The sequence below is a fragment of the Grus americana genome, chromosome 3, assembly GCF_028858705.1.
Source record: "Grus americana isolate bGruAme1 chromosome 3, bGruAme1.mat, whole genome shotgun sequence".
Taxonomy (NCBI): domain Eukaryota; kingdom Metazoa; phylum Chordata; class Aves; order Gruiformes; family Gruidae; genus Grus; species Grus americana.
In genome coordinates this window covers 106,340,236-106,576,997 of record NC_072854.1, presented here as the reverse complement: position 1 = coordinate 106,576,997, position 236,762 = coordinate 106,340,236, and the positions used below count along the sequence as shown (strand labels likewise).

At 40.3% G+C, this 236,762-nt stretch overlaps 4 protein-coding genes and 1 long non-coding RNA gene across 20 annotated transcripts; 2 read left to right on the top strand and 3 right to left on the bottom strand.

Annotated features, from left to right (window-relative positions):
• The first annotated feature begins 14,996 nt into the window (after positions 1–14,996).
• On the top strand, positions 14,997–47,531 carry TMEM63A (transmembrane protein 63A). Of its 4 annotated transcripts, XM_054822839.1 has the most exons (24): positions 15,023–15,110; positions 16,156–16,297; positions 17,192–17,388; positions 19,650–19,729; positions 21,320–21,383; positions 22,814–22,851; positions 24,029–24,171; positions 26,153–26,204; positions 27,309–27,417; positions 27,811–27,881; positions 28,343–28,423; positions 29,047–29,170; positions 29,530–29,663; positions 31,923–32,060; positions 33,948–34,101; positions 34,849–34,955; positions 36,625–36,711; positions 37,341–37,403; positions 38,347–38,509; positions 39,641–39,746; positions 41,648–41,815; positions 45,293–45,408; positions 45,764–45,826; positions 46,429–47,531. In XM_054822839.1, the coding sequence occupies exons 2-24, from the start codon at positions 16,207–16,209 to the stop codon at positions 46,597–46,599; spliced, it is 2,520 nt and encodes an 839-aa protein (XP_054678814.1). In that variant the 5' UTR covers positions 15,023–15,110; positions 16,156–16,206; the 3' UTR covers positions 46,600–47,531. The 4 variants fall into 4 exon arrangements, with proteins under 4 accessions (XP_054678816.1, XP_054678814.1, XP_054678815.1 ...); XM_054822841.1 differs by lacking the exon at positions 16,156–16,297 and having other exon boundaries at positions 14,997–15,110; XM_054822840.1 differs by lacking the exons at positions 15,023–15,110; positions 37,341–37,403 and having other exon boundaries at positions 16,007–16,297.
• A 9,605-nt stretch (positions 47,532–57,136) lies between these two features.
• On the bottom strand, positions 57,137–81,152 carry EPHX1 (epoxide hydrolase 1). Of its 4 annotated transcripts, none has more exons than XM_054822845.1 (9): positions 81,030–81,152; positions 69,621–69,805; positions 67,611–67,791; positions 65,206–65,433; positions 64,051–64,180; positions 63,355–63,569; positions 60,862–60,970; positions 59,754–59,879; positions 57,137–58,195 (listed from the first exon to the last, which is right to left on the bottom strand). In XM_054822845.1, exons 2-9 carry the CDS (start codon positions 69,798–69,800, stop codon positions 57,970–57,972), a joined length of 1,395 nt encoding a protein of 464 aa, XP_054678820.1. In that variant the 5' UTR covers positions 69,801–69,805; positions 81,030–81,152; the 3' UTR covers positions 57,137–57,969. The 4 variants fall into 4 exon arrangements, with proteins under 4 accessions (XP_054678820.1, XP_054678819.1, XP_054678818.1 ...); XM_054822844.1 differs by having other exon boundaries at positions 80,927–81,082; XM_054822843.1 differs by lacking the exon at positions 81,030–81,152 and adding an exon at positions 80,612–80,870.
• A 9,204-nt stretch (positions 81,153–90,356) lies between these two features.
• SRP9 (signal recognition particle 9) lies at positions 90,357–97,008 on the bottom strand. The gene is made up of 3 exons (XM_054822838.1): positions 96,861–97,008; positions 94,187–94,255; positions 90,357–92,066 (listed from the first exon to the last, which is right to left on the bottom strand). Exons 1-3 carry the CDS (start codon positions 96,930–96,932, stop codon positions 91,947–91,949), a joined length of 261 nt encoding a protein of 86 aa, XP_054678813.1. The 5' UTR covers positions 96,933–97,008; the 3' UTR covers positions 90,357–91,946.
• A 20,447-nt stretch (positions 97,009–117,455) lies between these two features.
• LOC129205399 (uncharacterized) lies at positions 117,456–130,670 on the bottom strand. Of its 3 annotated transcripts, none has more exons than XR_008576710.1 (7): positions 130,615–130,670; positions 129,285–129,377; positions 126,289–126,360; positions 126,137–126,202; positions 121,167–121,293; positions 119,141–119,236; positions 117,456–118,682 (listed from the first exon to the last, which is right to left on the bottom strand). It is a non-coding gene; the product is annotated as an uncharacterized LOC129205399 (long non-coding RNA). The 3 variants fall into 3 exon arrangements; XR_008576711.1 differs by lacking the exon at positions 130,615–130,670 and adding an exon at positions 130,199–130,590; XR_008576712.1 differs by lacking the exon at positions 126,289–126,360.
• Positions 130,671–130,881: 211 nt separating this feature from the next.
• On the top strand, positions 130,882–232,377 carry ENAH (ENAH actin regulator). 8 transcript variants are annotated; one of them, XM_054820097.1, is made up of 15 exons: positions 130,882–131,125; positions 180,226–180,391; positions 181,875–182,052; positions 193,639–193,723; positions 208,740–209,059; positions 210,282–211,082; positions 213,228–213,535; positions 213,804–213,943; positions 214,356–214,410; positions 214,716–214,764; positions 218,276–218,342; positions 220,811–220,873; positions 225,130–225,208; positions 228,130–228,187; positions 229,114–232,377. In XM_054820097.1, the coding sequence occupies exons 1-15, from the start codon at positions 131,121–131,123 to the stop codon at positions 229,149–229,151; spliced, it is 2,412 nt and encodes an 803-aa protein (XP_054676072.1). In that variant the 5' UTR covers positions 130,882–131,120; the 3' UTR covers positions 229,152–232,377. The 8 variants fall into 8 exon arrangements, with proteins under 8 accessions (XP_054676072.1, XP_054676073.1, XP_054676076.1 ...); XM_054820101.1 differs by having other exon boundaries at positions 130,893–131,125; positions 210,972–211,082; positions 229,114–232,129; XM_054820098.1 differs by lacking the exon at positions 220,811–220,873 and having other exon boundaries at positions 130,884–131,125.
• Positions 232,378–236,762: the final 4,385 nt, after the last annotated feature.

The window sequence follows — 236,762 nt, the reverse complement described above, 5'->3', positions numbered from 1 at the left end:
GGTTTAATAATACTTGTGCTTAAAAGAAGGTGGCTTTATATAAAGGCAGATCACCTTTCACAAACATGAGAAACCACTCTTCTTTTCCACAATGTGGATGAAGAATATTGGTAGTTCGAACGCTATTAACAATCACAATAGAGAGCTGTCTCTGGAGAGCGAAGCCAACCTGGAGGCTGGGGGGGGGTGGTGGTTGTTTGCGTTGAAGTCAGCCTTTAAACTTGAAGCTCACATCCTTTGCTTCCCTGGCCTCTGCTGGCATAAGATGTGGAAGTCTATTTTTGAAACCAATCCCAGGAGATGTGAACTGAAAAAATAAAACATAATCGATAAAAAGTGCGAAGGAGCATGGCACTTGGGGCAGATTCTCACCCTCTCTGGCACTAACAAGTACAGAAGGGCCTGAGCATATACATATATACACATACATATATATCTTCAGCATCAAAAGATCTTTGGATTTTATATGTCTCTGTGAACAAGTCAAAACTGGTCTGGTTTCATCCAATGTCCAGGCTGAACGGTGTGGCCTGAGAAAATTCTGGCTGGAGGACCCGATGGAATGACCTTGTACAAAAGCATCCCGTTGTGGTTCATCCTTCATTAAAACAAGCGTCAGCCGAGGCAGCCTGTCTCATACACAGAGGGAGGCAACAAAGCCATCTGAAAGAGCCTAACTAAACCACTTCTGTTACTGCTCATTTTGTCTTTATAACCTCTTAAGAAACTTGTCTCCTTAAACATGATAAAGCCTCCATTAGGTGCTAAAGGGACACCTTATTTAGCTGAATTGAGTTTTCAGGCTAAAATGGAAACAGACTACAAACTAACAGTTTGTGCATGGCCCAGGGCAGTACATTCTTTAATCTTTCCCTTTGTGTAGCATCTTTCTCTGAATGAATCAATATTTTCTGTTATATTAATTCCCAAGATACAAATAGCAGTGAAAAATAACCACTTCATTTGACCGCCTCAAATTCAACTCATGTCAAAAAACCCCTGCTCTTGCCATAAGAGGAAGTAAGAGGGTTTTCTTCTGAAATCTTTGTGATTCTCTCAGCCCCTTCGGAAGGGTCTGTACGCCTGGCTGTTCCCACCGGGCTGCCTCCCCAGCTAAACGACACGTTACTGATTCACACGGGATGGGACAAATGCAGTCACACGACAAACTGTGGAGGTTTCAGTCACAAACTGCACCTAAGCAATGTTCAGACCAAGTTTCCTTCATACATGCTCTATAAATCTTGGCTAACTTGGTTCCAGCAGTGAATTTGTTATGTTTATGTAGTTTTATAGCCACCTGGATAAAACTGCGGTTCACGCATTTGTAGTGGTCTCTCTTTAAACATGTCAGAAGATCTGATCCTGTAAACCTTATCCCTCCAATTTGTCTTTGTTCTGGAGAGTGGTCCTTCTACGTAGTGAGGGCTCTTCAAAAAAAGATGATTACATGAAACGAAAATGCCCAATTGCTCCAGCAGCACCCGGCTTTCCTGGATCAGGATGTGACTTCTCCTGCGGCTGATGTCTAATCTACCAGGACACTTCACTGTCCAATGTGTATTGGAAGGTGATTTATGGGCTTCGCACATAAAATAAAATTATTGACCAAACACAGTTGAAGCTCAGCTAAGAAGAAAACAGAGGATGTGGATTGTAGGCTTTTCACAGGCCAGTGATTATCGGGTCCAATTGGAGGATTTGCCATTCCTCCTTTGTCATGCAAACAAGAAAAAGTCAGGAATTTTATAATACCTCTTTTTGTGTAATGTGTATTAGAACCTGCATGGCACATTCAAAATGTCAAACAGAAGATTTAAAGGGGCTGCAAGGGATGTAGTTCAAGTAGCTTGCAGTTTTAATAACAGCTAGTACTTAGTGAAGAGAGAATCTCTATATTTCAGCTTTTAATTTAATTACAAACAGTTCTCTAAGACATTTGCTGGGCATACCTATGCAATGATTTTTGGTAAATAAATCGAATGGGCTAAAAGAGAAAGTGTGAAAGGCTTAGTCTAATTATGTAGCTATTATCCTGGGAAACAAGACTGTTTCAAATGCATTTGCAGTGTGTCAGTGAGGACCCAAATATTTAATTTTGCAAGATTTGAATTTCCATGGACATAATTTTTTGTATTACAATTGGGCCCATATTAGAACAGCCTTTGCTTGAATGATGTGAAAGGCAACAATTTTTGTGTGCTCCAAGGAAAGCTCTGATTTGTGCAACAGGCCTATTGTGTAAAGATGGGAACACACCTCTATGTTGATTTTGGTCTGGTTTTCGCCAAAGTCAGGGTCTTTTGAGTCTAGGAATGTGGAAATACAAATAATAGTGGTTAAGATGCAGATATAAACTTGTCAAGTGAAGAAGAATTCAAGTAGAGGTTCTGTTTCTTACTCTTTTTCAGCCTTACGCACACTGAGATTTACATGGCTAACAAAAAAAACAGAGAATAGCCTGGTCATGTGAAGTGCTGGGTCAGAGGTTTCAAAAGTGGAAGCAAACTGCAGGACATGCACGAAGGCATGCTCTTCTCGCGCTGCCTCACCAACACACCCCAACAGCCACCAGGCCGGTGCTTCAAACTTAATATTCCCATCAGTATTTCAAACCCAGGCTACGCACCTTTAACTGGGATTTACCGGACGTCTTTGGCTTCCTTCCTGACTGGCACAGCCCATGCTGGTGGTAGGACCCCTGTTCCTCTGTAGGGACCGGCCCTGTGTCAAACAGGCCCACCAAGCTCACTGGCAGCAAGCTGGGCTCGTGGCTTAGCCTGCCCTGGGGGTGCAAGCACGGCTGGGGGTGCAGCACAGTGCAAGGCTCGGCCCCCCCACCAGAGAGGCAGCCCTGCATTTTGACGTTGCCTTTACTGAAAACAGCAGAGCCGCTCAATGCGGAGTGTTGATCATAGAATCATAGAATCACAGAATGGTTTGGGTTGGAAGGGACCTCAAAGACCATCTAGTTCCAACCCCCCTGCCATGGGCAAGGACACCCTCCACTAGACCACGTTGCCCGAAGCCCCATCCAACCTGGCCTTGAACACTTCCAGGGATGGGGCATCCACAGCTTCTCTGGGCAACCTGTTCCAGTGCCTCACCACCCTCACAGTAAAGAATTTCTGCCTAATATCTAATCTAAATTGACCCTCCTTTAGCTCAAACCCATTACCCCTTGTCCTGTCACTATGCTCCCTGATAAACAGCCCATCACCATCTTTCTTATAGGCCCCTTCTGGGGGGGTGAGGCCGCAATTAGATCTCCCCAGAGCCTTCTTTTCTCCAGGCTGAACAACCCCAACTCTCTCAGCCTGTCCTCATAGGAGAGGTGCTCCAGCCCTCTGATCTGCACTATATCCTTTCTGCTGCTTCTGATTTGTTCCAAAAATTTGTCCGTGTTAATTTTTGTGCCAAAAGGCCTTGCGCTCAATCAGGTATGGCCTGACTTACCTGTCCTCGCATATGCATTTCCATGCACCCCGCCCCCAGCAAGCATAAAATCATAAAACAGACTTTACGTCCGTATTGTGAACTCTGGCTAACACAACTCTGGGAAATACAACTTTGCATCCCGTGTCTGAGCCCAATTGTGTTTATTGTGACCTGATAGCGCGCAGATCTCATACCAAAGACGCTGCAGCCACAGCCTCGGTCCCTAAGGTTTACTCTGCCTGCCAGCTAAAGAGCCAGTTTCAGGAGCAAGTTTTGTGGTGCAAACAATCATCTGCTTGAGCTATACAGAACTGATCCAATTCATTTAATCTAGATCATGACATGAGCCTGCTTTTCCTCATCACCAGTCTAGGCCACCTCCAATGGAGATGTCTTACAGCTCATGCGTCCTGTTGGGTTCCTCTCACAAATGCTGGTGGCGAAGCCCCCGCTGCAAAGGGGATAATGTTCCCTTACGCATTTATCCCACAACCTATCCAGTATAGTAAAAACCCCATTTTATTTGAGAGAGATATTGCAAACCTGGTTTGATCTTGAGCTCAGTTCATACAACTTTTGGTGCTTTGTATCTTAAATTGCATCGATTTAAGCACGCCTTCCATAGGCAGGCTTCAGCTTTGACTCACAGGCTTGTTTTGATTAACACCCCAGACAAAAGGCCTCCTGTGTGAGGAGGAATGGATAAAATGTCCAAAGTCCCACCATGTCCTTGGTCAGCTGATGTCAGCTGGCTTGCTCGCAGGGTTTGCGTTGGCAGTATTTGCAGAGTGCCAGTGTTCTGTCAAAAAAAAGATCTCCAAGAGGTTTTTTTTTTTAAACAGAAAAGCAAACTTAACTGTTTAAATACAGTTTTTTCTGTACCCTCAGCAGTCTCCTCCCCACTGCCCTAGTCTACGCCTTGTTTGTCACTGGGGAAGCAGGATTTGTTACCACTCTCACAGCTACAGAAAAGGCTGCGAGCAAAAACACTGACATTTACCAAATGCTGTTGAATCAGATAAATACGCATATGGCCCTAAAGTGCTTGCTTTACACCACAGTCCACTTCATAAAGAAATGTCTCCATTACTCAGAAATAGCTGTATTTTGTAGGAGCACTACTTAATTTTCTAATAAGAGCCCATTTATCTTCCTAGATAAATTCTGCCTTGATTTTTTTTTTTCTTTTTGCAGTTGTGTGTTTACACCGTAAAATTTTATCAGCTTTTATGAAGAGTATGTTTTTCCTGCCTTAGTGATGCAAGTGAGATCCCACCCGCAGGCCTGGCAGTGCTGGTGAGGCTCCAAGAGGCTGCCCGAGTTGGGCTTTAAGCAACGTGCTCCAGCGAACGTGACGGTGAGGGTTCAGTGTGTGACCCCCCCTCAGCCCCAGAGCACGTCTGTCCAGCAGCAGGGAACCAGCGTGCGAGGGAAGCGTCAGCCACGCCAGAGGAAAACGTGGCAGCTGAAGGTTTTAACGCACGCAGTGCTATCGAGAGAGCTGGGCTCCATGTGGACACAGCTTTCAGGCCGAATGGCTCTACGGACTTCTGAAAGTTTGGTGCATGGCCTGTGCCCCTTACAGATTCTGTGCCATGTTTGCACAGCAAGTGGGCTTCCAATAATTTAGAAATGTCTCCATTTTCCTGTCATGCTAACACACTTGGAATACTATTCATATTGCATCTGTGGCCGTGAGTAACGTGGCTTAATTATGGATTGTTATTTCCTCCAGTTAATTTTAACTCTAATAACTTTTGCTTCACTGAACAGACTCTTTTGCTAAGACAAAGAAAACATGCATCAGTTTTTCCCAAATCAAACAGAGAAAGAATAACACTATATTCTAGCAGCTGTAATTTGTTTCTATTACCAGGAGAAGCTGCAAAGGCAGAAAGATTATGAACATGTTAATAAAAGTTGAATAATTTGCATTACTAACTTTGCTGGAAGATTTTAAATTTTTTTTCTGCAGGCCAAAAATAAAGATTAAAGGCCAAGATGAGTGAGATCTAAAAGGAACCTCTGCTGCTAAGCATTGTGAGCTGTCATGCAAAATAGTAATTTGATAGTTTAGTGCAAAAAACACAAAGGGCTGTTCCTTGCAGGAAAAATTACAAGAACCAGTGCAAGACTGTAGAAGACAAAATTAGGTCATAACATGCACAGAGATGACAAGATAGAATCAATAAATACTTTAGATTTGTGTAATTTGGTATATCTGATAGAGTGTGGAGTAACTGCCCAAAGGCATCCATTAGTACTCACTGAGATATTTAAAATTAACTTGAGCGGTGCCTTAGCAAATATATTGATTAGAAAAAAGATGCCTGCAACAGCAGGAAAATGAGCTAAACTGCTTTTATAGTTGCTTTCCATCTGCCACATCTGCTGCTGAAGTGACTTTGGGGCTATTGCATGTCAGTAGGTTTTACACCACGGAACCGAGATGTATTCAGTTTCAAAATAATTACTTGCACGTGGCTTTTTCCCTTGATGCTAACCGTGCACCAGCGCTGTGATCAAAAGGATGATGAAGTGGATTTCTGAACGGGTCCAGCACCACCACCAGACCTGCCCGCCTGAGCTCTGGGTGAGCTGGGCTGATACTGGGGGAGGAGCCCAGGAGATTAAAGAAGTACAAAACAAGCTTCTTGGAAATTTGATCTGGATCAGACTATAATCCCTCATCCCGATGCTTAATGTTTGTTCTTTTTAAACAGAAAGAGCCAGGCTTAATTGGCTGTAAACTGTGCATCAAACTTTGCGGGCATCTTTTCTTTGTCTTCAGAGTTCTGCCATCTCTGCTGAGAATGGTCTTAAAGGGCTACAGAGTATTTGAAATGCATTTTAAAAGATTTTAGATCTCGTAATAAAATTTCAAATCATTAACTCATTTTTGAAAACCTAGTGAGTTGTTTACTATTTACGCTGATTTATTATTTACCCTGTTCATTCTATTCCCTTTCTGCCTAGATCGGGTACCTTGTTACACCTTTGAGAATTGCATAATAACAAATATCAAAATAGCCCCCTAATTTGCTTTTGCCTTCAAACAATGCTGCGATGTTCAGAAAGGAGGGTGTGTGGATAGACTGCTTCTATTCAAGCAGTTACTACAAAGCTCTTCACTTAAATATTTGTATTCTTGTTGTATTGCTTTTGTAACTCTTTTGGTATGTCATTACTTTTTAATGAAAAAGACTTCAGGAGGAAAAAAATGGGGAAAATACAGCTCCTTGTGTATTTGACTCCAAAAGAGAACACAAAGGGGTATTTTACTTACAAGGTAAATTATGTAATTTACAGGTTAAATTATGTAATTTCCTGCCATGTACCCGTATCTATGTAAACAAGGGGTAGAAAGTCTCGGATTTAACATGGCCCTTGTAAAGAGTAAAATAAAGCTGTGTGACCTGACTAGTTTTAATCCTTTTAGCATTCATACTACAGGACCCTGGGAGATGCATCATGGTCATTTGATTTTAAAAGGGAATCTAGCCACACTTGGCCAGGTCACTTGAAGCGTGAAACACAAACTTCAGTTCTTTTTGTTTTTTTTTTTTTCTTTTCTTACCTAGCCATTTGCTTATTCAAAAGCATTAATCCAGGAACATTTCCACATAGCAACCAAATGCATTTCTGAACCTTAGTTTTGGATTCAACACAAGATTCTGCAGGAAATGCCATGCATTTGAAGCTGGTATCTGTCAGCTTTCCAGGCTGAATAACTACAGTAAAGACACGGTGACTAAAATTTGCTTTATTTCTGCAGCATGGCTGCTAGCTTCAGCAGTTGCCAGTATGGAATCCAGGGTACTTCTTTGACAAATCATACGCGTGGAGAAGATTTTCAAAGGCACAAAAAGGAATTTAGAGTCCATTTTTCATTGATTAGAGCAAAAGTTGCGTGCCTAGACCCTCTTGTCTGCTTTGATGCTAAAATAGAGCAAGGAATATTTTACCTCTGTGACGGCAAAACTAGAAATAAATTACTACAATCAGAGCAGAGACATAGATGACCCGGGAATTAATTTGAGATACTTACTCAGTTTGACCAGACCTGTTAGAACACCTCAAAGGCAAACTAGGGGAAAATGGTGTTTTCAATGAAGTTCAGGTTCTGCAAAACCAATGGAAGGGATTTGAAAATCACGATGTGCAGCAGACTAGGAAGACTGGCTCTTGAAACTCTTTGGAGGCTGCGCTGCTTGATTTGTTCTCAGTCCTTTGTGGTAGGAAAGCTTACCTCTGGACTTCACTATGTTCCCAGGCTGGTAAACTCTTAAACACATGCTGTCCTAAATCAGAAAAAGCTCTGATTCCTAATGGAACATGAAAATATACTATTGCCTGGACTTGCCTTGAAACTGATCCAGAAACCGCAGCAATTACAGAACACAGCTGTGTTGTGTCCTAAGGAAAGCAGATGGGAATTGGTTTCTTAACATCGTTTCATGTCCTTTGAGAAATGCTCTCACAGTGATAATTTGAATAAGTTGTTCAAGGTTTATTGACATATGAATATTAAGTTGATGGTATATTGACATATGAAACCCTTCAAATCTTCACAGGAACTACGGTGCAAAGGCACTACGATCAACCTGGCTCGCTGTTCCCCATAGCAGTTGGCAATTTGGGGCCTGAAACCTCAGGTTCGCTCATCTCAGGGCTCTGTGTGCAGCAGTGCCAGCTTATACCTGCTCTCTCAGCGGCGCCCATACAGTCCCAGGAACTGATCCAGACAGGGTGTAAAAGAAAAGGTGCACCATGTCCTGAAGGCAGGAATAGTTTGCCTAGGTGCTCCTGTGCAACATGGACCCTTTCTTCTGCCCTGGGTCTGTCTCACTTCAGAAACTCTCACAAAGTGTCTGTGCCACTTCACAGGATCTGCTTTTAACTCCTCCCAAATTAATTCTGATCACTCGCTTCATTATAATCTGGTATATAATCTGAATATATAAACATTTGCTTTCCTGAAATTGTACAGAATATCAACAGGAAGGGAGAGCTGAAAAGATTTGGGCTCTCCTCCCAGTTCTGTCCCTGAGTCAGGATAATGACCTTGAGCAAATTGCCTTGGCCAAAATTTTCAAGTCCATATTTAGACACCAAAATAAATATTCTGATTTTCAAAGGCACCAGCCAACCACAGCTTCTATCAACAAACCCCTAATCACCAACAGACTCTGACAATTACTGCACATACAGTATCTTGGTAAAACAAGAGATATCCTTCTTGCCATCAGTTATTGCTTACTTACAGGGAAGAAAGTTCTCCACTGATCCATAGATTGCCCACATGTTTAAGCTCAGCCTGCAGTGACTACATTACTTTCCCTTTTTACACAGAGCAGGCCACACTCTTACTCTTGAGGAAATGTCAAACGTGCCACGTACAGCTGGAAGAGACGGAAGTGAATACCTTCATGCCCTTTTGCATACATTTGAAAGGAGAAAGATGGAACAGAAAGAAAAGAAAGTGATTCGGAGAATATAAAATCATCACAAAAAGAAAATATGAGAAAGGATGAATGGGAGGAGGAAATAAACTACTACAGAAAGTGGAATGACAGTGGATAGGGAGGGATGAGAATGGGAAAGTCAGAAAGTATGATGATAATACATCCAACAGGTGATCACGTGCTAAGGAATGGCCAGTATTTAGGCAACTCTTCTGCTTCCCTGGAAGTGGAGGTGCCAGGTAGTGCCCAGCAAGGACTAAGATGCCCGCAGTGTGCCTCGAGCAGCAGTGATGCACTTGGAACTGGTTGGATGCTGCTGCTGCACCCCACGATTTCCAGTCACGCTCTAGTAAAGCCAGGCCCTGGATGCAGGATCTTCCTCGATGGAGAAGGCCACTCTCCCTCTGGTCATGGCTGTTTGCCGTTGCAACAGCTCTTCACGGCTTCCTGCTTAAGCCACTTTGCATCCTGTCATCAATTTGCCCCAGACACTTGCGCCTCGCGTACCCAGCACCTGACCCCCTGTTTAGGCTCACCGGGATCATCCTGCTGTCATTAGTGGCCCCTGTGCTCGCCTGCTGCGGCATGTATCTGCAAAGGGGCCAAGCCACTGCTGCAGTGGAAAATGTAACAGGGACCTTTGCGGCTCTTTGCAAAGCCAAAATCTGAATTTAACGGATCACGCCTAATTTTAAAGGCTGAGACACACAAACCTACAGAGATAATTATTGGTGCAAGCTCTTAGGCACAACACAGAAGCTAATAAAGCGTAAGTCTTAATTCTGCTGCTTGGTTTGCTTTGAGTTAACCTGAGATTAAAATAAAATCAAAGATCTTTGAAATCCTCACAGTCTGTACTCTGATTTTTTTTATCTGTAAATCCAGGAGTGGGAAGGGGGACTTCTTGCCCAAGGGAAGAAAAAGATTAGTAATTTTAAAAGTCCTTTACATGTTATTTAATCCAGATTTCTAGTAAAATATATTCTCATTTTTCAAATATACTTATTTAAATTATAATTACCTGTATTACGGCTTAAGCTTTTAACACTTTAAAAATATCATAAATTACATTTATAAATGTTCAAGCAGTGTGTTCGATGCTGACATTTTAAGGGAAGTCAAGCCAGTGAACCAGGAAAGGTCATCACTAAGACTTTGGAACTCAGTTCTTAAGTCTAAAAGCTGGGGATCTCACTGGACTCTTTGCAGACAGAGAGTGGATAAAGCAGACCAACCAGTTCAATGACTGGTTTGCTCAAAGTTGTCCAACTGAGTAGTACTTGGGGGAAGGAGGGGGAGAAGAAAGAAAAACTAGTTTTCCTCTTCTGATCTATTCTGATCAAAACCAGGATTTAAGAGGTTGGTTAACAAAAGTTGACTTTCAATCCAAGGCTCCAGCAAACCCTGCTGACTTGACCCTCCAATAATTTAGACTGCAAGATCTCCTGGAGCATTTTATGGCTCCTGCACAAGCAATCACCAGCTTTCTGCTCCAGGGAAAGCAGAACCTAAGGCAATGATGCCAATGTCTGTTCAGGTCTCACCCCAGTAATGTTGCAACAAGAGTCACTATGCAGGGTCAGGACAGCTATTGATGGAGCACAGAGGCTCTTGAGGACACTCGAGTTCTTTGCTAAAACTAACGTTTACTGTACTCAAGAACAAGAAAACATTACAAGCTGTAAGAGGTTTGATATTTTACACTGGTGACAAATACATCTGCTCCCTGATTCACCTAAATCCAATGGGTCATGTGGCCAGGTGCTGCCTTCTTCAGCGGAAAAGACCAGATTGTGACAGATGGTTTCTCCATCTCCTTCTCTCTCTCAGGGAGCTGCCTTAATTATAGTTAGTGCTATGCCACCTATGCATTAACTCCCTTCAGCTTCTATACATGCAGGGTTAACGCACGGATAGGCATTAAGATAATGTGTATATGCAGAAGACAATGAAGACATTTCAGGTCACCTTGTCCTAGTTTTGTACCAAAGTGTGTCATATCAACAGCGGTTGCATTTTGACCAGCTAATCATAAACCTAAAAATCCTATATGTCAGCAAAAGATTCTCCACAGTTGCAACTATCTGCAAAACAGAGGTTTAAAACCTCACACTGCGCTCAGGTGAGTGACGAGGATGTCCACGCATTGCCCCCGGTAAGGCACAGGCCTGTCTTAGCCCAAGGTTCGGCAGTTGTTGAGGCTGGGTTTGGCAGTGTCTATAGCCGGGGTATCAGTACAGAAGCCTAGGAGCGCTCACAGAGACGCCTCTTTAGACATAACCAGGATAATCAAAACCAATGAGCTCAGTGCACAAAATAGGAACAATAATTCACCATTTCATAAATCAAGTTGAAATGCAAAATATGTTGTACTAAGCTTACCTTTTTCTCCTGTACATTTCTCCAGTAGCTTTCAGTATTGCTATTTTAGATTGCAGTTACTTGTGCATTTCAATAAAATTCCAGTTTTCATCCAAATATAACTTGACGAAGATCATAAGAAAAATTAATCATGCTCAAGCATCGATACCAACGCCCCATTCACCATTTGCTATCTATCTGACACAAAATGTAAAAGAAAAGCAAGGCAAATTTCCATCACATATCACTAGATATATTTGGTTAAATATTTTGTATAATAGTCAGTTCTCTTGATTAATAGAAGTACATTCCAACTCTAATGCAAGGCTATTTCTACCTTGAAAATCAACATAGTATCTATGAATGAGAAGCAGCACTACAAAAATAATAAGTATAGAGAGAGACCAAGTGGAAATTTTTTATTTAAATCAACACTTGCTGCTTATTAGAGCTCATTTAAATCTGTCTATCTGTCTAGATTTTTCTATTTGTTTGTTTTTATTATACACATATTAACGCTCAGACCTTTCAAAGGAAGACTCCATAATGCCCACACTATGTCCTCTGATATATTGAGGCTTGTAAACAGATTGCTAGATGAAGGCAAAGATTAAAAGATAGCAAAGGGCTGCTAGGCTAGAAGCCTGAATTAAATCCATTAAGATATATTTGAATAGGCAGATAACTAAGGAACAACAAGCTGGGCTGATGAGTTTCTTCAGAGAGAAGAAACAACAGCGAGAGTTGCCATGCATGGTAAAGCATCAGGCCACCTGCTACTCACGTACAGAGACTATTGATGTCCCGTTGGGATTTCACCCATCAAGGGAAATCCTGCTGTGATAAATCAAACTAAAGTGACAGCGGAGTTCTTCAGCCATAAGGTCATTTAATAAAGTAAGGGAAGAGTCACACACGTAAGTGTAAATACCCCGCACACTTGTTCAACTTGGTGCTAAAGAGCTGTTGAAGTGGATATGGAGCATGCAAAATACAAGAAAGATGGAAGAATTTTAAATTCTGTTGACCTGCTCCCTAGGTCCTGAGGCTGACTTTCCATCTGCCTTAGCAACATAATTAAACGTTTGCTAACTAATGACAGTATGTGGCTTTTGTCACCAAAAGAACAGACAGTGGTAAACAAAACCCTGTTTACAAGAGGTAAGGAGGAGGGAAATGTGACTCTGCTGTTGAAATTAGAGATAAACAAAATCACACCACTTAGCTAAAGAGCCTGTCTAGACAGAGGAAGGGGAAAAAAAAAAGAAAAAAACAAATTACAAAAGCTTGATGTTATTTTTGTGAGAAAGAGAGGGAAAAATGATTTTGTAGCTGGGCAAAAGTCTTCAGAATGAAGAATGTCAAGACTACAATGTCAAGATCACTCAACATCACCCATTTCACACTACAGAATAAGATAGTCTAGCCAGAGCAAGGCCTTCTTAATTCTGAAAAATAAGACAAGAATCAAAAGTACAAACAGCTTAGGAAATCAGTGAAAAAATCCTCCAAACAGATTTTGGTCCTAGAAGTATAAGAGCTGCAAGCATACACTGAGGCTTCACCTACATGGCAGGTCTACTCTGCTGCAGCTACATCAGTAAAATTTAATTTAAAAGACATTATAACTATTCCACTTTGAATTCCTGTTTTGAAATAAACTGTCCACACGAAGAGTTATTCCAGAAAAGCCAGGATGGAATAATTACTATATTCTTGCCAAACAACTTTCCCACTAACATAGCCCTAAGTAGAAGAGAGTGCATTTTAAAGCTAAAATCATTAACATCATCCAACAATAGTGGAATTTTTTTATTTCTTTATTCCAGCAACGAATCTGAACCACTCTGCTTTGAGCTGAGGACTTCTATGCCATTTTCTAACACACATGCTTACAGTCAATTTAAAATCCCAGATTATCTATAATGCAGCTGCAAGATAAATTATGAAATTCTATCCTGAAATGTCTCTTGCTTAATGCAGATAACTGGGTTTTTCCCTTTTTGTGGGATGAAGTGGGGGAAGACACATAGCACATGTACAGCCAGACACTGCTCTCCACTGAGCAGGCGTTCCTGAAAAGTGAGGCAAGGTTTTGACAGAGTGAAGCAATTCTGGATTAATAAAATGGCAGGGAGCAGGATAGCGGGTATGCCTGCAGGGCCCTAAGTGATACACACAGTTTGAATACACAGGGATGTAAGGAGTTGAAGATGGAGAGGCAGGAGCAGGACTGTCAACTGGAGGAGATGCTGGCTTCTTGGCAGCTGGGATGCGCATTTCTCTTGACCATAAAAGCCAACAGATGACTGAGACTTCGATCAATGTAACATCAGATTGAATCTTGCAAGTCCCCGATGGTTTTGGTTGTTTTAAGAGTGGGTCGCTGTTCCAAAACATCACCACTGCTTCATCCACGAGACTGGAGGTAGGGTGCAAATCTTTTAAGGCAGGTGGTCTCCCTGCTTCCCTCTGAACAGTTACATTTTCATCATTATCATAATCTTCTTCTTCCTCAGATGCCTGCTGCTCATTGAGGCCAGTCGTGCCAATCAGGGGCAAAGGATGAAGATACGTGAGGGTGATGATGGTTGGCAATGCTGGGTATCAAATGTCTGTTGAGGGAACACTAAAATAAAGGGTAGAGAAGAGGCAGATAGCAGGGCTTGGCCGTACCGCATTTCTGGTCTGTTGGCTGGAAGCAATAAACCCCTGTAAAGGACAAGACATCCTGTGGATGGCTGGGAATCAGTCTCATCCCAGCTTTGTCATGGACACATTAAGTTAAATCCCTAGGTCTCATTTTTTCCAATTTACAACATTTGAATGCTATTTCTCTCTTTATAGGTGTGTGGAGACGAGAGGCTTTGACTATTTCATGGAACATTCCTATTACTATTATTATTTAATTTATTTCAGAGTTACCTATCAGCATATGGCCTACTCCACTTGTACCTGCACGCTTGCCCACTTCACCAGATTGAGAATTGTGAAATCTCTTTTGAAATTTCACATCTGTCCTTCCTTTTCTGCTATAAAAAGCTCTTTTGGGACCTGATCTTTTTAGGAGGTTAATGGCTAATGTGAGTCACAGGCACAAAAGGGTTTCCTCCAAACCACAGCAACGTAGTCCACGCTAACTTAAGATGGAGAAATCACTGTGTAGTTAGGGAATCCTTCGTTCTTCACTGGAGAGTTTGTCTTCGGGATCCAGCATACAATTTTTGTAAGATAACTATTGTAAACCATCATAGACATAATTTCAACAGTATCGCATAAAGGGAAAGCTTGGTTCGAGGTGCCTTAAAGGCAGTTCTGGCATACACAGGCCTCCAACTCAGCAGCTCTTGCTGACCCCGCTGCGTGGGAATAAAATCAGCTCCCAATACAGCTCCGAGTGTCTCCTGTGCTAAAACAAAACCCGGGTGACTCCATCTCCTGATTGCCATGTCATATTGGTGACAGATGAAAAGGGACAGCAGTGCAAGAAAAATAACAGCAACTTTCCCCCTGGTTATTTTAATACGGGGTCTCTTCCCCGAGGGAAGCACTTCAGAGTCTGAAAAAGACGACTAGAGAGGCGAGGGGCAGCAATATCCCCATGGAAAAAGCCAGCCGCCTTTGGGGCTGCGCTGCCCTGTGAGCGAAGGAAGCAGACGGAGCACTAATGGCCGCCGCCCCGGCCTCTAACCGCCTGCCCCCGGGCTGCGCCCGAGCACGCATGCGCGGCTCCCGGGACTTGGTGCTGGGGTTTGTAACTTCGGGTCCGGGACGGTGCGTTGGCGCCGCGCCCCTGTGGTGACGAGGCGAGAGGGGAGGAGAGAAGCCGCGGCCGCCTCGGAGCAGGTAAGGGAGGGGGCGGGAGCGGCGCTGTCGGCGGCAGCCCTAGTCGGTGGCGCTGTGTGGGGACAGGACGGGAGGGAACGAGACGAGACGGGACGGGCAGGGCAGGGGCTGCGTGAAGCGGCCTGGGGGCTAGTCCAGCCGCGGGGAGTGGAGAGGGCGAGGTGAGCCCTGAGGGGCGGCCGCTGGGGCACGGGCTGTGCTGCCGGGTGGGGCCGGCCGCCTCCCGCTCTCCTCCGCCCGGCCCTCCTGAGGAAACAGCCGTTTCCTCTGGGCCTCCTGCCCGCTGTCCCCGTCAGCGGCCGCAGCGGGACCCCGGCCCTCCGCGGGCTCGGGGCGGGGAGCGGGCGGCCGGGGCAGCCCTGGAGGCGTCCCCTCCTTGCGCGAGTTACCAGCCCTGCGGTTATCCGGTGTGCCGCCTGAGGAAACTGGCGTGCCGCCTGAGGAAGCCGGCCCCGCCAGCCCTGATTTCGCGGCCCTCCCAGGGCCGGGGACACTGTCAGGGTCCCAGCCAAAATAAGGGAGACGGTTTCTCGTTTCTAGAGCCCGTACCGGTGCTCGGGTTCCCTGGAAAGGTGGCGATGTGCCGCTCGTTGCATGCTCGATCGGTTGCTGCAGCGCAACCCCACCCGTGGGAGGTCTTGCCATTCTCTTTATCTTCCTGACAGCTGGCCTCTGTAAAAATAATAGTTTTCAAGAATTGGAAACTGTGCCTGATAAGATCCAGTGTGTTCCTTAAAGTTTAGCATGCAGTCTCTGCAGTTGTGACAAAGGTTTCCAAAGTATATTTAAAAATACTCTATTTTCTGTCACTGCTAAATTTCAGTCCTTAGAAAACAAGGACAGGTTCATGGCACAAATTTCAGTGGTTTGGTTTGTTTTTTTCTGTGATGAAACATGTCAGTTGTGACAAAATTTCTTTGCCACTGTGTCTCAGTCCAACATTTAGTAAATGCTGTTTTGGGAGGAGTATTCTTCATGCTGTTTTTCTGCTGGTTAAAGGGAAAACTTGTAGTTATTCATATTCCTGTTTTGGTTTTGTTTTCAGCATCCAGAATAGTGCTGTCATCAGAGGCATGTGCAGTCCTCTTACAGAGGCATGATATCCCAAAAGGTCCCTGGACACAGGTCCCTGGACCTGTGTGATGAGGACCTACAGTATTTGCTTTTAAAGGATAGAGTTTTTTGTGGTACGCTTTCTTTATGAATTTATCAGTCAGAAGTGTATTCTGCATGAAGCATGCTTTTGTCCAAAGTATATGGGAATCATCAAGTTAGTAAGATCCAAGAAAAGAAATGTTTGAAGTGGAAAGCATTGAAATAAGTGAGCAATTGCCTGCACTAATAAAAAGATCTTTGTATGAATAGCTAAATCTTGTGCATTTTTGTATGTTACTACGTTATCTGAGCAGGGCAGTTGACTAAAATGAGGAAGATGACTGTTCTCTTAGAAAATCAGAAATACTCATTGTTCTTTCTTCTTCATGATATACTGTAGTTACTGTGCTGTTCTTTTAGTTGAATCCTATTAAAAAAGAAAAGTCACACAATATTCTAAGAACAGAGAGGAGCATGTGTATTTGTGTAGTGGTTCTTTTCTGTGGAATTTGTGGCAAATTTGTTAATAATTTCGAGATCTTGACATTTGAATACAAAGTTCACAAGCCAGTACGTTCACACATGCTCATCAACTAGGAGCAAGACCCTCAAACTGCTATTGCTGGAAATGCCCCATGTTACTCCTGGAATCAGAATCCAGGCTGGAATAAGTAGTTTGATGTTATAGATTAGAAGATAGAGAAGTTTGTTTTGTGTGGGTCTTCTGTAGTCTTCCTCGGATGCCCATAGAGGATGTGGTTGGTTAGATGTCTGGAATTCTTGCTTGGGTGCTGCTACTAACTGAGCCTGTCAGTTATTGTGAAATATTTTACAGGGAAAGATTGTCAAATATGATTTCACTTCCAAAGTAGTTTCCTGGTTGAATCTTCCTGCGCTTTTTGTACTTGTAACATTAGTACATCTCATAAATGCTAGGCAGGTTTTTCACATGGTTGTTTTACTTTTTTCTTTTTTTTTTTTTTAAGGGAAAGACAAAATGAACCCTTTCTTTTTTCTGGGTTTTGGACATTCTCATCTAGTCTACTTCTGGAATAGAAGCGTACCTTTCAACTCAACAAATGAGACGTACTGCTACAGCACTGCCCAGGGCAGCACGGTGCTCCAAGGAGTAACTTTTGGTGGAATCCCAACTGTCCTGCTGCTTGATGTAACCTTCTTTTTTGTAAGCCCAGTTTCTGTTTCTTATATTGAAAATCCTTCTGACCTTCTCAAAAGTTAAATTGTTCAGAATTCTCTTATTTATCAGGTAGGGATTTGTTTTCTGAGAATCTTCAGAATAGTAAGTGTGCAAAGGCCATCTTGGGAACATCAGAGCATTTTTCAAGTATCGATAAGGGTTCACATACATGCGGGGCAACAGTGTCACTCTATGTTGGATGTGTAGATGTAGAGAGAGTGCAATATCGTAGTGTCTGCATGTGGAGTCATGGTGGGCTTTGTAGTGGTAGCTCAAATTTCTATGTTTTGTCTTAACTGCAAGAATATTTTTTCCTTACTCTAAGTATTGGGTACCTTTTCAGGAAGGGAACACCATTGTTAACTTGTTTGTTTTTCAAAAGGAAATACAATACGGAAAATCTGTCTTTTCACAAACTTTTTAAAAATTAGCTTTCGTGAAGCTGTCGAGGAAATAATATACTGGTCAGCTCAGTCCTGACAAAAGGAGGAATAGGATTAGTTGCTGGTCTGGAGGCTCCAGGACAGTCCTAAGGCTCCAATAAGACTTATGGTTATTTCTATAAGTTTGGTGTAGGTGGTCTTGAGCCACCAGAAAAAGAGCTATAGACCTGCAAATTGGCCTGATAAGTGAGATTTTTGGCAGTAAAATGAGACTAAAGGGATGACATAGTTCCCACGTTCTAGAAAGCCACTGTGGAGACTTAAAACTACCTGTGTAAGGTCTGAGCTGGTAGTTCTGTAGGAATGTGGAGGATGTTCCTAAAAGTAATGTAGTGGCATTCTTTGCTATTGGTTTGGTGTATGCAGCATGCTACCACAAATCCATTTGCTGAGGATGTACAGTATTACCGCCCTGTGCGACTGATGGCACAGCATTTAATAAGATTTAGTTGGAGTGTTTGGGGGACTTTTTTTTTTTTTAAGCTGTGGTTGAATTTTAAGATACTGAGTTTCTGCTTTTGAGTTCCTTGCTATTGAACCCTTCTCTCAAAGGTAGGTAGAGAGTTAGATGCAATGCAGAAGGCTCCTCTCTTCTTCGAGTACCGAGTATTGCAATTTATTTAGCAACTCCTGTATTCCTACATTCATGATGTGTTTACTGCAGATCCCTTTAGTAACTGTCAGTTGCTGGGTTTCTGAGTATTATTTCTAAGCTGGTTTCCTAAGGAAGTGAGGTTTACATATTGCATTGTCTTTCCATCTTAGTCTGGCAGTTCCTCCTAATAACTGTAGAATACATTAGCCAATTTCAGCCAAGGTTGTCAAAGAGTCTAGAGAACTTGATATCTTGAAATTCCTGCTTGCCTGAAGTTTAATGGCCAGATGCAGGAGCAAGATCTAAATTATTATTCCCTGTTGGGAGGAAGGCTCTTGTAAGAAGGTTTTATTCATTGTGAAATGCGGAAATTAGTTGTGTAATCTTGACACATAGATAATCTTGGCCTGTATCCTGGCTGGCCAGTTGTATTTGCATGGATCCAAATAAGTGACATCACGAGCACCACTTTCTAGCCAAACAGGTATGGGATGTAGGAGGGGCTAGGAGGTGAGGGCGTATGCTACATATGCATAGAAAACAGGCCTTGTTACTTCTGCTTAATTGCTTTGTACAGAGCAACTTGTTTCTTTAAAAAAAACCCCAACAACCACGCATCTGTGAAATACATAGTGTGCTTTTATGTTTGTTTTTTTTTCTCCTTGTTTTCTTAGCCTCTTTCAAAAAGTGCAAACATGAGGGGAGATAAAAATACATTGCAGAGATCAAATATAAGTTTCTAGGGTCTATGAGTTATGATAATATATTACTTTTACTAGGATAAAAATAATTCTCATACTTGAGAAAATAGTTGAGCCCCCTATAGCCTGTTTACATCACTGTTTAAAATTGTGAATCTTCCATCATAGTTCGGTCATTAAGTAATGAATAATAGCGAAGATGTATTTATGAAAGTTTTGACTTCCTCTGAAGTACTACTTGCTACTTTTTCTGTCGCAAACCTTCATACACTTGCAGTTCAGAGGTATTTTTGCATGCAGTTCTCTTCCTTTATAAATTAGAACAGGAAGGCAGGTCCTTTGGTCCCAGATAAGTTAGTTTGTAGCATGGTCACCACTGGGTTGGTTAATATATGATAGCTGGTTTAAGAGCTAGAACAGCTTTTTTTGACAGTTCCTATACACCTAAGAAAAATTACTGTAAAGTAGAAAGATAAATATTCAAAGATCTTTGTTTTTATTTTCTAGATTTTAATATTACTGTTTTCCGTTATAAGAAAGAGATTCTGGGACTACGGTCGTGTTGCTCTGGTGTCAGAAACTGAAAGGTAAAAAAGATTTTACCTTTTCAACAAAGGTAAAAAAGGTAAAATCAGACTGATTTGTTGAAACCATTTGGGGAATGTGGAAGTAGGGAGAGTAAATAGAGCTTAAATTAAGTGCATTTGTGTCAGTTAGATATGTTTGTAATCACACACACATATTTGTTAAAAACATCTTCATGCTGCTTTGCGTGGAATAACGTCCCACTCACAGAATTGGTCTTTGCAGTTTTAGTAATAAAGTTGTGTGTTTGGCACTGTCATGAATTTCATTCTGCAGTTGTGGGTTAAGGAAGTAGAGGTAAGAAAATAGACTGCTTGTCTGCTAAGATGTTGCATACCTACACATTGATGTTTGCAGTGCGTTTCTGTGATAGAAGGATATTTAATATTTTATTTATTTTGTCTCGAGTCCAGAGCTCCCTGTGCAGCCTGTGCCATAATATTTCTGAAATGTTTAAAAATAAAAAAGAAATGTATTATTGCAGGTTTCTGAAATTCTTCACTTATTTTTAGTAATAATGCAAATGAGCTTTTGATTATTTTTTGTAAAATACTACTTCTACAGGATGATGCCCTGGCATGTTTAAAAGCTAACTGTCTATTAAAGAAGTGGGTAAACTTTAACAAGGAGCCTCTTCCTGATATTACTGGTCTAAATTGTAGGAAATTCACAACTAAGCAAGAGGAAAGGACTCAAAATGTGGTTTGGGGTGTAATCCATGTACAATTGTGAAAAGTAGATAGCGGGGAAAAAAAAAGATGGACAGTAATTGAGACGGCTTTAATCCAACTAGCGCAGGCAGCAAGAATGAAGATGCTCTGGTACAGGATTCCACGTGGGCTGTAGAGGCCTGCCTGGGACAAACAGGTCCTTGAGCAGTCAGACACCTAGGAGCCTACATTATTGTCCCTGCTGGACTGTGACCTGAGCCAGCTAGGTCAAAATCATCATAGATTCACCTATGGATACACTCCATTTTTACGTGTATTGTCCTGTAATTATGGGTACATCACCATTGCAACATTTCTTTTTAGCAACAAACTAAAAACTAAAATACTCTGCTATTTTTGAGGGCTACAGTCTCTAAATGTTTCTAGCCTTGCTACAGGACTTGGTTTGTATGAGGAGGTGGTCCTGCAGCTAAGGGATTTAATTGTGCAGAGAAATTCTGAGTGGTGGCTGTAAGATGAAGGCAGAAAGGTGGAGGAAAAAGAGATGATGTCTTGTAAGGAGGAATATCTAAGCAGAAAGCTAGCTTGCGAACCTGATCCTCACTGGGCTTCCAAACCTGTGTTGCATTCTGTTATGTTACTGCGGTTTTAATATCCCGGTAAAACACTGTTTTCTTTCTAGTTCAGTTACATGCTCTCACCTCAGGAGCTTGCGTGTCCTCCCTTCTCAACATGAGACATAGCACAAGTTTCTAAAATTAAGCATGTGCTACAAGGTGAAAGCCACAACTTTCATAAGAGAAAAAGTGGTTTTGTACTACTTCCTTTAGTTACTCCAGAATATGTAAAGTTGAAATAATTCTGTGGAATTCCATCATCTGTTATTGAAGATACTCAAAAGCATCATTTAATGTATTTTAGTGAATCAAGATACAACCGATTGTCAACATCTTCATCAGTACCTGAAGATCTTGAATATGATAGGGTAAGTATTCTAGAGTTTTGATATGTTTTTTTTAAATGTAAACTGTTTAACGAAATCTGTTGTAATTTGCCATTTCACCTAGTCCGATGAACCAGTCATTAAACTGGAAGACCATCATTATGCAAAAGAGAGTAATGCATTCTTTATTGTGTTTTTATAGAACCATACATAATCTCTCTCTGACAAACTATTGCCATGTCATAAACCAATATCTTGTGTTGTTGTTTTCAAGTAACTTTTTTTTTTTAATTAGGAGAGAGACTATATCTTAGACGTTCAAAAGGGGGGAGGGAGAGGGAGTAAAAACACTAGTAAGTAACTTTTTGAACTGTTATTTAAGTACAAATTATGCTATGTTCACATTGCAAATAATACCTAGTTGGTCTTTATAGTACATTGTCTTCCTCATGAAGATGAGAAAACTGGACGCAAGTGTGAGGCTAGTAATAATGCCATGTGCTCTTAATATTAAAACTGATACGGAGTGGAAGATAATTTTTTGGCCAAACTTCTGATTGATTCCATCCACGGTCATTCTGGAGTCTTTGAATTCACACATCTCTAGTATTTCCTGTTGCAGCTTCAGAACGAACCATTCAAGAGTTGTCCAGTGGTGGCAGCCTACACTTTTATATATGTATCAACTTAATATTTAGCCTTGCAACTAAATAATTGTGTGAGCATCAAAAACATACTGGTGTTTGATCAGGGTTGCTCTGCTATTTGTGTAGTTTTCTTCATCTTTTTTAAAACCCTAAAGCAACTTTATCATTGAAACTCTTGAATAAAAATGTATCTCTCCAGCTCGACACTATTCACTTGAAAGACGAGGCCTTTCGAGAGACAAGATTTCTTTGAACCATACTGGAACATCCAGTGAGATGTGATCTCTGCTGTACAGTTTCATAGGAAGATTTGTAAACCTATACAAGAAAACTTTCTGTCAATGTAATCACAGTGTTGTTTCTAATTACCATTTAACTGATTAACTTGTATTAGACTCTCATGGAACTTATCCGTGAAATTGGAGAGTCTGTGGAAATGGTTCTGGAAAAAAATAATCATCTTTTCTGCTCTAAAACAATCCTTTAAAAAATAATTCCTTAGAAGCCTCAATCTTGACTTGTGTTCATTGAAGATGGGATTTGGTCACACTTGTGTAAATTTAAAGAAGCCCAAGCAATAAACGTGCAAGTAATAAACCACCCCCCCACCCTTAAATACTCTCTGAAGACAGATATATGAAATACCTTGTAAAAAGTCTATAGGGTATAAGGTATTTTTCTGTATGTTTCTAAATGATAATTTCAGAGCAACAAACAAACTTTAGCTAAGAGATTGGCTTAATAGAAACACTTCTCTTACTTGTACAGATTAGAGACTATATTTTTTGTACGTTAGCTCCTGAAAACGTCCTTCTTTATTTATAGGGGTTTTGTTCTTGGATGACAGCTGCTTTTCGGATGCAGTAAGTATATAAAACAGAAATGGTGAGCTGTGGTTTGCTTTGTTCTTTTTGTAATTAAAAAAGTGGGGTCGCATTCAAAAATGATTGGTTGGGGTCCTTTTCCTTGAGTAGATAGAATTTAATACAAACAGTGATACGGGTGCCTCTGGTGTGGAAAAAGAATATGAAAACAAGGTCAGCTTATGAGAATACTTCTTCAGGATATAGTCATCCTTCTGCTGGCAGCCGAGGGACTTCCTGATCTTGAGACAGTGTGTGAACCTAAGTGAATCTTTGGCATTTATATGGATTCTGAGCTAATAACTAGGCTCTAGGCTTTTACCCTTCAAAGAGCGCTGTGTGGGTGTTCCCCTGTTTGAAGCCAGTAGGGCCCCGGGCAGGAAACAGGGTTTCCTCGCAAGGATTTCTGTGGAGAACTGGTGGTTTAGTTGGGGCTGGAATTGACTAACTAGGAAAAGCCCATCCCACTATTTCCCAGAAACCGAATGTTAGATGTGTGATGTCTGTTCTTTTTATCTCTTGGGGCTTAGTAAATCATGGTTTTTAAAAATCAATTTCTAGCTTAGGTACATTGAAACAGAAAAGGAGTTGGGATTGAGCCTGTCTTTCTCCATTTTTGCTAGTTCAGTTCCTTCCTTTTCCAAGAATTCCTATTTTAATGATCTGTTCTGCTGGCAATGGATAGATGATGAGAGTTCATTCCAATGCCTATTAATATCTTCTGTTAATTGAATGTTGTAAGAGTAAGGTGATTCTGTTGTCATTTTCCTCATGGGGAGCCTTTACGGAGACAAGTGAACACTGTCACAGTGTGATCTTAAAGTGTGACAGCTAGACTTCACACCTTGTGACTGTCATAAAGCAGGAGGTCACAACAATGACTTTGTCCTCTTTTAGACTGATAAAAAAGAACTTGGACTTATATTTGGTTTTCAGATTATTCATTTCTGTCTCAAATTCCCTCATGTTCATTTTTGCATGTTGGTACTGCATGAGAAAAAGGCACTTTTAGAACTTAAATTTATACATGAAAGAACACAACTATGATGAAAATGTGTAGGGATTGATGGAGATGTCACTGGGTAGAATGAGAAATTAGTGTATGTTCAAAAACCACCCCCCAAAACTCCAAGGATATTAAGTAGACTGACCGTGTGCTTTTCTATCTATGATGCAGCGATGACGAGATTCATGAGAGATGCGGTGAAGATGCCATACATTACCTTGCCTTCCAGCGTCACATCATTTGTTTGTTGATTGCTGTCAGCATTTTGTCTGTGTGTGTCATATTGCCTGTCAACCTATCGGGTGATCTACTTGGTAAGATTTTTTTTTTTTGTATTCTGAGAAGAATTTTGTGGTTTATATCATTGCAAAATTTATATCTAGCTAGACAGTCTCCCATTGTTCACTTCTGTTTTGGTTTGCAGCTCAAATCTTCTCGCTGAGACTTTGTCGGTGCTGACTAGACAATTACTTCATGTTTCTTGCAGCCCAGTCCTGATTATGTCTGCCAGTGTGACACCTACTTCTATCCATTATTAACTCACATTCAACAAATACAATAAGTGTGTCCTCTAATCTGTCATTCAGGTTGCTAATGAGAATACTGGTGGATAGAACTCTGTTGAATCCTGTTTAGATCTTCTATTTTTGATAATCAGCCCTTATAAGCCTGTTTTATACCTGGCTTTGTATCAGTCTTGTCAAGATCATGTTTACAGAGTTGTTCGCTGTTGATCATCTTGGTGAATAGTGATGCAAAAAAAGGCAAGAATTCCTTTGGTTTTCCCAGGAGCTCTCAAGTGAAGTACTTGCTTGTGTTTTGTTTTTGGTTTGTTTGTCCTTATGCCACAACAATTGCACCTTATTTTGTGTACTGACCTTGCTGATCTTTGTCCCTATAATTTATTCTCTTCTATTGTCCTTAATAATGTGGCCTAGTTTTTGTTTTCAGTTTACTCCTACCTGTGTTTTAAAGAGCCTTGTGACTTAGCCCTTGTCTGTAATGGGGCATGTTGTACCTGTGCCTTTAGTATTGTTTCTTTCTGGAACTGCCATCTCTGACTTCCCTTTTATGAGCTCTTTCTTAGCAATTCTCTGTTTATATTAATACCTGCTTTCTTAAAGACCGTTGCTGTTCTTTTTTTTCTTTGCATTTTTCTTTTTTTGTTCTTTCAAAGCACCCTTTATCACTTCCCCATCACTTCTCCTTCCTTACTTTCTGTGTCTGTGTTCTCAGCCATCATCCCTAGTTTTACAGAATCAAATCCAACACAACTGTTGCCCTAGTTGCTGTCTTCACCTCTTTCATAAAGTAAAGAGAGAAATGCTGATGCCTTCAAAGAACTTACAGAATGTAGTTCCCTCTTCTGGTCTAGTTACTACCTGTATATTTATTCCAAAATGGATTGTAATACACATCAATTTGTGTGCACTGACCTTCTCTAACCTCAAGTGGATAAAAGTTGTAGTATCTTGGATACCAACAGATGGTCTCTTAAATCAAACGGCAATGTGGCTGGCCTTCTAAAGCAGGAGAATACAACTTCTGTTTTCCTGCATTAATTTTTGTAATGCTAGGAAATACAGCTGAAAAACAAATATGAAGTTTTAGTGTGTCTTCCTCCCCTTACACAAAATCCATGTATGGTGGATTTGCAGTTCTTTCTGTTCTGATGACTTAACTTGCAGTGTGGTTTAACAGTCTGTGCTAGAAGATTGTTTAGTTTTCCAGATGTACTTAGCTCTTTTTCCTTTGTCAACATGTTCTCAATTTTCACTCGCTTGCATTATCATTTTTTAAAATACTTGACAGTCTAGAGAAACATGTCATATAAAATTTCTCATTTTTGACCTTAGTAAGGTTATCAGTACTGTTTTGTCAACACTGAATTAATGCAGTTTAAAATCTGAGATAAGGAATCAGTGAAAATGGAAGGAAAATGGGAATATGTTCAAATCCCTAAACGATCTTGTTCATGAATGTGAAAGGAGATTGGAGGGAGAAAGGGAACTGCTGCAAAGATCTAGTATTCAGATTTTTAAAACAGTCTATTATTTCTCTTGATGGGTTGAATGTGGTATAATCCTGGGGTTTGGTTTTTTTCCAATTTTAAAATGCAATACTGTGTAAACCAGCATCGATTATGGTTCTAAATCTTTTTAACAATGAACATGCTCAGCATTAAAAAGAAGTATATCAACATTTTTTTTTAAAGAATAGAATAAAAGCTGACTTTCGGATAGTTTGCATATAAATGTTGCACCAGTTAATTATGCTACTTGTTTTTGTTCTTAGATAAAGATCCCTATAGTTTTGGAAGAACAACTATAGTAAACTTACAAACTGGGTAAGTAAATCTTGCAGAGTACTTTTATGCTTATGTCTGTTTCCTGCTGTAGTGTCTAAACACATGAATTGATGCTTGCAGCGTGGCTCATGGGGTAGGAATTACTTATTCAGGCTTCGTCAACTGAAACTGGGATGTGTTCTGCTTCAGGCTATGCAGTTACAGTGCTGATAAGAAATCTGGAGACTTGGCTTCTACTCTCTCAGCTCTTACTTCTTACACCACATGTTTCTCTTGGCTAATGATTGCACATCGAGCAATATTATTTTCAGAAATTTCCACGTTAAAAGAAACCATACTCCAGAAGGAAAATAAAGCTGACAGCTTTACCAAAATGTGTAACTCAGATGACTTAAATTCTCTTACATCAGATTTATGTGTGTGCATATCTCTCCCATCCCAGATCACGATTAAAATTACTTCTATGTGTTGTAAAAACAGTCTGTAAAATATTTGAGATACACGGCTGTACAGTTTTTCTGTTTTATTACTTGATCAGTCCACATCTATCCATGCTACTATGTCAAATAGTGTTTCTGCCAATGCACTTGTTTTTAACCACATTATGAATCCTAGTAACTGGTGGGGATTTTTTGTTTGGTTGGGTTTTTTTTTTGATCTGTAAAATGCATTCCTGTATTTTAGGCTAATTGTAATTATTAATGCTCTTCACAAAACTGAATAACTGTTCTCAGAACAGAACTTCTGTAAGCTTTGAGGAAGGAGCTATCTGAGAAGCAGAATTTATTCCCTGTATTAGGCTGTTTTCAGTTTGAGTAAGGATTGTGTTCAAGGAGAGTTCAGTTATCCACTCAGCACAGTAACTAATAAGGCCAATAAAAAACATTTTGGCAAACAGCATGGTGTGTGCTATTGGTCATCTGAATGAGAAGGCACTTTGCAGGTTTGTTATCCACAGAATTTTATGATAAGCAAGTAACCCTGCATAGGCATCTGCATGGGCGTGACTATCAGTAACTACCTTTTTTCCTTGCATTTTTTTCGATGAGAGGTTCCAATCTGCTTAGTGTTTTGATGGGTACTTGTATCAGTTGGACAATTAGTTCTTCCTGTTTCTCATATTCATAACATTTTATCCAACAGCAATAATCTTCTTTGGCTGCACACAGTTTTTGCTGTTGTTTACCTGATTCTGACTGTTGTCTTCATGAGACATCACATGAAGTATGTCACATATAAAGAAGAAAACACAGTAAGTTTCTGTATTGGGGTGAAAAAATTACACAGCATATTTGCAAGTGGATAGTGCTAAAAGACCATATTGCTAGGATGCCTCCTGCTTGCTAGAATGTGACATAAGTGTGAAGGAATTCACTGAAAGCAAAGCTCTACCAAGTGAATCGTGAAGATGAATGGCGAGAGGGGGGTTGGAGAGGGATTTGTGAAGTTTTGTTGTAACCTCTTACCAATGTAGAAGGTGAAAGTGGCACTATCTTGAATAGATGCAGCTCCCATCAAAATCAAAATTTACTATCCTTTTTTTTTCCCCCCTCTACGACACAGCTACTTGTGCTGTGTCGCTACCTTCTTGTTTTCCCTTTCATGATGTGCTTTCTCAAAATTGGAGTTGTATTTTCTCTTGCAGGTGAAGTGCACATTGTTTATAACTGGTCTTCCAAAAAATGCAAAAGAAGAGACAATACAAGGCCATTTCACGTAAGTTCCATGCTTGAGTAGTACCATTAGGAACAGGAGATATAAAATTGTCCTAGTAGTTTTACCTGCCCAAGCAGAAATGTGTTTTGACTCTTGCACTGTTTAAAATTCTTGTTGTAGTATTCATCTTTAAAAGCAGGTCTTATTCCTTAGACAGAATTGAGAAAAGACTGTGTTTCAATAAAGTTAGTTAGCTGATCTTAAAATTAGAATCTAAGAAGGTGGCTGTATATCCACACTTTCCACTCATGCTCCCACATGGCCTTTACTTGGGAATAATGCTACGCATCTCATATTAAAGTAACTTTCAGTAACTGTCTCTCTGGAAGTCTCCAGTCTGTCATACCTCATTCAGAAATGAAATGAGTGATTGAGATGTCAGACATCAGTGATGCTTTTTGAAACAGTTTCTTCATTGTACTTTCTGTTCTTACCATTCTCATGTATTGCTTCCTTTTCAGTGCTGCCTACCCAACCTGCACTGTGCTGGAGGTCCAGCTGTGTTATGATGTAGCCAAGCTTATTCATCTCTTCAAAAAAAGGTACTTGTTTTTATAATCTACCCGAGTTTAGCATAATTTTATGAATGCTTTGGCAGTGCTTAATCAACATATGCCAGTAGTACTAAGCTTGCACTCACTAGAAATGAATTCTGCTCTTAAAGTTCTGGTCTGGACTTCAGTTAGATTTAGCTGTGTTTTGAGGTGAGTTGTGGGGTTCAGCCCATTTCTTGTAGGTATGATATGTCATGTGTTGCGTAAGATAAGCTTTAACTTGCTGATTATTTATGCATGCATGTATTCATTTATTGTTGGGCAGTGCAAAGTGGAAAATCCAACTATTGAATTAATAACTCTGGGACCCTACTTCTTGGGCCAGAGGTGCTGGTTACAGGAGAGAAAAATGTTATCTTCTGTGCTACACAAGAATAGTATTGTTGTTTGTTTTTCTTTCCTGGAACCTCGCTACAAGTGTAGGGTGTATAATGCTATTACAGACTCGAAAAGAAATTATACTAAGTAGCCAAAATAAGGTATATGAATATCGTTAGTGAGTAATTTATCAGTCCTTGACATAAGTTCTTCTCTTGGGGATTACATACTACTTAAGCTTGATGTTGATATTGTTTTCTTGCAAAATGTTATGGATGTGTTTTTCTGTCCAGAAAACAGGCAGAAAAAAGCCTGACTTACTATGAACACCTGCATCAGAAGTATGGCAAGCGGGTCCAAATCAACCCTAAGCCGTGCGGCCAATTCTGCTGTTGTGAAATGAGAGGATGTGAAAGGGTAAGAGATTGTGTTCACTTTTAGTTATGGCTAGGTAGAGAGTTAGAAGACTAGAGAATAGTTTTTGTGTCACGTTTTGTTGAGCTTCAGAAAACTCTTTATTCATTTATTGCAGGTAGCTCATAGTTCATGTTCTTGTACTGTACAGAAAAGGAATTCCCCAAAACTTTTGAAATGTAATCTTAGTGCAAAAATTGAAGTACAAGGAAAAACTTGTTTGTTTGTCTTTGCATTGCAATGTGATTTGTAGTTCGTGGAAGTAGTATGAGGAAGACAGACTATGGTTTGTGTAAGCTGTATTTTAATGAAGATACTAGCCATTAGGAACTTGAATGTAACGGTCATCAATTTCCCAACAGGAAGATGCTGTGGATTATTATACCAAAGTTAAAAATGAACTGATGGAAGAATATTCAAAAGAGGAACAAGCTGTTCATAATAACCCACTGGGAATGGCTTTTGTAACATTTCAAGAGAAATCCATGGCAACCTAGTAAGTTTTGTCTGCTGTCTTGTTTGTTCTCTTTTAACTATAATAGTACAACTGATGTCCTGTTTGTGTTGCTTGTTTGCTTATGTTGGTTCTTCTTCCTTTCTTCTGCTTCACCATCCTGTGGATTTGGTCTGTTTTGCTTTCCGGTAAGTTTTCCTGTACGCGTGCACTTAGCCTCTATGCTTCAAGTGAAGACAATATGAGGGACTAAATGGGTCTGGACATTTATTGGGATAAGGAGTCTTTCTCTTCTCTGTGGGGTCCCGTCCATCAGTGTAGGTTAATAGTAGTCTGAACTAACTGGCTCTTGAATACAAGTTACTGATTTATCCGTTTTTTTAGTAACACAGGGTGGGTGAAGAAGGGAAGCAGAACAATATTTGTATTGCAAAAATAACACATCATGCCTTTTTTATTCCTCATAGCTTCTCTGTTTTAAGTGTCTCTCTAACATGACGTAAAGGTCAAAAGAACACAACAGTCTTTCAGGACATCTTCTCAGTCTTTCAGGCTCTTTCTCTCTCTCTCTTTCTCTCTCTCTCTCTCTCTCTCTCTCTCTCTCTCTCTTTCCCTCCTCTCTCATCTTCCTCTCTCTCTCTTTCTCTCTCTCTCATCTTTCTCTCTCTCCATCTCTTTTCTCTCTCTCTCTCTTTCATCTCCTCTCTCTCTTTCTCTCTCTCTCTTTCTCTCTTTTTTTTTTCCCCAAAGGAAGTCCAGGGTATAGAATTCCTTGCAAGAATTTGAGATGCTGGACAAAGTTTTGCTTGCTGCTCTTTAACCGAGTAGTGATTATAGGTGGTAAAATCTGCCCCCCCTTCTAATTTTGTAGTGTTACACAATATATTTAGAGAATCTAGAGCATGAAATAACATTTTAAGATATGAAACTGGAAGAAGAAATAAGCACTGAAGTTCCTTCTCAAGCTGCTAATTTGTTGTATAAAATTTTGATGGGGTAGTCTGTTCTTGGGCATGTGTTCTCAGTTGCGCTGCAGGCATCTCTGAGTGCAATTATCAAGAACTGAAAATATTTTAGTTTGTTTAACTTGGAATTGATGTGGAGGACTCCGTTCTCTGGAAAATTAAATTAGATTACATATGAAGCTGAGGCTACTATCAAATTAGAAAGTTATTTGGTGCCCTTAGTGGGGTCTGCTCCACAGAGCCCTGAAATAGGATGGGAGAAACAGGAAGCCAAGACTGGAGTTCACGGAGTCATGTGGTTGTAGAAGCTTGGTTAACGATGGTGCTTGGTAGTATGGCCAGTAGTGCTGAAGTTTGCTCTGCATGTATTTTTAAAAATAAACTGTCAAAATATAATTAACTTTTTAAATACTTGCTGCTGCAAGATGCTGGCAATTTGACATCATTACTTGAATTCTGGTAAGGTAAAGATCTGGGTTTTAGAGCTTATTTTTGTTTGTTTGGTGTTTGTGCATGTGTTTCTCTGTTTTCTTTGTTAAGAGCACAACCGAGAAACAAGCATGTTCAGGAATTTTAGAATGTACCTGTTCAAATACAATATATATTGTTTCCACGCTAGTGTAATAGAGCTTATCTGGAGTGGAACTTTTTACACAGCAACACACACACACAGTTGTACTGGCTCTGAATATATGCCTAGCACTTCTGTTGCTGTGTTTTGAGAAATCTTTGAAAGCATTTATTCTCTGTGTGTTTACATTTTGTTTAAATACATTGATTGTCAATCAACTCATAATATTAGAAGATAAAATTAAGTACTGTGATTATTTTAGGAGTGGGTGAAAGTAATATTTTGAATTGTGAGAATACCAGCACAATAAAAAATTTTCTGAGAATTGGTACTCAAGGCAAAATTGGCTAGTTTTGATACTAATGTAATGAAATGAGAGTGCAGACTAATCCTTTAGTTTGCTTTGATTTGAAAACAGCTGTAATTACATAAAGAGATGTTTGGGGATCTGCCTGCCTTTATTTTTATTATTTCTAATGCTCTCTGGCTTTGATTTATTTTTTTTAATAGATTTTTAATATGAGTTAGCGTTGTTCTTCGTGTTGGTAGAAGCACTGAACAGTTCAAATCAAGACTGTGCTTTGTTTCCAGATTTGTCAGATCTCAAAGACCTGTGGCAGTAACTGTTTAGATGATGGTCATTACATGCATAGTATAATGTTACATTATTGTACCTTTATCTCTATTCCCAGTCTTTCTCATTACATATGCAGCATTTTCAGGTGTAAAAATTTGGAAAAATCCTCCTCTTTTTCTTCCTTACAGTATCCTTAAGGACTTCAATGCCTGCAAATGTCAGAGTATTAAGTGTAAAGGAGAACCCCAGCCATCGTCCTACAGCAGGGACCTGTGTGTATCAAACTGGGAGGTTACATACGCTCCTTATCCTGAGAATATTTGTTGGTAAGATTCCTGTCTTACATCCATTTATTTCTGATAGTGTAGGTTTAGAATGGGAGAAGGGGGCTGAGTACGTTTTTCTTTACCCTAAACTAAGGCTTTTTGTAGCATTTGGATGTGGCTAATCTGCATCTTTATTTCCATTACTGGTGTTCGTCATTGACAGTGGGGAGGCCTCCCAGAGGCTGACTAGAGTTTTACCACTCCAAAGTTCTGGTACCTGCAGTTCCTGTTAACTTTTAACAAAAAAAATTAAAAAAAAAAAATCAGCTTATTAATGTCTGTGCCTCAGTGTTTCCATTTTTTGAGGTTAATGCGTATCTACTGTTGAGATGTGAGGAAAGCAACTTGGTGTTAGTGCTGAGTATTCTCCAAGTATGTCTATTTTTTTTAAGTTGCCATGTGACAAGTATAACTTGATCCACTCTGAACTACAGTCTGTCTTCTCGCATCTTTTTATTGACCCATTAAATTTCCAGGATTTTACCCACCACTTACAGGAGAGTGTCAGAAAATAGATAAATGCTTTTTGAATGAAACTGTTTCTGTGCTACTTTCTGTCATGGTTATAGGCTAAAAATGACTAAAAATTTTCCAATTGCTTTGCAAGTAAGTTAGGGTTGGATCAGTATACTCCTCTGGTCATATGACAGTAAAATTGTTGTGAAACTTCCATTGCCCAAACCAAAACTGCAAGTGAGACACAAACATGCACAAGTTACTGTATTTTACCTGTATATAACTTTAAAAAAACCCACAATATTTTTTTCCTAATGATTTTAATAGAAAATTAATTTTATGGTTGACTATGGCATTTATTTCTAATAATTGAGATGTTTCCTCTAGAACTACAGTTCTGTGGTGGGGAATAAAGTACAGAATCTTTAACCATAAAGCAAACAACCATGATTCTTAGCTGTGTCTTTTGCAGCTGTGTTATTTTGAGATGTGAATTAAAAATCTCTTGCAAGCTGCTTTCCAAGTAGGGTCAGTTTAATCTGCCTTTTTCATGAAAGGGTTCTTGCATGCTTGTGTGCTTCATTTAATCTTCCTTTTTTCAAGCACTGTCTTATAGACACAGTAAATAATCAGTGGGTTGAACCACTTACAAAGCTTTTCTAAACATCTCTGAGAGGAGAAGATGGTGGGGTTTTGGTGGGGTTTTTTTTGTTTTGTTTTGTTTTGTTTTTTCCCCCCTCCCCTTGCCTTTGAGGAAGAGGAGGCTCAGGGATTTGCCAGGTTACTTACCTAGGTTCACAAAAAGAGTTGTCGTAACTGGGAATGTTACTGAGTCTCTATCCTCATTTTGTCTGTTCTAAATACTTGGCTGTGGCTGGGGTTCAAATCATTCCAGTCCCTTTGGGAACCATTTCAGATAACATTTAAGAACTTTACCTGCTTAAGACCTGTGATTGTTCTTTTAATATGGCAGGAAAGGATGCAAAGTTTTTTACTTATATTTTAAAATCACAGTTTCTTGGTAGATTCTGCCTCTAATAGCTATTCTCCTTGCAGAAATTCTCTGTATCTTCTTCTATCTGTCTCTTCTTGTTCTAACTTTGCTTAGTACTTCCGTATTATTAAACAGTGGAAGTGTTTCATCCCAAGCCATAACTACATTCGACATTGTGTTTGTGTTATGAAAGACTAAATATGTTCTTCTGCAAGTGCAATTTATGTTATTATTCAAGAAAAGCCGCACAGTTTTCTTTATTTCTAATAGCAACCGGAACTTGTGTAGTGCTTTGTTATATAACTTTGAGACTATGAAAGCTCAATTTAGAAAAAGCAGTGCCATCTGTTGCTTCACAGATAGTATATATATATATATCTTTTTTAACAGTAAATGCTTACTACTTGTTTTTGTCCCTTTTTTTTTTTTTTTTTCAGGAAAAATCTTTCAGTGCATGGACTGAAATGGTGGTTTAGATGGGCTTGCATTAATTTGCTGCTTTTTATTGTGCTGTTTTTTCTTACTACTCCTTCCATAATCATTTCAACCATGGATAAGTTCAATGTCACTAAACCTATTCACTACCTTAATGTGAGTATCACCGTATGTTTGGATATAGCTGCGTATCGGACCAGAATGTTGATAAGCTGATAAGTGTATAGTAAGGCAATGAAACAGTGACTATAAGCTAAACTTAGTTGGAATTCTCAGGATTGTTTTACGTAACTGCTGATTAAAAAGCATATGTCCAGAATCAGGTCTCTAGTCCTCTTTTGTTCCTTGATAGTAGGCTGAAATAATTTCATCTGAAACTTTATCTTATTATAAATGTTATATTTGTTTGTAGTAAAAATTTGCGTTCCAAATTGACACAATCCTAAATTTTGTAATCAAAAACCTTTGCCAAAAATAGAATTTCAACTTGTATTTTGATTTTTATGTTGAGAAGGGGGAAATCAGATTTTAAACTCTGAAGTAAAATGTTGTGGTTGTATTTTGCTTTTAGATTCAGAACAGGACGGCATATATATCTGGTCCTAGTTTGACAACAGCTAAAGTCTCCCTGCAAACATTCTAAATGCTTCCCCAAGCTAGTGTAAGCTACATAAAAACTGCTTGTGAGACTTCACTCTCCTGAAATTTAATTCCCAGTCCTACTCTTCTTTTTTGTCTTGCACAACAGTGCTGAGCACTTGCTCATTTAAGTCTGCGTTTGCATATGATTTCAACAGTCCAACCTGCTATGATTTACAAAAAGCAAAATATTGCAACCTCTGTTCTACCACAGCTGCTTTAAAATGTTTTTAATACTTACTCTTACTTTTTTCCCCCCACTAGAATCCCATTGTCAGTCAATTTTTCCCAACGCTCTTGCTCTGGTCCTTCTCAGCTTTGCTACCAACAATTGTCTATTACTCAACTTTGCTGGAGTCCCACTGGACAAAGTAAGCAAGATTTTCCTCTGTTTTGGCCTTATCAGCTGAATTACTAAAAATAAATGGAGAAAGTGCTTATCTTTCATGGAACTCTTAAATCCACAGACCTCTCGTAGCAGGGAATGTCATGTTCTTGTCTCTTTCTAATGTTATAACCAACACTTTGGAGTTTAAGTTATTTGTAATCAACACAGCAAGTGTAATCTGTCCACATGATTTGCTTATGCTTCCCCCTCTGCCTCTTTGCATTTAATCAGAAAACAATGTATAAGGAGGCTGAGGGGGTGTAGCTTCAACAGGATATGGGAAGTGCCTCTGATCCCATAACTAGATCACACTCTGGGAAGATGGGACTTGTGGGTTTGGATGCCCTCCAGGCTGAGAACATCACAAAACCCCAGAATCCCCTTCAACAGAAAGTATTCCAGCTGCTGGCATGCTGCTTATAAAAAGGGCATCCATCTTGTCGTTGTTTTGTTTGGTAAAAATGGTCTGGTTATAACTCTTGGTGCGCAATTCGGTTGCTGTTGGATATTGTTAGTGGTGATCTGAGATATCTGCTGGGCTTTGGTCCCATAGGTTGTCTTGATGCAAGATTTTCAGATATGACCAGTGCACTCCAGAGATGCCAAGCACAGTGATGTGCTGCTAACTTGGAGAACTCAGCACAGCTTAGTTTGACATACCAGATTTCATCCCCAGTTTACCTGCAGTCAGCTGAAAGCTTTATACTGCGCACTGAATACCAGCTTCACTCAATCTTTTCCCATAATGCCAGCAGCCATTTTTGTTTGGTTTTATATTCTAAGGTCAATTTTTTTGGATCTAGTAATTTTTAGTACCATTCCCTTGTAAGACATCATGTCCAGAAGTTACTGTTTATTCATCAAAGCTGTATGCTCTTCTCAACGTTTTTTTTTTGGTAGTTGCATGAGGCATATGAACTTTGAGCCCTTCTCAGTCAGTTGAAATAGTTTTTGAAAGTCACTGGTGATCACAGATCTGATTTCAAGCCTTGATATAGTTATACTGATACGTCCCACAGTGCGTAAGGGCTACATGATCCTATAATAAAACCTCTGTGGTTTTAATACCCTATCAGATACCACCTTTAACAGTCTGAATTGTTTATAGCAATCGCTGCACTTTTCTGGCAACAGCGTGTCACTAGATAGATGTTCCTGCTACTGTAGTAGGGGTTATAGCCATTAGTAGTGTCATGTTGTTCCCAGAGACTTGACACTTTGCAAGGACAGTCAAATAGCTTGTCTTAAGCGTCTGGTTTCTTGGCAGTGGTGCCCTTTTACGAACTGCCTAATCCTTTGTGGCATAACACTTGAAGAGCTGTTTGTTTACAAGCTGTTGAGATGTGAGTATCGTTGGATGAGAGACCAGCTGTGACTGTCGTGCATCCCCTTGCTTGTGGTGCAGACCTGTAGCGATGCTAATCCAGAGTCTGGGTTAATGTTCAGAAATGTTTTCTTTGCCTGAGAAGATACTGAGAGCCTACTTGTTCCAAATTAGTGAATATCTCAGAGATGTTTGTTTTGCGAGTATCTTGTAGCAATGGTAAGGGAAACCGGAAGTCTGATGGGTGCTGACATTCTCTGGGCAAGATCCTTCATGTGTGGAAGTCTTTTGTATGAGTTTCTTACTCAGTTACTTCTTATGTTGGTAGATCTGCAGAGAACAGAATAATGATGCATAAAGTCTACATATTTTTGATCTTCATGGTATTGATTCTGCCCTCCCTTGGTCTGACCAGGTAAAGAATCATAGTTTGACGGAGTAATGTTTGAGTATCTTTGTCATATGAGGCAACTTACTTCTGTTTTCTAGTTGATAGTTGAGGTATAGTTGATGTATCCCCACTCCCTCCAGTGTGTATGGTTATGCGTAATGACAACATATCATCTTTCATCTGAGGACCTCATAGTCCTTAAAGTTTCCAAAGGCTGACTTTTAGCAAAGAAATTTAATACCTTGTAAGATCAATGACTAATTGAAAGTTGCCCATGCTCACCATCATAGCCGAGAACCCAGTTTCCTGACTATGTCCTATACTTCAGTTAGAGTTGTCCTTTTCTTTCCACCTTTACAGTATTTGACTGTTTCCCTGGCTAACTGGGTAAGATGTATTTGTCCTGTCTATATAATAACTGCTAAAAATGAATCATTAAACCTTTAGTATGAAATAGGCATTTGTTTTGTTTGATGCTGTATCTTTTTTCTTATTTTTGACTATCAGTAACTATGATAAAGCTAAAGTGGTGTTCAGATTATTAGATTAAATTCTCTGTATCCACTATCCTGATCTGAACTACTTAGAGAGAAGCCATTTTATATAGTACTAAGTTGTTGGAGACTGAATTACATTAACCATCTTTCTTTCAGCCTTGATTTTTTTTTCCGTTGGCTGTTTGACAGAGAATCATCTGATTCAGCAGTTAGACTGGAGTAAGTATTAGCAACCCTTTGCTAAAGGAATACTTGGGACTCTTTTTGCTGTTGACTAACCTTGGTTAATGTTTATTAAAATTTGCTTGGGGTTGGTACAACCCTGTGGGATCACGTTGAGCTTCTGAATAAGGGGAGGAGAATGCAAGTGATTTTGCTCTGAAGAAATCCATACTTTTTTTCCTGCTAGCTAATGTATGCAAGCATTCAGTAAAGAGGCAGTTCTTTTCCCCAAACCTTATGAATTTTGTAGAAAACAAGAAGGGACAGGATGATATGGTGCAGGTGAGAGGGGACCAGAAAATGTACTGAGGATTGTTTTCATATCATGGACAAGGCATCTTCCCAAGGATTACAGTGAGACCAAACAGCTGCAGCAGTTCTCTTTTTCTGAAATCCATTGACTCTTAATTTTAAGAAACATGATCGTTTTTACACCAGCTTTGCAAACTTGCACATACTGGTTATTATAAGTTTTTGTGACTGTGGCTGGAGGAAAAGAATATAATGCAATTATTAGGACATAGTTAGGTTTCCAAATGCTGTTTCATCAGTAACAAGACAACAATTAGGAGTTACTAAGCTAGGAGAGACAATTATTCTATTGCAGTCTTATCTCATCTTGTCTTGGGTTGCCGTTGCAGACATCAAATGATGTTCTTGTCAGCTATCAGCCACCCATCAGACTGCTGCATCTTTTCCTGAACAGTGTATTCCTCATCCAAATGGTAACTCAGCCAGGCTTTTACAGTATACTACACTCACTGCACTTACAGCTATGTAGTACTCGCTTTCAGTAAGATTATCGGAACTCTTCAGGCTACTTCTTATGGTGTCCAGTCCTTATCTTTATGGTAAGAGATTTCCAAAGGATCCATTGTGTATATATATGTTCTGTTTGCTTGTCTGCTTTCCAGTCAGTGTCTGATGTCTTTCCTTGCAGATGCGTCTTTTTGCCTGACCAGGGAGCCTTCTTTGTGAACTATGTGATTGCTTCTGCTTTCATTGGCAATGGGATGGAGCTGCTGCGCCTGCCTGGCCTCATCCTTTACACCATACGCATGATAATGGCCAAGTCCACAGCAGAAAGGAAAAATATTAAACAGGTATTAGAGCCCCTCCTTAACAAAAGGCAATTAAATGACTGATCCTTATGAGAAACAGTGGAAGCCTCCATCCTTCATACCATCAACTATCAATCTCCTGTCTGTCTTTTTTTGGCCTTTGTTTCACTTATCTGTGACAGGTTCATATTCCCTTCATTTGCAGCACAAATAACGGGGAGGTATTTATTCAAGTCAAAGAGGGTCAAAAATCAAAACCCAAGCTCTGAACTTCAGGTATTATTCTCTTCTTAGCTCCAAGTCAGAGTTTTATGATTTGGATTTTATAGGATAACTCTGATCTTATCTTATAGTCTAAATTTCAGGTATTTTGAAATTCAAATCTGTCTATAGTTAGTTTCTTCTGTCAGCCTACAGGTGTGTACAACTTACTTTCATCTGAACATAGACCTAGCAATATATATGCTTATTGTCTGTATTCCATTTTAAGTGGTGGACTTTCACTTCCAGATGATGTGTCATCTTCCAGATGATGTGTCAAATTCCAGGTGTTAAAATGGGAATTTAAGCCTGTATACAGCTGCCCTTGTTCTTCTTTTTCTTTTTTTTCTTTTTTTTATGGGTGGGTGGGTTCCACTTTTGAAAGATTCTTTTAAACATTCACTTCTGTTAACTGTACCATATTACCCCTTGTGCTGGTTGACATGATTTATATTGATTTCCTCATCCCAGGAGGAAAAAGTGGGAATACTGACCACACCAAAGCTTTGATATCTTGAGCTTTCCCTACTGGGAAAGCCAACACAAGGTTGGAATGGTTCAAAGGAACAGGTTCAGAGGAATCTGCAGTGAGATGGAGGTTCTGACTTTGGCACAATTATTTTCTGCCTTGTGGTTTCAAGTAGTTGCTTCTCATAGATGAAAACAGATTCCCTGAAGAATTAATTTAAGACTATGAAAGAAGCAGCATATTTTCTGTAAGTACAGATGCTTAAAACGCATAATACTTCATCTCTCTAGTTATGTCATTTATGCCTCATAGGGAAATAACTGATCTTTCATAGGGAGAGAATAAGAGAAGGTGAATTGTTGCTTTAGGGAATCTATTCTTAACTCCTGACACATCATTTATAGATGACATTAGAGTTTTGGGTGTTCTGTTTTTGTTCCTAGCAACAAGCATTTGAATATGAATTTGGAGCAATGTATGCCTGGATGTTGTGTGTGTTCACTGTCATCATGGCCTACAGCATTACGTGTCCCATCATTGTCCCATTTGGTAAGTTTTCCAATGAGCCGTGGGCACTGTGTGAGAGAGATGGGGGCATGTGGGAGGTTTGGAAGGCCTAGTTCTGCATTCTTATTCCAGTTCAAATGTTGATAAATCCTTAGGACATGGATCCAAGTTTCCCTCCCTTCTTGCAGAAAAACAGGACAGAAGGCGGTGATTTACTTAGCTCTTGTACTGCCTTTAGAAGTCGAAAGTATATTTAATGTCTATTAGATGCTTATTTTATTTCTCAAGTTTGAGTGTATTAGCTCTGGTGATGGTTTTTAAGAATTAAGCGTAGGAGTTTAGGTAGGTTTGGGGATGAGGGGATGATTTTTATCTCTTGAGGTTTGGGAGAAGCAAGTTGCAGAGGGTACCTAGCCTGGAGGTCTACCTTAAGCAGCCAAACTTGACATTCTGATCCTAAAATCTTTTAGGCACGTTTGAAATAACTTTTGTCCTAAAGTTTGATTGATGTATGTAAAATGAAGCACAAAAATAAGCATGTTGAACCAGTAGCAAGAGGCTGGAAAACTACCTATCCTTTTCACTACTGCAGCTCTTCTGCATTGCAAACCATTTATCTAAAAATCCACATCCTGAATGAGAAAAGGCGCTGTAGTCATCACTGTGCTATGGACATCTGCATGCTCCATGGCCCTGACCCCAGTGATGTGACCTAACGATGTGCTGGCTGCTTTGCTGGGACATGGTCTTGGTGAACACCATAACCACCCTTTGGTAGGAAAAGGAAATGCTGTATGCTCTGGTAGATTTGCTGGCTCAGAAAACAGTTACCCAGGAGTTCGGGGCATGTGGGTAGAGCGCAGCTGCCTTGTGGTGAGATGGAGCTGCAGTCCTACAGGACCCTGAGAAGGTCTCCAGATCTCTAAGTCACAGTCATCCTTTTTCTAGGCTGTTTCTCTTATTCAGTTGGTTTATCTCTGTCCCATGAACAAAACTTAACATTTCTGCTTTAAGTTGCCTATATATCTGGCTTTGACTACTTTCTTCTTCCTGTATCAGCCATTAAATCCTGTATGGATGTGGAAGAAACTTAGCAATCTGTCTAGAACTCGTGGACAGTTGTCCATCTGTAGTGACTGTGACATGATCTAAGTCTTATTTTACTGCATCTTTCATTCACAGAGATTCTGGATTGTCATAAGAATTATGTATAAAGAATCATTTCAGCAGCTACAGATATTTCCACTCTGGAAACCTGTTTATCAGGCATAAGTAGTACTAAATCATTTTATATAGTTGGTATTTTCCTTTTCTAATCCAAAATTTTAGTGAGCTAGATAGAACATAATTAGCTAAATCAGATATTGTTCAGAACTGGTTTTAACCAACCTTATTATTGGGAGAATGTGGACAATTATTTTGTAACAATGTACATGCTACTTATTTCATTCTGTGCACAGTTGTAAATATCTGAATGTGCTACTGCATACCAGAGCTGTTACAATTCATAGCTGTCACAGCAGTAACCAACTTGAAATCCAGTCATGAATCTTTTGAAGGCTGAGGGGGAGATGTTAAGGCACTGTTAGACCTTTCTTCCTTACCAATACAGTGGTGGAGGAGTTACTGAGTCTTCCCTACCAGCTTGGCCTCCTGTGCCAGCACTAAGGAGAAGCTCTGGGCTCTCTCTGGGAGCACGAGTGGTGCCACAGAGGAGTGTGTGGACATGGGGAGGCCCCGGGGTCTTGGGCTGGGGAAACAACAACCTTAGGAGCAGGCTGCTGTCGTGCAACTGTACCCCATTCATATTTGGGCTGTGTCTGCCAGTGGTATCTAGATTTTCAGTCACTTGGTGACTTCAGTCACTAGATCTTCTCACAGAATTGTTGCTTTGTATCAAGTCCTCAACAACCTCTCCTTGGCTCTCCCTTTTTTACTTGCAGGCTTAATATACATACTCCTGAAGCACATGGTTGACCGTTATAACCTTTACTATGCATATCTCCCTGCCAAGCTGGAGAAGAAGATGCACTTTGCAGCTGTGAATCAGGCCCTTGCAGCTCCAATTCTCTGCCTTTTCTGGCTCTATTTTTTCTCATTTTTGCGGCTAGGTAAGTATTACCTTTTTCCACCTAGAAGCTGCTGCTACCTCTCATGCCAACTTACTGAAATTACATGTGAAGTTTCATAGGCTTTGTGGGCTTTTCTTTTTGCTTCTGTAATTGGGAAGTCATGGTGGTTACCTATGGCTCTAAATTACACAACATTTGCAGCTTAGGTGAATTTGCATAAGATAATCTGATGGAGATGGCTGATATGTTAACTTAAACCTGTTAGCATGGAGCTTCGTATTTCTTCATTTTACAGGAGATCATGTGTTCCCTAAATCTGTAGAGTTTGAATTGGCCAGTTGGCCAGTGGAGTGACAGACAGTAAAAACCATTAAACAAAAAAAAAATCTATTCTGAATTAGCTCTTTCTAGTAAGGTGGTCTCTGGCTTCACTACCTGCATTTGTGTAGTCCGTGCATAAGTTTAATTTGCCTGCGTGAATTGGCTACTGCCTTTGTTGTACAGCTGCCATTTAGAAAGAATTGCTAGAATATTGGCTAATGCTAGTAAGACCTATGTTCTACGTAATCTGACAAACTTTATGTGGAAGACTGCAGTGAGATGGTGACTCTCCTCCCCATATTGTAATTTAAAACCTCATGTTTTGCATGTAATTTATTTTAAAAATAGAGACCTTCTGTATTTTGCAAATATTTGGCATTGATAGCTTTGGCTGTGGTATACTAACAGTTTTGATATCAGAATAGATAGATGATAGCTTCCGGCTTTTTATCCGTGATGTAGAAGGAAGTATTTGGCATGGAACAGGGATGCTGGTGATGCTGGAAGGAGTTGAGCTTCCCTTCTTGGGAAGGAGGACCGTGGTATCTAATAGTATTTTGCCCTTGTCTCTGCTTTCATAGCACTGATGAGAAATGACCATGCTGGCACTGTGATTTTCTAGCATACCAGTAGTAAAAAAGATATTGTTGGCAGACCATCATCTAACTTTAGAGACAGCTCCCTGTGGATGTAAGAGGCACTCGGAACTATTGCTTCAGGCTATCCTTGGATTTGAGCAGATGTCCCTGCATTACTTGTATGTTTGAGAGCTGCTTTTTTTCCCCTGTATTTTTGGAGCTTTGCAACCAGGAAGACCAACAAATCTACGTCCTCTAAAATAACAGTAGAATTTCTAGAGCATGCTTTAGAAGAATCATCTCCAAACATGCAGCAGTTGATGCACCTCTTTAATTGTTATGAAGGAAATCCTGGTGTACCAAAAAATTAAATCTTTATAATAATGTTTTCTCATTCTGCATCTGTGGTAAAACCATCATTTGTTATGGAACCTAGTAATGGAAACCACAGACCAGATTACCGTGTTTGGCTTGGTCAGTATAGAGGATCCTGTTTCCAGGATGTTGTTCAGTGATTTGTCGGTGCACAGGGCAGTCTAGCCAAGTGGTATGAGTCTGAGAGGGAGGAACTTGAGATTTTTATTTCATTGCCATTGATTTCACTGTTGCTTCTTGTGCCAAAGAGAAGGAAGGAGGGGGGAGAGTACTCCCTTATCTGCAAAATAAATCAGTTCATGGTGTGTAAAGCTTTATTGCTTAGTCATTGATTTGTATGGTTTGCCTGGTGTGGATATTTCTGCCTGGTTGCAGAGTAGTGATATTAATATGAGTGAGAAAACAGAGTAATTCAAGGCTGGAAGGACTTCTATCCCAGCTCTTAGTCAGGATCAAGTATCACTTGACTGCATACAGAAGGTGATAGGCTGTACTGGTGTCATCTGTTTCCTTCTCGGTTGCTGTTTTCTCCCTCAGCTCTCGTGCCATCCATCCATCATACACCAAAAGCACCACTGGGCCTCTTGCAACAGAGGTGGCGATGGTATCTGCAGTTCCACCCCTGTCTCCTGGGATAGTCGCTGAAGTCCCGTGTTCTCTAGAGCTTTTGGCAGGGAGGAGTGTTGTGAGGACACAGGGCAGGGAAAACTGATCTTTGGAGATTTCTTCTTCCCTGACCTCTGCTGTTCACCTTGTGGTTCACACCATACATTGGCTTGTGTGTAGACATGCCTCACCAGCTGGTAAATACTGATGCAACCTACACTTATAAAAACAACCTCTTCTAAAGGACGTTCCAGAATACCCATAGGGAGGTTTTTTCACTTCCCTTTTTGGTTTGAACAGTGACATGTTTGTGGGTTGGCTTTTTTTTTTTCATTTGGGGAGGATGTGTGCTTTTTTGTTGTGTGGGTTTTTTTGGTTTGGTTTTTTTTTTTTTTTGGCCCTCATGAACAGATCTGCACAGGGTTTACATAACCTGCTAAAAAGTAAAACTTGTCTGTTGTATGCCACTACATATGCTGGGGTTACCACAAAAATGTGAGGATTGGTGTTGCCTCTTTTGGCTAAAGAAGCTTGGAAACAGCTAGGTTTTGGTTTGGGTTTTTTTTGTTTGTTTGCTTGTTTCCCCCCCCCCCCCCCAATATCTTATTCAAATAATCTTTGCTGCAAAATGAGATTAATTTCTTCAGAATATGTCCCCAGTGGACCTGAAGAATAAGTCACTGTAATTATTATAACTTTTTCCATATTAGAGGCTGTAGCCATATCCTTTTCTATAGTTTTCTCTCTCTCTCTCTCTCTCTTTCTCTCTTTCTGTCTCTGAAGGAAAACTTACCTTTCAGCTTAGTTCATGTTTACTCAGTTTCTTCTTTTGTTCCTTTTCCTTGGATTCCTCCCAGTTCTGTCCATATTTTATCATGGTGTCCTACACAGACAAGGCTGCTCATGTTGAAGGTTCATTAGCACCAGATAACTTCATATAGGTACCAGAAACTTGCTGCTTTGCTTTTCTTCCTGTGTTTTGTGATAGCATCACACTATTGACTGCTTTCCAGCTTGTAATCATCAGTTGTATTCTGCAGTGCTGCAGTCTTGTTATCCCTCATATCTACATTTCATTTTTCCTTCCAAATTGTAGTTAGTTACAGTTTCCTACATACAATTTCATCTTACTGTTTGTGTTTTGTGGGGCTCTCTTTGTCCTTGAAAGAGGGTCGGGTCATCTATCAAGGTAATTTTGATTTCTTTTTTTCCTATTATTTTTTTCCTTTGGGTTGTTTGCAAGCCATCTAGTTTGGTGCCATCATGATATTTAATAAATGGATTCTATTACATTTCACAGATCATTAATGACAGTATTTTAGAAGTGAGTCCAGAATAGATGAATGAGGGAGGAGGAGAAGAATTGCTCTGAGTCTTGTTTATCATTCAAATATTGCAGCCACCTTTCTTGGCGTTTAGGGAAGCTGGAGAACCAACTTGCTCAGCAGTTTTACCAGTCAATGAGCTTTGTGTATAATGGGGCTCTCCTGTTTGTGGCTGGAAGTGGTGTACCCAGTCCTATAAGGAAAAAAAACCCACAAGGCTTCTGAAAATGGGGAAGATAAAGGTCTGGTTGGCTGGTTTTTCTTTTTCCTGCTATGTATTTTAATATTGTATTTTCTGGATATTTTTCTAGGCTTTAAAGCACCTACGACCATGTTTACCTTTCTAGTTGTCAACATCACAATTGTTATTTGCTTGGCTTATACTTGTTTTGGCTGTTTCAAGTACCTGAGCCCACTGAATTATAAGGTAAGCCATGGATACCTAACACCTTTCAGCACCTACCTATGTGCTTGATGTAGCGCCAGCTATTCCTACTGGGTTGTCTGTGCCTTCTCGCTAGCAATGTCTGTCCACAAAGGTTCATCCCGGTAAGATGGCTAAAGAGGGCTGATAGTAGAGGCAGGCTGGCTGGCACAGTGGAAAGTCTGTCAATGTTAGCAGGAAAGAGCGGTATGGAAGAAGTATGCAGGAGGAGAGAGCACCAGCACTGCACAGAGATCTCTCTGTGCAGGTTTTGGGGCGCTTATGATCTCTGTATATTGTTTTGACTTACTAATTTGATATTGTCTCTCTTCCTTTCCCCACCTGTTACTGGTTACAGATAGAAGACACACAATGTGAAAGAGGAAATGATACAGATGCACCAACCATCCCAACATCTTCTGTAAGAAGTTAAGAGTTACTAATATTCTCTACATTTCCTAGAAAAACTTAATTTCTCATCCTGCTTACCAAAGAGCTTGTGTAGGACATATTAGTCTGAATGGACTGTGGGACTTCCCATATGCCTGTGGGACCAGAGAGTTCTGCAGCTGGGCTCCTTGACCGTTCCCAGGTGGTGTTCCAGAAGTACCTTCGGCTGATGTTGTAGGAGTAGTTGAGACACGCTACTTCCAGCAGCTCTGTACACTGTGTTCTGGGCCTTACACCAGGCTGATCCTCACCTCTGGACAGCTGCCAAGTGCAGTCAGTTGCCACTGCTTTGTGACTTTGAAAGTTGTGATGTGTGTAGCAGGTCTTACCTGCCATGTCACTAAAAAGGATGTAGGACTGAGGTAGAAATAGAGTCTTTGTGCCACAGTCTGCAAGTACAGGTGAGTGTTGCACCAGGAAGCCTCCATTAGGGTGCGAAAGGCCTTAGGTGTTAAGGTGAAGAATGGGAAATGGATGAAAAGAAGAGTGGCGAGGGGAAAAATTATCCTGGGTGAATTATCTCAACGTTATACTTTGAGAGACTAGTAAAATCCTTAACGCTTGTGATTTCAGATGTACGTCCCCCGAGTTTTGCATCCTTATTCTACAGAAAGGACGATGCTTGCCCATAAGGAGCAGCAATCATATGGCACCATGGACAACACTAGTTCACAAGCAGAAGAAATCGTAAGCTATTCTGCTGGACCTGCAATTATTGAGCAGGCATCGAGAGGTTCTCTTTGAATGCCAAGGACTAACACAAGGTGGAGCACTTAGTCCAGGTTTAGGAGAACTAATTCCCTGCCACCACCTACTAAGTATTTTGTTTTATTTACATATTCCTGCCTACAGAAGAGGTACAGAAATAATTTGTTGTGTGGTCTGCAGCTGTGCTCGGAGATTAAAAAGCAGATGCCTTGGGACTGATTGTTTTCCACACTGTCCACACACATTGTGAAACAAACATGTTGAACAGAGATGCTGATCCTCAGGGACTTCACTTATGCTATCTCATCACTTGCTTTATGAAGATAACTTATGCTGCATATAGATAACTGGTCACCAAAGCAAAGGCAGCTATTGCAGCTGTCATTTATTTATTCAAAATAATTATTGCTTTTAAAAAAAAACAACAAAACTTTAGTATTTATAAACCTCTTGGGATGTGTTAAATCCTGAGGCAATGTCACTTTTGATGAAAATGCTGTTTGCGTGGGCGCTGAGGATGGTGTGTGGGAGTCTCTCCTCGTCACCCACAGTAGTCAGTGTAGACTTGACCGTGTTACTTTTTTTTTTCCTTAAAGGAGATGAGGGAGTTACTGTGCACTTGGGTACTAAAAGTACCAAAGCAAAAAGACGGGTGTAAAGAAGGGAGCGATTTACCTGGTTTTATATATTTTTGGAGGGCATTTAGGTTGTTAGTTTCTGTTCACTATTTTTAAGGGCCTTCCACAATGAAAGTTCACCTGCCAATAATAAAGGATGTAAACATTTTATCTTTCTTTTAATCTTGGGTCAAAATGACAGATCTGTGGGCTTTCTCTATAGTGCCAATTATACGAGCTGTATAATACTAAGTTTTTAAATTATGTAGTAGGTGCCAATTTATTCCAAAGTACATTGTGTCAAAGTGTAACTAATAATCACGAAGCAATAAAACACTGAGTTCAGAGAAATTTCATGCTGTCGTGATTGATTTTTTTGTTTTTTTCTTTGTGTATTGAAACAGTTCTTTCGCTAGTTGCCTCGCAGCATGATCGCTGTCATGAACTGCTCGTAAGAGCGCTGTCATGAGGCTTAGAATGACAGTATGTCCCATGAGAGATTTGAATACTTTTAAATTTCTCTAGGAGATGAATCTTGGTGACATCTGGGTAGGAGAAAGTTTTGGACCTCCCAAGCCCTCTGTTTGCCTGCTCATCATTAAACTGTTAGTTCTTGAACTTGACCTTTTCTAGCATGTCTGTGAAGCAGCAACATCTTGAGTTTGGAGTAGAACTTGTGCCATAAATAAGTGTGTGCAGATGTTCAGTGTCTTGCAGGACTGCTTCCAGCTTACTGAGACCAGTGCTCTGGATGAATGCTGAGCAGGAGACCTGTCCTGCTGCAAGAAGGACCCTGCAGAGCTCTGATAACCCTGATGACAAGCCCCTCCTGTTAGCTGAAGGTACACATAACTACTCCTGGTTCTTAAAAGGCAAGTGAGGAGCCTTGTTGAGTCGGGGGCCATGGATTTGTGTCAGACTTCTTTATACTATAACTTCAGTGTTGTGGTTTAGCCAGGGGGTTGCATCTGTGGCAGGGAGTGTTTTGATTTTAGCAATCATGGTATTACTAGAGGTGGTAAGTACACTGAATGTTGTGGGGTTTTCTTTAGCCATCTTGGTATTACTAGAGGTGGTGTGTACCCTGGATACAAATTGCCATTTAAGATTGGTATTCAAACCAAGAAAAAAAACCCGACAGACTCCACGTTTTTTTAGTTGTCTCTGAGTCTCTCATACAGATATGAGGGCAGGAGGAGGAGACAGATCCTGTTGTATTAATTAGATCAGAAGTCTGATTGTTCTAACTAATTTCTAGCTGCAGTACCCCATCTCATATGGATGTCTGCAGCAGCAGTAGACATTTATGTGTATACTAATTGGGGAAACAAATAATTCAGCTACCACACTTGGCCTGTTTACAGTGCTGGTACTGCGGGATTTTTATGCTCTGTGGTATATCTTACTTTTTTGAACAGTGACTTGATATTCACTGTGCGGTTCTCTGTGTCATATGAAGGACAAAAACGCTTTTGGTGATTGAATTTCCTTTTTGTGCTTGGAAGGCTGTTGAACCTTAGTAATGAAGCTCCTTGTGGCTGGCACAGATTCAGTACAGGCAGGGCCAGCTCTCCTGTGAACTTTCATAAACCCACTTCCAGTCATGCTAACGTGCTTCGGATACAGAATATGGAAAACCTACTAGGTAATGGAAAGTTGGATCTTGCTTAAAGAGTCATTGCTGGCATTTGAGGAACCAGTTTATGTGTCTGATGGGGAAACCACCTGCATATTTCACTTATGTAGTAGCCATTTTTGTTTGCCACCATACTCTTTTTCACTTAAACTCATAGAAATGTCTATGATATTAGGACATGCACTAGTTTGAGTAAAGGCTGGGTTCACCTATTAGTAAATTACCACAAGACCTCCATGTACAGCAACGCACAAATTAAAGGCTGGTTTATCACCTTTGCGATGTTGTGCTTGCTTCCCTAGTACCTTTTGGGTCTCTCTCTGAGAGCTGGAAGTAATTAGGAAACTGCATTGGCTCTAATTCATTCCTTCATGCTGGTAGATATCTCTGAGAGGATAAAATTAGATCAGCAGGAGAAACTCCTTGCATTCCTTGCTGAGCCTTAGAGAAAAGCTGAGGGATGGAAGCCTCAACAAATGTGGATATTGGCCGCACTGTATGCGAAATTCATATTTAAAGCCATTGCACGTTCTTTACTGTTCTTTTTATAAATCTTCTGGCAGGAAGCCTAAGCAAATGGCCCAGCTGGAGTTACTGATCGTAGCTCCCAGAAGCCATATTTGCTGAGATGCAGCGCCTGCTGCTTGCCTTGCATTGCTCAGTTGGAACAACCCCTCCCCACCACCTCCCTCCTGGCTAAGTCCTTCCTTGTGTTCCAGCAGCCACCACCAGCAGTGCTCCGGTGGAACATGAGTCCCGGACAAGTCTGACGCTCGAGCATGAGTAAGCCCTACAGTGTGGTCTGTGATGGGATTCTCTGTGACACAACTGAGGGGACGACCTCTAAAGAGTTGAAGAACGGAGCTCATTTGATATTGCATAATTTGGTGTGCTTCTGCAAAGACCTCGCTATAGAGCATTTTCTTCACTATAGAAGAAAATCATATATGGTATGCTGAGACTCAAAAAAAAAGCCCAACAAAAAACTTGGCTTGTGTAGATACAGCTAGCTCTGTGCCAGTTAGAGCTTATTCTATACGTGTGCCCAATCTGGTTCACCTCCTGCCCTATTACAACACATCCTCAAGACCCAAATGAAGATGCAATTTCTCATTTGCATTAGGTACACACGTCCATGCCTCATCTTCCTTTTGGCTTTTCCTGTGTTCTGAGCCAAAAGCAGATCTCTGTGCTGGCTAAGGTTTTACAGGATTCAGTGTAGCACTAGACCGTGTTCTTTGTGTCTCTTCACAGAAATCCAGTTCCCAACTCTGCTTCCCCCCAGATGCAAGCAGTGCAACTGAAAGCTTTCTCATGTATGATCTATCGATAGTTCATTTATTAACATTTGGAAGCCTTTAACTTTTATGCTTTTCAAGAAGGTGGACTTGTCCTAGGAGCAGCAGACCACAGAGGTGTTCTCCTGGCTCTTAGCACCAGCTAGCTGAGAGGCACAGGAAGATTTGGGAAGGAGGGGTCTTTCTCTGTAACTAACACAAACCCAAGTCCATTGAGTACCAAGAGACCATGCTTTAATGTCTCTAAACTGCAAGAATACAAGGAAATACACACTTTTAATTCTAGGGTCATAACTTTCAAAGAGGACATGTGTCTTGTCTTCTTAAAGTGGTGTTGCAAATTCCTTCTCTGTCTAATCTAGACAAGACTTCTTGAATTATTCCATTTGTCAACTGTCTGTAACAGCTGCAAATGCCTGTTTCGGATATCTCTGAGGGCAGCTGTCTGACAGATCAAAACAAAAGAAATGACCAAAAGCAGAGACACTGAAGATTGAGTCATTAGAACATTCTTCCTCTAATTTTTCTGTTCTTGGGTTAACTCCTGGCTGTCGCTTTGTATCTGACACCCTATTGGTTAGGTCATTCCATCTCAGCTCCAGCAAGTGCAGCTCCCCAGTGTTCGTGTGCTCCAACACAGAGCTCCTGGGTTATCTGCACTTGTATCGTTGTCAGCAGAGTCTGTAAGCTTTTGTTGTTTGGAGAGAATGTGTATCAAGATCAGCTGTTGTTGTTGTTGTTCTATTGCATGTACCAAAATTAGCTTTTAATTCTTTTGATGAAATGACAGATGGGGTCCCATGAATTAACTGGTGTAGTAACTGCTTCTCCTTACTCAAGGTGCCTCCATTACTAATCTCTTCCAACCAGGAGCCTGCTGTCTCCTTTACAGGGTGACTCTGGACTCCTGGGTGAAAGCAAACATTGTTGCATTCCTGCAGAAGGATTTGTTCCCTTCCTGGGTAAGTTCTGGTGGAACATGTATCTGATCTTCTCACTTTTGAATGGATTGGAAGTCCCACCTGAAGACCAACTCTTATGGCTAGTAGAAAGCAATATTCTGTGGTGTTAAGAATTTGACTAACTTAACAAGCAAAATATATTTCCAGCTTCAATTCTGGATGGAATTCTCTTTCCACTGAAGTTCTGGTTTGGAAATGTCTACTGATACAAAGTTTGTGGTCTTCAGCAGTCCAGAGCTTCATCCCATCTTATAATTTCCTAAGATGCGATAGATGGGTGATACATATGATGTAACACAGATATGATAGTGTCATTTTAAGGCCTTACAACACTTTCATCTTCCAGACTGTAAACTGATGATTAGGTTTCGATCTTGAAGTAAAATAGCTTTTTCTGAGAAGTCAGAGGACAATGGTTGCAAGATCTGGTATTCTTGAATGCTCTGTACTAGATCTGTGCATGACACTCAGGTGGGAATGGGTGGGACTGTAAATAGCCAAGAAGAAAGGGAAATTTTCACATCTTTTCTAGACTTGGTTAATTAAGAGCTGGTTAATAGTTAATGAAGACAGTATTCTCAAAAGTGATGTTCTAGAAATCTAATGCATGGTTTTTCATAAGGTATTCCTGAATAAAATAGGAGCCAGAATTTGTTGCTGTCTCATATCATTACTGCTGTGTGGTTGTGAACCTCCAATTTTTATGTAGTGATGTGAAAGGGTGAAAGTTTGTGATGGAAGTTAGTGACTGGTTTTGAAAAGTATCTATCTGTTGTGCTTCTCTGATGTTTAGTAAAAAAAAAAAAGTTGCAGTACGGGAGGAAGATTGAGGGCAGTGGGAATGTAAGATAGATGTATTTTTGTACACAGCTTGCCTTCCATCTGTATGAAAATCTTTCATGCATTTACTGATGTTTTATACTTGGCTTTTCAGATCGACTAGCTTTATTACAGCCTGCTTTCCTGAAATGTAAAGCACCAAGTTGCTTCTTTCAAGTGAAGATGTTCCATGTCAAAACTTATTTTGAATTCTATTTTTTCCCCCTCCATCTATAGACATGGAGAAATAAACCCAGTAGCTATCTCCACAGAGGAAAATGGAAAAGGAAGTGTTTTAAAAAATTAAGTACCATAATTTGGTTGCAGGCAATGATTTTTTTTTTAATGACAGGGTTCTTGCTTTAGAGAATGGAGCAGGCTTTTTTAATTCTTTTATATTTGATGTCTGTAACTTCAAAAGTGTTCCTAAACTAGGAAGAATTCAGTCACTTCTGAGACCAGAAATCAGAATCTGCTGGGAAGGGCAAAAATTGCAAAATAAATCAGTGGTGCACCTTTAAGAGGAATCCTTTAAGCAATTATTTTTGTTATTCAGCTTCAAAAGGGAAAAGACCTCATGGTGAAGTTAGGAGAATTATAATAATCTGTGTTCTGCAGTGGGTTCTTCTGTTTGTGTGAGATACCACTTAATCCCTCTTTGTCTCTGGTTTCTCTGAAACATTAAGAATGCCTTCTGATTACTGCAAAAAGCTTCATCAGCCACAAAAGACTTGGGGTGGTGCAAAAAAAAAATTCCATTGAGATAAAAATGTAGAGGTGGACCTTAGTTCCCTTCAGGCTGCACAAGAATTCCTAGACTCAAGACATACAAATGTATTTACGTACAAACAGACTCCAACAATGCAGGCTTGGTTGCAAAAGAGTTTGAGAACTGCTGCAAAATAAAGCTGCTCATAAGGCTTCCTGTGTTTGGGGAAGTTGAAGGGTTTGTAGGTGCTCTCTGAGCAGAGATGAGATCCTACGCAGCAGTCATGGCCATAGTCCAAAAAGTGCACGGGACTCCTTAGGCTCAGCTGGAGCAGAGCAGCAACTCAAGCTCATGGAATCACACTGAGCGAGGGATGCCACGCAGGTAATGGGGAAAATGTTAGCTGGGGGAGGCCATTCCCCACTGCAGAGGAGGATGTTCCCATCGCTGATCCACATACCTTGGGGTGGAACACATCCACGTACCTGTGTGCAATGGACAATTGGGAAAGAAGCAACAGTATGTGGATTGTGTTAAGAAGGAAGGATGGGGTATTTATCAGGAAGCCAATACCAGCAGGACAGGCAGAAGTTGGGTTTGCATTGGATGTGGAGTGGATACCAGTGAGGGGCAAGCCAGGGAGTGGGAGGAATTTTGGAGCTGAGGGTGCGGTTTCTCTTTTCACCTGCCCCCAGGGCCTGGCCCTCCCTGAGCCCAAAGCAGGCTGCAGCTGCTGCCCCTGCGAGGAGACAGCTGGGCTGTGGACGTGGCCAGAGCCCCTTGCTCAGCCTTGGGGGCTGGAGGCTTTGCAGGAGCAATGCTGGGCCCCTCGTAGCTGCTGGGACAGGCAGTGTAGGTGAGGTGAAGCAGTCGGTTTCTCTCCTTCATCCCTCTCTTGTCCTATTGAAATGGTTGTGAGTCAGTCTTCACGTATAGTTATTTGTTGCGTTGGTACCTTTACTTGGTAGCTGGGCAGTTGAGTGTAGTTTTGTCTCCTCATGTTCCTGTTCACCTTTTTCTCCACACTGTACTCCCTCTGCACTGATTGTCTGCAGTGGTCTGAACCCTTGCTGCAAATGGGGATGATCTTTCATTTAAGAAGATGGAAACTCATCACTTAAATCTCATTTATTGTTCGTGCTATCCTCAGAACTGCAGACAACCAGTTATTAAACACAGGGAGAGCATGAACATCCATCTTACCTTCCTGATGGGATTTTAAGATGTTATTTTGAAGACTGACGTTTGGACTGCATCTATAGCAAGGGGAAGGAGCTGTCACTCAGCGCAGATCTGTTTATAAATACCGCTCTCCAGAAGACAACTGACAATTGTAATGGTGCTAATTCTTCTAGCGGCATTGCCATAACACCATCAGGGCTGTCTGGCACGGCACAGGATATTTCTTCCGTGAAAGAAAACTAATCCTAAGCAAGATGGTTTTAGTGTGAGTTATGTTCCTGAAAGTGCTATTACAGCAAGTAAAACAAGTGGCATCATTTCTCAGTGTTTTAAAATAAGCTAGCCTGAAATCAATATGGATTTATTCCTTCTGTCTTCCCACAGTATCCACAAGGATCTTTCCATCCCTCTTTCAGACCAAAATATACCTTCATTTACTGCATATTATGTATTGCACCTGCTGTAAAACAGAATGTACATTTGATTGACTGTCTTGAATGGATCAATCCCTGCCCCCAAGCAATCCTTGCTGACTCAGTGGTGATGAATAGTGCCCCTTATGGATCTAGAGCTGACTGTGATGCTAGACCTAACAGATTCTATTTTTCAATAAGTGATGGTTTAACTTCCATTTTTGTAGGGAAGTGTGATTTCTTTTTTTCTTTTTCATTCATAATCAGAGTAATGTCTGACTTTTTTGTTTAATGAAGTCTTGTCTAGTTGTATGAGATGCTCAAGGGCTACATATAGTGCCTTGGATTTTTCAGGACTTTATGGTTTGTAGTTTAAAAATCAGAAGTCAAATTTAGTTGGAGTTAATTTAGCTGGAGCTGTATGAGAAGATGATGAAGTTTTGGAGCAACTTAAGGAGGAATGGCTTTTAGGACAGCAGTTTCTTTGAGCAGACTTTGGGGCAACTTTGGTCCAGAAACAGAAGCTTCATCAAGAAATGGCACTGGAGCAAAACAAAGTGTTTGGAGTATGAAAATGTCACTGGATTCTGGGTTCTCCTGAAGGCCGTAGCTACCACTTCAAAGAGCCTTATTCCCAAGAAACAGCTCAGCCAGCCCAACAGCAGTGCATTTGGCCTTGTTAAAGGAAACTGAACAGCAGGTACTCAGCTGCATCAAATAAGAACAAGTATAACAGAGCAGGGAGTCCTTTCTTACTGCTGATTACTGTTGCAATAATCTGACGTGCAGTTACTTGCTAACAGAAATGCTAAACCTCTTTCTGATTATCTGACTTCTGCACTGCTCACTGTAGCAATGCACCAAATGCCCGTTTGCCAATACCAGAGTATCAGCAGTAAGTCTGGATTCACTCAAGGTGATTATCAAATCCAAATCTCAGGCTCGCGGGACAGCTGCTCCCTGCAGGAAGAGGCAGATACTATTGCTAGCCCACAAACACTTCATTAGTATTAAACCTTGTGCTACTAGCAGGAGAATTGGCTGTGTTTTGCTAAAAACAGGTACTATTTTGAAAAAGGGGTCGGGAACTGATGGCAGGCTGTACAGCTGGTGCACAGCTGGATTTTATACTCTTTCACATTGTCATAGTATTTCACTGGATCTTTGTATCTAAGTGTAGATAAGTAGGTGATGAACAACAGCTGCTGCTAGCTGTGAGTTAAAGTTTGAGAACTGTGACATCAGAATTCAGAACAACCTTTGCCATAGAACAGGGATTTAATTATCATTTTTAAGCTTCTAAAATCTACACCTTTTATGTCCAGATTTTTTTCTCTTTCAGACAGCAGCTAATCAACCCCATTTCCGTGCTGGATTTAGCGTCTCGTGCCTATCTTCTATACTAAATCGCACTGACAGTGTGGATGGCTGGGGTTGGTAGTCGGCTGAAGTGCACTTACCTGGTGTGCAGAGTGGGGCAAGGACGTGCTCGTTTATTGTCTCTGTTCGTTATGGTTGTCTCAGATTGGTGAGCACTGTGAGGCATATTTAAAAACAAAGGTTCTACAGGCGGTTGTTTTTTTTGTCCAGCTCTCACTGGTGACGGAGCCTGGATGAGCTGCTGTAATGACAGATGACAACGCAGCGTCCTGATGTGCCTCCTTTCAGCGAGGCTGGGCCCCTTCAAGCAGCTCTGCTCCAGAAGGGAGACTGAAAACGCTTCGAGCCTTCTCCTCGCATATGAAAATCGGTTTGGCAGGTATCGTATAGCAAACTTCCCTCCCACTTACTTTATCTGTGTTGTGACTGAAAAGTCCCTGGGGAAGTATCCAGTTATACCAGGCGTGGCACTGCTCCCTAGCGCTGCAGCAGATGTCTGCGTGTGCGCTAAAGATGAGAGAGGATGATCTCTAGCTCTGAAATATAAGGCCACACAGGGGACAGGAGATCAAGACTTGTGCAAGCAGGAGCACAGCGGTGCCTGCAAATAGCTGTCCTTGTCAGGAGTGAGCCGCTTCCTCCTGAATAAGCAACCTGCTTTTAATATACTGAACCTGAAACAAGTTTGGGGATGGTCTTCTCTGAGAAGAATCTATTTTAGATAAAGTGAAGGATTCTGTATTTTCTTCCTGTCTACTCAAAACAGATGGCCCTGAACCATACAATATTTTCCAGAGAAGAACATAAATTTTGACTAATGAAACCATTCACAAGTAAATGTAGAATTAACACTTGCTATTAATCTGGAAGCAGTCAGCTCTCTTAAAGAGGTACAGCTTGAAGGTCTAAGGCAGCACTGCAGTCAAATCTTGTAGGGAGACCTGAGAGCTACTGTGCCTTCCACTACTGGCACCCAGGTGCAGAAACACAGAAGGCAGAGGAAAGGTAGCGAGGGGTCTCATCTCTGCTCACAAAACTGATCCCAGCTGATCCACAACCCCTCTGTCCTAATGATTTTCTGTCATGGCATATCGGGTGGCTTTGAGATTCAATTGTGGCCAGCGGGAGTGTTGATTTTTCTTCTGTGAAATAAGCTAGTTGGTGTTCTTGAGTCTAAAGCCCTGTGGGATGGAGCAAGGCTCTGCTGGAGGGACTGTTATTTAACAGCTTCCATTTCAATTAATATTGTGAAATACAACTAATCCATGCAAGTGTTACTGGTGGATTATATTTCTCTGTGCTTGCAGGGGTAGGGAAGTATATCAGAAATGATGGGAGAACAAAACCATACTGCAGTCAGTCATCTGGATACAGTTTAAGAGTGTTTGAAGCTCAACTGCACACACTAGGGACTGTTACTGGCAAAAACATTCAATTTTCTTTGAGTGGTTTGCCTTCAATCTGACCTTTGTAACAGATGCAGTACAGAACTGATACTTCTCTTTGCTGTTACCAAGCAAGATACCAGTTATTAAAAAAAGAAGCCAACAGGCATTATTCAAAATTTTAATGCAAGTTTCTTTTAATTTTGAATTAATCAAATTTTTGTTTAATAAGAGGTATTTACAATACCCTGCAGAAGCAGCGCAAAGCCAGTGTCTTGAGCCTACCCAGGGCTCTGGTTTTAGTTAAGAGTACAAGACAGTGCAGAGGTAGCTTGGGCTATAATTACTCCTACCCCACCCCTCCTCCTGTTCCTAGCTACAGGCACCTGTGTGTTTCAGCTGCTCTTCACACATTTCTGTCCCAGGAGCCTGATGCAGGGGAGCTGAGCTTCCTCATGGCCAGGGAGCTGTTTGACAGCCCAGGCTGGAAGAGCCAGGCAGCCAGCAGTAGCCAGCTGGCTAGTTTAATGGTACTTAGATCATCAATGCTGCTTAACAATGCACTCATGCAAGTTAGGTCTTGCTAGGCTGTTCCCCATTCTTTACGTGAGGAACCTCACACCTACACCAACTCAAGTTTTACTGCTGCCATGAAAAAAAAGCCTTTCATAACAATTAAACTGATACTAGTTATGTTATTAGTTCTAAGGTCTATTTTTCAATTTCAAAGCAAGTGTCAGTAATACTACAGAACAGATGGTAGAAGTCTCTGTTTGGGGGAGAAAATAATCAAGTAATCTTCATGCTACCTTCTTAGCCTACCTGAACAAAAAACCCACCCCAAAATCAGTATGTCCCCACAGCAGTATCTCATGGAGATGTACTGCATTTTTCTTGTCCTCTCTCATCTGATCAAGAATAAGCTCTAATTGCATTGATTACAGTAGACTTAGTAAGGCCTGTACATGTGTTAAGCTATAAGCTATTACCCTGCTGTTAATAGATTTATTCTCCTTTCTTTCTCCAAAGTTGCTCTTTCTCTACTTTCCCAACAAATTGCAGAATATCTTCAGCAAGAAGCTTAGGTTCCTCCAAAGCTGCAAAGTGGCCACCTCGAGGCATGAAGTGGAAGGAAACGATGTTGGTGTATTTCTTCTGGGCCCAAGACTGGGGTGTGTGCATGATTTCATTAGGGAAGGAGGCAATGCCAGTAGGTACTTGTACTGTCAGCCTAAGAGAGGAGAGAGAATAGTTGTAATCTTTCAAACACTTAACTTGGGAAGAAATGGGAAGTGCCATGGAAAAGTTGTTCTTAAGCAGTTGGGCACACTGCTGTTAGGCAGTTAAAATTTGAGTTCTGGATCCTAGATTTGAACGTTTGACAACACTCCCAGTCCTGGGGGGAAAAAAAAAGGTCTAATTTCTGCATACATTGGTATGTATTGGCAGTTTTGCAAGGGATCCAGGGCATGAGAGTTAGAAGCATGGAAATTGAGAACAGAGCCCTAGGAGGTGGTGGGTATTGAGTTTCCTCATACTGCACTCGGGGCTCAAGAGTCATGTATTGAGGAGAAAGCACACAATGTGACAAGGGCTGGGGAGAGATGTACAGTGAAGATTACAACTAGAACATGTTGTGAGCCTGTCAGGGTAACTGGAGGGTAGGAATTACCTTGAACTGCTGCAAAGGGGGAGGAGAGGGAAGGAATAACAGAGAGTGAATCGAGACTGGTCCAGAAGAAACACTTCTGAACTTGAGACTTTACCCTGTAAAGTAGCTCTTGCTTTTAACTGGCACAAATGTACTCTACAGAACACTTTGTGTAAGTGTAGGGAAGCAGCTGGATTTGAGGGGAAATGTACCTTGGAAAGTGGAACGATCTGTGCTTGTTATAAACAGAGCAACATTTTCTAGGTTTAAACATCCTGTACACAGAAGCTGCATTGTCAGAAGTGACAGACTTTAAAATTTAGATACAAAAATTGCTGGGCCCATAACCACAGGAAGCCCGAAAACAGGGTGCCTAATTTTACACAGGACTTTGAGACTCTTTCCCTCTAGGCACATAGAAAGGCTCATCTCATGTAGGCTAAACTGGAGCAGGATACTGCCCACAGCGTAGCCACAACAGCTTCAAGAACTGAGTCAGCTTACTAGAAGCATCATTTCACAGCTAAATAAATACCATAGCACTGTGGTGCAAATACCTCAGGGCAGGTTTAAGCCTTCACTAATACTCAAGCTGACACAAGTATATGCACCCAAGCTGCTGTCTTAAGTGTCTGCACAGCGGGAACATCAGTCTTAATGACTTTCAAATTATGCACTTTGTCACTAGACTGAAGTTGCTTCCAAAGGTAGGACTTAAATCTTTTGCAGAAATAGACAAACTGTGTCCAGGAAAATGCTAGAACTATAAACCAAATAAGCTACAAACAAAACTGACTGCATGACTCAGTTGTAGGCTAATTTAGTAACTGAAGTAAAATCTGGAAGTACTTGCACGTGCTTTTCCCTAGTTGGATACACCAGGAATGGGAGGTCCTCATGCAGTTCCTCTAGTCAGATATCCTCACTGATGGTTCACGATTCTTACCTAATGACCATGTTTTCCAAGCACAACACAGTACGGTCAACCAACAGACCTGTCCTGCAGAGGAACACTGTGATACAGCATTGCTTTTCCTCAGCATTCAGAAACCTTCAACAGCTATAAGATATAAGCAACCTGTCTGCAACCATAAAATTAAGTTCAGGGCAAAATATTTAAAGAAAAAACCCCACTTACTTTTCATGTTTCTGTGTGCCTATCCCCTTCTGTAAATTTTCTTTGTAGAAACGCATTGAGGAGACTATACAGCCTGACACCCAGTAGATCATGATATTGGTCAGCAGATCGTCCAGGTTAAACTTCCTGAATGAGTAAGCCCAGAGATTGCTTAGTTAGAACTGAACACTATTTTGTATTACTTTAGCAGGGACTTGACTTTGGTTTGGTTCTAAGGAAAAAAAAAAAAGTTACAAGGCAAAAATAGTTAACTTGGTTAAGAGAGGGTTGAGAGGTGAAGCGTGTTATTCCCCCTGTCTGTCAGTAGCCAAATAAGTGTGTCTGAAAGCCTTTAACATAAACTAGGAAGTGGCATCTTAACTCCTACACAGGAGGCAGACCCCAACAAGCACCTTGTGCTCCAGCACAGCTCCCCGTACTGTCCACAGCCTGGGAGGGTAGGAGCAGAAGAACACATGGAACAGCTTGTGCCATTTATTATTCATAATTTAAAATGCTACCATGAGCCATCAATAGAGCCATCACACCAACATGTGCTGTAAACTGTGCATCATGTTTCATATCAAATTATTAGCTGTATGCAGTGCCAACATTCTATTCAAACCCATTGTCACTGGACCTTTTCATAACATGCCTCTTTGCTCCACTCCTGCCAGGTACCTCAGCAATTTTCAAAGGGGACTTCATCTCAGATTCCTGCTGCGCACGAAGAATGATCCTTTATTAGCAAATGGTATGTAGATGAAGCAATACTGATCAATTTAAAACAAATTCATAGAGAGTTAAGTATTAGTATTAAAATGAATCATGAGTTCTGTTTCCCAGCATCTTAAGGTAGGTTAAAGTTTGTTTTTTCTGTCCTAATGAGATTCTTCCACCCAAGTCAGTTTTTAATCCCCTGAAGTTGCAGGGTGTATCTCTTTTTCTAGGAGATCAAAGTGGGAATGGAGTATATCGGCCTTCATGGCCTATTTGCTTCTTTGTGTGCTGTAGTACAGCACTGCACCATTGTGGTCACTACAGGCTCCCTACCAGATGCCACGCGCTCAATTCAGACTTCTTTAGCTATGACTCTGGGGCTCAGTGACCTCATCCAAAATGGCCTTACCTCTCTAGTCCTCCATCCTCTAAGTTACAGAATTCCAGATCAGTCCATGTAGAAAACTTCTCCAAGATGTATGCAGCCAGTCCTACAGGAGAGTCATTCAACCCACAGCCTGAAAAGGAGGAGGAAAATTTAATTAAAATTGCAATATCCAACTACTGAACTCAAGAGTGTTACAGAAGCGGCCCATTATAATACGGGGTAGATAACTTTATAAAGCTGTTCCAGCAGCTATGTTCTTAAATAAGTTAGTAGAACAAGTTGGAGCCATTTATTGTTGAATCATAAACTGATACTGCCTGCAAACCAACAGGCTCTGCGTTAGCTCACACTGTATGTTTTTTGAACTGGTGTAATAGTATTGGATTTCTGCTGGGTTTTTTTTTTCTTGTAAGCTAATAAGATTAAGCTCGATGTGCCAAGCAGGGTTTGCTTCCATTAATCTGGAAGTTGTTATGTATTAAACAGCGTTACAGGGCCAAACCCCACCTGTCTACACATGACCAGGAGAATTTGCACCATTATCTAACAGCAAAAACATTTTAAGGATTATTAGAAAGTCATTAAGGAAGAACAAGGCTTTACTAAAAGGTCCATCTTCTGAACTAGCAATAGCCAACTGCCTTCATGTAGAACAAGGCTTAATATAGTTTGTTTTGTTTGGACAGAAAAAAACACACTTGCAGCTGGAACTTAGCTAATGCAGCCTAGTGCTGTGAAATAAAAGGACCATAAACTGTCCCAGCTGCTCAGAAAAACATCAGAAAAAGCTATTCCTGAGGAACAGCAATATATTTCAAGTTCCACCCATGCAACCCAACCTTCCTGAAAGATGCCTAACACTACTGCTAGCACAATTTTGTCAGTAATTGCTATTTAAACATGATAGTTGAGTTTCAGTTATCAAACAACTAACATAACTTTTTCAAACACTCGGTATTTCAGTTGTTGTTGAGCATGCTTTCCAGATCTGCAGACCTAAACAAGCAATAGCCTGTTCTCCTATACTTAGTGCAAGCAAAGAGTACAGCAGTTTACATATAGGAAAAACTGGCATCAATCCTAACAGTGCTTTGAATATTGACGCTGCCTATTTCAGTCAGTTGAAAATGAACCCACGCTCCATGCAGGTTCCCCAAAGAGTAAGTGTAAAATCCATGCAAGCCACTTCGATCAAAAGCCAGCTCTGAAGTAATCAAGTATCCTATATTAGCAAGCACAGTATGTATCAAGAGCCAGAGACAACTTCTGTGCTCAGGACAGCTTGCAAGGTAGTCTCAGGAAGACTGTGGTGGCCTCCACAGCTGTGCTTCTTCCAGCTACCTTACACTCCCTTCTTCAGAGTGTCTTTCTCCCTTTGGGAACCTGCCACCTGCCATGCTGTGCTCTTCTTTGTCCTCAAAATTGCAGGAATGCTCCTGTTCCAGCTCCCAAAATGCAACCTTGCTGCTGGTTCCCAGTCTGTGCAGTCTGCTCTGACAAACCACACATTCTTGTCCCCACCAGTAGTCAGCCAGCCAGAAAACCACAGCAGAAGGAGCATGACTAGGCATCTTTCAGCTTCCCCATCTTTTCTTAAAGCACAGAAGGAATTAGAGACTAGTCATTTTTAGAAACCAAAACTCAAAGGAAGCAAAACTATTTTAAATCTGTAAAATTATCATTTTGCCTACACATTTTAAGAATATACCTGCTTCTGTAGGTAAGCTTACAGAAAACCATTAAAAAAAGTTTCCTTAGCTATGTTTATAATAAAATCCATGAGTGAATTGCTGCTGCACTAAACTAAAATATATTCAGTATTCTTGACTCAGTTGTCCAACTCAGTTGCAAAAGATATTTTTAAAATAGAAACACTTAATACTCAGATAAAGTAGTTAAGCAATCTGAGTGACTGGCTCATCTAGAAAGAACATTCATAGGTACACCTTTTTTTCCTCTCTTGAAAGTCTGCAAGTGATTCAGAACAATGAGTGAGAACTGAATTTGATTTTACTTTTAAGGTATTGCTTATCCCTATAAATAAGCTACATTGTGTGCAGAGACAGCCAAAAGCTTCTTGTAGTTTACATCATTTGAATGTGATCCATTCCTTGTGAAGAAACTCTTTTGCTCTCAGCCTATCTGCATCTGAAATAGAATTACAGTCCCCAGTGATAGCAGAAGTGGAAAAGTATTAAATAAACTATTTATGAAAACTGAAAATGAGGTCAGTGGCACTTAGGGCATTCTCAGTTTTGATGTGCAGATTTACTGCTGCTGCACGCAAGTGACTATACTACTATATACCCATATGTAACCTTTTCTGACTCCAGTGCAGAAAAGGAGCCCACCTTTTAAAACCTCTAACCTTCCTACTTCAATTTCCCTGAAAAACACACCCCACAACTGATTTTCTGCATATTAAGCAGTACCTTTTGTTTCTATGAAGTACAACTAAAACAAACAGACTTAAGTATTCTGAGTTTAAAAGGGTTTTTTGTTTGTTTGTTTTACCAACAGTATCAGGCTTTGTAGCCTGTATATGAGCGTAGCCAGACTCCAACAAGATCCTGTAGAGCCCTTTTTCCAAGAAGGGAAACATCCGTCTAACATCTTCATCCTGGAAACCAAAGAGCCCTGGAAGATAGCGGCCCAGCAGAATGGAGAGCAGGTGAATAAATCCCATGTTCGTAACTGAGGCTAGATTTAAATGGAGTCCTTTCATATGGCTAAAAATAAAAACAGAAAAAGCCCCCACAAATTAACAAAACCAAAATGAGATTCAAAGTCATTATTAACAAAAATGGACATACTTAAATTCAGACCTGCTAATTACATTATGACCTTAGCTGTACTTTGTAGTGTGGCTTTTCACACAAAAATTAGAAGTCAAAGAGGCTTCTGTCAGTAATCAGCACGCACTCCTGGATATTAAGCCACAAATCCTCCTCTTGTAACAAGTACTCATCCCACTCCAGAGCCCAGTGGGGCCAGTACAAAACTACTGCACAACTGTTTGAAAGAACAGGTATATAGTATAAACCATGGTATATAATTCTGGATCACTGTTTAACACCAAGCACTGAAGAGAAACACAGTGCTCATATGAGGACTTGGACAGGAACTCCCAAATGCACAAGAAATAATTATTTAAAGAATACAACAGCTTTGCATGCCAATCATGCAGCACTGTACCAAAGAGGTACTCACTTGGGAGCTATCTGGGCCAGATTGGTGCAGATGAGCCAGCCCCAGTCACCACCTTGTGCGTAGAACTCGTTGAATCCCAGTCTGAGCATCAATTCATAGAAAATGGAAGCAGCACTTACAGAATTAAAGTCTGCATTAAAAAAAAACAAACAAACCACTGTTGCATTAATTCCAGCTACACTTCTGACTGTTTAGCATTTATTCTCCCTAAAAAGGCAATGTTCAAGTTCCTAAAAAGCTACAAGTCCATTTTTTCTTGCCTGACAGACTATATGGAAACACTTGTCACATCATCCAGGGAAGGTCTGCAGAGCAAGTAGAAACCATGAGGAGAAAATCCAGCCTTCACTGCAGCCTAGTGTTCTCCTACCCCCACCAGCTGCCCACATGCTTTTCCAACTGAGGGGTTGCCAGACTCCCTTTAACCTGTAGCCGTACTCTGGCTGAACCCTATCGGGGCACTGAGCATCACCCAAGCAGCGTGTTTCCGCTTTGTCTACTGTGAGCACAGTCTCATCTTGACAATAGTCGGAAACTTTAAGTTTCCACTAGTAATGCATTTCTCTGCTAAATTTCTCCACTTTCACATAAATCATAACCAGGGAAGTAGAGAAAAGCAAAACAACCTTCCCCACATCTTTCACCTGCAGACATAACTAAACTCAGTATCAGCTTAAATACTACCTTGTTCCAATTTGTTGCAGCTCATATTTGTGTAATTCAGAGCCTGAGCTGAACAAGCAGGTATTTGGCTGCAATCTACCATGTAGATACGTGAATCGATTTGTTTCAACTGTTGCTTCTCACCTACCTGTATAATGCTGTTGAATATGGTTTCAAAACACCAAAAAGGAACAATAACAAATTAAGTTTACTCTTCCTGCTCACCCACGCCCCATTCATTGACTCATGAATTGTAATTCATGAGTTGATACTTCATAACTTTTTATAGTCCTTTGTAAATTATCTATACATTGCTCCTGAAACTAATGGTGTCACCTGAACTCACAGTCTCCCTCTTCCCACATTACACACAGGATCTTTGTTTCTACACTGGGAAAAGAAGAGGAGACAGGAGTTACTGTTCTGTTAATAGGGACTATCTCACTGTGAGACAAGGCTTGGCTTAGCTCAGTTTCTTCTCATACATCATACCTTTTTTGTGGGGTGCTTCTGAGAAACCATAGCCAGGGATAGATGGGCAAATGACTTCAAAAATGTGTTCATTGCTGAGGCCATGGCTGGCAGGATCCGTCAGGAGAGGGATGATTTTGTAAAACTCATAAAATGAGCCAGGCCAACCATGAACCATTAATAACGGCTTTGCAGACTGGCCTTCAGGCAAATGAGGAGGCTTTACGTGAACAAAATGGATATCAATGCCTGTAAAAATAAAGTAATTAATTAACATGCCCAAATTTACCATGACACTGAAACTAAGCACAGAACTGATTATGAATAGGTTTCTTTTTTTTTTTTTGAAGTCTTATTTTGGTGATCATGCAAACACACTGCACTTTTCTGGATCCATTTATCAAAGGACCTTAAAGTACTTTATAATGGACAATTAAGCAGCAGAGCAGCCAAATGAGGTCGGCATATTTCTGTTTTAAAATAAATTGGCAAATTAAAACACAGAAGTGAAGCAATCTACTAACAGTAACACAGTGACTCACACAGCTTAAAGGCAGAAGAGATTATATCATTAGTCCAAGTGCCCTTAAATTTTACCTAAATGTCCCTATATGGCACTAGATAGGCTTCAGCCAACCGCAGGTTTTTCTTCCTGAAAGACATAAAGTTGCAACTGTGTCCATCATAACTAGCAGCTGTTTGTTTGGGGACATTAATCAATTTTCTTGTTTTGTGCGTGCCTTACTCCCCATTTGAACATGTCTGGCTTCTGTCTCCAGCCATTGATCCTAATATTACAGCAAAAGGAATATAAAAAGCCTTCAGCAAGCATTCTCTGTCTGTGGAAGCCTCTTGTAATCAAGTCACACATCTTAGCTGCTGCTAAACTAATCATACTCAATCAAGGATTTGAAAAAATGCCTTGATAAAAGAGAGTTAGTGTTCAATTTTGCAGGTTTTTTTCTACCTTTTGTCTAAAGCTTTCAATATCTCTTTAAGTGAGTAAACCAAAACAGGAAACTATGTTCTACAGTACCAGTCTCCTCACTGTTAAATAAAAAGGTAAAAACTGCAGTCCTATTTCCTTTGTGATCCTTACAATACGTAACCAGTAGGCTTCACACAGCATTGCACTAGTTGCTTGAGGTGACCTGCTTTTCCTCAAACCTGTTCAGGGCTTTGCTTTCCAGGAAACAATAATTTGCTTAGCAGAGCCTGAATGCCTCACTTCTTGATGTATTTAAGCACATTTTGCTCACATCAACTCTAACTCACCAGCAATCCCACCCAGTTTCACTGACTGAGATTTCCCCATCCTTGACAATTCTGTGGATTTCTGTATTCTCTGAAAAACTTTCAAGTGATGACAGAAGCTAGGAATCTGATATACAGCATGTTTGATCTTGTCGTTTCATGGCTCATCTCTAATCATTCCCAGTGTTGAAATTTCTCTTCCTATTCTATATGTAGTGCATTGTGCTTAGCTGCTTTTCCCTTTCTTATCTCAGATGATACTTTTTTTTCTTTTAAGGGAAGACATTTTGCTTTTATCTTTTTCAGCACAAACCATGTTTCATACATTTAAATAAAATCTTTATGCTCTAACTGCTATGTAACAACCATTATTGTCCCAAATCCATTTTAAATATTATGGTGAACCGCCCCATTTCAAATAATGTACAATTATGGGTGCAAGTACAAATGTAATACCATCATCTCAAGCTTGAATTTTGCCATCATGCGAGACAATTGCCTGCTTTGCTCTAAATCTACAACTGTACCCCCATATGACCCAAGCACAATCCTAATTCAAGCATTTAAAATGTCTAGTTTGACCAAGCTCCAGCACCAGCAGACCGTAGCTGAATGGCCTCTTTCAAAAGGTGTCTGTGCTTTGAATGAGAAGACAAACCATTCACACACCTGGCAGCACACCAACCCCACGGGAAAGGCATTCTGCTTTTCTAGGCCTCAGTGCTTGAAATGGTGCAGCAGAGCGCATCTGCCCTGCCAAGCAGGGACAACCTGAGCAGCCAGCACGCCCAGCTGAGGAGAGGGCTGCCAGACGGGTGGCATCACCACGACAGCAGCAGCTGGGGAACTACATGGAGCAAGAGGAGGCATCTGTGTGTATTTTTGCATGATTGCATGCAAGTCAGAGAACATGTGTACGTCTGAAGATCCAGTTCTGCTTCCAAATGCCTGTTCTTGGCTCCTGTTAACACCAGCTGACAACCCATCCATGCACAAGGGAATTCCATTTGTCATTCCTTGTCCTAAAGGCTTCATTTATGATGGAGTTTCTTGCCACTTCAGCAGCAGTGCCAATGATCCATGCCATGGCAGCCTGTCATTCTTACCGCTGAGATCACCTGTAGACAAGATTATGTATTGCTGTTTATTTTTTAAGGGAAAGAGCCACACACCTTGAATCTTAGTTTTGAATTGTGGGTACTTGTTGAGGACTTCAACTTGTTTCTTCCAATTGAACTGGTTTTTCCAGTAGGAGACAACCTTCCTGAGATACACCGAGTTAATTCCATAATGGAAGCAACTGTTCTCCAGTGGCTCGGTGAATCGAGCTTGGTCAAGTCTCCTAAATAAGTCCTAAAGGGAAAAAGAAAGAAGGGACATTACAAGCACTTGTGTCTGCCACCTTATGCTCTACTGTGCATGGTTTCTAGTTAGTCCCAAGTGAAATGAGAACAGTGAAAAATAACATCTCTAATGACACCTGTGCATTTTGCTGATGCTCCATCAGCTGTTCCAATTCTTTTTCTCCTCCAAATGGCCACCTCCCTCTTCCATTTACAGCTGTTCTTAACACTCTGTCTTTGTTTTGCAAGGATGGCTAACCTGTTTGTCAGGCTGATAACCACAGAGGACAATACACTCTTCTGACAGCACTGTGGCTTCACAGCTTAAGTGTTGTTGCCTTTCCAAGGTACTTTGCTCCCCAGGTTACCCGCAATCCCAACCTCACAATCAATGCATGGATCTGGCCCAAACAAAGGAGCTGGGTGTCTTCACTGGGAAACACTCTGAGGGATTTCGCATGGCCACCAAGTTGGTGAAACTAGACTGGAGTCAAAGTTTCCCAATCGAGAATAACTGTTAAAGTGACCTTCCTACTGCACTTCAAGGTTAGAGGGGATGCTGACAATACTGCAAAAATCAGTCCAAAATCACTCTGCAGGGAAAGACAGCCAAGAGCCTCTTCCTACTGTGAACAGGACCACAGAGTAGTTGAGGGTGGAAGACAGGTCTGGAAATCTAATCCTGCTCCAACCTCTGTGGGGTTTAAACCTGAACAGCATTTTCCAATACAGCAATAGAGGTAGCTCTCCTTCTGACTACGACGAGTTAGGTGTATACACCAGTTTATGCCTCGCACTGAACAGGCAGTCTCAGCCTAGGCAAGATGTCAGTACGTAAGCTAACTGTTCTGGCATTTAACACCTGTAGAGAAAGCACAGATTTTTAAATGAAGTTTTTAACATGTCCTTACATATATGCTTTTTGTCCATGCTTAACACCTTTTAAAAAAGGTTTTAGTAGTTTACACTAGGATAACTTTAACTCCTAGTTTATGTAAGAAACAGTTTTTTACCAATGGATTATGTTGCAATAGCTGTCATAATACAGAATTGCATGTTTCAAAAACATCTCTAAATTTGAAATTATCTAGCTTTGTGTCTGCAGTGTAAGGGGAAACCATATTGGAGATCGATGCCCATTGCTATTACTAAGGAGGGCAAACAAAGTGTTGAAGAACCCAGGCCTTACTGAGAAAATAGGAATCCGTTATAAATGAATAATATGAGCAATCCCATGAGTACTGTTTGAACCACTACTCCACACAGATCTATGAAACTGTACAATCCCTGACTTAAAACACACACAACCAAATCTTGCATTCTAACAAATTCTGCAATGTATGCATTTACTGTAATTACTACTGTGGTATTAGTGTTGACCAAAATAGATCATTAATTACAGAAGAATCAGCATCCAACACAGCTGCAAACAAAGCAGTCAAGAAAATGAGATATTTGTAATTGCTTTTGAAAAGAAAAATAAAAAATAAAGACATTGTTCTTATTCTAGTCTACACAATCAAACTGAGGAAAGTGCACAAACAGGAACACAGAGTTGAGTAATCTGTAATATGATTTTTATGTTTATTAGGCTTTACAGAGGAGGTTTGTTTACTAGCAGTCTTGCAACAGCCAGCTAAGAACAAAATTGGATGTGAAATCTGCCTAGCCATACCCATCTTCTGAAGTACTGAAAAATCCCTTCCCCCATATCCTGCACATCATTGCTCATTCTCATAAATGTAACTATTGCTTCAATTGAAAAATTACTTCCAAACAAGTTCTACATTTATTTGGTCATTTCTTACTTCTCTCTCCCCGGTATAGAGATTTGCTTACGCTCAGCTCTTCTTCTGTGGTTTCCACCTTAAATGGCCAAATAGTTGTATCTTCTTCAGTGTCAGGCTTTTGTCCCTTGCCCCACCATCCCTCTTTGAAGGGTAATGTCTCTTCTTTCTTCTTAGAAAGAAAGAAATAGACGATGACTGTCCCCAAAACCAGGAATACTTCGAGCAGCATAATGTCTGCAAGAGAAGAACAGAACTCTGGTAAGCCCAATCAGATAGTTCAGAGACATGCAACGTACTTTGTCAACCTACACAACTTAAATGGGGAGAAATTATGTGCTTTACATAAAAGACATTTAATAAAAACAGAACTCAAAGCAAGTCAAGAGATCACATGGCTTAGTAATTAAATAGTCCTCTGATTAAACATGCCACGTTGGCTTCCTCAGTGGCCGCTGATTGCTGCTAAACTTCAACAGTAAAGGAGGTGACTGTGGGTATAATTCAAGTTCAATGCTTTCTCTTCCTCTTGAAGCTCTAGATTTCCCACAAATCCCAGAGTAGAGCATCTCCTCAGTAAGGCTTACATATCTACTCTTATAGATATGGAAGGATAAAAACCCAAGACATAAAGAGAATAAAAAGTGAAGAGCACGAGGGCAGCCACCCTGTACTTCCCAGTCAGCCTGGAGGGAGTGGGGCAGGGATGTATTTACATAACCCTTGAACAGCAGTGCAAAGGGTAGAAGGACCTTACCTTTCTTTCTCCCTCTGAACTGTTTTAAAGAGAAAGCGGGAGACCACGCGCATGCTCTCCTGGCTCTAAAACACCCTTCCCAAAGTGATAAAATTCTGTCAAAGTGAAGGACAACCTGATTTCACAGCATATCTGCACAACTCAACTGCAGGGCTGTTGTGCTTTAGTCAAACTGAACAGCTTAACAAGAAGAAAAAAAAAATCCATTTTGAATATATTTGAACTGTTTCATGCTACAAGCAGAAAAAAAAAGTTAGACTCTTTAATAATTGATGTTTTCAAGCATCCCTTTAAGTATGAAAATGTTTGTAAGGTGGTTTGAGGAACAGTACTGTCATCATTTTAATGCATAATTTTAAAGAACGTCATGTTTCAAACACTCATTTGCCAGGGAATTGGTAAGACATGAACTTCTGTAGGGCAAGCATTGTTTGTGACACAGAACAGTCTTCATTCTCTCTGGAGCTGGAAGGTTTTGTTGATTTTGCTGCTGCAGAGTAATTTGATGCTCTGAAACTGTTCCAAGAGTCAACAGAAAGGACAAAATTTATTCCTGGATCAGGACAGGAATTGTAACTTAGTTAATGGGAGTTCACATGATTATAACAGGAGTAAAACTGACCAGTCTTGTAAGGGCCTTGATGTGACAAGACACATTTTAGTCAACTTCTTCAGTTTAATTTTCTAATGGCTGACAATAAATAAACCAGTCAAAATAAGCACCCACTAAAACATTTGTACAGAAGTCTGGCACCGTGCAGATAGGACAGCAAGCTACAAAAATATACTGCTTATACATGCGAGTACTACAGCCTTGAAAAGTGACCTGATATTCCTTAATCCTCAGGCTGGAGAAATGGGAATGATAGGCACTGAAAGAACTCAATCTGTTTATTCATTTCACTGGTCCTTCCATAATTTCTGTTGTTTGAAGAAGTGCTAGTTTTTCTCCACAATGTTCTCTGGAGCACAAGACAACAATCTTTTCCTACCTCCACCATACTCAGGCCATAACTTACCCCAAAATTAAAAAGTTTGTCCAATTTCAGCTAGCCTCAACACATAAACCAAGGCAGCGTAGGAGCCTCCAGAGCACAATTAAATTTTACTGCAAAGCAGAACTGGAGGGGCTTTTAGAAGCCTCAAAGCACTTTACATAGAAATAATACCTACCACAGTACTTAATAGCATCTCTGTTACTAAGTCTTCACAAAGAACAACAGCAACTTCCCTGAAATCACAGCACAACTCAGGCCATGTCTAGACTACAAAGGTTCACCAGCATAACTATGTAAACACCACATACAAAATATTCAAACTCTTGGGCAACTTAAATATATTTACAAAGTCCCACGACAAACAGCCGTGCCAAGAGAAGAGAGAGCTGCTGTCAGTGCCAGCCCCATTGTTCAGGCAGGATGGCTGAGGTACCTAGAAAAAAGAGAGGACTCTTTCTCCTGGCTTATTGCTGTATCAGCACCATGGCCTCTGCCAACATGGTGGCAGAGGCACAGCACCTAACACAGAACTGCTTTACCCAGGAACAGAATCTCGGCCCGTTCACCAGCAAGAAACTCGTGTGTCCTAAGTCACTGGAGTACCCAGAACTACAAAAATATTTCTGCTTCCCCCATCTGCTCTCAAGGAGACTTGAGAAATCAGAATTTTTGCAGCAGAAGACATGGGAGGGATTGTGTATTTTGCATTACGCCCTGGAGTGTGGCATACAAAGAACTCACTACATGAAAAAATACCCATTTTTGCAAATAATTCCAAACAGACTTTAGGATGAGCTTGTTTACAATCCAGCAATAAGTGCCAAAATCCATTTCACATCTTACAAAAGTTCCGTCTTATATTGCAGAGAACCGGGGCCAGTGACATCTATTTGCATGAGATGTCATTTTGACTTGGAAGAAGCCGCCTCTGATACTGGTTGGATTATTTTTTTGCTAACAGAGAGATATCCCAAGTTGCTCTCTATATTCAATCTCTCTCAGTTCCCTTGAAAGTGCCTATAAAATTCCTAATTACAACAAACACAGGGGCCTAGAACTCCAACTATGCTAATTTTTTTTTTCTGGGAGCACAGGAGGATGAGAAAGGCCAAAGCACGTCAGCAGTATTTTAACTCGCATCAGTTCATAGCACACTCAAAGGGATTGTTTTGCTAGTGATGAGTTACTGGAACGCAGCACGCTCCTGCCAACCTCTCCAGCCTGTGCTGAGAGGAAACCACTTAGAGCAAACGCACTCCATGATTTCCCAAGTTTGTTATTCAAGCTAGTTCTCTAAAACTCCTATGTGTTATTTGAACAGCAGAAAGCAGCCTCAGTCGTAATGCATCTGCACCAGAATTTCCTCCGCTAATCACTACTGAGCTGTTGTGAGATGGAAGTTATTAGCCCCTTACACTTGTTTGATGATACAGTAATACAGCACCATGAATGCAGAAGGAGAAATAGGTACAATAAAGCTTTTCTATACTTGCAGTTTTCAGAGATGTAAAACAACAAAGTGGGGGCATTTTTATTCTCTGAAGTCTCTTGATGCAACCATGCTGGCATGTTGCCTTTAAAAATTACTACTTCAAAGGGAGTTCATGTTTTAGTGTGGCTTTTTCCTCTTTTTATGTGACCAAAGGCAAGACCTTAGAAGGAAATATTTCCATTTATTCCATGGTCAAGTACTTAGGCTCCAAGACTTTGCTGTACCCCAGGGTAGGTATTGTTTGTAGACAGCACTTCAATACCTTTAGGATAAAAGTACTCTCTAAGAGTCCAAGGAAGAATGTTTGTGTTTTGCTACTTTCAAAACATGTCTTGAAAGAAAAATGTTGAAGCGTGATGGATCCAGTAAATAGCCCAAAAACTAGCTCGTCTTGAAGAAAGCCAAGTGCATATCAAGAAATAAGTTGTTTGCAAGAAAACCCCAAAACTTTCCACAGCATCTTACTGCTCCTTGTTGAAAACAACCCTTGTTTTTCAGCATTTTTTTGCTTTTTGATTTGCACTGTCCTCTGTTCGTGCATTAACAGCAGAGCTAATAGCTCCACAGGAACAGAGCAATTATTATTTAGATCAAAGCTATGCCCTGTCTCATGCCCTGTCTTCATCAGTATCCAGTAACGGATGCCCTGGAGAACGGTGCTATTCATCGTTTAGAGAGGTGATCTATGAAATAGCTTAATTGTAAAATCCCCATCTTGTTCTACTAGTAATCATTCACCTTTGCTTTGCAGCATTAGAATCCATTTGAAACACGTTATTGGAGAAATAAGCAACTGGAAAGACTTTCAACCTAACATTTAGACACCTGTTTTGGCCCAAACGCTACGCAACCCAGCTACTATGGCTTGAATGATGCACAATACCCGCAACTCTGAGTGGTGCTATTAAATCACGTAAGTGCAAGATGTGCAGCAAAAGCTCTAAGAGACCACGCTGCTTTCAGACATGTGCCAGAGGTGATCGTGGTTTAGAGTTAATAACTAGCAGACTACGAGGTGGCTCAGAGCACTTAGTGCACTCTGATGTAGTCAGATACAAGGTTTATTGATTAATAATTACTCTGCAGGAGAAATAACAGCTCAATTTAAAAGTGATGTTTCCATTTATGTAACAGAACAAAAATAAACTCCCCCATTAGGCTTTACTGAAAAGGCACCCCTTTGCCGCAGCGTCTTTGCTTACAGATCTGTTGCCTGAAGAGCAGCAATTGCAGGTTATTCTTCCCAACTGATCTGTAGGAAAAACAGCCCACTGAAGGACTTCAAAAACTCACGGCACCTCTAAAAGGGTCCCCTGGCACCGACAGCCTAAAAGGCACTAAGACACGGCACAGTCCCAGAAGCCTCACTCTCAGTGTATGCCCTACCATCTCCGGGCATCACATTTTTGTCATTATGTAACACCAGAAACAGACAGAAAACCATAAAGACATTTGTATAAGAAAAGCTTCCTATTTATGTAGTTTATGGAGCATTATGACAAGCTTCAAAATAGCTTAGCAACACAGGAATTGCTTTGCATACAACTGATAACATCTCCCAGGTGAGCAGAAAATGATGCATTAACATCGTAGGAGAGGAGAAGAGGTAGGCATCGGATGAAATAAAGCGTCCTACGCAAGGAAGCAAATCAAAGACAGGAAATACAAATCCAACAGAGTTTCTGGCTTGTCTCGATAAGAAATTTAGCATTTACATTTTTTATTGCCATAGGGAGGTGGCACACAATGCTATCTCCAAAACAGCAGGAAGAGATGATATCATTCTGTTCCACAATCTTTTTCTAGACTGTTCGCAATCAGGAATTAGCCAGTACAGCAGAAACCTAATTAGAAGACTACAACCAAGGAAAGGGGTCACATCCCCAAAGAAGGAGAAAGCATGCTCTCTCTTCTCCCAGGGGGATGGCTGGGCCTCTCCCAGGAACGGGGCACACTGCACCTGAGACAGGGTCAGGGGTACACCTCCATCACCACTGAGGAACGCCCCACACCTGTGGTGGTGAGGCACTGCTTCCTTGCAGGTCGTCTTCTGCCTTGCTGCTCGGACAACAGTAACCATCAACAGAGAGCCAATTTAATGCTCTGGGGGTACCCATATGCATCACCCAGAACTTTTACTTACAGCAATTAGTCTCTCATGCACTTCATTCCAGGGGAGCAGTTGAGTACCTTATACAACATAGTGCCACATAATTTTTCCTACAATACTATGACGGTCAAGTGGTATCATGTCTTCAGTACTACCTGAAATCCGATAGGCACAGAGACCCAAGCCTAGCTAAGCATAAAAGAAAAGTAGCAGGGGACTAAGTTCACCGGTATCCACTTTGCCTCACCCAGAGACGGCATATTTATGCAACCACTGGCCAGTCAAAGCTCATACCACAATCAAAATTTAAAATACTGCATGCCACATTTTTAAGAGGAAGATACTCAACTTACAAGAACACATACTTAAGCAATACTATTTGCTCTTTCATATCTGTGCCCAACACATTCTTATGTGCTGCTTAAAAATGTCTTGTTTATCTCTATTTTCCTTATTTTGCTTCTATTATGTTTGAACAAACCCACTCTAAAAAAAGCCTGCAGGCCACATAAACGCAAACTGTGTGATGCCTGTTATTGTGACCTAATGACTATGTGCACAGTTCAGGGGAAAGGAGATCTACTCTCCATCTGCAATACTTTCCCTTTAGGACTCTACAGACATAAGAGCTGCTAAAGGACTCTTCAATCAGTACTGTTCAGTCAGGATAACTAAGGGCAAAAGAACTGTTTAAAATTTCGCAATAATACATTTGATAGTTATAACGTTAAGGTTAGACCATGCAAAGATTTTATCCTATTTATCCTGCCCAGCCTTTACTCTATTTAATGACCCTCAAATTCCAACAATAACAGAGGTTTTTTGCATGAATGCAGAGAAGCAACAGAAGCCTGGCACGCAACTTGGGAGTGAACACAGCTGAAAGCTGGGTCTGCTAGACAGAGCTCTCTCAAATCACACGTTACAGTTAAAAAAAGAAGGATATCATGCCAGTAGAAAGTTTTTTAAAACATTCATAGACACTGTCCAGCCAGCTAAGTGACATAGTCCAATAAAATAGATTCCAAAGAACATGTTGAGCTTTACTTCACTTTGAATTTCTAATGTCTGAAAAGAAATTATGAATAGCACATTGTTCTCTTTTGCCTTCCACCAGAGTTTCTAGCAATAATGAGGTTAACCTCCTCATCCTATGCCAGTATCTGCATTTTACAGAGAGAGGTAGTAAAAAGTGCAGATGAACCAGAAGAGTTAGATATTACAGATAAGGAAATGAGATCAAGGCAATTGTTCCTCAGGCCTTAAAGGAAATTCAGGCACTATTTTTAGCTTCACTAAATCCTCCAATACTAAAGAGTAAAAGGTTGCCTTCCTCCCCTGCAATAGTATTATGGCCAGTGTTTTGCCCAGTCTGATCTCTAGATAAGCAGTGCAGGATGCATCGGAGTCTTGGTAGTATGGCACAGCGTGTGTCCTTCTGTTTACTGTGGGATTTTCCATTAGTCTAATTCTCTTAAGAGTCTTCAGTGAAATCAGAGAGGGAAAGATCTTCTTTAACTAGCAGCTTTACAAGCTTTTTGTATTAGCACCATTAGAAAACTGTGTTACTAAAACCTTTAATTATTAACACATGCAGAGTTGACCTGTACATGGCACCTCAGAGGGAAAAAAAAAAAAAGAATGCAAACAGTTTGAAACTTTGCACTCCAAAGTATGTAAGAACAAAGTACATAACAATCTTTCAGTTAAAAAAAGGTGTGGAGATGGAAATGATGAATATAAAGACTGCCAGAGGAAATTTCTGGCAATCTGCAAGACAGTAAGATGAGGTACAGCCTGTAAATTTAAATTAGGATCATGACTCCAAGTAGTAAGGGCAGCATGAACAAACACATGTATGACAGTGTAAAAACAGATTTTTTATTTTTTTTTAATAAATTGTGACTATGGAAACAGGAAGAGATAGAAACTTGTTATCTCTCTATGAAGACTTCATTCTCAAAGAGTAAAGGAACTTTGAATGATGAGAGAGGAGGGGAACAGATGGTAGTCATCATTTTCTGTCAAATAACTGCAACACCAAAAGGATGTGCCAGAGTAAACACGTAACAAGAACAATTCCTGCTACTTCATCTCTCTCTTAACAACAACTAAATATTTAAGTTCTCTTTGGATTAGGGGCTTCATCTAGAAAAGTGCACTACCTGTACCCACCAGATTAATTAACACTCACGGTGAAGCAGCCAAGAGGACTAGGTTCTTCAACAGAGCTTTATTTTTGATTCATCATACATAGACATTTAACCTAAGAGAAAGATTCATCTTGTATTAGACAGCAAAACATATTCAGGGCAGCCAGCACATACAGAACAAACTTGTAGAGCAATAGCTACGTGTCTTCATTGCAGAGTTCAAAAGAAGAAAAAAAATTTGACTGCTGGGTGCAATAAATATGAGAAGAATTGTTTGAGGTACAGAAAGGACAACAACAAAAAAAATTTTGCTGAGCCTTTACTTGTAGATTACACGTAATAATCTCCAACAGAGATGTTTCCAAAAAAAAGTTAGAGGATTGTCAGAGAACAGTTCACTTTTCAGAGAAGAAACCTAGAAAACAGCTCCTGTTTACCCCAGTAGGATCCCTCCATAAACATGATCACAGATAATTTCCTCATTCTGGCAAATGCATTAGAAGACAGCATCATACACTGTTGAAATAAGGAAATAACAACGCATGGCTACCACAATTCCCACAAAAAAATATTCCCAGCCCTGCCAATCAGAAAGCATTTAATCAATAACAATATGCTTAAATATATATCAAAGCTGATAATACCGCTTTAAAAAAACAACCATAAAACCCAGGGTACACTCAAATCATTGTGTTAGCCATCTTGCTATGACCAAGATATTAAAGCAAATGCCATTTTAGAGGTATTTTTGTGCTTTACTGTTTACGTAAATAGATATTTACACACACAATGATGCTTTTAATTAAAAATATGTGTTCAGAGGAAGAATCTAGGACTTTTTCAGTAGTAGTATTCAGAAGGGAAACAAGTATTTTCAGCATTAATTACAAGCAGACCAAAGCTCTTCAGAGAGAAGCAAGACACTCTACTTTCCAAGTGACTTTTCTTTAGGGACTTAAACAGTAATTAGAGATCTATTTGCCACATTTGGAACTTGCACATTAAAGAAGTCTACCCTGGCTCTGGGATTGTGCGTTTCATGAAGAAAACACTCTTGCAGGCTCGACGAAGCAGTGCATACTCTACCACAAAGGTAAGGCTTTACCTCTGCTCCTCTGGCCACAAAATTTGAATACACCAACTATGATACAAAAAACGTGCACATGAATATGTAAGATAATCAATTCATTTTGCCTAGAGCTATAAGCTATACTTCACCTACCCTCCCCCCCATCCCTGCTTTGCTACTTCTCCACTAACACATTACTTGACAAACTATTACTGAAGAAACAAGAATTTCTGGGCGTACTACCATTCTAGAATTATTACCCCAAACCTTTTTGTTTACCTGGTGTAATTACTTAGAACAAATTGGCCATGTATATTCTACTAAGAAGCCTGAACTTGTTTCACAGTGCTTACTGTATTTAAACATTGCAGTTCTATGTTTAAAAATACTAGGTAAGTCTGAGAGCTTTGCTGAAACCCTAGATAAACAAACAGGATGAAAACATGGTATTACCCTACTGAACGACCAAATATAAGAAGTATAATAGGTCAACAGAGGGAAAAAAAAAAGGTCTTTTAAACCACATAGTAATCCAAAACTTATTTTGGGCAATTCATACAGATAAATTGCATGTGGATTCTAGCTGCACTGGTTATTACCAGCTGTGCTCATTTCAAATTATTTACTTCAACACCATGATTGCCCCTATGAAAAAAATAACAAAATTCAGAAGAAATGACAAGCAGAGTTTAAGCAAGTCATACACAAATTTTTATATATTAAAAGAGACTGGAAAAGATGTAGAACAGAGTCATGAACTTGACACTGTGCCAGGACCCTTCCCACAAAGACTTGAGCTCTGACAAAGATCTAATCCTTGTCCTTGGACAAATTCAACTGTGGATTGATTTTCAAAGCTGCCTAATTGCTTTTGGTGCCTGTTTTCCATCGATTTTCAGTAAGCATTAGCAATTCGTACACTGAAGTCTCAGTTTTAGCTTACTTCAGACAGGAGTAATACTCTTTTCAGAGGAAAAGCATGGCATCTCAAAAGAATAGTGCCAATCGAAATATTAACCCCGCATTTGTGGCTGTGTAAGTAAATTTGAGACAGTGGGTTTTAAGACTGATCCTATCTCACAAGTTCACCTGCAATAACTAGGTGAGTTTTCTTATTTTAGATAAAGCTATGCTATGAAAAGAAGGGAAGAGAAAGCAGTCTAATTCAATAGAATTGGAAAATTAAGCAATGTATTTATGATGTGTTTTACCTACAGGTCAAAGTCAAAATCCCAACTGAATTCTGACAAACTGAGCCAAACTTGAGGACCGAGCGCATCGTTTGCTTAGTCTTTGCAGATTGCTCAGTTATGCAACAAAATATGGTCATTAAACTTAAAACGGTTTTCTTCTCATCCATAAAATGCTTGTTCAGCAAAGGGTACTATGTATATGGTAGTCACTCAAACAATTTTCAGGTTTGGCAAACGACCCATAAACAACAACAGTTCAATTTCATATCCCCGTTTAGACATAAGTAAAAAAAACAAAACAAAGCCAGACTAAACCATTTATACACCAATAGTTAAAGCCACTTACTCTAACTAAAACAGGAAACCTGGCCAGATTCCCAACGAGCACTAAGTAAAATTGTTGTTTCCATAAATACTGTCAGCAGTAAGGCCAGCTTATCAGGAACCTTAAGCTGGACAAATGGCCCTGGCTCCAGCAAGCTGTTGGGGAATGTCACATCTACCCTCCCTCCAGAAAAGTCGATGAGGGCCTTCCTGTTCCCAAAAATCAACCCAAAAATCCCCACCCAGCCCACTGCCATTATTCAGGCTCAAATAATACCCATTGTTAACAGTATTTTGATACTGCCAGCTGGCAGAGGGGCACACAGAGTTTTTAAAATAAAGGTATTTAAGGCATGTAGGCACAGAGCCCATTTTAAACAGTCCCCGGTTCCCTCTCTCTCAGGTGTTCAATGTCTGCAGGCTTGGGCAGGAGACACCGCACACAGAACAACCTGTAAAAGTCATTTCATTTACGGGATAGAAAGTTCAGGCCGGGGTTCTCGCTTCGCTCCTCTTCCCCCAGCTGCGTACCGCCAGGCTGCGAGGGCTGAGCCGCCATTTAACCTTCCCCCCGTCCCCAGGCAGGGAACTTGGCAAACGCTCCTCGCCCGCCGCGCGGAACTGCCCTCAGCTCCGGCCACCGCCGGGGGGCGCCCTCGCAGCCGCGCGACGGGCAACGGCCGCCGGGCAACGGCCGCGGGGCAGGACGTCGCCCGACGAGACGAGGCGCTGCCCTCCCCGTCCGGCCGCCGCTACGCGAGCGGGGCGAAGCCGAAACGCGCGCTAAGCCCTGCGGTTGTCTTGCGGGGCGGCTGCGGAGCGACTCGGAGCGGCGGAGGTAAGGCACAACCCCACCGCTGAGGGGTTTCACGCCTCTCCCCTGAGGCGAGGGAGCAAACCCTCCGGCTTCCCCTCGCACCCCGCCCGGCAGCCACCCCCGTCGTTACCTGCCGCGGCCGGAACGGGGACCACGGGGACCGCGCACGCCTCGCCCTGCCGCGCTCGCCGTCGGGGCCGCCCACCGGCACGCCAGTAGAGGGGCTCGGCCGGCACCGTGCCCCTCCGTCCGCAGCCCGCTGGGAGATGTAGTTCCCGTCGCGGGGGCGGCGAGCGCCGGGCCGCGACCCGGGCCGCAGCTGAAGCCTTCTCCGGCTCGCCCCAAGCCGCCCGCCTCCGCGGCCACCACAGCTGAAAACGAACGAGCACACGGCCGCGAAGGGTTTGTCCCCTTGACCCCGGCCCCAGACAATGGGCATTAGTACCTGCTGCCTCCAGCCGCTGGCAGAGCTGGCGGCTCCCTGCCCACAGCGCTCTGGCACACCGGGGTTCAGCGCCCACCAAAAATTGGGCAGCGCCGGGGCTCACCTGGGCTCCGAAGCACAGGTGGTCACAGTGTTACAGGCTTCAGTCCAGCAAACGCTAATTCATTCTAATGCCAGAATTGGGACACGGCCAGGCAGCAACTATCGAGTGGCATCACGTGTGAGCTTCCTAAATGGCTTCTCAGCCAATCTCACCAGCACTGGCTGCGCTATAATAGGGCTGACTTAAGAGAAACACAATCAAACTGCTCACCCACCCCAGCTACTGTCCTGTGCAGCACAACTGCATGCCTGACAGAAGGAACACACTGAGAATGTATGTAGGAAGGGTACTTTTTCCCTGAACTTGGGTCAGAGACATCAGAATGAGCCTCAGGTCAAGCTGTAGTAACTAATCCCATCAGTGAAACATAACAAGAAACTTAAATTCTGCTTTGGCTCTTCGAGGTTTTTTTCCATTCAATGTCAGTTTTCACCTATCACTTCACTCACAAGTTCCAATCTTACTTTTTTGTCACCTCCACATCATCTCAGTTCTCTTGTTTGGATTGTTGAACAGAAGTCTTACCAAGCAGACTTGTGATCACAGATAACGATTCCTTTGACATTCTTCAGCCTCTTCTACCCAATCATGCCTGTCTGCTCAAGCAGTCCTTTGCCCAAAGAGTACTTGGTACAGTTCTCACGCTGTTTTGCTATGAGCAGCAATAGTAGCTAAATTTAAAAAAGTAATCTTTTAAAGATTTTAAAGATGTGCATAAACTGTTCTGTACGTAAGGCTTGTCTTTTTTTGTTGTTTTCTTCTTCCACTCCAAACATGCTGGCTGAGAGTCCTTGCCCTTCTGGGACATCTGTCTTCGCCAACAGCTCCACGCTACTTTTCCGGAGACACCAAAAGCATTAGTAGCAACCCTTCTTTCTTCTGTAGGACTACAGGGGTTTCACAAACATACCAATAGGACTGTGTTGAATTTCATAGTAAAACAGAACAACTTTTATAACATGGTAGATAAAAATGCAGTTGTATTGTCTCACACTGTCATAGCACTTTATTACAGCTACCCAATAGATACTGTAATTGACTATTTTAGTTAATGAAAAATGGCGTTTCTTCTATACGCTGTTACAAAAATGTCAGCTCCAACCTCTAGTTAGCCAGTAACTCCAGCTTCTATAACTTGTTAAAGACATCATTTCATACTTTATCCAGGCTGTCCCATATTCTTAAAACAGGTATCTTCAGTCATCCAGGAAGGCATCTTCTTACCTCCTTAGTGCCTTCCAGTTCTTCCTTTCATGAAGCGGACAGTGTAGTTCAAAGGTGCTACTGTTGAGATATCACTCTTGAGTATATGGCTTCCTGTGGGTGTTAACCCCCTTAAATTGCCAAGTCATTAAATATTAATTTTTCTCAGTGCTTTAACAGTACTAAACATACGATGCTTCTGGTTCATGAGCAGGACTCTTAGGCTCTATAGCAGTAGCAGTAGTAAACAGCAATGAGCAAAGTAGTTACCTCAAACCTACAGAGAACAGAGTAAGATTACATCAGGTTTACTTCTTTATATGTATTCTTCCTAACTGGAACTGTTTTGGGTGTTTATTTTGAAAATTGTACAACTCCCACAGCCTGTCAAAGGAAAACACAGAGATGCAAATACCACTAAAGCCAAAAGGGCCAACCATGTCCTGGGGTACATCAGGCACAGCATAGCTAGCTGGTCGAGGGAGGTGATTGTCCCATTCCGCACTGGTGTGGCCTCACCTCAAGTACTGTGTGCAGTTTTGGGTGCCTCCATATAAGAAGGACGTCAAACTATTAGAGTGTGTCCAGAGAAGGGTGACCAAGATGGTGAAAGGGCAAGAGATGAGGAGCGGCTGAGGTCGCTTGGTTTGTTGAGCCTGGAGAAGAAATGGCTGAGGGGTGACCTCATCACAGTCTACAACTTCCTCAAGGGGGGCAGCAGAGGGAGAGGTGCTGATCTCCTCTCTCTGGTGGCCAGTGATAGGACACGAGGAAATGGAATGAAGCTGCGTCAGGGGAAGTTCAGATTGGACATTAGGAAAAGGTTCTTCACAGAGAGGGTGGTCAGTCACTGGAACAGGCTCCCCAGGGAAGTGCTCATGGCACCAAACCTGTCAGAGTTCAAGGAGCGTCTGGATGACATTCTTAGTCATATGGTTTAGTTTTAGGTAGTCCTGTGAGGAGCAGGGAGTTGGACTTGGTGAATCCTTATGAGTTCCTTCCAACTTGAGATATTCTATGGTTCTACATAAGAGAAATGAAAAACACAAGCAACTCCATGGTCTAGCATTCCTTATTTTTGCTTTAGAGTCTCCAGCTGAGGTCGAGAAGCATTACACAGCATTATATCCACCTTTAAAGCAGCTGGTGTTTGTTAGAGCAAACAGAAATTAAGGGGAAGATATGGCCATGATAGAACTACTTGTTCTGAGGGACTACCTGTTCTGTTGCAGCACTACTTGTATGAGGGAAACTGCAGAGAGTTCTGACAAAGAATCATATAAGCACAGAGAAACAGAACAACAGATGTGGTTGGAGAACAGTTTTTATCTTGCAATATAAGGAGTGATTTTTAAAAAGACAGATATTGATGACAAATTATTATGGAGAATTGCTGATATCTAATCATTATGAGTTGTAGACTGGTAGACAGTCATCAGCCAAAGAAAATAATGTCAAGTAGTATGCAATTTGCATTACAGGAAAGTAAATAAATTGCTACAATCTAGGTAGATAATCCAGCACAGAGTTTGAGGTGAAGGAACTTCTCACTCGCTAATGCCTAAGTGCTGGTTTTGATATCCAGAAAAAATATTTTATTGTACTATCATTGGATAAGGAAGTTGGTCATGCAGTTTATTATTAATGCTTCTGTGACACCTACACATGTAGTCCTTGCAAGCGTGACAATGCAGAATCTCCCTCTACTGAAGCTCAGATTTGAGAAAGTAAACCTCTATTAACACCCACAAGTAGAAGAAAGTAAAGATGCAACTGTATAGCAATCCTCTTCCCCCAAACCAACCAAAAAGTCACCATGATCAACTATATATAGGAAAATGAGGAACATGTCTTAAAGATCTGAAGAGAAAGAATAAGTGTAAAACAAATGAAAAAGAAGAAAGAAATGAAGAGTCAGAAAAGAAGGAAGCTTAATACAGAAGTCAAAAGAATGAGGAAGGAAAACTCTTCTTAGATCATGAAATCAAACCAGTCCATTCTCACCACCAGTGAAATCATATCCAGTAGGTGTTTCACTATTTGTGTTTCCAGGGTTGGCCACCCAGATGTATTCTGGAGGCACCTTAAAAATTTATTGGTTTGGAGCTACTGCACACTGAACCCTTACTCTTGCAGTCACATATGCCTTTCAACATGCTGATCCCTTCTTAAACCCCCACCCCAACATCAGCACTTTAAGAACGTTAAGAATTGCAACACAGTTTTATAAATCCATGATATAATCTTCACCTTGTATCGTGCGTTCGGTTCCTGTTACTCCATTTGAGAGGCTAGCAGAGCGTTATAGGCTGTAGGGAGAAAATCATCTACAATGTTTGGTTCCACACTTTCAGTGCCATCCATATGAACTAGAACGATACAGAAACAAATTCAGACATACCTAGTGTTTAGGTAAACATTGGATGGCATGTACACTACAGAGCATTTAATGAGACAGACAGGAGGTTTTTACAAGCAAGTCAGGGAAATTACAACGTGTAAGTTACTTAGGCTGTGATTCTGTGGCAGCCTAAGCCAACCTAACTGCTGGCTCTTTTGCTCCCATCATTCTCCTCACCCCTCTTGCGAGCTCTCAACCCCTCCATTTCACCCGCTGTAGCACTCATTTGACCTTCTGTGAAGCCATCTCAGCACACTAACCAGGCAGAACAGCAAACCAGCAGCTCTCCAGAACATTAAGGAGTTTTCTGATGCACTGGTAAATCAAAATGGTTCAGCTGAGGCTCTGAGGGACACTAGAATCAGTGCAACAGAGGCAACAGGAATCAGCAGCCAGCTGTTATATTGACCGAGGCTGGTGTGGAGTCCCAGTCTTTGCACCTTCATTAGATGATCAATGGGGAATATTGCTGCAGTGGTTAAGAAGCTATTTGCAAAGCAGCTGTTTGCTCTGTTAAAAACCATCGTTGGTTATTTGCATGTTTAAATACAGTCACGTGTTAGGTGGGTCAGACACAGAGAAGGTTTGCTCCTGGGCACAAACGAACAATCCCTGGTGAATCTTGCTTATGTCTTTGGTTACTGCCCTCAGCCATATGGTAGCGCTGCCGCAGCAAATGTGTTTAAAAAAAAATAAATAACCCCCCCCAACCATCAATCACTCACTGAAAAGGTCAGTTTCCCTCCTGCCTCCAAATTTAAAAGGTATCTTTATGGCAATTTAAAGGAAGACATTGACTTTCACAGGGACATGTCGGAGGCATTACTTCATCCTCCTGCCTGCTGACTCCTTAAAGGAGCAGATGCCTTTGGGAGGTAACATCGCTAAGCCACACACACAGTCTACCAGAGCTCATTTGTCAAGGCCCTGAGGCAAGCCTTTCATCTTTTAGCCGCATAGCGATAGCAGAACTGTATTATAGATGGCTGTATTTACATACATGAGCGATCCAGTTAAAATATATATTTTTGCTAGCCAATGCAAACAGCATATTCTCATTTGCTCACTACCAGCCAGCAAAGCCATTCAGTAGGTGTCCAGAAAACTAAGTCCCCTCTCCAAGAAACCAGTCTTTGAAATCTTGCTGTAAACACATGCCTATACTCAGGAAGATTCTGTTCAGTAGAAGCCAAAGAACGCAGATTAGTCCTTTTATGAACAGATACCACTTCTTCTAGAGAAAAAATGAACCCAACATGCAAACACAACTTCAAAGGAAATAAAAAACCCAATCTCTCCCAGACCTCTCAGTATGAGTGATGTTTTAAGTTCTAACAGAATGACTAAGAATCACCACGAAAAAGGGGACAGAAGAATGCGAGCACAAAATCAAAACTGGCTACACAAAGCAAAATATCCTCAGAGCTGGTTTTGATTTAAATTGAAAACACTTTTATAGATACCAACATTACAGTTTAAGAGAAACACTATAATCTTGGTTTTATAATATCAGTGTTCACAACACCTAGGAACCGTCTGTATGGGGAGTACTGATGGGCTGAGCACACTGGTGCCTGCTAGAAGACTGGGCATTTTCAAATAAGAGCACTCAGAGATGGCACTGTATTGGGTCTGTGTGGCAAGGTTTTGGTAGCAGAGGGGCTACAGGGGTGGCTCTTGTGAGAAGCTGCCAGAAGCTTCCCCTATGTCCAACAGAGCCAATGCCAGCCGGCTCCAAGACAGACCCACCACTGGCCGAGGCTGAGCCCATCAGCAACCATGGTAATGCCTCTAATGTCTTTAAGAAGGGGGAAAGCTACTGTGTAACAGCAACTGCAGCCCAAGGCAGGAGTGACAATAGGTGAGAACAACAACTCTGCAGACGCCAAGGTCAGCGAAGAAGGAGGGGGAAGAGGTGCTCCACGTGCCAGAGCAGAGACTCCTCTGCAGCCCCTGATGGGGAGGAGAGATTCCACCTGCAGCCCGTGGAGGACCCCACGCCAGAGCAGGTGGAGGCACCTGAAGGAGGCTGTGGCCCTGTGGGAAGCCCACACTGGAGCAGGGTCCTGGCAGGACCTGCGGCCCTGTGCAGAGAGGAGCCCACGCCAGAGCAGGTTTGCTGGCAGGACTTGTGACCCCGTGGGGGACCCACGCTGGAGCAGTCTGGTCCTGAAGGTCTGCACCCCATGGAAGAGACCCATGCTGGAGCAGTTCGTGAAGGACTGTAGCCCATGGGAAGGACTCACATTGGAGAAGTTGGTGGAGGACTGTCTCCCATGGGAGGGACCCCATGCTGGAGCAGGGGAAGAGTGCGAGGAGTCCTCCCCCTGAGGAGGAAGGACGTCAGAGACAATGTGTGATGAACTGACCACAACCCCCATTCCCCGTCCCCCTGCTCCGCTGGTGAGGAGTAGGTAGAGAATTTGGGAGTGAAGTTGATCCCACGAAGAAGGGAGGGGTGGGAGGAGGTGTTTTAACATTTGTTTTTATTTTCTCATTATCCTACTCTGATTTTATTGGCAATAAATTAAATTAATTTCCCTGAGTCGAGTCTGTTTTGTCCATGATGGTAGTTGCTGAGTGATCTCCCTGTTTTATCTCGACCCAGGAGCCTTTTGTTATATTTTCTCTCCCCTGTCCAGCTGAGGAGGGGCAGTGATAGAGCGGCTTTGGTGGGCACCTGGCTTCCAGCCAGGGTCAACCCTCCACAGTCACTCATGACTTAAGATGTTTTTAGAATGTCAGAAAGCAATTGCGTCCCCATTACAGGACTCTGAGAACACACACGTCTAACTAACTTCGGCACAGCACAAGCAAATAAGCACGTACCTTCACCAGAAACAAAGACTGTGTTCAACAATAGGGCCTGTACTTGCATGGAGGCAGTTAACTCTGCTATCACACCATGACCATGTTTTTATTGGCTCAGTTCCCACAGACGTTAGTTTTACACGGTCCAGTTTAAGCCCACATGCTCCTGAGAGCATTTAGTCTGTTCTAAAAGTTACAGGACCTAGACAAATCTGCGTAATAAGCAGTGGTTAGCAAACTACCATGCTCTGTGTTCTGCTATCTAATCTGCTTCTAAAATATTGTTGCATCATTCTCATCTCAAAAATAACATTTCTACAGACTAAAAAGCCCACATCTGCCTTCAGTGCATAGTAATTCAAATAAGATCATTCAGCCCAGCATAAAGGTGGGGAGGTTTATCTGGAGGTCAGTCTAAAGAGTCTACTTATTGTAAAAGTAATGAGATAAAAGGCATGTTTTTATGTCATCCCCAGCAACAAAGACAATTCAACTCTTGCCTGTACTTAAATACCAGTCCTTGAACTCTCAAAGATAAAATCTTTATAAACAAACAGTTGTGTTATCTTGAGTCATGCAGCATCTACCTTTAAAGTGGTATCAGCTTTTCAGCATAGACACCCCCATGTCTTGAAAAGCAAATCACTATTAACTTAGGCAAAAACTAGATGCAGTTCTTCATCAACTAGTTTCCTTTAAAAAAAAGTTCGCAGATACTTTCTGAAGGGATCTTCACAAGAGGACTCCTTAGATATGCTTAACCAAAACAGCTTTGTTTCAGTTAATTAGATTTAAAAGTTACCTCAGCACAGAGCATTGTACAAAGGATAATACTGTTTCCAGCTAAGCTCCTACTCCCACTAATGCTCACCGACTCCTGAAGGAAATTGGACTCGTGCAGAACCTGCAGGCTAAATAAGTTTTACACAAACCCCCCACCTATTTGCTATACATTCATTTTTCCACTTTAGATCTCAAACTTAATTTAATCTTTGGTTACAGTATCATTTCTGTGTTAGAATTTTATCTTCCCCTAAGCCAGGAACAGAAGTGCAAAAAGCAGAGGTGCATCGGGGGACATCAGTGCGTAACCATCCTTACTTAAGATGAAGTGAGAGGATTTGTTCTGCCTACAGCAAGAGGGCTAACACACTTTCCAGATGAAGTAAGCCTTTAAGATCAGCCTATGGTACTAAATGATACATCTAAGCCTTACTGACCGCACCTGGCACAAACCAGGGTTTCTTCACATTTATTACAGCAAAATGTTGAATATTACCCACTTTTATACCACAGGAAGGAAGTTACTGAGATGAAATAGAATTATTTTGACAAGTTAAAACATTTTTAAAAGCACCTAGTTGGCTCCAGTTCCATTTCCCAATTTGACAGACTTGGGCACCAAAGCATCCAATTTTCCAGAATAAATCTGTCATTCTTAAAAGTGTCAGGTGAGGACTTTAGTGGAAACAAAGGCCTCTTTCACAAGGATCTCTAAAACAAAGACCTGTGACCAAAATTCTCACTTCCACAGATAATTTAAGGATCTTCCTGTAATCCAGAATTACCTGTGATGTAGTTGCACGTGAGAGAGAGCTCAGAAGAAGTCAGCTTATGTGCTGTGCACAAAGGAAGAACTGAAATCAAGACACTCGGAGGATCCAGGAAGTGAGAACACCAGAAAACCAGAATAAATTCCATGGGTAAACTAATCCAATTTCTTTGTGCAATAACAAGACCCATATTCTTTATTAAGCTATTCTCACAAAACAGAACAATTACTCAAGAAAACTAACATGCAGCAACAAATAGCATGGGAAAACTTTTTTTTTTAATTAAATCATTCCACTTCTCCTGCAAAGGTTACCTGTCTATAGCTGCACAGGTTGCCTGTCTGCTCCCGAGCTGCCTGTCTGCAGCCTGTATTTGGCACAAACTCCTAGCTGGGGATCAGGAGCGTCTGCTGACACACCAAATTCGGTGCTTCCCGTGCAATGAATTCCATTGTCCCTTCGGTGCATCAGCCACATTAAGCTGATTTCTTTCAATCGCCAGCGGACACACTCAAGTAGTTGGCAATAGGATGGACTAACTCACCAAAAGTTTATTAGGAAAGCGATCAGTGTACGTATGCACGCACACTCTCAACAAGAGTATAAGAATAGGCAGAGCTTTTGAGTTCACAGCTTTTCTACCACCCATGAACACAGCATTGAAGTTGCTGAAAATTTGAGGACAAAATCAAGAAGCAGCTGTCTTTTTCTAAAGGAGTTTCCAAAAGCTTTTTTTTTTTTAAGCAGTAGCTTTATCAGTATTCTCATGTATTATGACTGCACAGAACCACCAGTTTTTCTGAGTATACAGAGAACAAGCTTAACAACACATGCTCTTACGAAAGTAGCATTAATACTTCCTTATGGTTTTACAGCAATAATTTCTGAATTTAGAAAAGCAGAAATCCATTTCCCTGCCTCTTTTTACTTGACAACTACTACTCTAATACATAGGACTGTGATTGCCCCCCCTCTAAAACCTGCTCAAGTCTAGAGCTTAAGCCTTTCAGCCACTTGGTACACCCAGTCTGTCCACAGTATTCTTTCTCTCTTTATCCTCCGCGCACAAGCAAATACCACTCAAGCCTTTCTGTAGCTCAGCTCACAGAAGACATCTACACGCCAAATCAATTCATAAGAGATGTCCAAGAGCTACACTAAAATAGCTGCAGCCTTTTCATGTGCCAATTTAACAGCTTAAATCTTCGCTTGTATGGTTTTGTGTAGCAACCATTCATATTGCAGAACACTGTTTTAGACAGAAATTAACTACTTATTACACTACATTAAAAATATTAAGATAATAGGACCATCAAGGAAAATTTTCAGCATTACAGTATCTTATTAAACAATGAGTTCAGCCTTCTCTCTAGATTTATTTGTATTTCAAAAGCCAATACAAAAACGTTACATATGTACCAGTCACTCCGTAGACTAGAATGTGAGTAGCCACTGGGAATTTAGCACTGCAGTATTTTCCAACAATATGCAACATTATATATTCAGCTGAAAGGGCACGCTAATGCAATGTTCAAGCCCAGGCTTTTTTTCTGAGCCCATGGCAAACGTGGGAACTCCATGGCTTCTGAGGAGCTCAATTATTTTTATATAAGTGACAGCAGGTAGCTATTTAAGTAGATTGTTTTGTTATATATAAATGCAACTACAGACAAGTATTTGCAGCTCTGCTTTGCTTTGGTGGCTGGGTTTAACCCAAAACATCGGTCCTGGGAAAGCCTAGTTATACCAACAGCATAATTACATTAAAATATTCATCTGGTTTTAAGTATGCGAGATCTAGTCAAAGCAAGTATCAATTTCAGCTACTGGGTTTTCAAGCAAAAAAGCCTTTGTAAAAGACAATTAAGGCTTCCATCACCCCACCAGAGGTAACAATGAGAAACAAGTCTAAGCCACAGGAGCACTGGTCTGGTTTTGACAGTGGTATTTAAGTATTTATTGAGCTGGTTTTCATCCATTTATTCAGCTGGCTTACATCCATGTGTAACATCTGAAAATGCACAGTTAGCAAGCTGCTAAAATAAGGACTCTGGGTAGCATTTGGTTGCATTTTTTTTTTTCTATTAACATAATAGGCAAGAACTTCTAGAATTTGTCTTGCTGATAAAGTTCAACTCTGCCTGAAGCAAGGATGAGAAAAGTTCCCCCTGCTAGTATAAAATAGTTCAAGTATGAAAAAAGCCACTGACTATTTTTTAATAACAGTATTTGCATAAGCAGGAAAGAAACTCCCAGTTTCTCACTGATCTCTAGCAATAGTAAAGAGAAGCTTTACTTTAATTTTTACAATACAGAAGTTTAATTATTTAGCCTATATAACAGTTCTACAGACTGCATCACAGATAATGTTGCACAGCTTATGACCAAGATCAATACTAAAAGCAAAAATCTTGCTAGTGACAGTGCTAATACAAATTGGCAATTTGAACATTTCAGTTCAGAAAACATCAATTTTTCTAAACCCCGCTGAAGTATATCATTTATGTAAGCATTTACTAGATCCAGTCATCATGCTACAGTATTAGTCACGTTAATAAACCTTCTCACTGTGAGAATACACCAGCATAAGATATGAACACAATGAAATCTATAGGAAATTTTATAGTAACTTTCCAGAAATATGCTTGTGGCCCATCAAATTTAGACTAAAGTACTGTAGCTTGAAAATATTTACTTGTCTTCTTAGCATACCTAATGTGTAAGAATAGTTTCTTGTTCGATTCCCAAAAATAAATATAAGCTTTCAATTGAAAGCATTTCTTTTCCTAGTTTTCCGAAGCAGAGTCTAGGGGGGAAAAAAATGCTTCAGACTTGTCATCAGTCTACTTCAGTACATAAAAGCATCTTCTGTCCCAGTATTCGTTCAAATCCAAGAGATATTTTCTTCCAGTGAAATATGACTGGAGCGCTCATTTTCTTTTCAGCAATTCAGTCTGTTTCCATGGCAGCACTGCGGGATTCCTTAGCCACCATGAGTCGCATTAGCTGACTGTGGAATTTCTCAATCTTCTTTACGTCTTGCGCCTGGTCTGTTCTATACAGCAAACACTGTAAGAGAAAGTTGCTTAATATCAGATTTCACTTGAACTGTTTTTATTCTGTTTATAGTTGCAACAAATTTGGAACACACAAAACAAGGTAAGTACTTAAATGTTCATTTGTGGCCTATTGTTACCATGAGGTGAGGCAGCACCGACACATATCTACCCTTTTTAAAAATACACACACATCTGTGTTTACATTTAAGTTTCTCTGAAAGGCTCATGCCTTCCATTTTGAAGATAGGGAAGCTCATGATTAATCCTAGTGTCTTCTCTCTCAAAAAAGTTGCTAGCACTTGGGGTTTAAAGCTGTCTTTAGACACTCCTGTTTGTGTTGTCTAAAAATAGAACCAGATTTTAAAACTGAAATTACTTTCCTATTCTCTACATTCATTCTGAAAGTAAGTTTCTTTTGCCTTCACAGTCCTTAATGTTACACTGCCAGTGACAAAATCAGTTCAGTATTTCCCACTGAAGGGGATCCCCTACCCCAAGCAAAATCTGTCCTACATAAGGAACATAGCATCTGATTAAGATAAAAAGGAACTCCACATGACAAGCTGTTAAACGCAAAAGGAACAAGAGTAATGTGCCAGTGACTTATCATAGAAAGACTGCTTAGGGGTTCGGGGGGGGGGGGGTTGGGGGGGTTGCAGACTAAGTAATTCCTTACACCTGTACAGCATGGGTATGACTGCCCAGGCTGATTTAACAATGAAAAACACCCAGAATGCTCCATTCTTCAGTGCTGTCAACACAACAGCTTTTGAATTAAAATAGGAATTCAATGCTGGCAGAGACACACAGTAGAAAACAGTTTATTTTTTCCTTCAGCTATATTAGTCCTACAGATTGAGCATCAAGGAAAACTTCTCATCCCACCTCTAGAGGAAAAAAACCCACCCACAACAAAAACCCAAACCAAACAAAAAGCCCCCAAACCAACACAAAACCAGTCCCCTGCCCCGCCACAGGTGTAGCAGCTTTCCATGACTGGAAGCAGGTAAAAAGGCCTATAACTGACAAGACTTCACATTCAGGAATCGCCTGACTCCAACTTCCCCATGGAAGATTTCAAGCACATCACCCTCCACTTCCCACTGTTATCAGTGCCCCACACTCACCACCTCACCCGCATCAAGCCCTATTACCCTATCAAGAAGTGTCATTTCTGGAGTGTCATGCCTCTCCCAGGTGTTGGAAATCCCAATGCCAGACTACTTGTCCTGGAAGGAAGAAATCTGATTTTTTTCAAGTCTGAAGATAAGAGAAGGGCAAGCTACTGTAGCTTACCCTGGACTGCAGAAAACCAACCTGGCTGTAACGTCACTAGCACCAAGAACCTGTCACTGGCATGCACATCAGCATGCATACACTGATGCATGCTGCCATATTTGTACCTGCTGCCCACCATCTCACATCCTAACCCCCCCACGCTTCTAAGCGCCCTCCCAGACTCTGTAGAACAAGGGCAACCCGTAAGCGCAGCTGCTCCACCTCCTTGTACGGAGCAGCCCTGGGAAGGATGCTGCAGAATTCCACGTTGTGTATACGTTGCACAGTTTTTACTGAATGCATAACTAACACTGTAACAGTATTTCAGAAAATGAGAACTCTGAATTGCAAGTGAATCTTGTCTTCCAGTCTCAATCACTCCACCGTCTCATAATCACAAAGATGGAGCTTAGCCTACAGTTAGAAGTTGTCACCATGCTGTGCCAATAAAAAGGACCACACTCACACTAGTAAATACATCTGTTTGAAGATGCTCCCAAAATGCTTCAGCAGAAGCTACCAATGCCATTCCATGAAGCATTTTCAGACAGAGAGAGGGTCCAAGATTTTTGTGGTGCTCATTTTCCTTGTTTTCATAGAATCCTAAAATAATTACGTTGACACCCATAAAGAACACGGAAGTGCTAGAACTTTTCCTGGACTGTGCAGAGTTGAACCACAGGTCAGTGTCAGTCCCAGACACAGCAACTACGGAAAGCTGAGCACAAGTTTTTAGAAAACTGTCAGGCACTCTCAAGGCAATGGCTAAGAGCTCCCAAGTTGACTGACAACAAAATACAAGTCCATGAGAGGTACAATAAGCCCTGAAAGGGGAATATATCCTGTACTTACAGCTACATCATCTGTTACTTTGATACAGAGGTTCCCATCACAATGTCGATATTTGAGAACAACCCGCACCTGAAACGACAAACATTTAAGAATTATCATTACAGCTAACAATTCTCAGAACGCATCTGAATAAAATCTGCCCAAATTCAGACTACCTTTTATTACAATTATGTACTGCTTCACATTTTCACCACCTCTGTGGTGGTCCCTAGCTCTGGTGGCCACTAATCCTACGGCCAGGATGGTGTGGAAGTTGAATGATCGCATTTCCCTGCCTAAGATGTTAAACTAGCATGCATCAAGAAGCTTAGCACAGCGCACGTTAAAAACCACTGTAAATGCAGCAATGACAGTTGTAGAGACCTCAGCAACCCCAATAAACTCCAAGAGTCACCCCCTTGCCATATATCACACTTCAGAAAAACTAACTGGAAGCTTGTGTTTATAAGCTTGAAACACTTAAAAACCCCTAGTTTTACATGAAGACTTGAAAGGGATTAACTGAGCAGAGTAAGCTCAACATTACTGCTTTTTCTTCTATGGTACCTAAACTGTAACGTAAAAAAGTCATTACTTCCAGTCACTAACTTTATTTCAATAGCTGCTCTGCTGATGGTTTTGCAAGTGGAAAGGGAAGCTAAAGAATAACACTTTTAAAGTAACTACAATCAGAGGACTGAAGAGAGTTCTTTCAAATTAAATTCCTTTCAAGACTCAATAAGGCTAAATTTGAAGTCTGAAAGCAAGGATTCAACTTCTCACTAAAACAGTTACTACTGTAGTCACCTGCCCTGAGCTTTAACCTCGCTGCAGTCTCTCCAGACTTTCAAATCACCAAAGTTCTCAAAGCCACAGTGATAAAAATCAACATCCTCAGCAACTGACTGAGCATTAAATGCTTCCTCCTGAATGCAGAGCTGGCCAGAGAGTTTGTATCTATTGTTTCTAGACTCAGTTTGCATCAGTAACTAGAAACAAAGCAAGGCATCCTTTTGAGAACATTCTGCACTCACGCTGTAAACAGGTCTTTGTTGTACAGAGTAACCCATGCTAATGGTCAACAAACTCCTTGACTACAAAATAATTTTGAAATTCCTGTTCCAATGGATCTCATCACAGATTTACCCTTCTTAAACTGCCATCTTCCCACCACAACAGCTGTGTAACAGTACATCTCTTGATTGAGCAGGCCCAAAAGCAACGGAGAGGCTGCCACATGAGGTACAGACTTGACAGATAACTTGCTCTCGCAAAAGGCAAGACCACTCACTACGTAGGCTCACCAGCCCACAAAGAACACACAACCCAACTCCCTCAATTCTTGTTTTTCCTTCAGTTTCTTGACAAGCCCCATTACAAACAAAAGCTCCTCAGGCTAGTTCTCTGGCTAATTAAAAGGAATACATGAGTCTGAGGCCTACAAGAACTCCTTCCCAAACAGACAAGTTTATTGCCATGGATGGGAAGAGATTGCCTTTGGAGGCCCCTTAAGAAAAGGGGAAGAGCAAGTCCTGGATGCAGTGACATTCCTTCTGAGCTCTTTCATTTAATTGAGTGTTAGCATAAGAAAGTAAAACAGGACAATTTTATTATAAGTAGATAGGTGGCAATTGCATATGAAGTGGTCACCTGTGCTAATTAAAGGCAGATGTTAAACACCACTTCTGAAGGTTTCTCTGTGTCCCCTCATTTTGGCGAAGAAAACTAGGCCTGTTTTACTGAAGTTTTCTCAGGTATACGCGCTCCGTGTTACCTTTTGTACTGCTTTTTGGCTGAATTACAACACTTTTTCTGAAGACTGAAGTTACTTTAAACATTTGCACAAACTATACTCCTGAAAAAGTTACCAGAAACAGAAAGCAGTGATATACCAAGAGGTTAATCCCTAGAACAATTACTCTTTACAAAGCAAACACCTTCCAGTCTAGAATGATGCTGCAGGCAACAATGCAGTGTGTAAGCTAACAGGTGCTTTTATTTTTTGGGAAGACAAATTCAAACGATACAGTCTCAAATGTTGTAAACTCCTAAAATAAAGCACTTCTCGATATGCTTTTCATTCAACGGAACATCTAATCCTGGTTTTTAACACAGAAGTGCACTGTAAAGAAGCACAACGTCTCTGAAGTTCGGTTCCCGAGGTCCATAGCTGTCGCTGATAACCACACCTGAAACCCCATGCCCTGTGTACGTTTTTGGGGCGCTAAATGAGAACTTTCACCTGTTTCGGACAAAAGGAAGGTCAGAGGCGACACCAGCGAGTAACCCCCCCTCCTCGCTGCTGCTGCTTCCCACCTCCCCCTGGAACCGCACCTCGAGAGGCCCTTCCAACCGGTTACCGCCGGGGAGCACTGCCTGTGTCCCCGCGAGGCGCCGCAGCGGGCTCCAGGGCCCGGCTGGGACACGCACCCTCCCCGGGAGGCCTCACCGCCCGGCTCGCAGCGGGCTCCAGGGCCCGGCGAGGGCAGCCCGCCGGAGCTCAGGGGATCGGCTGCCCCTCCCCGGGCAGCGGGAAGACACAAAGCGACAGCGCCGGACCCACCATGCCCGTGCCGCCGGCGCCCACCACCTCACCCCAGAGCCGCTCCTCCCCGGGCCTACCGCGGGCGGCGGAGGCGAGGCCCGGCCCGGCCCATCCCGCCCGCGAGGCCTCTCGGCCCGGCCCCCTCCCCACCTTCATGGGGTCGGCGAGGTAGAGCTTCTCGGCGGCGCGCGTGAACTCCTCCCAGGCCTGGTAGTGCGGCATGGCGGGGCCGGCCCGGCACGGTGCTCCGCTCCCCCCGCCGGCGGCAAGATGGCGCCGAAGGCGGGCGCTGCGTCACCGCAAACCTACACCTCCCATTGGTCGTCGAGAAACGGCGGTCCAATCGCGAAGAGCGTGACTCAGAGATTCTGGCCCCGCCGGCGGAGCGCGGGCGGTGAAGGCAGGGCGCGCGGCGGCGCGGAGAGGGGAGCCCGGCGGGAGGAGCGTTTGCCACAGCGGCCCCTGCAGGCGCGGCGGGATGCCGGCACGCACCTCCCGCCCACGGCGGAGGGGAAGGCTCCCGTTGGTGCCTGCGCCGCCACAGCGGAGCGGAGCGGGCTGGCAACCCGACCGCCTGGTGTCGCGGGTTCGAGCCCCGCCGCCGCCGGATCGCCTGCGGGGCTCTGGCGTCGGCGTCTCGGTTTGAGGCCCACTGTGGGGTTTGGGGACGCGGGTGCGCCAGCGTGGGGGCAAGGGGCCCGGCCTGGCCAGGAGGGCCCGGCGGGGGGTGAGGCCGGGGCCCCGGGCCAGCCCTGGGCAAGCGGGCCTCAGCGTGAGGTTAGCTCGGCTGGCTTTTGCAACGGAACCGAGCCCCGGCCTTCCCGGGCTGGAAGGCCCTTTGTTAAGCTGGAGGTTGGCTCCACGTTGAACAAAAAGGATCTTTAGGAGCAGGTCGCTGGCGTCTCTGGGCCGCCGAGGGGTGTCGGAGGGGTGCGGAGGCTCAGCTCCCCGCCGCAGGTTAAGCTGCCGGTTTCACAAAGAGACCGAGAGTTAGAAAAATATAAAGATCTTGGGGGACCCCGCCTCTCAAGTATATATATGTGTGTGTAAAGCATTCACATAAAACTGACTAAAAGTCATTTCAAAAGAGAAATGAGGGAGGAAAAAAGAAAATTCCACGATTTCTCCTGTTAATTTTTAAAATCCCGTTTCCTGAAGTGCCCTGTGATTTTTGTTCCTTAATTGCACAAAGATTGCAGCCAGCCACAGCGCTAAGCCCCGACTGCGTTACACGGCTTGCGTAACCGCTGCCATCACAATAAACGCGTACAACGCGCGGTCCTCTATAGAGAAATACTGAAAACCCAGAAGCTCCTGGTTAACAACTCACAACTTCAAGTTAGTTTGACTGAACTGAGCAAACCTCAACGAGTGTGGCCAAACAAATAAACTGGAAAGTTTAGGGCAGACCTGCACGTAAGGGGACAAATTATGCAGGCCGTTCCAGTCTCCACTAGCAACATGGGGAAATACTAGCCGTAGGTTGTTTTTTTTTTTGACCACAAAAGGCACAATAGGCACAAGGGAGGATGAAGAAACGTGGCATAGAAATAAAAGGGTGGATGGGAGGTAAGGGGAGAAAAACTAGGATGAATTTCCCTGAGTCAGTAAAGCAGAAAATAATTGTTACTGTGGGGATCAACTCTTGAAAAAGTCTGCAGCGATTAGACTGCCAAACTAATAAATTGTGACTTGTGGGTGTTACATGGTCTGAACAACTCTGTTAAAGGGCTTTGCACCAAGGAGTGGAGGCTGTGAATAGTGGAAAGACTTAAGACTTTTTTTTTTTTTCTTTCCAGAACTGCTCGCACTGCTGCTGTGTCTGAGAACCCAGCTTCAGAAATGTAAGAGTTGTCTTTCAGAGGGGCTGATAATCAACAGCTCTGATTAAAGGTGATAGATGTATTGACAGAGCCTAAAGCAATTGTCCCAAACACAGACCCTAACCTGGAGCAAGTGCTTCTCCACTGTCTTAGGTTGTGGGTAGCCGTTTATAACAGCGGAGTAGGAATTGCTTTTGGTAGTGTTTTACAGGCACGCAGGGTATGTAAATACATGAAAATGGAAGATGTGGGGAGCACAAGCCCTGTAACACGCATAACATTTCACAGAACCATTGCTCACTAAATTTGGATCCAGGTTTTCAAGTGGTACACGTGTATTTTCTTTCTGAAGGAGGAGTCCCAATTTTGGGCTGTCCAGACAGAAGCACCTCAGGGTTGGTTTTCAGAGGATTTTAATTTTGACTCAGATGTTCAGGATCTTCTATGTCTTTTTTGACACAAGAGCTGTCTTAGAAGCTTGCCAATGGCCAGTCATTAGCCCTGTAATTCACAATTTCTGCAGCTGAGCTAATGCAACAGAGCAAGATTAGAAAACAAACCCATTTTGGTATTTCTTTTTCCTTAACCCAGATGATTTCTGTGATCCAGTTTAGGATGGAGCTTCTAGAACTATTATATGTGCACAACTTTGGAGGTGACAAAGTGCAGCAGCCAGGGCAAAGAACAGAGCGAGGGATTTCGTAATTGGCCTTACCTCTGAAGGAAATGTGATGTGTCACTATGACAGTTATATATAGCCTGATACACAATTCTGCATAGCCCGTTCCTGGCTGCAGATCTTAAGGATTTCATCTTCCCTGCCACCACCACCGCCAATGGCCCCACGGTTGTGCTGCCACAGCTGTTTGTAGCTCTGCGCCAGGGATCAAACCAATGCTTGGGTTAAAAGCAGCACCGATTTTAGTAACACATGTTTTTAACCGAGTTCAGTTCGTTTTTCCAGTTTACTGTGTGGCCTTACGTACTGTTGTGCTGACACAGCTGTTGAAAATCTACCTTTTTTGGTGGCAAAGCAGGATATGGGAATTCCTACTGGTTTTGCTGGCTTGCCACCAAAAATGGGGGGCTGTATGTGAAACCACTCCCCCCCAGCTCCCCTGAAAGCAAGGCCGGTTGCTGAAATCTCAGCAATTAAAAAGAGAAGCTATTTCTGAGCCTCAGGGAATGTCTGATACCTACAGTTAGTGTGCTGCTTCGCTCTGTTGTTCTCCTCTCGCCTGGAGAACAGAACATTTTCTTGACATGTTTGAAAAGTAACTTAGACCACTGCAGTTATTCAGCTGTAAGTTGTATTTGATGTATGTCCAAAACTGTGTTTTTCAAGTGAGCTCCAGTGAATGCAGTAATAGTAGAAATCTTTCAATGGGCTTTTTGTTTAGTGAAATAAAATGAACAGTTGTTTATCACTGTGTGGAGTGTTTGGTATGCAGCCAGTAATAATTTAGTAGTTAGTAAGATTTCTGCTAAAACATACATACTTATCTTGCTTTCTTTTCTTGAGTTCCTGCTTTCTTCCATGCAAGAAATCGTTCCAGCGGTCTTAACAGCCGTTCCATCACTTGTAAGTGAAATCTGGAATGCTCTAAAACCTCATTTACCCTTTCCTCAGTCTCTCCTTGTCTATCCTTGCTGTATTCCCTAGACCACCTTAGATAATGTCTTTTTTAGCTTGGATTTAAGGCCATAAAAAGCTATGAAGCAATAATGTACGTACTTGCGTGATGAAGATTTTTCCTGCGGTTTTTCCTCAGGCCTTTCCCCCTCATCCAACCTGTGTGTACATGATTAATGATCTCTCTTTGATCAAGCTTCTACATGCATTGCCACTGCAAGTTCTGCTTCATAGAGTTATGTTCAGGCATCTGGATTCCACATGGTAATTTCTTCAGGTTTTTATCTAGTGTCTTCCTCTGTGTAAATGACAAACTGAAAGAAATAGTCAACAAAGACCTTGCATTATATCTTAAAGTCTCATCGATGGAGATCTTGAGTTCTTGCTACTCCTACAAAGTTCATGGAAGTTGCAGCTGCTCAGCATCACTCAGGGTTAGATATTTGGTTTCCTGTTCTTCACATTACTGCGTTTATTCAATCTAAAGCAGGTGCCATATTATTATTTGCAAGCGTACTTTTCTTTCCTGGATAAGGAATTCAGATAAGAGCATTAAATTCATAAAATAGTTCTCTGTCACCGTGACATACTACTGATGGGTAAAACAAGCTGGTCTTTCCAACTAAAAGGAACTTTGTATAGAACACTGCATTATCATGCTAAATTATGGATTTGATGGGAAACAATAGGACAAACTCTGATCTCAGTTATGCTGCTGTAAATCCAGAGTCATTCCAATTATTTCAGTGGATTTTTTTTTTTTTTAAATCTGTAACAGTTTAATTAAGAGCAGACTTTGGTGCTGAGATGATAATCCTGTTCTTGGACCAGGAGCAACATAAAGTCAGCGCAGTTATACAGGTCTAAAACAGTGCTAATGAAGAGTTAGTTATAAGGTAATTATTACTGCCAGGAATGCTTAATGCTTAAAGAAGGAGATATAGTCACTTCTTTCAAAATAGCTTCAACCCAGCCCTCAGTAAAGTTAAGGAGAAGGCATGGGCATGGTGATTATACATTCCATTCTTGTGTGTGTATGGTCTAAAACAGCTTGGGATTTGTACTGATGCAAACTTCAAACACGGGGTTATTTTTTTCTTTGAGAGGGCATTTACGTACATAAGGATGCAGATAGATCTTGAGTACAGTAAGATCTGAGACATCTCACTGCCTTCTAAATCTCAGTACACAAGAGAACCGAGTCTGCAGTCAGAAGCAGTTTGTGCTCCTGGATGGGTTATAACATGCTAAACTGAGCCACAGCTCCTGAAGGAGCGCAAGACAGGCTGCTCCTTTCCATGGGTTTTATGTTTTAAACAGCTTGGCTAATGGTTTTGCCAGGTTGAGCCATACATAGTTAATTACCTCACTGCTAATTTTCTATTTCTTTTGCACACAAGCATCTTATCAAGTGATTCAGACTCATACTGTCCTAACAGGATAATTAAATATTGGTGTCGCTTGGTCTTTAAAATACAGTTCATGACAATTAAGGCTGTATGTGGACAGCAGGATTCTGGGGCCCTGTCCTGGTGCGTGTCCAGCCAAGTCACAACTTCAAGTCAGGACAAGACCTGGGTGCCTGTTACTATCCCCGTTCCTTTTCCGCAGCACCCTTGTTCCTGTGAACGGAAACACATTCCGAACACGTCCCGGATCGGGGCCACAGGGGCCGCAGCTGTGGGCACACCGTGATCCACACTTGCTACACATTTTAGCCATAACCTCCCCCAAGGCAGCGTTGTTTCCTCATTTACTTTAACCATTAGAAAAAACCTCTGTCATTTAATATGGTCTAATCTAATCTTACGGTATGACAGGGAGTTTATATATGTGCATGTCAATAGCCATTACACTAGCAAGAGAGCTGCCCCTACGTATGGCCAGTTGCCAGCCTGGCGTTAATAGAAACTGCCCTTTCATTTTTGGATGCTGTTCTGCCAGCGTCCTTGTTAAGCTGTTTGCTTTCGATAGCTGGAAAGATGCATCCCTTCCTGTTAAGTGGTCAGTTTAGTCCCTTCAGCATAATAATGTATTCAAATTAATGTGCTGTCATGCAAGAGACATATGTTAGAGAGCAGACTCTATACTGTCACAACATTGACTGTTGAGATTTGAGAATGAAATAGCAGCCCTCGTGATGGCCTTCGGGGACAAGAAGAACACATCTGGTAGCCAGCTCATGAACCGGCATTTGAAGCACTCTGGAAGCAGACAGACACTCTTTGCATTAACTGCTCATAGATTTTGTATCACCATTACGTGAAGTTTCTGAGCATGCTTAAGATGGGGTTAGATCATCTGCTGGCACACACGCTGGAAGCACATTGATTTCTTACATTAATCTTTAAATAGAGAAGCTTTTTACTTGATAGGCGTGACTTAGGGCTGGTTTACCTGTGCTGTTCATGCTGCCACGGCTGACGTAACTGAAGAGTCCACACTGCCAGAACGGACAAGTGAGATTAGGTGCTCATGGCGATACCTTCCCGAGGCCTCTGGAGCAGCGTAACTGCATCTGGGGCGGAAGGGCTTTCGGGACTTTTAACTAATTTGACTTCTAATTCCAAACTACACGTCTCGGCCCCGATCAGATGGGAATTACCCCCTTCTCCGTTCAGCCCACAGAAGGGAAGACGTGAGCAGTTCCTAGTCTGCTCTAAGGCTACAGCTCGAGCCTTCCTGGCAGGTGAACCCTGCCAAATTCTTGCTGAAGTGAGAGAGTAACACGCTTCCCCTTCCCCCTGCGCTGCTCTGAGAGCAGCAACACGCAGCTGGTGGGAAAGGGTAACTTTTGCTGTTTGCAAAGCAGATTCACGCCTGTCCCTAAAGCTGCGCGGCCTCATTCGAGCGCACCCTTGGCTTAGCTGTGTCAGTGAAAGAGGCTGGCAGTCCCAGCCGCTTGTCATTGCCTTTTCCCGGGAATTAATGCCCTCTCGTGATGTGTTGGCAGAGATGCTTGTGTGAGTGCCCCTTAACCCACTTCAATCAAACTGGGTTAGCAAAAACCTCCTACTTAATCCATTTAAGCTAAGTCTGGCTCAGGTTGACCAAAGTAGGTTAGGGGGTGTCCAGACGAGCCACTCTGCAGGCAGATCTGAAGAGGTGGTAATTTCCACAAGAAGAAGTAGGACGGGCTGAGCTGGGGGAGTGGATCTGATTCAGCAACTTCTCCCATCCCCTCAGCTGCGGGCAGAAGAGGACGCCAAGCCACTGCCCCACGCTGCGCAGACACGCGGGCGTGTTGGGCAGCTCAGCTGGCAGGCAGAACGGGGGAAGCCGCAGCGGTGCAGCTGTTCTCCCGTATACCCCTTCCCGTAGTTACAACAGCAGAAAAACTTTGTGCGGAGCAGCTGTTGCCGAGAATGCAGAGCAGACTGAAGCCTCTGCAGGCTCCTCAAGATCTCCCGTTCGAGCGTTTGTCCTTGGCCAAGGGTCGGTGCAGGCAGAGGTCCAAATTATGGTCAAATTGGATTCTCGGCATTTGTATTGCCAGTTCCTGAAATAACTGCAAGCAAACGCGTTCCTTTGATGTCTACAATATGGCAGCTTTCTACAAAAGATGTCTGACACAGAGCTTGTGTAGATTTTGGGCTCGCAGGCCCACATAATGCATACGTAAGAGCTGGGATCTGTGCTGGTGAGGACTTCTTTACATCCAGCACGGTGCTGCTGTTACGATCCTTGTCATGGAGGTTGCAAGTATTTACCTGGCCCTTTGGTTGGCTTGAGTCTGCAGAGAAATTTTAACCTCATATCTCTAAGTTCAGCGTTTTCAGAAGATTTGGAGTACATTAAAAATATGGGAGGACATGTAGGTAGTGTGTAGGAGTGGGGGCAGGGAGAATATCTGTATAAATTACATGCCAGGGCTGTGACTTTATGTTGAAGGGATAACTACTAACGAGATTTGAAATGTGTCCTAACAATTGCATTCTTGCTGAGGTGTTTTTCTCTCTCCGTTAGCAACTTCTACTGATCTCGTCATTTTTTTTAACACGTATGAAGTAAGTTAAAGGTTTGAGAGTTCTTGCTACTTCAGGAATAAATGACAAAGTTCCCCCTTCTTTCAGATGAGGCAGAAGTTTAGAGGTCACACAGATACCAGAAACACAGATGCAAGGAGGAAATATTCACCGCTCTCATCGGTTTAGGGTCTGGAGAAAGATGAGGGGCCTTCAGGAAACTCCCAGCCTGATGCTGACCCTTCTTTCCTTGTCTCCCTCCCTCTCACCCGCTCCTGGCTGGGAGGGAGAGGAACCGGGAACGGTAGCTGCATGTTTTCTGAGGAATCTCTGTACCAGATCTCTATATATAAGGATTCAGCCAATCTGTGTCCCCCTTATGCAGCACAAAGACATGAGGCAGGGCAGTGCGTCTGCTCGTACGTATTTCAAATCCTTTTTATTTTTTTTTTTTCTTTCTTAAGGTTGTTTTCACTTTTATTTTAAAACAGGGTAAATCTGAGTGCCCTAAAGCTGGCTCCTTTTCTATATAGTTTACCCCTATTGATTTAAAAACAAGAATCGTGAGGAAGATTTGCCAGTGTAGCATTTGCTATGCAAAATTTACATGCAGCTGCTTTGAACTAAATTCCCAGCAGAAGTGAAAGGATTTTGAGGCTTCCAGATCTTAGCAGACTACTGTTTTTTGCAGACAGAAATCTGTATGATATGTACTTCTCCAGAGATCCCTTCCAGCCACCTAGGACTGTACTATCCTTCTTCTCCCCCACTGAGACATATTATCAGCTTTTGGGAGGGAATCCTTCTGGACCTAGAAAGTTAATTAGCTTTGCTTGTGAATGTCTGCCGCTGAAGTGACTGATTACTTTTTGGAGGGAAGGAAAACTCTTGTCTCTCGAGTTGAAAACAGCAAAACCATGCAGATTTGTTTACATCTTGATGGTTATTTCTCTTCTGTGAGGCAACGCTCTTCTCCATATGTGGGGCAAATTTTCCAGCAGTTCTTTTTTCAGTTTCTAGAGTAGCAGGTTCAATCATAAACCTAGTCTTACAGATCCAGAATATGATCAGGAGTGTTTGGAGGCTGTTTGCAAAACAGATGCTGGTAATTTAGAGTAAGATAGTCTTACCCTGCCTGACTCCAGCCTGACCAGTTTCACAGAAGCTGAGAATCCGTTGACACTGATAGTTTTTTTGGGTAGTGAAACCATGATCTAATCCAGGGCCAGAGCGGTAAACAAGTGGTTTGCTGTTTAGACATGTAAGGTAAGTAACACAATTAAGGTAATGCAGGCCACTTACAGGTGAGATGAAGATGTCTCCTGTGTTGACACAGGAACCTCCTCAGTCCTCGGTGGCAATGCTAACTTTGGCGTGTGGATGCTTTTCTCCTTAGGAGCAGGATCAATTTGATGCCCCATAAATCTTATTAGGTATTCTGTTCATTCCTCGGAGAAGTATCATGAGGGTTAATTATTTCTCTGCTCTGACTCAGACGGTGATTTTGTGCCAGAGGATTCTGGCAGCAAGTATAATCCTAGTGATACCCTCAGTGAGGAAACCATTGTTAACGATGTTGATGAGGAAGCGCTAATGGAAGCTGAACCAGAGCCTGATATAGAAATTGAGAGACCTAAGGCAAACAAAGGAAAGAGGTTGGAAACCTTGCTGTTTGCTGCCTTCCGCAGCAGATCTTACGAAAAGTAACTCTTTGTCTTCTTCCCCCTTCCCTCCCATCCAAACGCAGGCTGCAGAATGGCTCTCCTGAGGCCGAGCTGCGCTAGAGGGAGGGAGGAGATGCGCTGCTGAAGTGCTGGTGCCGATCATCATTCCCTCGGGAAGACGTGCAGCAAGGAGCAGGTTTCAAATAGAGTAAGTGTCTCTTCAGCAAACCTGGGCTGCCAGATGGGGTCTGAGGCCCGAGCTCTGCCCAGGCTCCAGCAAGGCATCGCTCCAGAGCTGGTCGGCACTGTGAATTATAAATGCATTGGCCATGTTACTCTATTTAGGACCGGTGCTCTGGAGTTAGATGTTACATGAATAAAACATGTTTTCCATACTGTTTTTCTCTATTGGTATTTTATAAACTCATGATGAGAGACCAGTGATAGCGACCTGCTGTGTAACTGTGCTGTAAAGGGCTCCCCGTGCCAGCACACAGAGCTAAGCACAACTTAGCCCTTAAAAAGTTTCCCTTGTCCCAAAGAGATTATTTTCCTCTCCTAGTCTCGTGTGGTTTCCAAGGCCCAGTTTAAACACATACAATGACATAGGATAGATAGCTATTTTCCATACATGGCATTGGTTGTTCGGCAGGAAGCATTCATTCCTTTAAGACAGTACTGAAAGGGATTCTGTTCTGCACTCCAAAAGAGAATCGGGCAGGATTATCTTGGGTCACATCCTTCTTCTATTAGTCAAACGGTGAAACCAGACATCTGAGTTGTTTCAGTCTGTGACCTTACCCTGTGCTTCCTGACAGATCTCACAGCTTTTCAGTTGTCCCTAGTTTATATGCAGGATTCTTCAGTCCCCCTGGCAATCTGCATTCTTTCTCGAGCGTTTTCCTGGTATCTTGGGCCCTTGGGAGATCACAGCCTCGCCTTGGTTTCTATGTGGCTGCATAGCTAACCACTCCAGTAATTCACTGCTTTCCTCTGGACCCCTCCGCTGAACAGGCTTAAAGGTATTCATGGCCTTCTCCAATGTTTCGTGACGCTGTTCAACCTATACAGTGTTCTTTCAACTTGCATTTTTCCTGGATGCCTCCAGAAGCAGAACAGCAGGCTCCAACATTTCCTGACACTGTGGCCCTTTATAGCAACCGGCAGTTTACACATTTGTCATTCAACTCACAATCTGCTTCGCTGTTTCTGGCATCTTACGGTTGCTCTCTCGTTCCCTAACATGCTATAGCCTTCTTCAGGCTCAGCAGCTGCTCCAAGAAGGTTCCTAAGGCTGGGGAGCTTTTTGCTGAAAACATTTTTCAGATTTTCCCTCGTGCTCTCTAGCAATGATAATTTTTTTTTTCTATTTCGTGATATAATACGGTTTTCCTTGGCATATTTCTAATTGCTTCTTCATGGACTTTTATTGGTCCCTGATCTCCAGCAGCATGTGTTATTCCCCATAAAATCTGGACACTCTGTGACTCTATTATTTCAAACAGCCGTGTAGCTATAGCCAGCAGTTGCCCTTCTTGATGCGACTGAATTCAGTAACATTCCCTTGTGTTAGCTGACAGTCTTTTGTGTCCCCAGCAATTCTCAGCCTTCTCTGGTTTTTATCGTCATCCTGAGGCTCTCTCAGACAGCTTTGTCATGATGATGTCTCCTCTGGCTTTCTGCATCACCCTGGGACCTTCCTTGACATACATATCTTATTCAACTTCCCTTATGTCCCACAGCACTATGCAGGCTTTTCCTACATCCTCAGCAACTTTCATGGTACTCCAATGTCCCCTGGCTGTTATCTGGCTCTCTTTGATCTTTCCCAGCTGAATCACAGCGTTCTCTTAATATCCCTCTCTATATCCTCTATGATCTTCACAGGCACCTCTGGCTCGATAATGGTTATTTCCGCATTGTTTTTTAAGTTCAACTCAAAACATTTTCGCTCATCTAGAAACGTTGACAATCATGGAACCAAAAAGAAATTTCTGGTAAAGTAGCAGTTCAAGCATTCACTTTGTTTCTCTGACAACATTTTTTAAAATTAATTTTGAGAACAGGAGATGGTTGCAGCAGTTGCAGAAATGTATATGAGCAGTCTGAGGCTCTTTTACTAAGTGACTAAAGTAAGGTCAGGATTATACCGTGGTGAGCTTGCCCTGTGTGTAAAGACCCTGCATAGAATAAGACTGGCAATGCTCTCAAAAATTTGATCCATAATAGCAGTGCCTTTGTGTCTCTTTAATAAGATGCATATCACTGTTCAATGCAAATTCACCCAGTAATATTTGTAAAGTACTTGAAATATTTGGGTAGTGGGTACTGTGGAAGTTTAGACTGCTGCTGTTCTTACATTAGACATCTTTACCCATAATGATTAATAAGAAAATCCTGAGTTATCCTGATATGATAAAGCAATTTTTTACTTGCCTGCTAGCTGGCCTCAAAACTTGTTTGAGGTTTGAAATTTTCAAACAGAAAAAAGAAACAGACACTGAAGTTTACGAAGCTGTAGAATTGGCTTCATTCTAATATCACCTCTTTTGAAAATATAGAAGCATGAAATAATGCAAGTTACATTTCTTACAAGCTATTCATGTTGTAGCATCATCATCATCAGACTCATCTCTGCTGGTAGAATGTAAGCCAACTGCATCCCTTCTACGTGGATATCGTTATAGAGTGAATATTTCTTCCTCATAAAAATTCCAACTCTGAAGCATGATTGTATACTTTGACTCTCTCCTTGTCCCCAGTGCTTTGATTGCAGTAAGAATCCTAAAATAAGTTTGTTCCTGTGGTTTGCCTCGTGCAAACTTGCGCACCCGTTCCTGACTTCCACTTGCAAAGATTGCAAAAAAAAATCCACGTGATATAAATCATACAGTAGTGCATTACAGCTTTATTTAGTTCCTTAGTCAACCATGCTTTTAGTTATACCCAGCAGTAGACGCCATGTTTAACTGTGCAGGGACTACATGCTTATGTGCTTACTTTATTTCCTTTACTGCTGAAGTTCTAAAGCAGTCAACAGGACTTTAAATACAGATTTATTACTGCTTATGTATCGCTGAACTGCAGGGGAGGGAGGATAAAAACGTTGCCGAGTACAGTGGGGTCAGTTTCTTTTTGCATGAGAAGACTGTTTAGCAGAAGAGGAAGAAGCTGAACCTTGTGCCAGCTATTTGTGCACTAGCCAAGTCCTGTCATCAAAACTGCACGGGGGCTGTGCTAACTTAACTCTGCAGTAGGGTAAGGTTAACTTAAACTTCCAGATGTACGCTTCCACAGACCCCTCGTCCTTCCGCTCCCTCTCTTCGCCTCGCTCCCCGCAGCCCCTGCTGGGCCAAGTGCAGAAGCCATCTCAGCCAGGTGGACATCATCAGGTGAAGTCTGGGACGGTTGCGACCGCTCTGGAGAACCTAATTCAGGAAGTGAGCCAAGTTCAGTCATGGCCTAACTAGGTATACATTTTTTTTTAACATGAAAGCTGAGCTAGACGTGGCAGCATTTAAAACCTAGAAGATTTGAGGGGAAAGGAAAAAGAAAAAAATATCGAATATAGTCTATATTACTTTTGCATCAGATAGATGTTTCTTTTATTCTTTTGTAGTAATTTCCCTGGTGTGAAGGATTCCCCTGTGGATGCAGAGTGGGCACGACCGCCTTATTTCTAGATATAGGCTATTGTCATGGAGGCTGGAGAATAACTATAGAATAATTTAGGCTTGAATGGACCTTTGGAGGTAATTTGGTCCAATTCCTTTCCAAGCAGGGCCAAGTAGATGAGGCTACTCTCTGATAATCCTTCTCTGATAGATGGCCCATGGCGAAAGTAAAGCTTTCAAGTTTAGTTTAGAAAAGCATTTTTTAAACTTCTTGTGAGCATAGACCTCTCCTGAATCATTTGTCCTCCCAAGATTTTCCTGAGTGCAGCACTTCTGCCCAGGCTAGGGAACAGCTAACTTCCACTAGCTGATAGCAACAGCTCAAATCCCTCCAAGGTGAGGGAGTGAGAATTGATGATAATTTACTCATTTGAAGTGTGAAGATCCATTTCTTTGCCTTGGAAGAGCTGCACTGTGGCGAGCAGTTAGATGAGCTTGCGTAAGTACTTGCAGCCAGTTCTCATGCCCGTATCCTGCAGGAAATGAGCAGCATCTAGTAAGTAGATAAATTGCTCTTCTCTATCTTGGTTTTTACTATATATATATTTTTTTTCCTGTAATTTACCTAGAGTTGTGGTTCATACTTCTTAGTTAAGAAGGAAAATATTTTTTCTCTCTCTTAAATGTTTCAGACTCCTTGTGATTCTGTTTGAATCCTTTTTTATTGGAAAGGATACTCTGAGCTGTCTTTGGCCTAGCGCTGGGTAAGTACCAGAATCAGAGAACTGCTGGTTAGCAAGCAGATTGAACACGGGCATTGCAAAATTATGTTTTCTATTGCTTTTGCCTTGTAGTTTGCCTCATGGTTGATGTAGCAGTGTTACCTCTAACAATGCTCATTCTCTCTTTAGCCTCTATATTGATATTTCTCCCAATAAGTGAGAAATCTATTTTTGTGAGCATCTTGTGACAACCGGCTCAAGTGACATAAGCCACTGAGCAGCTATTGAACAAATCTAGGCTAGATTCAGAATACTAAATTAGAGGGAGAAGTCTCCACATTCAAATAGCAACAAGAGATTAATCTGGACCAAATTTTTGTCCTTCAGCTTCTACTTTGTGTGACAACCATCCACTTAAAATAGCGTTGAAATGAAAAAGAAAGGAAGCGACAGTACTTTCAGTCCCCCTGCGGAAGGTGTTGGTTTACCCCTAATGCATAATGCACAGCCTCTCCGAACCCATCAGTTCTCAGCATCTGCAATGTTATGAAGCAGTTTGGAAAAGAAAGGGAAGAATAACTTCTCCAAATGGAGCTACAGAGAAGTTTGAGAGAGCCCTGGATATAATTACCTGCGCTGGAGTCCAGCCAGGAGAATGCTGAGCTGAGGAACAGTAAAGTCCTGACTCTGCACAAGGGATCCAGACAAATTTAAAAGAAACTGCAATAACAGAAGTGGGATTTGAGCATCTGGGAAGATGTTTGAGAGAGTGAATGAATACAAACTAAGGTCTCTAGGGAGTCTGATAGGAAACAAAAGGAGCAAAATCAAGAACGGAGGAGTGTAATGGTAATACATGTGGCACTGACTGGCTTATAGTCCTCAGTCAGGGCTACCTGGTAAAACTGTATCCTGTACACGATCTAAGAGAACTAACTTCTCTGAGTTCATTTAAACCTCTACCCAAGACAAACTACATGAACAAGGATGAAAATAAGACAAGTTATCTCTGTTGAGTTCTTAAATAGCGGTGAATAAGAACTGAGTCAGACCTGATAAATATGGTAAATCTTTAACGTAACACCAGGTTAATTAGCCACCATGAAAGGAAAGCTTGTGCAGGAAGAAGGATTTCTCTCTCCCCAGCTAAGGAGACCTGGTCTCAGCCTGGAAGGGTTTTACCTTTAATCCCAAATTCCTTAAAGGGTAGTTATTCTAACACTTGGCCACTGTTTCTTGCCAGCACCGGTGTCAAACAAGCGTTTCAGTTTTCCTTCACTCATACTCTTTTACAAAGTCTTCACAACTCCAGAGTCAGCAAACTGCTATACCCAACAGAAGGATGATAAGGGATCTACTATCGACTACCTTTTATTTTAAAATCCTATTCTATTTTCCTTTGTATTTGCTGGGAGCTAAAATCCTACTGAGGCAGCTACCATTGATCAGACCATGCACAAAGCTTTTGGTGCTTCTGAACTGTTCTCATTCAGGCACTCTAAATGGTTTATACGGTTTGTCAAAGAGAAGTGGTTTAAAAGAGAATGCAAATGAAAAAGCGGAGAGCTGATGGATGAGAGCAGGGAAGCTGGTCCAGAAGGCAATGTTAAAAAAGGGAAAAAAAAGGAAAAAAAAAACCAAACCCAAAATGGAGGGGCTGGAGTGAAGGTGGAACAAACATGAGGAAATCCAAGTGGGGTAGCGTCTGAGATTTGACACTCTGCATTCTTCCCACTGGCAGGTTTTTTCTTACTTTCCCTTAGCTCTTTCTTTTTTCACATTCCTTTTCCCCCAGCTCATTTGTTTTATGCCAAGAGTCTTATTTGTCTTTCCTGGCTTATTTGTAGCGCATCTGGATTTAGGCATCCTGATAAATCAGTTCCTCTGAAGACTGTGATCTAAAAATGAATGTTGGGATGGATTTTGAGCTAATTTAAACTGATATACATCCGATGAAGTGAAGTTTAGCCATGTAAAATTCCACTGCTTGAGCAAATGCATAAACAATGAACGTTATTCCCCTTCAGTGTGTCAGAAAAAGAAATTGTCTGCTCCTTCCGAAGAGATTATTTTAGATTTGAAACACATACCTATAAATGTCTGTATTTTGCAGTTTTGAAAATCTAAGCATGGAAATGCATTATGTTAACACATACCACACTTCAAGAGACTGTCTTCTACTGAACACATTATTTTTGAGAAGTGATAAACCTTTCATTAGTTTTAACTGCCTGAATGTATTGGTTTAATTGTGTTTCATTTGTTTCTATAATACCATGTGTATTACTGTGGTTTAGCAGACAAATGTAAGCTGGGGTCAAAGTGCAAGCTCAGACATCAGTCTGCAGTTTTCAGCACCCTGCAGGATTCGGCATTTCATTAGAATTTTTTTGTTTTATTTTATTATTAAACACAAAATGAGAACACCATAGAAGTGATTCATCTTGGTCACTGTTCTTATATGACTGGCTTGGAATCGAAAAAGTATATTTTAGAGACAGCTTTGCTTCTGATCGTAGGGAAAGCACTGATGGGAATTAGTGAGGTACTGCTACTTAAAAAAAAAAAAAGGCAGATAATTAGAATCCAAATTTTAATCATGCTGCCTTTGAAAGCAAAACAAAATCAGTAACAATCTGAAATCATGTCCCTTGCCACTTTTCACTTTAGTCAGAAGATGCCCAATTCCCACTAACGCCAAGAGCGTTACTCCATGTTGAGAGATGAGCCCTGGTGAATTTTGCTGCAGCAGCTACAGAAGTCGCAGCCCCAGGCTTCCCACCCTGCTGCTTTGCTGGAGGTTATTGCCACCCGAGCGGCATTGGCAGAAAAAAGTACGTCACATCTCAGTTTTTTCATGGAAGAAACTTCATGGTTGTCTCCTTATATTCACCTCGACTGGATTTTAAACTGGATTTGCACGGAGGTGGAAGCACAGGCTTCCTGCTGCGCACTTGGCCGTCAGGTGGAAACCTCCATGAGAAGGACAGGGCGGCTGAGAGTGGCGGCTCTTGACGCTACTATGGCAATACTCATTGATCAGAGGTGATGGAGGCATCAGCTCACCAGTGTGTGCCACAACAACTGCAGGGCAACAGCAGATTAGGCAAGAAAAAGATTAGGGACTTGAACAGCAAAATAAACAAAACCAGCGTAGAAATAAGAGAAGGGCAAAATGCTTTAAGATCCAAACATGAATTCACATGATGAGTAAAATGATAATTTATTGGAGAGCTACAACTCGACGTCTTTTTTCTATCAAATATTTTCCTCTCACTTCAAGCTACAGTCTGTGTTCTGCTGATTTGCTTCATTAAAAGAGAAAAAAACCCAAAACCAGATAGCCACTGGATGAGCTGGGGGCTTGGCAGTAGGAAATGGAGACTTTCAGCTGCGTGTCAGCAGTTGCAGTGCTGTCTGCATGGGTCTTGATTGTGTTACCAGCTAATGCTGCTTAGCATCTTCTGTGAAACGGCTCACTGACGTCAGACCTGGTCCTAGTGACAGCTGATGCTGCTTTGCCACCAGCTGGGCAGTCAGAGCGGAAGGGACAGAGGATGAGCAACCAATGGACATGGAGTTATAAAACTGCTTTCAAAATGGCAAAAGATAACTCAAGTGGGATGAATAATGAGGATAAGCAGAAAAGGATTTGTGCTTTTATTGTCATATGCACGAGGCCCAAGTGCCACCACACCAGCGGTTCTTAGGCCTTCCGTTCTCCCTGAAGGTATGAGAATTACACTTGGGTTAAAAGTGCGAGGGCACTGTGGCCTCCACTGGATCCACCACCTGCCATTAGAGCAAAAAGCTATCATCAACTTCAAACGTTTGGAGTTCAAAGATACAGGCGCATCAGCCCTAACTAACAGATATTAGTTCTCATTCTTTAGTCCAACCAGAGACCCAGTGTTTAGACATCTAATTTCTTAATTCATTATTCACCTTAAGCCTGACTACAAGCAAAATACATTTGTCCAGAAAACTGCGTGCAATCGCTCTGGGAACTGCTGAGCTCCTGCCTTTTTGGTGCGCTGTTGAAAATCAAATTACATAGCTTTAGCAACAGAACTATAATTAGGGTCAATGGAAAACTGTGGGTAGGATAATGTTGTGGATTCTGCAATTTTTGTCATGTTGCTCCATAATATGCCAGAACCCGGTAGTTTTATTGCTCTGCAGTGCATTAACACTGTCAGTGAAACATCCCCTACCTCCTGACGTGGAACTGGCCCTTCCGTGAGCACGTTGCCAAGGCTGGCCTCAATTTACAGTAATCTGCAAACAGGGCCCGACCGTGCTCCTCCTGAGGGCGATGGCAGAGCTCCTGTTAACTTCGGTCGGAGCTGGGCAGGCCTAGGCAGGGAAAATAGGGATGGATAAGGAAGATGATAGAACAGAGCCGAGGAGAGAAGGCGGCAGGCTATCGTGTTTCATTATAATCTCTCCAGCTATCACTGGATCTCATACTGATATCACCAGGAGGTTTGTTCATAGATTAGAATTATGTTGTAACTAAAATTTAATCAGTACTTATTTTCCTGTTCTCCATCACACTAAGAAAATCTCTCCTCTAGGCTACTGCTGCTTCTGCCCCTGGCCTCTTAAGTTCCTCCTTTTCCTCCTCAGATTTTCTTCTGCTTATCCCTCATCCCCCCTGCACATCTTTCTTCCAGCCATTTCCAGATCTTTCCTCTTGGGGGGCTTCATTCTCTCCCCTTGCACTGCTCCAGCCCCCAAAATAATCAGCTGTGATGACTGACTGTGGTGTGCCGTTGCTGGCCCCTTCAGCCAGGAGAATACACCTCTTGAGATCATTCTTTCAGGATGTCAGCAAACTCAGGCAAATGTTACAAGACTGATATCATAGTTGGAAGGCCGCCCAGAATCAGTTTTTATCAAAAAAATAATAAAAAAGCAAGTTTTAACTCCTGTGACTATAGAGGTGGTCTGAAGACGTAATACAGATTTGAATAATTACAAAGATAGTGCAAGATCCAGGCTCGTGCTTCAATCCTTGTGACAGAAGAGGGAAATAAAAATGAAGAAGAAAAAAGTGAGTTAATTGTGGGAAAGAAGCACAGAAACAGAGGAGGTGGAAAGGAAAACAGAGATGGAGAAATATAGAATTCTCTCATTTTTCTTGAAAAAGTGTGAAACAAACAAAGAAGAAATAAAAGCCTAAGGATTGAAGAAGAAATAAAAGGAGGAAGAGAACAAGACTAGTGAGATAAGCTGGGGGTTGGTTGAATTCAATTTGAGCAGTGCAGCAAAAAGTTCCAGCTGTTGAATTACAGTCCAGATTCTTTAGATTGTAAAGTTGTCTGTGAAGAGACTGGCTCTCCCCATGCTTACACAACACCCACCGACTTAGGGACTACCGCGATACGAATACTTATTAGTGCTAATAATAAAAGGTTGAAGTAATTCCTGTGCACCAGATGACTTGGAGGAACCTCTGCATGAGGTGGCAGAAATAAAGGTGGTATAAAAATGCAAGTGGTAAAAGCGGATGAACAATGGTTGCAAGGTCAACATCAATTCTTGTATTTCCTATTTGCTGAATGCATTGACATTACAAATTCCTTTCAAACTAGTTTATGTGTGTATATATATACACAAACACACACACATGTGCATATATATATATATTAAAAGAATTTTGTAGCTTTTTAAGGAAGGACAGTTAATCCTTTTACATGTTACCATGTTTAGTTCCCTTTGTTTCATTGGAAGGGTTGGAATTCCAGATCCACAGATTGAAGCAGAGGTCCATGGATGCCTCTTACTATGTAGAAGCATATCATCCTCTGTGCAGGCTGCAAGGAGACAAGATATTAACTTTTTCTTTAGTGGATCTCAGTAGGAAAAGGAGAAAAAATACCGCATATCAGAAATCCTGGGTTCTGTTCCAGATTCTGGGAGGAACACAGCTAGGCACAGAGTCAGCTCTTAACACAGCTTTGCAGTGTTCAGCTCCTAGTCCCTCTAGGTTTTCCTTCTTACAGGCCCCATTTCTCCCCCTCTTACCCTTACATCTCCTTGTCTCCATCCCTGTTTCTCAGTTTCCTTTCAGCTTCACGTTGCAATCCTCACCACTGCCGTGTTCCAGCTGCCAACAGCAGCAAAAGGTGCCTCCTTGGTATCAGCATTCGCGATCCCTTCCTCCTTCAGAGTAAGGACGGGCTAGGATTTCTGCAAAGGATGTGACTTTTTAAGGCAAAACAGTATCCTCATTTCTTGCCAGGGTTACTTTGGCTAGAATTATCCAAAAGTATTCAGGTGAGGTGGATACCCAGCATGGTAACTTTCAGCTAACGTAGTTAGTACTTGCTAATATTGTAGTACTGTCATTCAGCCAGAACACAGCGACTTAAATGGAGAGCTTAAACCTCAGCTACAGGAAGCCTTATCTTTATTATCCATAATGTCACAACTGACTTTATAAAATAGCTACGTCTACTTTGAAAATTGCAACCGAAGACCTCAGTTCTCCTTAAACACATTTACGGTCTCTCAGTCTTCCTAAGAGGGGGAAGTTATTACCGTGTGGGCAGAAACGGAGGCACAGAGGCGTCGGAGAGCGGTTTCAGAGTACCACAGGGGGAACAGGAGGGAGGAACAGATCCCGCGTTACCCTGAATCCCCGTCGTATGCTAAATATCATAATTCTCTCCCCGCAGTGTCAACTGATTTAATGAATTAACGGTAACTGAAGCATAGCGTGTGCATTACAGGTGTGCCAGGAAAGGCAGTCATCAGCGAGGTCTTTGTGTGTGATACACTGGACAGACACAAACAGTTCTTCTCCCAAAGACATTTACAATCTAGGATGCTGTTTGCTGTTGTATCACTTATGCCAGCAGTTAATTCATGTGTGACAGAGCCCAACCTACTCAAAGATCACTATGACTTGCAGGATCATGGCTTAAGAAATAAAGTTAAAAATTAACTCATGACAGTTTTTGCTGACTTCACCTCACCGGCTTATTTATCATTTAGCACATGACCACGGCTGTGGCTGACTTACATATGAAACATAAGAGAGTTTTTTTTTTTCTCGGATCCTGACATCCCAAGGCTATGCGTGTGTACATAAAACGTAAGTAAAAGAGAGGAGGTCTGTTTTCCAAGTGTGAAAAGGAAATTGTTCTAACGTGAGACATACGTCATTGGCATCCCTTTCCCTTTGTTCCCAAACATGGTAAAGAGCAATAAAGCTTTTTGCGGACTATAATGTGACATCACATAAGAATGCACAGTTCTCATTTTTTTTATGCATATATGTATATAACAGTGCGAGCATCCCAAGAATTAATGGTTATGAAATACTGAGCAACAGCAGTGTATAAAAGGTAAATGACACACAGCAAAGGAATCTCCCTTCAAATCACATAGCACATGAAACCATGCTGGTCTGTGACAACTGCACCACTAGATTTTTTCCATGTTTATCCAAAGTAGCTTAGTAAGCATATCATGCATGCCATTCACTAAGTCTGTGTACCAAAATACAGAGTATGATGACCCTAAGCAACGTCTGCAGTGCTTGTAAGCTTGTCGGAAGCGGGGACTGGCTGATGTTGCTGCTGCTGTAAAGTATTTATTTCAATTAATTTTTTGTGAGAGAAGCGACAGAAATAGCTCCCATTCTACTACAGCTATTCAACTGTTATTTTGGTGGAATTATACCTGTGTAACTTTCTTATAAAAAGCGGTAGGAGTTGTGCATGTGTTCTGTGAGCTAATGAGGCTTCAGAAAAGGTTGTCAAGAATGGCACAAGGCATATCTATTATTTTTTGATTCAGAACCAACCCATTTATCTTTTCTGCTTGCTAAAAAGGGCAATTTCAGGGTTTTTCTGGTGACTGAAAAAAAATGTAATGCTAGATGCAGGCTTCCTTCTGTCCCATATGTCTTAAGTGTACAAAGCTTTTTTTAGAGAATAGCTTTCTTTCAGGGCAAACCAGTTCTTACTAAAAATAATTCTTATGAGATCAGATAAAATGAGAGGAATGTTGCTGGCAGATCCTGGTGCCTTATTTACAAAAAATAAGGCTAAATCAGCCTAATCCGGGCCTGTAATACAAGGAGAGAGCTGAAGAACCTTCCCTGTTCCCCAGGGCCGTAGTTGATGGCCCGAGAGCTATTTTGGTGGTTGTGGTTGGAGGATGCAAAAAAATAAAAACGCATCTCTTAGGACCTACCTAGATATGCATCTGTTTAATGTTAAAAACTCAGGTCAAGCTATGAGACACCTAGAAATACAGCAAGGACTGGCTACATGCACAGAGGTGATTCTCCCTCCAGCAGGTCTTGAGGTTGCATCCAGTAGGAAAGTAAAACTGAGATGGGTCTTTGGTGTTGACGTCCTCTTGACTTTGAACATAGTTTTGTCTCCTCTTCCTTCATATCAATGTCTTCTCTCAGGCCTTTAGCACTGAATGGCGCCAGACTCCTCCCTAATTTCTGGTGTTGTGTATTATTTTCAATCTTTTTAGCCCATGATTGAGGTAGACAGCAAGCCCCTGAGCCAGGGGCTTGCATCATCTATTAAAAAAAAAAAGCTCAGTAATTATTCATGATTCATTTGTGGGACAAGATTGCAGCACTTGCGTACATTATTTAATAACAGATACGGACCACAACTGTTAAGCAGGCAGAGAGATACATATTGTCAGGAAGACCGAAGGGGATTTTGCAGATTGCACGTCCTGTCAAATACCAACGTCAGTAGACAAATTTACTGCGTGTGTACGTTCAAATCAAGGCAAAGCATACGAGTCACCTTTCAGTTGCTTAAATATTTGTTCACACAAACCATTGTGAATCATTTATCCACACAGTTACTCAAACTGCATCAAACTAGCTTACGTGTAATTGTGTGCTCTGGTTTTGCATCTAGCTGTCTTTACTCTTCATTTAAGAGGAAAACTGAAAGGTCTGAGAGGGGCTGGGGTCTTTTTCTCCAAATACTGTATTTTCTTATAAAGAATTCATTGACTTACTGTGTTAGAAAACTGTCCCTCGATCCGGTTAATTTTATTTTCGAACTAGAAGAAGAATCCCAAGATCCGGTTGTTCATTTATAATTCAGCACTAAGCTAAAGAAACAAGAGCAGAAAATGCATAGTTGTAAATCACGCTAGCAGCCACAGAACAACATAATGCCGAGCAGCCATTTTAGGTTTTCGGTTGCTTTCTACCCTTTCCACATAATGAAGCCTGTTAAATGAATCCTTATGGGAATCGTTCATGAGGTTTGCGTTTTGTACATGAAATTCCAAGTACAAGAGATTAATTTTGCTGAGTAAATGGTCTGTATTCTGCAAAAATTAGTTCAAGGTACTTTTTTTTTTTTTGGAAAGGCTTCTTGCTTTCTAGGTGTAATGATAGTATTATCCTGTTAATAAAATGTAAACCTATTCTCTCTGGAAAAAAAAGAAATTGATTTCAGTGGGATTATTTCAGTCAGAAGGAATAAAGATGGCAAACGTATTTCCTGGTGTATTTTATTCAGAAGGATTCCTAGTCTATAGCTAGCTACACAGACCGGATCCTACCCTCTCTATTACAGAAATCTCTGAAAGAAACAAACTGTTGCTGTTTCATTTTGGTCTTCAAAGTAAAGCCCTAACGGTGGATGGATGGAGGCTCTACCTAGTAAATGTGCGTGATTCTAGCCTACTTTTTTTCTAATGCTTTGTTAATGAAATTACCACTTTTTCTCTTCCCAAAATTTGCTTGCGGATAGCTGTATTATTTTTCTCAGTGAGAAATAATCCAGGTGTCCAATCAACCCAAAGGTTGTGCATTTATTATTTCTATTTAAGTCAATTAGAACGGTGCAGATGCCTCTTCTATTTGATGATTTGCTTCCAGAGAAAGATTAGAGAATTAATTAAAATACACAATCGAATTGAACTGAAATCATAAGATTTTGTTTCTAGGAAACAACTTATGAGTACAGAGGAATCTAAAGTTGTGCATTTATAGCTAAGTATAGAACGTATCATTTCAAGCTGCTCCACCAAAGTTTGAGTCTGAGGTTGGTTTTCAGACTGCGAGTCTAATTTAGTTTCAGAATGGAGAGTACAGCTTAAGATTCCCAACACCAAGAGACCTGGGTGGGGGCGTAGGGGGGGAAACATGTGATTTTGGTTTCAGTTAATTTTAGATTTATTTCTGTTTATGAGATCAGTTGTCTCTTTCTAAAAGTGTTTTCATTTTGGCAGACTCCTCAAATGAAAAGCTTATTTCGAGACATTTCCTGTTGAGTAACTGATGTTGCTGCTGCTGAGAGGTAAAGGAAGACATACACAATGCTGAAGGGAACGTATGGCAGTGTCATGGTAATGACAGGCATGAAACCAAAGACTGCCAAGATCTTTCCTTCCATCACATAGGAGCTTAACAGGCAGCGCAGAGGGAGAACACAGTATATAGCATTATCAGATCTATCCCTCCAACCTAGCCGTGTATTCTGGACATGGATTACGATTTGTGGTTCATGTGATCATCGCTTCTAACCTTTCCCTTTTCTTGTACAAAGATTCCCAGTCAGCTTTGCAAATGATCTGGTTTTGGTGAGCGCAGGGATTCTTCATCGTCTATTACCATTGTGCTAAAGACACCAGAATCCAGCAAAGCAGAATTCTGCATGATACTCCCATCTGGACAAAGTCACGGTAAAGTGAAATAGCAGCAAAAATTCTGTCTTTCGAGGTGAATATTCAGAACTCTTGGCATTTTGATGAATTCTGGAAGACCACTGTTCCCAACTAAGCATTCCTTTCTGTCTTCCTCTACTAATGACCACCGCTGTGCAATTACTCTGTAGTTTCTGTACCCATCTAAAACTCTTAACTGATTTCACAGCTGTAGTAATAAATTTAACATTAAACAAAGAGTTTATTTACATAATAACAGGAGAAGAGAGAATGAAGATGCAATACTGAGGAGTTAAGATGAATCTTTTTTTAATTGCATTGTGGATGTTCTGCTCTTACATTTAAGTCCTTGGAATACACTTACATGAGCCTTTCCCTGGTTCTTACAGTCGGTCAGAACTCCTTCATATAGCTGCTGTTCAGAATGCAGTAGCTGGATAGAAATCGTTAAACAAGTGAGGTCAGCATCTCAGGAGAGTACGTCTGCAGAACTGGATAGGTAAAAACTAGGTTATGGAAAGTTCTTAGCTTTTGAGGAAAACCTGTTGCAAAGGATTTAGCAAATGTACGTAGTAGGATATAGGAACAGAAACGCATTTGTGACTGCTTGAGAGCCCTCACAGAAACCAGAAAGATGTGCAAAAGGTGAAAGTCAGAGAATTTGAGGGAGAAATGCTTATGAAGCTGAGCAATTTTGTGAATTGCAGCTAGCTTCACAAAATTCTTAGACGGGGAACAAAAGCTGCAAGGCAGTCTCATGTGCTTATTTAATGTAATTAATGCATTTTGAACCACTTTTTTGGTGCAAAGGGATCTTAATTACAGCATAAAATTCAGATGTAATTGATGTAAAAGATCTTCATGTAGATGAAAATACGAGCTGCTGTTTGAAAGCAAAGGGAAGAGGAAATGCCCTGTTGTAAGGTCACAGCTTATGTGGGTCAGTCTCATCTGATTTACATGTGCTAAAGGTCCAGCTTACACAGAAAGCAACATGCTCAGATAGTTGTGTAGCATATAAACCAGCATCACATCGTCATGGGTGAGACCGTAATGCAGAGATAATGAGGATAATTTGCTTGTTTCTATCAGTTAAAAGATCCATTCCAAAAGGCACCTGAAAATACTACAAATGAAGAGCTTTATAGAGTTAAGTGCATTCATTGAGCTGTGCTCAAGCAGAGCTCCTGTGTCCAAGACCTTCCTGCAGTATGTACCAGGCTGATCTTCCCGAAAAAAATCAACCGCTTCAGGCTTTCCTCAGGGATCCATATGTAAGTGGAGGCAAGAACATCGCTTTCTTATTTAACGTATGAGTGCAGCCAATTATACTTGTTTACTAGGGTGACATTTTCTACATCTTCGCACAAGTCACAGGCAAGGAGTCCAAAGCAATGCTTTTAGTCTCATTTTGTTCAGGGTTGAAGGCATCACTGCTAGTGATGTGCTTTGACCTAATATGACCTGATTCATGTATGAAATCCCCCTAGGGCCCCTGGGGCTAGTTCATCTTCTGTGCTTTATCTGGCTCCTCTCCCTTCCCAAGCACGGCTTTCAGCATTTCCAGTCTGCTCCAAGTTACAGCGAGCATAGTCAACCCAAAAGGACCGTTACGAAGCAGGAATCCCCGCACTTCGATGGGATGGGGGGCACAACTCCCCTTTCAGCTGTCCTCCAAACACACCATCTCTTCCAAATTGCAGAGAAGCATGTGAAGTGAATGATGGTTTTTGTCAAATGAACCTTGTCATGTGTCCTCTTAAAAACTTCTTTTGAGCTTCCACGATGAAGTTAAGGGTGATGCAGAGCAGCTTTGTCAGAATAAATAGCTGGCCACCTTTGGGTTTAAAACAGAAATTAAAACGATAAATGCAAAGCCCACCTCTACAGAGGCAGACTGACTTTGGTATTATAGTTTCTCTGGGATCAGGCCAAGAATGATGGTCTACGAAACACTATTATATAGTATTTCTTTTAAAAAAAAATACATTCCCTGCCTTTGCAGATCCATATATTGTTCTTTTTTCAGGAAAAGTGCTGATCAATTCCTACAGGGTTTTATCATTTTTTTAGCATTAAAACCTTGCTACCTTTTTGCTGAAATAACACTTCTTTTCCTGCTCTTGTTCTCAGCCATTTCTTCAAAGGAGCAGATGAGGATTTCTCTTGCGGCTGGGTGTTAGGAAGAGGCTTGCAATTCTTGCATCACTTCTCATTCAGTTTGGCATTTTTCACCCTATCAGTCACCTCTTGTGGAAAGGGACAGGCTTCTCATCGTTCTAGCATTTTTTGCCTGAGCACGTTCTCTTACCATCACATCAGCTTGTATTACTGACGATTGTATGAACTCACCAACCCTATCAGATGCTAATGGTTATGGTTGCTACCAGCTTAGGGCGGTTCTAAACCATGAACAGGTAAGAGATGGAAGGCTTTTTATTTCTTTGCAGATCTGCCAATATCCTAGTTGTACGGTTGTTTTAATAATAATAATAATTTCAAACATTACAAAGCTGGCACTTCCCCTCCACCCACTGGTGTAGTCACAGCAGAATGAATGGTTCATTGTTGTAAGAGTCATTTCGCTGCACAAGGCAACCTCTATTCACAATTAGAAGGTTAGAAATGTTCAGCCAGTCGTGACAATTAAATAAAATGATTGTCTGAGCATCCTTTAGGGTTATAGATCAGTCTGTCTTCACATGGTTGCTGCTACCTGGTTTTTATTATAAATCTGCAAGAATCTTTTAGAGTGACAACAACCCTAGTGGAAATAGTGTAGTGAAATGTGATTTCTGCTTCCATGTTCAGAAGCAAAGAGCAGTTGGCTGCACCTTAAATAAAGACATGAGTTTTGCACACCCAGCACTGCAAACATTGGAGGGAGCTTAGAACAAAGCCACAAAATGATAGTGGAGGCTTTTGAGAAACCGAGCTATGGGAACATTGAAAAATCTTCTTTAGTGACAGAGCAGTTGATGTTTTAGGGATAGCTGATGTCTGAAGAAGCCAATGATAAAATTTACAGCTATTTAGAACAGAAAAATACAGGGAAATTTATCTAAGCATAGTAGGCCTAAGAGAAACAAGGAGAGTTTTACAAAGAAGATCTTCCTGACAGTGAAATGGATTCCAGAGAGTATAAGGTTGTTTTTTAAACAAAACTCTGGAAACAGTCTAGTGAGGAACATTTCTTTATTGGTCTTTTCCTATTTCGATTTCTTTATGTTCTCCAGAAGAGCAATGCTTTCTTACTAGCCAGTTAGAAACCCCAGCTTTCAGCAAGTGTTCGAAAAAGGCCATATTCCTATGAAAACCTTTTTTTTTTTTTTTAAAGTAGAATCTCCAGCAGTACTTTTAGTGAGTGGTATGCTGGGAAAGCAGTTGGTTGACAGTGGTACCTAAATTCCTGGCTGCACCATTGCCAGTCAGTGGCAAACAATCAGTACAAGTTGTTTAGAAAAAAACCCCCGTGAAATAGGAAATAGGGCACGAGACGGTTCTGTTCTGTCTGAGGCTGGAAGGAGCAGGACAAAATCCATCACTGTTTATGGGCTTGTATTTGTGAAACATGGGAACTGAACTAACAGAGGAAGTGGAGAATAAATACTCAGCAGAGAGAGTGATTATTGGCGAGATACAGATCCCTCGTCCTGGAAGCGTGACTTAGGGCCAATTGAAAGGAATTCCTTCTCATTGATTTTGGAGAGTATATCTGAATTTTGAAATTGTTGCTCACTAGTTATAGTAATAATAATGGCATGTGTTAGTGTTGTAATCTCTTAAGAGCTCATTTCTTCACATGTCTTTTTATAGCAACATTAATTCATTTGGCAAACATTTTTGTGATGTTCTTTCTAAAATACTGAAGAAGAATATTTTTGCAACTGCTGCTTTGTATATTTTGGGTCTCATGCATGATTTATCACTTACTAAATTTGAAATCCAAATTATGGAGTTGGCTATAGCTATTGCCAGAAAGCAAAATCTGCAGTGCTGGAAAGGAGTAAAGAGGTTATCATCATCTTACTAAGCTTCTACCTTTATCGGAACAATATTTGTACTGTAAGTTACTTCCAGCTTTGCAGTCCCCAGGCGGTCACTCACAATAGCAAAAGCTTTGTCATTCATCTATAATCGGGACATTATTTTTATTGCAAGTTATTCCAACTTTGCAGTCAGTGGAAACTAACCAGCTATAGTAAAAGTGTTGTCATTCATCTATAACTGGGACAGTACTTTCATCGTAAGTTATTCCAACTTTGCAGTGAATGGAAACTAACCAGCAATAGTAAGCGTGTTGTCAGTCATCTAAAATAGAAGGCAGGAGAAAGGAGGAAGATGGTCAAAAGACAGAACATCTTTGCAGTGGAGTCAGAGTAGAATATTCCCAGGCTTTCACAAGGTGTCTTGCAATTGTTTTAGTTTGTTGGGGTTTGTTTTGCTTTTTTTTTTTTTTAATCCATTAAAGATAAATTGCAAAGTGCAAGGTAGCTTTAATTGGTGAAATTTGGTACAGGCTTCCAACCGAAAGGCTGCACCATCTCCTTTGGCATCTGCCTACCTTAACTCGGACAGAATGAAGGGGTATGGTACAGTGAACATGCTCTGGTAAAGTCAAATCTCTGTCAGGGCCACGAAGCTTGATGAGCAGCCGCTTGCAGAACTCGGTGCGGTTTCAGCTAGAATGTACCAGATAACTGGTACCAGCTAAGTATTTTAAAGCTAGCTCAGATATGGGAGACTGCAGCGTAGACATCCCCTTAGAGCAATAGCTCTTTTAGGCAAGAAGGCTGCCCTTCTTTATGCTACAAGTGCACTGTAGGCACTTAACAATTATTAATAATAACAAATTAATAATGGCCCAAATCCTTGGCTGTGGTTGAGAAACTTAAAACATAACTCATCTGGAGCTGTAAGAAAAGATGGCTCAAAACAATCTTAACCAAATCCTGGGCCAGATTTGTGCCTGGACTTTCCTCCAGCATAAGATAAAGCAGCAGAGTACAATTTGTTCTAAGACATTAGCAAGGGAGAGCAAAGAACATAATGAATAAATTTTATTGGTAATGCATAAGAAGAATGCAGACTGGTGGCAAATAAGACCATTAGGGGATAAGAGTATAGAATTAGATGGAAAGAAGAGATGAGATTGGTCTATCGCAGTGGTCCTAAATCAACATGTCATCTCAGAAACCACAAAAGTCAGCAACTGAGTGGAGGTGAATGAAAGACAAGGGTCAAAACAACAATCATAATTTATCTGAGTGTCAGAAAAGCATTTTTACACTTGGTACACAATGCATCGATTTACACTTGATAGACAGTACTTACACAAAAAGAGACTTCAGTCCTCACTGAATAGCCTGCAGCACAATACAAATTCTTTTCCTGATAAATCTAGGGGGAAAAAACAATCCTTTTTTATTCAAGGAATTTTCACTTAAATATTTGAGTCTACTGGGAACAGACTGAAAGACACATACCATACGTCTACAGAGGCTTGTGGTTACATTTGCTGATGCTATTTGACAGTACGAGGGGCGCGATTAGGAACCCTGGTGGAAAGACGCAGAGTGGAAAGCTTCAGCTGCGGTTTTCATTCCTCTTCGGAGGTGCATGATGGAAGACCTATGAATTGTTTACTGGTATAGCAAGGAGCAGGGTATACTGGTAGGAAGACTGAGCTTCACATTCGGGACTCAAAAGACTGTGTTTGATAGGAAAAGATTTGCTTCCTTTTCTGGTGATGTTGTTTTGCCTTTTTTACAACAAAACACAAATATTATTCTGTTAAGAAAAGACCTTGCTGGCTATTGTTGTTATCTGCTGAGTCATGCCAATAATTGTGTATTTTAGCTTTCTGAAAGAATTTTAGAGATAGCTTACTCCCCCTCCCCCAGAAGATGGTTGAGAAATACTGCATAATTTCATAAATAAAATAAAGCTAAAGAGTTTTTGGTTGAAAGCATTTCCTTTAATGGTCTGCTATGCAACACTTCAGCAGTTGGCTGACTCACGGCAACCTGAAATTGAAAATGACTTGGGGGTGAGGGAAGGAAAGAAGAGGACAGGAAGAATTATACCAGCCAGTATGTTTTAACTATCTATATAGTAGTCTGATCCTCATCTTGTTCAACTAACCATGACCTCATGGAATTGGTTCAGGCATCAGCTCTGTGCCTGGTCCAGAGCAGAAGATGCATTTATAAATTAGATTAACGTAATTAGCGATGAGAATAATATATTAAATTACTTAAATCACTTCTGTTTTGATAATCTTAGATGCTAACAGGAGTGTGCTGTCAAAAGCCATTTCCTTTGAGCCCACCATTTTTGGAAAGCCCTTCACTATCACCAGAGAGAAAGCTCACGCTTTGGTGTTGCAATTCTCTCACTTCTATTACATAGTACGTTGCATTTTCTTTCTATACTAGTTCTACAGAAAATAATCCAAAGAAGTGAAATAAAAAAATCTTTTCCTACATATTAAAAAACCAAACTCTAGACACATTAAGTAAAAAGAACAATAGAGTCCAAGAAACCAAAACCACCAGAAAAACCCACTTCCCCCACTCCAGAAACCTCTCTAACTGTGTATCCTGCATTATGCTATTTACAGATCATCAGAGATGGCCACAGTGATCTAAGTGCTGCTGTTCTAGGACACTAGCTGTCGTAAGACATATGAAGATCTCAGCTACTTTTTCCTCTTAAATACAAACAGACTTTCCAAAGAAACAAAGCGGGAGATCGTTTCAGAGAAGATTGGGGAAACCTCACTGTGAGGGGAAGGATTACTCTGCTTTTTGAAGCTTTTGGATTCCCCTAATGTCTCCAGAACATTAGTCACGCATCCTCCTCATAACCCTGCATTAAGGGTGATCCATGCTGATGTGATGCGACGGACTGGGCTGGGTTTGCTCAGGAGTAGCCTGCCAAACCTCTTGCATCTGGCTGATACTAAACAGAAACACATTCTCTTCTGGTTTATGCCTGGGTGAGCCATTTCTCTAGCATTCAAAAAGCCTTCATTAGTCGGGTTGCTTGGAGAGGAGGCACATCATACTGCTCAACCTGGGCTGGGTTAGCCTTTGGAAACATCTGAACTCCAGTCCTCGGTTGCAGCCAAGCAGCAGAAAATGCAAGAGGGAGGGATGCAATGTGGCTTTGGGGTATTCTGAGCTGCTGGGATCCAGAGCAAGGAGGGCATGAACATGGTCCTCGGACACAGATTAGGAAAGCCATTACATGGCTCTGCCTCTTAAATTGTCAGGGGCCTCAGGTTATTAGCGTGACACCACCAGCTACGAAGGCTTTCTGCCACATTGGTTCTGACGCTGCCAGAAGAAGGGAGAGCGGTGGGAGGTGGTGCAGAGGGCATTAACACCCATGCTGTGCCGCCAGAGGATCCCGTCAGCAAGAAGGGTAACGGCAGAATCGCACCAAGTGACTTGGACACATCGAACAATTACAGCCCGAGAACACGCAGGCCCGCTACAAGAGATCACAGATTGCTCAATGCATAATTCAGTATCATAAACATGTACACGACACTAACTCATTCTTCTCCTAGACTACTTTAATTTCTTGACAATAACATCGCTAAATTGACCTGGAAAGAAAAAGGCACTCAACATTTATAATTGATTTCTGCCCTATATCATTTTGGCTCCCCTCCTTCTCATATAACTGCTAATATGAGTTACTGCAGATTTAGTATTTTGTTACAGATTAATTCAATGGGATTTTTGACTAAGCTAGCGTCCAGAATGACTTTGCACTTGGTGACATCTGCGATGCCAGCATGCAAAATGATTCTTCTGGCATTTTTACAAATTCTATTGTACCACAGAGTATGTCTTGAGAAATCCAGCTATGACCATATCTGATTTGGCTAAGAACACCAAGTAATATAACACAAATAATGATAATAGTTACTTTGCGGGACTAACAGCTTCTGGCTATTTTCTTTCCCTCTCGGGCAGACTTGTAACCCAGGCACACTTTCAGTGGTTTTTATATACCTGTCACACTGAAACTTCTTTTAGATTTGACTAATATGACCAAACAGCCATATCAGAACAGTCACATTATGTCCTGATTTTTTTTTCTGGTATAGAACAACTGGGATCTTAGAACAAAATAATTCTTCTGTCTCTGCCATTCCTTTTACTGATGTATCTGCTGAAGCCCATCAGATGTATATCTATAGAGATACTTAGATATATCAGTTAGATATAGATCTTAACGTTTATGTTTGGCTGCCTTCAAGATACTTTTCACTCCTTTTATTTGGAGAATGTTCTGGTGATAGGAAGCCCAGATCTTAGAAAATTCCTGATTCCTTAAGAACTGAGGTCCACTGTCAGTCATTAGAGTCCTCAGTATTTGCTGAAAGCAATTAAGGTAAATTTATTTAACAGATTCAATTGTGTCCCCTTTTTCAGACTGCATTTACATTGTTGTCAAAGGTACCCACCTAATTTTTAAGAGTATGCTGCTGCTTTTCTTCTGATTACTCATCTGCTTTTTGTGATTCACCTCTACGGCAACATTTTCATTGACATCATCCCTGTGCCAGTAAAAACATGTTAATTTTCTTACTAAACTGTTATTCATTAGCTTCAGTTTCAGAGCCTGTCCTTTTTCCTGAATTAGTATTTTCTAACAATTGACCATTTTTTTCATTGACTAGCTCCTCTCTTACTGCGTTACTGACACCATTAACTGACGGTAGATGACCCCGTCTCAGGTACTGTACTGATCAAGGAAGAGGTTGTACGCATAGTGTCAAATAGCTGAGATTCACAGTAAACCCCCTAAGTTTGTGAAACCTAGATAAAAATATAAAGAAGCTATATATATATATTTCTAAAATTCTTTACCTTTTCATATCTAAAGCTCTAGAAATTTATAAAGAAGGTATATATGCATTTATTTCTCACCTCCAATACATTTTAAATAACTCAAAACTAGAAAACAATGGTATTTGTTAGAGAAAAATGAAATCAGAGTGGCAGAAGCACTAAGATGCCTTAACGTCATTGGAAATTGCTCATCACTTCTATTAAGGGAGATGAAAGAGAACAGGTATTTGGTGCTTGACAGAAATGAGCTGAACAGGAGCTGGGTTAAAGTTACGCATGCCGTGTGTTGGCTCCGCTGGGAGTACCAAAAGCAAAATGTACATCTGTATTTGGCACAGACGCGGGGCCAGTGAAAAATGCGAAGCTGAAACAGCCTTCCTGTCTTTCTGAAAACGTGTCTTAGGCCACACGCTGCCGAGGGCACAGAGGGGCACTCGCAGAAACCCACAGCAGTTTACCTGCCGGGCTCACGCAGCGGGCTGCGCGGGTTACGTGACTTCTTTCCTACACCCGCTGTACCGGTTACCTGGGCAGACAGACCGCGGTGCAGAGGGGCCGGGGTGAGGAAGGGGAAGCGGTCTGCTGACGCACGGAACCGGCCTTGGCGAGCACGAAGCCCCGAGAGGCGCCGAGCTCCGCCGGCCGGGACGCGGCTCATCGGGAGCCCAACCCACCCCTCGCCCGCCCCGCCGCTCCGGGGAGGCTCCCGGGCGCCAGGTCGCGGTACGGGCCCCCCCGGCGGGGCCCACCCGAGGAGGGCTCGGTTCTGCTTCCCTCAGCCCGAGGGCGGGCCGATAGCAGGGTCTCGCCGCGGTGCCCTGCCCTGCCCTGCTTGTCCCCCGGCCCCGCAGGACAATGGGCCGCTGGGGAAGGAGCTGCCGCGGGCGACCGCTTCTTCTGAGGACGGGCTGAGCAGCGTCCCCCGGGAAGCGGCTGCCTCACCTGAGGAACGACCCGTCCTACCCCCGGCCCGGCCCGGCCCGGCCCGGCCCGCCCCCGCGCGGGGCCGCGGAGCCCCATTCACCCGCACGGGCGGCAGCACGACGGTGGGCGCAGCCTCCGCCCCCCACCCCTTCTTCCCGCCCCCCCGCCGCGCCCCCCGCCCGCCGCCGCTCCTTCAGCCCCGTCGGTGTCTCGGGCCTCCCCCGCGCTCCCCCCGCCCGCCCATTCTCCTCCTCCTGCCCCCCCCGCCCTTCCCGCGCGTTGGTTCGCTCCTCCCCGCCCCTTTCCCCCACCTCTCTCGTTCCCTCCCACCCCCCGGCTCCCCGCGGTGGTCTGGCCCGGCCCGGCGGCGGAGGGAGCGGCGGAGACGGGCGGGGAGGCGCTGGCGGTCGGGGGTCTCGCTGTCCGTTGACGCGCCGGCCCCTGCGGAGCGGCGAGGAGCGGGTCGGCGGAGAGAGCGGAGCGAGTGAGGAAGTGGGAGCGGCTCCCCGACCCCGAGCAGCACCATGAGGTGAGGGGCCGGTCCCGGAGCGGGCGGGCGGGGGACGGCGGGTGTGTGTGCGCGCCCCGTGCCCCCCGCCTCTAACGGTCCGCAGTCGTGAGGGGAGGGGGGGGGGGTGCTTGGCCGGCGGAGGGGGGAGGGGGCCGGGCTGAGGGGAGCCCCGCGGTGGGGGAGGGGCCCATTGTTAGTGGCGGGTGGGGGAGGGGCGGCCCCGCCGTCCCCGTCCCCCGCGGCGGCGGCGAAGTTGCGCTCGGGGGGCGGCAGCGGGGCCCGGGCTGGGGGGTGGTGGTGGTGGGGGTGGCCCCGCACCGGCGCATCCCGCGGGCTGGCCGCGGCAGTACGCGCCGGCACGGCGTGAGTCCCGGTCGGCCGTCTCCTTTCTTTCTCTCCCGGTGTTGGTTTTTTTTTTTTTTTTTACCCCTCCTTCCCCTCCGCCTTAACCGGCGCGTGTTGCATTGCAGCAGCAGCTGGGCTTTTCCCTGTGTAATCAATAACGAGGGGGTGGGGGGGGATCCCCCTCTCGGCAGCCGGGGAAGTGCCGCGTTCGGAGGTTTCGGATGTAAACACTGAGGTGGACGCGGCTGGGGGCCGGGGGAGGCGGGAGGTGGGTGCCTGCCTGCCTTCCCGCCGGGGACTCCCGCTCCCCGCCGGCTCATTCATTTGAAGGCGATTTTCTGCCTCCCTGGCCCGTCCCCGTGTCGTCGTCGTCCCCCCCCCCCCGCCTCCCGGCTCTTTTTAGTGCCTGCTCTGTTTCCATAATCTTCTTTCTGGATTGGTGCAGGACCCGGTGAGAAATGCGGCTCGGTAGCCCGAGCGCTGGTCGGTCTGTTCGGGGACGTTGTGCTCCCTGTAGGCCTGTCCCTCGGTTAAACAACTGGGGAACCGAGTTACTCTTCTTTTTTGTCTTTTTTGTCTTTTTTTTTTTCCGTCTTCCCCTGGAAGATATTGTCTGCTTTGCAGTTGGATTTGAACCTTCTTTGTCTTAAAGATGACTGTAAGTCGTGAGGTCCTTTGGAGTAGAGCTCGGCAAGATTTGTGTGATGAAAATCAGCAAATTCCTCTGCTGCATAAAACTGACGAGCCATTAGAATTCACTGTAAATTACAGTAAAATCCTAATTACATTTTCTGAACTGTAAGGGTTCCCCCTGGCCGATGTGTGTGCACCTTCAATGGAATGGGTAGCATTGCAGTGGCAAGCATGGGAACAATCTCCCTGCTGTTTTGTTTAGAATTGTGCGCCTATATTTCCCTCTGCTTTTCTTTGTTAACTGTAGGTATTTATGTCCTATGTTATTTTAAGCTTTGTTTTGTCTTGTGATAATTTATTTTCACTTATTCATGTCGCTCATGTAGAAGTCAGATGCCCTGCAAATAAAAAGTTACAACTTAACAAAACTTATAGTTCATATCCACATCCTTTAAACAAAGGGGGTTTTTTATTATCTTGACAGTCTTTAACACAACGACTGCTCTTAATCTAACAAGAGTTGGCACAAATATTTTGAGAAGCCCTGTATAAATTTGGGTTTTGTACTGGTGAAAAGTACTTTAATTGTGTGGCTGGTGCTGAGCGAAGTAAGCTACACCAAGCAAGACTACTCTTTCACTGATGTAACTGTATGTGTGCTAGGACTTCTGCCAGTTTGGAGGGAGCACAAATATTTCTCTTAACCAGCATAACAGGAAGGTGTCTAGGTTGAACCTACCCTTAGGTTGCTTATTTAGATGTTTGAACAGTTGACTTGAAGCAGTTAGTAAATATAGGCAAATGAATATATTATAGGTCTGAATCTTTCTACCTTTTTGTCAGCGCAGAGCATTAAGGTGGTAAGAGGGAAATGTCGTTGCAAGTTGGATGGTCGCTCTGAGTGGTCGTGGGGTACTTCAAAGAAATCTGAGTTCAAGAAGGCTGGGTTCCAAGCCTTTTGAAAAAAAGAAGCAAACTGTACCAATTAAACTACACAGGCTAAGAAAATGATGTGGTTAAAGAAGTATTTTTCTCTCTATAGAGGCACTATTAAATTGACTCAGTTTTGTTTAATTGGTCCGACTCCAGTACAATGGCAAGATTTCACTGCATGCTCTCTCTTTGGACTTGTTTAGACTAGGATTGACGGTATATTTCTGAAACATGTTTAAACAGTATCTTCATGATGTGTTTCGTTAGGGCAGTGTCTTTTAATGTGTATTTGCTGGTCAAGGCAAGTTGTGATGGGGGAGGAGTGGCAAGGTAGATGGAACAAGTGACCAGCGTTTCACATATAGCTCTTCTGTGTGCCGGGGGTGTTAAATCTTAGCATTTAATACTAAAAACATACTTTTGACATGATATTGATGGTCTCCTGGAATGCATAAACTGCATTCGGCCACTGCTGTTCTGCAGGTAAGTATGCAGTTGGTGCTCCAAAGAATACAAACAGAAATAAATACTAGAAGTCATTCTGAGATGAGCTGGGGGCGGGGGGGGGGGGGAACCCGAACACCTCACTTTCTGTTCTGTCCTTTGGCACATACATGTGCGAGAGCCTATTCTTCAGCTATCATGAGCCTAAACTAATTCTGATGATTTCGTGTTAAGATCTTGCATCTTGTCTGGGTGGTTAGCTGGTGAGTTACCGAAGAGCAAACTGGTTTTCCTTATGTCAAATAAAACAAAAAGTCATTGTAAAGAGCACCTTCATATTATAAAATAATCAGCAATTCAGTAAGACACAAACATCAGCGATACACCAGAATGAATTCTTGCAGAAGTCTATTTTGTATTTGAATTCACATTATATGCTATTTGAGTAGCATCTGTTAAGGGTTTTAGGTTGCTGATAAACTTTGAATATTAAATATCCCAGTTAAATGGTCTAGCCTAAGTATGAAGTTACTTGGTTCAGGAGCCAGCTTGAATAGGGCTTGTGTGTATTTCTCTCCCCTGATTTAGGTAAACAGTTGATTCCCATGAACACCTGTTGCTTTTATTGTATTGTGGTTAGCTGACTAAGTACTGCTCTTAATATAGTTTCCTGAATGCACTTATCTCATAATAGGTATCCAGGAATAGGCATATTCAGTGAGGTTTCCATTTACTAGCTGACTGGAATGTGGTGGTGGGGGAGAAGGTAGTTAAGATGTAGGTAACAGCACAATTTGATGCCCCAGTTCTAGTAATAGCATAACTTCCCCTTGTATTGGTACAAGAAGAACATGTGCGAACAGACTTTTGTTGAAGCGTATGTTGAAATCTGTATTACGGAAGCTGATAAACATAACTCCACTGCTAGAGTTGGGATTCTACAGTGAAGGTTAACTGACTTCTCTTAAATAATTTTTTTTTTGGGTATCTAGCTCATTTTGTATGTTAACTCCAATAAAAATAAATGAGCTTTCCAAGATACTGACTTTTTTTTAATCAAACCGTACAGCCTTCTCTTGGGATTACTACATCCATTTCTTTGTGTGGGAAAGAATTGTTTTTCATTAGTGTGCTAGTCAGAAAGCAGACTGCTTAGTCTGGTTTCATTACCCAAGTTGCAGGAACTGGGAAAGAAACTATTTTTTTTAGAATTTTAAATTCTAGTATTTCCAGAGCCCAGTATATTCATTTCTGTTTACAGTGGGCTACTATGCATATCATATGTGTGAATGTTCATTCTGTATTTAGATAGGGCAAGCAGCTACACTATTACAGATTTTGTCTTTAGAAATCGTGTCATATCCTCAGTTGTGTTTTCAAGATAAAAAGATAGCTAAATTTGTAGTCCTTCTAAACCATATTAAAATTTCCACTTACATTTGGCAGTTTTTCTGCTTAAGTATGTTGCTTTAGAATGTAATTCATGTTATCACTTAAAAGTCAGTGTATTTTGTGCCTGGGTTAGTAAGCCTTCATTATGTTTTAGATGTTGTGCTAAGATATCCGATACCATACTTGCTGTTTTTTTACATCTTTAATACAGGAGTGGAAGCCCATGACAGAAGTAACAAAACGTGTACCTTCATTAGGACTAGGAATTCTTGAGGGAACCCACGCCCATTTCCCAGGGTTTCCAGAAAAGTGGGTATACAAGAGCATTGTAGTATTAGTGACATTAGTATAGCTCAGCCGACTGCAATAACTGCAGTCATTTAAGGTAGTAAAATATCAGAGTAGCAAAGCCATTAATTTCAACGGTGGCAATAAGTTATTGTGTACATCGATATGTAGGGTAACACTTTGGAATTGTGCCTTTGCTTTAGTTTTAATACTTGCACGAATAGCATATTTGAAGTAGAAAGCTTAATTTAGTTGAGAAATATTTGACAAAATGTTGGAAGTGCAAGCAGGCGGCTAAATTAGACTGGATACACGTAACTGCAACCAATACAATTCCTAAAATTGCTCATATCTCAAGAGTAAAATTGGTGGTGTAGGCAGGGTTTTTTTCAGGTGGATACAAGAATTCAGGTTACTTTCCTTGTTCTTAAGTAAACTAACAGATGGACTGAGTCATCTGTCTGATAGAAGTGCATAGCACTTTATTTGTGACAGTTGCAAATAATTTTTGGATGGGTTGTTTCTGCCCACCTGGTATGGAATCTGACAACTGTTTTGCCCTCAAGGTCTCTGGATAGTTTAGTGAATTATTTTGATAGTAAAAGTAGAAGTCTTTAAAAGATTATTATATGAATGGAGGGTATGGGAATCAGAATACAAATTTTTTAGAAAAAGCTATTTATGACTGTCTTAGCAATTATGTTGTCAGCCTCTAAAAATTAGAAACAGTCTGGGAGTGTGTATAATTCAGGAATGCTCTCTGGAAGGGTATGTACAAGTTTTTTCTTGACTCTTGATTCAGGGCTTCATGTTGTTTGTTGTTGGAGGTCAGAGAACAAGACTGAGTTATTTAGCGTCCTACTTCAGACCACTACAGCGTGAAAGGCTTTTTTCTACACTACCATAAAAAGGAGAGGAATTATTCTTCCAGCACCTGTTTCAGTGGATGCTTTGCTAGCGCACTTATGCCCTGAGTGACGTATCTCGGCTCTGCCTTAGGCATGTGATTGGAAATACTTAGTAACGAGGACTGCTGCTTGCCATGCCAGTGCATTTCATGCAGAACTATTATAGAAGTAGGTTATTGAACCACTGGATAGAGTCATTTGCTTTCGTTACTAGAGTGCAAATGTATTTTGTGAAAGAATTATTCCCTTTACTTTGACCTTTCATCTGGAGTTGCTCTTGATAATTCATGCCTGCTTCCGCTCAGCAGTTTAGAAATACATGTGCCAGCTCTCTAAACATCTAGACATGTTTAGGTTTTAAGAGTGCTGTAGTGCTGAGAGAAAGCAGAAAATATGTGCTTTTTCTGTTTGCTTGAAAAAAACTTTGACTTTTAGTAGTAGCTAAAAGTAAATGTAGCAGAGACAGAAGTCACACAAGCCTTGTTGAACAGCTTCAATATATTTAAGCAATTTTTGATGGTGCCTACTTCACTCTCTCACCCCACCCCTGCCTTTCCCTGCCAGTCCTTGTGAATTGTATAAAACTACCTTGTGTTCTTGGGCTGTTGACATCTCTCTTGGGATTAACAGGGGAGCAAAGCCACTTTTGTATCTGTCAGTATTTAAACCTGCCAGATGAGAAGCCAGTGTTGTGTCCCTACTGTCCCTCCCCTACCCTAACTTCCCATGTGTTCTTGCAAACCTGGAAAAGAACGAGGTTTGTATATAGCTTTTTTTGTTGAGTAACATACAGAATCTTTTTTCCCTTTTAGAGATGGCTGCACTACCTTATTTTAATTTTCAAATTTTCTAACTTATAACTAACAAACCTATATCTAAGTAACTGAGTCTGCAGTAGTTTTGCCTTGTTTTAAAATGCGCTATACTAATACAGGTTTTAGGGGAAAACATTGAGTTTTATTTCAGATACTCCTAATTAATTGTTCTAATAATAATTGATAACCCTCTCCCCTAGTATCACTTATTACAAGTCCCTTTCACTGTAACTGTTTCATGACTAATGTTTAAAAAGTTCCAAACAGGAATGTGAAAATCATGCTTACCGCCTTTTGACAGCCTTACGCATGTGCTGCTCCTAATATTACAGTTCTGCAGACACTTGTGGGCAGCTTATGGAACTGCTCCTTGGGAGTTGAAGCGATGTTTTTCTGGTTTTACTGCCTAAATGCTAGTGACAGCCCCGTGGAGAAAACGGGACTGTTCAATGTGACACGAGGTGAATTGTCAGTCTACTTTGGATTAGTCTTTCCAGTTGAACTGCCAGTAATAAGCACATGTTCTGGGAATCAATGCACAAGTTAATGTGAGGAACTGAAGTAAGATTCTCTTGCTCTCCATGAGTAATCTTTAGGCAGGGCTCATTAAAAGAAAACACAATCAACATTCAGGCAAAAAAAAAAAAAAAATCTGCTCGTAGTTTCACGTACTGAAAATTCTCCAGGCAAAGTTGGTTTATGTAAGGGAAGACTAGTAAAAACTATTTGTTTACTCCACAACTAGTATGGTTCTCTGCTAAGTGTGTAGGTTGATGGATTTTTTTTTTTCTTTTTTGTTTTTTAAATTATGGTAAAGAAAGGTTCTGCCACTCAGTGAAGTATGGGGGAGAGAAGTGGAAACTAATTGCACTCCAGAGGGTGATACAAAAATACTACTTTGCTGGACTGGTGTGCTGCCAGAAATAACTCTCTAAACTCCTAGTTTGCAGCACAAACAGGATTGGAAGGATTTTGTTTCAAATGTTCTGTCATTCTTTTGTTATTCTTCACAAATTTGAAACTTCTTTTCAGTTTCCTGAATCAGGTTACAAAGTAATCTATACTTATTGCAAACTCCATGAAGAAGGTGAGGTGAGTTGTTGTGTGTTCTGGGTATATGAGCCACCTAGTTTAAAAAAGAAAAAGTTTAAAAACTTGAATCTAGCAGAATAGTGAAAGAACAAGAGTAATCGTTGGTATAGCTAAAGCTTCTGTTATGCCTTAGTTGCAGTTTTATAGCAGGTAGAGAAATATTTAATTTTCTTTCTAGAGGAAATAAATTTCTATGTATGTGTCATTCTCCTTAAGGCAATTTCCTAAAATATAGTTTAATACTTAAACTGACTGCTGTCACTTTATTGCAGGTTACCTTACGCTGATACCAGGCTTTTAACTGAAATGCTTTGAAGGTCATGTAGTTAAGGGAACATTTTATTGTGGTCTCATCACAGTTGAGGAGTTACTGGCAAATGCTTTAATATTTCAATTGTTTAGACCACTATATGTCTTCATATATGGTCATATCTGCTAGTATTGTATATTTTGTAAAGACTTACGTTTAAGTGGCATTTTTCTTATTTGTAAATGCAAATACTAAATGGGAAGATGATTAGGTTTCTCTTGTAGTTCATGTATTTCCAACAAAACTTCCAATACTGCTGTATTAGTGGTATTTCACTGGCATTGGCGGAAAGGGGCAGTTGGTATTTTTTAGGTTCCATTCAACTTTCTGGTTGGCTTTGCAAATCTGACTTAAGCATACGCTCTGAGTAAATTTGGGCCTTGAACCTAGTAGTGTTGTTGCTTAAAATCACTAGCTCTTGAAATAGCTTTTGTTCAAGATAAGTGTTTTTCAGGTACCAAGCTTCCAACTCTAGGCTAGCAAGAATTTTTCTTTTCTAGCTGTTGCAGATGTTCATGTCAATAATGCGTTACAGTGATCAATATACACTGCTACTTGTTTTGAAAACTACTTTTTTCTCTATATTTTCCTGTTCTGTAAAAATATCTTTCCCCTTCTTTGCTTTCTTTTAAAAGCTTGGAGTCTTTTACAACAGCACATAGTGACGTGTACACCTCTTATTTCCTCTCCTGCGTTGAACTCTTGTTGATATTTGAGGAAAGTGTATGGTCCTTTTGGCAAACCTCAGTCCATTAAACAATGCTGACTTTTCTATAAAAGTGCTCAGTCTAAGCTATTGGAACAGATTTATTTTTTAAAAAACTTGTTGGATTTGTACTGAAAATTGAACACAGTGAAGCTTTACTAGAAAACTTGTACTGTGTTCTTGAACGCATTTACAGAGCCCATTTTTAGAAAACTGCAATTGGCTACTGTGGATTAAGTTAAATGGACTTTACAACTTCAGAATAAACATTGTTATCTATTGTCTGAAATAGATGGTGTGGCCGGACTGACAAAAGTGAAACCTAATCCAAATGAACTTAACTATGGCAGAGATAATAAATCAAAGTGGTGAGTGATAGCAGTGTTATGAAAATGATCGGTCCTGAAGCTCAGCATTTGTATGTATAAGTCTAATCACTGAACATATTACTTAAGAGCAGGTATAGTTTGGTTGTAGTTATGTACTACTCAAGTAAAAATACTGAATTTTTTTTGAAATTACATTTAGAAGTACTTTTTTTCTAATTCAGAATACTCCTGGTTTTATAGAAGTCTCTGAATATAGTCAGAACTCAAGAAACTACTATTTTAACTCACTGTTTTACACTGATGTATTTAGTTGAATCACTTTGGTGTGAGTCGAGCAGGTAGATGGTGCAGGAAGTAGCTGATACTTTGTATCTCCATTCAGTGTGGGTATGTACATGAAATAAACATGCTTTGAACACAGGATTGCCTTCCTAGTCAGATATGAACTACCTGATCTGAAACTGAGTATGGAGACAGTAGTCACTGTATACAGTAATCAGTACTTTTCTCTTGGTTAGAGCCTGCTGTTTGAGGGGTGAGTGAAGATGTGAAAGACCTACCCAGTTCAACGTTCTTCTGACCAAGAGAAGGCTGAGGAGATAGGTTAATCTTACAAAGCTAGCAGGGAATCCATGTCTAATCAAGGGTAGAAGGAAGAGCAGATGAATGGCTAGAGCACTTGAATAGTAAGTTGTTGGTAATAAACTTAAGCAGAAGTCAAATCCAGTACTCCAGCTGCTTCTTCAGCATTACATGTTTGGAGAATAATTGAGAATGAGTTTTCATAGCATTTCAGTGGTCTTGTTGGGTTTTTTAGCTGCTGAATAGAAATGCAGCAGTGGGTTTCAGATGAAAATTTTGACTTGAGGGGGAGGAAGACGACCAAAGCATCAAATAAGTAAAAGAAGTAAATTAAATTTTGCACCCTAAAGATCTTGTGCTGTAATCTCAAAGATTGTGGTAATACTGTTGCTCTAGGTTCCACAATACGGTGTGATGAGTCTAGTAGCCTTTAGTTTAGTGATCAGCTTGGTTAACTGCATCATACATGAGTTATTCTCAAAATTATTACTGCTGAACTTAACATCTGACCTTACAACTAAGTTGTGAGGTGAAGAAATCTGGACTGCTGGGTTCAGAGACTTCATTTTGTATTGTAGCGATATCTTTGAGTAGTCTTTTCATAAAGTTTGGAAGAATAGTACATCTCAGACTTCTGGGTTTGGCATACTATAAAAGCGACTTTAAAACCAAAGGGTATTCCTGTATGTTTTTTATTTGCTGTACATTTCTTAGTCACTGATAGAACAGTTCTATGTTCCTGTAACTGCCACTGTTTCCAACAGTAGCTAAATCTGCAGTGGATGGCAGTAAGATAAACACAAAAGTTGCTTTGCAGGTTATGAATAATGTTGCTGTAGCTGTGTTGCTCTAAGGATATAAACAAGACAAAGGATTTATAAGGAGAGGCAATATCTTTTATTAGATCAACTACTCCATTGGTGGGGAACAGGACACGGGTAAGCTTTCAGACATTCTAGTGTTGAGCTCCTGAGAAAGTTATTCAATTCTTTGGAGACACCATGTGGAGATTTTGTACTGTGTGGATTGTTGCAGACGTGTTGCAGATGCAGGTAAATGTTGCTGTGTGTTTTATTTTTTCATAGGTAGCTCATAGTTTTGATGTCTGACCTAGTAGCAATATTTAGTAGTATTCTTATTTCAAGGAATAAGGAATTAGGTGCTTGAAAAGGTAAGCAGCTGTAGGATACGATTTAAATTGCCATTTGTTTTTGCATTACTATGCAAAGATGATGTCTGCATAAAGGAAGTGGAAATTGCATTGCAGAGAAAAATGTCAAAATGCAAAACTGTGAAAATACTTTTCAAATGTTACTGTTCCTGTGTAAAGTGAGAGGGTGTATTTTCCTTTGAAGTATCTGACTACTGGGAATCACTGGAAAAAATGCTTGGAGTGCCTTGTTTGAGGAGCCCATCTGTGTTATTTTTGTGGGGACGTGGTCTTGGTCACGAGTGTGACTTGTGTATAGTAAATCTGTAAGATGCAGATAAAAGTGGATTGCATTGCAAGGGTTGCATCTTTAGACATGACTAATGCTTAATAATACTTAATAGTACAATTTTATTTTTGCCATGTTGAAGTCCTTAGTTAGTCATCACAGGATAGAAGAGTGTACAGTTAAGCCAGTTCTGAATACTCTGAATATCTTGCCTTCAATTCATATCTATCCTTTTCTTAGGGCAGATGGATGCAAAACAATCTCTCCTCTCGCACTCCTCATTGCCCCAGCAATAAAAAGAAAACCTTGTTCCTGATACATACTATTAACCTCTGTGTGCTGCCTGTGTATGAAGGTGTTCGCTTGTTTAGGTTTCCCAATATTTGATGCACAGTCTTCACCTATGATCAGGTATCTGATTTCTCTCTGGTCCATTCTGTGGCTCACTAGTTGTGAATAAAGAGGGAGAGAAGTGACTGTATGGAATGAAAAATCCTTAGCTGTTTTGAATTGGGAAGTGTTTGTAAGCTTGTTCATTAATGATATGCTTTATCTTATCTAGGCCTTATACAGTAAGGCCTTTATAACTTTTTTCCTTAACTTGTTCTTCTAAGTAAATTGCACATATTTCGTAAGTGATGTTGGGATGAAGACTGAGCTGTTAGTGTAATGCTTAGGAATGCTTTCAGGTTTGGTGATTTATACAGTGGCAATCTCAGTATTCAACATCTACATATTTGAAATCTTGCTTTTTTTCCTTCTGAATTGAACTGAGCTCTCTGTCTTCAAGTATGTCTGAAGTTGAGGTGGATGTAGGGAGTGGATTTGTCCCAAAGCCCAGTCATTAGATATTTTGGTTGTAACTCTCGGGGAGCTTACCATGGTCTTGTCTGGGAATGGGGAAGGTGTTTAAAAAAAAAAAAACAACAAAGAAACAAAAAACTGAGAGAGGAATCTTCCCAATTTGGTGTTGTGTACTTACATATACTTTATGATGTATCAATATATCAATTTCCAAATCAATTGAGTGATCATAAGCTTTGGAGAAGGGTGAGAGATTGTATGCAATTCATACTGTCTTACAAAAAACTTTGTCTCCTGTGAAGAGGAACACAGTTGAGATGTCCACACAGTTTAGCTTCAAAATTCGTAACAGATCTTAAATTCGAAGTAGTTTGGGTTGACGCTCATTTTCATTGTTTTGTAAAACAAAACCAACCCCCCAAACAAACACACAACATCAACAAGACAAAGCAAAACTATTTAGAAATAAAGCCATAGGCTTTTCTTCTAGAATTTGAGAGCTTTAATTTTTTCACACGGTATGACAAAAATCTGATAGAAAGTGATGAAAGTATTCTACGCTTAAGAATGGAAACTTTATGCATCTAAGAACTTTTTCTTGGACATTGCTATAAAATTAAAATGCTGTTGGACATGTACACTGTAGCAATGAATTTTCTCTCAGCAGCACCATACCCTATGAGCATTTAAATGTACAGAATCATTTCAATGTAAAACGGAGTAAGTGTTGGGACCTAGCATCTTTGGTTAGATTGGTGACGAGGGTAATGTTTGTGCTGTGGATGTTCTGTTTCTCAGGAAGACTGGGGTTAATTGTGGCTTGGCAAGTAAAAAAAAAAAAAGTTCCATATTGTTTTTCTGCAGTAGATTCCTGTTGCTATGCAACAAACAGAATGTCACTTAGTCCAGGATATATTAAATTTGTATTCGTGGCACATATCTCCGCACGTTCATTTTATACTTTAGCAGGAGGGTATGGTTCTGACTTCCTGTAGGACTGTAGTATGGAGCGTATATTTGAGCTTCTATTCTGGTGCTTGCTGTAGCTGCGGTGACGTCAGCGTAAGTGCAGAGCCTTTCTTTGTTTTCGGATGGATGGGACACCTGTGCAACGCAGTCAGGCTTCCAACCAGACAAAAAGGGGTGGTGGTTATCTTCCCTGAGATGGGATGGTATTGCCAAGCAACACATTAAGACTTCCAAAGGGAGAAATTTCTTGTATGGAAAAAATCTTAGGCTATGAATTCTGAAAGCCTTTAAATGTGATGCAGAGAAAGTTAATGCAGATGGCACTATATGAATCTTTAAACCAAAAGATCCAGTTCATTTTTAATGATTAGAATTAACTTTGACATTTGAATATGTTGAAACCTCCCCTCCCTACCTCCCTGCTCTCCCCAGTGCTAAAACCAACCAATCCCAGCATCCAAATTCTTTACATTCGCTCTAGATGGATTCTGGAATAAATGTTTAGGGTGTGTTTGGGAAAATTACATTCTATGGCTCTGGAACCAGTAATTAATGGACAAATGACAGCATCTGGTAAGGCATTATCTTATTATCTAGTTAGACTTCCGTAGTAGAAGAGAAGGCAAAAATAATATTTGAAAGCTGGAAGGATGTTAATTTGATCTTTGCTTCAAAGGCTGTCATGCGATACAGATAACTGAAACACAGAAACTTGAAAGCTGTGGATTTTTAATCTTGTGCTTTTAAGAAGAAAATGCATGCATTGTGTCTTATGTGCTATGATGTTTATCCTATATAACAATCTGTCTTATTTTAAGCAGTTCTCTGAATTTTGTTGTGGATTTTGAAAGCCAACTTACAAAATCTAAGCTGCAATTAAGTTAGATACTAAAATTAGCAGGTCAAATACCATCAGTTTTTCTGCTGTAAGAATTGAAATATGCTGTTGTCTAACAACTCTTTAAATTGTCAGTCTGAAGCAGATTTGTAAGTAGCTGGGGTTTTTTAAAATGTTGTTGTAAATTTACCTATATGCATGGCTTCTTAATAAAAAAGAAGTCAAAAGGAAGAGTCAAAATGAAGTTAGGAAAGATTTGAAACATCTCTCAGTACTGTTCTCTTGCTCGTTTTGCCAAGGGGATGCCTCTAATATATAAAGCATCGTTAAAGGAGCAAGCAGCCTTTAATAATACCATTTTCTTTCTTGTAGTCTGCTGCTTAATTCAGAGCTCAATGCCAGAGTGTTGCATGCCTGTTCCCAGGCAGACCCAATAAAACCCATTTCTCTGTGTACACGAAAAGAACCTGATGCACCCTAAAAAGATTCTTATGACATTCTATATTTGGTGATATCAAACCTGAGCTCTGTTACAGAGAAATTTAAAGACATGGATGGGGATGCTTGGGGGCTTTTTGCTTTCTGTTTTAGGAAGATGAATTCTCGCTTCTGTTGCAGAACTGTTTGGCGAGAATGAGAGTACTGCCTATGGCTTTTAATGCTATGATGACTTGTTTTAATGGTATCTTTTGGCACAGGAAACAGTAGGAGTTTGTAAAAGTGCCTCCTCTTCTTGAGGGGGGGGCAGAAAGTAATTTAATTGTGAAGCTAACAGTTTTATCTGTAACTCTAATGAAATGAACGTATTTTAATGTGTAGAATGGAGAAGTTCTAGAATATGCACAGGAAATTGGGAAATTTGAGATGTAAGTTCCAAGCAGTGTGTTGGTAGGCTACTTAGGTAAATCTTAAAGGAACTCAAAGCAGAAAATGGATGTGCTAAAGCCACTCTGGTTGTAGGACAAAGAACATTTAAAATTTAAATATTTTAAAATACTAATCAATTTGTCTTTATTTTCAGGTGTCTAAACTACCCCTCCACTTCTGTCTAATTGAACCCTAAATACAGTTGTAATGTTGCAAGAGTAATCTCTTAATTTCTGTAACCATGTAGCCCACCCTCTGCTTTTTCCTCCAAGTCTAGTAACAGCTATGAGTTTGCTAACAGCATCTAGGGCTAATGAAAATATCCACAGAATAAACCATAACTTCAAGATTTGAGAGGCAAATGATTGAGAACAAAAATTAACAGCTAGGAAAAAAACACTATTTAAAATATTATTTTCCTTTTGTTCCCTCCAATCTTTTCTTCCTTTTTTTTTTTTGAGGAGTTTCTATTGTTGTGCTTCATAGTGTAATGGAGTAGCAATCCAAAATGAGCAAAAATATGCAGCAGGTAAAGCAACAATACATTTCCATGCTAATGGTTGCCAGATGAAAGTAATCAGTGTATGGGTAGTACATACTATTTTGATTTTTTGTGGGTTTTTTTTAAGCTCAGGTGCTCTGCTGCTATAAATAGGGCTATTGCAAAATAGCTTTTCACATTCATCATGTCCCACCCTCCCCTCAAATTGAAATTAAATTGGGACAAATCCTGTAGATTTGATACAAGTAGTCCAAAGTTCTGTTTGGCTGTTGAAAAGAAGTGAATAAATTCTTTATGTATGTGTGCTCAGTCACACTAGCCTACCAGTTCTTGGTCATTAATTAACACTGATATGCAAAATGATGTAAAAAGGATGTTGAAGTGTGTGAATGATTATACGCTCTTTTTCCTCCCCTATGACAGAGGCTGGATTCTGGTTTGCAGAAGGAATTAGATTGTGCTTTGAAGGCTGCTTATTTTTTGTTTAGGTTGTCTCTCTCTGTTGCAGAGGTTGGAAAGTCTCTAATGAATGAGGTAGGGAACTGCTTGAAGAGAAGATGATTTCATGGTCTCAGCTCAGTGTTTTCTGCAAGAACTGACTGCTTTTTATTTTTCAAAGAGTTTCTGTCCTTTGGTGCTTGTTGAGTTGTTCAGACTTGTCAGGAATGTTTATTAGCTATGTCCTGACTTGTTTTCCTATTGACTAGCTTAAGACTGTGGGCCTGATCTGTCAAAACATTAAATTATTCAGCATATACCTTAATTCTTCAAAGCACGGAGAACATTATATGGCCACTAAAGACAAAGGGCCCTAGATCATCTTGGATTAAATGATCAACATCAGAAGACTTGGTACACCAGTTATTGTGCTTCAACTCTCCAATAGAGGAAACAACTTCCCATCCATTTCTCCTTTAATTTCCAACCTTTGCTGCTTTCTTAAAAATAAGTGTTCAGGTTTGAAGCTCTCAAGTGCTATATTTTATGACACTGTGCTGAAACTGTGAATAACTTCTGAATTTGGTATTCAGAACATGTTTTCATTAATGTGCAAAAAAACCTCACTACACATTTGTGGTGGGTTGACCCTGGCTGGGGGCCAGGTGCCCACCAGAGCCGCTCTCTCACTCCCCTTATTCACCAAACAGGGGAGAAAAGGCATAATGAAATGCTTGTAGGTCGAGATAAGGACAGGGAGAGATCACTCTCTAATTGTTGTCATGAGCAAAACAGACCAAACTTAGAGAGGGAATTCATCTAATTTATTACTAGGCAAAACAGAGTAGAGGAATGAGAAAATAAAATCAACTCTTAAAACACTTCCCCCCACCCCTCCCATCTTCCCGGGCTCAACTTCACTCCCGGCTTCAACCTTCCCCCCCTCAGCGGCACAGGGGGACGGGGAATGGGGGTTACGGTCAGTTCATCTCACGGTGTTTCTGCCGCTTCTTCATCCTCAGGGGGAGGACTCCTCTCATCGTTCCCCTGCTCCAGCATGGAGTCCCTCTCACGGGGTGCAGACCTTCAGGAGCAAACTGCTCCAGCGTGGGGTCCCCCACGGGGTCACAAGTCCTGCCAGCAAACCTGCTCTGGCGTGGGCTCCTCTCTTCACGGGTCCACCGGTCCAGCCTGGAACTTGCTCCAGCGTGGGCTTCCCACGGGCCGCAGCCTCCTTCAGGTGTCTCCACCTGCTCCGGCATGGGGTCCTCCACGGGCTGCAGGTGGAATCGCTACACCCCCTCATCCTTCCTCCATGGGCTGCAGGGGGACAGCCTGCTTCACCATGGCCTTCACCACAGGCTGCAGGGGGATCTCTGCTCCGGCGCCTGGAGCTCCTCCTCCCCCTCCTTCTGCACTGACCTGGGTGTCTGCAGAGTTTCTTACATCTTCTCACTCCTCTCTCCGGCTGCAAAAGCTCTCTCTCTCTAAGTGTTTTTCTACTTCTTAAATATGTTATCACAGAGGCGCTGATTGGCTTGGCCTTGGCCAGCGGCGGGCCCGTCTTGGAGCCAGCTGGCATTGGCTCTGTCAGACACAGGGGAAGCTTCTAGCAGCTTCTCACAGAAGCCACCCCTGTAGCCCCCCCGCTACCAAAACCCTGCCACGCAAACCCAACACAACATTGAATAATGAGGAATCCTACTAGCTGTTCACTTATTCCTCAGTCCATCTATCCTAAGTCAGAGGTAGTCTGAGAAAAAAGGTGGGAGGGTTGAGAGGAGTAAGTATATAACTAAGGCTTTTTAATGGTTTTAAAATCACAAGTCACTCCTTCCTCTCATATATAATAAGCAACCAGAACTTGTAGTTGTTCTTGTACTTTTTTTAACTGAAAGTTATTTTTTTTTAAAGAAACCCCCATATTACAGTGTAATTTCTCAAGTTCTTTAAAAATTGAAATAGTAAGACAAACACAATGTGACATGATATTTTAGATTGAATATTAGGAAAAATTTCTTCACCAAAATGGTTTTCAAGTATTGGAATAGACTGCCTGGGAAGTGGTTGAGTCACCATCCCTGGAGGTATTTAAAAGACTTATAGATGTAGCTCTTAGGGACATGGTTTACTGGTGGACTTGGCAGTGCTAAGTTAATGATTGGACCTGACGATCTTAAAAGTCTTTTTCCAACCTAAATGATTCTATGATATTTGAAATACACATAGATTTGGAACAGCTAGATTCTCAACCGCATGTGTACACCTAAAATCAGTAATCTTGTCCTGCTGGTAGAGCATGCACGTGAAAGAAACTGAAACTGTGATTACAATGGTGTGTGCTTACCAGAGAGGAACACTATAACTCCAGGAATCTACGTTCTGCTCTTACTGTGCTTAATCAGAGTAGCTAACTTCAACCAAACTAAGATCCTCGATATTTATTCTTCACTTTTTATGCTAGGATGAGTAAGAACCTTGACACTTAGCTCATTGTTCTAGTGTTTTATGTGGGTTAGGCCATTTGGCTTTTTCTGAAGATGCTTTGAATTGGTCTATCTTGATCTCTCCTTTACCATATAACTAAAAGACAGGTAGTGTTTACCTGTCTTTATATAATAGGACAGTCCACTTAGGTGACTCCTTTTAGGTACACCTTTTAGAGGTGCAAGTGCTCTATCATGAATGTTGGAATGGGCCATTTTTATGTGTTTTGGCTACTTGGCAGGTGCAGGCCTGGTTATTAAGGAGGGAGGTGTTGTGGTACCCTCAGAGCAGCAAGGAACAGGTTTTCAAAGTAACTGTGCATGCTCTCTGGCTGTATCTTGGGAGGCTCTGGGGAAAAATGATGCCAGGGAGCAGTCTGGGCAGACAGATTTTTCTTGCAGACTCTGGTCTGTAGACTGCAGTTTGGGCACCTCACTTAAAAGTGTCTTTAAACTGAGGTGGTATTGCCTCTGTCAGGAAACTTGCTCCCATTCTGAATTATCTTTGGAGTTTTTGTCTCGCTATGTGATTTAAATCTTTGATTCTGCATATTAAGGATTCCACTAGCTGCAGACAGTAGAGTACAGGTTTTTTTTCTCCTTTTGGAAGCTACCTCTAGTGTATGTGAGGGTTTATGTTTTTCCTAGGTCTTTTGAAGATTAAAATTGCTAATTTCATTAATCTTTCATTGTGGGCTGTTTTTTGGACCTCCTGCCAGTTGTTACTCTCCTCTTGGTGTACATCATTTGGAAGCCGAGGCTGATTGTTTAGTCTGTCACATACTGATCTATATCTGTTCAATGGAATATATCTAAATGTAGACTTGAACTTTTTTTTTTCCTCCAGTCACTTTTCCGGTATGCTAGTGGTATTCAGAATTCTTACCCTATCCTCCTTTCTGTTTGCATCTTCTTCTGGGCTTCTGTCCTATCTGATGATAGTAAGCATGCATGCTCTTCCATCTCTATGGTTCTGCTGCAGCACAGGCATTGCAAAACTGCACTTGATATATTTCCTCTAAGTGTAGCTTTGATAGCTGCTCTCTGAATATGGTTTTCAAAACTCCTTTCTGCTCTCCTTACAGTAATTTTTGTGTATATCTTTCTTATGATAATCTGTCAAGAACCAAGTCATACTACAGCATTTGCTACTTCTCTATGGTAATTAGCATAGGACTCCAGAAGACCTAGAGGAAATGAAACTTACTTGACATTATTAGTTCTTAAGTAACATTGAAGGTGTGTTTGTCATCTGTTAGCAAGTTTTTACTAATAGTTTGTGCTGCTGTTTTTCTTAGGATTCAAGTTAAATACAGCATCTTTATAAACCTGACAGCTTGCTTCCTTCCCCATTCAGAACCTTGCATCCACTCTAAGAGCTAGCTGCTGGACCATAGGCTTCTGTAGATCTGATCAACATCCCTGCGTGGTCTGAGGTTTTGAACAGTAGCTGAAAATACAGTGGTAGTAATTTCAGGGAAAATTTTGCTGAGTCTCTCCTCAGCTTGGAATGGAATGGAATCTGTTCAGTGTAAGCCCAACAACTGCAATCTTCTGAAAACTGAAGCGTGTAGCTATGACATTCAGAATTTTCTTGTGGGGATAAAATCCATAGTAAACGCAGACACAAAGTATACAAAAAAGTCATCTGTCGTGGTTGAAGCTTGCAAATTTTTACACAGTTGAAAACATGAGCTTTGTAAAAAGCAGTGTGGAGCAATCTGTTGCTACCATCACTAGCAGTATCTCAGAGAAAAGGCTAAAGTGTTAACAATAAGAATGGTATGAGATTCCCTGGTAACATTCGAGGCGCTGCTTTGAGAAGGATTACCTTCTTGGGATCCAAGTAAGATGTAACAGTTTATGGGGTAAGCTGTTGGGCTACAACCTACTGATAATAACCTAAAAGAGGAGAGGAGACTGGTTTTGCCAGGAATAACCCTGTTTTTACCCTAAACTCCTGTCTTGCTATAGTTACACAACTGCAGTATGCTTCAGATTTTGTTCCCTTACCCATGTGTCGCAGGTACCTGATTAAAATCCTTTCAGTTTGACCCAGGCTGTTATTTGCTGCAGTGGATTGTAGCCGAGTTCTGTACTGAATCTGAAATACTTGAATTTGCTCTGACTTTCAGTAGAAACTCCAGGTTTTCATCAGAATGAGGTATATTGTCATAAAAGTAATCTACATAGTTTTAAAACCTTCAAGGAAGTCTAGTGTATTAGAGAATATTTTGTGACTTACAGTCACTGTGTTCTTCTACAGTATATGCTAATTGTTTTTAGAGCAGAATGTTTCATTTGAAAATAAATCTCTGATTGAAACTGTTCTGTTTTGTACGGTGAGAGTTAATTTTGCTGAGATGTAATTAGCAGTAGTTGTAGCTTCTGCATTTAGCCAAAATACTACCTGGAAAGATAGGTGCTGTGCGCCGCCTTTATACATGGCTTCTTTGTGTTTCATAGCAGTCTGAAAGTGCTGGAAATAGTGCTACACAGTGTTATCAAGTATTAATTTTCTGTATAGCTGGTTGGTACACTTAGGGGATAAGCCCTTAAACTGGTAATTATGGATTATTTGCTTCTAGAAACTTGCTGAATTTTTGTTAAAAATTGTCAGTATGGCAACTTCTGTCTGCAAAATGACTCAAAAATGTGGAAGACTTTTCATTTTGCTTTCCTTTTGTCTTGCAACAAGCTACTACTCGTAGTTACAGTCTTTTCATGGAGTGCTTTTAATCTACTGTACACTGCTGAGTATCTTTAGATTTAAGTGAGTAACTTCCTGCTGCTTGTCTCCCTATTGGACGTTAGGCTTAAAATGCTTCATAGATAATACGGAAGAACAGATCAAAAAGGGAACGGAAGTGGAAAGTGTGTCCAGTCTTTTTATCCAGCTCTAGCAAAGGCATGTACAGAAAGAATTTAACTTACTGTACTAAGTAAAATCCAGAGGCGTGAGGTAAGTGGCTGTTTTTCTTAGCAGTGGCATCATGTTCCTTTCAAAAAAATGAGTGCTACTTTTCACTCCCACCTGTCCATCTTAAGTAGCAGGGCCAGCAAAGGCACAGATGAAAAATCTGAAATAGATACTTGCATTTTAAACCCCTGCCAGGGGAGTTCTTAACGAAACAAATGCTTTCTCTGTTCACTTGGCAGTCAATGTCTTTCTGTTAGCTCAACCTGCCAAGTGCACTTTCCAGATGACTACTGTAGGGTTGCAGATACCTGTAGGTGGGATGATCAGGAGAACATCAGCGAGGCAATCTTTATAACTTGGGTTTGTAGCCCAGACATCGTGGAGCTGCTACAAACACATGCAATAGGGTAAAGAGGACTTGATTGGAGGTGGTGTTTTCAAACTTCCATTAATGCGTATAGCCATTCTCCTTGTTTTCTGTGTTTTACCTCAATAACTTAGCTCAGTTCAGGGTTTTGGAGCTTAATTATGCTCGATCAGAAGAAATATTGTTTATGAAGCTTATCTGATCTGTGCTTTGGCTAAACTTCAGTAAATGCTGATGAGTGATGTCTAGCATTTGCTAAAATTGTAGTTCATTGTGAGCTTTGTGGAAAGTAGAAGCAGAATCATATTTTTTGTCCAAAACTGTATATCTGCTTTTTTGCTGTTATTCTTGTCTTAAAAATTTTGAAGTTGATTGAACGTTAGCATTGTTAAAAAAATAATGTTCAGTAATAATGAAAACTATTTTTAAAAATGCTGGTTTATTCTTACAAAGATTTTTATTTTTTTCTTCCTGTAATTGAGATTGACTGGACAAACTTCAGCTGACCTGTCAATCCTAAATTTAGTTTGCATTTTTACATTTTTTTGATATGTCTTATTTGCAAAACAGGATCTTGTCTAAAACGGGAGCTTTTGTTTCCTAGCTTTAGAATGTCTTTGATCTACAGTTTAGGCAAGGCTTGGTCAGCTCAAACCACTTTAGAATCTGTTTGCTTACACTCATCTTCAGAGATTATAATTTAAAAAGTGACTGCAGGCTACAGAAGCTCCAAGACTTCCTCCAGTATTTCCCCAGTTTGGGGAGAACTTCAGTGACACAGCCTGTGTGCTCCATGTGAGCATGGCGAAAAATGCTGGGATTATTTGCAGCTCTATTTGATCCGTGGAATGCACTGCATCTATTGTTAGCTCTCCAGCTGAAGCAAGAGCAGGAGTTGTTTTTCTCTTTTGACGTTGTCTAGCCAGACCTGCTGCACTGCTGTATGGGCTTGAGTAGTTAAAGGTGATAGTATTGGCAGACTTCCCATCCTTTTAGTAGCTGTGGGGGAGCTGAGATGCGGGAGACCATAACTTGCGTGGTTGGTTTTGCTTTTAAATTCTTAAGATGACTGCAGGCAGTATATCTCTAGAAGCCTATAAAGTTCACTGTGTTCAGCTTTCCTGTTCGGTTTAGAGTCTATTGGAAGTATAGCTCTTCCTGGATAATTCCTTACATGGAGATTCAACTCTGTGTGTTTGTGTGTGATAGTAATGAGGACAAGATTGTTCACATCTAGCCTGTAAGTACAACAGCATCACTAACCCACGTCTGCGTGCTTCTTTGCTGTTGCCTGTGGCAGAAGAGATCATCGTCTCCTGGTTGGTTTTTTCTTTTTGGTGTAAAATTTTGATATGGCACTCCCTGCAATTTCATCATGGAGCACACAGAACTGTTCGTTTTCTAAAATTCACTTTGTCTGCATTGTACTTCAGCGTGTCGCCTTTTTAAATTTCTTACATCTGATGACATGCTGTTAGAGGGGCAAGTAGCAATGCTTTTCTGATGTTGCTTGATAACTAGAGAACAGGGCTTTTAGGGACTTGATTTAGGTTGAGTGTTTTGTTATGAAATATTAGATAAGAATATATCAAAAGTAGTGTAGCAATAGATTACCTATGAAATCATGCAAATAGGTTTGAAAGCCTAAATCTAAAATTAATGTAAGATTAAAAATAGAAAGCTCGCAAAGATTTCCCTGGTGTTGATCTCTGGGCAGTGTGGCTGTTTATTTAAACTGGGACTTCCTTCTGAATACTTAAAACAATAGAAAATGACTCTTAATCTAAAAGACTTTGCCTCCTATCTTAGATGTAACTCCCTTGATAACAAAACAAAGAAAACAGGATGTATAATTCAAACAAGACAGATTTCAGAGTTGCAGGATTCCCTGCCGGTAAAGAGAGTTAGTTTTTGTGTCAACTAGAGAGATTTCAATATTAGAGTAGCACTAAAAATGAGACAAGTGTCCTGTTGGGGCAGATCAATGGTCAGTCTAAGAACCTGTTATCCATGAATTCTTCTAATCCCTTTTTAGCTTGCTGATCTTATCTGCCTCCATAACTTCCTGTTGCAACACAGTCCGGCAATTCACTGTCTTTGTAACTTTTTAACCTTTAGGGTGGCAAGGATTGATGTGAAGTCAAATCAAAAGTTCAAATTTGGCAACTGGCTTCACTTTACCCCCCTCATTGTGAGTTCTGCTTCTATTAAGCAGTAGTGTTTTATGGTATGTAGTACAGTATAGTGAATGTATTTCTTTGCAAGTGAAATGAAAAAGAGGAGCAATCATGTTTCTCGTGCTACTGTAAGGCCAAAAGGGCATTGTTAACGTCCCTCGGTGTGGATTTAAGTGGATATGCAGATGAAGTAGTTTAAACTATCCAAATAGCACTTTCCAATTTATTCCTTTTAGCAAATAAAGGTCTGCACTAGTAAGGAAAGATCTTTCTAAACATTTTGACAATTTTTGACAGGTTACTTTAGTGATTGCTCTAGCAGTTTGTAATATTTTTATGAAACCGTTTCTATAAAAGTATTCTTTGTGTATGTAGCACAGAGGCAGTACATGTTGCATAATTTTTATGGCTGGAGGGAAGAGCTTGAAACTTGTACAGCTCCTGGTATGATTTACACTCTGCAAGAGCAAGGCTTCCTTGCAGCTATTAAGGTCACTGTCCTGCTGCTGTACCTTGTTCATTACTCATATTACAGGTTAGTGTTGTTTCACTTGTTTTTCTTTCTTTTTTATTTTTTTAAGCTATACCTAGGTGGCTGTGTATAGAACAAAACACAGAAAAGTGAAGTAGAAATCCTATGATATAGAGGAATATTAAACTTGCAAGTTTAGACCTGTAATCCAGAAATGTTAGTACAGTCTTTTCAAGCTTCAAATTCACAGATCCCTTGTAGGTCAGGAGAAAAGTCAGTAGATTTTTATGGTATAGTAGTATCATTTGACTCTTACACATTCCTTTCCTCTATCTCCTTGTTATGAGAGTTGTAAAACCGAACTGGAGAAAACATGGTGACCTCAGAAGATAGTTATGGTGGCAGCACTCTATAGAGTGTGACTTTTATCAAAGCGTTTTACTTGACACTTGAGGTTTTCAGTGTGTCTATTGCCTGGAAAAACCCCCACCGTCTACGATATCACAGTTAAAATCTAGTGAAATGCTTAAAATTACTCCTTTAAGTTGTATGCTGGCTATTACACTTTTGTTGCTTATGTTTGTGGGTTGGTGTAGTTTGTATATTGTGAATGTTAGGATTACTCTGGGAATTTTAACATAAATTTCTGGATGTTTTAAGTCTTAATCTGACACTAATGAGGGTTTTAGGCTTGTTTTCTCTCTTATATCCTCCATTGTAATGAACAGGAGTAGTACTTCAGTGATGGAAGGTGGCAATTTTGTGGGCTTTGGGTATTGAAGAGGTTAACAGTCTAATGGTGAAGTACAGGCAAGAAACTGATGAGTTACTCTTCCTGCTTTGTTCCGGGGAATCTGAAATGCTCTTTAAAAAAGTTCACATCTAGTGTACCGCACAGAAGGTGTATTTACTTACAGCAAAATTCTTGGGTTTTTTTGGTCTGACAGTTGCTAGCTGTAAAGAATAAAGGTAGCTGTGTGTAAGAAAACATAGTTGTGTCCTAATTCATTCAAAATTCACTTAAGTTTCCATGTCAGGACCAAAAGCTGTCTTTATTTACACTTGTAAAGCTTCTGTTGAAAGAAGTGCGGTTATATAATTTAAATTTGGGCCAAACTAGGTTCTTTTCAATGTGTTGGAACAGTGAATGATGCAGAAAAGACCTTGCTTGTCTTGTATATTAGAATTACGAAGAGGTAGCACCTAGTGAGACAATATCCTGACCGCAATGAGATGCCTTTGTAAATAACTTGCGTAGAACAGCATTTTAAGGTGGATAACTTTTTTTAATACACAAAGCTCTGCCTTTCCTTTAAAAACTGTTGTGAACTTGCTGAATTCTCTTACATCCAATTACGATGCCAAACTTTGCATTTAACTGTTTTGTTTCTCTGCAGTATTTTTGCAGACAGCTAGCTGCAAAAATTAGAATCTACTTAAATGTTTTGAATGTAACTTCCTGTGCTTTTTTTTTGTCCTGGGAAATCAAACTTCTTGACTGAAAAGGTGTTCTAGGTTTGTTTTGTTTTTTAATAAATTAATGTGCTGTAAATGTTCGTTCTGATAATTGTTTTCATATACATATATAATACCATAACCTAGATAAAGATACAAGAAATAATGCAATAAATTGGAATTCGTACTAAAATTGTGGTGACAACAGATTGGTAATGAAATTCTGGTTATAGCAACTTGCTATTATAATTGAATCATTTGGTCTGAGTTTTATCACTGGAGTACCCAAAACTGAATATTGATGAAGGGCGGACATGATTCTGGCTGGCGTTGCCCCATAAATCTTGCAGCAAACAGCATTTCTTGGCTGTTGTGATTCTGCATTGGTGTCGAGAAAACAGGAAAAAAAAGTGTTAAGCGAGAAGAAATATTTTTCCAATAAAAATCAAAATGATGGGATTGTTAGTTAAATGTAAGTATAGAGATTTCAGGTGAATTAAATCTAGGCTACATCAGGTAAACTAAACCTAGATGACAGTACTAATAATTACAGTACATAGTAATTTCTTGCTATGGCTTTCTCTTCAGAGAAAGTGCTGGTGTATTGAAATTCTCATTTTGTAAGCATTTTTAGGAAAAGTTTAAGTGGATTGTGGAATAACTTACTGTTTAAGTAGACATTACTGAAAATATGAAATGTGGTGCAATGATAGAAGTCAGTGCTTTGGCTTCTAATCATAAAGAAGCTTCAGAGACATCAGAAACTGCATGCAGCTCTTTAAGGTATAGGGCTTTATGGAAAGTTATTTTAGCCTCAGAATCAAGAATGTGCGGCTTTGTAAGGCAGGTTTTTTTTCCTGGCAAAGTTGTGTAGTTTTTGAGACTGGAGACTGCATTAGAATAACATGTGATGTTGTTATATCAAAAAGTATTTGAAGTACTTCTAAAAGTTTTGGGAGAGAGAATGTTCTTTGTTTCTTTAAATTAAAGCTACATTTTTCCATTACAGCTATGGTCATGCAAACTTAGACAATGTATTCACTGATTCAAATTAAAAAATTGGTATGTGAAAAGTGAGGACCTGTTGTCTTTCAGATTGCACTTTGAGTCAAATGACGTGCACAGAGCAGGAATCTGAGCAGGCATTCTGCAAACAGACTTTGTGTACCTTCTGACAGGTTTTTTTAATTCAGTTTGTTAAAAATATAACCTCTCCATGTATGCTGAGGTCAAAACTTTCAAAAACATAAATTTGCTGTACATGTCTTGATGACTGCAACTATTGCTGATATGTGCAAGTTTTAAGTCTGTCTAAGCTGCTGTTAGCCAATATTTCTAAAACTGTGACATGGATGGCACCAACCTGACTCTAGGACAAAGAACATCCATGAAAACTTTCCTACACAAATTTCTTTTCTGTTTTCTTGCAGACAGATTCAGACCAGTCTGTTATAAAAAGCAGCAGAGAAGGTTCTGCATTTCCTCTTCATCCTTTATACATATTTATACACCTAGCCTGAAAGCTCATTCACAGTGGCTGAAGCTTTGGAGAGCAAATGGGAGATTTCAGAACCAACACCAAATACCACAAACACAAAATGCTCGAACTTTTTTTAGGAAGAGCAAGTTAATTAGATTCAAACAACTGACCTCTGAAGGTTGAATAACTATTATCAGAGTTGTCCCAAGGTGTTAGAATTTATCCAAATACCATAGGATTTCAGAGGAGAATGGATGCCCAGTGTCTCAGGGATGTTGGTAAGACTGATTGCTCAAGCATTTGTTGTTACTTATTGCTATGGCAGTAGTAGCAGCTACAGGATAAACATCTGAAGTTATTGGTAACTGAAATTAGACTTAAATATGCAGCATCTGAGAAGCTAATGCATATATGCTTCTGCAGCTGTGACCTCTGGTGAGGTGGGGAACAGATACTAAATTGGCATAGTTGCAATTGCCAGGCACCTGCAGATGTTTGTGCTGGCTGACATCCTTGGGTTTCTATAATTCAAGTACAACAGAGTGTTTTAAGCATTTTGGTAGTAAAGTTGACAGTGCACTACATGTTCAGGAGTTTTGGAACCATCAATATCCTAGAACTTTTAAAACAAACAGGTAAAGATCCAGCCTGTTTGAGGGAAAAACTTGGATTTTCTTACCAGCTGGAACACATACCGTTTGAGTAACTAAAGTAGAATGAATTTCACCAGGCACCTTTATAATCTGAAACAACTGAAACTTAAGTAGAATAATACTAAAATCAAAATTATCAGTTTTACTATATTAAAAATTGTTGGTAAGGGCAACTAAGAGTCTATGCCTACACTGTTTAGGGATTAGTGGTTTCATTTTAAGGAAAATTATTGCTAACGGCTAATGGGTTCTAGAAATGATAGAGACACATAAAACTTATGCCTCACTCTTCTCCTTTTCCAATCTCCCATCATTTGTGAGGGCCATCCGTAAGGATATATTATAGTGCTGTGTGGAGTATCTCCTGCTTCTCAGAACAGTAATGGGAATGCCTCCTATGAAGGTGAAGGAAGGATTTCTGTTTGCTTCTTCCCCCCAAAGAAGTTATCTCTACACGTGCTACCTAACATACGTAATATTTGAAACTTGGAATGAGAACATCTGCCTCTGATAACTTGTCTGAAATCTTTAGGACAAATGTTGCTTTTTGACCTTGAGAACATACAATTTAGTCTCTCCATCAGCATATGGCAAACAATTAGTACCATTATTGTGCAAGTACTACCGTCTTTTTTTGGGGGGAGGGATTGTTTGTCAGCAACCCTGGAAGTCTTTTGGCGTATCTTATGGAAATGCTGTATCTAAGGAGGCAGAACATTCTGCTTTAACCATAAAAAGCTCATTCTGTAATTTGTTATCCTGGAACTCAGAATTAATGAGGTGCTAACTCATAATTTAGCAGAAACATTTCTAGACATGACTGCATTTGAGGGACTCTTTATCCCAGGCAGATAAACCAAATACAAATCAATTGGAGAAGGGTGAGAGAAAACAGTAAGAACATTTCTAAGGATATAAAATTACATCTCACTTGTGTTCATGAGGTATTCTGAGTTCAGTGTGTGTTTTTTGAGAAGACTCTCTTCCATTTCCTAAACTACTAACATAAGTGTGAGTGTTTAGATCCTCATGCAGTTGATTTGTTACATTTAACTTGGAATGTTAAAGGAACTTGAGATATTCTTGGCATCCGGATTTTTTACTGCTGCGGATATTGAGGGTTGTGATGCAGAGGCTGAAATGACACAGCACGGTGTTTTGGGCCACCAGCTGGTGCTGTAATTGCAAATTAGTTGAGCTGTAGCTTCAGATCCTAATAAAGTTACGCATGCTCCTTGGGCATTTCTTAGACATAGGATTGGAGCCATGGTCTGGGAACACCTGAGCCAGATTCATTTGGCTGATTGATTCTTACTCCATACCTTCTGAAACAGCAGCCTGCTGATCTGAAGGCGATAAAATCAGCATCTGCTAAGTGCTGCAATACATTCAGTAACTGCTGGATCTTGGCCTTACTTTGTATAGAGCCAGAGTCGGTCTCTCCTGTGGCAGGTTTCGTCTGCAGCAGATAGATACCTGTGAGCGTGCTGGGGCAGCGAAGTCACTGACTTGCATCACTGCCTGGGGGATCTGCACAACATGGCTCTGTCCTCCCCACAGAGATGTCAAAGGGGTGCTTGTAATTTCTGCCTGGAAGCACATGCTGGTGATTGCGAGGCTCAAGGGCTGCCTATGCACAGGGACGCTCCTAAAATACCGAATTGAGAAGCAAGAATCAAATAAGCTTATCTTGACATGTCTGACTCTTTCAGGATCTTCCGTGAGATTTCATGATATTTCTAAATAGCCTGTTCCAGTATTTCTTTGCTGTTACTGTTAGGGGAATCTTCCTGTTACTCATTCTTGTTTAGGGAGGTGGTTGTTAGTACATTCCCAGGTTTTTTCCTCTGCATCGCATGGTTCACTCTTTTATTTTGTAACCTGCATATCTTTTTTTGATGCATTTCTGCCTTCCCAAGTATGTCTGCTGTAGTCCAAAGCATACTACTTTGTGCTCATGTTTTTAGAAATCTAACTGAAGTTAATTTTTCCTTATCCTTTAGATTTTACATCTACCTCAATTTTATTGATTATTTATATGGTAATGTTTTAGATATCAAAACTGTATAAAACCATGTACTTTGGTGCTTTTTTCTTTTTTTTAACACCCCACCCCCTGAGTAAGTTGGGTAATGATGAAAGGTAGTGCCTATCTCTTCTACGTAATCTCTTGTCCTTCCTGGTAGCAAGGTGGTACTTTGCATGTAGTCTTGTATGTGCCTGTGTTACCAGAGCCAGATCATTACAAACAGTTCCCAAATGACCGCTATCAGTTACAACTTTTTTTTTGCATGTACTGTTTCATGGCAAACTACTCATCGATAGATTTGTCACAGAAAAGGTTGTAAAGTGCTAAATCTTACATTCCACAGATAACTGGGAATCTCAATCTTTTATGAGCATGTTGTTCATACTTTGGGGTAGATTTGCCTCTCGATAGGAAGTTCTTGCTCTTGGCAGTAATGAAACTATTTGAATTGTTTTGACTAAGCCAGTATTGACATCTCTAGATCTTACAGTATGAATGCTAGTTACTTAATGGAGAAGTGAAAAAACTGTTTTATGCATCTGTGTTTTATACAATTATTTTAACTTTGTATAAAGGTATTCCCTATTGGCTTACGCTGCTATATAAAAGACTTAATTTGTATTTTCATGATTCTGGTCCATAAACTGAATGTCTTTACCTGACGCAGCACTAGTTCTCGGTAGTTCAGGATGCTCCTTCACCCCTTTGAAGGCTTTTCTGTTTCTTTAGCTGTTGAGGTGAAGGAAACACTGGTGCTCATGGTGGGTCCCTCTGTATGCTATGTTTTGTGAGGAATTGTGAATAGTATTTGGTCCCTGCCCAGACCTTTCCAGTTGTTGCTTTGAATGTTCACTTCAAATGTATTGAACTAATTTTCTTTTCTGACCACTATTAGGCAGGAAGAGATAAGACTGCATGCTGGTGCTTGTTATTGTATTTTTTCATTTGGATCTTTTCTTTACAGTGACTATCAAAGTTTCGGGCTTTTTGCATTGGTTTTGGTGGTAGGGGTTTTTTAGGGGTTTAGGGTTTTGTTGTGGTGGTGGTTTGGTTTTTTTTGTTTGTTTTTTTAGAATTCTTGCTCCTGTGAAAATCTGCGTGTGCATCTACTTAAATTAACAGATCTTAGTTGTTAAAGAACACTGCCCAATGTCCCTGCTGTGGAGGGAGCTGTGTTGCCATATCTAGATTTAAATAAACTTTGTGTCCTGCTTTGAGTGCAGATGATGCCGTTAGTCTGGTCAAGTACCATAAGGGAAACAGCTACTGACATTCAAACTACTGTTTTTAACAAGGCCTGGATGTGATTAAACTGCCTAGGTCACTGGCAGCCTTTGATAGCTGGAATAAAAGCTGAAGTAACTGGTTTCTAAACCAAACCAGAACTTTGGATTATTCAGTGGTTTGTGCTGACGGGCTAGCTAGCCAGTTTGCTGGGGCTTCTTTTCTCCTATGGTCTGAAACAGCCTTTCTGTAGCTTTCTGCTTTGTTTGCTCACTGCTGGCAATCAGAACCTTGAGTCCCCCCTGCTTGTTTTTGCTTCGTATGAGTCCATTTGTCTTAATTTTAATTTTGTAAAAAGCCATGAAGCACTTCTGAAGGAACTTGCGTGAGGATGCAGAAGCAGAAGAGCTGCATGGAGTAGCATGTGCTTCTAGTAGTTTATGCTTACATTATCCTAGTTGGCATGCTGATAGATGGATTCAGACATAGTGTGCAGTCTGACAAATACGATTAGTCTGCACTTATTGGTACACGTAGTGTCTGGGAAACCCTGATGTAAGTCGTGAAAGGCTTTATCTCAACAGTCTTGCTTGATAGCCTGTGGGAGCTTTTTTTCCAAAACAAATGACTCACAGCCCTTAGGTACTTCATAGATGCAGTGAATGCTGTTGCTTTGTACATAGGAGGAGGGAGAACAACCATTTTACCCTTTTGCTTTTAAAGATAATTATAAACTTTAAAAATAAAACAAAACCCCTACAACTAATATGCTGATGTAGGGGAGAAAAAAAGGACATAATGGAAAAAAGTTTCAAGTATATAATTTTCTAAAGTCTATAATAAACTTGTTAGTGTTTTCTGGAACATTATGTTTTCATTTTATGCATACAGATGTGTAAACTAAGTTCTGTTGACTTTGTTTCATGTTACATTTCATAGCATGCTTTTTAAAAAGTGAATTTGGACAATTGACTATGCATAAATGGAAAATGGATTATACTGTATCGGGCACCAGCTAACTGAACTCTGGTTGTAGCATATGCCTGCATGTGGATAAAACTGATAATAAAACTTCTTCTCTTTTCTCTGTGTCTCCTTACAAAATATATATTTACGGTTGGTAGTGCAGTCTGCCTATTTTTGTTTGCTTGCCTCAAGTTTGCAGCTGATCACATTATATATATAATTCCAGAATGTGAATGCTTAGCTAGTCTGAAAATGCATTATTGTCTTCAGCCCCTTGTCTTGTGCAATGCTTACTGAAAAGAGTGCTTTTGTGGGGCAGGTAGCAACTGAAGATAACCAAGTCTTGCTAAATGTGTAGCTGGTGTTACCAAACTGATGTGTGCACTACCGCATAGTAGTATATGACTATAGCCTGAGTTAAAAATATACCCTGCCCCAAAAATCAAACTAAAAACTCCACCAAAAAAAAGAGAGAAAAACCCCAAACTACCTCAGAATCTTTGTTTGCAGGCAGAACCTCCTAATGTCAGTGATATTGATGGTGAGTAAATACAAGAAATCTTCTGGAAGACCCTGGTTAGAGAGTAGGATTCCCAAACCTTCTGTGAGAGGGAAGATGAAAGACACTACCTGTGTAGTTTAAAGATTAAACTTCTGAAGCACCTATTAGAAGGGTGTCATGACACTGGAAAAACCTAGCCTGGTAGTAAATGCTGTAAATAGCAGAACTTTGTCCTGTGGCATGAAGCTTAAGATATCTTAGAATTTAAATGACTATCATAGACAGTAGCATAACAAATTAAAATGCTGATTAAAATAATGCAAGACTGCCTGGAAAAGGTGGTTTCTAAAATGAAGTTATAGCTGGAGAGGAAAGATAATACAATGGTTGGACTGTTGATCTAGAGTAAAGAAAGCCACGTTAAATTTCTAGCTCCATAACAGCCATCTTGTACAATGAAAGAGGCCCGTGGGTTGCCAGCTGGATTGTGCTGCTTTTATACTTTGAAATAGCATTTTCTGATAATTACTGCTGGATTAGCTGAACTAGTGAAAATCCTTGTTCAGATAAAGCTTTCTGGCACTTGCAGTTAGCACAAACCTAAACAATAGATATGCTGATAAGGAGTCTTAATTTTCTAGTGTGAGCAAAATCGTTCTTCAACTCACCTTTGCATTATAGTTACTCCACTAAATAATTTATTAGCACAAGTAATCAATGAATACATAATTATGCTTTTAAATATTCTTTTTCCAGTTGGAGCTTACAAATTTTTTTTTTTGCAGTTGGAAAGTAGTGATTCGTATAGGTCTCTAGCTTTTTATTCCTCTGATGTATTTTTAATACTTTTAATATTAAAACTGCAGAATAAAAGCCTTAATTGGCTAGAGCTGCTGTTCTGTTTGGGCTGTTTGTATCGGTGCTTTCTGGACTGAATTTATACTTTGAATTTAATGAGAAGTATTTGCTTATGTAATGATTCACTGACGAAACTTAGGTAAGCAAAGAAGCAGAAAAATTAAGTACATAGTAATAGCAACCTATGTGCTACTTTCGGTTTAAATACTGGGCTTTCAATGTGCAATAAGGTTAAGGAGTTACTCTTCTTAAAGAGGAGGAGATAGAACAACTGACATCTGATTATAACTAATATTAGAAAAAATTGTCTAAACATCTCTTCCAGTTTTGATAGTAATGTAATAAGTGCACTCTTATTAGATCAGGTTTTTTGATATTATTGCTGTTTTGAAAACTTTATTTTCCTGTTTTTCTAGTAAAGGAAGCCAGTAACTACTTTTCTCCCTGCCCTAAAAGGAAAAAAGTATTTTCATCAGAACTTTAAGGGACTTCCCGTGTAGTGCTGATAATACCATTGTGTATAAAAGACTTGTACAATGGAATTTTTTATATAATGCATTATTTATACAGTATAACATATCAAGATATAAAAATCCATATGCTTTTTTCTTTTGAGTCATGTTGTCTGCAGATCTAGCCCACTCTTGTGCCCAAAAACAAATAGAAATTCAAATGCGGAGGTTTGGATTTGTTGAATAAGTATTTGTGCTTGTTCATGCAGATATACTTGAGAGGTATGAGTTGTCCTGTCTGGGAAAGGTTTAAATTGAAAGGTCTCTGGGAAAATATGATCTTTTGCTGCTACGACCAGTAGATGTGATGCAGTTTGTTCTAAAACTTGAGGGTAGAGGTAGGTGGTATTGTAAGGGAACAGAAGTTCTTCAGGTGAACAGGGATATCTCTCTTTTACTGTAGTAACTCATTGTTTAATAGATTAGCTTATTTAAGATTAATATTATTATGAAACAGAGTTGACTTCCCAGTCTTAAAATTCAGGTTTTGTATTGAAATGCAAGCATTTGCAAAGCAGAGAGAACAACTGGGGAGGCAGCTGAATCACGTAGGAATTGAGACCAGGAAACCAAGGCAAACACAGTTCCTCACCATTTAACTTGGTAACTGTTTTTATGCTGTGAAGGTACATCTTGATGACAGTATTTAAGAAGCTAACAAGCAAAACATTCTAAAAGGGGGGAAATAAAGTATTGCAATCTTAGACCATAATTACATTGTGAAGAGGTTTGAAGTACTAGAAGAGCTGCTCTCTGGAAAAACAGTGTGTAATGTCATGATAAAGATGTTGATCAATTTTATAACTTTTAACTTGCATCGTAATTCAGTGATTTTGTGTATATATGTGTGTTGTCTGCTCTGGAGTAAGACTTTGGTTGTTTGGTTTTTTTTCTTGGTCCGTGTCGTGTCCCGTCCCCCCCCCCCCGGGTAACCATTTTTGTAGAGTTTTGATAACAGACCTATTTCAGGGAGGCAGGATATGTTGAAAAATAGTTTTTGTTTTACTCATTGAGATGACAATTCAAATGTCTGTTTATACTAGCTGCTCTGCATGGATAAAACTCCTTCAAAGAAGTGTTTAGGGCACACATCTACATTGACACGCTTCTCTTCAAGGGCTGTGTGCTTACTGCCACTTTAGCTGCTTAATGTTTATTGCAAGAGATGCAATGAAATAGCTGATATTGTAAGAAAATCAAACAGCTTCTCCTCGATGGTTCATGGTGCATCTGGATCATCCCTTTTTCTAGGACAGAATACTAGATGTAATGAATGCACAAATGTTAATTATTAACTAGATTGAATTAGTTACTGCAATCACCTGTTGGTGTTCAAAGTTAAAAGTGGGTCACTGAGACTCAAAACACTTCTGCAATGAATTTTAGCATTGATTTTTGTATTTCTGCTTACGCTGTTCTTTGGCTACTGGTTTGGGGAGGAAGAGTAGAACCTTCAAGCCTTTTGCTTATAGCCTCATCAATGTAAAGGTAACCTCTCCCTTCTGTTAGAGTTACAGGACAGAATCATGTGAATCCCTCCACCAGCTCCTGAGAAAGGATCATCTTTTTAAATCAAGCATGGCTACCATAGAACGGTGGTAGAATTTTTAGAGCAAATCACCTTTACTACCTTGTCATCAAAATCATTAAATGATGAAGCCAAACTGCAGACTGTGGGAAATGCAAAATTTTTTACTGTTTGTTAAGCGGCACTGTATGAAGGATATTCAGAGGAAAAGTGATCACAAGTCTGAATGATTATAGGTTAATTTAAGCTGCATTTAATATAAGAGTGTATGAAAGTGGGCTTATACCAAAGGGACTAGATTTTAAAAAGATAAAACTTAGTAACTTGAGGGAAGTGTGTTAGTAAAAATTGCTGGAAGAAGTAAGAAACTGGGATTGTGTGTAGGGTGGAGTCAAGACTTTCTTCAAGTTAGAGGCTAAAATCTTGACTGACTTGAAGTCAAACTTGGAAGAAGGGCTTCTGAAATTGCTGTGTGAGTAACCACTTCAGGAAGGATATTAGTAATAAGCGGGGTATAGGACGAGTGAAAAAATAATAACTTGTTTTAAAAGTTTTATTTAGACATTAAATAGTATGGGAAAGACATCAGAGTTATTCAAAATAAGGCTGAATTAGACTCGCCAAAAAGTAATTTGGATCAAGGAAGAGAAGAGTGAAAGAAAAATGTGCTATTCAGTGAGTAAATGCAGTAGTTTGGCATGAAAGTTGAATTCATATTTTAATATAGGTGATAACTTTGTGTTCAAAGGCAAATGTAAATAAACCGTAACTGAAGTGGAAGCAGAATGCTTCCAGATTGCATCAATTTGATGATTATAACCTCTCCTTGAATTGTGGTGGAATTCGTACGTGGAAACCCTTGTTCAAACAGGAGAGTAGAGCTCTACTGTAGATAGGCGTGTAAGTGGAAATCTAGTATTCCTTTGTTTTACAGATTATCATAAAAGTCTATACTGAATACACAACATGAGAATGCTCATTACATCTTCCTTTACGAGGAAGCAGTTGTAGCTAGAGTAATTTTTACAGATCAGTGTTTGCTTACTACACTGTGACTGGTCTTGGGTTGCTTAAGAATTCACTTGTTTAGAGTTGCTTAAATAAGGCCTATAACTTTGCCTTATCCTGGATCCCACAGAAATAAGGACAAGATTGCCAGGAGGTGTGCTTATATTTGAAGTACTTTGTAGTACAGACTTGTTAAGACAGTTCAGAAATTCATGAATCAGTCTTACGTGCATTGTTGGGAGGAGAATATGCAAGAAGCAAGGCTTATTGCACAAAAGGCTGCGTATTTTTGTCTGGTTGACTGACCATAGGTACTCTTACCACAATGTTTTTCACTTTTTGTTGTCTCAGAAATAATTATTGAAAATAGTAAGATTCTGTTTAATGTGAATTTAGCCTAATTTTTTCTATTTAAGAGATTCCTACAACTTGTTAATTTAGTATTATCGGTTATTCTTACTGCTAATGTTTCCTGGGTTTTTTAAAGGTGGTTTTTGTGTATAATTGATACCAAATCTAAAAATGTGAAGTGTGTGTATTGAGTGTGTGTGTGTATGAGAGAGAGAAGGAACTGGTGTGAGTATTAGAACAGTTTACTGAGGTGCTGTGGTAATGTGCCAGGTTAGGAAACTTACTGGTCTTAAGTCTTTCAAGTAGAGAAAATTGTTGTCTCTTGTATATACTTTAGAATATATGTATTGCTTTCTAAAGAATAAGATGGAGTAGCATAAATATAGCACAAGACTAAGCTTTTAGCAGTACATTTATTTTAGGGAACAGAAAGTATTTCAAGATTGACTTGAGAAAATTGAGGTGTTACTTTGTCTTTGTTGTTGCTGCTTTCTGTGAAGAGTAGAAAATAGCTTTGTGCTAAGTACAGTATACCTTTTTGGAATATTAAGATTACTAACATGATGGATGCTTCTCTGGTTTTGTAGCTGCCTACAAAAATGTTAGTAAACTTGTGTGTCGTCCCCCCCCACCCCCACCCCAGTAACTTAAAACTACCCTGGTTGTTTTTCTTCTAATTTTACAATGGCTTTAGAAAATGCTAACAGTCTTTAAGAAGGATTGTTGTCATGGTCATAAGCACATCTGTAATGTTTAGTTAAGTGTCATCTAGCATCATTGCTTGGAAATGAAATCATTTGTGTAGAATAGTCTCTAATTCTGAGGTATTCACAGGGCTGGTTGGTTAGGTGGTAGAAAGGAGACTAGGATGTTTATCAAGCGCTGCTGTTCAAGCTGAAAAACTGAGTTTATTTAGTGGAGGGTGGCTTCCTAGGTGAGCAAGGTGCATCTGTGCTGACTTACCAGGCACAATATTTGTGAGCGCTGAGGTATTTAGTTGCACAACATCATGGTGATGAAACTAGGGTTTTTAATTGGAGATGCAGGGTTTTTCTTTGTTTTTAAACAAAGTTAGTAACTTTTCGTTATCTCTGTGTTGTAAAAAGATATGCCATCACCTTTCTTCTGCAATGTTTAGTAAATATGTTTTATCTAGAAACTGCCATTTATAAGGCTAGTATAAGTTTGTTCAGTTTTTAATTCTTCGATGGCTTTCTTGTGAACTTAATGATAAATTCTGTGCCCTATGAGCTACTTCTATGCAAAACCACAGACTAGTCATCAGTTTTTACAGTTCTTTTTCTGGCAGGCCATAAATCAGGTGAGTGTTTGAAGCATAAAGAAAAAGAATACTATTTTATGAAATGGACCTTTTCTTGTCCAGTGTTTCTAAACCAGGGAGAGGCATCTCTAGTGAGTGTCTTCTCCAGGCATGGTCTCCACGTTCTCTGTGCCTCTAAGGCCTGTTGCTGGTTGAGAATAGCAGTATAGGTGCAGCTCATCTTAGTGCTAGTTGGTGGTTGGGGTAATGTGTGATGAGATGGAGGGAAGTGAGATTGGGAAGCAGTGACACTGGTGAGGAGCAGGAGTTAATACTGGGGTTGGTTATGGGGAGAGGTGGTCTCACATGGAGGAGTGAGAGTGGCACCTGTCTGGGATTAGGGGATTTGAGGAGTCAGTCATGTTAACCGAGGGCAGTGGAGTGAGTGAAATAAGGGGCCGTCGCTGGGGCGAGGAAGCATAAAGTACAGGAGAGACAAGGTGAAAGAGTGGGGTGGTTGCAGCAGGTAGCACAGTAAGCATGAAAATGGAAAGTATTGCATGAGGATAGAAGGAAGGGCCGGATGCAAAGAGCTTTGGCATACAGGAAAGCTGGACTGATCAAATCAATTAGTGTTCTCTTGGAGGAAGGAGGTGAGTAATACTGTAATCAGCCTTGACAGGTGTTTGTCTCATCTCTTCTGAAAAAGAATCTCAAATGAAAGGGTATTCTAGCAACTCCTTTGTTAACTGTCCTGGAGCACTGCTACTATTATAGTTAACTTCTAAAATTCGACCAAAATTTATTCATAAAGCTTTTTTTTTTCCTTCCTTTTTCCTGTACATGGAAAACAACTTATCACCTGCTTTTTTAAAACCACATTTTACTTTTTCTGCCTTACTCTAGTGGGAGTGCTTATTTTGATTCCTGGCTATGAATCTGCTGGGTGCTTTAAAAAGGGGGGTGAGGGGGCCACATTAGGATTATGTAAGTATTGCATATAAGATGTTTGCAGTAATTCTTCTACTTTACTCTGAGCAGTGTCTTGGTTGAAGTAATGTGCTCAAATTTCTCTGTCTCACTGCATTATACCTCTTAACAGTTTCATGGGGTGTTTTGGTTTTCTTAATAGTAGAAAGAATTATGAGAAGCTTAGGAAGAGCTACACATTGGTGAAGACTGCAAACTTGGTTGTTTTGATCTAGAAAGGAAGATACTGAGGGGTCTGCTTTCTCTTGGATCTTTGCTTGTCAAATCCTTGAATTCAACGGTTTTCGTTTTGCTCTTGCTTCTTCCATCCATAGTTGAGAACTATAGTGTTTTGTTTCCATTTCACAATCAAATTCAGTGAGTTATGCTGCTAATCAGAACAATCTAAAATAGCTTAGTAAGATGCTATTTTAAATATTCAGACATTTATTTAGTAGTACAAGTCAATGATATAAATACTATGTAGTTTATTTAAACCTCTTCAGACATTGAGCATTAGAACTTACTAGTGTTTAAGATCTTTATTTGTAGGGTACAGAAAGAGAGGCTGGTTGAAACTTCAAGTGTGAAATACATGATGTTATTTTTGGGAAGAACATTCCACTAAAATGAGGTGCTAAGGCAGTTATTGTCATAAATAAGGTACTTATGTCCGCAAATCAGTGGGACCTTCTCAAAGGAATTTTATTTCTTCTAGAACCATAGAATGACTTAGTCAAGGTGGGAGTTCATCTGCTCATGTCCCCTGCTTGGTAAGGGCCATCGTCTAAGTTCAGGCGGGTTGCTCGGGGCCTTGTCCAGCTGAATTTAAAGTCTCCAAGGATGGAGATTGTACAGCTCCCCTGGGCAGCCTGACCCCGTGTTTAACTGCTGTCTTGGTGCAACTTTTTCTTATCTGGTTAAAAACTCCTTTTCTGCAACTCTTGACTGGTACCTCTCATCCTTGTGTACTTCAGAGAAGATTCTGACTCTGTGTTCTCTGCAATGACCTATTGAGTAGTTGAGAATGGCAGTTATGTTCCTGCCTTGGCGTAAGACTGAACAGGCACAACTGTTTCAGCCTCTCTTCGTGCATCTTTTTCTCTAGTCCCCTTAATGGTTTTCTGTTTGATTTGCTCCAATTGGCCAAAGTCGTTCCTTCTACTGGGGACCCCAAAGCTGGGCACAATATGCCAGATATGGTCTGAATAAAGGGGAATAATCACCTTCTATAGCACAGTGATTTTGTTCCAGGTCCAAGGTTTTGCTCTTGCCTTTGAATTTCTTGAGGTTTCTGTCAGCCGGTTTCTCCAACCTGCAGAGACTCCTCTGAAGAGTATCTCTACTGTCCGGCATATCAATCTATGCCAATTTAGGGAGAGCCATCCTCATACTTGCTGAAGTTGCATTCCATCCCATTTTCCTGGTAATTAACAAGGACATTAAACAGTATCAGAGCTGGTATTGACCCCCGAGAAATTCACCAGTAATAGCTTACCAGTTAGATGTCAAACTGCTTACTGCAATCCTTTGGGTCTCTGTCCCCCCAAACCTTGGTTTTTGCACTGCTGGAGGATAGTCATGACATTTGCCTGTTTCCAACTGTCAGGAACTTGTCTTGATCACCTTGTAAAGATGTTAGTGGCCTCATGATGTCACCACCTAGCTACCTCCGCCCTTGTTGGCTGCATACTATTCAATTCATTAGACTTTCTATATCAAATTTATCTAGCTGGGGCCTATAACTTAAATTTCTTCTATGGCAGGGAGTACTGCAGTACTCATGCAGACCTGGGAAGTCTGAGAACAAAACTTGCCGGCAGAGACAAGGCAAATACATGTAGCCTTTTCTGTGTCCTTTGCTGCTAGATAACCTGCCTCATTTCTGCAAGTAGACCCACATTTTCCTTGATTAATTCATGTTAATGTCAGCTTGGTGTTTAAAAAACAAGTACTCAGTTAACAAAATATGATTTTTAATTTCCTATTTTTAGGTGAAATTAAGGTTTAGAAAGACACTTCAGAGAAGAATCTTTCTTGTAATGAACCGTGTGAATTGCATATTCATATATTGACACTGGGGCTATAATGTCTCAATCAAAGATCAGCTACGTTCCCTTTACACAGCTCTCTATGTCAGAGGCAGCCATTTTATTAAATAGGTAGTGTAAAAACGCTACCATCTCGCTATTCCAGGAGGAGTTGGGCATTCTTTATCTGAAAGTAAAATGAGTTACGTGATCTGCAGCAATGGTAATGTAATGACGGATTCTGTTGCATTGTGTGTTCGGGAACTCAGATTGCCTGGGGAGTCTCGGCTCGGAAAGCTGTGATTTGTACCATGTGTCGAAAGCTTAAGAAATAACGTAATAAGGTCACTTTTTGTTAAAGTGTGTATAGAAGATAGGAAATGTATGTTAAGTGGTTTTTCACAAGAAATCATCAACTGTCAGTCTAGTCGCTGAAGATGATGATGTTTTTCATGCCCACTTAAAAAGGCTTTCCATAGTATGACTGGGCTCAGATTCATGGAACTATAGCAAGGAAAACAACAAACCATCAAAAATAGACTATTTGTAGGAAAAAATAGCTAGCTTTTGGCCCTGGTCTTTAAGACCTTTAAGTTAAAAGATTTGAACTTTTAAATATCATGATTGTTCCTATTCAGTAAAGGTATTGATTTTGTGACTCTTAGCTATGTTCAATTACAGCGTACCCTGGTGCTTACAAATTGGTTCATTCCCAGATTGCACTGTAGAGCTTATTTTCCATTAGCTTTGTCAAAAGGTAGACAAACTGAGAAACTGATTTTTGATAAAAATCTGTCTTGAGATGTATGAGAGATCATGGTAGGAATCTTCTGCTCGTGTTTTACTGTTGAGTAGAATCGCTATCCAGGCAGTATTAACCTTACTGGTGGCAAAACCTTTGGTTTGCAATGCCACTGTAATGAATCTGCAGTGAGGAAACATAATCTGTTTAAATTACTGCATAGATTCTGCATAACCTTTTAGTATAAGTAAAGTAGTAAATGCCCTTGAGAAATATGTTTGAAGAATCAGTGGAAAAAAGGATTTGTTTATAACAATGCAGTATTTTCAGGAAAAATATCTGGATAAATTACCAAAAATGCCATGTCTAAGAGAACACCCTGCGTAAGAGGATAAAAGAAAACAAGAACATGAATGAGTGCGTGGAGGAAGCGTAAACTGAATTATCTTATTTCATGATTCTATGGAGTCTAAATGTAAGACTTCATTATCCCAGTATAAGAATAATGGCTAAAAAGATTTCTGTCCCTGCCCCTAAGTGCAAATGCATTATAATGAAATAGCCACTGTGTAGTTCTGTTTTTTTTTGTTGTTGGTTTTTTTTCTCTCTTAAAACATCTGTTGGAAACATTTATTGAAAAAAATCTTCATGAATCTTTATAGGATGAAAAATCTATAAAATTCTAGAAGAAACTGGGGAAAATATTGCTTTTGTCACTTGTGGGTTGTTTCATTGGAAATGTTATCTCAAAGCTAAATAATGAAGGCTTTTAATAAAGTATTTCCATGAAGTTATCACTAGGTTTACATACAAGGCAAGAACCAAATCTTGTGTATAAAATTCTAGTATATCCAAGCTCTTCTCTATCTCATAACTTGGAATTTTAAGTAAACTTGGTATTTTTTTGACAGTAAAGTTCAGACAAACTTCATAATATCTGATTGTTCAAAGTAAATTCTTCACTGAGATTTAAAACCTCACATTTTGGTTCAAACATCCAAAGTATTGTCTGTATCAGGGCTAAGAATGTTATATGTGTCCAAAAAGCATCCTAGTGCTGCATTTTTTTCAATCCAAATTAGTTATAAGGAAAAACTTGAACCTGAAGTGCAAGCTGTCAGGCTATTCGAAATCTATGGTTTTCAGTCTGCTATTGTTAATTCCTATATATCCTTTGTTTTTATTAAGGTTCATCTCTGTAGTGTGGCTATTTCTTGGTTTGACTGTTGTTATATTCTCTTAGATAGCCCTGATTCCATTTGAGTTTGAACAGATTAGGGATTAGCACTTATTGATGTCAAATTACTATGAAGTCCACCTATCACTTTGTTGCAGTGGACCACCAATACAACACCGGTTAATATGTTGAGATGGTTCAAAACTTTACAATACTCTTCCTCTATCGAAATATTCATGTAACTTCAGTGGCTTTTGCCACTCTTTGCACTGTTTGTGGCTAGAACGCGTTCTCCCTCCCAGTTTCTCAGGTCTCTGTTCCAGATTGTTTCAGGTTGTCTGCTTTCTCTGTTATTGTCCATTTAAAAAACAAATTATACAGAAATTTTAAGGTGACGAGTGTTTCTAGAATACTATTCTAGATTGTGTTTCAGTCTGACTCCAGCACGCATTTTCAAACTGAAATAACATTTCTTAATGAAAAGAACAGGTGAATTTTTATGTGAATCAGCATATGGCAAACTTAGAGACAATATTGAATTACCAACTCAAAATTACTTTGTCCGTTGTATGAAATACTCATGTTAAATATGCCATGTGAAACAATGTTGAAAAAAAATTCCCGGGGTTATAAATTGGTAATTCTATGTGAAGCTCTTCTAAATGATATTTCTTTTGCTGCCGGAGTGTCCTGCAATGATTTCCTTCACCTGTTTGATATTCACCTGCTGCTGTGGAGCAAGGTAAACTGCAAAATTGTGAAGGAACAGATTTATAGCAACAAGATAAATTTATTCTGTAAATTGCACTTGCTCCGAGAGCAGACTACTCTTAAATCAATGTTAAATGCTTTCATGGATGAGATGAAAAGCAATTTGCAGTGGAAGGTGCTCATTGAGCAAAGAAAGTTTAGCTTCAAGAAACTGTGTACCAACTAAAACTCTGGAATGGAGTGGTGCAGAATTCTGTGTCAAAAGCAAAGCCCCTTTCCTTTGCTAGCTATTAATGCCAGTGTTTAGATTATTTCCCCTGCTCCTCAGCAGCAGTTGGGACTTTCCTATACAGGAATTCCTTCTGGTTTCTGGTGTTGCAACTAATCTGTATTCTGAGTAGTTCATGAGAAGAAAAAGTGGGAGAGATGAATGAATCTCTTGGTTATCCATCAAAATTTTTCTAGGAATAGGCAAGTACTAACTCATTAGCAGGAGAGCTGTTAGTGAAGGAATCTGGAACTACTCCCTTCACATTCACCTCCCATTTGAACAGCAACTCTCGTTTGAGTTTGACCTGCTGGAAGAAATCAGCAATCACTCTTCTCCTCGAGGTTCAGATGTGTCAGAAGAATCTGCATGAAAACCAGTCAGATAAATTAGCTGTCTCACTTGAGTCTTATTCTAAACCTCAATAGCAACTAAATTCTGTACTAGCTGAAGTCTTGGAGCGGCAAGCCACGTCATTTGACGTTGGGTGCAAGTAGCATAGCACGGCGTCGTTCCTTCCGCTGTACCAGGAGCATCATGTTCCCCTGCAGCAGCATATTCAGCTAGGTTTCAGTGCAGAATAAGTTGAGGTTCTTACCTTTCAGCTGAGGATGAGTTAGAGAGAAAATTTATTTTAAGAACTACTATGTTAACTGTTGCTGAGCCCACATGGATTGTATTTTTTCATGATGTCCTGTTAGTGGCGTGAACGCTGGCCTAGTTGGCAGGAGGAGATGGTAACTGTTACACTCAGTTTCCTCTGTGATTTGCTTTTGGCTAAAGTGCTAGCATTCAAAAAATGAGTGAAATTAAATCAGTGGATTATGAGTTAAAAACTGAAATGACCCAAAGTTCTTCCCCTGTACCCATTCACATCACCGCCCCCAACAAATCCAAATCCCTTCCCCTACTCTCAAAAATGAATGTTAATCTATGTAGTTGAGTTCAGTCTGGTTCTCAGCAGACCATAATGTGAGGAGCATATTTGAGGGCATTGGAAACATTTTTATGTTAACTTGTAAGATGCTAACAAGTAGCTTAGCTGTTGAGTTGAGCCAAATGAGCAGCTTGGAATACATGACAATTTTCTCTATAAAGGGTCTGTTTTAGTTAATAGAAAGTAATAGTACAGTACACAGTATGTTGTGGGGTTTTTTGTTGTTGTTTGTTTGGTTTTGATTCTTTAATAGTGAAGCAGAGAACTCAACATTTTCACTGTGACGTGCCAGTCAGGGTTCAGGAACAAGCAGGGAAAATCATCTTACAAAACATCACCACCAAGATATAAAACTTGATATCTGGACCAGCACTTAGCTGCTTTTTAAAAATGTGTATTTTAAGATGTTAGTATTGGAAATGTTTGAAGTTTCTTTCTAGCTTTGTGCCACATGGTTTGAAAAGCTTAAACGGGCGTTTGATGAATCAGCGTCTCTTTCCATTCCTTCTGCCCCACAAAGACTGCACATGTAAGAACATGTTGTTATGTTTCTGTAAATTGAGAACATAGCAAAAAAAAAAACCAAAACCCCTGAATCATCAGAAGAAGCGGTAGTGGGATACGATTTTCAAAAAACCCTCATTGTTACATCACTGACAAAAATACTTTTTGTATTTTTAAGAATCAGAGGAATCACAGCTTTTCCTTTTGTTAGTATATTTAAATGATCTTTTCTGTGGCTGCAGTGATGCTGTTTTCCATCTGAGTTTGATCATTTAAGTCTGTTTATCCTTTTTAGTTCTTGAGAGAGGAAAACCAAGCATCCACTTTTTGAGGAGAGAAAGAAAAGGCTTAGGTCAGCAGACTGTGCATTGGTGTCACTGTGCGTTGGGATGTGAAAGAATGAACACATTCCATCTGGGCGAAAGAATGATGTCTGTTAGGGTTCAGTTTGCTATGGTTTTTGAGCTTTCCATATGATCTCATCACTGGAGGAGGAAAGTATATTCTCCCATAAGAATAATCTCATGATTCATTACTACCATGTTTTTTTTGTGCGAGCCTTTTGAGTGCCAGACCTCCCCCCACTCTTCCACCCCAAATAAAAAACAACCACCCTGTCTTTGGCTTTATATGGTATTGCTGTAGGTGGACTTATCCAGAATAATGGTTGGCTTTAACAATCAGAGCCTTACATCTTTGTCCAGAGAAGAACTCCTCCTAACATATATTTATCCAGCTATTTGTCAAGCTTTATATTTTGGGAAGAGAGCTTGTACACTTTGTTTCCTAAGGTTTGGTAAGCACTGGTTTGCATGAGTGTTCCCTTTTATGAATTTTCCCTTTTCTGCATATAATTTCATATACTTAGTGTAGTAAATTTACTTGGGAACAGACAATTTCTTAATTTTTCTTAGTTAATATTTAGATTGTCACTTTAATTCCCCAACCCACTGCCCTAATAAGCAAGCAATCAGTTCTTTGAGCAGCTGTGCCTTTGGCAGTAGCATTTGAAGCTGGAGATGGATCCCTTCACTCATTCTCCCGCATCCCCTGACGAGCTCTCATGTTGGGAAGGTGCAGGCTAATCCAAGCGTAATGGTTTCTGGAACCATTACACCAGTACAACACACCAGAAAAAGGAAAATCTGTAGATAGGCAAGTAAACCCTGTAGGATGCTTTTGAAGGCCTAATGACATGGCAAATAGATGAAAACCCTTTTCCTTTTCTCTTGAAACATGAGTGTAGACAATTTGTTTATTTCCCACTAGTGCTAAAGCAATCTGTTTTGTTTTGTTTTTAAAAACAAAGGCATTTGTGATCAGACCAAAGTGATTCTGGTGCAGTGAATGAAGTCGGTCATCTTCTAGCATCTTACAGTCAGTTCCTGCAGTCTAAGGGACACGTGTACTGCAGAAAACCCTGTGGACTCTGAAGAGCTCACGTATAAATACTGTCATCATTGAAGACCTGTCTCCTGTTAGAAGTACAGCAGGGAAGTGTAATAAGCTTGAAGAGCAAGAAATATGATAAACAACATTGTTCTGATTCACTTGGCTCCTGTTCCTTTGAACTGAAGTTTAAGTTCATATATAGTAGAAGAATACAAAGGGCATTGGCTCAGGTTCTAGTAACAGCCTGTATGTTAAACTCAGCATTTTTCTAGGAAAGGATGGATCATGGAGAGAAAACTAAACCTGTTTTTTTCATTAGACCTGTCAAAGATAGTAATGAGCTAACAGCATGAGTTTTCGATTTGGTGTGACCCTTTGAGGTTAGCGGAGTTCAGGTATGCATCTTATTTTAAAAAAATGAAATTTTTTTGGGGGACTTATGGTGGCTAACTGCTGTAATATAGCATATACTGTATTTAAATATGAAACTATCAAAGGGTCACTGAAGAGCAGACATAAAGGTGGTTCTTTGCTAAAGCTCCTGCCTCCATGCTTTTCCTCAAAACAAAAAGTAATCGCTTTAGAATGCGGAACTTTTTTCTAAGGGAAAGAAATTAATTCAATCTCCCCTATATCTAGTAATGTGCAATTATTGAACCCTGGAAAAAGAATAGCACGGTGGGATGGTTTAATTTGTTTGTGATAGTGATAGCTTCATTTTTCCATCTTACTGCTGCAGTCTGATAAACAAAGTGATGGGTGGTGGGAACTGTTGGCAGGAGGGGAGTGTGTCACCTGCAAATTGGTACCTAGATATGAAAATTATAGACCTGGAACATTAAAATTTTAGTTACAGGATTTGTATGAAATAGAGGTAGAAGGCTTATTGTGTAATGATTGAGTAGGTCAACTGGAAATTGTTTGTATTTGTCACTTTTTAATGTATGTGAATCATCTTGTATCTTTATATGGTTAAGAATAATCCCCTGCTATTAAGAAAATTCTTTTATTTTAAATGGAGCATGAAATATTTGAGATCTAGACTTGGGTAATACTTCCAGTTATAAGGCATAGCCCGAGAAGTGGAACTAAAATTAGTTGTTAAAGAAAAGCTAGAAATTCTGCTCAAGGTCATCTTATTTGTGCTTATAAATTGTGCCACTTGAATACCAAATAGTTCTGGAATGAGTATGGTTTTATTCTTGTTATGTTAAATAAAATCCTGTAAAACCAGAGCTTTTGTAAAAACTTTGGCCTGTGAAAGGCCATGACAGGGCAAAGAGTGAGAACGCTCTGAATAAGGACGTCTGAACTTGATGGTCTGTCCAATTAAGTCTTCTAATCACTGTACCATTACTCACTCACTCTCTGGTTCTACCTTCATTGTAATTGGAACATATTAGCTTATACGCATAGTCTCAATTTTTAATAGAATCTAAATGATTTTCTTATCCGCCTGACACATGATTGAGATGAAGTTATTTTTTGCCAAGTACCCTGCAAACCACATGGCTCTGCTTCCATATCAGTATCTGGGTCCTGTCACCTATGGTTTATCATGCCTGTGATTGATCCAAATTCAAATGTAGCAAAAATTCGTTTTGTGTTTAGAAATTTTACAGAAGTCTTCTGTAATAACTGTTATGTGTTTTAGAAAAACCACTACTATTTCTTCTGTACTTTGTGAACAGTACCAAATGTTTCTAGGTTTGAACTTTAAGATATTTGTGTACCAAAATAGTCTTTTTTAAAAAAAATAAAAATCCAGTAGGTTCTTGCATGGTCCTCTTGGTGTGTCTTTAATAGGACTGTGAAACACCTGAAACTTGTAACTAATTTTATTTTCTTTGCATCTAATCTTCATCTTGGATCAGATGTGGTCCTTTTGGCCTAAATTGTAAACTATAAGGTGGTCTATGTTTAGAAAAGAAGCACTGTATATATGTATATTATAATTTTACTATCCCTATATTGAACTAATTTCTGGCTAGAAAAAAGGTGGTCTAATAAGAGGTTATCATCTCATTGTGATCTAGTTGTTGAATAGGTGACAAGACTAGAACATGTGCATTTTTAAAATTAAGAATATATTTCCTCATCTTGACTCTCTCACATGCATAAGAGACATGATGTCAGTATTCTCTCTTCTCCCCTAGCCTTGAAAAGCATCCCAGCATTGAGTACTTTTCTAATTGTTGGAGTGCCATGGAAAGTGTGAGAGAAATTGATGCTGTGTTTTCTCAAAAGTGTCAGTACTGAAAGTTAACAAAACAGCTGGATACACTGCTGAATTTTCTTGTGCTGGGAGATAGAAATAAGACATTGGGAAATTCAGCATGGTCTTTTAAAAAATCCCCCAACAAACACACACAACGTCCGTCCATCTTCCCCCCCTCCCCCTGCCAACCAACCAACCAACCAGTAAAAACCCAAGAAAGGCTGGGGGAGCGTTGTCTTCTCTCTCTCCTTCATAAAATATGAAGAAATATTTCATTACTTTCCTTTTGTAATTCATGGCAAATGCATACCTCTTCAGTCTTCTCAGTTTTCCAAATGGCAGGCCACATTCCTTGCAAGCCAGGCATCATGTGCTTTCTATAATCTTGGATGTGCTGGAGTGGTGTGTTCAGAGAATTTGACTTACTGATAAGAAATCATTCCTTTCTATTTTTATTTCCTGTCTACATCTGGACATTTCCCATAAAGACAACTTGCGTGGTATCACCTGCTCCTCTCCTAGTAAATAGTGTGTTTATGGTATGTTCTGCTTTCTTGTGTTTCTAATATGATGACATTCGTGATACACTCCCTTTTAACTTTAGGCTGTACCTTAGCTTCCAGATGACTGCCGTAATCAGGATTAGCTACTGATGAAATTACACTTTTCAGTAATCAATAGAACCTTTTCTCAGGGAGAAAATGTTACATCTAGGTGTCAACTGTGGTAAAATATGTCAAAACCAAAAAGCATTTCATTTATGAGCAGGTGAACGGTTTGTGTTGAACTTTATTGTAGGTGTATGTGTGTTTTCTTCTGTATATGCTAAAAAAAGCATATCCTCATTTCTTGTAGAAGTAATTGTCACTGGAAAATGTAAACTGTATGAAGCTAGTGCAACTCCAGATTCTTTGTTCCCCAGTCTTTGCAGAAAACTTTGTATATAGTTATGGCATTTAATTAAACTTCATAATTGGTGGTGAGAAGAAAGGGGTGGGGGGGAAACCTGCAAGGGGAAAAAGTGGGGGGGGGGGGGGGGGAAGGTAAATAAATCTCTTCTTGATCTCTTTCATTAGTAGTTAGGCCTGTTTGACCACAGCTTTTCAGAACACCTTTAAGCAAAAGTGAAAGTGCTAGTGGTTTTCTGTTTAGAAAGATGGATGTTTCAGCAAGTTGCAAAGAGTATTACTTTAACATTTTGAGTTTAAAAAAAAAAGTTAACTGAAAAGATGATGATTTGCCATAAGTAATTTTATGTTCTACTCTAAAATACTTGTATTTTAACAGTGAACAGAGTATCTGCCAAGCACGAGCTGCTGTAATGGTCTATGATGATGCCAATAAGAAATGGGTTCCAGCTGGTGGATCAACTGGATTCAGCAGAGTTCATATATATCATCACACAGGCAACAATACCTTCAGAGTAGTGGGCAGGAAGATTCAGGATCATCAGGTAAGCAAACCTCTGAAAGTTTGGAATAGGAACCTTAAGCTATTTCTTGTGATTGTTTTTAACATTAAGAAATACGTCTTCAGTAAAATTATGGGAACGGTAAATAATAAACTTTTATTTTTATCTAAAGTAGCAAAACTGTATTATGGCTTCCCCCCCCCCCCCATAAATCCAGCACTTTACCTACATCCGATGCGATAGTCCTTGTGCACTCTTTACCATTCCTTCCCACAGACAGATATAAAGGCTAGTGGTGCGTACAGAAGTCATCTGATTCTCTTTAAGGCAAAGTGTCAACCTAACAACTTTTCTTCTTCCCTACTCTCTGCTCTTAGCTGCAGTCTACATAGGTACCAACAGTTCTGTTGTAGCTCTTCCTATATTATGAAAAGTTGGATGCATTATTTCTCATTTCCCCAGATCAGTTCATTCAAAAAATAAAAACACCTCCTGACATTTGGTAATGCTGATCACTTTGCTGATCTCTCCCACTTTGAGAGGTTGAAAAGGGAGCAACAAGGATTACATCTTAATTTCATTGATGAAGAATTTATTAGATCTTGATTAAATGGCAAACTTAGCACTCTGTCTTGAGATATGCTCTGCCTTGTGATACTTGGGGTGGAGTTAAAGATCTAATCTTTTTGTTTGAGGAAAGCTTCTACATCCGCTTCATTCTCTCCCAGCATTTCATAAAATTCTTTTGGTCTGTTCTTGATCATTTACCACACAACTGAAGCATAGACTGATAATCTCTTGTGTGATTTGTCATTAAGCACTTACTCCACGAATAAATGATCTCTGCATTCATCTGAGAACAAACCAGTGTTGTTTTTCTCCCATTATTCAGTGAAAAAAGGTGAGAGGATATAGTTATCCAAGTGCAATGAGATCCTCTTAGTGGCTGGCTTGTAATAAATGGTTGTTCTACTAGCTAGAATTTATCACCTTTTGTGTGAGCCATAGGGATCTTGCAAAATGCTACCTTAAGATGCATAGTAGAAGTCCATGTAAACTGCTACTGAAAGCATGGCAAACCAAGGGGTGCAGCAGCCACAGTGAGAAGGTGATAACTTGGTTAAAAAACATAATTCTAACAAGTACTCTGTGAAGTTAATGGAAAACTGAGTTTCTGAAATCCAAATGCATATTTGCATCAAGTATTCTGCTACTGAAAGTCAGAACTGTTGATATTACTACATTGATGTTCTGAAGCATCACTGCATCATTTGAAATGAGAATGCTTGAGCTACGAAAGTTAATACAAAATAGCTCAGTAGTCCCCCTGTGTATTCTCATCACTGATTTCATGTGGCATTGGAATTAAAATTGAAATGGCTATGTGCTTCAACATTGATCTTGTGGATTATGGGGATGGAATTAACCCACATGGTTAAGGAATAAAATCTACATGAAGCTAAAACTTGTGATGAAACAGCAATTTTATTTTAAACATCAGTATTTTTTTTTTTAATGATTATAGGTGGTAATAAATTGTGCCATTCCAAAAGGGCTGAAGTACAATCAGGCTACGCAGACCTTCCACCAGTGGCGTGATGCTAGGCAGGTGTATGGTCTGAATTTTGGCAGCAAAGAAGATGCCAATGTCTTCGCAAGTGCCATGATGCATGCCTTAGAAGTATTAAATTCACAGGAAGCTGGTAAGAGTCTCTTAACTTTTTTTTGAAGATTGTTCAAATACAGAGATGGAAAAAATTCAAATGTTTATGCATAAAAGTCAATAAGTCTTGCTTCTAATCATGATTCAGCCTCTAGCCATTTTAATTATCCAAGTGTTTTGTCTGCCTAATTGCTGCTGCTTAATAGTGATTCTCAACTTCCATCTGTGTAAATGCAATTCCTAACAAGTAAACCTGTTTTCATGTTATCTATTACATGTAGAAACTTGCTGACTTTGCTTTTTTTTTTTTTAAGGAAAGAAAACCAAAACACCTGACCAACAAATGTGTAGCTCATAATCAGGGTACTTTTCAGGTTTTCTAGAGATATCCAGTGTTCTTAATGTGTATTGGTATTGTTCCTTTTCATTGAATACTGGTTTATTGTGGAAACGTAATTTTTTTTTTTCCTCTGAACTTTGGAATTCAGGTTGTCTTTGGCAGTTCTTACCATACAGAGTTTTCTACCTTGGAGACCTTGAATCCAGGAGTAACATTCAAATGAACACATATAATTTAGACAACAGATCTATCAATTTGTTTGGAGAATAGGATGACATAGAGGGTGTAAAATATTGGTGGAAAACATAGGGGCTTTCAGTCTTCAGCTGGTATCTGTAATATATTCTAGATAGGCTCTACAGCAAATTGACCAGTATAACACTGGGACACACACAGAGGGAGTTTTTATTTTAAAAGACTTCAAGAGACTTTTGTGTTCTTATAACCAAATAGAGTTCTTTTGTCCTCATTAAACTTTAAAGATTGCCCATGTAACAAGAGATAGTACTTTTGTGCCAGTTTTCTTTCTCTTGTAGAGAGAAAGGCTGTAGATAACCTTACTAGGGCTGTCAGCTACAGCAAAAAAGGGTGACTTTATCCAGCTGCTTTTCATTCTGATAGCTGTTTCCAGACTTAACTTTTGAAACTAATCCATCTAGACCAAGAAGGATGATACATTCTGCAGTGCTTATGCTGTTCTGCAGCATACGAGGCCAAAATATAAAGGGTAGCTAGAGGTATAAGGTGTCTTCTTGCAAGCTAAAATAATCTAGTTGTGTATCCTGTTCTCCTGCCTCTCAGGTAGATGTTTTCTCCTCTAAATCCCTCAGTTCTCCTTTTCCTAAAAGTTACTTGATTGTATGTATGCATGCCTTTCATGTGCTCTGACTGTTTATCATCTCGCCAAACAACATTTGGGAACACAAGTTGGTTTCTACTCATTTGATGTAAAGTCTGAAAAGGCCTGATTTATGGTAGTCACCGCAATTTGAAGGGTTTATGTTGTTTCCTGTTACCTGTACTTGAAGAATTTGGTACAACATGTTTCAAACAAGTGTGTGTGTGTGTTTATATGCATATATATTTTTTTATCATTTAATTTAACTCCTCCTCCTGATGCTAAAACTGAGCTACTGGAGAGGCTGAAATGATGGGCAGGCATGACAGTGCTCATGTTTTAATTGGTCGGCGTGTCTGATTTTTCATTTCACAGATCATTGTGATTCATCTAACGACTAGTTCTCTTGCTGCTTTATGCAAAGTATATGTGGGCTAACAACTATTATAGTCTTCAGTAGTAGAAATTTTATTGAACTAAGATGCCATTTCAGTTCATAAAGACAGATTGTTTAGACTTGAACAAAACTAAAATTGTTTTTAGACAGTTCCTTGAATGTGACTTTAATAATACAAAATGTGATTTAAGCAATAGCTTAGAATCAATGTAATTCCACAGGAGCAAACAATTCAATGAAACTCACTCTTCTTTCTGTTGTGTAACTTCAGTAATTTCTTAAATGATGGGGGGAAGAGGAGGGGAAATGAGCTTTGCAATGAGTCTAAAAGCCACAGTGCTTAGAATTCAGTCCCCTGCTCATCCCAAATCGTGAATTCTTCCAAATCTTTCTACCAGTAGTCTCTTCATTGATCTCTCAAGTGGCCCTTCAGTTTGTCTGCTTCATTCAATTTAATACCAGTCAATCCATGATGATTGGAGGTTTGTTTTGGTTTTAGGTGGATTTTTGTGTGGCTCATGAAATGAGTTGAGTATGACTGTAATATCATGTAATATCATATCCCGGTTGCTGGCTGTGGTGCTATAGTCTACCTAGTTTGCTCTTCATGACTTTGAGAAATAGATCTGACAAGAACATGAATTAAGTTGTGTAATTATGTTTGATAGCAACTGGTTGTAACCTTGTAAGTTTCCTGAATTGTAAGACTGTCGCTTTGTTTCTCTATCCTGTGATTTGACTTGGTAGTAGTAGCAGGTACGAGTCAAAATGCATTAGCTGCATCACAAGCTAATGGTGGACACCTTTGGCACAGGAGGAGATAACCGGTCTTCTATAACTTCTGTTAGCCAAGAAATACTGTGGCTGTTTAGATTAGCTGTCACCTATTTCACAGACATAGAGGTGCTCTAGCTCCCATCGAGATGAAATAAAACCAAAGCTTAATGTTAGCAGCATCGCTTCAGCAGATGTCTGAAGATGAGTTGTTTTGCACTGCTGCTTGTGAAAAAAATTCATAATTACGCATGCAGAATCACTTTAGAAGCCTGTTACCATTTCTAGACAATGTTTAAAGGGAAATGTTCATAATATGTCTGTGTTAGAATACTGTCAACAAGTGTTCGTAAGTTTTATCAACTGGGAGGTTTGTCAGTGTGTGATCTACTTATTACTTAATTTTTTCTGACCTGTATCAGTGTAAGAAGTAAAAAATATCAAGTATTTTTCTGAACATGCCTATTTCAGTAATGGCAATAGGATACTAAGTAGCTTGCAGTTTAGAAACAAACTAATTGGACTCCTTGCTTACAGTTAATGCATTTCTTATCTCTGTGGTTGGTATAATTTACTAAAAGTGCAGCTAGAATGAATCCTTGGTGTTAAATGTGTTTAGGTTGGTGGGGGTTTTTTTAGCATCTCTGACATAGGCGAACATTTACTTAGATGGGTCACTGGCTCTGAGGCTCTAATGTTAGTTCTTCATTTTAAGAAAGGGTTTGCAACTGCCCCTCCTTCTTATTATACAAATTAGCCTTTTTTTGAAAAGGTCTGTTAAAAGTCCTCAGGGGATATAAGTTACAATAGGAACTTGTGCTAATACATTAAAGATTGATACATTACATATTGATCATTCTGTTTCTTCTCACTTATCTGCTAGACTTTTAGAAATTTTTAATACATGCAGTGCTAGTTGGTATTCTGACAATATTGCTTCAAAAATCTCTACCTAAAGAGGACAAGTTGTCTCTAATCTATGTAAATTGCTGTTTCTTGGTATATCTAAACCAGCATATAAAGTCTCCATCTCAAGTAAATAAAGAAATCCTGTATAGATAACTTCCCTTTTACTCCAGAATTGCTTACAATTGAAGTTTGATTTTTGCAGTAGCCTTATTTTCTGCTGTGTTTTCTCATTTCGGCAATTTCTTTTATTAGCTTGGTTATTTAAGTTGTATTTTATTCATAAAAGGAAGGCAGTTTTACTGCTAGCTGAGCCTACTGTTCAGAAATTCATAAAGCTGTAGATGAATTTTAAACTTTATGCAGGGGTTCACAGCAATCCGAATGACTTCTGAGGAATATTAGAGATTACTTTGTGGACGTCCTTTTGGTTTGCAAGTCAGCTGTTACGGCTCTTTCTCACTCTTTATAAAGAAAAAAATCCTATAGTCTCCTTCTCTTGCATATATTTGAAAAATGTTATTGATCTTGCTTGCAGTTGGCATCTCCACCTGTTGTATTGCTGGCATAAGTTGGGGTTGTTTAATTTAGGATCTCCCTCTAGTGGATCTACAGAAGTAGAGGCGAAGACACCGGGTGCCTGTACCACTGAAAGTGTCTGAAGTTGGAATAGCGTAAAGGCTTTACCGCAACTGGCAATTTTCTTCTGAAAAATGGTTCAGGTTTGTCTCAAAGGGCTCTGAACTGATGGCTTGACTTGTTGGTGAAATTGTCTGAAATATGTTGTCTCTGGCCTTTTTTTTTTTTTTGTTCTCTCCCTGATTTGCAGTGCCAATCATGCGATCATCCTAATTTCTCTTATGCTGGAACTCTGTTTATTTAAATCAATGTAAAAGTCAAAGTGTTTTCAGTCTGTTCTGGTTTGAATGATTGTATTAGCTAGTAGCTATTCAGCCAGACCCTATTTTCCTGCTGGCTAGTTGAGCAGATTGTAGGCCACCTGCAAATCTAAAGGGAAAGACAACAACGCAGGACTGCGCTTTCTCCTGAATTTTTAAGTTAGACTACTAACGCTACAAGTTCCTGCCCCATACTGTTTAGAAGATGTATTAAAAATGAACCAGGATTTGTTTCTGGCACTCATTTGGGAAAATGTTGAAAGACTTAATAATTTCATTAATTGTCTGAGGTGGTCAAAAGTTACACCTTAATTAAATGACAAGTATATATCATCAGTTTGAGGTCATTTGAAGAGGATTTCTGGCTTAAGGCTGTGCGCAGTGTGTTCAGATATTCAGTAATTGGTCTTAATTGTCTAGAGTGGAAGATGACTGCTTTCTGTGAAGGTTTTGCATTGCATTACAAAGAAAATTTTCATATCCACATTAAGTAGAGCTCAGTCTTGCAATCAAAGTGACTCTGGAATGAGAGAAAGGCCTCAACGAAGGGAAATTATATGGCTGAGAAAATTCTCTGATGCGTGGGAAAACGGATTATTCCTTTGAAAGGAATACGGGCAAGTAAGGGAATTGTGCAATGGGAGATGGGAGGAATAAAGGGGTATCACACTCAGTTTTGCTGCAAAAAGTACCTTCCAGTTCAGCTGGAATTGGCACTGTTTTGTGTGGCATCTGTCTTCAATCCCAGCAAAGCCTCACTAAGAGAATAAGAAACTAAGTATGAGGTTTATATATGTGTAATTTGCATTTGAGGAGGTATTTTGAGTTGTTCATTGCAGAGGATGACAGCAACAAAAGACAAACTGAAGGATGTCATACAACCATAAATAACTGTATTCTGATTCTAATAAAATTATATATGTGTAAGATTAATGATGTTTTTTGTACTAATCTTTAACAGTTATATATTGCTTTGTGAAAAGATTTTTGAATACTCTGGATCTAAAGGCAAGGATAGGAATGGCTTCAGTGAAGCTCTTCTAATAGTGCCTCAGATAACACTTTAATTCATAGGAAAACGTGGAAGAGGAGGAAGGATCTCTTTATTTTGTTAGTCTAATCTTGGGAAAAGAAACCTTGAGGTTAAATTTCTTTGAAATTATTAGTAATCTTAGAAGTGAGGTTGTCCAGTTATTAAATAATCAAACATTTATGGGGAAAAGATGCATGCTTTTTCCACAGCTGTATACTGATGTGCAGTCCTTTATCTTACAGTGAAGATAGTTCATTAAATCCTTGCTGAGAGGGGAATGTACTTACTCATATAATAGATTGAATAATTCAGTATCTCTGGGAAATGCAAACTGAAACAAAACCTGGGGTTAACTAATTGGAATATGTGTAGAGGCTATAGGAGACTGAAATGAGAAATTTATATACAGGGCAGGAAGAGATTCAAATGCTTCTCCTTGTACTGTTGTGCTTCATATCATGCTAAAACTTGTTTTGAGGGGGGAAAAAAAAAAGATTCTACTGCAATGACGTAATTATGCTATACCTGTACTCCTGGCAAGCCTCTGGAGCAGGCTGTCAGCACTCCCTGTCAGAATGGGAGTAACATGATGGGGTATTACCTCTGTTGTCAGAAGTCGGATAATATCTCTATTTTTGCTAGTAAGCTTTTTTCTTTTCCTTTTAAATGTAGGATTGATTAAAGAAATTTTTTTTTTGTAATTACTAGATTCTATAATGGCTAATCCTCATTAACTAATCTTGATTTACATGCCAAAATATTAACCTAAAGGAAGTTTTAACTGTTTATTGGACAAAATACTTTTGTTCTGTTTTAATTGCGCATAAGAGTATTGAAAGCATCATTAGTTTTAGTTGTGGTATTTGGAGGTGAAGGGAGAGTTGCTAAGTTTTCAGTTATACTCACTTTTAAGTGTTGCCTGTGCGGTGTTTCTGCTTTGTGTGGTTCTTCAGGATTAGTGTTGTATCAGGTGAAAGCATTAAAGTTTGGGTGGGCAACACAAAGAATGTCATTAAAATTTGGTAGTTGGTCTTAACTGCATGGGAAACATACGGAGAAGTATATTGATTTTGTGGATAAAGTTTTGTTTAAGAAACATTGGGGAATGCTAATTTATTTTTTTCTTGAGAGTTCATATTGTTGTCTTAAAAATATTACCAGCAGAAGTTGTAGCTATATTAAATCTGCTGCCTTTAAAAAACAGGGTGTTGTCATAGAATCATGAGCATAATTTTGGAAATACAGCTTTGTTAGGCTCATTTCTTCAGTGTTGTGTGCAAAAAGTGACAGTCATCATCTATAACATTGCTATTTAAACAAATTTTTACGGACCTGGAAAAAATAAATAACCTGCAGTAGATGATATTGATATATTTAACTTCCAATACTTGCCTTTTTAAGATTGTGATATTCTAGTTTCGTTAAGCAACTGTAGTAATCCACTGTTGAAGCTTTGTCTGTGTCTCCCCCTGCATAAAAGGACGTCAGAGAGGGAAACCACAAGCCTGCTCGAGGTCACCCAGCAAGCTAGTGCTGAGCTGAGCCTAGCACCCAGGTTATCAGCACCCACTTTCCAAGGCTCTGCTGGCACTGATAGGAGTCTCTGCTGGCATTGATAGGAGGCTTATCTCAAATTCAAATGCATTTTAATGAATATTTTTGTTATTCTTTGTTCCCTTTTATTACCTTGATCAGGTAAAAGTGCTTGTGAACGGAAATGGAAAGTGTTTACTTTTAGTATAGAAAATGCAGCATAGTTACCACTCTGCTAAAATAAATGAGAGTGATGAGTAAACTAACTCAGCTGAAGGTACTTAAAAAATGGTAGCTGTGTATGAGGAAGTAGGTATTTGAAGGAAAGAGAAGGTTTAGCTGGAAGATGATTCACCTGAATAGAAGTATTAGAGAATAGTTTTGTCACTTGTTAATGCCCTAATTTTTGACCATTGTAGTCCTGCTTATAAATCCATAATACAAGTCCAGGTCTTAGAGGAGTGGTGCCATTTTGCTTCTGCTGAAGGCTGGTATTAGCAAGTCTCCCCAGACTGTGTTCTGAAATGTTGTAGAGCGGGACAGGCTCTGAATGGGAGGAGAAGGAGCTAGCGGTAAGTGGAAGAGGTTACTTCACCATAATCATTTTTCTTATTACTTTCTAGCATAGATCTCTGAAAAAGCCTGCTTTCCGTGCATTTGGTAAACCACTCTTTTTAAGTTCTTATATTCTATAACAGAAATACATCTTTTTACTGTGGTTTTAAACTCGTACCTGGGTGTGTTCTTTGCTTACTAGGTATACTCAAGCTGTCCTTAATGAGAATCTTTTCTAAAGATTATAGTTAGTTAGTACACTTATCTTTATAGCATATGCTTATATAAATTAACTTGCTGTCTGCTTTCAATCCATTCTTCCTTTGAAAAGTCAGTCATACTTTGATTTGACTGTCAGATGGTATAATTGGAATGTTACTTAGTTCTGGAAGTAATATACTGAGATATGAAAGAGTGGGCATTCTTAATTACTGACTTGTTTATATAAACTGTTTCTTGGGGGAAAAATTGAGATTTTCACCTCAAACTAAAATTCTTATGTGTGATAATTGACCAACTTTTTCTAAAAGTACTAGATTTTTTAAAAATTAGATTTTGTCTTTTAATGCTGTACTCTGAACAGTACAGTAATTGCAGGAGTGGGTTTTGTGTGTGTTTTGGGCTTTCTTGAACCCTAGGGCATGTGGGGTTCTGAGGCAGACTTCACACGAACTGACTGCCAGCAGTCCCCCCCAAAAAGCACTTTATAAATCCTTACATTACCAGCTCCCGAACAAGCCTGTCTGGCTAAATGAACATACACATTGTGGCTCATCATATAACCTATAGTATGTGTATTGTTTCCATCTTGAACAGTAGATTATAAGGATTTTTTAGGGCTATTACCTCATAAGAATGTGATGTCTTCGGTGTCAGCCAGGTGCTATGTTATCACTGCTAGCGTAAAGCAGGTGACATTAAAAGGAATGGAGCAGAGAGTTTGGTGTGAAACTCCAAAGCAGACAATGTAATTGCAAAGATTGAAGGAACTGATGAACCAAATAACATTGAGGGAGGAGAAGCCATGTGTTTCCATCTCCAGCTTGCTAATTATACTTTCATAGGGCTGTGCAGCTGGAATTAATTCAGCTCTTGAATGGAGACAGGGAGGTAAGAAGTCAATTAGAGGTGAAAATGGAGTTAAGGAGTTTGATAAACTTACAACTCTGGTTGTGGTTTAAAAAGGTGATGTTGGGGGTGCTTAATTTGGCTCAAGCAGACCCCAGCAGTCTGATGTCATTCTCTGAGCTATGCCAGCATAGTGGTCTGTGGGACTGCATGAAGAACCAGAACTGGTCCTGATCTTCTTGTAGGGCTTTTTCCCCTGGGATTTTTAAGGCATTGGATTTCCAGTCCATCTCTCACTACACAGTTGCCTGAACTGTCATAGAGGAAGGGTGATGCAAAGGTGAGAATAAGCTGAAAAACAGAAAGCATTTAAACTGGAATGGCTGCTGAACAAATTAGTATGAAATAATATCCTCTGTCTGTCAGAGTGCGCCACAGAGTGCACCATCTGTGCTTTCTTTAGAAAAAGAAGGATGCTAGGCTTTCCTTAAAACTCAGAATGAATAGACCATTCAGCCTTGTCTCTTACTTGGCTTGTACCGGTCTCTGAAGATAAAGTGATCCTGTAGGATCATACCTTTTTTCCGGGCAGTGTCTGTGAATTTTTCTCTTGGGGCTTGATGTTTCTGAAGTATCTTGAAGTGTTCAAAAGCCTCTGAGAGAGCTCTTTATTAGCTACCTCCTGCTTATTTATTTATTATACCATCAGCCCCACTATCCAGACAGTTATATTTTAACAATGAAGTGGTGGTCTTAGCTTGCTGTAATAACTTTATTTTATAGGATAAAACATACTTTTCCACCTGGTATGTACCTCTAACTTGCCAGTGTGGTTATTAAGAGTCTGTGCTTGCAGAGAGGGATTTGTCAGCGAACAGGCCAAATGACTCGGTAGCTGAACTTTACTTGAAAGCTTCTGGTATACTCAGGTTGCATTTCCTAATGGCAAAAAAATATAAGAAATACTAGAACCATATTAATTGTTATCAGGGGATTGTGTTCGGCTCTCTTGCACGTACAGCTACAAAAGAAGCACATAACTTACTGGAGTAGGTTGGCCAGTTTATGCTAGCTTGGCTTGCTGATGGTTGTGTTCTGCAGAATTTACAGACAACGTGATTTTTTTTTTTCTGATAGCTGGGCTGGTTTGAATAGCCAGTGCGAGTGAAGCTAGATGGTTGGTTTCCAGTGGTGCTAGCAAAAGAAAAGAGTTGGGGGGACACTGGCAGAAGGGTTATAGAGTGGCAGTCCAAACTCAAGTACAGCGTGATAATACCTTGTTCAAAAAGACTGTTAAATGTGCTTAAAGATTAAATGGGTGGAAGTTTGAAGTTTTTGTTTCTACTATATTTTCAGTACAATATAGTTCCAGTTGGTAAATGGCCACAGTATGACCATTTCTTTTTGGTTTTGTTCTCTGTTATTAATTTTTAGGTCAATGTTTTTCATACTGAGAAATAGCAGATCTGAGGGAAGGGAGTATATGAGATATGGCAAGCAGTAATGGTGTATAGCACCTTTAAGCAGCAACACAGCTGCTGCTGGATTGTGTCTACTTCTAAAAGTCCATGAAAGGTTGCAGCATGGTGCAGACAGCAAACAGCCCAGCTGCTGGGGAGCTGCAGTCATGGCGTAACAGGCATAAAAGCCTACCTACCACCTGTCACGCAGGGGAGATGACAAAGGAGGACGTGTGACTTTGGAAGTTTTAAAGCAGAAAAGTTTTCCAGATGAGCAATATGACAGATGTTTCTACTTACTGATAATTATTAATTATCATTGCAGTTAAATCTTTTGCATTAAAAATGATATAAATTTGTATCTGTGGGTATGTCTTGGAGATACTCCAAGCAAAAATAGTACATCCAGGGCAACATCCTGTACTTAGGTATGAGGAACTAACGCTTGTTGAAAAGAATAAATAAGGAAGACACAACCTCTGCAGTACAATTCCTGCTTTTATCTTCTAGAAGTTAGTTATTACATTACTTTTTAACTGTAGGGTACAGCAGCTAGTATACACTTCTATAATTCTCAGAATTTGCTGTCTTTATGATCACAGCATGACCACTGTGCTGTTTTGAGTAAATGAGCCTTTGTGTGTAGCCTTTAAACGGGGCACTCGCTTGCTGAGTCTGAGGCGGATCGCCTGTCCTTGATGTCTCAATATATCACACATGGTCTCTTCATGTTTTTGGATGACTTTCACAAGTTCAGATGGCAAACAACTTTTACATTTTGATATTTGAGATGGGGGAGATCTCATTACAACTCCATCACTCTAACTACTTTGGTGGAATATCAGCAAGAAATTACTGTTTTGCTTTGGGACCTTTTCAGAACTGGTTACGTTGTTTTTAGTTGTACTTGCTTATAAATTCCATAATTTCAAGTGTAGCTATGGTCTAAATAATTTCACAGTTTACTGCTCATTTTTACAGAAACAGTGCATTCATGATCTACTGTATTCTATTCCACACTTCTTCATTCTTCCCTTCTGTTAATTATTTTTTAATAATTTTGTGCTGTAAATTTATTCATGAGGAAAGTGGAAAAGCCTTTTTGTTTTTAGAAGACAGATCTAGCATATACAATTATTTGAAAGATGTATGATTCAGAATTGCCCATCAGTAAAAGTCAAAGATGAATTTGCACGTCCTTTTGCATTTCTTGTGCTTAGCAGAATGCACAGTTTGTACATTCACTGTATGCCTCTGTTCCTTTGGACACAACGCTTGCCTGTCCACGAAGGATGGTCTTTGATCCAAGTCGATGAGCTAAAATCTGAGTAAATTTTGGTGTCACCTGTAGCAACATACTTTATCTTCCTTCTCCTGATATGGTGATAAGGTTCTGATGGTTTTTTTTTCTCCTGTTCTTTTTTTTCTTTTTTTTTTTCTTTTCCAGTGTTCTATTTAGGTGAGTGTTTTAATTTTTTGAGCCTTTTCTGTTTCTGCAAAAGTACTTGTTCATTGTTTTAAGAAAATCTCAGACTTGGAGTGCTTTTCAAAGCTTTTGCTAAGTCCCATTATATATAAAATTTATTTTGCATTTCTGTGAACTCTTTTCATCCATGTGAAATAATTCCATTCTGCCAATATGTAAGGTAACATTTTTTGCAGTTTTTATTTGCTGTATTATGTTGTGGAGCTTGTTTGGCTTAAAAAGCAGAAGTAAACAGTTCCTATAATGTCATGTGATGGCTGGCCTTTTTCCTTGATTTTGTTCTTTTTTGCAAAGTAAAAGTTCAAATCATTAATTTATGGTCTGTCTTCACTTTTAGGTCCTACATTGCCTCGACAGAATTCACAGCTTCCCTCTCAAGTACAAAATGGTCCATCACAAGAAGAATTGGAAATCCAGAGAAGGTACAATATTATAAGTGAACAGCTGTTCAATTAAAGAATGTAGTAACTCCTCACTAATGAGAAATTAAATGTCAAGGACTTACAATTACTCTCTTGCATTAGGGCAGCATTTGTATGTTTGCAGTTTTCCTGTGTAAATACTTTGATTGTAGCTAGATCCCTTGTTCGTGATTTCCACCCATTCGAACAACGCAAATGCTATTGCCCTGTCATGAAAGAGCTGAAGATCAGATGGGAAGCCTTGGAAGATTTCACTGCTGTCAATTTCAACCAGACTAATTAGTTTTCCAGTGATTGTTGTGTCTTCAGTTTTTGACACACACTTATAAAGAAGAAAGCAGCAAGCAAGGAAGGAAGTTTTAACCTTTAGAAGTAGAGAATTAAATCATCATGGAGAATGACAATTTTTCTTCCTGAATGTGGATGCACTAGATCAAAATATTGTATTGGAGAGCTTTTTCACCTTTATACTATATTAGTTCTTTAGCAAAGAAACCTTCATTTTCTGCTTTTACTGTATACGTTTATGGAACCTTTAGTAGTTTAACTTCCAGCTGTAGCAATACTGGTTATATCTGTGCTGTCCTCAAGTAGTTGCTGATCCCTCGACCAGTCGACACTCCTCCTAGCTAAGCTGTTCTCTTCCATGTGAAGCCACGGTACCCTGTCCCATACCCTGTGGGATATTTTTCAGACCCATAGTGTTTTTAACATATGGGATTTTTTTTTTTCAGGTCCTTTTAATAATTGCTATGCATCGATAATGTGCCCAAGATCTGGGAACAAACTTTCTGGCTGCCATATTCCTGCTTGTGTTGCATGGCAAAATATGGGTTAGTGCTGTAGGTTGAGTGTCTGGGATATGGGTATATGAAATGGCAAAGTCTTCTAGGACAGTGCTATCAGACTGGGTCAAGTGAAAAAAGCAAGGCCTTGGGCTGTCCCAAGCATACTGCCTGTGGTGCAATCCTGGACTATTTTACCATCAAAATATTCCCAGGAGATTAGCTGTTCCCTTCCAGAAGGGATGCTGGAAGCAATTTAGGTCACATGCCCTACAGATGCAGGGAACGGGATACTTGAATAAATAGAAGTGGTCCAGATTGATGGTGTAAATGCACTTCATAGCTTTCAGTGGTCACTGGAAAAATAATTTAATGTTGGGTCTAATTGTCACAAAAGTTTTTTCTGTTTTGATATTTTTCATTTAGTTTGTTTATGTAAAGGGGAGCAGAACCAGATTGCTAATTTGGGATTAAGTCATATATTTGATAAACTAGCTAGATGTATTGAACAAAGTATTGACATAAAAATTGGTCATATTTGTCCCATCTCTTTTCTGCAGTATTTTCTTAAATCTGAGCAGGGAGCACTGTATCTGAAAAGTCTCCTTTTTTAAAAACAAATAGCAGGAAGCTCATTACAAATCTGTTTGTTTGATGTGTTTACGTGCAAGTCTGCTGTCATGATAAAGGTCTTTTATATCACTTCCTTTTTGACAGACTTTTAAAAATCTTTTTTTCTTTTGATATTTTTTCTGTTCTACAGTAATGGCTTTTAATATTTTTATTTTCTGTCTGTTCCTTTAGAAGGCTGTATGAATTGAAATTTATAATGCTGAAATACTTTTCAGGGAAACATTGTAGATAGATGTCTCTAAGAAAAAAGTGCTGCCCCATATTAAGAGTTCTGAAAGTCTCTCTTGAAATTTTTTGTGTGTAAAGGACGTATTATTAGATGGCATTGTTATGGCTTCACTTTCTCATTCAATCAGTGTGCTCTACTTGTTTTCATCTAATACAATGTCCTCTTTGAAGTCTGGTCCTGGTTTTGATTTGTTTTTCCCCTAAAAAAGGATAGAGAACTGGAATGAGTGTTTACTCGTGTTGCTAGCCAGATTGTCTGTGGAAAGACTATTGCTGTTGTGTCATTAAGCCTAAGAAGAACATGTAATTTTGTTAAAACATTTCACAAATGCTTCTCCAGTCTCTTTGCTACTGTAACTATATGGCTATAATAGAGTTCAATTAACTCTAAGCTAGAACTTCACTTCTGTAGTAGCTGCCTTTCAGCTTTCGGACTGTAATAACAATAGTCTTACCTACCATAATGTAGATAGGAGTGAATAGCTGGGAAGAAAAGGTTTAGGTATATCTTACTTTTAACATATCTACAAGTGACATTTCCAGTCTCAGTAAAGGGTAAAGGCAGTGTGGGCAGAACTGAGTTCTGTGGGGAGCAGTAAGAATGCCACAGGGAATGCAAGAGAAGGGACTAAATGTTACTGTGTAGGAAGGAACACGGGGTTTGTGATGGATCAGTAGAAAGGCAGGCTTGGCTAAGTCTGTTGCTTGTGAAACGTGTGTCTGTGGGGTGGAGCTTTAGTTTAAGATGTGGCTTGATACTAGCTGTCTTTAAGTGCTGGTCTCATATCCCTCCCTTTAAGTGTACCCAATTCAGTAATGTTTGACTGACTCTCATATTAAAGTAGTTCAGGAAAATATTTTTTGAAATGATTTTAAGCCTGAGGAAAAAAAAAAAAATCTGCTTACATAAAAATGAAATGTGAGAAAGGGACCCTGTGGAGGTCATCTAGTCCAACCCTCTGCTCAAAGGAGGACCAATTTCAAAGTTAAATTATGTGGCTTGTAGCTTCAGGGTTTTCCTGGGCACAAGTAGAAACATTTCCTCAGAAATGTTTTACCAAAGGAGTGACTGGTGAAGAACGGCATATTAAAGAGAGCTTTTCAACTGACCTGATGTTTTCCTTTACTTTTATAACTGGTGTTCAAGAATCTTGGGGAAATTGGGAACTGAGATCATTGTCAACAAAAGTGTATTATTTTGGTTCAGAGATTTTTTTTCTCTATTTTAGAAAGGATTTAGATGCATTACATTTTGAGTAAAAGTGCTCAAGTAGTAATATTACTTTGTTTTGCTGCAGAGCTTGTTACTTGAATATTTGCATTGTTCACTGTGCAGTGATGACAATCTGTAAAGTCACTAGGACCAGATGTACGATCTAAAACACTGAGGTTTTTATGAGGCCAAGATTACACATAAGGCAGTCAATGAAATCATTTTGTCCGGTGAAATCATTTTGTCTGGTGAATTGATAACTTTGTTACTTTCTTTTAAGAAACCTTAACACATGGTGTATGTTTTCCCTTTCAGGGAGTACTTGAAGATAACTAATTTTCATTAACTTGCATTCATTTAAGTACAGTAATAACAAGCTTTTAAACACTCCAGCTTCCATTTTCGATCCTCAGAAATGAAGGGATTTTTTTCTTATATGGGTTATTTTTCACTTTGTCAGAGTGGTAGTCAGGCAGTGTTTATAAAATCCACTGTTTGATAATGAGCCAACTTCAGTTGACATACATATTTGTTAATAACTTCAGAGTTACTTAATGTCAAATACCATTTTAAAATATAAGATTAGTTCATGGCGTGCCTCTGTGTGCTACTCGTGCATGTAAATTTACCTTCTCTTCCAGCCACGATAAATATATTGTCAGGCATGTGAGTCACTGAGTTGGTATCTAATATGACACTTGGGAATTTAATGAGTTAATGTTTATAAATAACTTCAAAATCATTGCTGCTTCATAAATAAAGAGACCAGGAGCACCAGAAACAGAGAAAGTGTATAGATTGTAAGGAATAATGAAGGTATACAAGCCGCCTGCCGTCCTTCAGGGACGTAATGGACCGAAACTTGACCGACTCCTGTCGTAAGTACTCGATGTTAGAAGTTCGCAAAATGCAACAGTGGAATATTAGGGAGTTTTGTAATTGTTAAATACTATGAGTTTGCTTATAGTTTTAGTTTATATCATGGATTGGGATGGTAGTGTTAAAGAAAACTTGATGCGTGACTGTGCTGGAAAGTAGTAGTGATATTGTGGGTTTTTCATAACATCTTTTGGGAGGCTTCTTAGTTTTAGATAGTACAAGTTCAGAGGCTGACAAGGGCAGCAGTTTCTTATTTACTGATAGACTTTAAGGAATGCTTTTTATTTTACAGATTAAAAGTATTTTTTTTCTGAGACATTGCTAATCTTAACTAGGGTAAAAGAATTTATATTTTTTCCCTGTAATTATTACATATGTAATTCCTGAGCTGTTTTGAAAACGTGGAAATACAGAGAGAAAAAAACCTGCATCCCACAATTCAGTAGCAACGTAGCTAAAATAATTTAAAGGAAAGTTTGCCCGTCTCTTTGTGTCCCTAGTAGCCTGGTTTCTACTGATTTCCCACAGCCTGTGACCTTTCCCTAGTTAGTAGTCAGATCTACTGTTTGCAGTTTTCTTTGGCTTTTGAAATTGTGCCATTTATCCGACAGCTTATTTTGAGGAAGTAGCATTTCTTTAAAGGCATATGAATTGAGTAGATCATAACTAAGCAAACAGTTCTAATCTGAGATGAGCATATGAATATAATGTAAGAGTTGGCTTTTTGGGTTAGGATGTAAGAGTGGTCAGTAGAATGTCATATGATTGTATTGTGTGTTGTGCGTGAAGTTTATATCCCAGAGACGTGGTTTAGATGGAATCCAAGGGGGTTTTTTTAATGCCTAAGATAAGGATTTCTAACAGGTCAAAGTTACATCAGTCTAAACTTTTCAAGTTGAGCTTGCTGAGGTAGTTTCATGGGACAACCTGTGGCCATTTGAATCTTTCCAGTCTCTGCTTCCCATAGTAGGATGGGAGACAAAAGGAGACAGAAGCAAAAAGGCCCATCAGTGTTGTTTATCTCATCCTAAAGACTCAATTTTTTTTTCTTGCCCTCAAAGTTTCTGGAAAACAAGAGTTCTAGTATAATAATGACTTTTTTTTTTAGTGTTTCATATTTTCTTTCCATTCACAGTTTCTTCCCATTCACGGTAAAGTTTTCCTTAGTTCTGTCAAGTCTAGCTTTCAGAGACTTAATAACTGGCTTTATGGAGAGGTAGTGGGTGCTGTCTGGTTACAGTACTGAATAGCTATAGATGTTGGGTAACACTGACGCGTTTAGCAGACTGAGAAGAGCACTCTTCCATTAAGCAGTCTTTTGACTACATTGGCAAAATTGCTGCCTTAATTGCTGCAATTGAATATGGATGTTGTTTGAAAGATGGTTCTGACAAGTATCTTAGCTAACACTTTTTCAAATGTCTCTTTGAAATCTTACCCTTTCTGCAAAATTTTCAGTTCTGTGGGGTTTTTCCTGTTTAATGTAAAACATGAAATTGGGATTAGAAACTGTTCTACATTTTTCCAGATTTTTGATTAATGTTGTTCCCTTTTATGAAATTAGTTCTGTCCTGACCATATTTACTAGAATACCGCTAACAGAGTTGCCATTGGAAGTAGATTTTTCTACTATTGAGAATCTTATTTTTTTCTAAAATTTGATGTGCACAGATGACTTCCTGCAATCTGGCTTCTGCCAGATATGTAAACTAACAGAACACTTGAATTTAATAAGTTGAAAAGATGAAGGTGAGGAAAACTAGGCTTGATGAGGTTTGATCAAAGAGCATTAAGAGATAGATCCCTTTCTCTACTGGAAATCTTGTATCTAATAACCGTTAGGTTTATAGTTGCCTCTTCATGTCTTTGTCGTGGTGGGTGGTTACAAGTTTTTGCTTGACTGATAAAACCTAGTTTTCTCTTATTTTCTTATTTCCAGCTAATGCGGTTTGAGCTTTTAACATAAAAGCTTGTTGTTAGACCTTAAATCCCTTTTGATCAAGGAAATGAAAGCCTGTTAGTTTGGCCTTGCTAGTGTGAAAGGCTTTAGAACTACTTTTGAAGAAAAGAATAATTAACCAGATAAAACACAGCACGGTAAACTGTACCCAGATAATATTTTCTTTTGGAAAAGCAGAGAGGCTGTTCATGCAGTGTTCCTGGGCTTTAGTAAAGTATTTGACAGATACCAAGAGGGAAGTTCCTAGTTAAGTTGGGAGAGAGGAGGATTGCTGTGGAAGCGTGAGGAGTGTAGGAACAGGCAGTTCCTCCTGCGTCATTGGGGGATTGGGAATGATCAAATTTTATTTGGTGTTTTGCTGAACAAAGCAAGTCCCTTGCTGCTGATGCAAGTTGAGATACATGAGTACAAAGAACAGTTGGATGATGTTGCAGATCTTAATGATCAAAATGGAATGAGAAATAATACATAGCTGATGTCCTGGTTTTAGACATTTTTAGAGGGGGAAAAAACCCAACCTGCAGACGAAATACTAGTCTTTAGGATCTCTTAATACTAGTGTACAGGGAAAATCAAATTGACAGTGGAAGTGTTATGTGCAATGGTGATCAATCAGGGGAAAGCTGTTTGAACATTGGAGATAGCTGTAATGATTTCTAGATTTGCGTAGTGTTTCAAAATCATGATACACATAGTTAAATGCCTTTATAATTTTGCATTAAATTAAGTGTAAAGTGTTCTTTGATACAAACTTCAAAAAAAAAAAAAAGACATAATTGAAACAGTCTGACCTTTCACTGCTGTTTAAAGAACCAAAGGTCCACCACTGTTGAAAGTGGAAGAAATTGCCAGTTCCAGAGCATGTACATAAACTCGACTTCACAAACCTCTTACCTTTGAACAGTCAAACTTTGCGGATCTTCTAAGTGTCTGTTTCTTGCTCATTTTATCAAGTCGACTAGCTCTACTCTGGGATTCTCTGAAACGATGTACAGTATGCTCAGAAGCTGTCTGGACTGTCTAGCACTTAAAAAATGTTTGTTTAATAGTAAATAACTAAATAAAGCTAACTTGTTAAGAGTTTTTGTGAGAGCATACAGCGAGAGTTCAGTTTAGATGATGCAAAGTGAGGTTCATGCAACTTGAGAGAGCTTAGGAAGTTGCAGAGGTTAAATCTTGATCGCTTCTGCTGAGATGTGTTATTGGTGCATCAAATGTACTTTTTATTCATGAAGACTCTCGGTCTCAGTGGAGGCTGCCTGTGTTTGATGGAAATCTGCAATGTATATTGGCATGATTTAGACTTATTTTTTCTCTTTGCAAATTAATTATGAAATTTGGGGGAGGGGGGTGTTCGTTCCATGGTACAGACACGTTAATGTGTAGGCCTTGAGATGCATATTTAGTAGGTTTACTTTTGTATTTCTTTCTGTAAACAGTTGTAACGGGGATAATGTAGGTCGACTATATCTAGTTAAATTGATGTCCATAGAGTGCATGCAGTTCCTTGCAGTCACAAGGTAGCTGCTCTTCTGTAGACGACAACGTGCTTCACATGGAGCTGAGGTCACCCTGCATCTGGTGCTGGCGCCTCTAGCTCAGCCGCGCATTGTGTAGCCTGTTTGCAGCCAGCTGCTCTATTTGTTGCAGTGACTCAGTGGTGGGAGGAGGAGAGCCATCATGTGAGATGTATTCTAGTAAGTAGCGACTGTTGGATTAGATAATGCTATCTATGCCCACACGCTGGGGCTTTCAGCATTTTAGAATAAAACTCCAAACATTACTGTCTTGTTTATTGCTCCATAGATTGAGGCAGGGTTAGAGGAGCTGGTGGAAGAGCTGGGAGCAGCCCTGAAAGCCTAGGCATACCGAGACTCTAGGACTGGAATCATACAGACATCTTCTCATAGTGCTGGTCATCGCAATGCAACTTTTTAAATTGATGAATGTACCTTAATGGTTAAACATATTTTAATATTTATTTAATTGGTTACTGTAAGTGTAATGGCCAGATCAACACCACAGTTTGAACTCCATTGGTTTTTAGTGATGAATCCAGGTTTAATTATAGTTGATACTATACACTTACCTTTAGAACTTTGACATAGTAGCATTATTCCTAGATTTCCTGATATGTTTGGTTATAAAACTTACTTTCTTTTAAAAAACCCAGTGAAGCACAGAATGCAAGATGCGTACATTGTTGAATACTTTAGTATAATCACATTTGGTTTCTTGTACAGAATGTCTTAATGGTAACTTTCAGAATAGTTAGTGCAGGATATATTACTGCAATGTTTTAAGCTAGCAATAGTCTAGCAAGCTTCGTGTTGCCTTATGTGTGTCATCCTTGTGTCTGTCTTTTGCCATGCAACGTTTTGTTTGTTTGGTTTAGATTAGGCAACAGCACAAGCAAGAAACTATTTTTCAAAAAAAGCAAAACGTGTTGTGGGGGACAGACCTGAAAATATCCCCTGAACAGAATCTGTTCTATGATTTTTAATTGCATGTTATTTCTTTAGTGGCTTTAGGGGATTTGGGGGGGGGGGGGGGGGCATCTTCTTTCAATACCCCCGCGCGTGCGTGCCCCCTCCGTTGTTGTACCTTTAAACAGACAAAACAGGGCTAGTATTGATCTGAGTGATTTGATGCCCTGCTTTGACACCAAGTTTTTCAGCCAAGAATGAATGGAATATGAAATTGGTGTGTTCATAAATGATGACTAACAGCTGTCAAATACTATGTATTATCTGCCTGCAGCTGACCTCTTCACTCAATGCAGTAATTACTTCAGTCAAGTCTGTTCCTCAAGATATTTTGTTTTCTACAGGCTTTGTCTTGGATCTTTGTTTCCTACAGTGAGTTTTAAAGTTAAATACTTCAAACCAGTTTCTGTTCATCTTTGGAATGTCTATCAGCTCAGTGCCTGTTGAATTTGGATATGATACAAAGATGCTTTTGTCTGTACTGTTCATGGAAATAACCTCTGTTTTTAATGTATCTGGCTTCGTGACAAGAAGCCTTTTGGGTTTGTGGCTGAATTCTGTTATTCGGGTTGATATACGGTCTTCTCGGTGCAGTTTCCTATCATCTTTTTAGGAAAAAATTTAATGGCTTGATCTCACATCCAAGAGCAAAGCAAGCCAGTGTTCAAATCCTCAAGATTTATGTGAATGTACAAAAAAACTTCCATCTGAGGAAACAAGGTGACCTGCCAGAGCGGACAGCTATTTGCTTTCGCAAACAGTTTTAGCAATGGATTTGTTACATGTAGGTTTTTTCCTCTTGGTGCCCTTGTGACAGCAGCTCTTGTTTTTTGACAGAGTGAGACTTGCTGAGAGGTACTTTCTCTGGTGGAAGGACAGTCTTTCCACAGACTGAGCCATTTGCAGTAACTCTTCTGCAGATGACCAAGACAGGGGCTTAAATGTGAAAAGCGTTCCAGAAAAGGACATGTTCTCTCTGGCTGTTAAGTCTGGTCTGACACAGAATATTGTTTTACCAGTAAACATTGAAGTTTCTTGACCTAGTTGAGATCTTTGTCTTCCTTTCAACCCATGTGGTAATGGTCATGTTTTAAGAAAACTGATTGAGGCTTCAATTCTTTTGAATGACTATGTTAAAGTCCTTAGCAAAGGGACCAGAGGATCACCATCACTCATTCACCTCCAGGAGCAGAAGCTAAAACAACCTTTTTTTTTTTTTTTTTACTCCCCTCACCAAAATACAGGTCTAAAGGTATTGAATAATATTATTTTGGGATAGCTTCCTAGTTGCTGCATGTGATGATCTGTTGAACGTAGTGATGTTACCTACTAGTGAAAGGCATGATAGGAAGTGGTGTTTGGTATACATGAGGTGTATTGGCTTGTTTCATACAATATCAAGAGGTGAGGTAGTAGCATTGCTTCTTGTTATTCCCCTTTATGCTCTGATTCAGAACAAGATAGGAAGGCTTTGTGTGTACCTGGGTAAGCTAACAGCAGTTCTGTTTTGCAGTTGTCATGTAGGAGAAATTCTAAACACCTTCACCATTGCAAAATGTGGAGTTTTTTCAGCAGGCGTGCAACAGTGTGTACTTAACTCTGCTCGTTGCATTTTTCTCCTTGTGTTATTTCAAGAATGTGGTCGTGCTCCTGATTCTTGGCTGCTCAAAGAACTGGAGGATTAATGCTGATAGAGTTCAAAATCACAAGATAGTATTGCAAATATGATTCTTTCTTCATCCTCTGACTATACCTCCTCATACCTCTTCAATTGGACAAAAGTATAAGGGCAAGAAAAAGGAAATAACTTTAAAAGCTGTTGCAATATTAAAGTCAGTTAAATTAAAACCAGCAACAACAGCCGAACAATACCTGCCCTCCCCCTTAACACTCCAAAGTGAAGCTTCCTAAGATGCTTTCGGTGTGGAACTGATTAAAATCCAAAAAGAAAATTCCATGAGTAGAATGCATGATAAAGCCAGCAGCTATTCTGAAATTCTGAAATTCTGAAGTCTACTCTTTGAATCTAAAACCACACGTAACAGTATCTATGTTGCATATGACTGACGCGCTGATCAGTTCTATAGCACTGTCTCAACTATTCAATGTAAATTACCTCTTAGATTCTAGTAATTCACACCATTAAAATAATTAGAATCACTCTGCCTTAGCACAATTAGCATTTCACTATAAGGTAGCTTTCTGAGACATTTTTAGTACCTCTTTAGGTTTATCAGAAGTTGTCCTGGTAGCTAGATGCTGTGCTTTCTAAAGCTGAAGAATTTTCATTTGTTGCTTTTACAATGTTCTTGAATGTTCCCATGCTTTAGAACTACCGAAGTCTTGCAATTTCAGAAATGCTTTAATTGATGTGTAGTGACTCTTCTTAATCCACTAATGCTTTTGCATAATATAATGTTGATCTCTGACAAAATTTTCAAATAAAATTACATTATCTAATGCTAACTAAGCAAAACTGGGGGTTTTAATGCAAACAAATTTATCCTCTTTTTTTAATTAGCAAAATGGGTTCTTAATCTTTTTAAGCTACAACTCTTACACTTGTTAAGCTGTAGTTCATTCTTAGTTTATGAAATTCATCCTTGCTCGTTAAGTTGTGTTGAAGCAATTTGATTGCATTACTGCATCCTGATCTTTTGACCTGTGCTACTTCTGGTTTTCTATCTGAAAGGTTTATTAAAATAGTTAAAACTACTGTAAAATGTAGTGGGTTGTGGTGTGGGATTTTTTTGTTGTTTTGGTTTATTTTTTTTCCTTGTTCCTATTCTCAAGGATGGTGTATTTTGTCTCATATGTCTTACTGCATGGGAATTTTATACACTATAGAAAATGTTTACAAGGTATTTTGCTGCCCTCTCTTGGTAGAGCATTTGTATCGTAAGCATAGTGCTCAACTTGTTCATAGTTTTTATTTGTACATTTAAAAATTTCTGGGTTTATTCCTTTATTTTTTGAAGAAATGGGAAATGAAGATTCTTTTACAAAAATAAAGCATAAAATACTGAATCACTCAATATTTATTTAATTATGAGAACTTTTTCATTTAGGTCCTGTGTAGGTGAAAGTGGTTATCTCACTGCCGTTTATCTATGTCTTAGTAGGCAGTCACTGCAGTTTGATAGTGTTGATTGCTGACTGAAATAGTTTTTGCTTCAGATAAAGATTAAAGCATATAAATGCATAGGTTCCTTTTGTTATCACACATGGGTGTTGTGTGTCTTTATAGCTCTCTGAAGAGGAGAACAACCCCAGGAAAGCCTCAGGAATGTGTTCACACGTATTAGGAGAACTAGTCAACCCCAAATAAACAGTTTGACTCAGACATACATCTTATGCTTTAACTAAAATTGTGTGTAATTACATGCTCTGTAGAGACATAGTATACATTGATATACAGTCTCATCGTCTGTGTCTCCCTTCTTGTATGTAGTATATACATATATACATACATGTATGTGGATATATCCCTCACAATAGTTAGAAAAGCTTTAAGTAAAAACTAACAAAAGTCCTCACCCTTCTTGGCCAGGGCAAATGCCTGGAATACTTCCCCCTGCTACTATCCAATCCTCTGGGCATTTTTGGTTCAACAGCTTCTTGTGCATGGTGCAATTTCTGTTTTTATAAGTGACCTTCCATGTTTGTTTTTTTTCTTCTATGGGCTTTTTCCTATTCTTTCTTGGAATCACTCTGGCAAGGAGTTCCACAGTGCATCTGCCTGATGTGCAGAGGTACTCTTTATTTTATTTTATTGAGCTTTGCTATTATTAGTTGCATTGACTCTTTCCTCCCAGCTGTTGTATCAGGATGTACTCATCACTCAGGATTTTATAGACCTCCAGATGTCTTTTCCAGAATGCAGAATTGCAGCTTCTTTAGTTATTTTTTGAATGGAAACTGGTACCTTTTGAACCTTTTCAGTTCTGCCGTTTCCCCCCTTTTGAGATGGGAACGGAGATGCAGGGTTTGTGAAGCAGGATGATGGTATTTTCTATACTGCTCTGTAATCCTTTCCTAATGTGTAGCATCTGGTTTATATTTTTGAACAGAACACATCAATGAAGGGATATTGTCGTAGAACTGTCTGTTGTTACCCTAATATCTCACTCCTGAGTCAGTAGTCAACTTGTAGTCCAGTATTTTGTATACGAATTTAGCAGATTTCCCCTCTCTCCCCTGCATCGCTTCAGTTATATCTGAGTTGAGTTTTATTTGCCAATTTTATTGCCCAGTTACTTGGAATTAAAAGATCCATCAGTAGTTCTTTATAATCAGTCATCATCCTTGCTGTCCTAAATAACTTAATATTAAGGAGCTTAGTCAAGAGCACCTCACTGTTTTTCTTTTCCAGGTTGCTTATGAAAACATGAAATGGCACAGCTCTTGCTATGACTTATTGCAGAACTGCCTCGGTGACACTGCTCTTATGTGAGAAATGACCTATATTGATGTTCTGTTTCTGTAAAGAATTGAAGAACTTAAAGAAAATTTAAATATCTGGCAGCTGCTTGATTTGTTATTAAACCCAGTGAATTGATACCTTCTAGTTTCATAAACTAAATATAACATGAAATGTTTGTAACCCCAAATGCCTTATCTACATTTTAGTTTTAGCATTAACAGTTTGTCCATTTCTAGGTAGATTATGCTAGTTTCTGGCAAATGAATGAAAAAGAACAAAACAGAAGGTGCTTTGGAGTCTGTAAATGTTAACTCCTGCTCTCAATAACCTTTTAGCTACAAACATCTGTGCATCCACCTCTCCTTTACAAAAAGAGTCTAAGATGACCAAGCTGAAGTTATCCATGATGAAAAACCTATTTTTCTCTAATAATAGATTTTATCTCAGGGGAAAAGAGCACATAATAAAACTAGTTTTGTACAATACAGAGCAAGCAAAAATGTAATGCCAAAAATATTTTTAATATCCCCTTTAGAGCTTAAATGTCTGTGGTTTATATTGTATTCTCTTGATATTTTGTGGAAATCCTCTACTGGTTCCAAATATGTATCAGTCAATTACCAGAATTTTTGGTGGACTTCAGACCTAAAAATCAAGCATTTAGCAAGCTGAGCTGCGGCCCTAATTTCTTAATGATTCCGATTACAACTTTGTTATATGGGAGGGTAGGAGCTGATGGAAGAACTGATACAGGAACAGAACTATTTTGCAACTTCTGAGGATCTTGAGTAACAAGTTCAGTAAAGTCCTTTTGCTGTAGATAACTGGAACTTAATTGCTTATAGCAGTTATGAAATGTCAGTATTTTACAGGGTGTTTTTTGCTTTTTAAAGGAAAAACATTGTTCTGAAAGAGGATGAACTTCAGTAGTAATGGTGTATGAGCTGGGGTTTCCAGTTCTGCCAGTGTTTTCTGAGCATGAATAGGAATGAAATAGCTCAAGTTTCCTTCATTTTCAGGCTTCAATTTTACATGGCTCTAAGCACATAGTATAGAATTACTCGTGACCTTTCCAAATAAGATTGCCCCATGGCAGTCTATGGAAAACACATTATCTAGTAGCTTAAGGTGTCAAAATTTAGGTCTCTTTTTTGCTTTATAGTTAAAAGCTATCTGTGCTTTGTATTTGTTGAGAAGCTATCTTCAGTTTGCATCTGAAGCATGGCAGAAAAAAAAATGGCTGTGTGCTTTACATACAAGTTTTAATTTTTAAATGTCATGATTTTTTTTTTTAAACAAGAATTCAAATAGAGGATGATAACTAACAACATTTTCAGTGATAAGTACTGACAGAAACATACTGGCCACAGCCTTGAGGAGGATGTGCCTAATTTTTGTTTTAGTAGTGAGCTCTCCCAAGAGATGAAAAAGCTTTGAAAAATCAAAAAGGTATATTTTAGCCAACTAGAAACATTTATCTTTTTAAAATATAATTAAAAAACCCCCAACAACCACTAAACAAAATATAAAGCAAGATGGGCGGGGGGGGAGCAAAAGGGTTGTTTGCAGCCTTTCCTACTGTATTTTTGCAAGAAAGTCCTTTCTTTCAGCCAGCCTAGTGGCTTTGGCAGCAAGTTTTGCATGATTCCTACCCTTAGGAAGTTCTATTTCCTCTGTCTTGTTTTTACTTGTTTTCCTCCTCTCCACATCTTCCCCCTCTCTGCTTTCCTTTGCAAAGACTCCCATGAGCTGGAAATCCTGCCAGCTCCCTGCAGCATTTCCCTGGCTGCTGCACCCTGGATTGTTTTCTCACCATGTCCAGTTTTCCCCTGCCTTCAGAGTGTTCCCGTCTTGATGCCGGTTAAGTTGTATGTGCGTGTAGTAGTATGCGGGTTGAGGGACATGTGTACATTTTGATACTTCTGTAAAATTTGGATAAGTACCACCTGACTAGTTTATTTGAAAAATGTAATTTCTTTGGGAGTGGGTTTTTTCATGAGCATTTGTAATTGCTATTTCATAGTGCTTTCATTCACTGCTTTGAGTATAAAATAATGTGCAAAGAACAAATGTAACTCCGTATCTCAAACTGGGAAGATTGCATCAGTTAGTGAACTATCAGCAACAGCTTTCTATTCTTACGTCTTGAAAGCTGTCTCTCTGAATGTTAAATTAAGAGGAAATTGGATATATGATTTTTTTTTTACGGTAAGCATAATACAACTACTATCCAGCTCAGAAAAATAACATGTAGAATTAAGAATTGTATGTTGGTACAAATCCTGTGCTTTTGTTCTCGCTGGTGCAAAGATTGTTGATTAGTTTCTCTCTTCTTGTCCTCTAACAGTTGCTTGATATTTTTGGTTTTCACTTTGCCGCTTAGTCTTTTTCCTTTTTTCATGATTGTAGACAGTTGCAAGAGCAACAGAGGCAGAAGGAGCTGGAACGGGAGAGGCTGGATCGTGAACGAATGGAACGGGAGAGGCTGGAGAGAGAGAGGCTAGAAAGGGAAAGACTTGAAAGAGAGCGCCTAGAACAGGAGCAACTGGAGAGAGAACGGCAAGAAAGGGAACGGCAAGAGCGCCTAGAAAGGGAGAGACAAGAGAAGGAGAGGCAGGATCGAGAGAGACTTGAACGACTTGAACGGGAAAGGCAAGAAAGAGAACGGCAAGAACAGTTGGAAAGGGAACAATTGGAATGGGAAAGAGAGAGAAGAATATCCAATGCTGGTAAGAATTTAAAAACCGAGTGCATTCAAGTACCAGACTATTCTTTATGTGTTTGGGTGATGGAGCGGGAGAGAAGCAACAAAGGGCAGTGAGTACAGCTGTGCAACAGCAGTCAGTATTTCAGGCTTCTATTTGCTGGAATTGCTTCCTTTTTATGGCAAGAAGTCCAAGATCTTTGACTTTCCTGTCATAATTTTCCATTAACTCTGAAATTTTTTTTTTTTTGCATTATTTGCTCGCTCCATTGCCGTACTCTCTGATTGCTTGAAAAACTTGAATCATATTGGGCACCTCCAACATTGGTTAAAGTATGATGAGTTAACATTTCTAAATACCTTATCGTTGTTTGCTCTCTTCAACAAGATGTATTCTCATTATGTAATTTGGAAAAAAAAACCCAACTCAAATACATCAGGCTGAGTATGTTTATGTAGAAGGTATGTATCTACATAAGGCAAAGTAATAGTGTGAGAAATGCCTTTCAGTATGAAGTCTTGCTTAATTTATCATTGTAGTAACATTTCAGTGAAATGTATTGTATGTATTTGTAGATGTTAATGCACTGCCTGCGGAAATGTATCCAATGATAACTGAAAGCTTTCTCATTTTGGTAATATAATGGAACATTAGTCAAGCACTTGGTTGTTCTTTAGTAACAAACTCAATCTACATAAGAAGTCAGCTCATGGTAAAATTTGAGGTATACTATGTGAGAGCTAGTCGCTTTAGAGCAAAGGATTTTATCGGTAGCTTTATTCCCAGCACTTTCAAGTTTGCGATGGAGCTTTTTCTGGGGAAGAGAAAGGTGCTAGCTACTTGCTGCCTATGGTATGAGTTTTGTTAGTGGAGTTGTAAAAAACGTTAAGATCACTACACTTGCTTACAGTTTGCAACCAAACGAAGATAAAAGCTGACAAAAGGCTGATTAATCAACCCTATATCTAATTCATCTCACAGATAGGATTTGAGAAAACTTGCTTTGGAACGTATTTGTGAATTCAAATGTTGGCACAAAAATAGTTGGTAAAATTTAAAAGCAGCTGCTGATAATATGTAAAACTTTCCTAACAGTATTTTCACTTGTGCCTAATCCTCTGGTACTAACTGTAGTCTACATTTATACATTTTGTTTGAATGCTGGTTTTGTTGCTTCATTAGCTCCCTTTTTCTCTTTCTCCTTTTTTTATCCTGCCTTTGCTGCTGCTTTCCATCTTCTGTCCAGCTCCATCTTTCGACAACTCCCCGTATAGCACTCCACTTCCTGAATACTCCAGTTGCCAGCCTCCTTCAGCACCTCCTCCATCATATGCAAAAGCAGTCTCAGCACCAATGTCAGAGGCCACACCGGAGTACGCTGTAGTGACTTCTGCACCACCGACTTCCACTCCCCCTACACCGCCTCTAAGGCACTCTGCATCACGTTTTGCTACATCTTTAGGCTCAGCTTTCCACCCTGTTCTCCCCCATTATGCTACAGTTCCTCGTCCGCTGAACAAAAGTTCTCGGCCCCCTTCTCCTGTCAATGCCCCGGCAACTTTGCCTCCAAATACAAAGCCTGTTGCCTGGTCTGCACCCAGTTTTGCCCCTCTTCCCCCATCTCCTCCAGTAATGATAAGCAGTCCACCAGGCAAAGCTACTGGTCCAAGACCTGTCCTCCCAGTGTCGGCTTCTAATCCAGTGACCCAAATGTCCACGTCTCCCACAGCTCCTAACGGGCTTCCTGAAAACCTGGCTTATCCGGTTCCTTCACCTTCTACCTCAGGTCCAACTCCGCCTCCGCCACCTCCTCCCCCCCCACTGCCTTCCTTTCCACCTCTGTCACTCTCTGGACCTCAAGCTTCTCCTTCTCCCAACTCCCCAAATGCCTCGACTCCCTCATCCAAGCCTAGTGTTCTCCCTTCTCCCTCTGCAGCTACCCCTGCCTCTGTTGAGAACTCTCTAAACTCTGTGCTGGGAGACTCCTCTGCTTCTGAGCCAGTCTTGCAGGCAGCCTCTCAGCCGATTGAACCTACGACCCAGCAGGGTAAGGCTTTCTGTTATTGCTATTAATGCACTAATCAGGAATGCAGTTGAAACCAATTGGTATCGAAGCCCGTAACTGCCCCAAAGAACTCATGCAATGCTTCCGAAGTTGCAGTGATCTTAATACCACAACGAAATACCGTTTGGAAAACTGGGGTAAGGGAAACTTTTAAAGCTCTGTGGATAAGAGCTGGTGTTCTATGGCCTGTCATAAGTAAAATTCTGATTTCTTAAGCTCTCACCTGTTGAGAACAGAGCTTGTCAAATACTTGCTTGGAAAATCGTGTACTGTTAGTTTATTTGGAACATGGAGTTAATAGGCAGCATCGTTAGTTTCCTAATGGCAGCCAACATGGAAGAACAGATGTGCGGCTTTGGACATGTGAATGACCTTAAACGAGGAATAATCTGAACCACTTTGATACTCTATGTAGTTTCAAATTTAGAAAGTAGCACGTAACACCTACAGCATTTCTTTCTGTACAGTGGTCATATTTTGATATATGGCTGTATATGCGCATATATATGCTGCAGAGGGACTGTTTACAAGGGCATGTAGTGATAGGACGAGGGGTAATGGCCTTAAGCTGAAGGAGCGTCGATTTAGATTAGATGTTAGGAAGAAATTCTTCACTATGAGGGTAGCGATGCACTGGAACAGGTTGCCCAGAGAGGTTGTGGATGCCCCGTCCCTGGAAGTGTTCAAGGCCAGGTTGGATGGGGCTTTGGGCAACGTGGTCTAGTGGAGGGTGTCCCTGCCTATGGCGGGGGGGGTTGGAACTAGGTGGTTTTTAAGGTCCCTTCCAACTCAAACCATTCCATGATTCTATGATATAAAGACAAGTCTTCCTGTGGTATTCTACCAGTGTAGCTAAAAAAGATTTCAGAAGAAAACCTTGGTTAAGCAGGTGGTAGTCTTAATGGATACTCTACCAATGTGATAGAAGTGTTTTACATGGATGTAGATGTCCTTGTTAACTTGATGCTTTTATAGCGATTTAATAGATTTAGCTCTTTGTATGTAAGTCTACAGTAGCTCAGCTAAAGGTGTGGGCAGAGGGGCTTCTGGGGGATGAGCAGGCTGTGGCTTCATCACACACAAGCCATGCAGAGTAGATCCTGTGTACACCCTCTAGTCTTAAATGAAGGTGTGAGCTACTCCAGGGTGGAGTGGAAACGGGGAATGGCCTCACTTGTAGTATGGAATAAAAGCGTGCACTTGGATGGTGAGTGATGGTGAGTGATGGCAAGAGAGTTTAAAAGGCTTTTAAATTTACACAGTGGCTAACAGTAGTAGGAAACCAGGAAGACTTATGTGTGAAATTCGTCCCGTAGAGGTTGCTTAAGGTGGTTGCATAGCACTTTTAGTAGCTTATGGCAGTTTGGGTGAGGCGGGGGGGGAGGATGTGTGGGACTGTTTTCTTAGTCACAATTTCTTAAACTGTTTCTATATTGATAAAATAGTAATCATCAGAATATTCTTCAAAACGCATTTTATATTGCATATCAAGGTGAATTTAAAGCATTAGAGGAATCATAGCTAAAGATGGAAGATCTTGTTCCCATCAGCTTAAAATATGTCAGTCTTCTAAGTTGCTAATTAGTGTTTGGTTTAAATTATTGAAGTTGATTCCTGGAATGGTTTTGGGTTTTTTTTTAGAGAAAAGATTTTTATACAGCTTGGAAATAAGCGTTGGAACTCAAACAGTTCAAGGGTTCAGATGTTTGGGTGGTGTGTTAAATGCTTGTCAGTACAATGCAAAGCCACTTTGTGTTTAGCACCATTTGAACACACAGTATTGTTCCTACGAGGTATGATGTTCCTGCCTTAATTGACTCTTAATAAAAGCTTTGCCTGTTTCCTGGCGTAAGAGTCGTCTTGGTTGCAGCACAGAACCTGACTGAAGGTGTTTTGTATGTAAATGCCTCTGAAACTCTCTGATCTCTCTTAGCGTACTATGTAATATTTTTAGTGCATTTAATAAGAACGTTTCTCTCCTGCTGAAACTTGCAGTGTTTTCTTGCCTATAAAAAGGATCCTTACCAGTATTATACACTGAGCAAAAGAACCAGTATTTCAATGGAAATAAGATCTTTCTTTTCTAAAATCCTTAACATAGTCTATTTGTTTTCTTTTTGATACTAGGTGTTGTCCAAGGACCACCTGCACCACCTCCCCCACCCCCCCTACCCCCTGGCCCAGCTCAGTCTTCAGTAGCAGCCCCACCTCCTCCTGGCCCACCACCACCACCTCCACTTCCACCTTCAGGGCCTCCGCCACCACCACCACCGCCTCCTCCGCTTCCTAGCCAAGTTCCTCCCGTTCCCCTTCCACCTCCTGCTCCCCCCCTCCCCACTTCGGGATTTTCAGTGGGATTCGTGCCCGAAGAAAATCGCCCTTTAACTGGACTAGCAGCTGCACTTGCTGGAGCCAAACTTAGGAAAGTCTCACGGGTAAATACGACTCTAGTTTCTTTTTTGCAATTCCTGTCTCTAAATCCCATTTTCCTGAACTGGTTGTAATTTTTGTTCAAGATTAATAGCAGTATCAAGACTTTTGGGGTAGGCTTTAATTAATTGATAAAAAAGCATTGCAGGATGTACTACCAGCCCATCACACTCTTTATACAGTTGCTTCTTTCTCGTGTGTGAACTTTGCGGCTTTCATTAAGTCGGCTATAATTTTATTTGCACATCTGCTGTTATTTTGTATATTATGAAGGGTGAAGACTCCTCCAGTTCAAGTGGAGGAGGAGGAGGAGGTTCTGCTTCATCTAAAACAGACAGTGGCCGTGGAAATGGGCCACTTCCCTTGGGAGGCAGTGGGTTGATGGAAGAAATGAGTGCCCTGCTGGCCAGGAGGTAAGGAGCTGTTTCTGCTGTGCTCCAGCTGCTTAATCATTGCAGAGGTAGGATTTTGGGTGCCTGTTTGCAGCTGGCTAAGGATCAAATAAACATCGGCTCGCTCAGGTGGTTGCTTTGTGCAGTTGATAATGTTTTATGAATAGCCTTTTTTTTTTGAGCATAATTGAGTACTACTTCTGTGTAAGTCTTTGTGCAGCAGTAGAGGAGGGGATACAGACTTCAAGAGGAGAAAGAATTTGCACAGTCGCTTTGGCAGGAGGGCTTTGTCCTTGAAAGTATTTTGAAAGTACTTTCTTAAACACTAGTTTTCGATTATCTAGCTCTCAAGCTGTATGTGTCTTTAATTACACTAAAACTTTTCCCATCTTAAAGCCATGACGATCTTGGTAACTTTTGTCTCTGCTTATAGGAGAAGAATTGCTGAAAAGGGATCAACAGAACCAGAGCAGAAAGAAGATAAAGCTGTGAGTTGAGAAATTTTATCTACTTCACGTTATTCAGTACTAGATTATGAGAAAGGCTCTAATGGTGTACATGAGATTATTTATACTTTACCATATATATACACACACATAACCGCTATTTTGTGAAGTGTGTAGTGCTTGCACTTTTTCTACATACAATTGAGCTGAACGTTTTAAAAATATATATAAGGTGAAATAAATATTTCAACAGTTGAGATTAATCTTTTAGATTTACAAGAGTCAAAAGTGTTTTTCTTTTTCTCTCTTTCTCCTTTCCCCCTTCTTCTGTCCTCCCTTTTAATCAGGAAGAATCAGAGTCTTCAATTTCTAAGGTTTCTTCGACAAGCACACCTGGTAAGTAGCACAGGTTTGTGAACTCTGTGACTCTATAATGCTAAAACCTATTGATAAATCTCCATCAGCTGTGCTGAATTTTGGAGCCTGCCTCTTCTCCCATCATTACAGCCTGGCATTTTGCTGTAGAACGAGTACTGGTTCAGAAGTCTTTCAGAAGATGAGAGAAAAAGAACATCCACTGGAACACCATGCTTGGTACAGGGTCCTCCTGTGTCGAACCAATGGGGCTGATGCATGGAGAGCAGTTGGTGGTGAATGTGAAAGCAAGTTGTCTCAGTCATTGCAGGACACAAGCTGGGACAGTAGCTTGTTTCCTTCAAGGCAGACGCACAAGACTATCAGAGTTAGACAGAAACAGTTGCCGCTTCAGTACTTTAGTAAAGATTCCCTCACATGCAAGTGTCCTTTCTAAATCACTGTAAGCGCAGGGAGTAGAAATTCTTTAACCATGATTCCTCTGCTGAGGTATGCTTGTGGCAGAGTTTGGAACTACATAGCCAACATTGCTGCTGCAGTCAGTAAGGAAAGCTTGCCTCTCACCGATTCTGTAGTTGGCCAAGATGTATTGTCAGCATGCATATGTGTTCATACTGTAAATGCTTGTGTTACAAGGTCTCCAATGACACTGAAGACTTTCTTTTCCTGTCCTTCAGTAGTACCTCTTGTACCCTTAGCTTCCCTGGCCACCTCCCCTTATGTGCATACAAAAGGGGGAGGATGTGCCATATAACCTCCAGTTTGTCATCTGAAAAGATACTGGAAGGAAAATGACTCTGTAATGAATATACCAGTCTTCAGTATGTTCTAGCTTTCTCTGTTGATTGCTTGCCCATGTGTATACTTCTTCACTACATGATTCAGCCACTTGATGGTTTGCAGGCCTTAATATTGAAAACCACTGCTGTAGGGTGAACAAAACCCAGGTGGCCACTGCCTCTGGGATAAAAAGGAGAACTAGGAGCTCAGTGCGTCCGGATGGAAATAACTGGAAAACTGTTAGTATTGAGATACAGCCAGTAGTCTAAAGAAATCAGACCGCAAAGCAATAAATGACTTGATACAAATTGATTTTTTTTCATTCCCCCCCATTTTTTCCCCCCTCTCCCCTTAGCTTAGGAGTTTGCTTTATTCTGTTAAACACAGAGATGATGATAGCCTTGGGGAAATGACTGCTTTGGAACATTTCTTCTAATAATACAGGCCCAAAAGAGGGAAATCGAAAACAGTGGAAGTGGTTCCATTAATTGGTTGTCATGATAAGAAGCCTCATAAAACTTTTTTAAAAAAAGTCAAATGCATCCAGAGTTTTGACTGTTTCCTTCCAATGGAGAGATTTTACTTCATTTTTTGATGATGTAAAATGCTCTGGTAATGCTGTGCCTCATTATTGGAACACATCTTTAAAATGTTTAAGAGGAATGCTTGGCATACCGAGCAGAGGCCAGGTCAAAAATATGTGCAATTATGTCTAATTTCCATTAGTAATATAACTGAAATTGTTATACCAAGACTTGCTAGCATTTACCTCTTTGGCATTGCGTTTACCTGACTGATGTGCCGTTGTGGTGAACTATCAGAGTTCCACATTCTTCATCAGGAGTATGATGTTGAAACGGGAGACATTTCTTCTGTCCTGAGCTGGGGTGTCCTTGCATTTATTTTGATACATTTCAACTGTGTTAAGGGGCCATATGCTCTCTCTCCCTCTCCGGTTGCTTACAGGGAGGGTTACACCGTGATTACTTAGAAATATTAGTCCATTTCTGTATATAGTATATTCCTTTTAGGGGAAGAAATGTGCAGTCACATAAGGCTAAGAAAGACCTACGTTAAAACACATAAGGTAATAATATAAACAAAAGAAGCTCAAACCCATGGGATAGGCAACAGATGTATGGCCCTTGGATAATGTTGCTGTTTCACCTAGATAAGGCTAATCATGTGGTCCTTGAGCAAGCTGCAGCCATAGCAAAAGTTACTCAATTTTGTAGATACAGCTAAAATCCTGCGAGAATAATTCCTATGGCAGGACAAGTCCTGAAGCTTGGTATATCAAATTAAGCTTAAGACTTATTACTAGCACTGGTAACTTGTTGTTGGCCAAGTCACAGGCTATGCTAGCAGGCTTCTGCAAATCAGATATTCTCAGTATCTTAACTGCATCCTAGAGAACTTCCTGGTCAATATGAGACTCTGAAAGGGCATTTCTGCCCCTCAGCTTGCCCAGTTTAGCAGAGCTGAGCAATACAAAAGAAAGGGAATAAACCAAACAACCCCCAAATCTGAAATACAGACTGATAATTCAGTGGCACGTTAAAGTCCTGAGTAAGTAATGACAATTCACACTACAGAAAGACTGTTCTAATTTGTGCAGATTGTAAGGAATGAAAACCTGATCTGTAAGGAATGAAGCGTTTGTGGTGATAGGTATGTCCTGAGGAAGCACTTAGGTGGACACCACTAAAGGAGAAAAAAAACCTCATTCACCGTGCAAGAACACAAAATGAACAGTCCTTAGCTGAACTGTTTGCCCTGTTTTGGCTGTGATTTCTGTCTGTCTGCTGTTGACAAACCAACCTGCACAATAAAGCTAACTTTCACGTGCGACTTTAGATCACTGAAATAAACTCAGGATAGCAGGTCAAAGTCTGTCAGAGCAGATTCTAAGCAGAACTGAGAGCAGGCTCTATGATGGAAAGTGAAGCATGAGCATGTATAAAGATAGATTGGGCTTTTTTTTAAACTTGGCTACAAATTAGACTCATGCCTGTAGACTGGGCCCAAAAGTCCTTTTCTGCAGTGCTTGCCCATAGAGTATAAGCTGCCCAGATGGGAGTAAAGATGCAAAGTAAAACTTTTGTCAAGTATCACAGGTGGTAAGTAAACCACAATCACTCCTGGATCCCAGGACAATGTACCTTTAGTTTTGAGTCTGTGTTATTTTGAAAGGGGGAAATGATACATTGCAACTTTAGAAGTATCTTTTTGGGGACAAGATTTTGGAAAATAGCTACTTTGTTGCTGAAAGGTATTCTAGTTGTGTGAGGTGGTATCATCCCTGCTGTCACTTCTTTGAAATTGACACTGAATTAATTTTACATAATTCATTAACAGCTCAGGAAAACTCATTTTTCTTAAAAACGTCTTCCCCCAGTATTTGAAGCTGACTATTTGGTTATAGTTCTGGAATTCCACGTTTCACAACTGAAGCAATCAGATACACAAAGTGTAGGTAGACCTTCTCCCAGTTGGATTAAGAATCAAACAGAATTTACGATGTCTAGAACAAAAGTGAGACTTTAAGATGCTATCATAACATAAATAGTAGTATGATTAAAAATAAGATGAATACTACAGGAGGTAGCTTAATATGAAAGAACTAATGCAATGTAGTAACACAAAAAAAAAAAAAAGGCTACCTTAAGTTGCCAGGTACTTGAAGTTTCCTCACGTAAGTTACACAATGGATAGAAAAAGCAGTTTTTAATCTTCTCACTGTGTTTTCCAGAACTAACAAGAAAGCCTTGGGAAAGAACAAATACAGTGAATGGAAGCAAGTCACCCGTTATCTCCAGGTACTCCCTTTTGTACCAGCTATCTTTTCCTTACGTTTGCTGTTGTTGCTCGTGCTGGTAATGGTACTGGACTAAAATAGCAAAAATCACCTTAATAGTATTAAAAGCAAAATGTATGGGTTTGAAATTGCTGCTGTGAAACTGTGTTTGGCAGTTTTAATTAGGAATGAAGAGTTGCTTTTGGAGAATGGTAGTAAGTGAAATTTTTGACAGTAAAATCAAAAATAAAACCCAAAAAGATTCCTTAACAATTGCTGGTGTATAACGTCAATTATTAAGGTGTATGTTTGCCCACAGCAATGTTTAATTCTTTCTATTTAAATTTTAAAGTCTAAAATTTGCTGCAAGGGAAAAACCAAATTCAGTGCTGGGATTCATATATTCAGTAGTAAATCTAGTGAATAGGTTTTCTTCTTTCTATTTCTGTGCTAGTCATAGAATGATTATCTAGATATTTAAGCCATCTTGGTAATATTTGATTCCGTGACAATTTTCAGTAGCTGTCTCATACCAATCCAAGGAAGCCCATCCTAAAGAAGTATAGAAATATTATACATCCTTCAGTGCATTAACCAGTCTTTGGTAACTTGTCACCTGGAACTTTGATAGGCAGTGGGCATTTTGGTAGGCATTTCAGTAGTGCAAAGAATGAAATGGCTGCTTTAGCATTTTTTAATTTATTTTTGAGGTCTATTTAATTGCCATTTGCATTAAGCAGAAGGCTTGTGGTTCAGTTTAGAATTCCTGTATATTCTATGTAAAGGATTCTGACCTGTGATAATCTGACAAAGTTATCTGAATTTCTTGAGAGAAAACAAAAGAACATGTTAAACTTGAGAATGATGTGTTTGAAATTACTTGAATTCTCCTTACAATTCTGGGCTGTTGGAAACAGCTAAGTGAGATTTGGTGATTAGAGAAGAAAAAAACAGTTGTTCTCTAAGTGGCGTTACTTGTGGTTTGAGATTGCCATCGAGGTCTTCAGTTCTAAAATGGAGCACTAAACACTCTCAGCCTGTATCAGTATCCTTGTCTATCATTCAGAAATAAAGAAGTCCGGGAGCTTAAAATGTCTGCAGCCTTGATTCTGGTTGCTTGCTTTGTTTTTTGTCAAAAAGCAGGTGATATTGGTGGTGATGTCCCCTCTGCTATCCTGTCAGTGTAACAAAATACTGCTTTACCTTTAGCCTTGACTTCCCCCTACTTTCCTCCCCCTCGCCCCCTGTAGGTCTCACCTGCTTTAACAGAGGTCTCTTCTTTTTAAGCAGATTGAGGTATCAATACATGGCATTGAGGGGCAACTTGTCATAGAAATAATTTGTGTAAGGAATCCTAAAGAGCATTTTAGATTTCATATTGTTTAAGACAGTTGCTGGCCTGGCCCTTTGGCTATAGATGCCTTATGGATAAGCAGTTGAAGAAAGGAAAGTGAAGGGATTAATAAATAGGGCAATTCTCCATATCAGACTCCTTTGGGGAGTCTGGGATGTCCTTCAATCTTCATTCTACCTGTCCCTACAGCTGTAGCTTCTTGTGAACTGTTTTATGCATCCTGTCTCATTGCTCTTGTTTCAACCGGTGAAATTCAGAGGTTACTGAGGTCTGTTGAGAAATGTTTTCTGACCTAGAAGAGCTTTGAGAGTTCTCTTGAGACATATTGAGAAAATCTCTCCATCAAGCTTTTGTCTTCAGTCATCCAATGGAAAATGTTGATAGAATTCAGCTTTGAGAGCCTCACTGGATGTATACTCTAAAAGTACTTCCAAAATAAGAATTCCGTGTTTATCAAATGTCAGTATTATTATTCTAGTGCTGTCATAACCTGCTGGAAGGTGCCATAGCATACATTTTAAGACAGCTCGTACAGTTTTCTAGTCAATGTTGATGGTTTGAGGAATGTTTCATGAACTGAGAAAGAAAATGTATTAGTAGAAGTCTCTCTTGAATATCCTTGCATTTTCCTTAATTCTCACAGTTGCCAAGTTGAACTCAGCAAGCAGCTTGTTAAGTAACTTTGAGTGAGTTAGTCAAAGGGTGCTGCTGTTTGAAACACTAATACTGTGTTTGCCAAAAGGGGATATCTTCCACCTGGTAAGGCTCAAGAACCTGCTTCTGACCTCTACAGGGAGGATAGGAGTCATTTACAGAAATTAAATAAAGCATGCCTAAGAAACTGGCAAGTAAGCAAAACTTTCTCTTCAGAGCTTCTGAGCAGGTAGACAATAAGGAGTTTTTCCAAATGAATGTTCTAAGTGTTTTAAAATAACTAGTGTCCTGTTTTAAAATCAGGCCTTTTTTTGTAGCAGACTTTGAAAAGACTTAAGCTGCCTGCTTTTAGTATTTCCTGAAACATTCAAATAGAACTCGTGGAACACAACTAGTTAAACTCCATGGTATTTAAGGTGCTAAAACTGAACATAATTAAGACCTATTATAGCTTGTTAAGGTAGTGTTTCTCCCCTTCGTAGACGGGAATCTCCGTGGAAAAATCTGCTTGCTTCTGAAAACAGGTTCTATGATTCATTAAACAGGTATCACCCTGTTGGGATTTGAGACTGTAATAACCATTTTGACCAATTCAGGGTTGGACTTTTTCTACATGGATTGGTAATCACCACACACACCACCAAGTTCCTCTACACATTTTGTTTGTCCAGTTGAGCCTATTTTTGGACTGGTTAAAAGCAGATGGTGCCAACGGGAAGTTGAGACTGCTTAAGAACCAGCTATGAATTATTTCGTATTAAATACTGGTTTTCTGGCAGACATCACCTGCAAAGGTACAAATTCCTGTTGGATATGCCAAGATTTAGTGAAACATTTACAGTGTTTTGAGAAGTGGGTTTTCAAAAATGTAAGTTTAGGTACGCAGGAAGAGCAGTTAATGTTCCAGGTGAATTTTCACATCTGCTTTTCACGAATTAAGTAAAGATAACAGATTTTGCCTGATTTAAACATCAGAAAATCCTTTTAAAAAAAAAAAAAAAAATCCTTGTTAAAGATAAACTAATGTTTCTGTTGGGAACATATTCACAAATTAGAATCAAAATCATGTCTATTTTAACCTGTAGATCTCAGTTTCATTCTCTGTAGTGGTAGTCGTAAAATACATCAAAAGCCTTCAGGTTTTAAGAGCTTCTGCAGGTAAACATGTTACAGAGCCCCTCAGAATTACAGAGTCAAATTCCAGCTTTGTTTTTCATGAAGGCAGTCATTGTGGTGACTACTTAATCTTTTGTATGAAAAGTTCCCCTTTAGCTACTTACCTTGGGTGGTGTATTCTGCATGTTGGCATGGATAAAATCTTTATCTTGCATGCTTGATTTAAGGTGCTTTAGGGCCTATTGAGGTTGCCTCCCTGTCCTGTTAGGCAATGCTATGAAAAACCACATGGGAGAGCTCTTTAGCCATCTTAGGTTTGAATGGTTGGGATGTTTTATTCACTAAATTTCAGTAGTTAATGTTTTCCTTAATGGCAACTGCATTCACCATTAATCTTTCTTCTGAGCGAGCTGAAGAAGGAAAAGGGATAATTTTGAGGAGAAGAAAGCTAGATTTGACTGACATTAGACATTATCTAGTTTACAAATTGTGGTCTTTAATATTTGACTGAATGAAGAATGTTTTGCATTTCAGAAAGCAAAAATGGAATACATTCTTAAGACTGAGCGGTAGAGTTCATAAAGGGGCTTTTCTGTTGAGATTTTTGACAGGTAGCAGGAGTATCTAGTGTATGATTGGTAGAGCTGTCTTTAGAATATAAACATCTGAAGCAAAAGAAACATGAAGCAGTCTGTCTGTGGAGAGCTCTTCTTTAAAGCAATTTCATTAAAATATTAAAGTAATAAATAATTTTATTAAAATATTAAAGTATATTCTTGTTTGGGGTCTTCCATTAAGGCACGTAGGAGGTCCCTGCTATCACTTGCCAGGAACTGCATTTGAGAGGGATGCTGATTCTTTTTTTCAGTCACGCTGGGTAAATGCTGTAATGCCATAGCGTATGGGAACCAAGTGATAGTGGAAATGATTAGAAACTGTATATGGAGAATCTGAAAAACTTGTGCTATTCTACTTGGAGTAAGTCAGTCATGTTCACAGGTGGAGGTGTAAACTGCAAGTAACACTTTAAATACCAGATATGTGACGAAACAGCAATTACCAACGATCTTGTCTTGATGAATGTTTTTGAGCGAGGAATTCTTTCATAAGGAACTTAAGCACTGTTGATATCTAAAGAGTTTTGGAAAAGATCCCAAACTGTGGTTTGTCTTCATAGCATTAGTGCACGCTGTAGATCTTCTGGTGGTTACAAGGTGAATTCTATTTTCCATCTTTTTCTACTATCAAGTTACTGAATATTTTGTCTTCTGTCTTACTTGGTGGATCATGTATTTCATTTCGGTGTGTTTCAAGCAATACTAATGTTAGCAATTTCTTTCTTGGAACATACGTTTAAACAGCTTTAGACTTACATCTAAGCAGCTGTAGCAATTGAGCAGTGTGATCCCAAGTGAAGAACCGAACTGGTCTAATAACATAGGATGTTCGTGCACCTCTCTGATGCAAAGTCCAGCAGCAAAGGGACAGTTACACAATCCCTTCTGCTGACTCTGTTTTGCATGGCTAACTGCTGGCAGTTTTTTCTTAAATGGGTGCCACTAGGCTTGACGTAACTAACTTGTCAGTGCACAGAAACAATCATGAAGTGTTTAAAAAAAAAATAAAAATTGTCAAGAGGTTTCTACCACCTACAGAGGATTTACTGCCTTTTGAAAAGATGAATGGACTTGGATGTACCAATTCAAAATGTCCTGTCAACCAGAATTACTCGGTAGCTATGAGGGTTTTAATAAATTTTTTTTGAATGTGTCAGGCTCTTCAGTGATACAGGCCATATGCCCTATTACAGGTTAGGGGGAGGAAACAGGTAAATCTTGTGTCCCATGTTGTTTCTTAACATTTTTCACACTGGGAACCTACAAGAGTTAAAAGTATCTGCTGGAGAGCACAAACCTGGGAAAGTTTCTGTAATATCAAAATGACGTTTTAGTGTGCATGCCCTTTTCTGTTGGGAGATGCATTTTGAGTGTTTTCCTTCAGTTAGCAAATAAGAAAATAGTCCTATCATGTTACAAAAGTCATCAAGACAATCCAGTATGAGGCTTATTCTACTTGTACTGAATAGAGACAGTGTAATCAGACAATTTCTTCATACATGAACTGCTGTCTTGTAAGGCAAAATGCATGAAAGCTGAAGGTAGTGGTTTTGTAAAAACAAACATATATATAGGTTCACTATTCTTTTTCTGAGTGAGAACACATTTTTTTTAATCAGCTAAATTAAAATACATGAATTGAAAAATTAAAGCAATGGATGTACTGCTTGTATCTCTCACACGTTCTTCTTTATTCTGAAAAAGATAGTTTTATACTATGTATTTGAGAGAAGATAAAGCACAGAACTGTGCTTTTCCTGCTGGTTTGTCTTTTTTTTATTCCTGGCCACCTTCCATTGTAATAAATAATGCTGTACCTTCAGGTAATGACTCCAGAAAAATGCAGTGTTTAATGAATTCATCCTGTGTAAGAATTCTGAAGTGAGACACTGAATTTAGGCCAGGCTTTTTTGTTCAGTGATGCCACATACAAGGACAATGAAATAGAACCCAATTCAGACTACTGATACCCTGCCCTTCCTTAACGTTAGCATACTGTGATAATTCTAAACAGTGGGGAAACCTCTTGACATGAACTGTCAGCAATTTTATCAACTTCTTTGGGCTTAACACTTTATAGAATAATGGAGGGAGAATGTTAGCCAAGATATGAACAGTAATTAAGAACAGCAGAACATTCCTCCCTCTTTGTCCCACATCATCCATGCATCCATCCATCCCTGCTTTGGAGAACCGTTTCTGTGTTCCTGCTGTTAGCGTCTAGGTTTTGTCTCTGCTCGTAGCTATAGGTATGCAAGGCCCTGTGGAAGCATAGTAAGTACATGAGTCTGAGTTACACCTTGTACCAACAGGGGATCAAAAAAAGAGAAGTGAGAATGTAGAAAACCTGCTTCTTCTGGAATGTGTATTAAAAATGCAAGGTAGCCTTGCTGGGTAAGCAAGTTTTCAATGTCTTCGAGTATTGCGTAAGCAAACATTGAATGTGACATAGTCCAAAACACTAGAACTTCTTCTCAAGTATTATTTTATAAATCTTTCTGCTGTTAAGTATTTGCTTTCAGTAGCTTGAGAAAGCAATTGATGGAATGATTTAGGTTGGGAGTTAGATAAGGTCGCTCAAATGTTGAAAATCTGCCAGGGTTATTCCTTAGCATTCAGTTACAGCATCAACATGTAGTCATTAGAGGGAGTGCTTCTTTCAGAGCGCCTCTTTTGAAATGAGTAAGCAGTTGAAAAGGGAGAAGGGAAAGTGTCTGACATTTGAAGGCGTTCAGCTTTTCATGCCCATTATGAAAAAATGAGAAACCACTGACAGTGAAATCTGTCTGTTTCTTGAAAAGTTCTTGTTTTGAATTAATAACTCTCATTCTTATGGTAATTAATCTTTCCAGTGTGTGGAAAATGTTCTTGGTTGTTGCTTTCTATTCTGTGTGGTATTTTGGGTCTGCCTGATTTCCCACCCTCCCACTCCCAACATTTTTTTTTTCTTCATTTTGATTCTTTACTATGATTTTAATACATGAATGTTAGCAAGTTTGATGGGGAAAGTCCTGTTATCCTGTCATAATGAGTGACCAGTAATTCATGGATATGTTTTTGTACTGCAGACCAAAATCTACACCAACGGGGCAACCCAGTGCCAATGGAGTACAGTCAGAAGGTCTAGATTATGAGAGATTGAAACAGGTATGTATATAATGTTTTGAATAGAAAACCTTGGGTATAAGGACTTGTAGCTGTCCAATACCAGTTTTTAACTGTTTTCTTAACTAGTTCCAAACTTAAATAATGATTTAGTAATTATTAGTCATTATTTTTCCCCAGATGTTTCAGTATTCTTAAAAGCCGTAAATGTAGGATGGTGGCTTACACAGCCCCATTACTTTCTCACAGATGCTTGTTCTTGCATTTTGCGTTAGACAGCACACACAAGATGGTGTTGATACTATGGATGGAACTGGGAAACTGGTTTGCCTGGGAAACCTTTCCTTCTCTTCTCCTCTCCACCCAAACCAACAAGCAAACAAACAAATAACAAGCCCTCACAGCAGTTCTAGTAGAACAAGCATCACCACGTTTTATATCAGATGTGAGCACCCATGGTCATGGTCTGGTAGTGAAAGAGCATCCAGTGATGCCACCTTTTGTGTAGCTATCGTGGGTAAGAGCAGAGGAGAGTATTGTGGGAAGAAGGCGGCAGCTGCCTGCTGTTAGATGAGGAAAAGACTTTATGGGTTGCTTTGGAAATTGTTTGGTAACAGTTAGCTGTAGATGACAGGCCTTTGTCAAGTACACTTGCCAAACAGACAAACCTGTGCAACCAGAGGCTTGGCAAGGGATCTCTTGTGACTGGTATGAAGACAGGAGCTATCACTTAAGAGCATTAGTGATCTTTAGACTGAGCAGATGTTCCACACTCCTAGAACAGGAGCCCCCAGAGGAGTAAGTGGGTGTAGGGTATGTGTGTTCCTCCAACTACTGAGAAGTGCCCATTTGCTGAGGAGGCCCTCAGATGATATCTTTGCTGCTGCTGGTGGGTGCTTTCAGTGCAGATGTCCTTTTGAGAGCAGTTGTTGCCTGGGGAATTGGGCTGATGCCAACCTGAGCAGACTTGTCTAAGGTGTTTGGAGTCCATGTGTGAGAATGCTGCTTTGTATTTTTGCCCTATTGTGCTTTGTGGTGTATCTAGTAATCTTCAGGGTCTTTGGGAATGGTGAGGACAATGTGCAGCAGGGAAACCTGATTCCCATAGGTGAGCAGCATTTCAGCATGGTGTCCCTGATATAGAGGGGTGGTATGGTGGGGGTTGCTGGCCTGCTGGTGGCTTGCTGAGTGAGGCTTGGGCAAAAACATTAGTGTACTTTCTGAGTGCCAGTCTGAGTTGTGTGGTGTGAGGAGTCATGTCTGAGGTCTTGGTACTGGTTTTTGGCCACGTTCATCCATACTGAGCTGGTGGAAGCTCCTTTTCTTGGGGAGCATGTTGAGATGGTGCTAGTTACTTTTCTGACAGAGACTATGAGCACACAGTGTATTGTGGGTGTGATCCACCCCTTTTCCAGGCAAGGCTCTGCTGAAGTTGGATCCCTGCCCTTGAAAAGGGGAAGGTGATGTGCTTGCTGTTGCCAGAGGGCTCTACATTCAGGAGTCTGTAGAGCAGTGGTTGGTAGTACAGCGGGTGGGTTCAAGACTTGGCAGGTTTGGGGGTTCGTTGTTTGTAGGGCCGTGGTGTTGGCAGCAGTGTTTTTCAGAGGGAGTGTGAATTGTGGAATTGGAGGTGAGGGATCTTCCTCAAGTGGCATTTGGATCAATGGGCTGGTCCCTGAGTGGGAAGGGGAGTTCTAGAGCGGGGTCCAGCTGGTTGGTTCTAGATCGGCTTGTGAGTCAGAGATCAGTTCTAGAGTGGAGTCTGTTTTGGTGGTTGGTTCTAGATCAGGTTCTTGTCCAGGAGGCTGTTCTAGAGTGGGTTCTGGCTCACAGGTTGTTCTGTGTGTTCTAGAATCTAGTTCAAAGGGCAATCCTATTTTGTCATTGCAAGAGGATGTGCGGTACTCTTGCTACAACTTCCATGAAATGCCGCTGATGACAGCAGTCTGACTGCTGTTCTTTTTTTTTTTTTTTTTTTTTTTTTTCAGTTGTGGGTTGTTGTTTTGTTTTTTTTCTGGAGTGCTTTTTTTTCTTCTCTGGTTCTTTTGAGTTGAAGGCACAGAGGATTGGGATCCTATCATCCCATAAAGCACAGCTGTCCCAATTTTCCAGCACACCGACTATCGCTGCCTCCGTTAAGATTCTTTTCTTTGGAAGGTGTGTCCATGCGTGTGTCTTCCACCAACAGCTCATAAAAGACTCAGCAAGTCTAGAGTACACTAGAGTAATTACACGCTCAGTTGTGAACAGCATGCTAACCCCAAAGCTGAAAAAGAAACAGATGAAATCTGGATGAGTTTCTTGCTGACTACAGATTTGGCCAGGAGGTGACAGTCTCCGCTGCAGAAACAGGCACTAACCCCCATGCTGCTTGTAAAAACATTGTCACCAAATCATCTGTTAACATCACTTGGATGAAAGGCTGGAGAAAACAGCAAGCGGGTGACAGCACCTCACTCCCTCACCTTCATTCCCTCACATTCTACTTAGTGACTGGGAATACCTCGATAACTTGATCCCCTTTTTTTCTTATTTTCTTTGAATATTTTCTTGGCTTGTGGTTTTTAGTTAGCTACTTTTTTTTTTTGCATTCCACATCACATTTCATCTGTAGCAAAGCTCTCATTTTGAAGGGATGTGCCAAGTATTTTTAATTTTTTTTTTATTTAGCAATTACTTTAGTGCAATATTCTAGTGTCAGTATGTCCCTTTTCTCATAAGTTCCACAGGAATCAATTTGTAGGATTTCTATGGAAGGTGTTGGTTTTGGTTTTTTTTTTTTTTCCTTCGTTGTACCTGCATTAAGAATGTTTTAGGGATGCTTTAGATTTGGGGGATTAACTTGGAAGATAAAGGCTGCATTATGCATTTCGGAAGTGTTAAAGGTTGATTTCTCTCAGCAGAAAATTACTAAGCTGTTCATGTTGCAAAACTAATCTATTATTTATGCTCTGACACCATAGGACATTTTAGATGAAATGAGGAAGGAGTTAACGAAATTAAAGGAAGAACTCATTGATGGTAGGTATCAATCTGTTTGCTGTTGCTGTTCAGTCTTAGAGTAAGTAGCTATAGGTGCACAACAATGTAAATATAATGTCTTTCTAGCCCGAGAATGATACATTGGTAAAAGTAGCTTTGTTGTTAGTCTGGTGGCATACTTCCATTTGTGCCAGACCTGTTCTGATTGATGTGCCTGTATTTGTTTTCTCCTGTGCTTTTTGTTTTAGTAGTACATTGACACCAAGTAGTGTCTTCTAAAAGTGGTTGGAGGGATGCTGTATTTGAGCAATTTGCAGTTATCCTTGTATCATGTGGTGGTAGGTGGGTTATTTTTAAATAATCTAGAGCTGCTGAGGTGAATATTTTAAAACTGGTAATATTCAGACTAGGATTGTGCTTCCAGTTTTCAGTCATAGGGAAGTCATATTAAACTGATACCACTGCTGGTAAAATATCAGATGTCATCAACTGATGTCATAGAAAGCGCTGACTGGTTTTGGGCTGCAGAGAATGCAGTGCTTTTCCATGTATTTTGACCATGCTGTGTACCACAGCCTTTTAGGACAGTACGCTGCAAACAAGGGAGGGCTCTGAGGCTGCTCTTAAACGAACAAAATTAAAAATAAATGAGCCCACTCATATGGTCCTTAATAATCCCAGTGTTGGTGATTATCATCAGGTAAGGTCACGGACTTACTGGAGATGCAGAACTGAAAAACAGGATTTTAACAAAAATTTTACAGCAGGAAAAAGGGTACTACTGCCTGGTTGAGAATGACACTTGTCTGAAGCCACACAAAGCTATCTTACGTGCAGGTTATTCACTCTCTAAGACTGGTGGGGCAGGGTGAGCCTTCTTTAAGGGGGTCAGTTGTGTATTCTGGCTTTCTGCCTTGACTTTGACTATTTGATTTGTTAACTTATCTTTCTCTTTCTCTCTCTAGCTATCAGGCAGGAACTCAGCAAGTCCAATACTGCATAGAAAGACTAGTACTAAGCCGATGTGACTCTTTAACTTGGTATAAAACTGACTACGTTTTGTGAGCTGTTAGAAGAAAACGGAGACAGACAGACACTTGGAAGGAGGGAGAAACAACCTATTCTGAAAAGCTTCAGACACATCACTCTGGTGATATGCTATTCCCCTCCTAGTTTGCAGCTTTTTTCTGACCTTTACAGCAGGGTGGAAAAGACTCTTAAAGTTACTGTAATGATTATGCAGAAATTGCTACACCTATCAGACAAGATCACAGTGCTTTGAAGTCTACTCATGTCAAGATAAAATTGCACATGTTTCAGAATTTGTTGTTAAGACAAAAAACAGGGAAAAGCTTGGGAAGGCTTTTCAGAGAGGTTTTCTTTATTAATGAAGGAGTTAGCAAGTTATACTGTTGTACTTCAAATGTATCTCAGGTTTGTCTTCCTATCATATCTGATATTTCCATGAATAATTTAAAAGATCAGATGTGTAGAAGTTCAGTTCACAAAACACGGAACAATTAGAAACGCGTGCTTTTAAAGGGCAATATTTGTAAGTGAATGACTTAGTGATGACATATCAAGATTTTGGAATTTTATGATAGGAAGCCTCTCTAGTTAGCCTTCATGCAATTTTATAGGAAAATGAAAAAAAGCAAATACAGTCCAGAGTTAAAAGATGTAGATGCCTTCCTACATTGTTACGATGCTTTACCAAATCTAAGACTTCTACATAATGCGAATCAGCAGTCAAATGTAAATCATTAGTATGTTGTAGATTTACAGTAGATTTTGGGGCTTTTTTTAGATTTATGCATGTGGACATTTTTGTAATGTAACACAACACAGCCAGCTTTTTAATTAAAAGAAAAATTGCATGTCACAGAGTAGCCTTTTCATTTGTAAGGCTTAATTTATGCCCAGAAAGATGTGGGATGAGGGAGGGGGAAGGTGACACACTTTTATTACTTTCTACACTTTTTCTTCATCTTACATGCATGTGTAATAATGAGGAAAACGTGACTTTTATCAGTAACCATGTTAATGGAACCAGGTACTTAATCCTTTTGTATCTTTTTTCAGTTTTCTATTTGAAATTCAGTAATACTTCCATAACGGTTCTGAAACTCCCGTGTGAACCTAACTCATTTCTCAGTGAGAGAACAAATATGTAGGCATCTGAGTTACTGAGGATGCCCCTGTGTAAGTGCGTTGTCCTTCACCTTTTTACCATGACCCTCTGCTTCACTCTTTTGAGACTCCTTTTTTGATTGTTTGATGAAACAGGACAGCAGTTAGTTACCTTAGAATGATGGAGCATCAGGTCACAGAGAATGTCCCCTTCTCCTCCTAATTTATCTGCCGCCCTCCTTCCAAAAAACTCAAACCCAACAAAAAAACCCCACAGCTCCACACAACCCAAACCCTGAACAGCAGCAATGGTATGCCATTGGTTTCAGTCAACAATTTGAGAATCATTTTGGGGGGAGATGATACCTTTCCCAGGGTTTTTGGATTTTATGCTTGTAATTTTTTTTTAAGTTTTTTTTGAATGTGGTACAGTTCAGTGGGATAGAAGTTTTGTGAATTGGATCTGTAGTGCTTTGGACAAGGAATATGGATCAAAATCTTCCCTTTTCCTTTTCACTGTCAATTTTTCTGAGCCGTAACAGTGCCATGTTTGCTTTGGGATCTGTGCTGATCCAAAAGAAAAGTTTACTTGCAAGTTTTGGAGAGATTAATGTTTCAGCTTAAAAGTATACGCAGCTCCATTCGTAGGACAAATGCTTTCAATAACATACTGTCTCAAGTGCTGAACACCAAAGCAAAACAGCACTTACAGCTTTGGAAAGGCTTCAACAGGAAATTTTTCTCCAATTCAAACATTTCCTGTTTCTATAGGTTCAAATTCTGAGAGAAGTCTCCAGTGGAAATACTGCTTAACTCCATTTATTAATCATTTTTTAAAAAAAAAGAAAAACAAAAGCATTTTTCTGCATGCATTTATTGAAGGCATTAAAAAATTAATCTGTAGTAAGCTTGTCAAGTACTGTTTTTCTCAAAACAAGAGGAGGCATTTTCATCTTTGTTGATGTAACTTTTTGTTTTACACGGACTTTTTGAGCATTAAGGACGTTTACCCTTGTCAGAAATCATGTTTGATTTGTTTCTAGGAGAGTTCAGGAGTAGCATAGTGGAATAGTGTGAATGGGTACAAGTGGTCCAAAATTAAAGGCTGAACTACTAGATTGTGCAAGGAACTGGCTTATGCACTAAACGTTTTGTGCCTTGGTCTACAATTAACATGATTTCTGTTTAAAAGAAAAAGGAACAGATGTCGTCTTTTGTGCTGCTTCTACATACATACTTTCTGTAATCCCAAACTGCCGAATTGGTTCCTTCCAGAAAATCGGATTGAATTAAAGATTACTGTAGACATTTCCTGTCCTACTGACAGTTGCACCGTTTCTAGAGATTTCAGTATTGAAAATGAACTGCAGAAGCTAAGATTATTTTGCCTACTGGTAACTAAGTTCTTTAAAAACCATATTGTGGTGGTTCTGTGCTTTTGTACAACGGATATCTTAAGCTGAGGGCAGTTTAAGGGATCCTTTCTAATGCCAGGAAGGCATTGCTTTCCTCAACACTGTGATCTGACCTGTGATAAACCTGTACTATAGACAAGTGGCTACCAAGTCAACTGCAAACCAACTGAATGTAAAAATCTTAGTGCTGGTGCTGAAATCTCTTCAGATAGTCATAATGATTTCCAGTTCATTGTTTTGCAAAGTTATCGAGCATCAAGTGTCAATCAAAGACTGAAGATGATCACTAATGAATGTTGACTTTTCATGCATTTAGGTTTACCTTCTTTTTAGTTTCTCAGTTCATTCTCTGCTATTTTTATCATACTGTGTCATTTTAAATTTCTTACATGCTAACGTTTTGTTTGAGCGAATGAAATAAAATTGCAATATATACGCATTGCCACCATTTATTTCTGGAACTTCGTAGAAGACTCTCTGAGGTTTACTATTCAAATGCCCAAAATTTGTAATGACTGTGATCATTCCTTACTCCTTGATTCCACCCCTCCCTTCTGCTTCTCCATCAGAAGATTCAGTAGAAACAAGCGAAGACTTACCTTACAATGAATGTAATCGCAGGGACTATGTAACATTCATGAATGGTAACTGCTGTACATAAATTAAAATCCATTTTAAATATATGATTTGATTTACATTCTCACACAGCATACACTTTGATCTCTGTATCCACAGAAAACTTGGAAGGGAGGGAGAGGGAAAGACCGAGGAGAAAAAATAATTACAGTTAGTCCAACTTTTTCTCTTGCTGCTTTCATGTTCATGACTTATTTTCAATACCGGTAATAAAGAAAACCTACCGTGAAAGTTCAATATAGCATTCTGTATGCTAAGGACAGTTCTGCTCAATTTGTCTTACAGCCAAATATTGAGTGTAGCTGTTTAAATGTCCTTGACTTAGCATCCTGAAAGCTGTACTTCTCTGCTGTTGCTTTGTTGTTGAGAGAGATGATGGGATAATCCAGCTTTGGCCAACCATTGGTACCGGTGCCAAGTTTGGCACCAACCTTAATGAGTTATAAAGGGGTTTGTAAAATAAAATTATTGCTAGACTATAAAATGGTCTGCTATTATTTAGGTAGTGTTTAGGCAACAAGTATAAAAAATTCTGATTTAAATTTCTGAACAGTGTTACAAAATCTGTCCATCGGTGTCAGGAGATGTACCATTGTGTATTTTTAAAGTTGTGTATTACAAAAGTAGGAAGGTGGTCTGCGGTTGATCAAACTGGTGATTATCAGCACTTCATATAGGCTCTTCCTGAAAATGTTTTAAGTAGGCTCAGTTCCGGTGCTAAATAGTACTTGCCAGCGTGTCTCTTAGGACTAATCATACAAAGCTTCCAAAATCAAGAGAAGGTTCCCTCTGTTTTCAGTAGGTGAACAAGACTGGAGGAGAAGAAAAAGTTTCCAAAACTGGCTTGATACCCAGGACTGAATTTTCCTGACTGTGTAGGCTGTCACTGGGGGGGGTGGTGATAGAGAGCAAGTGAAAGGGGAAGGAATCAGTGATTTCAGTGGATCTGGGGCCACTGCAAAGTACTTGAAGAACAGGCTAAATGTACTTAAATAATTTGTTTTAAGGGATTGTTTTGGGGAATGGAAACACTGAGGTTTATTTCCTGCTCAGTTGCATCCATCTAGGAGAGTCTTAATGAAGGGAGAGAATAAGTTTGTTAAATGAACTGTCACAATATATGTATTTTGCCAATTCAAAAGACTTACTTCTTTAAGTTAGCCCATATGAATGCCTGACAGGACTTAAGTATTTAGTTCCTTGGAGATGGTCACCTAAGACTGCTGAAATTGATACTTCATGTCAGGAAATCTAGTTAAGTTGATTTGGTTTTATAATCTGAATTAAAAAAAAATTGTTAATGGAACTTGGCATAATTGTCCAAGATATGGAAAAGGAGGTGTAGCTCTAGATGTTGGGAAAGCTCAGCAAAACCTTAACATCACAGCGCTAGAGCCTGCATCTGACCTGGTAATCGGCACCTTCATTCATTGCACAGGGGGTTTTTCAGGTAGTTGGTCGTCACAGTGATGCTGAAAGTCAAGGAGCTGTGTAAAATTACATCCATTTTATAAATGGATCCCAGTTGAACTCTTAGTCAATAAATGCTTTTTCTAATGTTTATTTTATGGAGCTTGGTGTCCTGAATCTTACTCAATGAGTATTCTTCATCTGGTGTCCTACCTTGATAAACTTAAATGGCAAAGACGTGGAGCAACTCTTGCAGAAGAACTGTACTGCTGCTCTGGCTGTTGCAGCTCAGCTGCAGGCTGACAGTTTTCTTTGTTGAGATGCTTAACTTTGCCATCGTTGTTATTCAGTTATGTGAACCTTCTCCTCCTCCCTTCCCAACCTATTTTAGAGCTGTTACTGGTGTGACGTTTTCACTTCTCTTTGTGACTGCGGGTCTCTTCTGCAACTGCTCAAGCACAGTAGAGTTGAAAGTGATGTCCCATGATCATCCTATGTTTACCATCTTAAATTTTAAGTGTAATTTTTACCACCAGCCAGCTGGAGCCACTTAAGTCCCTACCTACTCTCTGAACAACTTTCAACTCAGCAATGAAGTTATCTATGCTAACTGTGCTATAAGCGTGCTGAACTATATCCTGGTTTTCTTCACAGAACCTCTAGGAGTTGGTCCACTAGCTGCTGACACAGGCAGAGAAAAACGTAAACAGTAGCGAGGAAGTGGGTGTAAGAAGAGAAAGTGCAAGAGAATTCTGGAAGTGTTCAGTGTAGGCTGGTACAAGCAATCCCAAGCACAACTACAGGCTGGGCAGAGAATGGATTGAGAGCAGCCCTGAGGAGAAGGACTTGGGGGTGTTGGTGGATGAGAAGCTCAACATGAGCCGGCAGTGTGCGCTTTGCAGCCCAGAAAGCCAACCATGTCCTGGGCTGCATCAAAATAAGTGTGACCAGCAGGTCGAGGGAGGTGATCCTGCCCCTCTGCTCCACTCTTGTGAGACCCCACCTGGAGTACTGCGTCCAGCTCTGGGGGCCCCAGTACAGGAGAGACATGGAGCTGTTGGAGTGAGTCCAGAGGAGGCCACAAAGCTGATCAGAGGGCTGGAGCACCTCTCCTATGAGGACAGGCTGAGAGAGTTGGGGTTGTTCAGCCTGGAGAAGAGAAGGCTCTGGGGAGACCTCACAGCAGCCTTCCAGTACCTAAGGGGGGCCTACAGGAAAGATGGTGAGGGACTGTTTACAAGGGCAGGTAGCGACAGGACAAGGGGTAATGGCCTTAAGCTGAAGGAAGGTAGATTTAGATTAGATATTAGGAAGAAATTCTTTACTGTGAGAGTGGTGAGGCACTGGAACAGGTTGCCCAAAGAGGTTGTGGATGCCCCATCCCTGGAAGTGTTCAAGGCCAGGTTGGATGGGGCTTTGGGCAACGTGGTCTAGTGGAGGGTGTCCCTGCCCGCAGAAGGGGGGTTGGAACTAGATGGTTTGTCCCTTCCAAAGCAAGCCAGTCTGTGATTCTATACCTGCAGGGAAGGAAGCAGCTAGAAATGAGTGGGGCTGCAAGAGGCCTGAAAACATGAACAGGTTTTGACCCAGCCTGGATGCTGCTGGAATCCACAAATTGAGATAGTCAGCAGAGGCGGCTTTCTGGGCAATCTTAAGGCTTCTTGCCCTTTGTTGTAGGCCTAGTGCGTTTGGAATAAAGGGGGGGGGGCGGAGATAGAAAAGAAAGATTACTTCTGTGTTGAAGGTAAATCATCTGCTCCTTGGCTTTTTTTTTTTTCTTCTTCCCAGTACTGTACTGTAAAACCAGTTTGACCTGACGTAGCTCGGTTAAGTCCTGTGATGCTGCAGAATCAGCCCCAGCAGCTGACGTGTAGCCCTGAGGAAAGGGGGAGTGTGGACACGCTCATAAATGCCTCCTGAATGTGGAAGTCTGTCACTGCCACGAAGCCTTGTGGCTGCAACAGATGAGAATCAGAAGTTTATCTGGCTCTTAGGCTTTATCTCTGCCAGTGAATGGTGCTTGTATGTGAGACAAAATTGGCCAAAAATTTGCCTTATCTCTCCCCAGTAATCGTTGCCCTGTTAATGAGAAAAGCTCTCCATGGCTCTCGGTCCCACGGGCTGACCGCACGCTACAGCGTAAGAAGCGGAGAGGGGCCCGAGGGGAGTCCAGTCCCAGTGGAGTTTGTCCGTCAAGGGACTTCACAGGGTAAGTGAAAAATCCTTTCCCTTGTTCAGAGCGAGCGATTACAGACACGCAGCCCTGAGGAGTACTGGCTGAGGCTGCCCGGTGCCCGCCATGCTAGAAAGACGTTGGCATTCGTGAAGGACTGTTGTCACGTATGCTGGTTTTGTCAGCAGATCTTTGAAACAATCTGCGCTAGCGCAGTGCTCCTCGTAGCCTGGCGCTAAGGTTAAAGTTTTGTATTCTGCCTAGAATGTGGCCTTAAACGTTATTTCCTTTAACTCAAATATTTGCCGGAGCGTTTGTGTTGTCAGAGGTGAGAACCTTTTTGTATCCTACTACCATGCTACGTGGTGTTAGTTGTATGGGAGTGGATCTCGGTAACGGAGCCAGTTTACATGTTCAACCTCCTGAAAGTGACTTTTGAAGCAGGAGTTAATCACCGAGATGCACAGGATCAGGCTTTGTCTGATGATCAGGAGGCTTTATTCCAGCAGTAAAAGGAAATCAAATGCTAGCTGCCTTTTCTTTTTTCCCTTAAAGTCTTTTTTTTTTTTTTTTTTTTTTAATTAAAAATGTAGGAAGTGACACTGTGCGAAGCTGGAGAGTGGAGTATCTCCCTAACATGGCAGGTCAATGTGTGGTCAAGACATTTTTTGAGGTAGCGTTGCTGGGTGAGGCCCCAAAATCTACTTTGGTTGTTCTGTTTCTATTTCGGGGGTGGGAATCCTTCAGAGGTTAAATACTCTTCTCAGATACTCTGGAGTCAAGCAAACATTTCTGACAAACTCGTACCATCTTCACATTCCCACACAGATCTCAAACTACCTGAAAGGGG

What these genes read in the sequence shown, in the direction of transcription:
- SRP9 (XM_054822838.1), bottom strand. Translation starts at nt 96,932, where the DNA reads ATGCCGCACTACCAGGCCTGGGAGGAGTTCACGCGCGCCGCCGAGAAG. An exon ending in ACCTCGCCGACCCCATGAAG is followed by an intron (nt 94,256 to 96,860) that starts GTGGGGAGGGGG and finishes TTGTCGTTTCAG; the next exon opens with GTGCGGGTTGTTCTCAAATA. An exon ending in AAGTAACAGATGATGTAGCT is followed by an intron (nt 92,067 to 94,186) that starts GTAAGTACAGGA and finishes TTTCTCTTACAG; the next exon opens with TGTTTGCTGTATAGAACAGA.
- ENAH (XM_054820097.1), top strand. An exon ending in GGAAGATTCAGGATCATCAG is followed by an intron (nt 180,392 to 181,874) that starts GTAAGCAAACCT and finishes TAATGATTATAG; the next exon opens with GTGGTAATAAATTGTGCCAT. An exon ending in ATTAAATTCACAGGAAGCTG is followed by an intron (nt 182,053 to 193,638) that starts GTAAGAGTCTCT and finishes CTTCACTTTTAG; the next exon opens with GTCCTACATTGCCTCGACAG.
- TMEM63A (XM_054822839.1), top strand. Translation starts at nt 16,207, where the DNA reads ATGATATCCCAAAAGGTCCCTGGACACAGGTCCCTGGACCTGTGTGAT. An exon ending in AAAGGATAGAGTTTTTTGTG is followed by an intron (nt 16,298 to 17,191) that starts GTACGCTTTCTT and finishes TTTTTTTTTAAG; the next exon opens with GGAAAGACAAAATGAACCCT. An exon ending in AAAGGAAAAATATTAAACAG is followed by an intron (nt 38,510 to 39,640) that starts GTATTAGAGCCC and finishes TTTTGTTCCTAG; the next exon opens with CAACAAGCATTTGAATATGA.
- EPHX1 (XM_054822845.1), bottom strand. Translation starts at nt 69,800, where the DNA reads ATGCTGCTCGAAGTATTCCTGGTTTTGGGGACAGTCATCGTCTATTTC. An exon ending in ATTCAAAACTAAGATTCAAG is followed by an intron (nt 65,434 to 67,610) that starts GTGTGTGGCTCT and finishes TTATTTTTACAG; the next exon opens with GCATTGATATCCATTTTGTT. An exon ending in TACAAAGCCTGATACTGTTG is followed by an intron (nt 60,971 to 63,354) that starts GTAAAACAAACA and finishes CCTCCTTTTCAG; the next exon opens with GCTGTGGGTTGAATGACTCT.